Here is a 288,358-nt window from a genome sequence, read left to right on the forward strand (position 1 = left end):
CTTACTTTGTTTCCTTGCTGGATCTTCTCAACCCAGGGGCAGGGACTTCTGGGCTCTGATTCCATCCCAGGCCATAAGGGTAAGGCAAGGTAGTCAAAAAGCCTCTGTCTGGAAAGGATCTAGGGCTTTAAGTACTGTGAAAATGCAAAGCGGAACTGACCGTGGGCCTAGCCTAGCCCGAGATAGAAAGCACAATGGCTTATTCCTCAGTTAGCTCAATTCTGTAGGACCAGTGCAGAAGCCCGGATCTTGGAAAGCATCCTGAGCCACTCTTAAAAAGATAAAAGCTCCAAGGGATTGTCAGAGCTCCAGAAACTCAGCCACCTCCTCACCACAGAGGGCAACCACTCCTACTCTGCTGTATGTGCTGGCCATAGCTACCACATGCCCACTGTTCAACCTGGCATGGCAATACTTCTCCCTCCTTCACAAAATTCAAGGCAAGCTTTCTCTCATCGCACCATGTATCCCAGCCTGGTCTCAAACTTTTAATCGTTCTGATTTGGCCTCCTAAATGCCTGGGGTTATAGGCAAGTGCTAACCACAAACAGCTCTCTTTTTAAAATCACAGAGTATTTGCCAGAGCTGTTGCTGCCCTGGGTTTTTGGGTTTATGGGTTATCTCCACCTGTAAACCCTGCCTGCCCTTCAAGGCTCACTGGTCGTGTGAGCCATAAAGCCATCTGTACTCAGTTACTGGGACTCCTTCTTCCTCTAGACTCAGATAAGTTCCATCTCTATATTATCCCCTCGTATTTAATCTCCATACTGAGGTTATTCGAATGCGTATGTATTTCTAGAGGTTTTATCTACATGGCCTTTGCATACCTTCTGGTGGCAATACCATTGTTTTGCACTCATTCTCAATCCATACAGAAAAGCCAGATCTCAGAAAGAGTGGTATCTTCAAGGTCTTAACAAAACATGACTCATCCAGGAAGGGTATAAGCTAAACAGTGCCAATGATATCTCATTGTGGAAGATTTTCCTGCAGTATTGATAAAAAGAACTCTTTTAACTGGACTAGAAACTGGTTGGATTTGCACCCAGAGCCAGGAGCAGCCAGCATGCAGCGGGAGATACTTGAAAATGAAGAGCAGCAAGCCTGTGGGATGAGGTCAGTGACATGGAACCTTTAGATCCAGCTATGTCAGAAATGTCACCCATTCTGAGTCCATCGCCCATCTCTTGTAGTCAAAAGAAGGCCTCATGTACCCCCTGACATTTCAACTGACAGGTATAGAAGTGAGTGTGATGAACCATTTCATTCCAGTGCACCACGAAAGAATTAGACAATGCTCCAAACTTGCTTGGTGGACAAGAGGCTGTTTCTAAGAATCTAGAACTAGAACACCACAGAATTTTAGTAAACAAAAATGTCACAAATTATATAGTGGCTCTGAATGTTGGCCTGATATGTGAACAGATAGGAGATGGGTCATCAAAGCATAACATTGGCACTGTCCACTTGAGCTCAGGTAAGGAGAATAAGCTCCCTGAGTTATAATCTATTTCCAGAAGATCTCTACCTGCTGCGGTTCAACCTGTGATAGCTCTCTTTTTCCTAATTCAGTGTTCAACAAGTGCCTACAATAATTTCTCCTTAAAATTGTATCTAAGGAGAAATAATTTACCCCATCAATTTCAAAGTAGCATGAACGTTCATTCTCATTGCAAACAAACCATTTGCCTGTCTGATTTCTTACACCAGGTCATAATTTGGGCTAGTTTTTCCTCCTTGTGGCATAGGATACAATTAGATAGGTTAGATCCCAGGTAATGCCAGGCTCATACTGGCATACCTTCATGCTATAATGGTTATAGTTCATTTTTATTCAGCATTTATAATATACTATTGCATATGTATTTATGTGATTGATCCAGACTCATGACATGTATAGGCAAAGGCAGGACAGCCAGCATCCCACCCACATGGCCCTGCTCTAGAGACACTTTCCCTCACCATGTTAGCCAAGACTTCAGATGGACACTCTGGGCTTCAGAGGTGGGCTTTATGAGAATCCAGGGTGCTTTAATGAAATGATTGACCTTAGAAATGTGTTTTCATTGGTGAAATTTAAGGTGGTCAGGGTGGGGGTAGTGTAGTGTGTAAGACTCTTGCCATGCAAGACTTGAGTTTGACCCCAGAACCCAAGTGAAAAAGGAAAGTATGGAGGCACATACTTATATCCCAGTGCTGGGTAGGCAGAGACAGGCCGATCCCTGGGGATCTCTGGCCAGCAAGCCTAGCCTACTTGGCAAGTTCCAGACAAAAGAGAGACCTGTCTCAAAAATAAAAAGGACAACCCCTGAGGAACAACACCTGGGATTGAATTTTGGTTTAGGCACACACTACACACACACACACACACACACACACATGCAAGGAACATGAAATGGCTAAAAAATACTGTAAGTATCCCTTGACTGTATGTACACAGAGAATACAACTTCAGTGAAGCCACCTAACCCCAGATATTGATGGCTGTGTCCTGCTGCCCCGCCCCCCTCTGGATTTCGGACTCCATTTGGAGAGCAAACACTGCTAGGCTTTCGGAAGGGCACCAGAGAGGAAACAGATGTTCAGCCCTGCCATGGTGGATAATCTTGTGGCTCACTTCTCTGCCTGGGAGAGGAGGTGCTTGTTGGGGAACTGGGAACTGAGTCTTAACAAAGCTCTGGCTTTACTGGGTTGGCCTTCAGAAGAAGCGCCCCCCCCCCTTCAGGTGGTGCTCTTGGCTTCCAGTCTGTTGGCTGAGTGCGGAGTAGCATACCAGCTGGCAGATGGCAGCAAGCTGGCTGCACAAGAATGGCCGAAGGAGGGGATAAGGCACAGCTCAGACTCTAAGGTCAATCGAGCTGGGGGAAGAATAAATGGGAGGGATGGGCAGGGCAGGTGCTCTCCTACCGAACCACACCCCAGCCCCAGGACTGAATAACCAAAAAAACGTCCAGCCTTTCCGCCCTTGGGATGAGCTACATTCTGCTCTGCCTGCTGGTCAAGGAAGCCCTTAGCCACCAGTGCGGGGCTGCACTGTGGGGCTCACAAACCACTTTCCCAGCATGTCCTGAGGCTGTCCCTTAACTCTTAGGATGCTGACTGTGTCAGGAGCTGAGGTGGAGGCCAGCTAAGGGGTGGTCATGGCAAGGAAAAAAAAAAAAAGAATGGACTTCATGTGGTCAGTTCTTTTAAAGTTGACACATTTCACGATCAATTTAAGCATATTGTCAATAGACTTTTGAAGTGTGTATGTCGCCTTTTTAGCTACATCCATTAATAGCCTACCTCTGACCTAGAAAAACTCTAGATGCTGAAAAACTTTGTTTTCATTTGAGCCATCAGAATTAATTGCAATTCTCAATTGGGGGGAGGAAGCATATAAGATAGAAGACATAATGAAAAACTAACATGTAGTGCCTGGTACACAGATCTTTGTTTTTACAAAAATATGGAATGCTTCATGAATATGTGTGTCATCCTTGTTCGGGAGCCATGTTAATCTTCTCTGATCATTCCAGTTTTAGTGTATCATTCCAGTTTATGTGCACTGGCACAGTTCTGAACAAAATGATTCATTTACGTCATAAAACCCTATCGCCTCTGTAGTCTAAAGGAAGCAAGGGGCAGGAAAGGGTTTGCTCAGATTCACACAGCTTGTAAGATAAAGGGCACAGACTCAGATCATAGCCACCTGACTCCAGAGCCCCAGCTCTGGTTTTCCTAGTTTTGCTTATTTTTGTTCCACTGATTTCTGCCTCGCCTCTATTATCTCCTATCTACTGCTACTTTGAGCTTAATTCCCCTTTAGCTCTTAAGTGTCTAGATTTTGCTGTAACAGCTTTGTTTCCAAGGAAACCATTTAAAGATGTAAATTTCTCTCTAAGAATTGAATCTCACATATTCTTCTATTTTATATTTTCATTATCATTCACTCATGAAATAGTCGCTGGCTTTTCTCATAATTTCTGTTTTTGGCCTATGAGTTACTTAGAACTCTCTTAACTTCCAAATATCTAGAGAATTTCAAGACACATTTTTGAAATTTAATTTCATTATCATCAGAAAAATGATTCATTTTAAATTTATTGAAACATTTTATAAATGGCTGTTTGATTCCTCTTGGCAAGCATTCTATGTATTCTTGGAAATATTACATATTCTGCATAGTCAGTGTGGCGTTTTATTTATACCCATTAGGTCATGTCAGTAGATAATGTCTTTCAAATCTATGTTCTTTATTGTTTGTCTCTTTATAAATCATGAAAATATTAACATTTCTAATTTTAATTGTAGATGTGTCTATTTCTCCTTGTATATCCATCAGTTTTTATTTCCTGTATTTTAAGGCTATTATTATGCACATTTGGGATTGGCATGTATTCCTTAATACTGGAAGACTAGTTAAATGTCATGTACACCATCATGACCCCAGCAGAAGTCAGACTCTGACCTTACTAAAGTAACTCCCACAAAGTCCTTACTCTCCTTGGGTGACATGTCAAAGCCTTCTTAGGATTTCCTTCCTTAATCTTCATGTAGACCCTACAGAACAGGGTAAGTTTTCCCTGCTGTGTGTGAGCCCCACAGACTGGGGCTCCAGAGTCCTGAGTTCAATTCCCAGCAACCACATGGTGGCTCACAACCATCTGTAATGAGATCTGGTGCCCTCTCTGACCTGCAGGCACACATGCAGGCAGAACTCTGTATACATAATAAATAAATCTTAAAAAAAAGGGGAGGCAACATGCTTTTAGTTTCCATTGTGAAAAATGTCAACCATATCCCAAGATGTAGATAATAACAAAGCAAACACTCATGAATTCATCACTTAAATTAAAATTATTAATGCTTTTAAATATAATTTTAACAGCCCACATTATAATGCATAGATCTCACTTTGCTAATTTAACCAGTTTTGAGGTAAGGGAAATTTGCATTGTTTTTCATTATTATAAATGTTTTCATTATTATAAATGATAAATGTCATTATTATAAATGAAGATAAGATCTGTCTGCATAATTCTTTGTGTAAATGTAAGATTGTATCAGGGTTAAATTCTTACAGGTACAATTACTTGATTGAAGAAGGTGATCATTTTAAGGCTTTTGCTATTTGTTGCCAAAGTTTTCTGGAAAGCTTACATCAATGTATCATATCCTCAAAAAAAAAACAACTCTTTTCAGTAATCTGTAATAAGATAAAAATGGTTTTGAAAGCCATGAATCTTGGTCTAAGCAAGCTCATGGATGGGGCTGGGAGACAGCTCAGCAGTCAAGAGTGCTTGCTACAGTAGCAGAGAATCAGCATTCTGTTCCCAGCACACATCTCAGGCAGCTCACAGCCACCTATACATTAAAAACATAGGCTGGGCAGTGGTGGTAAAAGCACATCCAACAACAGAAAACCCAATATGACACCACCAGGGACTAGGAACCATACACCAGTAAGACCTGACCATCACAATGCAGATGAACCAGAAGAGAATGACCTTAAAAACATCTTCAGGAAAATGATAGAGGACCTCAAAGAGGAACTCAAAGAGGACATGAGAAAATCCCTTAAAGAAATGGAAGAAAAAGCTAACCAAAAAATATAAGATATCAACAAATCTCTCAAGGAAACAGTTCAAGACCTAAAAACTGAAATAGAGACAATGAAGAAAGCACGATCTGAGGGAATGCTGGAAATAGAAAATCTGGGTAAATGATCAGGAACTACAGATGAAAGCATAACCAACAGAATACAAGAGATGGAAGAGAGAATCTCAGGAGTTGAAGACACACTAGCAGAAATAGATTCATCAACCAAAGAAAATCTTAAGTCCAACAAATCCCTATCACAAAATATCCAGGAAATATGGGATACTGTGAAAAGACCAAACCTAAGAATAATAGGTATAGAAGAAGGTGAAGAAATCCAACTCAAAGGCACAGAAAACATATTCAACAAAATCACAGAAGAAAACTTTCCCAACCTAAAGAAAGACATACCAATGAAAATACAAGAAGCCTACAGTACACCAAATAGACTGAACCAAAAAAAGGTCACCTCAACACATAATAATCAAAACACCAAACATACACAACAAAGAGAAAATATAAAGAGCAGCAAAGGAAAAAGGTCAAGTAATCTATAAAGGCAAACCTATCAGAATCACACGTGACTTTTCCTTGGAAACTGAAAGCCAGAAGGTCCTGGATAGATATTCTACCTACACTAAGAGACCATGGATGCCATCCCAGACTACTATATCCAGCAAAGCTTTCAATCATTATAGATGGAGAAAACAAGATATTCTATGACAAAACCAGATTCAAACAATACATATCCACCAATCCAGCCCTACAGAAAGTACTGGAAGGAAAACTGCAACTCAGGGAAGTTAACTACAACCAGAAAAACACAGGCAATAGGTAATCCCAACTTACCAACAGCCAAAAGGATAAAGGGACAGGATCCCACACATAATCTCACCACCATCACCAAATCAAAAGCAAACAAGAATGAACAATAATCAATGGTCATTAACATCCATCAACATTAATGGTCTTAACTCCCCTATAAAAAAGACACAGATTAGCAGAATGGATAAGAAGACAGAATCCTTCCTTCTGCTGCATACAAGAAACTCACCTCAACCTCAAAGACAGACGGTACCTAAGAATTAAAGGTTGGGGAAAGATCTTCCAATCAAATGGACCCAAGAAACAAGCAGGAGTAGCAATCCTAATATCCAATAAATTGGACTTTAAACTAAAATCAGTCAAAAGAGATGAAGAAGGTCATTTCATACTCATCACAGGAGAAATCCATCAGGATGAAGTCTCAATTCTGAACATTTACACCCCAAATACAAAGGCATCCACATTTGTAAAAGAAACATTACTAAAACTCAAATTACACATAAAACCGCACATACTTATAGTAGGAGATTTCAACACCCCACTCTCACCACCGGACAGGAACACCAGACAGAAACTTAACAAAGAAACAAAAGATCTAATAGAATTTATGGTGCAATTGGACTTAACAGATATCTATAGAACATTCCTCCCAAATACAAAACAATTTACCTTCTTCCCAGCACCATATGGAACCTTCTCTAAAATCGACCACATACTTGGCAACATAGCAAACCTCAACAAGTACAAAATAAATTGAAATAACCCCCTGTATCTTATCAGACCACCATGCTTTAAAATTAGAATTCAACAACAACACGAACTACAGACAACCTATAAACTCATGGAAATTAAGTAACACCCAATTGCACAATTCATGGGTCCAGGAAAAAATAAAAAGAGAAATTAAAGATTTCGTAGAATTCAATGAGAATGCAAACACAACATATCCAAATCTATGGGATACTTTGAAAGCAGTGCTAAGAGGAAAGTTTATAGCGCTAAATGCCCACATGAAGAAACAGGAGAATAATCACACTAGAGAATTAACAGCACAACTGAAAGCTTTAGAAAACAAAGAAGCCAATACACCCCAGAGGAGCAGACGCCAGGAAATAATCAAATTGAGGGCTGAAATCAATAAAATGGAAACTAGGAGAACAATACAAAGAATCAATATAACAAAAAGTTGGTTCTTCAAGAAAATCAACAAGATAGACAACCTTTATACAAACCTTTATACAAACTTACCAAACAACCAAGAGTGAACATGCAAATTAATAAAATCAGGAATGAAAAGGGGGACATAACAACAGACACAGGGGAAATCCAGAGAATCATCAGGTCATACTTTGAAAACCTATATTCCTCAAAATTTGAAAATCTAAAGGAAATGGAAAATTTTCTGGACAGATTTCACTTACCAAAATTAAATCAAGAACAGATAAGCAACTTAAATAGACCTATAACCTCTAATGAAATTGAAGCAGTCATTAGAATTCTCCCAACCAAAAAAAAGCCCAGTGCCAGATGGCTTCAGTGCAGAATTCTACCAGAAATTCAAAGTACAACTAATACCAATTCTCCTCAAAGTATTCCACACAATAGAAGCAGAAGGGTCATTACCAAACTCTTTTTATGAGGCTCCAATAACCTTGTTACCCAAGCCACACAAAGACACGACTAAGAAAGAGAACTACAGACCAATATCCCTCATGAACATTGATGCAAAAATTCTCAATAAAATATTGGCAAATCAAATCCAAGAACACATCAGAGAAATCATCCATCCCAATCAAGTAGGCTTCACCCCAGGGATGCAAGGATGGTTCAACATACAAAAATCCACCATCAATGTAATCCACCACATCAACAGACTCAGGGAAAAAAATCACATGATCATCTCACTTGATGCCAAAAACGCCTTTGACAAAATTCAATACCCCTTCATGATAAAGGTCTTGGAGAAATCAGGGATAACAGGAACATACCTCAACATAATTAAAGCAATATACAGCAAGCCGACAGCCAACATTAAATTAAATGGAGAGAAACTCAATGCAATTCCTCTAAAATCAGGAACAAGACAAGGCTGTCCACTCTCTCCATAGCTCTTCAATATTGTCCTTGAAGTTCTAGCTAGAGCAATAAGACAACAAAAGGAGATCAAGGGAATACAAATCAGAAAGGAAGAAGTCAAACTCTCACTATTTGCAGATGATATGATAGTCTACATAAGAGACCCAAAAAACTCAACCAGGGAACTACTGCAGCTGATAAACACCTTCAGCAAAGTGGCGGGATAGATTAACTCAAAAAATCTGTAGCCCTACTTTATACAGATGACACATTGGTGGAGAAAGAAATCAGAGAAGCATCACCCTTTACAATTGCCACAAACAACATAAAACACCTTGGAGTAACACTAACCAAATAAGTGAAAGACCTGTACCATAAGAATTTTGAGTCTCTATAGAGAGAAATTAAAGAAGATACTAGAAAATGGAAAGATCTCCCATGCTCTTGAATAGGCAGGATCCACATAGTAAGAAAGGCAATCTTACCAAAAGCAATCTACAGATCCAATGCAATCCCCATCAAAATCCCAACACAATTCTTCACAGACCTTGAAAGAACAATTCTCAACTTTATATGAAGAAACAAAAGACCCAGGATAGTCAAAACAACCCTGTACAATAGAGGAACTTCTGGAGGCATCACCATCCCTAACTTTAAGCTCTATTGCAGATCTATAGTCCTGAAAACAGCTTGGTATTGGCACAAAAATAGACAGGTAGACCAATGGAATAGAGTTGAAAACCCTGATATTAACCACACACCTACGAACACCTGATTTTTGACAAACAATCCAAATATATACGCTGGAACAAAGAGAACATCTTCAACAAATGGTGCTGGCATAACTGGATGCAGACATGTAGAAGACTACAGATAGACCCAAGCCTTTCATCATGCACAAAACTTAAGTCAAAATGGATCAAAGACCTCAACATAAACCCAGCCACACTGAACCTACTAGAAGATAAAGTGGGAAATACCCTTGAATTAATCGGTACAGGAGACCGCTTCCTGAACATAACACCAGTAGCACAGATACTGAGATCAACAATTAATACATGGGACCTCCTGAAACTGAGAAGCTTCTGTAAGGCAAAGGACATAGTCAGCAAGACAAAACGACAGCCCACAGACTGGGCAAAGATATTCACCAACCCCACATCTGACAGAGGGCTGATCTCCAAAATATACAAATAACTCAAGAAGCTATTCTCCAAAACAACAAACAATCCAATTAAAAAATGGGGTACAGAACTATAAATAGACAATTCTCAATAGTGGAATCTAAAATGGCTGAAAGACACATAAGAAAGTGTTCAGCATCCTTAGCCATCAGAGAAATGCAAATCAAAACAACTCTGAGATACCATCTTACTCCTGTCAAAATCACTAAAATCAAAAATACCAATGACAATTTATGCTGGAGAGGATGCGGAGAAAGAGGAACACTCCTCCACTGCTGGTGGGAGTGCCAACTTGTACAGCCACTTTGGAAATCAGTATGGTGACTCCTCAAGAAAATGGGAATGAGTCTACCACAAGATCCAGCAATTCCACTCCTAGGCATATACCCAAAAGAAGCACATTCATATAACAAGGACATCTGTTCAACCATGTTCATAGCAGCATTATTTGTAATAGCCAGAAACTGGAAGCAGCCTAGATGCCCCTCAACCGAAGAATGGATAGAGAAAATGTGGTACATTTACACAATGGAGTACTACTCAGCAGAAAAAAACAATGGAATCTTGAAATTTGCAGGAAAATGGATGGAACTCGAAGAAACCATTCTGATCGAGGTAACCCAATCACAAAAAGAGACCATGACATGTACTCACTCATTTGTGGACCTGCTTTATGATACATAGTAGTGACCTGCGTTATCAGAGCTGTTTTTAATTATGTTGCTCAAAATGGTTTCCTTCCAGATGATGATTGAGAAGCCAATTAAAAAAAATGGTGCCAGGTACCCGAAGAGTAACAGTACTGTGTTGTTTTCTGGGATTTTATTTTTACATTGTTTTTTTTGTTGTTGTTGTTTTCTTTTCTTTTTTTTAAATGGAGTGTGCTGGATGTCTCTACAATTTTATTCAAATGACTGCAGAACCTGGAAAAGCTGTTGCTGCTATTGATGCATAATATATTGCTATCATTGGTCTTTATATATATATTCAACTGTGCTGTCAACTTTGGAAGAAAGTATCCCAGTTTACCGTGTTGAGTTGGCATAGTACAGAAATTAACAACCATTTTGGTCTTGAAATGCTGAACTTAATTTTTTCCATTTGTACAGGAGTAACACACTGTATTAAATATGTAAAGGTCTTATCTACGTGGGTTTGATTACAAAAACTAATAAAGTATTCTCTAAATAAAAAAAAATGAAAACAGATTTAGAGAGGGAGGATCGATGAGCAAAGTGGTCAAGACCAGGCTGGAGAAACCCACAGAAACAGCTGACGTGATCAAGTGGGAGCTCATGGACTTCAGACTGACAGCTGGGGGAACCTGCATAAGACAGGACCAGGCCCTCTGAATGTGGGTGTCAGTTTCGGGGCTTGGGCAGTCTGTGGGGCCACTGGCAGTGGAACCAGTATTTATCCCTAGTGCATGAAATGGCTTTTTGGAGCCTATTCCCTATGGAGGGATGCTTTCTTAGCCTAGATACAAAAGGGAGGGCCTCGATCCTGCCCAAATGATGTGACTTGATGATCCCCCATGGAAGGCCCCACCCCTCCCTGAGGAGCGGATGAAGGGTGGGATGGGGAGAGAGTGGTGGAAATGGGAGGATGGAGGGAGAGGGAACTGGGATTGGTATGTAAAATAAAATTGTTTTTAATTTAAATAAAACATTAATAAAAAACAAGGAAAAAAAAAGAAAGGCTGGTCACATAATGTCAGAGTCAGGAAGCAGGGAGTGATGAATGCAGGTGTCCAGCTCACTTTCTCCTTTTTATTCATTCCAACCCACAGTGGGAGTAGGTTCTTCCCACCTCAGTCTAATCTAGAAAACTTCTCATGCATGCCAAGAGGCTTGTCTCCTCTAGGGGATTCTAGGGGATGAAAAATATGAACCATCATGAACTATATCTTGGCACTGGGTGCATCAGGAAGCAGGTGAGCAGCTGCCTCTTTGGTAAAGGCTATGGGACATCCCAGGTCTGAGAGGGGCAGGGAGTCTTTGATTTAGGTGAATGGTCCAGTTCCCTGGGTCACTGTAGACCACAGATCTGGCCTGTGGCCCAATAATCATTTGATTCCTCTAGACAATTGATATGTCTGCTCAGGTTGGAGAAGAGCCAAACTGAGATGGTTTTATGCCTGTTTCAATTCCCTCCCTTCAAAGCATGGGACTCTTTTATGAAAAATAAGCAATGGTGTGATAGCATTCCTAGAGAGTGTGAGTCACTCCGCAACAGGAGATGCTACAGCACAGCAGGAAACCTCGGAGACAGGTGTGGAACACAGGGCCAGCCTTCAAGGTTGATCCAAACTCCACCAAGGGAACTCGGCCAGCCTGTCGGTGCCACTGAGTGTGCTACTGAAGGACTGAATCCAGCAGCCGCTGTAACCACAGGACACCATACATGCCTGTAAGCAGCAGCGTGGCCTCCTTCTTGGCACTCTTAAAGGTGTCAGATACTGGGGTCCCCTTCTTAGCATTACACCAGCTTGAGATAGTGATACCACTTCCAGCAAGGTACTCACCCTTCCTGTTAGGTTCTGACATCTGTTTTCCCAGAAGGCCCCGGTGCAGTTTGTTGCTTCCCTTCCTGGCAGGGACCTGGCCATCGTGCCAGCTTCCTCGAGAGAAGGGAGTTTCTTTGTTTCTCCTCTGAGAAAGTGTGCCTTGGTCATTTCCAGAATTCACAAGGAGTAAGACACGGGATAGTCATGCCTACATGAGCACTTGAGAAGCTGAGGCAGGAGCATGGGGAGTTCGAAGCCAGCCTGGGCTACACACCCTATCTCAAAAAGGAAAAAGAAAGAATGTACAATAACATCTCACCTCCTGCCTTCTCTCAAGATAGTCACCACCTTTCAGGTCTAGACCTACCTATTGTAAGAGATAAATAACTGTTTGTTTCTAGCCAGTTGAGGGACAGCAAGGCACTGTGGCTTGGGAAGGGGAGAGGTAGGTCCTAAGGTCCAGGGTTAGAGGAGGAATGTTTTCTAGGGAAAACAAGAAGCACCAAAGGCAGAGAGACAGTCTCAACTGAAGTCTAATGCAGAAGAGCTTCAGGTCCCTAACCCTGAGGAAAACAAAGAGGCCCAGGGACAAGAATAAGGGTAGAACCGGAAGCCTAGGCTAAAGGTCAGAGGTTGAGAAGCGGGGAGGGTGCCAAGTTCTGCTTCCTGGTTTTTTTTTTTCCCTAGTAAGTTTAAAAATTGCTATGGAATTGGGGTGTGGTGGTTCATGCCTCAAATCCCAGCACTCAGGATGCTGTGCAGGGAGGACTTTCAGGAACACCAGTCCAGCCTGGGCTACAGTACAGAGTGAATTCCAGGTCAGCCTGGGCTACCAAGGGAGTCCCTGCCTCAAAAAAGAGAAGAAAAAAAAACAGCTTATAATAAATGTTCTGCTTGTTTAATGGATATCAAGGAGCAGTAATTAGTGACATTGGGTAACTTAGCATGGAAGCTTCTAGGCAATCGGAAGGAGATTTTGTATTAAGACAAAGTTTCCCAAGCTGTTGACAGGTTCAAGGCAACCCCTACCCAAATCCCACTCCTTTATTCTTAAGTCCATCCTATGATGCATATAGAAGTGTAGCAGACTCTGGAGGGCCAAACCTTTTTGGAAAAAAAAAATCGTGAAATTGAAGTACCTTTCCAAGTTTCAAATACAGTTGCCTAGAGTAATCAATTCAGTGTGATACCAACTCAAGAACAGACAGGTCAATGGGATCCAACAGAGTCCAGAAATGAATTGTTACCGTTTTGATAACTGATTTCAGCCAGGGTACTGGCAGGGTACCGGGACTGCCTAGATGTACCCTGTAGATGTAGAGAGTATGATCACCCTACACTTCCAATGCTAACCTCTTTGTCTCTTTCCCAGCATGCTTTCCCTGGGACTGCCTGGATAGACCCTGTAGATACAGAGTATGATCACCCTATGCTTCCCATGTGTATATCACAAAAGCAAGCACTTGATTCTCATAAAACAAGGGAAAATTATTAAAATCAAGAAACAAGCACAGACTGGTTCATATGTTTTGTTTTATGTGCATTGGTGCTTTGCCTGCATATATGTCTGTGTGAGGGGGTTGGATCCCCTGGAACTGGAGTTACAGAGAGTGTGAGCCACAATGTGGGTGCTGGGAATTGAACCTGGGTCCTCTAGAAGAACAGCCAGTGCTCTTAACTGCTGAGCTATCTCTCTAGCACCCTGACTGGTATATGCTAATCAATAGCCCTCCCTAAGAGTTTAGCCCTTGTCCCATTAATGTGGGAGATAGAGCAGGTCTCCAAAGCCCAGATATGCAGTCATTGGTTGGGAGTGCCTGCTGTTATGGCTGTGGTGGGTCTGAACATCTGGGACTGTCAATCATGCAGCAAGAGCTCTAACTGCTGCATTTCCATGGTTGTCACATTCAGCCTTCTTGGGACCAAACAACAACAGGCAAGAGAGTTGCAGAGGGGCTAGAGAGATGGCTCAGAGGTTCGGAGCACATGTCCCTCCCATGCTGTCTCACACATGCTGAGGACCCATGTGGCTCATAACTGCCTGTAACTCCAGCTCTACAGACTCCAATGCCATCATCTGGCCTCCCCAGGCTCTGCTCGAATATGCTCCTTACCTCCTGACCCCCTGGAAGGTCAGAAACACAAACCCCCATTGATCTAGGCACCTGGAAGTTGGGTTCCTATCAACTGTGGCCAGAAACTTTCCTGGCCTAACCCTCTAAAAGCAGAAATGCTGGGGTTTTGTAGCCATGCATGAATGTGCCCACACAAACATATTCAAAGTGCTCTCACCGAAACAAAAACAAAAAGAAAGAAAACATGAGTCTCCCTCTTTCCCTTGCAATTCAATATATTTTTATCACTTTAATTTATTTGGGTGATTTTTAATAGACATAACACCTCTCTTTAACAACTCACACAGGGTCACAGAATTTTAGAGCTGCAAGAAATGTGAGAGATGAGCTCATGGAGCCTCCCTCACACACGCCATTTAGAGAACTGTGTTCACACATAATAGAGGTAGCTGTGTGAAGAGAAAGGGTGGCCATTGAGAAATGTGCTTCCATTATCTCCCATCAAACAGTCTAAACAGGCAGCCACCAATGTGCCCAGTAAATAATACTTCCTACGGTATTTCCAACAGTTACTGTCTTTCAACTGTATGTGTGAGAAAGAATGTGTGTATAAGTGTGAGTGTGTGAGACAGAGACAGACAGAGAGAGAGAGAGAGAGAGAGAGAGAGAGAGAGAGAGAGAAGAGAGAGAGAGAGAGTGTTTGTGTGTGTGTGTATGAGAGAGAGAGAGAGAGAGAGAGAGAGAGAGAGAGAGAGAGAGAGAGAGAGAGAGAGAGAGATGTGTTATTGGGCATCTCTTCTACTCTCAAGGCAAGCACTATCTTCATCTTCACTCCCAGCCCCTGTCTCTTTCTTACAGGCAACACAATAACAAACCTCTAGTGAAACTTACACTTTTCAATGTCAGAACCTTACACTGTAGTGGGGAGAAGCCTATTCTTTTGGTATCAGCCTCAGTTAGTTTTATAATAGACCCCCACCTCCTGCTAAGAGTAGAAGCTACTGATTTGCACTTTTGTTTGTTCTTTGGGTTTTTGTTTCTTTGATCCTTTGGTTCATTCTTTCTTTGACTCCTCTCTTTGCAATGATAAGGACTGAATCTCAGCCTCTCACTTTCCTGTGTTCTACCGAGGTGTATCCCAGCCTGTGACCTGTCTTTTCTTTGCCTTAGTTCTCCAAGTGTGGCAGTGCACACCTGCAATCTGAGATTGGGAGGTGGAGAGAAGAGGATGGGAGTTCCGGGGTCATCCTTAGGAAATGTGCATCCTTAGCAACATAGGGAATTTAAGAACAGTCTGATGTATGAGATGCTGTCTTTAAAACAAACAAACAAACAAAGCCAGGTGTGGTGGTGCACATCTTTAATCTTAGCTCCTGGGAGGCAGAAGCAGAGGCAGCCTGGTCTACGTAGTGAGTTCAGGGACAGCTAGGACTATGTAGAGAGAACCTGTCTTTAAAAAGCAAGCAAGTAAACAAACAAACAAAAAGTACAAATGATGCCAGGTGGTGGTGGTGCATACCTTTAATCCCAGCACTTGGAAGGCAGAGGCAGGCAGATCTCTGTGGGTTCAAGACCAGCCAGGTCCACAAAGTGAGTTCTAGTACACTCTTGAAAAACCAAAACCCACAAATAAACAAACAAAATCATACAAATTAAATAGGAGTTGCTTATAGGAGTTCCTACCTCCTAAGGGACTTGAGACAACTTGGGGATCCTAGCATTCCTACTGCTATTACAGTGTCATGATTATTAAGGCGGGTCATGTACATTGGTTATGCCATATGAGGAAATACAGACTAGAGCTTAAACTGTATTTGTGGGCCTTGGGTGCCCAAGGGTTAATGAACTTTGCACTCTGCTTTTCCCTGAGTCTGACTGGGCGCCAGCCTGCATGCCTTTCCATCACAGGCAGACTAGGCCTCAGATCTTTGAAGACCTTTGAACCTAAAATTGCAACAAAGGAGGGCAATTTACTCAAAGGCTTTATTCATGTTGCCCCAGAAACCAACCCTTCTCCAGACCTCTCTGTCTGGAGTTACTGCTTCTCAGCAGATGCTGGTCTGTGGGTGCTCTCATGAGCACCCACACTCCCAGAGCAGGGCCTGCCACTCTGTGAAGCCCCCTGGTCAGCCTATGTAGAGCTGCTTCTGCTTATGTAGACAAGAGGAAGTTCTCTCATCTTAAATGGGGTAGCTTTTTTGGGTCGGTACCCAGCTGAGTTGTTCCACATCAGAAAACAACAGAAACGAATTCCAGCTATCCAAGAGCCCAGAACAACCTACCACTGTAGAGCTGTTTCTGAAGGACTCATTCCAGGGTGGGGATTATCGCTCAATGGCAGAGTACATGCTCACTTTGTAAGAACGAGGCTCTGGGTTTGAGCCCTAGTACTATGAACGAATGAGTGAATGAATGATAAACTTACCCCAAGGAACACTCAGCAATGGAAATCAACTCAACACCGGGAAAGTTATGGTATGAATAGCCCTCGAGGTCAACATTGAGACCAAAAAATAAAGCCAACCTCACAACCTTGACTCACACCAGTCCCCATAGTGACTATGCATGAATTATTTGATCTGTGTGCTGATGTACTTGATAGGTTGAAAGGGCACGGGAACTGACTATCTTTGGAGACAGTGGGGTAGGATTCTGCAGAATTTCTTGCTCCATTTTGAAAAAGAGCTTTCTTTTTGTCTGCAATCTACAGTAAACCAATTATGCTGGCCACTCTTTGTCCCCCTGATACAAACTAATTGCTTCCATCATTTTCTGGGTTAATGACTGATGTGAGAGGTCCTGGCCCAGTGGAGGCAGTGCCACCCCCTGGAAAGGTTGTCCTAGGTTGTATAAGAAAACCAGCCGAGTAAGCCATGGAGAGCAAGCCAGCAAGCACCACTCCCCCATGGCCTCTGCTTGGGATGCTGCCTGGAGTGCCAGTCCTGGCTTCCCTCCATTGTGGACTCTAACCTGCAAGCCACACAAACTCTTCCCCATGTTGTTTGGTTTAGTGTTTTGTCACAGCAACAGAAAAGCAAACCAGGACCAGAAGTTTAAACAGGATGATTCTGGAAATCAAACAAGTTCCTTCTTTGTGTTTATTAAGTGAGGATTAATAATGCTTCAATTCTAGACTGAGTGTATTTCTCACTATGTAAAAATGACACACATAATGAAAAATATGTCACTGCCATGAGCACGCTTCGAGTCCTACTTCCAGGCCCTCAGACACCAAGTGACAAAGTGCAAATACTGAGCAGGAATCAGCTCTGCCTCCACTGATTATCAGCTGTGTAATCTTAGACAAATGACCTTTGCACTCTTCCCTCAGATCTTTGATTTATTTGCATTCCTCAGGAAAGGGAGAGAGGGGAGCCATTCCAGATCTTTCCATCGTGATCTTGGTGAGAGGAGGGGCCCTTGGGAATCCCAGGCTTCTGAAGTGTGGACTGTGTGTGTGGAGTGACGCTGGATTCTGAAGTGTAGACAGTGTAGACTGTGTTGTGGAGTGACACTGGATTCTGCAGTGTAGACAGTGTGGCCTGTGTGTGTGGAGTGACACTGGATTCTAAAGTGTAGACAGTATGTACTTTCACAAACAATGGAATGGAGTGACATTGTAGGATAGGCCAAAGAACCAGGCCAGATTTGGGAGAACTGGAGGGTCCAGCCTCCCTACAGATGGGCTGAGCCATGACAGCTGCACAGCATGTCAGCATGTGGCTCCATGTGTGTGATGTGATAGGTACAGTGCTCGGAAGAATGCTTATTGTCTCCAGTTTCCCCCAAATAGAGCGACAGACACTCAGAGGTTTTACTTTGTTCATATGAGGGAAGAGTGCCCTCTTCCTGCCTTCTCCCCAGCTGGGAGGCCTGGAGGGCCCACAGTGCTGCAATCCTGGGGAAATTCAGTGGGCGAGCAGCCAATGGGAGGAGTGAAAGGAGATTGGGACCCTCAAAAGGATGTGTTTCAGAGCATTGTCATTTGATGAATTGTGAAGTCCCCAGAGCACTGTGCTCCAAACCCTTGCCTTTATTTGAGTTGACTCAAAGCAGCCTGTCCCAGGAATGTTGTCAAAAACAATTCATAGCACAGCTGGCTGCCAGAAGCTGATCAGAAAACCGAGGAAGAGAAGCTGGGGAAGGAGACATTGGAGGAGGCCTTATGATACTCTAACATGTTTCTGGAAATCTATGGGATGCAAGTGATAGGCCCGTGTACATGCCCAGGCAAGATCTCAATAAGTAGAAAGGCATCCTGCACTCATGGGCTGTAAGATTTTGTATTAAGACAATGTTTCCCAAGCTGTTGACAGGTTCAAGGCAACCCCTACCCAAATCCCACTCCTTTATTCTTAAGTCCATCCTATGATGCATATGGCAGTGTAGCAGAACCTGGAGGGCCAAAGCATTTTTGGAAAAAAAATAGTGAAATTTGAAGTACCTTTCCCAGTTTCAAATACAGTTGCCTAGAGTAATCAATTCAGTGTGATACCAACTCAAGAACAGACAGGCCAATGGGATCCAACAGAGTCCAGAAATGAATTGTTACTATTTTGATAACTGATTTCAGCCAGGGTACTGAGACAACTCATTGGGCAAAAGAATGGCTCTTTCCAGCATGTTGCTCAGGTGTGGTGGTTCATTCCTGTACTCCTGACGTGTAGGCAGTGGGAGAGGATTAAGAGTTCAAGGTCATTCCTGGTTATCTAGGAGTTTGAAGCTATCCTGGGCAACATGAGAACCTATTTCAGGAAATAAAATCCCCCAAATTGGGCAGGAGAGACGGATCAGTGTTCAACTGCACTTGCTACTTTTACAGATGACCTGGGGTGGATTCACAGAACCCTCATGGCAGCACACAACTGTCTGTAACTCCAGTTCCAGGATATTTTAAAAACATTTTCTGGTTATCTGAAGACCCCAGGTGTGTATGTGTTACACACCTACATGCCGGGAAATATCATTTTTAAAATCACCCAGAATGAGTGGTCTACACTAGAGCCTATTTGCAAAAGGATTTTCCCCTTGAAAATCCTGTAATAGAATTTTACCTGAGACTCATCTTTATTATAATCAGTTATTCCTGGGTTGTAATTGAGTTGGGGGTGGGGAAGCAGAAAACACTCCCCAGTTAACTTTTTTGAGTTGTTAGTTGTGGTCCACAAAGAAGCCAAGTGTCAGGCGCTGCAGTCAGCTTGTAATAGTCCTGAACTGATTGATAAGTGAGCAAAATAAGCACTGTTCCTCTGACCTTCTCATGTAATAGGATCACTGGAAAAACCTCATGCTCAGGTCAAGCCACCACATCTCCAAAGGCTTTGGTTAACCTCAGGGTGAAATTGAACTACCTAGCATCATTTTTATGAAGCTTGGATACCTGGCTGTATCCCCGGGTCACTTCATACCTGCCCCATCCCCCTACCCCTCTACCCACTTCCATTCACATGTCTTGGGCTTTCTTGCAACTCAGAGCTTCTGACAGTTTCTCACAAGTGCTAAGCCTTCACTAGACTCAGGTCCCCTCGCCCCAACTTTAAAAAAAAAAAAAAGACAGGAAGCTGGGTACAGTGGCATCTGCTTGCAGTTCAAACACTTGGGAGGTAGGGGCATGAGGATCACGAATGCAGGGTCATCCTGGGCTACATGGCAAGTTTGGTGCATCCTGGGCTACATGAGACCATGCTTTAAAAACAAAACAAATCAAAAAAAAAACTAATCTTGCTATTTTAAAAGGTATGGTTCATAGCATTGTGTGATTGCCATCACTATTTAACTCTACAATATTGCCATCACTGCAAAACAACTGCTCCACTCATTGGCAGTCATTGCCAATTCCTGTCTTCTTCCATCTTCCAACAACACTATTCTTTGTTTTCCTGGAATTACCTATTCCATAAAAATAAAATCACACTAAACATGACTTTTATGTCAAACTCTTTTTCTTTAACACTGTTTTGTTTTAAAAATTTGCCTATGTGATAGCATGTATCAGTAGTCCATTGCTCTTATGGTTGAGTAATATATTCTGTCATATGGAAATACTACATTTTGTTTATCCAGTTATCAACTGGTTAGTAGACACATTATTTCCACTTTTTTTGGATATTGTGAACAGTGCTGTTATGAGTATTTGGTTACAGTTTTTTGTGTGTGTGTGAGAATGTTTTCAAGTTTTTGGCTTTGTGTTGGCAATTTTTCATGACTGGAACAAAATACCTGAGAAAACAAAATAAAGATGGGTTGGTTTTATTTGGGCTCCCGATTTGAGATCACCCTGTTTTATCTGATGTGTACACAGTGAAAAGGAACACCATGGAGGGAAGCATGGGGTGGAGCTGTGTGACTTAACTCCTGGGAGAGAGGAGGGACCAGGGACACATCTATACTTCAAAGCCTTGCTGCCAATGTGATCTTTTCTCCAACCAGGCCCACTGTCTAATGGCCTGCTCATGAATTAAGCTACTGACAAAGTTAGCAACCTCATGATACAAACACTTTTTAAAAGCTTTTTAACAATTCTACATCTATATACAATGTATTTTGGTCATATCCACCCCATCCATCCCACCCTCAGCCCCCCCCAAATATCTCTCTCAACTTCATGTGCTTTTTAATATAATCTTTTAATTGGAGGCTGAGAGATGGCTCAGTGGTTCAGAATACTGGCTGTTCTTCCAAAGGTCCTGAGTGATGAGGGATATCCTTCTGAATGTTGTGAATATATGTTTCTCTTATTGGTTGATTAGTAAAGCTGTTTTGGCCAATGGACAGGCAGGATGTAGCCAGGCAGGAAGTATAGGTGGGGCTACCAGACTAGGAGAATTCTGGGAGAGGAGGGAGCAAGTCTGGAGAGAGACACCATGTAGCTACCGAGAAAATAGGACACTAGGGCATTCTCTAGTAAGATAAGGCCATGTGGAAATACACAGATTAATAGAAATGGGTTAATTATTAAGAGAGAGTTAGCCAATAAGAAGCCAGAGCCATTGGTCAAATAGTTTAATATAAGCCTCTGTGTATTTATTTGGGACTAATCGGCCGAGGGACTGGGTGGGACAGAAACTTTCATCAACACCTGAGTTCTATTCCCAGCAACCACATGGTGGCTTACAGTCATCTACAGTGGGATCTGATGCCCCCTTCTGTCATGCAGACATACATGCAGATAGAGCACTCATGTGCACAGAATTCATAAATAAATAAAAGATGGATGGCAAAGAAGTCTTTAATCAGCTATTGGGTCAAATTTGTGCTGTCTACATTTGTGTGGATGTGGGGGTCATCCACCAGGATGTGGCTAACTTTCCAGTAGACACTTTTCAAAGAAAAGTGACTTTTCCCCTCCCAGCAGCCACCAATTGCCATTAGCTCTTTAGAGGAACCTTGTAAGTCACTCTCACTTTGTGCTACAATATTTAAGTGGCTTGGTCTTATACAGATCTTGTGCAGGTAGCACAGCTGCCATGAGTTTACACGTGTAATGGCCAAGTTGTGTCCAGGAGACAGCCTGGTGCCCTTGGAGGCCAGAAGAAGTCATGCAACTTCCTGGAACTGGATTTACAGATAGTTATGAGCTACCATGTGGGTGCTGGCTAGGAAGTGAACCCCAGCCTCCAGAAGAGCAGCTAGTGCTCTTTACTAGTGAGCCATCTCTCAGTCCCTGTGCTTTGTATTTGTCTTGCCACCTTGGGACCACCATGCAAAAGATAAGGAGTATCACTTGTTACCTTTGAAAGTGGCCCCTTTGGTAGTTCTGCCTGTCGAAATCACAAAGAAAAAATATAACTGTTTTAAACTTTCTTGCCTAATTCCAAGATTCTGGTGATTCAGTTCCTGTTTGGACATAGGCTTTGGGTAAGCACTAATAAAGTCTCATGGTCATGTCAGTGTAATTTTATCAATTAAAACTTGTAGATTTCCATCAGAGCCTCTCTGTGTGGCAGGGAGTCACCACCCAGGGATGTGCAGAGTTGAGAAAATGGGATACCCACATGTCCCATATGATCACAACCCCAGCACGTGCCAAACACAGAAAAAGCTGCTTGTGGAGTCTAGGCTGGAAGGACAGGAAACCCAGGCTGGAAGGCTACGTATGTCTACTTCTAAAGGGTGTTGTCATTGCACTTGTAGCAGGTGCTGAGTTCTACTTCTCTATCAGTCATCTGGGTGCCAGGGGTCCTTAATAAATCCCAAATCCCTAAAGAAAGCCTAGTCAAAAGAAACATTGTTTCACCAAGCTCATCCTTTGTACTTGACAGTAACTCCCCACTCCTGTCAGTCTGTCTCTTCCACTCTGCACTCATGTCCATCCTTCTTCCTTCCTCACAACTTCCTTTCCTTTTCCAGTATGGCCTCCACCTTTCATTTCCCCCGAGGGCAGCTCTTACAAGTGAGTGGGGGAAGGGTTGTGGTTAGGGAAAAACACCATAAGGAACAGCTTGTGGGGAAAGCAGGGCCCCTCGGGAAGTACAAGCAGGGAGGGCATGGACAGAGCCGACTTCACGGATGGTACTCACCCCTCTATGGACCAGGCTGGCAAACAGTCAGCCCCGGGCCATCTTTGATCAGCTGTCCCCTTCCTGGTATCCAGAAACCTGAGTTCTGCCTGGGAACAGGGCATTTGAGGCTGCCATTAGCTGAGACTGAACCTATTTAATAATGTTGCCTCAGTATCACAAATGATAAATCTTTGCAGACATTTGGATTGGATGTAGCTCAAGAAATGGATAATCGGTTACTTAAAACAAGACAAAAACAAAACCAGAAAAGCTTCCTAGTTGAAATAACTTCAAAGCTTTAAGTACTTCACATGGTACCTGTTTACCCTTTATTTCCATTTCTCAGACGTCAGCATTTCATCATCTTCCTCCTGAATTCCCCTTTCTCTCTCTCACTAATAGGCACCGCCCCCACCCCATGCCAAGGAGGGGACTCAGAACCTTCGGACATGGTAGACACGGTAGGCAAGCTTGCTACCAGGCTATATTAAGACCTTATTAATAGACATTTTAAGGATGCCTGAAGTTAACTGAAAAATTGAGCAACAGTATTATTACTATATAGTGTTCAGATACATCCACAGCAACCCACACAGGGTTCCCCCATCTTGTATCATCATACACTAATTTATTTGCTATAATCAACCAACCAATATGCTATTATTAACTAAAGTTCTTAACAAACTTGGCTTTCTTTACTTTTTGCCTAATGTCCTTTCCTCCTTCAAGGCCCCAATCAGAATATGTCACCTGTAACTATCATTTCTCTTTAGGGTCCTCTTACCATGACAGTTTCTCTGAATTTGCTCACTTTTTGTTTTTGTTTTTCTCCAGATAGGGTTTCTCTCTGTAGTGTGGAACTCAATCTGTAAACCAGGCTGAACTTGAACTCAGAGATCTGCCTACCTCTGTCTCCCTAGTGCTGGGATTAAAGGTGTGAGCCACCACTGCCAGCTGACTGCTCCCTTTTGATAACCCTGACAAATCTGGGGAGTGTTGGGTAGACTTGTGGCAGATCCCTTCTACGGGAATGTATTGAATATTTTCATCATGATTAGAGTTGGTTTATGTGTACCTGGGGGGAAGACTGCCAAGGTCAAGTGCCATTCTCCTTCTGTCACACCAAGGTACACATGCTCAGTGACTCATCACCATTGGTAGGAGTGTTGACTAAGTCTTGCACTGTAGCCTACTCTTTCCCACTTTCTAAAGGAAGTCACTACAGTCAGCTCGCACTGAAGGAGGGGAACCTGTCTTCCACTGTGAGGACTTGGACTTCTGCATGAAATCTGTCTCATTGCTCCCATTTCATGACGGCTTTACGCCTTGAATCATAATCCATTCGACTTGGTTTTGCTTGCTCTGCCTGCTGATTTAGCACAATTGTTAACCCATGAAAAGTTAGTCTGATAGCCTCAGATGTGAAAACTAGAAACACTTCCCCTTCTGGGCACTAGTTAAAGAGCTACCTGTGGTTTTATGGAATGTTTTACTTCAAGTTAAATTTTTTTAAGCTAGCTAGGAGATTCAAGCCTCAAAAGGGAAGTGGCTTTCAGAAGTCTCTTGGCTGATGAAACGCCGTTGTGGGGAAACGCACTTGCTGCTGCCAAACCTGGTGACCCTAGAATACATGATGAAAAGAGAGATTGACTCCCAATAGCTGTCACCTGACCTCCACCTGTGCACTATGGCATGACCCCCCCAAAAGCATGAACACACACACACACACACACACACACACACACACACGTATTGTATGTGATGGTTTTGAAATCTGTTTACAAGTCTATGGTAGTCCTTACTTTAAGAGCTAGACCCCCTCCCCTCCCCTACAGTTATCTAGACTGAATGACTCTTCTTCCAAACAGAATTTGATAGAAGTGCCTGTATGTGGCTTCCAAGACTAGCATCCTGGAAGACCCCATGGTCTTCTTTATGTCTGCCATAAGTCACTTGTTCTGAAAGAAGCTAGCTGCCAACACTTACACCTGTGAGGATCCTCAGGCTGCTCTCTGGGGAGGGAACATGAGCTCCTATCAACAACAGTGGGGACTGAGGTCTTTGACAAAAGCCGAGTGGATGAGCCCGTTTCCCACATCTCCCAGACATGGCCAAGCCTGCAGCCTGGCTGGTGTCTTGACTAGGTAGGCTCTTGTGAGCTTCCCTGAGCCTTAAACTACCCAGCCAATCTGTCTCTGATGCACTGAAATGTGAACTAGTTCACGCTTGATTTTGTTTTCAACTGCTGAGTCTTGGGGTAATGTGTTATATGGAACATACAACTAATAAATATAATGTTACATTTATGGTATCTAGTAGTGAGACCCTTTGAAAGATTCAACCAGACAGTCTTGCTAGAAAGAGAAGATGTAACCCATGTAAAAGTTGCTTCCCTGCATAGTACAGTGAGTAAATAAATTCAAATTGTAATGTTCACTGTTAGTAGGGCGTCTGGGAGATAGACGGTGAATGGTACTTTACTTAACATGATCCCATGCCTCTGAAGCTGGCAGATGAAATGAATGCTACACTACTATACCCATGGCAAGAGCCAGAAACAAGAGCGCCTCACACTGATTCCACCACATATTCCTATCAGCACTATCTGTACTAATTCGAAAAGGCTCAGAAACCCAAAAGTGATGGAATGGCTAAGCACATCTGAATATGGTGCATGTGTTATCACCGCTCATTATGTAAACAGTCTGTGTTTAATCCCCAGCACTTTAGTGAATAAACGAATAAAATATAAGCAGAAGGACTTGTGTATTCATTTATGTGTACATACACATGTATGCCAGCATGTGCATTCCATGGCACACTGAGGTCAGAATATTCATTCACATGTACACATGTGTGCCAGCATGTGCATTCCATGGCACACTGAGGTCAGAATATTCATTCACATGTACACATGTGTGCCAGCATGTGCATTCCATGGGACACTGAGGTCAGAATATTCATTCACATGTATACACGTATGCCAGCATGTGTATTCTATGGCACGTGGAGGTCAGAGAACAACTTTCTGCATCAGTTCTCTCTTCCAGCCATGCAGGTCCCAGGGATTGAATTCAGGTCATTAGGCTAGGTGGCAAGTGCCTTTATCAACTGAGCCATCTCACTGAACTCAGACAATCCTTTAAGATCTGGGAGTGGTGGCTCACACTTATAACCCCAGTACCTGGAGGCAGAGACAGGAGAATTGCCAAAAGCTCAAGCCAATCTAGTTTGTACATCAAAACCTGGTCTCAGAAACAGAACAGAAAAAAACAAAAACAGATCATACAAAAACGTATGATCATACGTACAAATAGGTAGGTAGGTAAGTAGAAAAGATAGATAGATAGATAGATAGATAGATAGATAGATAGATAGATAGATAGATGATAGATCCCTTTTCCCACCCTATACTACATGATAAAGTGGCTGTAAAACATTCTCCCTAGCTACTAGGAAAAAAAGGTGAAACTCCACCCAGCAATACTGGCGGACCCGGCCCATTTTAAACTGCCATCAAGCAAAGTCCTTCCCTCCTTCCCTCCACTCTGCCCCATAAGCAAACAGAAAGACTCAGTTACTCAGAGAGTTCTCTTCCCTTGCTTCCTGCTGGTTGCAGCAGGTGACCAGTTTCCTGGAGGAGGAGCCTTCTACCTGGTAAATCCCAGACCCAGAACACTGGCAAAGAAGCTGGTTAAAATCCAAAGAAAACTGTTGTTTACATCACAGGTATGCAAGGAATGACTGATGGTGAAACATGAAGATAGAGGTTTCTTGTCCTGCCTGGTCCCACAGCCGCTTTGTCCCAAATAAACACATAAAGACTTATATATTAATTTATAAACTGTTGGCCAATGGCTTAAACTTCTTATTTTAAGATTTTATTTATTTATTATGTATACAACATTCTGCTTCCATGTATATCTGCATACCAGAAGAGAGCACCAGATCTCATAACGGATGGTTGTGAGCCACCATGTGGTTGCTGGGAAGTGAACTCGGGACCTCTGGAGAAGCAGCCAGTGCTCTTAACCTCTGAGCTATCTCTTTAGGCCTGGTTAGACTTCTTATTGGCTAGTTCTGTCTTAATTACTAACTCATTTCTATTAGTCTATGTATTGTCATGAGGCTGTGACTTACCCATAACCTGGCATGTTACTCCTTTAGCAGGATGGCATCTCTTGGCAGCTTTCTCTCTGCCTTCCTCTCCCCTGCCTTCTCCTGGTCTGGTTGCCCCACCTATGCTTCCTGCCTGGATATTGGCCAAACAGTGTTTTATTCAACAACCAATAAGAGAAACATATATATAGGAGAACATCCCCCATCAGAAGCACATGCTGGAAAGCAAGTAGGGCTCATGTGAGGCCCGGGTTTGCTACACACACACACACACACACACACACACACACACACACCTTCAAGCTTAGCATGTTTAGGGAATAGCCTATAGATGACAGAGAAGGAAAGTGGTACTGAAGCCCAAGTGGCTCTACAACCCCTCAGCTACCCCACTCTCCATTACCTGAAAACACAAACACATAATCATTCTCTATCTGGATCCATATGCAACATTCAGTTCAAACAGAAGACAATAGCAATGAATTGACCAAACAAAACTGGCATTTAGCAAATAGAACGGGTGCCATCTTTGTTATAGGACTGGTACACACCAAAATGTTATCAGTGGTTGGCTTGGGCTGGTGAAATTAGAAACAGCTGATTGAGCTTTTTGTTGTTATAGGTCTTCCCATATAAAATACAACTATTACTTCTAAGTTTGTTTTTTTTTAATATAAAGGGAGTTGTAAAGCCAGGCCTAATGGCACACACCTATACTCTAAGTTGAGACTTAAGACAGAGAATCACCTGGGCTCACAAATTCAAGACCTCCCTAAGCAAGATGGTGAGATCTCATGTCAACAGTAGGGATAGGGATGTAGCTCAATGGTAAAGTACTTGCCTAGAACATGCAAGGTCCTAGGTTCAAGGCCCTGTACAAAACAAACACATAAAAGACAAACTACAATGTGTAAAACATAACCTTTTATTTATTTATTTGTTTGTTTTTTTTGAGACAGGGTTTCTCAGTGTAACTTTGGAACCTGTATTGGGGCTCACTAGGTAGATCAAGCTGGCCTTGAATTCACAGAGATCGGCTTGCCTCTGCCCCCTATTCCAACCCCTTTCTGCTCCCTAGGGAGTGTGAGGCCTTCCATGGGGATCTTAAAAGTCTGCCACATCATTTGGAGCAGGGTCTAGACCCTCCTCCATGTGTCTAGGCTGAGAGAGTAACCCTCTATGTGGAGAAGGCTCCCAAAGTTAATTTGTGTACTAGGTAACCACACAATTTTAAAGATTTTTTTCCCCTCAGAAAGTGAATAAAGACGTAAGTGCCTCAAAATCCTATACTCTGTTTTAAAATAAGCCAATTAATTATTGTCTGCTTCATTTAAATACTTAGTATATATTGTGTATGTGTACTTGTGGGTGGAGGTACATGGGTGAATTTAGGTACACCTGTGAGTGTATGTGTAGGCCAGAGGACAAATTTTGATTTTTTTTTCCCTAAGTCACTAACCACCCTGTGTTTTTGAGACAGAGTCTCTCTCTCTCACAATCGCCTATTCTACTAGACTTGCTGGCCAGAGAACCCCAGGGATCCACCTTCCCTTTGGGTTTATGAACATGTGCTTATCTCATTCAGCTTAATTATGCATGTTCTGGGGATTAAACCCAGGTCCTCAAGGTTGCACAGTATGTACTTTACCCACCAAGCCACACATATTAAAATGTAGGTTGTTGTTTTAAAAACATCACCATGTAAATAATACATAAGAAATCCCTGTTAACTAGAATAATTTATTAATCAAAATGATCCAATTCCACTGGAATGAGGCTGGACAGTCCCAAGTTTGAGAACAACCTGGGCTACCTAGTGAGTTAGAGGCTAGCTTGGGCCACCCAGCAAGACCCTGCTTTGAAAAAACAAAAATCAAAAAACATGACCACACAACAACAAAAAAATTCCAAACCTAGCAGGTAACAGAATATTTGCTATATAATGCCTTCCATTGCTCAAATTCTTTCCCTGGGAAACTTAAACAATGGCTACCCTACTCCTAAGGTCCCCCACAACAAAACCAGATACATTCTAGGTTTACTCTGGAGAGCCACTGAGAACCAGAGTATACTGGGCTTACTTATAGAGCTGTGGGTGACAGCCAGGAGCATTGGGTGGCCTTAAAGCAGCCACACAGGAAGGCCCACATCCAGCACAGATGACTGCATAGATGCACCCCTATCTCTAATCCGTCCCAATTTATATACTTCTAGCTCTTCCCTGAGGCCCTGTGCAATTAAGGCAGAACTTCATACAACTGGTTAGGAGGAGTGGTTAGATACTCAAGGTGGGGGCCTATGACCCTCCCAGCCTCCTTTGTATCAGGGAAGATCTACAGTCAGTAAGCCCAGCTTGATGACCCTTTGCAAGTGGGGGCAGCTGAATTTATGACCATAGCGGCACTTTGCCTGAGAGAATAGCCCTGTGTAACACCTTCCTCCATTATATACATTTTCCATCTTCTTTCAGGAATACTGGTTGTCTATGACTTCACGGCCATTTTCCATCATGTTGTAGATTTAAATTTTGAAGAGAATCGGGTTTTATCTTCTTAATCCAGAAACATAAAGAAATTTGAAGTTTTGAATCCCAGAAATGTCACACAAGTCTTTTGGTGTACTTAGTAACAGAGAGGGCACCAGACCTGTATCCAGGATGCTGAGAGTCTCAGGTGATGCCGCTCCACCTGCCTCTGATCTTCCAGGTGGTCCTGAGGAAGCTTATAGAAAGGAGCAAACACCTGGACCCAAGAGCCCCTGGAGGTGTAAGGTGACACACAGGCGGGAGGATAGGGTTTTGGTCAGGTGGCACCCGAAGCAACTTAGGCTGCAGATGTCTTTGTCCTGTGCCTAGATAATCACTCCTTTTCCCTCCTCAAAGGATTCTAGGCTGTTCCAGGGGGAGGAACTTGTGTGGTTATGGAGCCAGCTGCCTCATGCCTTCCTTCCTAAAAATCCGAGAGTAAGTAAACACAATAAATCTTCTGGCAAAAGAACAGAGACACAGCCAATTTGGTGTCCCATTATCCACGCTATAGGATATGCGTGCCAGGGGTACGATGATAGAGAACACCGGAAACAGAAACTTCAAATCTGTCAAAACCTTTAATGAGTAGCAAGCTGTCTTGAGTTTCTAGCTCTCCCTCTTAGAATTCCTAATTCTGCAAATAGGAATAAAAACATGGTGAGAGAGCATCCTTGTTGGATACCTTACTTCTGAAGGACTGTGCACTCCATTGGAAAGATAGTTCCAGGACCAAGCTTTCCACGGCTTATGGCAGGTCTCAGCAGTCATACCCAAGGAACCAGGATGTTATTTTTGTGATAAATGCGCAGAAAGATGGTCCATCAGTTACACACTACTACCAGGTGCTGTTTAGCTCGGAGAGGCCTTAGAGACAGAGTGTAAAGGGCCATATGCAAATAGGCAGCCCCGGGAGAAAGTAGCCAGCCTTCTGGGTTTCCCTCCACTTGCTGCAACATTAGTGACATTGCACATTTTAGACCTGCCACCCTGACCTCTCTCTCTTACATTTTTATTTGTTTTATTGTGTGTGCGGGCAGTGGGATGGCCAGGCATGCTGTCTTGGTGTGTATGTGGAAGTGAGGGGAAGAGATCTGGATGTTGACCCAGGTCCTCAGGCTTGGTGGCTCATGCCTTTACCCACTGAACCATCTTCCTGGCTCATTTCTCCTGTCTTGATGCACACAACTGTTCTGGTGCTAGAGTTGTCTCCAGCGACTCCACTTTCATAGCTCCCATCTCTAGCAACCAAAGAGCCCTGGAAGGCAGGAAGGCTGAAATGGTATCCTTAGGGCAAACTAGATGCTCAATAAATTCCCAGTAAATGTATCTAGACATGGTGACTTGGCTGAAGTTGCAGTTATATAAGAGACAGAGGCAAGAGGTTGGCTTGAGCCCAGGAACTTGGGGCTAACATGTACAACACAGCAAGACCTGTCTACCTTATCTTTTTAAATAGGGAAAGAAAACCAGCAACAGGAGTCAGCCTGGTATAGTTAGATGAGTCAAGGCATTTTCTAATATTCCAAGTCTCCAGGTAAAATCAAAACCCTTTGCTTAAACACATGGGATAGTTGTTCTGGGCCTGTAATACCCAGCACATGGGAGGCAAGAGGATCAGGAGTTCAAAGCCACCCTGAACATGAGACATTGTCTCAATAAAAGCAGAAAATGATATCAAACACTATGATGAGTCAGCAATTGTGAGTTCTGAGCCCAGCATTCTGGGAATTCTAGTGAAGCAACCATGCCTTCATTTGGAGGCCTCCACCTTGAGTCTTTATAGCTTATATTTGAACTGTTTTTTTTTTTGTTTGTTTGTTTGTTTTTTTAGGGATGTGGGCAACCTTACCAAGAAGGTAGTAAATATGGGGCTCCATGCTGAAGGAATCTAGGACAAAGAGTGAGTGGGTAGGGCCTTGCTCCCCCTCACCCTATAGGTGTAATGCCATCTAGGTGCAGGGTTCGAAGCAGGGAGAAGTCAGCAGAAGGCTGGAAGAGCATTCCTGCCAAAGCCCTCCCCACCTGGACTTTGCAACATGAGCAAAAGGCTCTTTCACCTTGCCCTCCACCGCCCTCTTCTGCCCTGACTCCGCCCCCACACAGCACTGTGACCCTGTAAGAGAGTTCACCAGGTCAAGTACAATAGACATACGAACAAAGGCCTGAGGGACATGAGGGATAAGTCCTGAGAGCCGACAGAGATGTGTTCTGACCACTGAGCAACAGCCAACACTAGGCTGTGTGGAGCTACAGTGAAGTAGACACAAGAATGTGGAGGAACCAACAAAGCTGGTTTCTTGGAAAGGCTAGTATCATCACTCCTGGCGGGAACCAAGCCCTTCCTGTTTTCTCAGCCTAAGGGATTCTCAATCTCTCTCTCTCTCTCTCTCTCTCTCTCTCTCTCTCTCTCTCTCTCTCTCTCATCTTTCAGAACACTTGGTTTTTATTTCTGGTATTTGGAGTGTTATATTACATTGGTTTGTCCTCATTCCTTTCCCCCTCTTGCTTATTATTACAAGCTTCTTTCTGTTGTAACTCAGCTTTGGAAGACACCTTGGGAGCAAGTCAAGGTAGAAGGCAGTCAGGAACAAATAGTTCAAATTTTTTAGCTTCTATCGGAGAGAGATCATGTCCTGCTCACCTTTCTAAACCCCACAGCACTGTATAAAATATTTGTTGAGTAAGTTGATCCAGTTGTGACAGTATGATAAACCCCCTGGCTCCCCAAAGCAGCTGTTCACTAGGTTATTTACATAGATGTCTATTCTATAAACTTAAATTTTCATTTCCCCACCCCTCAGCCCCCATCATGTTTTCTGATTAGATTTTCCAGTTTCCCCCTTAGGTAGGGGATGAAAAGGCTATGTAAATGGAAATGCTCATAGAATTGATTATTTTATCTTTTTGGTTTAAAATGTGATAGGAGTTGGGGACATTAAAATAATACACATGTGGTCCAAGATTCTATCCCCAAAGAAATGGAGAGAGATGGAGAAAAGAAAGAGATTGATTTCACCAACATAAAGTTAAACTACAAAGAAACAGAAAGATTGACAATCATCGAGCCCATTGTGTAAAAACATTAGCAATAATCAGCTGAGTACAATATAATAAATTATAATAATCTGCTGGTCTTTTAATGCAGGAAAATAACCAGAAGAAACACAAACATACTTAAAAAAAATACAGCATCATTGCCACTACACATGAAAATATTTTCATAAAAAAGTAATCTCTGATTGAACATTGAACTTTCCAGCCCTCTTTGGATTTACACTCTGTGATTTGCACATTCTGCTGGGATTTGCAGTCCTCATTCTCTGATTGCGGCTAGGGGCCTGCACTGCTCCATCTTCCTGAGAACTGAATGCAACACTGCCTGTTAGACACTCAGTACTTCAAGGCTAATATTTAATCTCAATTGGCAAAAAGTTTAGTGCAAATAAAGTTATACTTAGCAGCTTGACACAGTTCTGATGGTTTTAACCCTTCCTGCTTCCCAAGAGTGGCCCGGCTCTCTCTCCTCCTGTGTACCAGCTTTGGAAACTATCAGAGATGATTCTGTTGGCTATACAGGGAGTTTCCCTGCAGGGTGAAGAGTGTCAGTCATTACACAAATGAAGAATCAAGCTATTTTTATACTTGGGAAATTCACTTTGGATTGGTACAAAAAACTAACACCAACAAACACAAACAAACAGGGCCTGATGGTGTCATTTCTCTGGAGAGTAAAGTCAAGGTCATATCTGATCTCTCCTGTCTACTTCTGATATGCAGAGAAGAAAGTCATCAGTTTACACCAAGCAACCATAGATGCTGTTCACAGGAAGGCTTGGGCACAAGACTGGGGAAGTCTCTTCAATCAGATTCTACACTCTCTAGAAACCATTTTATTTCACTGGTTGGAATGCCAAATGGCATATAAAGAAAATGAAGGGATGCCATCTGACTTCAAACCTGGTACTTTCCACTCAGCCAAGATTTATTCTCAAGAGGAATAGAAGCCAGAGAGTTTCCAGCCAGAGAAGAGCGTGAGCTATGTCAGTTCCATGAACTGCCTTTCTCTGATGCATCTGTTTCCTTTCTAGTAAGGTCTGGCACTGCCTCAGAAAACACTGTGCCTTCCGGTGCCCAGACCCCTGGCTGGCTCAGGAGAGTGGGACCGTTTCAGGCTTGAGTGCCTGGCTCTGCTATTGTCTACAAACGTATGTATGAACCTTCAAGAAGTTGAGATGACCCTCGAGGACACCATTTCACTGGTCCTTTCTGTATCAACTCCTAGCCATTTGTTTTCCCTGGGTTCTCTCATCTACTTAGTAGCTTCTGGGGGGGGGTGCTTTGCCTTCTTGAGAAAAGAGCCCACCTCAGTCACTATATTCTTCTCTCTCCTTTGGGGTGTGGAATTTCTCATATTGGCTGGCCATCTTCCATTTGTTGTGCTGGGTTTTGAGCAAAGCAGCCAAGGAAGTCTTCCGGGTGACATTTCTAGACATTTCCCGACTCTTGACCTTCCTGGTTGGGGAGGAGCTTTGCACTAAGGGATATACAGGGAAGATGGGTTTGCCTCGGGGTGCACCTAGGAGCTGCCATGTTTCTCCAGTGACATTACTGGTCAGATACTGCCACGGCTTCTTGCCACTGTAGTCCCGGACATTCACCCGAGAAGCCAACCTTTCCACTAGCAATTTGATAACTCCCTGGTGGCCATGAATAGCTGCTAGGTGCAGTGGGGTATAGCCACAACTAGACCTCACGTTTACATCTAGTACAATCCCTGCCTCCTGGGCTCCAGAGATAAAGTCCTGAAGGGCATGCAGGTCACCATGCTTGGCTATCCAGTGCAAGGCTGTGTACCCCGTCAGGAAGTCTCTGTGCAAAGCCAACTGGGGGTCTTCCCAGAACAAAGTCTGCACATCAAGCCAGGAGCCACTGGCAAGCCTCACAATCCATTCATGTTCCCTGGCATCTAAGGGGACAAGGGATGACTTGTGCTCAGGAGGTCTGTGGTGTATCAAGGCTGCAGATGTATCTCTGCTAGGGACCCAGGAGTTGTGTGGCTGCCGTGCCACAACATTAGCATCTGAGAATTTCTGTACCAAAACAATATCCACCCTTGGGCTGGGCAGGGCTCCTGCCTTGGAAGGTTTCCTGGACCGAGGTGGCCGCCGGCTCCTTTTCAACAAGTCCTCATCAAGATGTTCCTCATCAGAGGAGGAGTAGGTTCTCCCAGTTCGAGCGCTCCTCCTGAGAGACCTCCGGAACCTGGAGGCTGGCCAGGGTGAAGCCTCCTGGGAGTGGTCTCCAAAGCTTTTAGCCCCCGTTGGGACCTTCCGAAAACTGGGCGCATTCCCTCTATACCTGAGGCTCTGCCGGATCCGACTGGGGCTGCCTTCATTTGAAGACACAGACAGGCCCTCATTAGGATCCCTGAGCTCTCCCCAAGAGGAAGTTTCCAAGACAGGCTGCAGTCCCTCCTCGGGGGTTCCGGGAGACTCTTTGTGTCCACTGCTGCTCTCCTCGCTGCCGTGGCTCTCTTGATCCACAAAGTCATCCAGATCCTGGAGGGACAGCTGACAACGAATGCTTCGAAAGACAGTGGGTGGAGGGTTCCCCGGCCAGGATTCTGAGGACTCATCAGGAACCACAGGCAGGAGAGGATGACAAGACAGTGCGAGCTCTGGCAGAGCCAAGTTCGTTTCCGAGACCCCATAGGTGGTTTCCGAGGGTAGCTGGAGGAAGTTGTCTGGCAACACCGACCAGGCACGAGTGGGCCCCTGGTTCCTGGCCTCGGGTATCTGCGGGTATCTGGCTACCCACTCTCGAGTGCGCTGCTGCTGCTGCTGCAGCTGGTGGATTGAATGGTTCGGGGAGCCGGCGGTAAACAGCTCCAGCGGTTTACTGGAGGGAGCCGGGAGGGGAGGGAGAGCGGGCGGGGACGTCGGGCTCCCAGCAGCCTCGACGGTGGCCGGAGGCCAGACAGGCGTTGTAGACACCGGTGCTCGCTCAGCCAACGTTGCTTCCCGCAGCAACCGCGGAGCTCCGAGGTCATCCCCGGCAGGCGCAGCGAGTTCTGGCTCCTCGCAGGTGGCCGCAGGGTCCTCAAGATCTCCAGGCAGAGGCTGTCGCGTGGTGTCCCCCCAGCCATTCTGCTGACATTCCCAGCAGCAGCGGCCCCGCATCTCCACCGCCGCACACCTGCCTCTTGCCTGAGCAGCCGCGGGCCCCGGTGCCCTCCGGCTCGGGCTGTCCCTCGGGCAGTGGTCTGCCCCGGGCGCCTCCCGCGCGCTGCTGCCCGCCAGCTCATCGCCGCCTGAGTCCACCCGGGTCGCGGCACCTGCCGGCGGCTTCTGCGCCTCCAGGTCACGCGGGCGGCGGTGGCCCTGCTGCGGTCCCTCTGCAGGGGTGGGTCGCTGCAGGCCCTCCTCCCCCAGCAGGTCCCTGTACCTCCTCTTGAGCACCACGTACTTGGTGCCGTCGGGGTCCTGGCGCACTGCGGCCACCGAGTTCACGAAGCCCTTGAAGAGCTCGCGACGCTGCTGCAGCTGGCCGGGAGGCACGTGAGGGTCGCGCAGGAAGCCCTTGAAGTGGCTCAACAGATCGGCGTTACGCACTCGGCCCCCGGCCTGGCACAGAAAGTCCAGCAGTGACTCCTGGCTCAGCTCTCCGGCCATCGTTGTCAGGTCCCCGGTCGCCGGGGCGGCTGCGTCTCGAGCTCCCAGCACACTCCCACTCCGACAGAAACCCGGGCCTGGCGAGTGTCACCTGCGCCCAGGGCGGGGCCACCCGCCTCCATCAGCCGCGGAAACCAGCTCAGCCCGCATCTCCGAAGCGCTTCGGGAGGGCCGAGGGTCCCCAGGGTCGGGTGCCCGGGCTGAGTCCCCGCGCGCAGCCCCGGTGGCAGAGGGCGGCTCCCAGGCGGCCCCTGAGCGAAGCTGGCCTGTGGCAGCTAGTCCTCGCAGCGAAAGTTCCCGGGATAGGTCGGAGTCGGTTTCACCTGCGCGCTGGCTACGCCTCCCTGGCTCTGGGGGAAGGGCCCGGCCCGCCTCCTTTACCTCCGCCCTCTGAGGTGTCCCCCAACCCCCGCCACCCATCCTGGGTGAGTCAGGCTGGTCCAGCTGGGGACAGCGCCGGGAGGTGAGGCCAGGGCGAACGGCTCTGCAGGAGGCACAGCCTCCCCCGGGCCCGGAAGGTGCCAGCAGGTAGGTGACCGATTGTCCCTCAGAGTGCCCTCCACACAGAAAACAAAAGCAAAGGAGGTCGGCTCCCTCCCTCTCTTCCCGCGGCACAATTTACAGTCAAAGTCCACCCGGTTTGGGTGGTGGTGGGGTCCAATAGGCAGGCTTTCCACTGTTTCTCCTTCTTTATTGACGCGGTCTGGGGAGTGGCTTGGGGTTCCCAGTGGCAGGACTGGGACCTGGAAACTCCACCTTTATCCAAACAAAATCCTTTTGGTTTGGAGATACCAAGATACTGGGAAGGCCTCTCCCGGAGCACCGGCTTCAAGGAGTTCAAATACACCTCCCTAAATCTGTGCTGAGGGCGAAATCACCAAAAGCTACAGCCCAAGGTTGGTCTCTAGCTTTCTTTTTCCTGCATTATTTATTGTCTTACAGTTACAGCTCAGGGGGAGGGCAGATTCACTGTTAGAGTTTGTTGCCTGGGAAGCCAAAATCTACAGGAATTATGTCTCCGCAGCTAAGGTATTTGGTACCCAGTGCTGTTTTGTTTTTATTAAGTCTAAGATTTGTGAGTAGAAGCGATTCATTCCATCTGTTTCATATTGGCTTATTGGTGAAACCTTTGCGCTGAGAATGGAAGTAGAGCACGTGACAAAGGTCTGATTCCACCCCAGGGTGAATGCTAGACTCTCTCGATCTATTAAAGGGCTGTGTGGTCCAGCCTGATTCAGAGCCTCTTCAAGACTGGAACTAAGCGTCCTTAGCGTCTTCTTAGGAGGGGAGAGTTAACACACAGCACTTTCTCGGTAACAGCGGCTACTTCCCTCCATTTCTGTGTAGTCTGGGTGTCTCTCCTTTATCTTGAATCTGTTTGCATGCTGTGCTATATCGACAGGATCTACTGTAGCAGGCCAACCCCCACCGGCCTTAGCTAGGCTTATTGTTGCAACTGTCCCTCCCCACTTTTCCCCAACTGCCAACCCAAATGCCAGTGTCTCAGGATCCTCTCATGACAGCCACATTTCTAGGGATAAACTCTCCATTTCCCCCTCCCCTGGCATTTGACACCTTTTTTCCTGTTACCATCTTTCTTTACTTTGCTTTGCTTTGCAGTTCTGGATTCCTCACTAAGAATATCTCTGGCATGTTGGTCCTACAATTGTCAACATGTTTTAATACAGACACCTTCTATCCCCCACCCCAGCCAGCACTGAGGATGGAACCCAGGGCCTCATTTGCGCTAGACACTGTCAGTACCACAGACCAATCTCAGTGTCAGATAGGCCACATTCAAAATGCCTCATTTAAAATCCCAACACTATCCTGGTACTTTTCCATGAATGACTTGGAATCCTTGGCTTTAAATTATCTAGGTCAGAAAGAAGGACTGTCTATTTGGGGCAGTTTCTAGAATTGAAATCCAGTAGTGGGTTGAGATGGAGAAACTGTTCCCACTGATGGCTCCATATAACTCTGAGGCCTTAATGTAGTTAGTAAAACAAATGTTTTCTACTAGACTTCAGCTTCCATATTTATTTACTGGTGTTCAGTCTCAGTGGGACTCATGGGTGTGGGAGGGGGTCCAAATGGAAATCTCAGGTGGGCAAGTCAGAAGAAGCCCTCTTTGGTGCCTTGCACAAATATATATGCTAAGTTGTACAAGTGTCCAAGAGGTGGAATGGGGGTCCAGACTTGCAATACTTTAAGACAAAAGAGAAAGGGGAGGGGCAGATGCCAAGAGTTTTGACACCATTCACCTTCAGCTGGAAGTAAAATTACTAGGTCTGCAATTGGTTTCTGGATACCCAAGTGGTTTAGTGTCCTCTTGCTTGTCTTAGGGTAAGGAGGTTGGAAGAACCTTAGCTGGAAGGTTCTACATCTTCTGTAAAGGCACCTCCCTGCTTTCCTCATGTTTAGTTCATTATTTCAAAGGTATTCCTTTGCCACCTCGCTGGGCATTGTTAGAAATGGGTTACATATAAATAAGTATGTGTGTTAGAGAACTCTGTGTTGGTATCAAAAGACCAGAGAGATGACATGGTTTTGCATGCTACCTGGTTTAGGAGCAGCACATACCACAAGCTGGGGTTGAGGGTGGGGGAGTATGTGAAGGAAGAGCTCAGGCTCAGCAAAATGAGTGGTCACTTGCATTAAAAAACAAAAAACAAAAACAAAACAAAACTAAGAGAGACCTTTAAGATAGAAGACACTTCTGGCCAGAGGGCTCTGGCTTCACTTAAATATTTTGGGGAACTAGCTGCAAAAGTGGTTGCTTGACTTTAAGGTAGAGGGATACAGCTGTGTAGGAAGGTGGGGGCCAGAGGAGGAAGGGTTAGGGAGAGGGGATAGAGAGTCCCTCTCCCCAAGGCAGAGCCTTTTAAGAATTTCCCAGAGAGTCACAACCAGACCAGATTTGTACTTTTAGAAAAATCTGGAGGGCCTGGCAGTGGTGGAGCATGCCTTTAATACCAGCACCCAGGAGGCAGAGGCAGGTGGATCTCTGTGAGTTCAATGACAGCCTTGTCTACAGAGTGAGTTCCAGGACAGCCGGGGCTGCACAGAGAAATCTTGTCTCCAATAAACAAACAAACAATAAAAGATCTGGAGGTAAATGTTAATTTGGAATTATGGGTAAAAGTAATGTATCAGAATGAGTTTTTTTTTTTTAAAGGACACAATGCAAAGCTGAATTTAACCAAGCATCAGAGATATCAAAATGTAAAAAGAAGTACCTCTTAAAATATAGAAATTTAAAAAAGATAAATAAATAAATAAATAAATAAATAAATAAATAAATAAATAAATGCATAGGCCTGGTGCATGCCTTTAACCCTCACATGCAGAAGGAAGAGGCAGATGGATTTCAGTAAATTAATTCCAAGCTAGCCTGGGATACATAGAATTCTAGACCTGCTGGGTCTAAATAGTGAGACCCTATCACAAAAGAAAGAAGGAAATAAAAGAAGAAAGAGAGAAGGAAAGAAAGGAAGAAAGAAAGAGAAAGGAGAAAAAGAAAGGAAAGGAAGGAAGGAGGAATTTCAGAATGTCAAAAAAAAGTATTTCTTTAAAGAAAAAAAAAATAAGAGCCGGGTGGTGATGGTACACACCTTTAATCCCAGGAAACTGAGGCAGGTAGATCTGAGTTTCAGGCCAGTCTGGTCTACAGAGGGAGTTCCAGGACAGTAGGAGCTACACAGAGAAATCCTGTCTTGAAAAATAAAAAGAAAGGAAAGAAAGAAAGGAAAGAATATGTACCTATGTATTGGGGGTCAGATTTGAGGACTACTTGAGTGCAATGTGTCTTTGCTATTTCTTAGTAGCTTAATAACCTTACAAGTAATTGACAATAGAGAATATGTTACTCATTCATTTGAAAGCGGTACTTAAGAACAAAGTAACAAGGCTGTATATGGCAGTGCACCTCTTTAATTCAAGGAGCAGGAACAGACATTGTGAGCTGAGACCATCCTGGGTTAAACAGTGAGTCCACATCTTCAAAGGAAAAAAGAGAGAAGGAGGGGGGGTATTAAGCTTCCGAGTAGGAAGCCTCCAGATGCTGCTGAGGTGCCCAGGAAAGAGGAGAAAAAGGTTTGAGTTTAGCAGAAGCTGAGATAGGTGGACAGATGGATTCAAGAGATATTTAGAAGGTGAATTCAATAGGACCTGGCACCAGAGTCTACCGGGGGATGATGAACAAGCTTGGCAAACTACAGAGCAGCTGAGAGGTGGTTGGTATCATATCTCTGCTTGGAGAGACAACAGAAAAAAAGGTAGCTTGTGAAACACATAAGGATAGCAAATTCAACTCAGTGTATACTAAATCTGAAGGGCCATAAAAATAGAAAATAGCTGGCAATAAAAATTTGGGTCATCAAAGGTATGACATTCACATACACAAATGGTCATTTAAACCACAGGAGAAAAAACTGCTTAGCAATATACAGGCAGGAGGGTAGGTGCAAGAGGCCGAAATGGCAATTCCCAGACAGAAAGAGGAAAAGCATCCTGTGGGGACTTGGAAGGGACTCCAAGAGGGAGAGGAACACCTGTGTCTCGGAAGAGCCAAGCAGGAGGGACAGCTTTCTAGAGACACTGCCAAGGCTGATAAAAAAGGAAACAGGACCAGAGCTGGCAAGTCACTGGGGCTGATCTGGAACAGTGTCAGAACAGTGATAGGGACTATGGCAGGCCACAGAAACCTGAGGGGCAGGTGTGACAGAGAGTGTGGGGGTCAGACTGACCTCCTCACCTCTGGACAAAAGGAAAGAAGGCAGACTTAGATACAGAGAACATCATCAAATCATGGAACCTAGCTTTTCTTTTAGGACAGGATAGGATCTTGTGTTTGTGCTAAGGGAAACAAGCCGAGAAAAGCTAAGGGAAGATCTAGAATGGAGTGATGAATTGATGCAGAAGTGGGGGAGGCATCCAGAGTTCAGGGAGAGGAAAGAGCCATGCTCCCCCATTAAGAACAAGGATGTAGCTCAATGGTAGAGCACTTGTCTGGTGCGCATAGCATGCACGGGGGGGGGGATTGATGCCCAACACTATATAATCCAGACATTCTTGGCATGACACATGCCTGTAAACCCAGCACTGTGGAGGTGGAGATGGGAGGATCAAAAATTCAAAGTTTTCCTTGGCTATGCAAAGAGTTTGAGGCCAGCCTGGGCTACATAGCTGGGTGGGGGGCACCTAATAAGAAGGGGCTCCTTGCATTTATATCTCTTTCCCTGCCCTGCTCCCAGCCTTTATTTATCTGTCAACTATTTATTGAAGGTCTACCAGATGTATATATTGGGAAGCTGCAAGTATAGTGGTGAATCAAACAGGCAGAACCTTTATTCTCAGGAAACCCAGACTTAAGTGGGAAAGAGAGTGAGTATCAATATACATAAAATAAACAGAAAAGACCACTATTGGTAAGTGCTCAGATACAAAGTCAACTGATGTGATAAAGTGGTAAGCAAGGGTAAACAGGGAAAGCCTGGCAGAGACAAGAAATAGAGACCACAGTGAGATGAAAGCAGCTGGGAATAGGGGAGGAGCAGGCTAGGAAGAGCCCTCCCCATCACGAAGTTCTCTGTCTGGGTCTCTGTCCCTATTTCCCTTTATCCCCCAAGATACACACACACACACACACACACACACACACACACACACACACACACACACACACACACACACACACACACACAAATCTACTCTTTTGCAACATTAGAGCTTAGACAATACTTAGACAGTATTGACAGAGCCCCTCTCCCTCGGAGCCTTTGGGTCCTTTCTTTTTTCCTTTCTTAGCCTTGGGAATGGCCTGCCTTCCTTAGGTTCTGTAGCTTGTACTTGTCCTGCTCCAGTCTCTGGCTCCACTCTTATTTCTTCACACCTCCTCCTCTGTGTCTTCCCTCTTCCATCTCTTACAGAGACATTTGTCTTTGGGGTTATGGCCAATGCCACACTCCACAATGCTGTGATTACATCTGCTAGCTTGACCTACAGGACATTAATCACAGATTCTAGAAATCTTAACTCATGACTTGCCCTTGGGAAGGCTGTCATCCTACCCATTGAATGGGGAAACATAAGTTCAAGAATGTCTTTGATTGCCTTCCCTTCTCTCTTTATTCCAGCGAACTTGAATTTCCTTCAGATTTGACTCAGCTATCACTGACTCAAGGGATCTACCCTCACTCTCTGTTTCGGCATTTTCTATCTTTAACGATTATTAAGCTTGTGGTATTGGCTGACTACAGTGTAAGAAATGACCATGGCTAGCCATATCTTAAGACTTGTTTGGTTTTGCATATTTTCTTTTATAATTTTTACTTTGGTTTGTATAATTCACAAAACATTGGTTCATGTATTGGGCAGCTTTTTGTTGCTGTGACAAAAATATCTAAGAAAATAACTACATAGAAGAAGAGTTCCTTTTTGGTTCATGGTCCATGGCTGCCAGGTTCTCTGGCTTTGGGCCTAAGACTGGGCTGAATGTCAAGGCAGAAAGCACATTATGGTGTGAATATGGTTATAACAAACTCAAATTTTAATTTTAACAATTTCTTGTCTTTATTGATTACGTGGTAAGCACAAGAATGCCACCGGCTTTCATTTTTAAAATGAAGCTATGGGTGGTACTTATTAGTCATCAACTAACATGTTATTAAAATTTGGTATTTATATACTACAGTTGGCACGTATCTGAGGAGAACTGAGGATACTAATTTAGCATGCTATTAATAAGTCTGGCAGCCCCAAAAATCCTTGGCAAACACACTTAGGCAGATAATTGGATTTCCCCCAAATTTCAAAGGCTAATTTCTTTTTTTACACATATAAAATTTTTATTGTCCTGGAGAATTTCATACAATGTATTTGGATAATCCTCATCCCTACCCATTTCCTCCTCACAGACTCATGCCCACCTCCCCATTCCTACCTTTCTTGCCCTCTTTTTAATGTTTTTCCTTAAAAGCTAATTTCTTATCCCATACCAGCTATCATATTGAGGTAGCTTCTACAGTTTTTATTGCTATATGATTATAAATGGATGTTAGTTTGTTTTTTTTTTTAATGAGGGTGGGCAGTGAGAAGGCTGAAATGGGTAAAGCCACTTACTACCACCTGCTGACCTGAGTTCAATTTCCCAGACCCTCACAGTAAAAGGAAGGAATTGATTCCCCAAATGTTATCCTATGGCCTGTGTATTGTGCTTTATAGGGGAGCTACAGGGAAAGTATGATCAACAAACAGGGATACAAGCAGGACCGTTGAGAAGCTGCCTGGCATTCGTACATACACCCCCCTCAGCAAAGAGTGACAGAAACTAATGGTGACATGAAAATAGCAATCTCTTTCCCACAGACCCATGGCTGGTACAACTGCAATTGTCATTTGCCCAGACTCCTGCCATTTATGTTCTACGTGTTCTCAAAGTGGGGTTTCCATGCAAGACTCTAATTTGCTATCATAGCGTGGGTCATCCTATCTGCACTCTGGCTGGTAGGAGGAAAGGAAGGCAGAGAAGAGGACAAAACTGATATCTGAAAGAAGTTGATGACAGGGCCAGTGGTGGGGGCACACGCCTTTAATCCCAGCACTCAGGGTGCAGAGACAGACAGATCTCTGAGTTTGAGGCCAGCCTGGTCTACAAAGCAAGTTCCAGGACAGGCTCCAAAGCTACAGAGAAACCCTGTGTAGGAAAACAAACAAACAAACAAACAAACAAAAACAGGTTGCACATAGCCAGACATAATGGTGCATGACCATAATCTTGATGTCTGGGAGGCTGAGACAGGAAGATCGTGATTTTTGGCTGGATTAGACCATCCACCAAACTCCAGCATAGCCTGGAATACAGAGTAAGACCATGTCTTAAATATATTAGCGATATTTGTTATATATGTGTTTATATAATAGATATTTGTTATATATGTGTTTATATAATATATATAAAAGATATGTACATTTGTTTTAAATTTTATTTATTATTTCTCTGTGTGAAATAGACACATGTATATGTGCATGCACAAGTATGTGCACGCTAGTCAGAGGTCAACTTCATACCTGGTTCCCTCATTCTACCTTTACCTGTATTTCAGGGATCAAACTGAGTCCCAGGGATTAAACTAGGGTTGTCAGGCTTGTGTGACAAGCTATCAAGCCACCTTGTCAGTCCCAAAAGATATGTTAAAATATAAATGAAAATGAAAAATAGTTGCATGCAATACTGCTGATTACATTACAATGTCCAGTGTGTAATCTCATGGCCACATGTAGGTAGAAAGGTTGGGAAGAACAACTCTTTGTTCTGCGTAGGCATGCTCTCACTTAAAAACAAGAAGCACATTGTTTCAAAACTGGCTTTATCACCTGAAGCACTATAGGCCTTTTGGGCAGGTCAAGTATTTATTGACTGACATCATCATGAATATTTTAGGTCTTTTAGCCCTCTAGGGCCCAGACACCTTAAACACCAATCACACCCTCTCTGTCATAGTATCGATTCCTATACGTTTACTTTACCCATAGGGAGGGGCACTGTCCTTAAACTTTAAGTTTCTGTGGGAGGCATCTACCATCACATGCCCAGCATGTCACTTTTTCAGGGAGACTCTCTGCAGTGTGCTGAGTCAGACTTCTTGGGTGACTCTTCCCCTCTAGTTACACAGATGAGAAACCAGGTCAGTGTGTGACCCAGGCTAAGCCAAATAAAATCTTTTCCTAGGTTTTAAAAATCAGGACCAAGGAGAGAAATTTTAGTTCCTAGGTGAGACAGAAGCCCTGTGTGGTCAGTGCATTGCTGGTAGAAGACAGAAGCCCCCTTGAAGGTTCTACCAACTCCTGATAGTGACAGTGCCAAGCTGAGGGAGGGGGGTGTGATTTCCAGAATCACTTGGAACCATGTGATTTACAGAGATATTTTTAAGATACTATTATATCTGAATGGTATATATTTTAGATATATATCATTACATCCAAACTGTGGTATGGATTCCTTATACCAGTGGTTCTCAACATTCCTAATGCTATGACCCTCTAATACAGTTTCTCATGTCATGGTTACCACCAACCATAAAATTATTTTCATTGGCTGGGCAGTGATGGCTCACGCCTTTAATCCCAGCACTTGGGAGGCAGAGGCAGGAGGATCTCTGTGAGTTTGAGACCAGCCTGGTCTACAAGACCTAGTTCCAGGACAGTCTCCAAAGCCGCAGAGAAACAAAACAAAAAAATATTTTCATTGTTCATAACTATAATTTTGCTATTGTTATGAATTGTAATGTAAATATATCTGTGTTTTCTGATAGTCGTAGGCAATCCCTATGAAAGGGTTGTTAGAATTCCCAAAGGAGTTGGGACCCATAGGCTGAGAACCACTGCCTTATACACACTATGGCATGGAGGGAACCTGAAGAAAATATTCCAGGTGAAAGATGAAATCTCATACAACTACACATTTTGTAGGATTCCTGCTATATGAAATATGGAAAACAAATAAATCCATAAACAGGGGGTAGGTTTCTGGTGAGTGAGAAGGGGAAGAAGGAGTAAATAATTCTAATAGCTTGTGGCTACATTTTCTCCATCATCTAGCCTTAATAAATCCCACCATATTAGGTAAAACTCCATAGGCTACATGCACACACATACAAGCCCATAACATCAATTTTTAAATAATTTATGCATTATTTGTATTTTATGTGCATTGGTGTTTTGATTGTGTGCATGTCTGTGTGAGGGTGTCAGATCCCCTAGAACAGGAGTTACAGACAGTTGTGAGCTGGGAATTGGGTGGGTGCTGGGAATTGAACCCAGGTCCTCCGGAAGAGCAGCCAGTACTTTTATCTGCTAAGACATCTCTCCAGCCCCCCATAACTTCAATTTTTTTAAATGTCAAATGCATCATACATGCTGTTTTGAACTGCAAAGTGGCAAATGAGTATTGAGGTTTTTGTTTTTGTCTTCTGACATAGGGTTTCTCTTGGAAACAGCCCTGGCTGTCCTGGAATTCACTCTGTAGACCAGGTTGGCCTCAAACTCAGAGATCTGCCTGCCTCTGCCTCCCTAGTGTTGGGATTAAATGTGTGTGCCATCACCACCCAGCAGAATATTGAATTTTTAATATAAAAGCAAGTATGTGTGTGCCCATTGTCAATTGTGGTTCAGGGGGTTCTTCATATTGTTATCATGTTCTTTTTAACCCACAGTAAGCTTGAATATATATATATATATATATATATATATATATATATATATATATATGATTATTTGGAATTTCATATCATGAACTCTAATCACATTCACTTACCAGTCCTCCCAGGTCCACCCCCTCACCTTTGTGACCTCCCCAAGAGGAGGAGGAGAAAGTCTAATTTGTATTGTTCATATATTCATTGGAGCATGGTCAAACTCCCATGGCCAGCCCCTCAGTGTGATTGTTATGATTTAGCAAAACCATCCATCTATACTTGCTCCCTAAAAACCATGGAAACTCTTGAGTCTTTTGTCATTCCTCTATGACCTCTGTCGTCGACAGGTGTGTCCTTTGTCATTCCTACCAAGTCCCTTCCTGCCTTGTCTGAACTTGTGCCAAGGCAGTGACTCAGAATAGACCTTTAGATGGAATCAAAGATAAGTTAGTCACACCAGGAAGGCCAAGAACATAACTAGAGGGTTGGAGCTGTCAACAGCCATGAACTAGTTGCTTTTCTTATCACAAAACACCTGAAAACTTAAAGGAAAGAGGATTTATTCTGGCTGATGATTTCAAGGGATACGGTTCACCAGGTTAATGGAGTGTGTCTGTCAGTAGTTGTGGGAACCTCAGGTGGTATCTCCTCCTCACATTTCAGTGGATTAGAAAGCAAATAAATGGAATAAGGGAAGCCATAAATGATATGTAAATGATTAACCATGACTGTGTTTTAATAAAACTTTATTCACAAAAATAAAAAGTAAAAAAAGCAAGCAAGCAAGCAGAGAAATGGATCAGAAGCAGAGCCACTCCCAAGACCCATCCTCAGTAGCCTAGGTCCACAGCTAGGCCCCTTGTCCTGGAGGCTCCATAATCTGCCAAACAGCAAGCACCACCAGCCAGAGACTGAATATCCCAAAACATGAGCCTATGGGTAACATTTCACAGTGGCATCGTGGCATCTACTTCAACCTCTGGGAAGGAAACAGGGGCCAAAGAATGAGTCTAGTAACATGGCTAGTAGTTAACTCATGCCATGCAATGTGGAGCGGGGTCATGCCACACACCTAGGGACAGAGCTTCCGCCTCTCCTTCATCTAAATTGTGTTAATATGGGACTGTTTCTAAAGTTGGGCATGGCTCACACACCTGTTACCCCAGCAGAGGCAGGGGAATCAAAAGCTCTCGGCTAGCCTCCTCTATATAACATGTTTAAGTCTAGCCTGGGCTACAAGAGACCCTACACCTCAAAATAATAACAACAATAAAAAGAAGAGAATTAAAAAAAACCCAACAACAACACAAAACAAGCTTGTGGCTGTTTCTAAATTGCACCACTTAGAGTAGGATGGTGCTCAGCACTTGCTGGGTTCTGTGAGTTGGAGCAAGTCCTCAATTCTGCAGCAGAGTCTGAAAACTCTGAATTGATAGCCACACTAGTTAGTAAGAACCATGGGCAAGCCCCTGGGATTACCCATGCTGGCTTCCTGTGGGCTGAGCACCAGATCTGTGGAGCCTGTGCAAACTGCAAGTACTGAGTGTAACTGCTGAGTGCCCAGCTGGTGCTGAGGCAGTGCTAAAGCACAGTGGGGCATTGAGCACTCCAACTTTCTTGTGAATACTACCTGCAAGAACTGAGATCTTGGGCCTGGAGAGATGGCTCAGGGGTTAAGAGCACTGACTGCTTTTCCAAGGGTCTTGAGTTCAATTCCCAGCAACCACATGGTGGCTCACAACCATCTGTTATGAGATCTGGTGCCTCCTTCTGGTGTGCAGATATACATGGAAGCAGAATTTTATATACATAATAAATAAATAAATAAATAAATAAATAAATAAGTAAAATCTTTAAAAAAATTGTTTTGAGGTGCAGATCTGGCTCAAGGCTTTGTTAGCCATTTGATTCAGTCCATCTGGATAGAACCTGCAGGGAACTTGAAGCAAAATAGCCACTGCTGGAACTCCACAGTGGGGACCCAACACACCTGCACATTGCTGAGGCCCAGGTAACAGTGCCACCTCCATCCACAAGAAGAGGACAGACATCAGAGTATTGGATATGTTTGCATCTATCAGAAGGGAACCTGGGTCCCATACCCACCAGGAGAGGAAGAGACTCCTGCTACACCCACCAGAAGAAAGGATGAGAAGAGGACAATGTAAAAGCACATTCAACAACAGAAAACCCATATGACACCACCAGAGACTAGGAACCATACACCAGCAAGACCTGAACATCACAATGCAGATGAAGCAGAAGAGAATGACCTTAAAAACATCTTCATGAAAATAATAGAGGACCTCAAAGAGGACATGGGAAAATCCCTTAAAGAAATGGAAGAAAAAACAAACCAAAAAATACAAGATATCAACAAATCTCTCAAGGAAACAGTTCAAGACCTAAAAACTGAAATAGAGACAATAACGAATGCATAATCTGAGGGAATGCTGGAAATAGAAAAGCTGGATAAATGATCAGGAACTACAGATGAAAGCATAACCAACAGAATACAAGAGATGGAAGAAAGAATCTCAGGAGTTGAAGACACACTAGCAGAAATAGATTCATCAACCAAAGAAATTCTTAAGTCCAGCAAATCCCTATCACAAAATATCCAGGAAATATGGGATACTGTGAAAAGACCAAACCTAAGAATAATAGGCATAGAAGGTGAAGAAATCCAACTCAAAAGCGCAGAAAACATATTCAACAAAATCACAGAAGAAAACTTTCCCAACCTAAAGAAAGACATGCCAATGAAAATACAAGAAGCCTACAGAATACCAAATAGACTGAACCCAAAAAAAGGTCTCCTCGCCACATAATAATCAAAACACCAAACATACAGAATAAAGAGCAAATATTAAGAGCAGCAAAGGAAAAAGGTCAAGTAACTTATAAAGGCAAACCTATCAGAATTATAACTGACTTTTCCATGGAAACTCTGAAAGCCAGAAGGTCCTGGATAGATATTCTACCTACACTAAGAGACCATGGATGCCAGCCCAGACTACTATACCCAGCAAAGCTTTCAATCAATATAGTTGGAGAAAACAAGATATTCCATGACAAAACCAGATTCAAACAATACATATCCACCAATCCAGCCCTACAGAAAGTTCTGGAAGGAAAACTGCAAATCAAGGAAGTTAACTACAACCAGAAATATATAGGCAATAGATAATCCCACTTTACCAACAGCCAAAAGGAAAAAGGGATAGAATCCCACAAATAATTTCGCCACCATCACCAAATCAGAAACAAACAAGAATGAACAATCAATTGTCATTAATCCATCAACATCACTTATTTATTTATGTTTTTGGTTTTTTTCAAGACAGGGTTTCTCTGTGGCCTTGGAGGCTGTCCTAGCTCTTGTAGACCAGGCTGGTCTCGAACTCACAGAGATCCACCTGCCTCTGCCTCCCGAGTGCTGGGACTAAAGGCGTGCACCAACAACGCCCGGCAACATTAATGTTCTTAACTCACCTATAAAAAGACACAGATTAGCAGAATGGATAAGAAGACAGAACCCATCCTTCAGCTGAATACAAGAAATACACTTCAACTTCAAAGACAGACGGTACCTAAGAATTAAAGGTTGGAGAAAGATTTTCCAATCAAATGAACCCAAGAAACAAGCAGGGGTAGCAATCCTATATCCAACAAATTGGACTTTAAACTAAAATCAATCAAAAGAGATGAAGGAGGTCACTTCCTACCCATCACAGGAGAAATCCATTAGGATGAAGTCTCAATTCTTAACATTTATACCCCAAATACAAAGGCATCCACATTTGTAAAAGAAACATTACTAAAACTCAAATCACACATAAAACCACACACACTTATAGTGGGAGATTTCAACACCCCACTCTCACCACTGGACAGGAACACCAGACAGAAACAAAGGAACTAATAGAAGTAATGGCTCAATTGGACTTAACAGATATCTATAGACCATTCCATCCAAATACAAAACAATTGACCTTCTTCTCAGCGCCACATGGAACCTTCTCTAAAATCGACCACATACTTGGCAACATAGCAAACATCAACAGGTACAAAAAATTGAAATGACCCCCTGTATCTTATCAGACCACCATGCTTTAAAGTTAGAATTCAGCAACAACACGAATTACAGAAAACCTACAAACTCATGGAGATTAAGTAGCACCCAATTGCACAATTCATGGGTCCAGGAAGAAATAAATAAAGAAATTAAAGATTTCCTAGAATTCGGACACAACATACCCAAACCTATGGGACACTTTGAAAGCAGTACTAAGAGGAAAGTTCATAGTGCTAAGTGCCCACATGAAGAAACAGGAGAATAATCACACTAGAGAATTAACAGCACAACTGAAAGCTTTGGAACACAAAGAAGCCAAAATACCTTGGAGGAGCAGACACCAGGAAATAATCAAATTGAGGGCTGAAATCAATAAAATGGAAACTAGAACAATACAAAGAATCAATATAAGGAAGAGTTGATTCTTCGAGAAAATCAACAAGATAAACAAACCTTTATCCAAACTTACCAAACAACAAAGTGTGAACATGCAAATCAATAAAATCAGGAATGAAAAGGAGGACATAACAACAGACACGGGAAATCCAGAGACTCATCAGGTCATACTTCGAAAACCTATATTCCTCAAAATTCGAAAATCTAAAGGAAATGGAAAAATTTCTGGGCAGATTTTACTTACCAAAATTAAATCAAGAACAGATAAGCAACTTAAATAGACCTATAACCCCTAATGAAATTGAAGCAGTCCTCAGAAGTCTCCCAACCAAAAAAAGCCCAGGGCCAGATGGCTTCAGTGCAGAATTCTATTAGAAATTCAAGGTACAGCTAATACCAATTCTCCTCAAAGTATTCCATACAATAGAAGCAGAAGGGCCATTGCCAAACTCTTTTTTATGAGGCTTCAATAACCTTGATACCCAAGCCACACAAAGACACGACTAAGAAAGAGAACTACAGAGCAATATGCCTCATGAACATTGATGCAAAAATTCTCAATAAAATACTGGCAAATTGAATACAAGATCACATCAGAGAAATCATCCACCATGATCAAGTAGGTTTCATCCCAGGGATGCCAGGATGGTTCAACATACGAAAATCCATCAATGTAATCCACCATATAAACAGACTGAGGAAAAAAAACAAAAACACATGATCATCTCACTTGATGCCAAAAAAAGCCTTTGAAAAAATCCAACACCCCTTCATGATAAAGGTCTTGGAGAAATCAGGGATAACAGGAACATACCTCAACATAATAAAAGCGATACACAGCAAGCCGACAGCCAACATCAAATTAAATGGAGAGAAACTCAATGCAATTCCTCTAAAATCAGGAACAAGACAAGGCTGTCCACTTTCTCCATACTTCTTCAATATTGTCCTAGAAGTTCTAGCTAGAGCAATAAGACAACAAAAGGAGATCAAGGGAATACAAATCAGAAAGGAAGAAGTCAAACTCTCACTATTTGCAGATGATATGATAGTCTACATAAGTGACTCCAAAAACTCTACCAGGGAACTCCTACAGCTGATAAACACCATCAGCAAAGTGGCAGGATACAAGATTAACTCAAAAAATCTGTAGCCCTACTTTGTACGGATGACACATTGGTGTAGAAAGAAATCAGAGAACCATCACCCTTTACAATTGCCACAAACAACATAAAATACCTTAGGGTAACACTAACCAAAAAAGTCAAAGATCTGTACCATAAGAATTTCTACTCTCTAAAGAAATTAAAGAAGATACCAGAAAATGGTACCCATGCTTTTGGATAGGTAGGATCCACATAGTAAAAATGGCAATCTTGCCACAAGCAATCTACAGATTCAATAGAATCCCCACCCAAATCCCAACACAATTCTTCACAGACCTTGAAAGAACAATTCTCAACTTTATATGAAGAAACAAAAGACCCAGGATAGCCAAAAGAACCCTATACAATAGAGGAACTTCTGGAGGCATCACCATCCCTGACTTCAACCTGTATTACAGAGCTATAGTCCTGAAAACAGCTTGGTATTGGCACAAAAATAGACAGGTAGACCAATGGAATAGAGTTGAAAACCCTGATATTAACCACACACCTACGAACACCTGATTTTTGACAAACAATCCAAATATATACGCTGGAACAAAGAGAACATCTTCAACAAATGGTGCTGGCATAACTGGATGAGGACATGTAGAAGACTGCAGAAAGATCCAAGCCTTTCACCCTGCACAAAACTTAAGTCAAAATGGATCAAAGACCTCAACATAAACCCAGTCACACAAACCCTATTAAAAGACAAGGTGAGAAATACCCCTGAATTAATTGGTACAGGAGACTCTTTCCTGAATATCACAGCAGTAGCACAGACACTGAGATCAACAATTGATAAATGGGACCTTCTGAAACTGGGAAACTTCTGTAAGGCAAAGGACACAGTCAGCAAGACAAAATGGCAGCCCACAGACTGGAAAACCATATTCACCAACCCCACATCTGACAGAGGGCTGATCTCCAAAATATACAAAGAATTCAAGAAGCTAGTCTCCAAAACACCAAACAATCCAATTAAAGAGTGAGGTACAGAACTAAATAGACAATTCTCAATAGAGGAATCTAAAATGGCTGAAAGACAGATAAGAAAGTGTTCAACATCCTTAGTCATCAGAGAAATGCAAATCAAAACAACTCTGAGATACCATCTTACTCCTGTCAAAATCGCTAAAATCAAAAATACCAATGACAGTTTATGCTGCAGAGGAGGTGGAGAAAGGGGAACACTTCTCCACTGCTGGTGGGAGTGCCAACTTGTACAGCCACTTTGGAAATCAGTATGGTGTCTCCTCAAGAAAATGGGAATGAGTCTACCACAAGATCCAGCAATTCCACTCCTAGGCATATATCCAAAAGAAGCACATTCATATAACAAGGACATCTGTTCAACGATGTTCATAGCAGCATTATTTGTAATAGCCAGAAACTGGAAGCAGCCTAGATGCCCCTCAACCGAAGAATGGATAGAGAAAATGTGGTACATTTACACAATGGAGTACTACTCTGTGGACAAAAAACAATGGAATTTTAAAATTTGCAAGTAAATGGATGGAGCTAGAAGAAACCATTCTGAGTGAGGTAACCCAATCACCAAAAAACAAACATGGTATGTACTCACTCATATATGGATTTTCGATGTAGAGCAGAAGATTTCAAGCCTACAATCCACACAGCCAGACAAGCGAGGAAACAAGGAAGACCCCAAGAGAGACATACATGGTCCCCTGGAGAAGGGGAAAGGGTCAAGATCCCCTGAGCAAATTGAGAGCATGGGGAGAGGTGGGAGGGAGCTAGGAGAATGAGAAGGGGAGAAGCTGAGAGATGTAGAGGACATGAGGGAGCAGAAAGATTGATTCAGGGGAAGAATAGAAGATAACAAGAATGGAGATACCATAATAGAGGGAGACATTTTAGGTTTACAGAGAAATCAGGCCCTAGGGAAATGTCTGGAGATCTACAAAGATGACACCAGCATCTAAGCAACAGAGGAGAGGCTACCTTAAATGCCCTCCCCTGATAATGAGATTGGTGTCTGACTTATATGCCGCCCGATAGCCCTCATTCAGCAGCTGGTGGAAGTAAGAGCAGACACTCACAACTTATCACTGTACTGAACTGGAATCCAGATGCAGAGAAGGATGAGTGAAGAGCAAAGGGGTCCAGACCAGGCTGGTGAAACCCACAGAAAGAAGTGACCTGAACATCGGGGAACTCTTGCTCCCCAGAGTGGTATCTGGGATACCAGCATGGGACTGATCCAGACCCCAGGAACATGGATTTCATTGAGGAAATCTTCGAAATATTCGGGACCTCCTGTAGTACTTATCCCTAGCCTAGGTGTGGGTTTTGGGAGCCCATTCCACATAGAGGGATACTCCCTGAGCCAAGACACATGGGGTTGGGCGTAGGCCCTATCCTAAAGGATATGATAGACTCTGATGACACCCTATGGAAGGCCTCACCATCCAGGGGGAGCAGAAAGGATATGTGATAGGTAGGGTTTTAGTTGGTGGGGGATGGTGGTAGGGGAGGATGGGAGGGAGAATGGAACTGGGATTGTCTAATTCAAATTTTAAAAATCTGAAAAAAAATATCCGCTGCTGTTGAGTGACTAGGCTTGGCCCTCTGAGGGTAACAAAGTATATTTCCTTCATCAGAAATTTTGTTTACATTGATTGTTTTAGAGGAATTGATTGTTTCCACACTTGCTCCTAACCTCCTTTTCTACATGGTTGCCTGTTATTCAACTTGGTAAATTTTGTTTCAGGCCAGGCTCCCAGACTTCACCCAATTGAACTAAAAATCAAAGAGGAGGTATTCTTCTTAAAGATCTATTTCATAAACTGAAACTAGATTGTTCCCAGAACTTTTAAGACACCAGGAGATATTTAATAAATAGCCAATTTTCCAAAAAGACCAATTTGAGCAGGGAAACCCTGCTCTAATTATCATCCCTCCCCTTGGTAAGGAGCAGAAGTAAGCTGATAGGAACCGATCCTTGGTGGCTGGTGGTTTTTCTACTACTTTGTTTCCCTGTTCCTGGTTAAAAGGAAAGTAACTTTAACCAGCCCCCAGCTGGGACTGGAGATAGGTTGGCAGGGTGCTTTGAGTAGCATGTCTCAGACTCTGGTTCCATCTGCAGCACCACACAGAACCATGTCTGTTGGCAAATGCCTGTAACCCCAACATTTGAAGAATGGAGACCGGGGATCAGAAACTAACCTTCAGTCTCAGCTGGAGCATCCCACACTGGGAGATGAAGGCCAGCCAGATATGAGACCCTATGTACCTACCTTTCTCTTTTAGACCACCAATCAGGTCCCAAACCATGACACAGAGATTTATTATTAATTATAAATGCTCAATCTAGCTTAGGTTCATTTCTGGCTAGCTCTTTTAACTTAAATCAACCTGTTTCTCTTTACCTACCTATTGCCTCGGGGCTTCTTACCTTTTCTTTCTGTATAACTTACTTCACTACTCCTCCTGTCTGACTGGTGGCTGCCTGGCTTCTTGCCCTAGGCATGTCTCTCCTTCTCTCCTCCTCTATTTCTCATTCCTCTCCCAGCCTAGCTCTCTCCTCCTATTTATTCTCTCTGCCTGTCTATCCTTTCTCCTGCCTAGCTATTGGCTGATCAGCTTTCTATTAGACCAATCAGGTGCCTTAGGCAGGCAAGGTAAAACAGAAGCAACACATCTTTACATAATTAAACAAATACAGCATAAGCAAAAGTAATATACCATTCCACAGCATAAGCAAATGTAACACATCTTTGACTGGAATATTTAAAATAATATTCCACAACAACCCAGTCTTTAAAAATGAATTAAACCTCTTTGCTCTGCCCATTGCATTGAAACACACATTCTACTTTACAGAATGAAAAGTATTACCAGATTCTAGAATCATAAATAAAGCCATTTAAGATATGCAAGCCACTGACCTGAGTGAGAGATCACTGACTCAAGTCTGACAAATAGGGAACCTGCACAAGACTCCCTTAACATAGGTGACAATGGTGTGATTGGGACAATAGATGAGGCCACTGGCAGTGGGTCCAAGATCTAATTCTAATGCACAAATTGACTTAGTGGAGTCCATTCTATACAGAGAGATACCTTGCCCAGCCTAGACACAGGGGTGTGGGGGTGGAGAGGTGCTTTAGTTCTGCCTCAATGAGATGATGAGACAGACTTAGACTTCCTAGGGGAGGCCTTACCCTCTCTGAGAAGCAGATGGGAGGTGGGGGTAGGGGAGTGGTGGGAGGATCAGGAGGAGAGGAGGGAAGGGGAACTGGTACTAGAATGTAAAAAATACATTAATACAAAAAATTTTTTAAAAGATACGCAAGCCAAACTGTTTAAATTTGACCTTTAGGACATCCTTCACTCCCACATAGGAAGGATATTAGAAATACTTTGAAGACTTTAAAATATTTTAAAGACTTTAAAGGAACAAGAAATAGTTCATTATAAGAAAATTACATCTCTCTAGTAACAAGGGGAAAGGGCTATTATTTCTGTACAGCAAAATGAAGGCCAACACTTTTTAGATTTGGAGAAGGACAAAACATCAAGCCAATTCATGAGGCACATCATAAACTAAATGTTTGCAAAGTGACCATTTTAAAATAGGGTTTTAAAACTCCTTATTTTTTATTTTCTGTGTACAGGTGTTCAGTGAATCTGTGTACACATGCAGGCCTGGTACCTGTGGCAGCCAGAAGAGGGTTTTAGAACCCCTGGTACTGAGGCTACTGATGGTGGATGGTTGTAAGCCACCATGTAGGTGCTGGGATTGGAACCCAGCTCCTCTGGAAAGCAGAAGTTGTTCTTAATGAATGCTTTACTCCTAAAATAGGTTTTAAGAAGCTGAATCAGGTGTGGTGGTGCACAACTTTAATCCCAGCTCTTAGAAAGCAAAGGCAGGCAGACCAGAGTTTGAAGCCAGCCTGGGATATATGGAGTTCCAGGCCAGCCAGGGTTACATAGTGAGAAACTGTCTCCCCCACCCCAGGTAGACATATTTGCTCACAGGGATACCCCATCTCTCTCTCTCCCTCCCTCTCTCTTTCTCCCCCTTGCTCTGGGGTGGCCGACATCAGAATTGAGAAACTATCTTAAAAAAAAAAAAAAAGTAAAGAAGTAGCTAAGGTGTAAGAGGCAGTGAAGGTGTGAAAGGGTGGAGCCTTCCTTTTGAGGTATAATCCGTTTTTACAGCAGAACTTGATCTTACTAAACGAGTTAACCCCCCTCACACATTTGAGGTGTTTTTGTTTATATTTCATTTTTTTGGGGGGGGTGCTGGGAATTGAACTCAGGGGCTTGTACACGTAAGCAAGTTTCTACCTCTGAGCCACACTCCCAACCCTAAACTTTTAATAGAAAACTTGCTTTACCACTGGATTCAAGCAATAGTTTGTTTTATGGTCATTTCACATGGGAACTTTAATGACTTCACTGATTTACTTCATCAAATCATAATTGGAGGGGCATAATGACATTTTTTTCTCATCTTAGATTGCAATCAGTCTTGTCCTGATGGGTCTTTATAGAGTTTGTTTTGTGCAAAAGATGGTATCATGGATTACCTTCCTAATATTTTTAAACTACACTAAACTGCCTATAACAACACCTCTAGAAAATTGTGAACATGAATAAAATTATGCAATTTTAGCTTGCTAACTGAATAACACTTTAGTTCGTCTAAAACGTTCCTAGAGACTATAGTAGTTCATTTTTTTAATTGCTAATTTAATTTCAGCAGTAACAATTATATTTAGGAAATGATTTCATAGGAGAAACTAATAGGCAGAAAGAGGGAAAAATCAACTATATAGCAATCTTTAAGATTACATTAGATTTAGATAGGAGCTGGAGAAATGGCTCAGCAGTTAGGAGTACTGGCTGCTCTTCCAGAGGTTCAATTCCTGGCCTCCTCATTTTATAACTGCCTGTAACTCCAATCACCAGGGATCCATCCTCTCCTGGACCCCTTGGGCATCAGACACACACTTGGTGCACAGACATTCATGTAGATAAAATGTCCATACACAAAACAATTTCATTAGTTACCGGGTCTATCATACTACTTAGTATTTTTCAGGTGCAGTTCCTGTCCCAGGGAATAAATCTGGCAGTGTCTAGTGCAGGTCTCAAATTTCCATGATGAATTAATTCCATATTCTCCAGAGTGTCTAGGACATGACCTCTTTGAGGTCACATATTGATATCCTTCATATGAGATATGATTTATTCATAATGATTTATAACAGTAGCAAAATTACAGTTATGAAGTAGTGACAAAATAATTTTATGGCTGGGGGTCACCAGAACAGGAAGAGCTGTATTAAAGGATCACAGCATTAGGAAGGTTGAGAACCGCTGCTATAAACCAATGGTTGATAATCTGCATGAACACAAACTTACTTCTATTGCTCAAGAAAGAAGTAAAATACTCCCTTGGAGATAGGCAAATGATATAAACATGGAATTAACTAAGAAATAATGGGGCTGGGGAGAAGGATCAGTAGATAAGGCACTTGCTATACAAGTGTTAGGACCAATGTTTCAATCCCCAGGACACACGTCAAAGTAGGTATAGAGGCCATTGTCATCCCAGTACTTGAGAGTCAGAGACAGAGTGGGATGCCTTTGGAAGCCCAAGGCACAGAGGCCAAGTTTATGTTCCTTGGTTGACTGACAGGGGAATCCCATTTCAAAGGAGTGGGCCCATCACACTAGTCAAATGTGGTGATCTGAGTAAGAATGGCCCCATAGGCTAATAGATCTGGATGTTTAGTCACCAGGGAATAGAAGTTTTTGATAGAATTAGAAGAAATGTGGCCCTTTGGAGGAAGTGTGTCATTGGGAGTGGGCTCTGAGGTTTTCAAAAGCCCACACCCAGCCCAGTGTTTTTCTTTTTCTTTCTCTCAGCCTTCGGATCAGGATGTTGCTGCCCACTACTTCTCCAGCACCATGCCTGCCATGCCTGATAGATACCATGTTTCCTGCCACGTCGATAATGGACTAAACCTCTAAAACTGTAAGCAGGCCCCCAGTTAAACGCTGTCTTCTTAAAGAGCTGCCTTGGTCATGGTGTCTCTTCACAGCAGTATAACAGTGACTCAGACACAGAGAAACTGCTCATCCTGAATGGAATTGGATCAAATATACCCCTAAACATAGTCCCCTCCAGTGGTGGGCCCTGCACTTCTAAAGGCTTCCACTATACCCTATCCTGCCCACCTCTATTATATTTATGAGTCAATCTTCCATTCAGACTAAAATTTTTAAAAATTAAAAGCAGTGTTCTTGAAAGATTTTCAGCAATATAAAATTAATATATTCAAGAGCACCAGGCAGTGGTGGTGCATGCCTTTAATGCCAATACTTGGGAGGCAGAGGCAGGTGGCTCTCTGCAAGTTCAAGGCCATCTGAGTTCCAGAACTGCTAGGGCTACACAGAGAAACCATGTTATGGAAAAAAAAATTAAGTGCTATTTTTAGTATCATCATAACACTATAAAAATATTCACTGTCTTAGAAGAAAATATACCCTTATTTATATGTGCTTTTCTTTTAGTTTAAAATGAAGATTCTCAGATATTTATAAATAAATAAGTGTGGATGTTTTTTAGCTTGGCATACATATGCAATTTATTTAAAGGAAACCAAATGTAAACCCAGGAGCAATATAAATCCTGCTGTTGTAAACAGAGACAGAGTTCACTGTACACTTAAATTCAGGCACTTTCTGGTTAGGGAAAGAATTCTGATTGGGAAGAATGATGAAAGAAAAACCAGAGGGAGACGGAAGCACGGAGAGGAGGGGAAGGAAGGGGAGGGGAGATGAGGGGAGGTATTTGATGGGGTCAGATTTGGGAATCTGCTGTGAGATTAACTCTAAAAAGGATTGGTGAGTTAAACCTAAGATCATTTCCCCACCCCTGTCTTTGAAGGCTCATTCGATTCAGTCAGTCACTAATCTAGTACTTTTAATTATTCCTTTTTGTACACTTTTCTTTTGCTGAAACTATAATATCGAATGGGCATAATATAAATGCATGCTATGTTAGCCCGTGTCAGCCATGCTTCCTACTAACCAAGACAGCCACACCTTCCCACTGTGAATGCCCTTTGCAAATTGGTGCTCTCTGTGGCCTTCAGCATCACTATGTAATGGATGTCCAATATACATATAGTGTTTGTGCTAGGCACCACTGTAACCAAAACCCGACATAATCAACTCAGAAGGAATTCTTACAGTTGGTCAGGCCAGGGTTGTCTGGTTCCATTGCCTTTAGGCCTGTGTTGAGGTAGCATATTGTGACGGGGATATGAGGTGGAGCAAAGCAATGTCAAAAAGCAAAAGAAAGATCAGAAGGAAGAGACCAGGGTCCTATAACCTCCTAATCACAGACCACGGCCACTGGGTCCCAACATTTAAAGCTTCCAACACATTCAAGTGGTGGGAAGTGGGAGACAAGACTTTGATGTCCTAGTTCCATTTCTGTTATCGTTACAAAAGCAACTTAGGGGAGAAAGGGCTTATTTTAGGTCATAGTTCCAAGTGACAGTCCATCACAGCAGAGGAGCCAAGGGCATCAAGCACTTAAAACATCTTGTCACATCACTATTGTTACATCCACAGTGCAGAGTAAAGGGAAGTGCGTGCATGCTTGCTTACTGCTGCTTGCTTGATGCTTGTGCTTAGTTCCATGTTACACAGCTCAGGATCAGGCCCTGCCTAGGGAATGCTGCCACTCACAGTGGGATGGGTCTTCCGGCTTTACTTAACCAATTAAGACAATCCCCCAGAGACATGCCCACAGACCAACTCAATGTAGATAATTTCTCATTGAAATCCCCAGGTGATTCTAAGTTGTGTCAGGTTGACAAGTAAAAATAACCACCACACATGGGTAATCAAAAATTCAAATACTGATTTAACAGTAACATTACAATTCAAAACCATGATCAACATGGAATGCTACCACACTAGAGGAGGAAACATAGTCTTAGGGCAGGACTTAATAGTCAAAGTGCATCATTTCCTGTCACTACCACTTTCTCATTGATGCCATGATGTTTCCCATCTGTAAAATGGGAACAACAATGGCTCTCCCTGCTAGTCAAGATGGTGTCGAGGGAGTCTTTCCTCCCGGCACCCACATATTTTTGTCATCACCTTCTATACAGACTAGAGCTGACTCAATAAGCAACAGGACACTGTAGAAAGGCCAGCGGTGGTTACTAACACTAGCCCATAAAAGGCCTCTGGCTTCCCACCTTGCTCTTTGCTTCATCTTGGATCACTTGTTTCAAGAAAGTCAATTGCCATATCAACAGACAGTATCCTTTTGGTGAAAACTACATGGGAAAAAACTGGATCCTCAACACAACAACCAGTTCCACCTTCCCAGACACATTGCTGCCAGGGCTTCACATGACTGCTGTCCCAGCAACGTAACTGTTCCTTCCAGGGACATCCTGAGCCACCTGGGTAAGGTGCTTCTAACCCACCCACACTGTTTGTTTTAAGCCACTATATTTTGGGGGCAATTTGTTATGCAGCTATAGCTAACACATGTGATCTTTTTTCTTTCTTTAGCTGCTGATCCAACATAAGATGATCGAGAAGGAAACAAAGGTACCAATTTGTACTTGTAGGGACATAAGGATGCTCATGGTGTGAAGATACAGGCTTTTCATTTGTCATCAGAAGGAAGCATAGAATAATTGCTACAGGGACTGATGGAACATATGCATGACACTACAAATAAATGGTGAGGTATAATGATCTGAACATCTGACTCTTGTGTTTGTCAATTCCCTGTGACCTAGGACAGAAGTGATGAAAACAGTACATGGAGAAAGCCCAAGGGAAAAAGTTCCTCAGTGGCCTGGCTAGCCTAGACCCTGGCAGGGAAGAGATGGTTATGTTGACTATGGAGTCCTTGCATGACCCCAGGGACTTGGCCTGACTCAGAGCAATGAGGGAATGAAGACAAGACAAAATAAGGCACTCGGATGCAGTGGGTACAGGTGCATGGGGATCTCTGAGACAGAAGCACCTTGTGATTGCAAAGTGTTTATCATACACAATTGAAGGGGGGAGGAGTTATTGCATGCAGCTGAAGGAGGGGTGGGGTTGTTACATGGAGATAAACAAGGAGGCAGGGTTACTGTATACAGCTCAATAAGAAGGCAGGGTTATTGTGTACAGATAAATGAGGAGTCAGGGTTATTATATACAGCTGGATCAAGGACACAGGCCTAGCTAGTCTTAGTGAGAGCAGTCTCTGTAGGGTATTGATCTTTAGGCTGTAAAGATCTGAGGGGAGAAAGCTGACGTGGATATTTTCTGCACACACTATCTATCAGTACCCACATTTGGACCCTGAGAAAGGTTTTGCTATCTTCTCTGAATTTCACCCCAGGAGGAAGGCTTTGCTATTTCCTTCTGGGGCCATGTCAACCACACACATTCACCAGGACCTCACAAACTCAGGGCTTCCTCCACTCCCCACAGTGGCCCCTGCTTAGTTCTTTGTATTGTAATTTGCTGACATTTAATCAATTTGAACTACATAAAAGCCAGCTCTGAGTAGGTCAACTATGTTAACTCTGTAAGGATAAATCAAGTAGGAGTGAGGATGGCCTAGTCTGTCTCTTTAGAAACTACATCTTCTAGGATTATTTTTTAAAGATTAAAGGCAATTTTCCCCTAATAGTATTTGTTTTCCTTACCTTAAACACAGTACACACTCCCAATATCTATTGGCCCATTTGTCTGTCCATCCATTCATCCATCCATCCATCCATCCATCCATCCATCCATCTTCTATCTCTAGCCATCCAGCCACTCGAATACATTCACATGACTGTAAAAGAAAAATAGGCTGGGGAGATGGTTCTTTGGATGAAAGCATTTGCAGTGCAATCCTGATAACCTGATAACCTGACCTTAATCCCCAGAAGTCACATAAAAAGCTGGTTGCAGTAGGCATATCTATAATCCCAGAACTCCTGAAGAGATGAGATGTGGAAATGATAAAATCATCCTGAAAGCTCACCGGCCAGCTAAACTGGAATATCCTGTCTCAACAAGGTGTCAGAAGAAAACTTACTCCTGGACCTGGTCCTCTACACACACACAAACACACACACACACACACACACACACACACACACACACACACACACACAGAGAGAGAGAGAGAGAGAGAGAGAGAGAGAGAGAGAGAGAGAGAGAGAGAGAGAACGTAAAAACTCTTCTGCTTTAACGGTTATTAGCTGCAAATAGTAGAAACTTGAAGCCTAGCCCTGGCTTGGGTGGCTGGTAACTGGACTCACTCTGTTATTAAAGGGAGAGGTGTTAGTTCTGTTGGCTTGGAAGCTGACAGTATCATGCAGGGGCCAACTCTCTTTTCTCCTCTGCTCTCTATTGTATGTCTCCCGTCTAAGGCTGGCTCCTTTCTTGTGAAGCAGAAATAAGACGTTTATTCTACAAGGCTACATGTGTCCTTGCTTGGACCCCACAGAAGCCAAGAGAACATGATTCCCTTGGACTCTATCGTGCTGTGAAAGCACATCCCAGAGGGACATAGCAAGCCCTCTCTTCCCACTTTTCGGGATAGAACTAGGTCACATAGTCATCCCTGAACAAGTCACTATCAAGAGAATGGAACTGTACTTAGCCCACCAGAGCCACCCCTATCTGGAGAAAATGGTCAGTTTTCCAAGTGCCTTTGGGTGAAATGGAGATGGCCAAATGAGACACCTGAAGTGTCTGTACCTTGCTTGCCTCGTGCCTGCCTGTGCACCCTTCACCAAGGCAAGGGCTATTCCCAGCTTCCTGTGTGTCTTACAGGCAGCACTCTATAGAGATTCCTCCCCTCCCCTTTTGTACAGGAAGGACGGCATAGGGCACACAGTGTCTTACATGGATTCCAATAGGACATAGCTGTTAAGGGCTTAATAAATGATATGATTAGAACTGCGTATTTTTGTTGTTTTTTAAAAAGATTTATTTATTATGTAAACAGCGTTCTGTCTTGCATGTATCTCTACAGGCCAGAAGAGGGCACTAGATCTCATAATGGATGGTTGTAAGCCATCATGTGGTTGCTAGGACTCAAACTCAGGACCTCTGTAAGAGCAGCCAGTGCTCTTAACCTCTGAGCCATCTCTCCAGGCCCAGAACATGCATTTTTTAGGTCAAGAGTTGGTTTCTAACTATGCACCCTGTCCATTTGTCTTATGTACCACACATTATTGTTGTTATTATTATTACTACTATTATTATTTTAGCCCCAGCAACTTTTGTTGGGCCAAGGGGAACTAGAGAGGATTTTGGTTTGCAATGGGACTAGGGCTTGACAGTGTAGCAGCCCTGGCTGGCCCCTGGCAGTGGCATGAGAAAGAAAGAGATCCCAAAACAAGCCATATAACCAGCAGCAATAACAACGGATGCCACTATGTGCATTTTATATGTATGCTCGTTGATAATATTTAATTTATACATATACATACATGCACACATTACTAGCTGTGTTCAGCAAGAACCAAGTTAGGCTAGATGTGGGGACACACATCAGTAATTCAGCATTCAGGAGGCTGAGGCAGGAGTTTTGAGTTTGAAGGCAACTTAGGCTACATCATGAGATGCTCCCTCCTTGTCCTCCACCCCCCAAAAAAAACAGTTAGGTTTGCTTGCCCATATGTTTCTTTATACAGCTAAAGAGTCTCCCCATGTACTCCCAATGGTCTACTATAGAGTGTTAGTGACACTCATGATTCTCTCAGACTTGCTGAGTGACTCTTCAAAGGATACAGCATGGTGACAGGAACTGGATGATGGCTCTAACACATTTGCCCTCAAGTCCTAGATTTGTGGTAGTATTGCTCCTTTCTTCCCTGCCCTCCTCTTGTCTCTTCTTTCAAGAAACATGAACAAAATTTGATGGCCTGTGGTTTCTAGAGAAAGATAACTCCTCCTAGAGTTTTTGATAGAACAAAACAACACCAGGGCTGTGGGGTCAGCTTAGTTGGTTGAGTGCTTACCTGGCACACACACGAGGCCCAGACATCTGGGCGTGATGGCACACGCTTGTGATCTCAGCATTTGGGAGATGGAAACAGGAGGCTCAGGTCATTCCCTAGCTATAGAGGAAATTTTGGACCAGCCTGGTGTATATGAAACGTTCCCTACCCCAATCAAACAAACCAAACACCAGTTAAAAAAACAAAACAAACAATTTTAGCTAATTTTTTAATTTGATGCAATTTGTATAAATATTCCATACCTATTTTTAAGATAAATGTGTTTGTTGGGTTCATTCATCACATATTCACCACCATGCTGAGCCAGCACATTCTCAGGGAGCTAGTAGGGGGCTTTTTCCAGGTCAGTTCCCCTATCCAAGACCCAGGGCCACCACTGTTTGTTTTCCGCTACTGGGGATTAGTTTTGTGTTTCTTAAAATGTCATATAAGCAGGATCATACTCTATATTTTGAGATTTATCCACATTTTACAGAAATCCACAGTTGAGTTTCATTGCTGAGTTTGGCTGGGTATAGCCACACCACTTGCTTGTCCATCACCTATTGAGGAGTTCCAGCTGTTCCCATTGTTTGGCTATTATGAATACTATTATGAATAAAGCTATCATTTTGATGGATTCTTTTTTTGTAGAAACATGCTTTTATTTCTCTTATATAATTACCCGTGAGTGTAATTGTTGAGTCATATGCAAGTATTATTTTTAACTTATAAGAAGTTGCAATCTGTGTTCCAAAGCCTGGTATACTTTATATTCTCACCAATAACAGTGCCACAGTGCATTCTCAGTAACAACTGATATGGCTAGTCTTTCTAATTTTCCATTTCCAAAACTACTGATACTGACCTTCATGTCTTGTGCATTTGGCCCAGCATGTATCATCTCTATGATGTATGCGTTCGCATATTCTGACCACTGATCTTGGTTTTACAAGTGATTCCAATACTTCTTTTTCCTAGTCTGTGTTTGAGTCTTTAGTTTTCCTCCCATTGTCCCAGGTGCATTTTTATTGTTGTGGCAAATACCCTGCCCAAAATCATCTTAGGAGAGAAAGGATTTATTTGGCTTATAATTCCAGGTGACAGTCCCTTATTGAGGGGAACTCACTCAAGCAACTGTCATCTCACACCCACAGACAAGAGCACAGAGAAATGTGTGATGCTACTTGCTTCTTGCACTTAGTTTTCTCTTGTCTTATATAGTTCAGGACCTCCTGTCTAGGGAACGGTGCTGCCCACAGTGGGTTAGTTCTTCCTACATCGATAATCAAGACAAATCCCCTATAGGCATGGTCATAGGGCAACCTGATCTAGACAGTCCTCCCTCATTCAGGCTTCCAATGAAATCAGCAACAGAAATTCCAAGCAAACCTTACTATTGTTGCTATGGTTTTGAGACAGGATTTTACTACATAGGCTGGTTTTGAACTCATAACCTCCTATGTGCTGGGATTATAGGTATACATCAGGCCCCATTTTAGTCCTCCTCCCTCTTATTTCATGTGGCTTATGCTGGTCTTGAACTCCTGATGATTTGGTTTCTGTCTCCCAAGTGCTAAGATTACAAGATATGGTAATAATGATATGAGACACAATTTTTCAAAATTCCTCACACCAACCAGTCAGTATCTGCTTCTGCTGGCCCAGGCAAGACTAATGGAATGGAAAGAGAAGAGGGGGAATATTGATATTCACAGGAATTTAAGACTGGGGGTAGAATTAATGGCAAAAGTAAATGAATTTGGAGGGCTGGAGAGATGGCTCAGTGGTTAAGAGCACTGTCTGCTCTTCCCAGAGGTCCTGAGTTCAATTCCCAGCATCTACATGGTGGCTCACAACCATCCATAATGAGATTCAGTGCCCTCTTCTGGCCTGCAGGCACACATGGAGGCAGAACACTGTATACATGATACATAAATCTTAAAAAAACGAATTTGGAAAATTAACATAATATGAACATAATCCACAGGTATTGGTAGATGAAGTAGCCAGAATTATGAGTGAACTAAATAGAAGAAATTTTACACCATTCACTCAGATGAACAGGCCAAGAGAGACAAGATTACAGTGGCCCCATGCATCAGAGCTCATCATTTGGTAACACTGATGACGCTAGAACAGTAGCTTATTGTAATGAATGATACAAAGGGGAGAGTCAAGTGATTGCTGTCCAAATGTACAGATATGTATGCTTATCTTAATTTAGAAGCAATATTTAGTATTCATAGAGATTAACTATGCAACGTTTCTAGGCTCATAAAATAATCCTATGACTACTGGCTCCAGTAAGAGTGGGTGTCAGTGAGGAGACCTCGGAAATCTATGGGGCCTCTTGTAGTAGATAAGTACTTATCCCTATCCCTACGCCCCATTCCTACAATGGACTTGGGAGCCCATCCCACATGGAGGGATACTCCCTGAGTCTAGACCCACGGGGGAGGGCCTAGGCCCTATCCCAAAGGATATGATAGACTCTGAAGATCCCCCCCCCATGGAAGGCCTCACTCTCCCTGGGGAGCAGAAATGGTATTGGATAGGTAGGGTGTTAGTGGGGGGCAGGGGAGGAGGGGAGGGAGAGGGAACTGGTATTGACATGTAAAATAATCTTGTTTCTGGGGGCTGGAGAGATGGCTCAGAGGTTAAGAGCACTGGCTGCTCTTCCAGAGGTCCTGAGTTCAATTCCCAGCAACCACATGGTGGCTCACAACCATCTGTTATGAGATCTGGTGCCCTCTTCTGGTGTGCAGATATACATGGAAGCAGAATGTTGTATACATAATAAATAAAATCTTTAAAAAAAAATCTTGTTTCTAATTTAAATAAAAAAATTAAAAGAGAAAGAGGAATTCTTGAGGAGTGAGAGATGACAGAGGTAAGGGTCACTGACCCAGCTCCAGGCCTGGCTGCCAAGGACAGTGGTCAGCAGGCTGTGTCATCAGACCCCAGGGACAGTGGTCAGCAGGCTGTCATTAGACCCCAGGGAGTGTGCTGCTTTGTCACAGTGCAATTCTTTATGAGAATCAGTTTTAAAGCACATACATGCGTTAAGGCACACACCCAACCACAAAATACAGGAAACTTCCTATAAGGTTGGATAATTCTCGTCTTTAAGAAGAATGCAAAGAAGTTTTAAAATTTTGCCTTCACTTTTTCAAGTCATACTTGCCTCAAAACAGTGACTAAGGATGAGACTTGTTAGATGCTGATGACGCAATGCCAATAGGATAGTGGGAAAAGGTAAACAAACCTGAGGAGAATGTCATAATGAGGGTCGCAATAGCAAACCTGGCTAAGCAAGCCCCGAATAGTTTTAAATGAGGTAAAATGTCCAGGCCTAAGTGAATTATCCATGGAAGACTCCACCCAAGTGACTGGAGGATCAGTATTAGTCAACTTTGGGGAAAGTAAGACATGAGGAGACTGATAAGGACAAATCCAGCCCTGATTTTCATAGAGAATAAAAGCCATGGGAACTGTCTGAGAACTCATGGTAAATTTAGCATAGCCAAGCATACCTCGGCAGTGAGTTTTAAAGTTTTTACTTGTATCTCCCCCCCACCCCCCGCAGGGCTGTGGATTGAACCCCAAAACTCACATATGCTAGGAAATTGTTCTACCAGTGAACTAAACAATTTTGTGTATGTGTGTGTGTGTGGTGTAATGTGTACATGTGACTGTGTGTATCTGTGGAGGTCAGAGGTTGACATCAAGTGTCTTTTTTATTTGTTGTCTACCATACTTCTTTGAAGCAGGGTCTCTTACTGAGCCTCAAGCATACTGACTGTCTACCCACAGAGCCTTTAGACTCTGCCCATCTTTACATCTGAGCACTGTTACAGGTGTATGCTGTCATAGTCAGCTTTTACCTAGTGTTGGGGAGTTGAGCTCAGGTTTTCATGCTGTATGGAAAGCAGTTTACCCACTGGACCATCTCCACAGCCCCTGAGATGCTTTTTTTTTTTTTTTTCAACAAAAGTATTTTTATGACTGGAATGTTTGATAGTGTTAAAAGTTAATTCTCCTTACACTATAGATTCAATGCAATTCCAATGAGAATCTTAACATTGAAGAAGCTTACGTGGAAAGGCAAGGGAATTAGGGTAGCCAAAATAATTTAGAAAGGAGATTATGGAGTTGGAGAATTCATTTTTCCTGTGTTCAGCACTGACAGCTACCATGATTAAGGTACAGAAGCCTTGGCAAGATGAAAAGTGGACAGATCAATAGAGCAAAACCAGTGATTCACACCAGTCCTCATGCTTGAGCAGCAAGCTGTTCACTAAGCTATGTCCCTCACCTCTACTGAATGAATTTAGGTACAAAAGGAATTCAGTGGTGGGAGAAGAGGGACAGGGACTGGGAGGAGGGACTTTCCTGCATATGATGATGGAAGAAATGAAAATGTTATAACCCCCTTAATTCTTCCTCATAATATACACAAAATAACTAGAAAATACTTATTTTTTACATTTATTTTGCATACAAGCACATGTGTGTGCACACAAGTATGTGTGTGTGTGTGTGTCCACGTGCTTTCCCACTATAGCATACATGAGGAAATCAGAAATCAACCAGGAGGAGTTGGTTCTCTTCCTCCATGAGTGCTGAGGAACAAACTCCAGTTGGCAGGCTTGGTAGCAAGTGCCTGTATCTGCTGAGCCAGCCCTCCAGGCCTAGACTTAAAACTTAACAAGAAATACAGCAGGCATGGTGGTACCCACCTGTAACCACAGCAGACAGGAGGTGGAGGCCCGGGGTTTTTTGAGTTCCAGGCTAGCCTCAACAAACAAACAACAATAAAATCCTAAAAACTATGAAAGTTCTAGAAGATAGCAATAAATGTGGCAATGACTAACTACAGAACCAAAACCCAAGCATAATCCATAAAAGAAAAAAACCACATTAAAAATCTCTGCATTTGACTATTAAAAAAAGGAAATGCCATGTCTTGGCCAGAGTAAGTATTTGTAAAGGACAAACTTGTTAGAGGGCTTGTATCCAGCATCTATGATGATTCTCCAAGCTAACAGGAAACTGTTGTGGAATACTATTTTAGCGGTGTAAAGGTTTGTTACATTTGTTTCTACTGCTTTTGTTAATGATGCAAAGACATATTATATTTGTTTAATTAAATTAACCTGGGGTCAGGAGGATGAGTCAGCAACTAGCTGACAGGAAGTGGTAGGAACTAAGTGAGCCAGGGTTCTTAAGTGGGGGCTGAGCAAAAGGACAGCCATTTTTTCAGGAGATGGGAGCAAGGAGAGAAGGTTAGCTACTTGCTATTCAGCCTCTCTGAACTAGCAGGATTTCACCTCAACCTTTGAATTGTGAGTTCTATAGAGGGATAGAGATTTAGATAAAGTTTCCTTTAGCAGCTGTGTTAGAGCCAGTCCCAGAGGGAATAGAATTCCCAACTGGCTGCTCTGGTAGCTGTGGAGTTGCAATTTCGGGTTGGGACAGCAGTTGCTTAAGGTGCAGCCACTGTATTGAGTGCAAAACAACAGGAAACCCAATTAAAAACCCGCAGGAGAGCCATCATAGTAGCACAAGACTGCATTTCAGCACTGGAGTCAGAGTTTCCCAAGTTCAAGGTCAATCTGGTCTGATTAGTGAGTTGTAGATCAGCCAAGGCTACACAGTGAAATATTGTCTCAACCAACCAAACAAAACCAACCAACCAACCAACCAAACCCCAAACGCAACAAGCAAGGGATATATCATCCAAGAAAGTGTATGGTTGGCAAGTAGATGCTGAAAATCATCAGGGGCGAGGGGAATGTAAATTAAAACCTTCCAAGGGAACAGTGCACACCTACTGGGAAGGCTAAAACTTAAAAGACCAAACATACTGTGGCTGGAGAGCTGGGTAGTCGTTACTTCATGCATCAAAATGAGTTTCAGCATACTATCACCTCAGAAACAAACCCTATGCCTCTTAGTTGTCTCTTGAGCCTCCTCTTGCCTAACAATGAGCTGTCTGTCTCTAGATTTAGACATATAAGTGGAGTCATACCATGAACGCTCTTTTGAGACTTTCCCCTTTCACATGGCATAATGTTTGAAAGATCCATTCATGTATCATGTATCAGTACTTACCCCCTTTATGGAAAAATAAATACTCTACTGTATGGAAATATCATATATTATCTGTTCATCAGTTGACAGGGTTATTGCCACTGTTTGGCTATAGTGTTGAACCCTGTGAATGTCATTGTACCCACTGCTGTGTGGATGTGTTTTCATTTCTCTTGGGTATCTACCCAGGAGTGACATTTCTAGGTCATAGCATAATTGTGCTTAACTGTCAAGCTGCCTTTCACCATGGCTGTAGTATTAGCCCAAATTACAGTCTATGAAGCTTCTGGGTTTTCTCAGTCTTCATCAACACTCAATTATCAGAGCTTGAGGGGTTTTGTTTGCTTTGAATTTTTGAGGCAGGGTCTCTCTACACAGCCCTGGCTGTCCTAGAAGTCACTATGTAGACCAGATTGGCCTTGAACTCACTGCTTCTGCTTCCTGAGTGCTGGGATTAAAGGCCTCCACCACCATGCCCATCAGCCTTTGACTTATTATAGCTGTCCTAATGGATGTGAACCGTTGCCTAGTTGCTGTTCCTTATTTGCTTAGAAGTTTACACTTTCCCCATTGAAAGGTCTTACCACCATTGTTGAAAAATCAGTTGACAGCTGACAGGGATTTTTGGATCTTAGCTCTATCCCATTATTAATGGGTCTATCTTGTATCTGTGAAACTCGGAGTGTGAGCCCTGCGACTTGTGGCTGTTTTGGGTCTCTGAACTTCCACAGGAACTGGGGAATTGAATTATCAATTTTTACCAACAGGTGAGTTGAGTTGCTGAAAGGAACTGTGCTGAATCTATAAATCAGTTTGGGGAGTTTGTCACCTCATGTTTTCCAATTCATACACATGAATAGTTTTCCATTTATTTGGATTCAAATATTGGGGTGGGGATGGGATTTATCTCATTATCGAGTGCTTACTTGGTAAACCCTCTGCAAGATCCAGGGTTCAAATCCAAGTATCTCATTAAAATTTGTTTCCAGAAATATTTTTGCATATCTTTAAAACCATTCTCCTAAGTTCTTTATTCATTTTGCTGTGAATATAAATGAAAATGTTTTCTAAATTTTATTTTCATATTGTCCATGGCAAATGTGTACAAATACAATTGATTTTTAAGTATTGATCATGTATCCTATACATCCTTGCTGAGCACATTTATTAGCTTTTAATATCCTTAAGATATCCTCTATATAAGGTCATGTCCTCTTTGAATAAAAACTGTTTTAAGTTTTCCTGTCTAATTTGCATGCATTAAAAATGTTTTATTGAACATCTTAACATAACATTGCAGGAGTTCAGGATCTCTTGCTTTATTCTCTAAATGGAATGTAGTGATGGTTTCTAACTCTTTCTCTTTTCCTTTTTTAAATTTTTTAAAAAGATTTTATTTATTTATTATGTATACAACATTCTGCTTCCATGTATATCTGCACACCAGAAGAGGGCACAAGATCTCATAACGGATGGTTGTGAACCACCATGTGGTTGCTGGGAATTGAACTCAGGACCTCTGGAAGAGCAGCCAGTGCGCTTAACCTCTGAGCCATCTCTCCAGCCCTCTTTTCCTTTTTTGACAGGGTCTCACTATATAGCCCTGTGTATCTTGGAACTGGTTACATAGTCTAGGCTGTTTCCTATTTTATCTTCTTGTATTTGTTTTATGTATTTCCCATTTGTTTCTGTATTGTTTCTTATTATCTGTTTTGTGTTTTCTTAATGTATCTTTCTTATACTGTGGTCAAAGTGCTCTTACATTAGACTTTTCAAAAAGAAAGTGGAGAGCTACAGAAACAACCTAGATAACCTACTTAAAAAATAAGAATAAACTACAGAATTCGTAAGTTCTGTCTTCATGTCTCTTAATTCCAGATTCAAAATCAACAGTGTCTACTCACCAAGCTCAGATCAAGTGATCTCTTGAGAGCTCTAAGGGGATGGGATGAAGGGTCTGCTGAGTGCTTTATCTTCAGGAATCTTTTATAAGAGACATTTACTTTCTACCAAGGTGTAACATTTTCTTGAAAATCTCTCCAAATAATCATGATCCCACTAAAAAGGGGTCCTGCATGAGTAACGATGTCAAACATTGGGTATATATCTTTTCTAAAATGAAAATCTGAAGTCACTTGTATGTTTACTAGCCCCTTGGGTTCTTCACTGCCCCTAGGATCAAGCACCAATTTCTGCCCATGGCAGTCATGACTGTTCATAGGCTTAGTACATGGTTCCATCTGTATCCAAATGCGACTCAACATTTATAGACTAAGCAAGTATTTATTGGTCACTCAACCTTATTAAGTATTGCAATGTTGCCAAAGTTCCTTTAAAGAGGAAGACACTAGCAACATCTACCTCTTCCTCCTAAGGTCCAGAGACAAACTGAGGCACCATTCTACCAAAGTTCACTCTGGGAACCAATGAGTTGTTGGGATTCCCTAGTCCACAGGTGAGGGGTTACTTACTGGAGGGTAGGTGCTCCCTTCCTAGAGGCCACATTGAAAACCGACATCACCCAGCAAGGATGAGGGCTTTCCAATAGATGGATCCCCTTTCTTCCCAGCCTATTCACTCTACTACTTCCTGAAGGCCAAATGCAGTTAAGGCAGAGGTACACGGAAAACGTGGGAGTGAGTGGCTGCATACTCAGTGAGGATCCTCACTGCCTCTCTGTAAGGGGATGCAAACAGTCACCAAGCACAGTTGGGATGATCTTTTGCAAATAGACACAGGTGAATGTCTCAAGATGGCAGTTGTTTGGCTCAGAGGATAGACCTGTACATGTATGTATGTTGTGTGCAGGACGCCAGAAGACAAAGACGCACTCTTATGGCGAGTTCATGTGTATTATTACTGTGACAACCTCTCAACTGCCTAGTTCATCTGCAACAATGGCTAGGGTGCCAGTAAGTCACAGTCCCTGCCTGTTATCTGAAGTTATAGCACTAGCCTCCGTTTTTAATTTTAAAAGTTTTAAGTTTGGACAAGGAATTATACATAATCCTTTTATCCCCCCCCCCCGTTCCCCACCCTCTAACCCCCCCTCAACCAAGGAGCAAGAAGGCATTGGCTTAAAGTCACAGAGGAAAGGAATTCTTTGTTTTTGAGCGCTCTCGAACAGCACCCACACACGTGACATCTTACAACCCTGACAAGGTTTTGCCTACTGTGTGTCTGGCATAAGTGAGGTCCCCATTCTCAAAAGATTTGATGCCTCCAGGACAGAAAGTGATCAAAACACAACTTAGTGAGGCCTTATGTCACAGCCCCTCACTCCTCCTTCACCACACTCTTCTCTAGGTTCCACCGCCAGGGGTGGAATTCACTCCAGAGGCTTCTGGCTCCTCATCCACCTACTAGAACAGCATCAGATCAGCCTCTGGTGAACCAGCTCTGGAGGGCCACTCACCCTCAGCCAAAGACTGGGCAGGGCAAATGAATCCTGCGGCCCTCTGTGGGTGGGCCAGGAGAGGTACATTTAAAGCTCCCAGAAACTTGGATGTTTGATGTCTCAGGTCAGGCTCTGAGGAGCTCCAATTCAAGCAGGCAGTTTCTTAATAGACCTGGTTTCCCTTGAGGGCGCATTCACGTGGACTGAATACAGCCCTTCAGTGCCTCTTTCCCCGCGCTTCAATCCACCTGGTTTCCTCAACTCAATCAAGTAGCTATCCTCTTCCGGTCATAAGTCCCCCGTGGGAATCTACAACGCGTGGCACCCCTCACTGTTTACCCCATATCAGATGCATGCACAAGGACCCCACAACTTCGCCTGCCACCCAGACGCTCCGGCATCTATTGGAAAAATCATTCCCAGTCCCACGCACCCACTTGTCACCCGCTTCGCGCCTTCGCCTTAGCCCCGCACCCCGCAGCCAGGCTTGAGCATGCACGCCTCTGGCCCCTGGGTCATCGGGTCTGTCTCCGGGGATCTAATGACGTGGGCTGACCTCTCTGCACCAGTGACCTCTCCGGTAATACCGTGGAAAACGCTCTGGAGCAAGCTCACAACGATCTAAATTCTCCAGCGGGCACCGGAGTTTTCTCCTGTCTCCAGCAGCGGGTGGTTGGGTCGGCCACGGAACCAACTACTACAGCCTCTTCCTCTCCAAAAGCGATCCCCAGCCCGGCTGCACGACACAGCGACGGCTTCCAGCAGCTGGCTTAGTCTCTTTTCTGAAGGGAAGCCCCGAAGACCAGCAATTCTTTCCTTGTGGGGTACGCTCTGCCCTAGTGGATTACCCACCACACCCTTTAAGCGTTGTGAGGCGTGTCACGAGGGCAACTTTCCTCTAGATGTAGCCCCTGCTCCCTGTCCCTGCCCCACCCCATAGCAGCCCCAGGTGCCGGCTCCGCGCAGCGCGTGGCAGCCCCGGGTTGGGACCTCCGCGCCTAGGCTTTTACGCGGACTCCAGCACGTGCTGCAGCGGGGGGAGGCAGGCAGCGCCAAGGCTTGGGACACCTTAGTGACATAGAAGAAAGTCACAAGAGGGAAGATAGCTGACTATAGAGGGTCTTAGCCTACCTGCTGACCAGGATCATGGTTTGCTCGCTGCATTCGGTCGCTTGACTGGGGCCGGGGCGCTCCCAGCACCCCCGTTCAGGGACAGCCAATGGTCGCGTCCAGGCGGGAGGCCATGTTGCTGGAATAAAGCGGGCGGGGCGGCGCGGGCGAGCAGATGCGGCTGGAGGCGCGCGGGAGCCGGGCGCGAGCAGGGCGCAGCCGCGAGGGAGGCGCGGGGGAGGCCATCGGGAACCCGGGCGCTAGCAGCAGCTTGTGTCGGCCGAGAGCAGCCGGGCGCAGCTGGAGCCGCAGTCGCGATGGCCGTGGCTGTAGGGAGACAGAGTGTAAGTGCCGGGGCCTCGCTTCCCCAGCGCGCTGATCCCGGGGCGCCGTTGGGCTGTGTTTGGGGCGCGTGCGGGTGGAAATTTGCGGGGACCGGGAGGGGGCTCTGGGTGGTGGCTGCTGGGGCTGTGGGTGTGTGCATGCATTTGGGCGCGCGTCTGGGGCGGAGGGGAGCTTGGGGAGCCGGCAGGTTCGGAGCCTACCTGATGCAACTGTGGATCTCCTAGGCGCGCCCCTATTTCGGGGATGCGGGAGAAAAAGGACCCCTCTGCGAGGCTCCCTTTAAAGGGGTAGCTTGAGCCGCTGCTTTCCCCAGATACCTCCCTCTCCCCGCGCACACCGCTCGGCTGCTGACCGTGGAGGAAGGCGCCCGCTGCGGAGGGTTTCCTCGCGGTTCTCCCGCGCCCCGGGGGCAATAGGGGCATGGGAATTGGGAGCCGAAGCGCTGTGTCACACGGCTGTAGAAGCGGGTCCAAGGGGTGGGATTTCCGTGGTGGCTTACCCCCGGTGTATTGTGAAATTCCGGACACCCTCAGGCGCCCACCCGGGTGACCCGGCCCTGCCCAGGATGTGGACAAAGCCCTAGACACACAAAGTTTTCAAAGGGCTCTCTTTCGGGGTGGGTGGAAGTCCTGAAATACTCTGCGGCTGGCAGGCCGGGGGCGGCGGTATTGAATGCGGGGCTCGAGGAAGAGGAAGGAAGGGAGGGTGAGTGTCTGGAGGAGTGTCCCAGCACCCGAAGGCCGGGAGCGGATGCTCCTATCCCGACTCTGGGCCCGGGTACACGCCACGGGCCGCGCCTCTTGGAGTATGCGACTCTGGGTTTGCAACTTCGGAGCCAGCTAGAGCGAGTGGGACTTTGAGGATGTAGTTCAGGGTTTGCTCCCCAGCCACGGGTGAAAAGAAGGGAAGGGGCGGTGGCGGTGGCCCTTCCTTTTTATTGAAAGGAGCCAAGCCCAGAGGGAAAGGCGGAGTCCTCTTTTCTCTTTCGCATTTTCTTTGTCGACGATCATAGCCCACTTTTGCCTGGTCTGCCATTGGGGCGCCTCCCGTGGAGTCCTTCCCTGGCTAGAACCCCATCTTCTTTTTCTTCCCTTTCGAACTTTGCACTTAGCTGCAGGTGGTGGCCTGGCATTTTGTAGATATAGTGAAAAGTCTTAGGTAGATGCTGAAAGCTACGAACCCCGGATGTTCAGACTCTTGGCTGTACCCCACTGTACTTCTCCGGACACACACCTTCTGCACTCCCTGGGGAGTCTCAGCCCAGCATGAAGTTCATGGGGTCACCCTTTGCAACACCTACCTTGATTTGGTGGTTCGGTTTCTTTCTTTCTTTCTTTCTTTCTTTCTTTCTTCCTTCCTTCCTTCCTTCCTTCCTTCCTTCCTTCCTTCCTTTCTTTCTTCTTTTTTTTTTTTTGTTGTTGTTTGAGGTGTTTTGAAAGACTTTACACGGTGATAAAATGTGCGCTAGTCATCGCTAAGTGTTCCTGTGGATTTTTTAGGCCTTCCAAACTCTGTTACATGACATCGTCCTAAGAATTTTGTCTTCCTCTTCACACAAATTATGCTCTTGTTAATTGGTCCGAGGCTATCATTAATGAGGGAATTTACATAGTCTCTGGGCCGATCTCTTTAGAAACCAAGGTTAAATCTGGCCCTCCCCACACTTATTTTCAGGGCACAGATTCAAAGAACTAAAATAACAATATATGTTTTAGATGCATTGGCAAGCGTCTGGGAATGCAAGTATCCTGTGTAGGGGTTGTCTTTTCGGCAACACTTATTGCGGGTGCATTCTTGAGGATTGGGGGAGGTGGAAGAAATAATTTGCTGCACATTTCCAATAAATTAGTAGGTTCATATCTGTCAGTTAAATAGGAACAATATGTGGGCTTAAGATTTAGTTGTGTGGCTGTGATCATATCCAAGAAAGGGTCTGCCAGCCATATGTGAGCTTAATCCTACAGACTTCTCATGTAAGACCTTTCGTTCAGATAATCGGGGAGATTTTTAAAGTATGCATATACAGAAAAGAGTGCTTCTCTATGTGTATTCTCTGTTGTCACCGGAATTAAGATCAAATTACTTAAAACTTAAAAAAAGAAGACACCCCACCCCCAGTTGTAAGCACGACAATCAGGACTGAACTACAAAGTTGAATAAGGCTACCGAGGTTGTGTGATCCCATTTACATGGAGTGGTCAGACTGCTTGCTCTCTGGGATCTTTTAAAGAGTAACCTCTGAAACTTCCCGTCCTCAGACCAGCTTCATCGAGTGCAGAAGATTCTCCAAACCCAGCTCCTAACAAGTCTGTGCTTCTATAATATTGAAATTTTCAACCTCCCCAGTCCCTTTATCTGCCCTGGGTTTGGACAGAAGAAAGAAAGGGGATGGGAAGGGAGAGAGCCACTCCAAAGTGAACCTACTTACAAATGGAGTTGCCTTAGTTCTTCAGAATTCATTAAAAAAATTTAAAAAGAGTTGTCAAGGAAAATATAAATCTTTCTCCTGTCTGTACAAACCACTGTTCCTGTCCAGATTGAAGAGTGACTTTAGTTGCTCTCAGTTTTAGACATTCTAGTGTGACATTTGCAGTGGATAACAATTGAGTTTTAATGGATAGAAACATTTATATGATAAGGGCCTGGGGTTTGTGGTGGTTTTATATCCTGAGTATTAACTCCAGGTCCTTGTGCTTTCAGTCTGCCACTGAGCTACCTACCCCATCCATCAAATGCTGTGTTTTCTATATTATTGAAATGTATATATTCAGTTACAACTGCTTAAATTTCAAGGCTAAATTCACACATTTCTTAGGGAGAGCTATGTTATTGGTGACCAAGCAAAAGCTAAAGTTTAATGTGATGCCATTTATTCCATTTTTAATCTGTGTTCATAGCTTGTCCATTTCCTCACTGGCCTCGGCCCTGAGAAGACCTGAAGCACAGGTGCTATTTCCAGAGTGCACCTAGTTTAGCAAGAGTGCTTCTTTTCTATGGACGTGTCTCCAGTTTGAATGGTTTAGTATTTTTGCATCCACATGCTGAAGTATCAGTTTATCCGGGAACAATGCATGGTAATTACTCTGCCTGGGAATCCGGCCTTATGTAGATGTCTCTCTCTTAGGGCATGGTATCTAGGTTATAGTGTCTAGGAACTGGAAAGAACTTTAGGAGTGAGGTGGTTTAGTTACTTCCCCAGTGTAGAAATGCTGCTGCTTCTTTTTTCCCTAGCTAAAGGTCTGTTTCAACTTTACCAGTGGAAATGACTTATGATGTCCTTCAAGAAATTTGTTTAATTGCCCTTTCATCCATTGAGCTGAAAGAAATGGAAAAGCAAGTTACTAAACCAAGTGCACATTGGTTATTTAATACTGCTTATGAGTATCTGCTTCATGCCTGTCTCTCTCCCTGGAGTTAGAGTTATAGCTGTGGACAGTAAACTGCCTTCTGACTTGAAGCAGTTATTTATGTGTTTATTTATAAAAGGTTCAGAGTCCCTGCATGTTAAAGTGACATGGCATTTGTAAACTGGGGAGAAAGGAATTATGTGCCTATTGCTAAGGACAGGTAGAATCAGGGAGCGGGCTTTTCTGAATCACTTCAGGTAGTTTTAAAGATACCTCCTCTCTTCAAGAGGTGGGGGTTATGTGTGAGGAAATAGTGACAATGAAGTGATGTTTTCTTTTGTTCTAAGTTGGCTTTTCTGTGATTTGAAAACTTGACGACAGATGGAAGAATCTAGATTGATGTGTGTGTCAAACAATTAATGGAGCTGAAAAAAGCTCAGAGAAGAGCCAACTATACAATATATGGACTCTGTGGCTGGGGTGTTTTCTAGAAAAATCATAACTCTTTAGCCAGTGATATGAACTGTATGCATTGAGGACTAAAAGAGTAGCAAGAACAGTTTAAAGTACAGAAGTGCTTCTTTTAAAACTGTTTGAAAACCAATTAATTTCTTAAAAGAAATTTTTTCTCCTGGGAGCACTGTTCACAGACTCTTGTCCCTGAAAAGTCTTTAGTTCCTTTTCTACACCTAAGTGTTGACTCACCGTCCAGACATTAGGTGGGGGAGAGTTAATGCCAGTTCCAGCTACAGTGGGAAGAGTTTGAGTGAGGACACCTGAGACCTGGTCCTGGTCAGTCTCAGCCAAAGTTAAATATTTGAGTTGTTAGTTTATGGTGTCTGCAGCATGAGCATGCCGAACCCACAATCTGATCTCCTGGATGTGGGGGCTGGGGTCCTGTTAGACTGAACCATCTCCGCATCCCCCAGGGTCAACTTTTAATCCTAATGTTTAAAAGTCTTTTTTTTTTTTGGTTTTTTTTTTTTTTTTTGGTTTTTCGAGACAGAGTTTCTCTGTGTAGCTTTGGAGCCTGTCCTGGCACTCTCTGGAGACCAGGCTGGCCACAAACTCACAGAGATCCACCTGCCTCTGCCTCCTGAGTGCCAGGATTAAAGCCATGCACCACCAACGCCCGGCGTTTAAAGTCATTTTTAATCCTAATGTTCACTTGGCAATTTTGGGTTGGCACATTGAAGATCAATAAAGTCGTTTAAAAAAATCTTTTAAATGACCTTTAGCAATGTGTCCATACTACAGTGGAAGTGAGACTCAGGAAAGCAGAGAAGGGAACATGCCCACCACCGTCAGGTGACAGCTTTCCATCAGTCTGCGGAGGTTTACTTCCCCAAGTGTAACCCATCTTGCTTAAACTGTTAAATAGAAACCAAACAGCATGCCTGGCTGGCCCTGCCTGATCATCTAAACACTTTCACACTGGATGCTTAGTGTTGGGCATGGGCTACCATGTGTCTGTTGGAACAAAGGGATGAATAATGGTGGGGCTCCAGGTTGCCACATTTGGAGGGCCGGCATTGATTGATTGCCAGAATGCCCCCCCACCCCCAAATGAAGATGCCACACTCTGGAGCAGGATTCTGGGTTTTTTGTTTTTGTTTTTGTTTTTTTGTTTTTTTGTTTTTGTTTTTCTTAATTTGTTTCAGGGAAAGAAGAGGCTGCATTTAGATTTTCTTGTCCCCAGCTGGGATTTATCTTTTGTGGCCTTGGCTACACACGTCACAGTTGGGGTCAGTGAAGCTGAACCATTATTTAAGACTCAGCAAATCTAAAGCTTTTATCCTTTTCCCCAAGGGGGACCTACTTTATAATATAACCAATACCCTCCCCGCCTCTTTGAAATCTAGATTGACAGAACTCTCTTCAACTAAACAATGCCTCCCCTGACCCACTCAGCGCTGTCGGCAGTCCATCAATGCCGCTTCTGTTGAACATAAAAACAATTCATGGGCTAAGGTGACACAGGCAGGATCCTAAAAAGAATTTGCTGGACGATCAGAAATACAGTTTGCATTGTTTCAGTCCTGGCCTGAGTTAGACGTCAGGAGTGTGTTCCCTGGTGTAACTGAAGAAATGCTAACTTGTTAGTGTCCATGCCAGTGAATGAGAGCATGGTGCTCATGACACGGGAAGTCATGAGTGCAGACGCTGTCTGTCCACTTGTGGAACTGTGGCCCCTGTGGGACGGCGTGTGATGTGTTAAGCAAGGGAGCAAGCTCAAAAAGCAGGAAGGAGTCATCCTCCAAGAAGGTAACTTTGGACCCCACAAGGAGGAATTCTATTCAAAACAAACACACAAAACTTTTTTTGTTGTTGTTGTTGAGCAAAAAGAAGTTAATTAATATGAAACCTAACTTATCTCTTTCTTCTTCCTTTTCTTTTCTTTCCTTTCTTTCTTTCTTTCTTTCTTTCTTTCTTTCTTTCTTTCTTTCTTTCTCAAGACAGGGTTTCTCTGTAACAACCTTAGCTGTCCTGGAACTAGCCCTGTAGACCAGGCTGGCCTTGAACTCACAGAGATCTGCCTGCCTCTGCCTCCTGGGTGCTGGGATTAAAGGCGTGGGCTACCAGCATCTGGCGACCTTATTTCTTTTGCTAAGTAGCATCACTTGGGGAAGACTTTATAATTTTCTTAGAAATTGAAAACAGTCATTCTTTGCTTGTAGTGCCCTATTTCATCAGGTGTTGCTCATTCACTTTTTGTGCACAAGTGCTGAGATTGTTTCGGTGACTCATACATAGTCCCTGCATCTCACTGTGATTTGTTTCTTTAATTGAGGTGTTAGCCCAAATGGCTGAGCCTAGCCCGTTAGGGGCTCCTGGAACCTGGCTCCTGTTCTGTAAATCCAGTGGCGTTGCTTTCCTGAATGAGGAAATAAAGGTGGCCATGGACATGCGTTAGTAAGCTTGTAATAAGTTATAATAAGCATGGATGAGTTGAGAGAATGGTGTGAGGAAGTAAGCGGGCCCTGTGAAGAAATCTAGTATTGCTCAGCCGTTGGCACTCAGGGTTGGTGGACTGAAGTGAGAGAAGAGGTCCACGTTTCGTAGACATTTTTATATGGACGTGTCTTTACCGTTGTTACTCTCCGAATACTTTATATCCTGTTCATGCTTTGCTCCCAACCTAAAATATTTCTGAGTTTTGGAATTGGTTGAAGGAAGGCATTAAAAATTTGCAAACTACTAATTCTTCAGGGCTAATTTCTCGAGAGGAATCTTGAGAAAGGATCAGGAGAAGGAGATACCTTTCACACTGAGGAAAAGCGAGAAGACTGGGGAACTTTATCTGCAACTAGGATTACCAGAAAAAGGGATGTAAAACCCGCTTGATCCTGTGAGAATAGGAATATGTATTAAAGACTAGAGTTTCCGTAAGTTTTAAGACCTGTTCCATTCATCTCAGTTATGTATTTTTATGCCGTATGCTTTTGTGAATCTCATTAAGAGAGTCCCCTGAATTTATTCTGACTTGATTTCAAAACCTAGGAAAAAAGTAGCCACCGAAAATCTTTGTGCAAAGAAACTTGTTCAGAATCTTGATTTTTGTTTTTTCTTTTTTTTTTTGAGACAGGATCTTACTGTATATGTCACACTGGCCTTGAACTAGGTATGTAACTGCTAAGTAGCACGGTGTGGTCTCAAAATACATGATCCTCTGCCTCCACATACTGGCATTATAATATGTGTCACCATGTCTGGTAGTATCTTGATGTTTACATTTATTCTATTCAATTTTCTGTTGAAACAATTATGCCCCTATTCTCAAGATATACAATATGCAGAGTGTGTGTATGCTGCTGTACAAGTGAGGTATGTATGCTTCCTGTACATGGCCTCATGCACACAGGAAAGTGAGGCATGAGCCATCACACACCTAGTTTGAGGCAGCCCATTGGTGGGTAAAACTTTGGGATGGTGATGGTTAGTTTTTGTATTGCTGTGGACAAGAAAAGAGAGAGGATTTCTTTTTGCTCAGGTTTGAGGGGATATAGACCATCCTGATGCAGAAGCAAAGGTAGTGGCCAGCTCCATGGCATCTTGTTCACATCATGGAGGACCAGGAGCCAGTGAATCTGAGCCCAGAAGTGGAGCTAGGTAGGCTGTGACCCTCAAGGGCATTTCCTCCAGCTAGGCCCCACCCCTCAAAGCTTATACAACCTCCCAAAACAGTGCTACCAACTTGAGACCAGGTGTTGAAATATGTGAACCTGTGGATGACGTTTTAACGTTCAAGCCATACAAGGAATCAAAGCTTTTAGACCAATGTGCACACGGGCCTACCATTTATTAAAGTGTGTTGAGGTAATAATTGACTCTGAGGTTTGGTGGCTTACATAGTAAAGAGTTATTTCTCATTGAAGGTTCTCGTTGGTTCCATCATTGAGGGCTGCTCTGTTTGACTCCAGCACTCAACCCAGGCTTGCATTTCTGGTGACAAAGGAGAAGGACATGCTGGATCCTGAGCCGACTTTGATGGATCACTTTCCCTTGAATTTCATTAGCTAAAGTAAATGATCATCCCCAAACTCATCAGCATGAGGCTGGATAATCCAAGCTTGTGCACTTTGGGATGGGAGGTTAATCCTCCAGGGAGAAACAGCTAGTATTTTGAATAACAAATTGGCCATATTGCCCTATAAACTGAATCTCCTGAATCCTCAATGAAGCCTAGGGTCCTTATTATTTGTAGGTGTGTGTGTGTGTGTGTGTGTGTGTGTGTGTGTGAGAGAGAGAGAGAGAGAGAGAGAGAGAGAGAGAGAGAGAGAGAGAGAGAGAGAGAGAGAGTTATTCCTAGGCCTATTCTGATCACAGCTAGTCATGGTGGGATGATGGCAAAGTAGTAAGGAAAGCTAAAGAAAGAGGAACATCTAGAGTAAATTGAGGGCCCAGAGTGATTGTGCCTATTGTTCACCCGTGATGAGCTTCCAGTGGCATCATCACTAAGCGATGTGGTGACCTTCCGAAAGACCTTCTGTACTGCTTGCTGGTGGCCCCAGCTTGGGACTTCACTCTATGGGAAATGGCTGTGAGGCCATTAGGATTTCCAGCTGCTCGACAGAATCATTTCCCTTGGGAGGCTTCCAAAGCAGACCTTTCCCAGCCGGCCTGTCCTAAATGCAGATGTCTCACTTCCTTTCCTTGCTTCTCCCTCTACTGAGAGGCAGCCTCTCAGAACATTTTGGGGGAGACTGCAGGCTCTGAAACCAGGCTGCTCCAGCAGGATTTGCCAAGCTCTGTGACCTTTGGTAGGTTACTTTTCTCCTTTGTAGAATAGTAACAGTTCTTTACTCAAAGAGTTACAGATGAAATGATTTAGCCCACTCAGCCGTGTTTACAGCTACACTTGGGTGGTCTACAAAGAACCTTAGTGGAAGCAGTAACAGCTTTGTGATGAAGGCTGGGTTCAAGCTTCAGACTGCCACCCGGCTCATTTTAGCCGGAACTGTAACCCCCTCACCCCCTTCAGGTTAGCACACCTTTGAATCATGTACTAAGCGTTCCCACTCTGAAGCCCATCGTGAAGGTTCATAACCCCCTTCCCCCCCATTGTAGATGGGCTTTGGCCAGTTTCTTTCTTTGAATTCCCATGCTAGTGGTTGACTGCAACATTGTGGCATGCCACTTATAGTTCTCTAGAGTATGTCTTAGATACTTTATCTTTTTAAAAGATATTAATGAATAGTTGGGCATGGTAATGTACCTCTAATCCTAGCTCTCTGGAAAATGAGGCAGGGGAATTATTGTGAGTTAGCCTGAGCTACAGAATGAGACCATTCCAAAAAAGAAAACTCATAAACAAGTGAATAAATAAATAACAAGGGATTATCAAATACTGATGTGAATGGCAAAAAGCAAGCCAGACTCTCATCACATTGGCAGTGTGTTTGAACAGCTCTTGGGCATGCATTCTTAGTCTGGATGTCAAACTTGAGGCAAGGGCCTCTGGTGTATACCTGCCTTCTCTATTAACATTGGCTGAAGAAGTGAAAACTCAGTCTCCAAGTGTGTTGTCTAAGGCTTGCATTGAACATGTGTGTGGGCCCTGCCTCCACACAGCTTACCTTTGTCTGTTGCTATGTGAGCCTCAGGTAGGTGTAGACTCAGTGATGCTGATGAACCCAGGTTTAGCTTTTCTGACCTATATGCATATCTGGATATGCAAAGAATTCCCATCCCAGAGGGAATCCATGACCGAGGGCATGGAATGTGGTGGTTTGTCACTTTGTAAGTAAGTTGGGCAATTCTGAGGTACAGGATGCCTACCTTCTGAGGGCTCCATAATGAGCTTCAGTCTGTATGGGTGATTTGCCTCCCAATCACTGTCCACTAACTTCTCCTCCTTCCGTGTTTTACTCTCTCTAGTCTGTACCACACCCACCAAACAACTGCATCATGTAAGACTTTGTCTCAAGTCCTTATGTTTTAATGAAACCTGGGTAACATCCCATTGTGTCTTGTTTGGGGGCTCTTTGACCTCATACAAAAAAGGAATTGGAATGTTTTATAATAGGTTGCCTGGGATGTTAAAATGATGCTCAGGTGCTGGGCAGAGGTGGCTTATACCTTTAATCCCAGCACTTGGGAGGCAGAGGCAGGGGATCTCTGTGAGTTCGAGGCCAGCCTGGTCTACAGAGTGAGGTCCAGGACAGCCAGGGTTACACAGAGAAACCCTCTCTTGAAAAACAAACAAACAAAATGTTCAAGCAAATTGACCATTTACTAGGTTTTTACCATTATTTCATGGAGGGTAGACATCAAACTTGTGTAAAAACTACTGGCCTCTGAAAAGAAGTGTATTGAGAGTTTTCTGTCATTTCCATGTTCTCAGGGTTAGATGTGATTGCTTAAGAATGGGTAACATTCATTTAAAACTGGATTTACCTATTTCAGGTAAATTACATTTCTTATTAGTCCAATGTGGAGTTTTCCCCCTCTATATAATTGGCTGGCTAAGGGCAAGATACAAGACAAGCAGATCTTTAGGGTTCTAATCAAATCCACTCTGATTGCCAGCTCTCTGAATATAACACAGCTTAAAGATCTGACTCATGTGATATATTATAGCAAGACCACTTATCTTGTGAGCTCATGAATACAACAGCCATCTCTTGTTAAGAAGACACTTTTTCAGAATTTCTCTTCATCTCCCAGCTCTCACATCCTTTCTCTCCTGCTTTCTGCGTTCTTTCCCAGGATTTGGAGTGAGTGATGGAGATGTCTCCTCTCAGGGCTGAGCTTCAACAGTTCTTAGCCCTTTGAAGAGTTCTGAGTCTCAGTGTTAGCTATTGCTCTGCTGCAAACAGAAGCTTCTCTGACTGAAGTTGAGAGTACCGCTAATCTATGTGTCTAGACAGACACTTAGAAGGCAGTATGACACTGTCCATTGAGCACAATAGTAGTAGCTCTCCCTCCCCCCATCCTCCCCCCCCTCCAGGACCTTTGCCTGCCCTGGTCTTGAGCTTTTAACCAGGTGTACAGTACCAGGCATGAATTCCTTGCTGTGGGGCAGGCCTCAAGATTGAGCAACATGAAGGTTCTGGATTAGTTTGTTTGCCCTGGAGTTTTTAGGATAATTGCTTAAATTATCTCAGTTTTGGGCCAGAGGCTGTTTCTGAAATCCTGGACAGATTCTTAGAAAGGCCACAAAACAGGCCAATTCATTTGTGCATCACCGTCTCCCCAGTGTTAATCAAAATCCCTCCGCTCCATCTTTGTTCATTCTGACTTGTGTGTATGCCCCAGAAATCTGGGACCAGTACCTCAGACTAGAGTGTCTGTCAGTCAGTTCCATACTTCTTTGTTTTCTGTCCCTTCCCATCCCAAATCAACCCCTTAGTCACCCTCCCCTGAGGGAATGTTGGTTGCATAGTTTGTAGTTGAAGCACATATTCATCTCTGAACCCTCTAAGAAAGCTTTGTAATTGTTGGTAGGCAGATTTGCCTCTCATTGAGAAACTAAAATTCCTAGGTATTTTGTGGCTTTAAGGCAGACAGTTAAGTTTTCAGCCACTGAAATGACTAATTACTTTGCTGCCGGCAGTTGCAGCTTACAACTGGCTTTTAAGCTGTGTGGTTGAAGATTTGCAACTAAACTGGGTTTTTGAAAAATGTTTTATTTTGTATATGCTAACTGTACATAGTAATGTGTTGAATTATGACATTTTTGTGCATGTCTATAATGTATTCTGATCATATTCACCCCATTACCCTTCTCACCCTCCTCAACTTCTGCAGACTCCATTTGTTTTCCCACCTATCTACCCTCTTCTGCTTTCATGTATTTTTTTACTTTTTCAAAAATGCTTTTTTAGTTTTAAAAAATTATTTTTTTTATCATTGTTAAACTATGGTTACATCACTTTTCCTTCCTCCTCTATCTCCTTCCAAATGCTTCCCCACAAATTGGTAGCCTCCTCTTCCCTGATTATTACTGTTACACATATGTGTTTATATATGCACACATATAATAATATGACCTGCTGGGTCCGTTTTTGTTCTTTGTATGTATATGGCCAACCAATTTTTGTTTTTTTGTATTGGCCAACCTTTATTTTTTGATGACCCAATGGGTTTCATTAGATTTGCTTATAAGCACAGTGAAGAGTTATTTACAGCAGCCTGGGCATTGTACCCGTGGCTACATTATTGAAGAAAATCCCTTCCTTCTCCCATCAGCAATTAACCGGCTATGAATCCTCAGAGGTGACACCTTCTGAGCCCCTCTTCCGTCCGTGACAGGGTGTCAAGGGGCCCCACTGTATGCTGGTCTTGTGAAGGTAATCAGAGCTGCTATGAACTTATATGTGCAGTGACCATGACATGCTTGGGAGACAGCGGTCCACAACATGCCTGCCCTTTTTCTGGCTTATATATTCCTTCCATCCCCCTCTCCACCAGAGCCTTGCAATGGGCGATACAGATGACTCACTTATGGCTGAACAGTGAACAGTAAACTGGGTTTATATCCCAATAAAAAAGTGGAGGATGACGACCTTTTGACATTCTGTAGTGGGTGGGGCTCATGTAGGCATAGTGGGCAACATTACAAAACATTGTCAGATCTCTCTTTAAAAAAACAAAATCAATTCTTTGATAATTTCATACATCTTTTAATATATTTTGGTCTATGTATTCACTCCCCTTTCATTACTGTCTCTCATCCCCTCCTACTCCCCGTGGACCTAATTCTTTTCATTAAGTCCCCTTACTGCTTTCATGTCTTAACAAAGGAAAAACCACTGAGTCTAATCAAGGTTGCTTGTATGAGCATGGGTGTGAGGCTATTTACGGAAGTACACAAGCTCACTATCCGATCCACTCCTGAAGAAAAGTGACTGGCCTTCAGCAGCCATTAATGGCTTACAGCTCTTCAGGCAGTGTGTGTGTGTGTGTGTGTGTGTGTGTGTGTGTGTGTGTGTGCGCGCGCGCGCGTGCGCGCGCGCATGCACGCTCGCAGTATGTGTATGGTGTATAGTGTGTGTGTATGTCATATTGTAAGGTGTGTGTGCAGTGTGTATATGTGCAGTGTGTGTGTATGTGCAGTGTGTGTTGTGTGTGTGTGTGGTATGTGTTGTGTGTGTGTGGTGTGTGTGTGTGCTATTGTGCAGTGTGTGTGTGCAGTTTGTGTGTGTGTTGTGTGTGTGTCAGCGGTATGTGTATGTGTGTGTGTGTGTGGTATATATGTGGTATTGTGCAGTGTGTGTGTGTGTGTGTGTGTGTGTTCATGAATCCTTTCCTTATTCATGCTGGAAATCCTCCTTCTTGAAGAGCTGTTCTTATTCTTCACTGGCTTTTCCTGTTTCCTGTTCTTTAAGTCAACAGACCCTGTGCCCCAGCTGACACCAGGAAAGAAGAAAGAAGCCCAAACCATAGTTCTTCTCACTCTTCTACTGCAACCATTCCAGCTCCAAGGCCCGTCTTTGGCTTCAGGTCTGGCTGAGTTATGCAGAATTGTCATTCCTACCTCCTGTCTGAACTCATTCTGACAGACTTACTCAACCAGTGTGCTAGCTGAGACCCTTCTGTGATTCTAGCCCTGTGTCCTGTACCGTTGTGACAGGCTTACAGTGTATCTGATGAGAACAGGCTGAGACTCAAGGATGCCCAGCTTCCATGACCAGGAGAGTCAGTGATGTTCAGCTCTTGCCCTTCTCTTGGATAAATGTGGGAATTTGACTCCCATGATCAGGAAAAAAAAAAAAAAAAGAAAAAAAGAAAATAAATGGGTCTTATTTTATTCCCTTTCTTTTATTATGGGATTTGAACCAGCAGCTTTCTTTCCTCTTAGGCTGTCCCTTTGCATGACTATTCTTTGGTTTAAGGCAGGGATAGAAGTGGTACACACAGGGACCAGGAGTGGGTCAGAATCTGAAGGGAATGTTTTCAGACTCTGCTGGCTGTTTTGTAGTGCCCATCCTCTCCACAACACTCCAGCAGCCCAGCATATGCCAACTGGTTTTGACCAGCCCACTAGTAGCAGTTGTTCAGCTGAGGGCAACAGGTGCAGTTCTGTTCTTACAGTTGTATGCCCAGTAGATCAGTTGTCTGTTTTTAAACCCATTCATGCCAATTGTAGAAGTCATCATACGTGCATGATAGAGTTTCATGTTCAGTAAATCTATGAAATATAAGTGTGAAAATTGACTTGCTTCTAAATTAGATGTGTTAGGAAGATTCAGTAATGGTAAAATTTTTGCTAAAACTTATGAGTTTAATGTAGGTAAGATTCTTGTAAAAAAGATGGAGGGAAAGATTTTGGTTTATGCAAAGTTTGGGAGCTAGGGAGATGGCTCAGTGGTTAATAACACTTGCTGCTCTTGTGGAGGACTGGGGTCCAGTTCCCAGCACCCACACTGGGCACATACCTCTATATAGACACTCATACATATATTATATGTAAACATATATAAATTAATTTGGAGACTGGATCTCTCTACATACTCATGGCTGTTTAAGAACTCACTATGTAGACCAGGTTGGCCTGGAACTCAGAGTTCCACCTGCATCTGCCACACTAGTGCTGGAATTAAAGAAAGGCATGCACTACTATGCCTGACAAAATACATTTTTTTTTAAAAGCAAAAATAAATGAAATCACAAATGGTGTCTGTGTGTATGTACTGGAAGTATAGCCTGGGCAGACTTGTTCAAATTCCTCTGATGAAAAAGCCTTGACCCTTTGTCAAAACAAAAATTGAAAACAAAAAACCCTCACAAATGAGTGTATGTTTAGATGTTTTGAGGTGAAATCAAATTTAGGCTATGACTGTTTTTATAATACCTCAATTTTTAAATACCTTTTAAGATAAATTGCCTAGATCCTGTTCTTTTGGATATAGGAACTTTTATTTAACAAAACTGTCCCTTTTAACTTCCCATATGCTAGCCTACATTGTGTGCCGGCTTTGGCTTCTCCTCACATGACTAAACGGGGGGGGGGGGGGGGAGCAGGGATTTGCTTTTTAAATGAATGTTTTTTTGCATCTGGACAGATTGGATCAGCAGTTAGGAACACTGACTGCTCTTCCAGAGGACCTGGGTTCAATTCCCAGTACCCACATGGCAGCTCACAACTGTCTATCACTCCAGGACCCAACACCTTCACATAGACATGCATGCAGGCAAAACATCAATGTGCATAAAATAAAATACATTATTAAAAAAGGAGAAATGGTTTGTACTGGATACAGATACACTTAGGTTATGTCCTAATGCAAATAATAATTATCAGATTTCTTGTTTTGTTGTTATATTTTTTGATACAAGATTTAGAGATAGGGGGCTGGAGAGATGACTCAGAGGTTAAGAGCACTGGCAGCTCATCCAGAGGTCCTGTGTTCAATTCCCAGCAACCACATGGTGGCTCACGACCATCCATAATGAAATCTGGTGCCCCCTTCTGGCTTGCAGTTTACATACAGGCAGAACATTGTATATGTGATAAATAAATCTTTTTAAAAAAAGATTTAGAGATACAAAGATCCTATTTGATTGATTTCTTAGATTAGCCCAGAATAGAGGGAACTAGGATTCTAGATGCAAAAATCTAACCTCACATAAAGGCAGCATTAGTGTTTTTTTTTTAATTTATTGATTTATTTTTGTTTTGTCTTTGAGATAGCAACTCCTGATCCTGTCATCATGTGCTCTACTGTGTGTGTGTGTGTGTGTGTGTGTGTGTGTGTGTGTGTGTGTGTGTGTGTGTAGTTGACTGCAGGTTCTCTAAGAGCCCAGAAAAAGACTTTCAGATCCCCTGAGCTGGAGTTAAGGGCTGTTGTAAGTCATCCTATATAGGTGCTGGGAACCGAACTCTGTTCTTCTGTATGAGCTATTAACCACTGAGCCATCTCTCCAACTCCTTAATTCTTAATCTTAACCGTGGGAAAATTAGGCACTAATAAAAGGCAAGTAGCTTGGGACTGGAGAGATGGATTAGTGGTTAAGAGCACTGGCTGCTCTTCCAGAGGACCTGGGTTCATTTCCAGGCATCCACATGGCAGCTCACAACTGTTTGTAACTCCAGTTCTAGAGGACCCAACACCCACCCCCCCCAGACATACATGCAGACAAAACACCAATGCACATAAAACTAACTAACTAACTAAATAAGTAAATAAAATTTAAAAAGCAAATAGCTCAACATACAATATATACTTGTGTGGAAATGTCCTCATGTATAACTCAGTTCCATGCACTTACAATGCACAGTGAAATCAAACAAACACCAGTGCAAACAAGTAGGTATAGTGACAGGCTCCACGCTCTTGGGAAATGGAGGGCAGGAACACCAGGAGTTCAAGGTTATTCTCAGATAAGTAGTAACTTTCAGACCTGCCTGAGCTACAACCTTATTTAAAAAAAGAAGAAAAGAAAATGATGGCAAAACAAGCAAGTAGGAAGTTATTGTTATATTCTAAAATAGAGAGGGTAGATGGAGAAAATTGGAAGTTGTAATGTGTGATGCCTTCATTTCTCAAACTTGAACTGGAACCATTTTCAGATTTCTTTTTGTCTTTACATGTACTCTGTGAAAGTCTGTGCACCTGCATGTGGGCCTTGCCACTAGACAATGTACACATCCCAATGACTTCCTAATTGAAGTTGTGCAACTGCACATACTTTTCCTGTGGTTAGAGTTCGGTTGGTAAATGTTTACCTTCACAACAGCTTTGTGAGTGGGCTTATTAGGTGTTATTCTCAACCCAGTGCCTATGGCTGCTGTGTGGTAGATCAGGATTGAGACATGCTCACTGCAAGCAGCTGTGTTTTGAAGGCCAAGTCCTGAGTGTTGGTGAAACCCTCTTAACCAGGATGGGGATACCAGCCGCAACTAAAGAATAGCTCTGGCAGATAGGATTTTTAGTGATGGTGGAAGTATTCTATTGCATTGTCAAATAGGACAGTCGCTAGCCATGTATGGATGGCTATTATACCCTTAAGATAGGTATAGTATAGCTGCAGAACTGAAACTTTAACTTAGCTTAATGTTAACATTATTTGTTTTTATTAGACTTATCCATTTGATGTGAGTGTTTTGCCTGCATGAACATATGTGCACATGTGCATACTTGGTACCAGTAGAGGTTACAAGAGGGCAGTGGATCCCTGAAACTAGAGGTACAGATGGTTGTGAGCCACTATGTGGTTACTGGGAATGGAATCCAGGTCCTCTGAAAGCAACAAGGGCTGTTAACTGCTGAGCTATCTCTTCACCCATAATTTAGCTTAAGTTTTAAGTAATTTACATGGAAACAATCACATGGGGCTAGTGGCTCCCAAACTGTATAGCGCAATTTTAGGAGTATAATCTGGAAATAATTATAATCTGATCTTCCTCTCTGATTTATTTTTAAATAGAAAATATAAGGATTATGAGCATGAGCTACCATGACAGCCAAAACTTTTTTACTAAGTGAAAATTTCAAGCATCCACAAGAGTTGAGAATGGTGTGGCAAACCCTTCTGTCCTGTTATCAAGGGTGTCACTAGTTCATGACCATCTGTTTCCCAGAGTATCTGTTCACTGCCCTCCCTTCTCAAAGTTTTTGAGTACGTTGGAGGCATGGACCAATCTCATTTGAAGAGCCAAGCTAGTAGAAGAGAAGGGGGATGAGTGACATCAGAGAAGTACACAGTAGTGTTCTGAGGACTTTGTGATTTAAACAACAGAGAGTATTTAGATAGTGAAGGTTGAACTGTGACAATGATAGGTAATGAGTGCAAAGATGCATGATCATCTTTGAACTTACACTATTTCACCACCACCATCATCATCACCATTGTTACCTTCATCACAGCATCTTTGCCACCACTACTACCATCATCATCTATCAAAAGCAAATTTAACCCCAGTGGGACAGTCACTTGTGCCAGGCCTCTCTTACCTGTGCTTATATTGAACATTAGGCTTATGCATAATTTAGAGCATCGATACACTATTCATATGCAATATTTGTTGAGTGGCAGTGGTGCTGAAACGTGGAAACTTTAAAGAGAGGAAAGAGGCTGAGGGTCATTTTTAGATGAGACTCCTCAGAAAACTTAGCTCCAGAGAGAAGCAGCTTGACATGGGGTTGCACACATTGGTGATTCACCGGGCTAAACCTCCCTGTGCTCAGTCACTCTTACCTAGGTCATTGGACAGGTGGGGCCTTCTGAAGGGCAGAGGCATCATTCCCAAGTCTACTTGCAGTATTGCAGACAGTTTGGGGGAGAAATGTTTCTACCATTGACAAACTACAACCGAGTCATTTGTGAAATTGTATCTGGGAGGTTGAGAATTTATGCCTATTTCTGGTAGAGTAATTGTAGGAAATGCTGTTTACAAAAGAAACCCTTGTAGCAAGGACATTGGAGTCTTGTAGAACACAGTGAGGGAAATAGTGCCTGCTTTGGGATATAGGAAGTGTATTTCCCTTCAGCGTAAGCAAGGTGTGCAGCTGAGCTCTTGATGTTGGAATTTAAGAGCTGATAATTATTTTCTTTTTTGTGATAGAATGTAGATATGGTTATTCTAAATTTGAAAGTCTGTACCTGGATCTCAGGAGTTGGGGGGTGGATTTTCGATGGCCTGGAACTGGGAACCTTGTAGCATCAGAAGCATTCCCAGGTCTCTGCTAAGTGGTTCTATTGATAGAAGATGCTGTGCTGTAGAGGAAGGGCTATGTTGAGGCTGTCAGCTGTTTCTGGAGCATGGCATGCCTTTAGCTGCATCAGGATGTGATTTCTTTTCCATTTCCCTTTCTCCTGCAAGCAAGCCCACCCTTTGTGTTCTCTTGCCTCTGTGAAGTGTTTCTGGGAGATAAGACAGGTCTGTGTCTAAGCTTGTCATTTTTTTTTTTTTTTTATCTGGTTTCATGGACATAGTGGACACTGAGATAGTACTTTATGGGTAGTCACTCCCCATTGCTGTATCAAATACCTGAGACAGTCAACCTACAAAAAGGAGCAGTTTTAGTTCTCCGTTCTGGAGGTCCCCATCCATGATGGATTGGATTGGGTCTGTGGTGATGGTGGGACCCAGTTGTGATCTGTTCAGGGTGCAGAAGGAGAGATGGGTCCTCTTCAAGTGCAAGTCCCCAGGTCCCTAGTGACATAAGACCTCCCTGTAGGCTCCAGGTCTTAAAGTTTCTACCATGTCACACTTGCACCAAGATGGTGACTAAAGCTTTAACACTGATGTTGGGGAGGCATTCAAGGCTCAAAGGCTAGCCCAGTCAGTATTTCACTGCTGCCTCCTGAGTCAAGATCTTTGTCATTTTGTGTGTAATACTCCCATGAAGCTAATCTTACCTTTGCTTGACCAGAGGCCTTTGAATCCATGGTAGAACTAAGCAGGAGATTTAGGATGGTGTTTCCTCAAATCATCTATGCTGTCCTTTCCAGGAAGGAAGCCTTTGAGGCTTCTAAAATGACTGACCTGACAAGGCAAACACAGCAACGATTTTCAGCAAAGAGGGCACAAGATTAGTATGAGTAGATTTTTTTTAATGTTGATTTTCTAGATTTCTAAACACCTTTATATAGTCTGGATTTAAACTAGCAGTAAAACATTTTGAAAAAGAAAATTCATTTGCATTATTCAAATCTAGTGCTTTTACATTAATACTGTTAGTAAAATGAAAAATGCTCAATGATATTGCCTTAACATAATAAGAAATGTTTCCCTTTTTTTTTTGGTTTTGTTTTTCAAGACAGGGTTTCTTTGAATAGTCCTGGCTGACCTGAAATGCAATCTGTAGCCCAGGCTGGACTCAACTCACAGAGTCCCAAGTGCTGGAACTAAAGGCATGCACCAACATGCCCGGCTATTTTTTTTTTTTTTAAGTAGTTCATCTCAATGATTTATCATGTGGTTTTGGTAGATTTCTGTGAATTTTGAGTTGCAACATTTATACCATATATGCTAAGGTTGTAAAGGAGAGGCTAGATTCATGGCTCAGTGGTTAAGGGCACTGGCTGATCTTGTAGAGGACCCAGGTTCGAACCCCAACACCTACATGGTGGCTTACAACCATCTGTAACTTCAGTCCCAGGGGGATCTAGTTGATACATTCTGGACTCCAAGGACTCTGCACACATGGGCCCTGCACACATGTGGGCACAGACATACACCCGGGCAAGCCCCACCCCCCAACCACCACACACACAAAGTAGTGGAGTCAGTGTGGGGTCCAGCTCAGCATCCATAGTTGACTAAGGTGAATGCCCTTATTGGAGGCAGAAAAAGTGCCAGGAAAGACAACACTTAGATTTTTCTTCTGCTGTTACCACATGAGCACACACCCCAGGCTCTGAAGAGAGAAGTGGAGCCTGTTGGAGCTAAGACTCAGTGCTGGAAGATGGACATTTAGATTGGAAGTGAAATTTTCCTTTCTGAAAATTTTGGCAATGTTAAACCCACGTGCTTGGAAAATACTGTGTGGGACACATAAAAACATTAGTAATCTGACTCTGGTAATTTGAAGTCTGATTTTCGCTGGAAGAAATTCATTTGTTTTTCTTGTATTTCAATAAAGAAACCATTGAATTTGACATGCAGAGGCTGGAGAGATGGCTTAGTGGTTAAGAGCACTGCTGTACTTCCAAAGGACTTGGGTTCAATTCCCAGCACCTACATGGTATGAGGTCTCATGCCCTCTTCTGGATTCTGTGGGTATCAGGTATACACATGATACACAGATACACCACCCATAGACATAAAATAAAATGTTTTAAAAAAAATGACATGCAAAATCATTTATTTATGTAGACAGGTCTCGTCTAGCCCAGGATCATCTTGAATTCACTGTGTAGTCAAGGATGAGGAACTTCTGACTGCCATCCCTCTCCACCAAGTGCTAGGACTTCTGGAATGTGCCACCATAGCTGGCTTTATGCTAGAGACAAAGCCCAGGGCTCCTTCTATGCTAGGCAGACATTTGACCAACTGAGTTACATCCCCAGCCCTGAGATACTTTTAAGAATACCATAAAATTTGAAGAACTAGAGCTGTGTGTGTGTGTGTGTGTGTGTGTGTGTGTGTGTGTGTGAGAGAGAGAGAGAGAGAGAGAGAGAGAGAGAGAGAGAGAGAGAGAGAGAGAGAAAGAGAGAGAGAGAGATGTGTTTGTTTTAAATAGGAGCGGATCAAATGCTTGAACTGTAATCTGACATCCAGTTGGAGAAGAAGAATAGAGTTTCAGGTATGGTTGCATAGCGTTGCAGTCCAGAGAGATCCAGGGAGCGATTCTAGGGTGAGTGGGAGGTGAGCAAATGTGTGCTCTGCAAAACATGTGCTATATATAGTGAAGGGTTGGAACCTTTTCTTTTCCAGCTAGGTCCAAAGACAGTTAATGGCTGCTCCTACAGACTACAAATTATTTATGAATCTGGCAAGATGATGATATAAAAATGTAAGTAGATATAGGTACAAGAAAGTCTATTGCCAAATTTCAATAAGTTGGAGTCCAAAGAGAGGTAAGAGGCCACCTCATCCAGGGCTGTCCATCTAGTGAGAATGAGGAAGGCTGGGAGTTGAGCAGAATTGTAAATTGTTCCTCCTCCCTTCCCTGGCAGTAGGAGGCCAGCATTTTCTGTTTGTCTTGTTCTTCCTGCCTATAGCAAAATGCATTGTCTGTGTGCCATTGGTGACCATAACGGAGTCTGGGATGAACCAGAAAGGGAATTACTTAGTAAGTTATTAGGAATGTCTTCCTGAAAGGTTGACTTTGCTTAACACATTTCTGTTGTTTTTATGTGTGCTTTGATACTCCTTTCCCCAGAGCTTTCTTTGTTTCTTCTTTGTTTTTCCTTTCTTTCTCTCTTTCTTTCCTTCTTTTTTTTTGTTTTTTGTTTTGTTTTGTTTTGTTTTGTTTTGTTTGTTTGAGACAGGTTTCTCAGTGTAGCTTTGGAGCCTATCCTGGCATTCACTCTATAGACCAGGCTGGCCTTGAACTTACAGAGATCCGCCTGCCTCTGCCTCCCGAGTGCTGGGACTAAAGGCATTCACCACCACCGTCCGGCCAAAGCCTGCTTTCTTACATTTCTCTGATGAAAAAAAAAAAATTGTCAATAGTAAAAATATGGACAATAGCTAAGCATGGGGCTTTGTACCTATAATTGTGTTATGCAAGGAACTGAAGCAGGAGGATCACAAGTTTGAGGCCAGCCTGGGCTTTGCATAATAAGGACTTTAAAAAGAAGTGGCAAAATATCCTACTAGAAGATTGAGTTCCATGAAATAGTTGATATTCAGCCACTTTGCAGCCACAAAAATGGTAGTTCCATGAGACTCGCAATGTCAGTTCAAGTGAAAGGCATTAGCACTGTCAGGACATCTTCCCACTTGAAAAGATATTTGGGTGTTCCATGTGGCCATGCCTCTACCCCTCGATGCCCCCTCTAAAACATTTCCGTGGAGGACATCTGTACCCCAAAACATGTCGCTGAGTAAAAGACTGTCTGAATGTGGAGCTGTCTGCTGTCCATGTTATGTTTGGCTTGAAGCATCTTCCTTGCTTGAAGGAAAGACTCTGGAGTCAGGTGCTGGATTTGTGTTTCATTTCCAGGCCAACAAAAGCGAGCTGGGAACAGCAGCATTCGGCCTTGGTAAAGAAGTACAGTGGCTTAGTGCACAGTTGCCAACGCTACAACTCATGCCGAGGTCTGGTACTCCTGGAAGTGTTGCTTGTTATTGTAACTACCCTTTTAATTTGGATTTGGAGATGAATTGGCCCAGAGAGAGCAGCTCCAAAGACTTCAACCTTTTCCTCTGCTAGTTTTCTAAATGGAGTCTTGAATATTTGCTTTTGTGAAGTGTCATTTTAGCATTTTGGAAATGGAAAAAAAAAAAACGCTTAGGAGACATCTTGAGTGCTTAACATTGAAAGTTATGGAAAAAATGAAATGTTGTGACCTCCTACTCATATTTCTGGCCCCTGACCAAACCAAACAAATCTCTGACTTTGGGTGTCAAGGGAATTAATAAATGCATGCACGTTCATTTTTCTCAAGAAATTAGAGTAGAGGCTCAAGTGATAGATGCGAGCCAAATTCTATCCAGTCCATGGCTCATAAGATCTGAATGTGCCGCAGCTGAATAAACACAATGGGGTCTTCACAGTCAGCAGCTTGGAAGTAGGGGTGTATTGTATTTCCTATAGCCAGGGGCTTATTTAGGCAATCACTCCTAGCATTTCCAGGCCCTTTGACAATTTGTTAAGATTTCAAATGCTAGGAATTTCTTAAACAGGGACTCACACTGTAGCCCAGGCTGCCCTTATGTCCTTTAGCTCCTGACCTTGCCTTAAAAGTGTTGGGATTACAAATGTGAGCCACTGTGCCTGGCTAGGGTGGTGGTGGTGGTGGTGGTGGTGGTGGTAGTGTGTGTGTGTGTGTGTGTGTGTGTGTGTGTGTGTGTGTGTGTGTGGTGATGGTTTTGAGACAGGCCAGTTTGGAGCCCATACTTGCCTTGACCTTGGAACCCTCCTGCTTCAGCTTCCCGAGTGCTTAGACTCCAGGCATAGCCCACCTTACCCAGCTTTCACTCCAGTTCTAAAAAAAAAAAAAAAAATCATCCTATAATACTTTCAGATAAACTGATAGACTGTAGAACTATACAGTCTTTTTGTTAGGATAAAAAGCTTCTCAAAGGAATTTCAGTTATCAGTGAGGCAGAATCTATTTTTAACCATCTTAAATTATTTCTGCAAAAATGCCCTTCTATCTTCTGTTCCCTTCAGGATTTTACACACGGCTCAGCTCCCCAGTGGCCTGCTTGTGCTTCTGTGCTCTGCAGGCCCAGCCTGTCCCTGCTCCCTCATGCTTTAAGTGCCTCCCTTCTGCCTCTTGCCTTCTTCCGCAGGTCCTCATCCTTCTAGACTCGGTGAGCTTTCCCTTCGCCCAGGCAGAGATCACTTTCTGAATTCTTGTTTAACTTAGACTCCTGTAATTAGCAGACATCTTGTTATACTATAGTACTTTCCATGTCTTACTCATTTCTGCATCTTAAAAAATTTATTTATTTACCCAGGCAGTGGTGGCACATGCCTTTAGTCCCAGTACTCAGGAGGCAGAGGCAGGCGGATCTCTGTGAGTTTGAGGCCAGCTTGGTCTACAAAGCGAGTTCCAGAACAGACTCCAAAGCTGCAGAGAAATCCTGTCTCAATCCCCCCCCCCGCCCCCATTTACTTTATGTGCACTGGTGTTTTGCCTGCGTGTATGCCTGTGTTGAGGATGATGGGTCTCTTGGAACTGGAGTTACGGATAGCTGTGAGCCGCCATGTGGGTTCTGGGAATTGAACCCTGGTCCTCTGGAAAAGCAGCCAGTGCTCTTAACTTCTGAGCCATCTTTCTAGTCCCCCATTTCTACATTTTAAATTCAGTACCGAATGGCTGACACAGAGGAATTACTTGATAAATACTTCAAAATTAAATCCAAGCTTGGATCCCTTCCTGTGTCAAGGAGTTAGGGTTGGAGGCATAACCGTGGAATGACTTGCTTGGAGAAGGTTCTACAACTAAGAGTTTGACAATCTGCTGAATTTCTCTGGGGAGTTCTGAGGATGTCTCAGCAGGGAGTGTTGAAGCCTGAGAAATGAGCCGAGCTTCGGGCTTAAGATTTTACTTTTTTTATTTCGGTTCTGTTGCCTCAGAACAGTTGTCAGTGCTGGGTTGCCCAGACTGTTGACATTTTAATGTCATTTACTCCTAGAATTCAGAAAATACTTACTACCTTGTCTGAGTGAGGCAACCACTACAAATGGCATGACTAGTTGTCTTTGATGCTGTGTTCCGGGCCTTCCCCTGGGCTTATTTTTCCTAATAATTGAAATTATATGTATGGCAACGAACCCTGACGCTAGTTTGTATGGAAATTAGCAGGTTGCTTGTGGTATTTTCATTTTTGTTGCTTAATTACCTTCCAGAGAACTGCCAACGCGAATGGTAAACGTTCTAGAAATAATAGGGTCGCAGGTGCTTATTATAAGATGTCTGTGATCTCCAGAACAGGGGACCACAGGCTTCATGGGAAGAATACTGTTCCTATTTTACAAGCTTAGGTATCATGTCTGTATCTTGTGTAAACATCAGTGCCTGTCAGAAGTGATGCTGAGTTGATAGGGAACGCTGTTTACTTTTGGATTGTTTATTGTGGGTGAGACTATTTGGTGCCTGCATTATCTCAGTTGAAACAATAGCCAACTTACAGTATGCACTTATTATCCCCATTTAACAATTAGAGATAAAGAGACTTAAAAGCCATTCAGCTAAAAAGTAGCAGAGATGGAGGTTTTGTCTCCAGTAGACTCCTGACCAGTGCCACAACACTGTCCACACTGCTTCATTTTTTTTTTATATGAGTTGCAGAGAATTTTAAGCCTGTGTGTCATGTAGTATATCAAAGTTAGACACTAGATTTCAGAATTACGTGCGTTTCATGCAGACCCTTCTGGATATATATCGGTAAAAGGAAACATGGCTCATTTAAAATATTTTCATCATTTCACATGTTTTTCTGGAACATGTGAAGATGATGGTTTAGTGAAGTGCTTCGTGATTAATGATCTTTGAGTTTGTGTAGGTGTAGCACCATCGTCAGGAACAGGCCAGGAATTTTATGAACTTCATAATATGGTGTCATTCACTTGGGAAAGTGAGACAGAGAAACCACTTTAAGATAAGCATTAATATGGAGATAATCGGTGATAACACTGGGTAGTGAAAGACCAGAGCGAGGAAGAAGGTCCTGTTGCAAGGTACCAGGTATAGTAACCCCCTTTTGATGAGGCTACTCCCCTACAAAGTGAGAACTATCCTAAGCTGACACTGCCTGTGGTCCACCTACCTGACTGAACCAAGCAAGAGGGACTGAGCACAGATCCCAGGACCTCGAAATAAAGGGCCAGCCCCACTGCTTGGGAGGCCAAGTTCAAGAGGATGTTCTGAGCTCCTGGGCCAGCCAACTTAGCTGGACAGATGAGTTCCAGATTTACTGAAAGATCTTACCTCTAAAGGTACCAACAGAAATGGGTGGGGAAGACACCAGTGTTGTCCTCCGGCCTCAAGGTATATACACACGTGGGCATATACCCATGTAAACATGTACATACAACACACACAGTATAAAAAAGGAAGTTGAGGCTGAGTGGTGGTAGTACACACCTTTAATCCCAGCACTTGGGAAGCAGAGGCAGGCGAATCTCTGAGTTTAGGGCCAGCTTGTTCTTCAGAGCGAGTTCCAGGACAGCCAGGGCTACACAGAGAAACCTTGTCTCCGGAGGCGGGAGAAGGAAGTTGAAAATTCCTGAGTGAACTATGCCATATGGAAGGTCAAGCTATGTGTGGCTGGCTTTAGTGCCTTTGTCCTACCCATTCTTCATGGTCTTTAGTTTAAACCAGAGGTGGCCCATGCCTATTATCCTAGTGACTGTGATTCCCCAATTCCCATGGTTTAGTGACTAGGTTTAGTGGTTTAAGTGAATAGCCCATTACTATCCATGATTTCCCCTTTCTCATTGTCTGTTGACACCATTCATTGTTGAGTCTAAATATCTCCTATTTATCCAGGTCTCTTTACTTTTGTCTCTGCTGTCTTAATAGAAGCCTAAAGCGTGCTATCTTTTCTCCTTGGCTTGTCCTTTTGGTATCATTTTGAAATCTAATCACTTTTCATCGGTTTATTTAGTTGTAGTTAGCTGTTGTAGCGACTGTTAAGAACCTAGCGTTCATTCATCTACGAGATGCCCTGAAATAATAAATAAGAAGCACGTCAAAGAGTCCCTATCATGTGAAGAGCCTGGATCCCAGCACATGAAAGGAAGAGGCTCAAGATTCCAGCCATGCTACAAGGGTAATTTGAAGACGCTTTTACTAGTTAATTAGCATGTAACTCATGATTAGCCTTTGGGTAGAGGCTGAGCTGAGTGGAAGACAGCAGGGAAGGCAGCAAGAGGGTTTTTCAAACCCTTAAAATTAGCTATTTGGGACGGAGACCTCCTATAACAATGAATTATCAGTAGCAGCAGGGGTGGTAATACCGAGTGATCACTCTGACAGACTTACCTGTCCGAGTACTTCCTTCTCACCATCTCACTTACTAGGAGGTGCCACCAGGAGAAAAGCTCACAAAGGGTCCATAACTTGCCTGTTTGGCAAACAAATGTTCCCAGACTTTGAACTCTGTTTGTTTGTTTGTTTTAACAAAGAAATAAATCTACAGCTGTAGATTTGGATTGTTGCATGTTTGTCTGTTGTTGTTTTGAGACAGTGTTTCACTATGTAGCCTAGGTTAGCCTGGAACTTCCTGTGGAGAGAGACAAAGGTGGTTTTGAACTCACAGAGCTCCACCAGCTCTGCCTTTTGAGTGCCAGGATGAAAGGTGTGTGCCACCATGCCTGACTGATTGTTGAATGTTTTTAAAATAAGAATTATAGAGTGTCTTCTCAAAGTGGAAGACACCCAAAACTGTAAGTGCTCAAGACCCCTTGCAAAATGGAGTAGTATTTGCATAGCATCCTGAGCTTTGTTTATTTAAGGTTAGCCTTTAAGCTGGACTTAGAGCGGTGATCCTTCTGGTGAACTGATGATCTTCATGGTTTCTAGAGAAGTATTGTTTCTGTGAGCCCCAGAGCATGGCCCTGGCTTCATGCCTATCATTTTCACCAGTTCTTTGTAAAAATTGGTTATTTTCTACCTTCACTCAGGTATAAACCTATCATTTTCATTAGTAATTTCAAGATGTTAAACATATTATGCTCTTTCCTAATTTTTATTGTGATTTTTCAACATTTGTATTGTAGTTATTTTTGAGACAGTCTCATATAGCCCACATTGAACTTCAGTTCACTGGGGAGCTGAGGGTGGCCTTGAACTGCTGCTAATTCTCTTACCTCCTCTTTCTCAGTGCTAGGATTGCAGTGTGAACCACCATACCTTCAATCTTTCCTAACTTTTTTGGTTGGTTAGTATAAAAATTAACGGGTTTTACTATGGCATTTTCTTGCATAGATGCATCCTTGTATAATAAATGACTATGCTAATGAATATCATCATCTGTCCCCTCTCCTGCCTTTCTATCACATCTGTTTTGTGACCCTGTCTTGTTCCTCTTTCCCTTCCCTTTAAATCTCTTCCTCCTTTCGAAGTTCAGTGTGCATGTGCATGCGTGCGTGCGTGCGTGCGTGCGTGCGTGCATGTGGGGGGGGGGGAGGGTATGGAGGGAGGGAGGAAGGAGAATTTAAACCTGGGTTCTGCGTGAGAGAATGTGGGTATTTCTGAGTCTGGATGGTTTTCCTTTTTCAATCATTCTTGCCCACTCAGCTCTTGCCCTCTCACTTAAGTGTGGCCCATCAGGACCTCTTCCCTCTGGTGTAGTATTTGTAAGTTGTCTATACAAGAGCCCATATCAGGATGAAAACACCTGTGTTGTTTTTCTCTCCTGCCTCTTTCTGTTGCCTTCTCCCTTCTTAATACTTCCACTAAGTTCTGGCACTCATTGACTTGCTAGAAATTGTGCATTGACACTCTGCCAATGTCTGTGTGAGCTGCTGTGGAGGCAAGTGAATGTCCCTTAGGCTTCTGTTGTTCAGAGTTTTGTAGTGTGCTAGGGCAGGAAGGACTTTTAAAGAACTCTGTCCTCCAGTTCTTTTCTTGTACAGAGAAGGAAGCCGAGGCCCAAGAGAATAAGTGACCTGCTTAAGGTCCACAGACCCAGAACTGAGCCAAATCCCCTGACTTGATTACACTAAAAATTCAGGGACAGTAGAAGTAAGGTGTTCTAGATAGTCTGGAGGCAAATTCTTGCGGCTGTCACCAATCCTGTTTAGGGGCCCGGTCAATGTCTGCATGAGGGAGCTGGCTGCAGATGGGGTGGGTCAGGTTTAACTCAGGTTCTCAGTGCAGATAGTGTTTTTGGGGAGCCACCCTTGGTAAACAGTGCAAGCCCTTGAGAAGACTGCATAACTACGAAGTTTGGGTGCAATTGGGGCAACCTCAGCAAGGCAGTAAAGGGCATAGAGTGCCTCACAGACAACACAAGGCATGTTTGAGACTGCTCTACCATCCAGAGTGTGCTCTGTGATGGTGTTAGCTTGGACAGTTTTGATTGGTTGGTACACTTTGTGCTAAAACAAAGCCTGTCTTTTGGGTGTTCCCAAGGCTTTTTGTTACAACTTCAATGTGGTGTTACTAAACTTAAGAGCATTTGCTAACTTCACTTAAAGTAATAATGATAAACTTATCACACGTTAACGTAAACATTGTTTTATGGAAAAAATAACTTTCAAACCAGGAATGTAGAGTTGATGCATAATGCCACATTTTTGGAAATCTTTTCAGCGTCCTGTTTAATGGAAGACAGCTGGTCTTTGGGTCAGCTTTTGCCATTGGCTCTAATGCAATAAGCTGGTTTGGCTGAAGTACACGAAGATGCAGCCCCCAATGGATGTGAGGCTGGATGACCTCAGCTGTCATGAATTCGGGTGATGGAGGGACTGGCCCCAGGGCCTCATACATGGTAGTCCCTGCAACTCAGCCACACCTGCTAGGCTATGAGGTTGGAAACAAATGAACTTGTGCCTCAGTGAAATCTTCCTGAGGGCTCTTCTGACTGCATTGCAGGGACACTTAGGAAGAACCCCTAATCCCTGTGTTCTTGTTCAGTCTGCTGTAGGTGGGGGAAGCCCTCCTCTTCCCACAGGGTGACTTGGAAATGGGAGGTGCGCATTCGTGTTTTTAGAGTTAGGACATGTGGTAACTGCGTGCGGAGAGTGGCCTATAACGTAACACTAAGAGGAAAGACAAAATATGGATATTCTTTTTTCCTTTCTTTCCCAATTTTTTTCTTGCTTTTTAAAAGATTTATCTATTTATTGAAACAAGTTTTTGCTATGTAGGTCTGGCTGTCCCGGAACTCATTATATAGTCCAGGCTGGCCTTGAACTTACAAGAATTCTACCTGCTTCTGCCTTCCAAGTTCTGGGATTAAAGACATGCACCACCACAGCTGACCCGATATATCTTTTCATTTATTTATTTACAAGTATGTGTGTGTAGCGTGAATGAGTTTATGTGTACCATAAAAGTGCAGGAGTCCTTAAAGGCCAAAATAGGTTCTCAGATTTCCTGGGACTAGAGTTTGAGATGCCATTTGGATGCTAGGAACCAAAAACCTGAGTCCTCTGAAGAGCAGCAAGTACTCAAACTCTCAGTCATCTCTCCGGTCCCGTTCTTGGCTTTCTGAGGTAAGCTTGTAGGAAATAACATCGTAAAGAAAAGCAAAACATGGTTTTATTTATTAGTCTCATATATAGGCATTTGGAGACAGCATCCACTGTAGACCATGGGAAGTAACATAAAAGTAAAATACAATTTTCTTTCTTTCCTTCCATCCCTCTTACAGATGATGAAACTAAAGGCCAGAGGGATGGTATTCGATGTCTTTAGAGTAGACTGCATCTCAGGGGTGGGTTCTTCCCTACTACACATAAGGCCCTGGATTGAGTCTGCAGCATTGCATACGTCGTGGTGGTGGTGGTGGTGATATTGATGAAGCTGACTCAGCAGGGTTGCAGTGGAAAGCTTGCTGGGGTAGGGGGGGTTGCTGTGGAGTTTACTGGTGGACAAAGCTTTTTCTTGGTGCTTATTTGTCTTGAGATAAATCCAACACAGTATCATGTTGAATGAGGTGGAGAGTAGAGTATTTTAAAGGAAGCATGTTTGGTGGAGGAGGAATTTAAAGTGTAGGAAAAGGCTCAAGAGAAAATTGTAACATGAATAATAAAAACCCAGAGACAGATACTGGGGTTGAAGCTGAAGATCAGAGAAGCAAAGCAGCTAAGCCACTGATATTTACCTCTTCCTCAGACCCAAGGGTTGATCCACTGAACCTCAGATTGCATCTCTAGATTGCTATGCTCTCCTCAAAGTGGCTGAAGACAAATTTTTCCTCTCAAATTTATACCTCTCAAATCCTGAGATTAAAGGCATGTGATTCCAAGTGCTGACTGAGATGATCTTTGTGTGAGCTGTTTCTCTTTGGGACTGGATCAATTTTGTGTAGCTCAGAGTGGCCTTGAACTAACAGAGATCCATCTTTCTGAGTCCTAGGATTAAAGGTGTGTGCCACCACTGCCTGGCTGTATGGCTTGTGACTAGTTTTGCTTTCTGTACCCTCAGGCAAGCTTTAATAAATCATAAGTAATATATCACCACAGAAAATCACTGTTGATTTTCATCAGCAAGAGAGCATGACATCACATAATACGTCCATTTGTTGCACTTATGGAAAAATATTAGTACCAAAGTAGATGACAACTGGATGTGATTTCCAGGGTCTGGCAAATTCTTGTCATGGTTCTGGAGGTCACTGGAAGGTCAGCACACTTAGTGTTCTGTATTGGTGCCATAGTGGCAGGTGACTTGAACTTTATTCCCAATTTTGAGCTCCAGAAAAGTGCACAGTAAACAATGTGAGTAGAATAAAATGCCTTCAGAAAAGGGAGACTGACTAAATAAAATATCAACTGAAACAACTTAAATGAAATTCCACTAAGCCCAGCCTGGCCCAGGCTACAGGAACAAGTGTTAGTCAGTGAGGATAAAATATTGCTAATTACTAAAGTTTTTTTTATTTATATTTATTGTGTATATGTGTGTACTTGGTGGGAGAATGCATGTGTAAGTCAAGAACAACTTTGTGGAGTTGATTCTTTCTTTTCAGTTTTACATGGGTTCTGGGGATTGGACTCAGGTCACTGGGCTTTTGTGGCAAGTGACTTTGTCCACGGAGCCATCTTGCTAGCCCTATAGGTGTTTTTCTTTTGTTTGTTTGTTTGTTTGTTTGTTTTTGTTTTCACATAAGCTCAGAACTGTATAATAGTGTCCCATCAGGAAGTGTGTGTGTGTGTGTGCGCGCGCACGCATGCATGCACACATGTCCAATTTTAAATACTCAAGCAATAAGCATCCTTCACTTTTCTTCTAACAGGATGTGGGAATGGATCTGGAGATGGCGTCTTTTCCCCAAAGGCTCATCTTTTCTTTTTTTAGTATTAGCTTGATGAGGTGGATGATTTCTTGCATGTGGGAGGTAGGAGTGTGGAGAACAGTTGTTCTCCCTCAACTGCCCAGAGAGGTTTGGCTGCACCAGAGTGCTTGTTCCTCAGTGAGGGGTCTGTCAGAAACCGATAGGAATTTCCATGCTTCAGCATGTGGTTTGAATCAGTTGGGACTGCTTACTGCGTCCCGCCTTCCTCTGCCCTTCGTGCCTCTGCTTCTTCCAGCTTTATTAAAGGATGTGAGGGGCCTTGGTGATCTTATGTAGCAAGAGGAAGAGTGGTTGCTATGGCCTGCTTAGCCTTTGATCCATGATCCTGAGATAAGAAATTTTACTCCTTTTTTGGTTTTGGTTTTGGTGATGGGGGCCATGTGTAGCCCAAGCTGACCTTGAATTCACATTCCTCTTGCCTCAGCCTCTGGAGGCCTGGGATTATATATGTATGCACTATCACCGAGGCCCAGACTTTCTGCTCTTCTGTGTGATAACAGTAAGGAATCCATTCCAGCAGTAGCTGTGGACTCTCTTCGCAATCTTCTCTCCCTTCCTGCCTGGACCCAGCCCCTTAGCTCCCATTGTTCTCTCCATGTAAGCTCCCACGTGCATCCTGAGCTCTGGACCATGACGGAGAGCCTTTACAATTCTCCATCTCACAAGATAGTGTGATACCCCAGTGGGCCTTTGGGTTCTCAAGCTATGGTCAGCATATATCCCTGTCATTCCTGTCTATAAAAGGCTACCAAGAAATATCTTTCTAGACTCCCTAGGACTTCTAGTACCATGGTGACAAGGACTTTTGCTGCAGCCTGCTTTTTACCGAATCTTACAGCTGTTGGGGGCTGAGATTTGGAAGAGTCCATGCTGCAGTCTATGTTTATGTCTTGGTTTGTTCCACTTTGCAAAACCTCACTTACACTTGACCTCCATCAAATATGCCTGAGGCATTTCAGCCCATACCGAGGGCTGTGGGTCTTCTTTTCTTCATTGCTACTCGGTCACATTTGTTTTTTGTTGGACAAAGCAGGTCATATAGACTTTATGACGATTTAGTCTCTGTGTTCGCTGTCTGTAAACATACAGCCTTTGTTCCAGATGGAATGTATTATGGTATGTAAAGTTCAAAGTAAGATGAATAAGAAACACTGAATTCCTGCTCTCAAGAGACACTCTTCTGGGGCTCCGACAAGTCTGAAAACTGAGTATACTGGTAGTTGTAAGATGTGATAAATGGCCTAGATGTGGTGGACATTTGTGAAATAAAAGGAAGTCCCAGACAGTTCCTAAAGAATGCAGTGTTTAGTCTACAAGTTCAAGGATGCACAGAACTTGACATATGAGTGGTACAAAAGTGGGCCTCCTTGGGGAAGATTTGATTTTAGTTGTGCAGTGTAAGGCATGAGTGGAGATAGACTCGGAATTGGGTAACACTGCTTTAAACTCTGGCTCTGCTGTTTAATTGAGTTTTTGTTTTTCCCATCTGTGAAAAGGGGCCAAAAACATGTGCCTCATAGGGTTAGGAAGTGGGAAGGTTGTCTTAAGTACTGGATCTGGTACTTAGCTGTTCCTCGGTGGTGGCAGGAGGAGTGCACTGATAACTTGAAGGGTGGGTGGTGTGGCAGCCTCAGGGATCCTGTCTTCTTTTGCAAGTGCATGCCTGGTTCTAAGCTCAGTAGGTAGGGGTCTGTGCTGCTGTTGTTTAAGGGAAATGTTAGATCCCTCCTTTTTTTTTTTTTTTTTTTTTTTCTTCTTCTTCTTCTTCTTCTTCTTCTTCTTCTTCTTCTTCTTCTTCTTCTTCTTCTTCTTCTTCGGGTGGTTAAAAAAACATGGTAGAATAGAACTTGGGATCAGAAAGATTGTCGCAGAATATTTTTTTACATTGTGTGAAGATGTGTTGCTGTGATTGGCTTAATAGCTGAATGGCCAATAGCTAGGCAGGAGAAAATAGGTGGGACTTCTGGGATGAATCTAAGCACATGAGAGACTGAAGATGTCAGACATATGGACGGTAGAGGAGAGGTAACTGAGCCATGTGGCAGAACGTAGATAAATAGAAACAGGTAATTTAAGTTATGAGCTAGTTTGGAGAAAGCCTAAGCTAAGGCCAAACTTTCATAATTAATGACAAGTCTCCATGTCATTCTTTGTGAGCTGGGGACCCAAGGGAAAGTCCATCTACAAAAGGTGGCTCACCTGTTAAGAGCACTAGCTGCTCTTGCAGAAAACTGGGGTTCACTTCCCACCACCCACATGGCAGCTCACAATCATCTGTAACTCCAGTTCCAGGGAATCCAACATCCTTTCTGGCCTCTTTGGGAACCAGGCATACACACGATGCATATACATGTACACAGTCAAACACTCAATGCTCATAATAGTAAGAACAAAATCCTTTTTTAAAAAGGGTGTGGGGGGAACTTTTGTGAGTGTTCTGGCATTCGTGACCACTTCTTTCAGCTGAGCTGATTTTCTACCCTGGTGCCGGATCAGTAGATAAAGCATAAGACACCTTTGCTAGTGACTGAGGTGTCACCAGCTTCTCTGTCCAAATACATCTGGTTTTCCCATGGTCTTCAGCTGTCTGTGAATATTTCTGTTGCAGTGTCTCATGAATTAGTATGTGGTTCGAGTGGGAGGAAGTTGGACTGGGAAGGATCCCAGGAGGGGCTGCCAAGCCTCATTTCCCTACCTTGTGGTTGCAGCTGCCACATTGTGCAAACCCTGCTCCTGGTCACCACTGGCATTAGGCACAGTTGTGGCAAAAGGGGTTTCTAAACTGTGGAACTATGATTACAGAAAGATAGGTGGTTTGATTCTGTCCATGTAGACAGGGTTTGAGGCTTGGATTTTTCTCCTATTCAGATGGCCAGGGTAGTTCTTATTTTTGCCAGTGTTAATTGTCGATTACTCCCTGCCTGCCTGCCTTTCACTTTCACTACTTGGATAATAGTTATTCTGATAAACCACTTGGCAGTGGGAGTGTTTAATGGCAGCTACTTGGACCAGTGCCTAAGCCTTATGTTAATTCTGGACTTTTGTTCACCCTGGGTCGGTTAACTTTCTCACAGGTGCTCTCTCTTCAGAAAGTAGGAAATCAGTGAGGGTCTCCTGCTGGGCTGTATCATCTTTTAGGCCTTGAGTTCAGTGTCATCCTTCCCTGTAACCGTGTTCTCAGAGGCGGTCAGGAATAGTAGTCCCCTCATAGATCCCCTAACTTAATCAGTTAATCTGAGTGTTGCCTTGTTCACTAAGTTGGAACCTGTGATGTCACATGTATTTCAGCAACTGTTTTTTAGAGCTGATAGGGTTTTTACAGAGTTATTGTCTGTAGAGAAGTTTCCCTGTGTTCTGCTGGACCCCCCATGGTAATTCAGGCACATTACCTGATAATAATGAGAAAATAAAAATACCTCTAAGCTTAAGTGGCAAAGGAGGGTGGAGGGCACTGTGGGAACATTCTTGCAATCCAAGCAGGCAGCCTGGGAAGACAAGGCTTGTTTCCCATTAGCTGATCAAGACAAGAAAGCCTGCATTTACAATCACCCAGCAGTAGCACACACCAAAACGTAGTGCAGCCTTTTGGGTCTCCCTCCCTGAGCACCCTAACATATATGTGAGAAAACCCTTTAGCTGGCTTGCTTTCCTAGCTAGACAGGTGCTTCTTAGATGTGCCATTAAACTTGAAAGGTAGAAAGTTGCCTTTCTGCTACTGAGAGTGTGGACTCTGAGGTCCTCTATTTGACAAACAGACAAAGAAAGCAATGAAACCCTTCAGTGCATCTAGAAGGACAGGGGTTATAGCTGCAACTGACAGAATGCTTTTGCTCGGCCAGGTTCTCTGCAAGCTGTGCTCCCCCCCACCCCCACGGGAAAGTTTGCATCAAATAGCAAACTATTTGGGTGGCTGCCCAGCCTGGTAATGTGGGCTAGAGCTTTGGCTAAAAGACAATTCTACACTCTAGAGTCCTTGTTCTGCTAGAGGGATGGGAAGATAAGTTCATAGCACACTGGGTGGGAGAAAACAGAGGAATCTTCCCAGCACGCCTGCTCACTGGTGGTTTCTGGTGGATCTTTCCACACAATGCTTTAGCATGCTGTGTCAGGTCCCAGTGTGTATAAAGGTCCACTGCTTGGATGTGTCTTTGTGACATTTTATTCCAAGCATTTAGCAAACTAAACTGTAAACCCACTCTCAACTCCCAGGGCCTCAGTTCCTAATGGTTCTCCTCCAGTTCATTCTTCCTGTGCCTCTGGACTTCTTTTTTTGATACCTTTATGGACAGATTCAGCATTTCTCTCTCCTCTAATCTCTAGTCATTTCTGCAACCACTCCATTCTATTTCTGTGCCTCTGATCACAGCTGACACCCTTTACGGGAGGACTTGGCTAGGTGAACGTCCATTGCCTAACCCTATAAACTTTGTACTATATTTCATCATAAAACACTTGGAAGTTATTCTCTCTTATCTTACTGGCTTATCCTCTGAGTAATCATTTAGTCCCCATGATTCTGGTCACATAACCAGCACCTGTGTATTTGCAAATTTCTCTTGAACTAGATTCTTTCATAATCTACAGCCAGTCAGTCATTGGCCATGTAGGATTGTCACATTCAGTGTAAATGAGAAGGGGACACCACACTGACCTGGGCCAATCTAGTTTGCTATTCCATTACTAATTTCCACCCTCTCTCCAGAAGATTAGTTGTATTCTTTTCTGAATTGAGGAAAAAACATTCTTGATTATGTCCCATCCTGATGCATCATTCTCAGGTTGAGGGAACCTTGAGATGGCCCACAACCCCAGCTGCCTAGGATATACACACAGAGTCGGTCTCCCAGGACTTGTCACCATGGTGAGCAGGTTTAGTTCTAAATCGGTCCACTTAAAAGTGGAGATTCCTGATGAAGGGGACCCCAAGTGAGAGAGCTACTCCTGGAAACTTTCCATTGCTGGCTTTGAAGTGTGTGGGGAGTAAGGAGATGCCTTGGGAACTGTGACCTTTGCAGCTAAGCTCACTCTCCAGTAAGGAGTAGCACCTTGGGTCTCCTGGCTTCAGGAACTTGAATCTGTCAATCACCTGAATGTGCTTGTTTGTAGTCTTTGAAAGCTCAGCCCAGCTCAGCCAGCCTGTGGTGCCAGCCTTGTGGTCTCTTGAGCAGAGACCCCAGCCCTGTGATCCCCAACTCATGACCTGTGAAAGTAAGAGGGCTAAAAGCGAGTGTGTTCCAAGTTTCTAAGTTTCTGATAATGTGTTACATGGCAATAGAAATGAGTAGGCACCCCCAATTTTTGCAGACAATCTCTGTTTCATCCTGGCAGTGACTCACCCGGACCTGAGGCTAAGACATCATGACACATTGACAAGGGCTTGTGAATTTGAGCGGTAATCGTTGAGTGAGTGCTATTTGTAGAATAAGGTCAGATGTCCATTAGCGTGTTTATTTCCTAAGAATGTATTTATTATACCTTGAGATATTTTGTGTACAGTCCTTTGGTTTTCAGGTGCTACAGTATGTCAGAGAAGACTGGGTCAGCTTCACTGAAGGAGCTGACTTTGGGAGGAGAGAAGTGGCTAGGCTGTGACTGAAGACCAACCCTGGTATCTTTGCCCCTGACTTTCAGAGTTGGCCTCACTTGTCGTCTCTGGGAGCTTGCCAGTCTGTGTTCATTACCTCCCTCCCGCCCTTTACCAAAGTAAATGGTATCTTTGAAAAAGGAAGTGCTAATTTATGTTCGGTGATAGAAACAGTGGCACAGGGAAGGAAGTGTCCCATCCATGCTTTATTATTTGCTGATTAATACATTCGGTGAATGTAATATATGAACTAAGCCACAGTGTTTTTGAAACAGGAAATGCTGGGGAACGGATTCATGAACATGGGGAATAGAGTAGTGCGTAGAGTTGAGGGGGAAGACTTCCAGCTGACTCCAGCCTCTTGGTTCTCCTGACGGTGAATTTACCCGGTTTCGGAAACCCAGTCTAAAAGGCATAGCCTAGCATAATGCAGCAGGAAGGACCAACACGACCCCAGACTGTATAGCAGTTGTGTGGTTAGAGACCTGGTAAAACTCAAATGCAGCTGGGATCCCACTGGAAGGCCTGCAGGGTCTGAAATGATGGATGCTCTGTGTCGTGTGCATCAGCGTACCTAGGTAACTGTCATGGAGAGGCTGTGACAGCTGCAGCATCTGCCCTTACGCCTTGTGCCTGTGTAAATGCTTTGTGCCTGTTTGTCATGCCGCTTCCCTCCCACCCTTCTTCCTCCAAGCGTTATAAAATGTGTAAGCATTCCTGGAATGCACACATGGGCCCTATCATTCCCAAACATGGGACTTCGAGCTCGTCAGCACTTTGAGGATTTGTCAGGCTCTTGCAGGCGCTAGTCACCCAGACTCCAGTAGAAAGGCTGTGAGCTCTGGAAATGTAAGAAACAGCTTTTTTTGTTGTTCTTAATTCTTGGCTTCCAATTAGATTGGACTTCTTGAGTTTAAACAGACTTTTTGAACATTAGATTTGGAAGGAAAGTTTTGCCCCTGCGTGTATGTCTTTTTGGGTCATCACACTGGGCAGTTATTTGCCCATGGGCTATTTTATTAATGCTCTCCCCTCTTGGATCTGGGGTTGGAAGCCAGTACTGGGGCTCAGTACCCTTGGATGCTCCTGGCTGAGATCTGCCTTCCAGTGGTGTCTTTTCCAATTGGTGTTGAAAAATCTAATTTTGGGTGGAATGAAGCTGAAATGCTAGCCCTAGACAAAACAGCTGGGTCTAAGGAAAGGTGATTACCCATCCATTCAGCTGTAGGTCGAGCATAAAGAAGACAGAGTAGAGACTAGTGTGGTGTTTTCAGGCCCTGTAGAAGGCTTTACCAACAACCCATCTAAGCTCTGCTTCAGTCTGTGTGTGGTGACGGGTGAGACAGAGCTGGGGCGTTGATTCTTCCAGTGCTCTGCCTTTTCTTGGCCCTATGCTAGGGAAGAAGCCAATTGTACCAAGTTTTTATCTTCGAGAACTCCACATTGGAGGCAGGCCTGAGTGAGCTCTAGTTGGAGAAGGTTAGGAAGAGGGAACACTTGCGAATGCCTGACTTTTTAGGTGTAGAAATAGAAACTAGCTGGTAGATTGCAGCAGTCATATTAGTGAGAGAGCAAGGCAGGAAATGTTTGGTCAAGGAAAAAAAAAAAAAAAGGTATGGTTGGGAGCAATGTTTGAGGTATCACATCTGGCCACAGATGGGGAAGCCAACTTGGTAGGGAGGATTTAAGAAGCCCCCACTGACAAAGTCAGAGTCTAGGGGAAGGTGTGGAAGGGGCCAAATGCGACTCTTGTTTTTCTCCACAGGGACTATATAGATGTGTGCAGATTTTATCAGATGCACACTCATCCCACCCCTGAGACCTGGAAAAACATAATTCATTCCTTTTCTGCAAAACTTTTAAAAGAAAAAGTTACTAAGAAGTCACCCTTGGGGGCTAGAGAGATGGCTCAGCCGTTCAATTCTTACAACCAAAAGTAAAAGATTAGCTAGCTCTTGGAATTGGTGCCACTCCTCAGAGCTCTTTAGGATGCTCCCGGGGCTGGCATTTACCACTGGTCCACCTGGCTCTGTGACCTGGGAACAGGCCCTGGACACCCCTTTTACTTAGTCCCAGCTCCAGCTGGGTTTTGAAGAGAAACCAACACTGTTTTCTTCCCAACGTCCCTTCCTTTTCTCCAACTCGTTCTGCTGTGTGTGTGGAACAGTTTCCCTGGGAATTTGCTTGGCTACAGCCTTTGGATTTCATGGTACAGATGACAGGCACATTTGCAAATGCTGTCCAAATCACCCTAAAGAATGTGACCCTCATGGTAATGAGAAGCTTGAGACATTTTATATTTTGAAAGTCAGCCCAGCAATGCTTCGTCTGTCTTGAAAGGATTCCGTGTGGGCTTCATAGTTGTGGTTTGGGTCAGTAATTCACATTCCCCCGTTTCCCCTGTTATTTGGGAACTGAGTGTGGTTCTCCCATCTTCACATCAGTCTCTTAAGAGAGTGTGAGACTGACTTGGTTCTCTCTGCATTGTAGTTGATAGGGTACGTGCTTGCAGAAATAGAGTACTTGGGGGGAAAGTGACTCTCCGGCAGTTTGTGAGGTTAGGATTTCTTCAGGTACTGGAGAGTGGCTTAGTCACATTTTGCAAGAGAATCTTCATTTTCTCCTCAGCTGGCTGGCTGTCATCTGTACTCTGGAAACAGAGCCATCAAACAGAAACTCCCTAAAATGAAAAGGCTCCTCTCCCTTTCCCCCACAAGGGTGTTTTCTTTGGGAAGGAGACAGCAAAGGAATATGCCCTACTTATCTATGCTTTCCATTCATGCTGTCCTATGGGTATGTCTGTGTTTTGCTTGAAGTTGTATGTATGTTCTTTTAGGACTTAAGTCAGTCATTTCTGCCTCCTCTCGAGGCAGAGAGATTCAGATTTCCAGAGAGATTCCTGGTTTTCACTGAATATATAGCCCACACTTGAGTCCATTGGAGTCAACTGCTTAGTATTCAAAAATACTTGGGTACTATACATGTCTCTACATATGGTAGGTAGGCTGGCAAATTTACTTGAAGCCCGAGTAATTACATGAGTTATGAAGTTGCAAAGCATCCCTTGTTTTCAACTTTCTGACCAAGGCAGGGTTTCCCACTGCTGCCCACTCCACAGTTACCGGCCCTATTTCCTCACCAGCAGATCCTTGGCACTTAGCAACGGCCTGTACACATTAGGACTTAGTGAACCCATGGTACCTCCATGGCTGATTGACTAGCACCCACTTGTCCCCTTAGATCGACAAGTTCAACAGGTTGGGGGCACTTTGCATCATTACTTAGTGTTTTACATGGTGTCTAGCACTAGTTACTCATCAGTGTAAATAGTGCAAGATGAATGAAGACATCAATAAAGAATCATTCTGATCCCTGACAACAGATAAACAACTCACACACGAGCTATCAGGTTCCTTCCCAAAACTTTTGTGAATGACTGCAGACGCAGGGAGCGGACAATTGTGAAGATGAGGGTAGAACATTCTCCCCCCTTCCTCTTTATACCTCCTTTCCCCCTCTCCTTATTCCTCTTTCCTCTCCCTCCCTCCCCTGGCTGGGATCTAACCAGGATGACTGAGAGACTCTCCAGACACCATCTCTTGAAAAGAAGTTGTCTTGATGTGGCAGTCAGAACTGTGCTCCCTGGAGTTTCTTCCATGTTGCCCTTTGTCAAGTGACAGTTGTGGACTTGGGTATCTCCTATTTCCAGACAAATGAATTCTTAGAATTGGTGGTAGATAGGACCTGGGACTTTACTTAGAGGGTCCTTTGGCTGAATTAAAGGCCATTGGAGACTTTGGCAAGAATGCAGTCACTATATCTTGTACACAAAAATCTCCAGTTTGCTCTCCACCCACATAAATTATATCACAAATAAAACTTATATTAAGGAGGAAACCCTTTTTGACCTTAAAGGTGAAAACTTATCTTGTTTTCATAATTTTAATTATAACAAAACATCACCGTGGCAATGCACTCTTGCTTCTGCCTACTGCTAAGGGTCAGAGGGTATGGGCAGCTCTGCAAACCACATCTGATGCTCAACTGTTTGGTTTTAAAGTAAAATAGGGGATACCACTTGGAATGTGGAGAATAGAGTCCATCTGGGCACATCAAGCTCGTTAATTCTGAGAGTCTGGGATGGATTAAAATAGAAGCAGAAGTGAGGGTGGGGAATGCAGAATGGCTTCCAGCCTTGGAGCCGTTGATGCTGTTAACACTGACTGCAAACAGGAATGTATCCTCCGTGTTCCTCCAGCTTTTCAACAGAGCTTCCTCTCTGAAGGTGGATTTTCTCCATGCCAGGGTTCTCAGCCTCTCTCCTGCCTTCTTTTTGTTCACTTTGTCCTTCTGGAGTGGTTTTAATTTATTGATTAGTCCAAGAGCTTTGCTGATCAGTTTCTCCTGCAGTGTCTAACAGCCATCATGGAACTAATTCATTTCAGATTTTAGAATTGGAGCTGTCTCTCCCTCCCGCTTCACTCAGGAAAGGAACTCTTGTTTCCCGAGGACCATTAAATGCAACCCTGCCAAGTGCCCTATTTCCCAAAAACCCAAACAGGGGGTTTTTATTGGTGACAGAACAAAGACAGAAAGCAAATAGGAAAAAAAAAAAGCTGGGGTTCAAACCCAGGTCTGTCAAAAAAGAAGGCGTGTCAACACCTAGTTCTGAGCATCTCTAAAAAGTGTGTTCCACAGGTCCACGTTGCAGAGCAGGATGGGAAAGCCCAGAGTTGACAGCCAGATGGAAGGAGGCGCACAGGGCAGGGTGTGGAACACAGTTTAGAGAGCCGCTCAGAACTAGGGGTTGACATACATTCTTTGTGGTTTTTGTTTGTTGTTTTTTGAGACAGGGTTTCTTTGTGTAGCCCTGGCTGCTCTGGAATTCATTCTGTGAACCAGGCTGGCCTTGAATTTAGAGATTTGCCTGCCTCTGCCTCCCGAGTGCTTGGATTAAAGCTGTGCACCACTACCACCTGGCTTCGACACGCATTCTTATATATGCTGTCTTATAATTCTTTCAATAATGAAGCCAGCTGGGCATCTCTTAGGAACTTTAAGATTTAAACTCAGGGTGTACATTCATTGCCAGCTGACCTCTTGGACACATGTAGCTTTCACCTGGAAATGCTCCTGCAAGCTGTGTACTTGCCTCACTAGTGTATCCAGGGGACTTCCCAAATTTCTGGAGCTGAAAGTTACTCCTGCCTTTCCCATGTCCATCTGTCCAGATGGTATTTATCACTTTATCACCAATAGTATTTTATATTTAGTATGACCTATCTACATTGTAAGACTTCTTAGAGTTGGAAACAGTGTTTATCAATGATATAAACAAAAACAACACACTTCTACTTTAGGTGAACAAGTGATTACATCCAAGAAGACATGTTCCAAAAAGAGAAAAATGAAATAGTCAAATTACAAACCGGCTGTTTTGTGTGCTCACTTTGGGTCACAGCTCTGTTAAGGATGGAGTGGGCTGTGGAATTCACCTAGTAACAAATCTTTACCAGCTAGATTAGCAAGGGGGATGTTAAATCAATTAAGGTCTTCTAGGCGCTTACTTAGTGGCTTCATGTTGCTACTTCTGTTTCCAAAATGGTTAAAACTAAGCCTTCTATTATAGGCTTCATGTGCCATGGCTGCAGAAATCAAAGTGTGTTGACTTTGCCAGGGCAGTGAAAATATACTGGAACGGGTTGCCCATTCCGAGTCTCAATTTTCTTCCTTACGATTGCCAAAGAACTGGGATTTTAGAGAACTTTTGTTCTTGTTGTTGTCATCTTAACATATTGGATGTCTACAGTACCTGAAGGCATTGCAGTGTCCAAGGCTGCCTGGCAGCATCATAGATCAGCCCGCACTATCGAAGGCTGAGTATAAGGCCAATGGCTGTAGATGCCTGTAAGGCTTGGCCATGTCAATATTAAAGATATGAGGCCCTTGTAGGTGAAAGGAAATGGGAATCCATGTTCTCCAATGAGAAGATACCTGGGTTTGTTCCAGGCTCTGAAAGTGACTCATCCAGGTGTTAGTGCTTCCTGGTGAGATGGAGATCAAGTGAGAATGGAGATCTGGACAGCCTTGAAATGACAGGGAATTTGGAGGGAACCTGTGGGTACTGAGACTCCTTTGTCATTGAGGTAGAAAGGAAGGGTTAGGGAGATAAAATCAAGGCACAGAAGCCAGGGGAGGCTGTGAGAGAGCAAGGGAGTAGCACTGGTAAGACTTGAGAATTGAAGAGTGGACCTCTCCATTGCAGGTAACTCACTGATAGAAACGGTACTCTGGGGGAGGGCGAGTTAGGTGGACAGGCTTTCGGTGCTGTATCAGTTTGCAGTACAGATAGGAAAAACCAAGAGAACTACCAGAGGCTGGCCAAACAGGGGGTAGTGTGGATGAAATTTGGGAGTCATCTCCGGATGTGTATTGATCATGTGGGAATGTATGTAGTTCTTTGAAACTTGGAGCACTAGACTCAGAAGAGACTGTGTGTTTCTTAGTGAATTCTAAGATGAGTGTCGAGTGTCATAAGTAGGACTTCATTTTAGTTGTCGTATGAGTCACCAGGTGAGTTTTTCAGCTGGCCCTTTAGTCACTCTGTTCCCAGTTCCTGAGCTGGGTGAAGAACTTCCTGTTTCCTTTTTGCTCACCACACACTGATGGGCAGTGACTCTAACACTGGGAAGAATTTGGCTTAAATTATAAAATTTAAAAGGTATGTTTAAAACCTTAATATATTCCATAAGACACTCTAAGGACAAAGGACATAGCTTTAAATTTCAAAAATTTCAAGACCAGAATGTTTTATAACCCTACATTTCATGTGTGGTTTTCAATGGGTTTAAAAATACTCAGTGGGTATGTGGGCGGTTTCTCGTGTTTTGGGTAACGGTGAGAATATGAGATGCTGAGCTTTGGATTCTGGGATGGGAGCTATAATTACTAACCAGTGCCTTCCTGGGATTGGTTTACGGGTGAATATTGGGTATCTAAAATCCAGCAAGCCAGAATTCATAGCATCAAGCCCTACTTTCCCCCTGGAAGTTAAATTTGTGACTGGCAGTAGAGGGAGCCTAAGCGTGTGTCTTTCCTGGTCTTTTTCCTGCTTTGTGACCATTCACATGTGAGACAGAACAGAAGTGAAGGCTGGTGTGGTGGCTTCTCCAAGCCTGGTGCCCAGCATCTACCACACAGCTGCTATGGAAACATTTCTAAATATAATATAGGGCTGACTTCATATGCTCCTCCCCCACAACTCAGCGGATGTGGTAAACACCCTAAAAATACCTATGTGCTGAACTTTTGAGGTATCAGAAAGGAAGGGGCAGGCAGGCACAAGGACCAGGGCTAGAAGTCCGGCACTGTTGGAAGGCTCGCTCATCCTCCAGGACCATTGCCCACTGGGCCTGTCTGCAAAGCTGTTTGGTGTGCGGTGCCCCGTGTTGTTCCACTCAAGGCTAAGAGCTCGCTCTCTAGTCCTGTATTTACTGTTGGCAGGTTTCAAGGAAACTATTCATAGAATGACATCTGTTCCCTAGCCTATTGGCTTCAAACCTGCAGCTGCTACCATACAGGCAAGGGCTTGAGTTTCGATTGATTTCATAAAATCAGAATTTTAGAGCTGGTATGTTCCCAGTTTAGTGTTCACAAAATCATCGCCATCTATCCTGGCCTAAAGAAGTCACATATCTGTGCCCATGTAGTAACCATAGGAGTTTGAGAATGGAGCCTGCTCTGGTTACTAGCAGGTCATTATTTTCACACTCATATTCACACAATATAAAAGAGGAATAAAAAAATCTTTTAAAATTGACTAAGTGATTGTGCAAAGCTTTTTCTGTTTTTACTTTAAAAAAATGAAACTGTGAGTCTGGAGAAGTAGCTTATCTGTTTGGTGAAGTCCCTGTTGAACAAACATGAGGACCTGAGCACCTACATAAAAATTCAGGTGATGTGTACTGGTAACTACAATGCTAGGTGGAGACAGCTGGGTTCCTGAAGTTCACTGGCCAGACAGCCCAGCCTGTCTGATGAGCTCCAGGTTCAGTGAGAGACCCTGTCTCAAAAAAATAATGTGGAGAGTGACTGAGGAAGCCAGTCAAGACAGACCTCAGGCCTACACACACACACACACACACACACACACACACACACACACACACACACACACACACACACACACTGTGTGTGGGGGGGGTGTTAATAAATCAGTAAGTCAAACAATGAGCTTTTTTTTTGTCACCCAAATTCAGTATTTTGAATACAAGATCTGTTGGTGACATAACGAACACCAGCAATCCTGTCTCCCAGAAGGCTTTGCATGTTCAGCTTCCAGACTTGAAAAGCATAAGATCCTATAATTGATTGACCATTGGCGAGTTCTGTTTCTCAGGAAAGAAAGCCTTCATAGTTGCTCTCCAATGCTCGTGGGATGGGCTCCAAGTTGTGGAGATGGTCAGCACTATCATCTAGGACAGATGGGTCTCTCAACTCCTATGCCTGCCCCCAGTCCCTGCTTGTCCCCTCAGAGGAGGCCCGCTGTGTGCAGAGCCTACAGAAAGAAGTGCCACTAAGTCTGGACAGTAAATGGAGGAGATGGAACTGTTTTGTGTGTAGAGAAGTTTTAAGTACATTGTAATTTGGTGGTTACAACAACAGTCCTTAGTTGTAGCCCTCTATATCTTCCACTGTGAGCATCTCAGAGCCCCCTTTGTCTGGAAGAGTGTTTGCATGTGTAGAAAATAAATGGAAAGTTTTTCTTGAATGTCGGAAGCTATTAAAATGTATTTTAATGTCACCTATCGAATATATGAACTAGGCACTTGTAGGAGCTCCTGTTTCCTGGAACTGTACACTTAATGCAAGGAATGAAGCCCCCAGGGAGGCAGTCTGCTTTTGGAGGGAGGTTCTGGAGTTGGTAGTCAAGCCAGGGAAGGCACGGGCACCAGGACATCTCTGTGTCACAAGGACCATGAAAGGAAAATCTGGTGATATAGTTCATGGCCTCATCAACACTTCTCTTCTTAAATTACAGAATGAAGAACTTCGGAACTTATCGCTTTCTGGCCATGTTGGATTTGACAGTCTCCCTGACCAGCTGGTCAACAAATCCACTTCTCAAGGATTCTGTTTCAACATCCTGTGCGTGGGTAAGTGAGGGTGTCCCCTCTTGCACAAAAGGGGACATGTTTATGGGGCAGGAGGATGAGGTGATAGTTTATTCCCCATTTCCTCCAATTTAGCAGGGTAAAATTGCTTGCCCTGGGCGGCACCATTATGAAGATTCAGAGCTGTATTTGGTAAATGCTTTGTAATTTTGTGGTGCTACTCAAATTGTCTTTATTTCTGTCATGTGGTCATGCAACTGGTCAGTTTTGTTATAAAAACATTTATTGTCCTTTTTCGTGGAGAGGAGTCACTGGACCCTAACTGGACTACAGGAAGTTGAAAGAGCTCAGGTACGTACTGGTAAAACATTCAAAAGCCTTTAAGCCAGTAGTTCTCAATCTGTGGGTCTCAACCCCTTTGGGGTGGGGTCACATAAGATATTTACATTACAGTTTATAACAGTGGCCACATTACAATTATGAAGTAGCAATGAAAATAATTTTATGGTTGGGGGTCACCACAACATGAGGTATTAAAGGGTCACAGCATTAGGAAGGTTGAGAAACACTGCTTTATGCAATGTATCCCTGGAGTCCCTGCCCCCTGACTTCTGTGAACAGTAATCTCCTGGAAGCCTTGTAAAGACACACAGTGAGCTAGGAAGAGTTAAAATGACTCTGACACCTCAGTAAACTTTTGCTCTCAGGACAAAAACAAATAAAAAAATCTAGAATTCTACTTTGTGTCTGACCTGCTGTCCTTAAATTGGGATCTAAATTTGACCTTTGTTTTATTCCTTGTAGACAAATCCAAAGAGATCTGACTCACACCCTCACTGTGTTTTATTCAGCCCCGCCCCCAACTCCTGCAATGTTCTGCTGTAACCCAGGTCATTTCTGGCCTGGGGGTGGGATGTTCTTCCTCACTCTAGCTACCTCCTTTAGAGAAAGGTGGAAAGGGGTGACAAACAAGAAAATCAAAATATAAATCTGTTATCTTGATTAAAAACTATTCCCGAGACACCCTCACTGAAGACAGTGAGCTTGTTTGTGGTTTGGAGTTTTGTTGCCACAGTTTCCTTTGCATCCCCTTCAAGACATCACTTTGAGACAGACGAAAGCATCTCTCTGTGTGGCCGAGTGAACTGTCCCCCCTTCTAAAACTGACAGAATGGGTTAGACTGACTTCTTGGCTAAGTGAAAGGAGGTAAATTGGAAAGGTTTGCCCTCAGTGTGAGAAGCACGCTGGCTCACCCGGAGCAGAAGCAGTTGGGGAGGGGGTGCGTTTCTTCTTCTGGAGCCTGCTACATGTAGCCAGTGTGAAGGGGGTATGAAAGTCAGCAGTGTAGATGTGACAGTTGGCCAGCACTCTGGGCCAGTTTGTTCTCTGGCAGTATGTTTTAAACTGTGGCTAAGAGAATGGCAGGAAAGACGTGGCCAAAACAGCCAACTCATGTATCCCTCTGTGTGTGTGTGTGTGTGTGTGTGTGTGTGTGTGTGTGTGTGTGTGTGTGTGTGTGTGTGTAAGCCTTTTATTGTTGAACAGGGGCCTCTTGAGCTCAGTTAGTTCTACAGAATGGCATAAATGAGTTGTCTTTTGATACATGCTCCTTGCAGAGCAGGCAAATTAGTGTAGCAATTTGCTGGTTTCGTATTAAAATGTGCACTACATTATAATTCTGGGCCAATTACTATTCTGACTTCCCTTTCAAGCCTCCCCAGATCCCTTTCCAAAATGCTTTTGTGAATTGATCTGAGAATTGCTCGGTGCTTGCTGCACTATAGAGCAGAGCTGTCCTGGCTAGAGGGCCGGATCTAACTGGGTGGATGGCGTGCAGCGGCTTAGTGACTGCCGTAATATGTGCATATGATTGAAAAGTTACAAAACTCCCACCTGAATTTGTATTCCTCACAAGTAACCCTGGATGCTTCTAGGAGCTACCCACCTCTTTCTCTCATAAGAAATTAGTCTGGTGGCTTGTAACACAACCAATACATTGCCTTTCAGTTGTGCAGGCAGAATTCTGCATTAGTCTGTGGGTGGCATTACCTATAGGAGCATTAGGGGGGAGAATGAATCCCTTGTTTTTATTATTTCAGAGGATGCCTGCATTCTTGGCTCTTAGATCCTTTCCCTTATCTTCAATGGAAGCAAAGCATTTCTTTGGTTGTCATTCTTATAATGGGAAATTCTTTTTCACAGAGAATTGGAGAAATCCAGTTTAAATGTAGCTAAGATTGCCTTCCCCTTGCCAGATGGTGGTAGCACATACCTGTAATCCCAGCACTTGGAAAGCAGAGGCAGACAGATGATCTCTGTGAGTTCGAGGCCAGCCTGGTCTACAGAGTGAATTCTAGGATAGCCAAAGCTACACAGAGAAACCCTGTCTCAAAAAAAAAAAAATTATATATGTATATGCCTTCCCCCTAATATAGGCTAAGGAAAATAATGCATTAAATTATTGAATGATAGAATTAAGAACACTTAGCTCCAGGACTGGGGACATGGCTCATTAAGCAAACACATTTGCTACACAGGTGTGAGGATCTATGTTCAAATCTCTAGAAACTCCTGTATAAACTTGGTACATAATGTAGGCTTCTAGAATCCCAATGTATCTCTTTGAGATGGAGATGGAGGCCAGGAGTTCATGGGTCAGCTAGTCTGGCATGCACAGTCAGAAAACAACAGAGACCCTGTCCCAAACAAAGTGGAAAGACTAAGGTTTTCACACATAGGTGCTGTCACTGACACTTGTGGATGTGTGTATATACACACATTGTGTTCACAAACACACACAGAACACAATGCCTCCTGGGATGGAAGTATGTGATCAGAACACTGTCCACTTCTTGATGTTGCTTGCTGGTAGCTTGTTTGTGTTTATGCTTTTCCTCCCTGCAATCTGGCTTCCAGCAATTACCAGCTTAACAGCTAGGGGAAGGACCAAACCATTCCCTGACACAGATCACTGAACATCACAGATTTTTCTGAGTGTGATGTCACATGCCTAGCCTGGCTGGGAGTGGAGGTCAAAATGCAATGGCTCCCTAAGGAAAGAAAGGCTTTACCAGAAGGGAGAGGGGTATGGGCCCCCCATACTGGACAGATAAGGATCCCAGGTGCACAGGTGTTTGGGATTTGGTTTACACAAAGGATACACTGTTTAAATACTTTCAATTGTTTTCACTCCATAGTAAATCTCCATACACTTCCAAAACAGGGTATGCAATTCTTCATATTTTCCAGATTTCCTTTCACTACAGTTTGGCTGTGGTTTGAGTCTGTCCTCTCATACGTGTTCCTTGTCCGTGTTGTCATGCCATCTACCATTCTTAGGTCCTCATTAGCAACATTAAGGCTAACACCATGCCTTCAGACCTCCCCAAATGTGAACTAAGCAGACTTCCTCTCTATAAAATTACCCTGCCTTGGGCCTTTCATTATAATAACAGAAGTAACATTATAGTAACATGAAGTCTTTGGAAGGAGGTGAGACATGTCAGTATAAACCCTAGCATATCAGAAGCCAGGCTCACCCAAGCTCTTCACCACAGGTATTTTATAGCATCAGCAAGAACAGACTCCTATGATAAGTTTGTTAGAAAGTGCTATAGCCAATCGGAATATTTGGAGATCGAGCACATGGAGGAGTAGGAGCCATATTTGACTTGAGTGTCCATGGAGAGAGTCCCTTTTCATCCCAACCTGTCTATTGTACCTTTCATACATTAAACCACCCACGATATTTGTAGCATTATTTTACTTTTTTTTATGTTTTTGATTTTTTGAGACAGAGTTTCACCATGTAGCCCTGGGTGTCCTGAAACTCTCTTATGTGGACCAGGCTGGCCAGGAACTCAGAGATCTGTCTCTGCCTCCTGAGTGCTAGGATTAAAGGTGTGCACCACCAGGCCCCACCTCATTTTACTTTCTTGTGAGGAATATAAACAGGGATTGAGGGTTCAGCAAAAGTTGTGATTCCGTTAAGGAACTTTTTTTTTTTTTTTTTTTTTTTTTTTTGTCAAAAGGCTATTGAATCATAGTTTTGTTTTGTGAGTTGTAAACAGAGAAAATAAATCGGGGCTGACACTGATCTTGACATAAACTTAGTGTGTTTTCAGAGCTATAGTGTTATCTGTCTGCCATTAGAATCCTCTGATATTACACTCTGCGAGTAAGTGCAAGGGAGAGAGACTTCACTTACAGGTTGAGACCCTGGAGTTATTGGTTCTCCTCTCCATCTTGCTTATGTTAAGTCGTCACCCCCCACCCCAGCTCCCAAACTGCACTTTGCTTTAAATAAGGCCTTTCATATACAGGAGGTATTTTAGCAAAGAATCATCAGTTCTTCAAGCTCTTGTCACAAGTTTAGATTCCTGTACCTGTCATCATTCTCTAAAATGATACCGATTCTCTCAGAGGTCCCATTCATTCATTGGCAGAGTGTCAGTTCTTACAAACATATGAAGATGAATGAGAAGCTGTAGCCATCCCTGTCTGAGGAGGAGCTGGTTTGAAACAAGAGTCAGTAATCTATTTTGAAAATGGATTTAAAAAAAAAAAACAAAACAGAAAACTAAGCTTAATTGTTTTGAGGGGATGAGAGGAGAGGAACAGAACACAAACAAATTTACAATTGCTTTAAACAAGTCTGCAGTGTCAGGTTCTTGTCAGATCTTCCAAGTCTTAGTCCCACCTTTTTCCAGGAAAGGCTATGAAACAGCTCATAGAATAAAATGAGTGAAGATAAAGTTGACCCTCAGAAAATAAGTGGAAGATCAGGTTAGGCTCAGAGCTCATAGCCCGTTGCCAGGCTTGTCTGTAACAGTTACATATTATGTGCCAAACACAAGTTAAAAGTTTAATGTGTGAGAGATTTACTAAGTAAAAACCAGAAATAATCATTTCAGACAAAACTCACCTTAAAAAAAAAATTCGTATAGATTTTTCGGAAAAGAGGTTATTGGTGGATGTTGTGTTCAGAACACATCCCCAAAGTCCAGTCAGTAGAAGCAACAGTACATCATGTTGTGTGGTATGGTCTTTTAAATCCCCTTGCAGGCTGGCACTATTATGCCAAAGCATGTTTCATTAAAGGCCAGCGTGTGAGGAGTAATAACATAGCTTTCAGCTGTCTGATTACCCGGCTCTGTCCAATAAACTCTTGGCTCTTTAAGGGAGGCAAGCAGACCCTTGCCTATAGCTGCTTGCCTGAGTGACCAGGCTTGGCAATTAGAGAGAAGGGTCTGACTCCGGCATCAGTGTGATTCATCCTGCAGCTCTGGCTGTTCTTATTGTCCACCCAGAGTGAGCCTGAGAGTGAACAAAAGGGTGGGATAGCTTTCCCCTGGGATGTTCACCACCATTGGCAGAAGCTGCAGAGAGCGCCTCACCAGTGGCTTCCATTACTCTGGCCACCACACGCTCAGACAGATGAGCTGACAACAGAATAGCGACCCACGGAAAAGCCACCAAAGTGGCAAATCCAGTAAAATGCTCATCCACATGACCATTTTGACTCTCTGTTCGCATGAACAGATACCTCCTCTGTGCCTAGAGCTCCGATGTAAGCTTTGAAAGACTGCAGAGTTGGTGTTGTCACTGCTTTTCTGAAGATGTCACTATGTTTGATGGGAGCTGGATCCTGTCCTTAGCAGGTTGTCAGTTAATCAGTGCGGTGGTTTGAATGTAATTGGCTCCCATTGGCTCATAGGGAGTGGCACCATTAAGAGGTGTGGCCTTGTAAAAGGAAGTATGTCATTGTGGGGGTGGGCTTTGAGGTTTCATATATGCTCAAGCTGCGCTTAGTTCAGTTCACTTCCTGATGCCTTTGGATCAAGATGTAAAACTCTCAGCTCCTGCTCCAGCACCATGTCTGCCTGCAGGTTGCCATGTCCCACCATGATGATAATGCTCCAAACCTCTGAACTGTAAGCCAGCCCTGATTAAATGTTTTCCTTTACAAGAGCTGCTGTGGTCTTGGTGTCTCTTTACAGCAATAGAACCCCTAAGACAATCATCATGCAAGCAAAACACTCAGACACATCAAATGAAAAATAAATCTTTTTTTTTTATTTACAAAGGAGGCAGAAAAACCAACATGTTTTTGCTTTATCGGAACTTCAAGGTATGTACAGAGCTTTGCATTGGAGGTTCAAAAAACAGTGCACTGAAAATCTCCCCTATGCCAGGCATGGTGGTGTGTTCCTCTAAGCCTCATGCTTGGGAGGCAGAGGCTTAAGATTGAAAGTTTGAGGCTTATCTGAGATATATAGTGAGTTTAAGACCTGCCTAGGCTACAAAGCAAAACCTTGTCAAAACAAAACAAGAAATAGCACATGCCTTGAGTTCCAGCACTCTGAGTGGCAAAGGTCTGCAGATCTACATGAGTTCAAGGTCAGCTAGGACTACATAGTGAGAACCTGTCTCAAAAATACAAGTCAAGCAAAAACTGCTGAAGAACAACAAACCCAGGGCTTGGGGTGCAGCTAAGTGGTAGAGCACTTGTGTAGCCTGAAGCAGACCCCAGAACTGCAAAAGTTACCCCTCCCCTTGGTTCTGTGGCCCTCTTTACTTCCTGCTGCAGCTTCCCACTGACTGCTCTTGGTGAACCACACCACTGCTAGTGTTGGTGTGTCTAATTACAGCTCTTAAAAGTGCAGAGCATAGAGCCAGAGAGCCAAATGCATGGAAATTTAGTGGAAATTTTTTTTGTTGCTTTAATCAGTTGATTAACTCTGTGCTATAAGTAGGGTCCAGAATGCTCATTGTTCACAATTTCCACCGTAATGCAGACAATCATTAACCACGCCATGTTTTTTTAAAAAGATGATGGATGGTATTCCCAATTCACGTGTGCTTAAGTAACTCTCAGCTAGTAAAAGGAAAGAGTAGTTGTAGTCTCAGGTAGCCTAGACTCCTTGCCTTATAAATGGAAGTTTTATTGCTGTCCCCAGAGAAACATGAGAGAGAAGTGGGTCACTCTATGACAGCCTTTGACACGATGGATACTTCTGGGATAGGGGCACTGCTTGCCTCTTTGCTGATGTCCTGCAAACACAGTTTTCTGGGAACCAAATGGTCCCTGTGCAACATGTGCTCACAGTGGCGTGGGCACATGTGAGTCCAAGTCTCTTAAGGGGAGAATGCCCTTTCTTATCTGTGTCCATCACATAATAAGTTTGTTTTGCTCATGGCTAATTTGTGAGGACTCAAATCATGGCCGTGGCCTGGGGAAGGGCCACTTGCAAAGAGGCAGAAGATTGGCTTATGTTATTTCTATACTGTGTGTGTGTGTGTGTGTGTGTGTGTGTGTGTTACTATGCATGAGAAAATGCATATTCAAGAAAGTAAGGAAGACCAAACTCACTCTCAAATACTATCCAGCCAGACGCAGAGCCATCTGTAATGACATCCAGGCAATAACTGAGGTGCAAGCTATCAGAATTTTTTTTTCACCCTGTCACCCCCTCACCTAGACTCATTAGCATAGTAAGCACTCAAATACTAGCTCTATAACTCAGTTTCTGGTGTTTTGCCTTTCTGTATCAATCTGTTCTCTTCTCCTGTATTCCCAGCTAAAGCTCCGTCTCCACTGAGGCTTCTGTGTATTCATAGCCTTCCCTCCCTTGTCTTTTCAGCCTGTTTACTTCTCTCTGTACACCTTTCTGTTTTCATGCCATGGCAGCATGTCGATTGTCTTTTATTCAGAGATGTTCTACTTGGGTGAGACTCTCCTGTAGCACTGTAGCAATCAGGCCTCTGTGGTTGCCTTTGGGTCAGAGGCCAAGCTGTAGAGTTTTCTGTGGCAACTCAACGAGGTTACAGGGTAGAAGGTGTGGCCTTGCTCATGAGAAGAGTGTGACTATGGTAGGCTCTTCGAATGCTATTCCCATTCTGGTTGGTATTTGATTACATTCTGGACCAGATTCTGAGATATGAGAGAACACCGGATCAGCCTAGTTCATTGTTGTATTCCTAGAACTTGGCACAGAGCTGGGTACATAGTAGGCACTGGAAAAATACTGGCTAATAAGGGAGGAAATTCTATGATCTTAGACATATCAGGGCCTCAGTGGAAGAAGCTAGAGTAAGGAAAATGCACTCAAGCAACATTTTACCGAAGAAATGAACCAATGAATCAATCAAAGCAAGCCACATCAGGCTGCTTATCAGAAAAAGGCCAGTCAGAAAGCCCTGTCCCACTTTACACTGTGTTAAGAAGCAGTGATTACAATTGAGTCTGAGAGGACATTAAAAATGTGCACTATGGCTAGTGCATCTTGAGTTCTACCTTCTCTTCTTGATAATCATATCTAAACTCAACCAGCTTCGCCAGCGACAGGCTCTGTTCTCTGTCCCATAGCTCCAAGACTAATAGATGAACTGAAGTTGTAAGAGATTTTTGCTTGGTCCTACAATGAAGGCTGAGAATCCTCAGTGGATTCATCCAGGCTTCACATTTGTACCCCACTCCCGACCCCTGACAGGTTGATACAGTTGTTTTGGTGTCCTTCCCTCTGCTCTGTGCATATGAGGAGCCCAATACACATCCTTGGCTTGAAATCACTGCAAACCAATAAAGCCATTGCTTCAAGTCCTGTTTAAAATAATCATCATAAATATGGCCTTGAAATTCATAAACTAGTGTTTGTTATCTTGATTTCAGCTCGGCAGAGGGGAGGAAAGAGCAGAGGGGGCAGAGAGAGGGGGGAGGGAGGGAGAAGAAAGAGAAGAGAGGGAGAGCAGAGACTGACCAAGATGCCCAGCCACAGTTATAATAGAGTCGGAATAAATGTAAACACCAGGACCATATATACTAGGTTAAAACACTGGCTCTGCCTCTTTACAACTGACTTTAACCAAGATAATTTTAGGAGCCTTAGTGTTCTTTCTGCCAAGTACAGGAAACTTTGGTGCCTAGGTGGGGGGGGGGGAACAAGTAGTATAAATGAGGGACTATGTGGAACCTCCTATCATGGGCCTGGCGCAAAGTAAGCACTTAGAATCTTTGGTGGTGATTGTTACCGAAGAGTTGTTTTGAAATATATACATTTTTTTAAAACATTAAATCTACTAATGTATCTTTGCTTTAGTAATAAATTTTACAGACTGGTTCAAGAGAAAAAGAGATAATTTTTAATCCTCATGGTATACAGAGTGGCCATAGGCAGACTCACAAGTACTGACTATCTAAGGGTTAAAAATGTCTTTTTTTTCCATGCTAGGAATGGAACCCAGGGCCTCATGTGTGCCAGGCAGTTCTGCCACTAGGCTGTATCCTCAGCCATTTCTTTCTACTTTTTATTCTGAAGCAGAGTCTCTCTAAGTTGTTCTTTCCTCTCTACCACAGCCTTCTGAGTTGCTGGGATATCAAGCCTGTACCATCTGGCCAGACTGCTAGAAAATACTCTAATCTGTAGGTTCAAGCTCTCTTCTGCTCAATACTTTATGAATTTAGAGGTTCCTCTAAGGAAGTGTTCCATAGATAAACCAGAGAAAGAACTATGGATTCATGGTAGAGTTTCCAGAAATACTGTCCTCCCTGCCTTTTAACTTAGTTTTGATTTTTTCTTTTGTGTTTATATAGGTGAGACGGGCATTGGCAAATCCACATTGATGGACACTTTATTCAACACCAAATTTGAAAGTGACCCAGCTACTCACAATGAGCCAGGTGTCCGGTTAAAAGCCAGAAGTTATGAACTTCAGGAAAGTAACGTACGACTGAAGCTAACCATTGTTGACACGGTGGGATTTGGAGACCAGATTAATAAAGATGACAGGTATATCTTAAGATTTTTGTAGCTATAGAAATGGGTCAGGAGATAGGCAGCTCAAGGAAGCTCCATCCCAGGTACATTCAAAGGCCTAGAAGACTTTGCTTTGGGTGCAGAATTACCAAATAGTGTCTGAATGACAACTGGGAGGGTGGGTTGAGCCTAATGAGGAATTCAGATTAGTTGGATGATCTAAAATTTCCTCTACACAGAGAAGATTATCTAATTAGATAATTTATAATATAAAATCCTGTGTGTGCACGGGAAAATAACTCCTAAGTAAAAAATAAAATGTTTTCAAAGCAATTTGACATGGTGGTTTGTATTTAGGTAGAGGCTACTCACTGCTAGAGGATTCTTGGTGTAGTCATAAAATCTGGCCCTGATTCATCACATAAACTTGAAGCTATATTGTAAAATACTGCAGTGAGTTTTTATTTTGTGAAACAATAGCCCGTTTGTAAAGCCTCATAAATGGGGGTCTTCACTGTGAGTGTCCATTTGCCTCTCCTTGAGGAAAGTTGTTAGTTCTTGAAACTTGCCAGAGTGCAATGTGCATGTTGACTGTCCTCGAAGGGTCACACTCTTGTCCTCTCATGGCCAGTGAACCCATTCTTCAATCTTAACTTCAGATGTCTGGACTGTTTAAAATATTCCACTTGTTCTCACACTGTATCTGAACCTCCTCCAGTCCATCCCCGCTTTAGTTTCTCTGTAGTCTAAAGGAAGTGGGTTCCGTTGCAGTTTGGCCAAATCAAGGGGGAGAGATAACCTCATTTCTACCACCATGCCTATGGTAGCCCTATAATTTATAGAAACCCACGAGGTCAAGGCCAGACCCTGTAGATTTCACAGTCCTCCTGGGGGTGAGGTGTGAGGGGGGTGGGTGCTGACATTGGTGCTCAGCCCCAGGATGGCTCTCCATTGTCTCCATCAGTAGCAGACTGCCGGCATTCTCAGTTTGAAGGCTGCTAGACTTTCAGGAGTTGTGCTAGTACGAAAAGAGATTGAAGAAGACTAAAACCATCTCAGGCCCAAAGAGGATTCTAGACACATTATTGGGTAATGACAGTATTATGGGGCTATCTCACCCTTTCTAGTGGTCAATAGTTGTAGGATGTTTTGCTTATAAACCTCATCCATGACCGAGTTTTGAAGAATCCTTTCCTCAGAATGGTATGTGTGTGTGTTTCTGAGGATGTGTAACAGTACCCAGCAGAAATAAGTATGGTAGTTCCTGACAGAAATACACAGTTCATTCTGTAGCTGAGCAGTGTGGTCTGTTTTATCTGCAGGGCACTTAAAACACTCTGCAGTAGACATTGTCCTGTGATAACACAGGCAACTGTTACTTCAATGACAAGGACTTCATTTTCATATGATAAAAGTAGGACCACCTGTACCCAGCTAGGGAAGGGACAGTCAGGCTCTGTGTGACTTTCAATGCCTAGGCATGATGGGGAGGTTGTGCCCAAAGGCCATTTTAACGTTAAGTGCAACACAGGAGGAGAAAACTCTGGGGACCAGGAAAAGGGCACAGGTGCATTGTGGGAGCTGGAGACAGAGCCAGGGCCTTCTGTTCCTGCACAGTCCAGGATAAGCACAGAGGAAAGCCTGTCTCAGGCTTTTCGGGATAGATTTCTTCTGGGAGTTAGGGAATTTCATGTTTATGCATTCCCTGGCTGGATTCTTGTTGGGCTTCCCACAGGCTTCGGCAGCAGCCTCCATCTGACATCTTGCTGCCGAAGCCCCATGTGCTTTTTCAGCTCGCAGTCATTGCATCAACACAGCCACTGCTTTTTCTTTTGCCTCACCCCTACCCAAGACTTCCCCTCAGGCTGGTGGTTTTTCACTGGCCAGCAACAAGCTGCAAAATAGCTAAGCTAGCACCCTGCAGATCCTCATATCTGCATCTGGAGCCCTCTTTAAGAAATTATCTGACTCATTTGGGTCAAATAATAGTTTCCAAGGAGACTCAGAAGAGAGGAAGTGTGATATTAACCTAACCTAGATACCAAATATTTTTTTTTTCCTCTTTAATTTCTTGACAACTCTTGCATAACCTTTTGAATGGCTTTCAGAGCTCTAGACCCATGCCTCAAAAGGCATTGTTGACTAAACTTAAATGACTTACTTATCTAAAAATAGTTGCTGGAGGTCTGTTTCCATCAGAATATTGGAAGTGGGATGTGCATTTTTGTATCAGTGTGTAACCATATAGGAAGTGATGCATTCTCTCGCCAAGTCAGACTTATCTTTTTTTCTATTAGGCAAGCTTTTTGGCCATAGGTCCAGGACATCAAGAATGTCCCAGTGTGTTTATAGACTTGGAACATGTTGGCATTCTTGAAACATTATCTGCCTCTGACCTGGCTAGCTAGAAGGAGGCAGGATGAGGGGCCTGGGAGATTTCCTGTTATGTTTAAGTCTTGTTTAAGGGCTTCCTTGTTCTGGCTGTCTACAGTCATGGATGAGGGAAGAGGGTCTGGAGAGGCAAGGACCCTCAAAGTCTTGCTCCCTAACTAGAACCAGAATGGCTTACCCCACCTTTGGGAGGCGCCGTGAACTCCAAGGTAACCAGCCTGAGAAGTGTGGACAATGCAGTCCACTGAGAGAATCCTGGTCTCCACCACACTTACAAAACAGCAGTAAAGTGCAGTGTTTGACCTTTCAACTCCAAGTTTCTAGCCAGCTTCCTGGCAAAGGAGTCCAGAGGTAGGGAAAAATGGTGTTTGGTTAACAGATAGCAAGAGAAGAAAAAAAATATGCTAACCCTTTAGTCATGGAGTCAGTATCCAAGCAATACCATTTTTCAAGAATGACCATAGGAAAAAATTCTCATAAACTAGCTTTTCCTTCCTGTAATTTTAGGGTGAACACATCTCATTTCACTGTATTTTTTAATGGCTAGAAGTGAATGAATAAAATGATTGGTAAGGAATGGTCCCTTAAAAGGAAATTATGTTAAAGCGTTACAACTTCTTTGTTCTCTCTATCTCCTACAAGGAGATAGGACTACAAGCCAGAGAAGTTTGAATTGACCAACAGAACACAGACAGGTGTTCTTTCTATAGCAATGGAAACTGACAAAAGGTAGTTAGGTTTAAGATTTATCTTTCTATGAATACAGATAACAAGAAGTGAAAGGAGGTTGAGATACAGTGGAACGTTTGTTTCAAGGATACTGGGGGGAGAACAGACCCTGGCTGGCCTGTTTTCCCAGAGGAAACTGTTCATTGTTTCATTCCCATAATGAAACTTTAGCCTAAGGAAATTGTTCTTTAAGAGTCCGTGGCTTTTGTTTGTTTATAATGATGTAATTTCCCCTCTCCTTTTCTTCTTTTAGGTCCTTTGTCTTCCTCCTCCTCTTTGCTTAAAAAAAAACAACAACAAAAACAAAACAAAACAAAAAAACGGATGCCACATTCCTTTTATCGATTAGATTCTTTGCTAGTGATGTTGGTAGGGGATAGTTATATCTTTCATGATCTAGGCCTTCCATATGCTAGATGGAGGAGATTTCACTCTTGCTATAAAGGAGAGGGGTTCTACATGTTGCACTCCAGGTTTCTGGCACCCACAGGGTGGAAATCACAAGCGGGGAGGAAGAGCTCCTAAGGGGCATAGAAGAACGATTGGAAACATTCTTTCTATAAGCCGTTGAATGCACGACTCTAAAGCTCAGCAGAAAGACTGGGTGGGGCTGGAGGTAGAGAGCTATGACTTGTCCTTGAAGAGATGGTCAGAATAAATTTGGTTTTCCAGGGTGACCACAGAGGAAGAGAGGGTGCAGGGCTGGCAAGAGTTTGGTAGAAGCAGCAAAGGAGGTCTAGGGGACAGAGAAAACAAAGGACTCAAAAACACAGCTCTGAAAGCAGTCTCCGCCATGCCCCCACTGTACCCACCCCAGCATAGAGGAGCATCAAGACAAGCGACAAGAAGGGAAATTAGTAGAAAGCAGAAACAAGCTTGGACAAGGTTGGGACAGCCCAGACTCAGAAACAAGGAGGCCAGGACCACATTGGGAGCATCTTACCCTCAAGGAGGTGGGGGGGTGGGGGATAAGGGGTTGCTGAGGAGAGAGAGCATCCTGCTGCAGTGTTAGGAAACCCTGTGGCTCAGCCCCCCAGACATGATGGGCTGGCCTCCTGGACTGCTCACTTCCCCACAGGGTGGGGCTCTGCACTAGGGAAATGGGTACTGAAGAGGGTGTGGAGTTCTTAGCTCGCCCCCCCCCCTTTTAAAAACTCTAGCCACTTTCCTTGGATTTGCTGCCTTCTGTGTTTTTGATATGATGAAATACTTTTGTGGTTAACATCCTTAACATCTACTACTTCATTCACTTGTTACTGTAGCTCCATGATTAAAAAGCATTTATTTTATTTGTTTTACCTTTGTAAGGACAGGGTCTCTTGTAGCCCAGGTTTGACTGGAACTTGTATGGCTGAGGCTGGCCTTGAATTCTTAGTCTTCCTTCATGCACCTCCTGGTACTGCTTTGGAAGTGTGTACCAGGATCTACTCAAGGCATTATTTTGGTGCCTGGCTTATTTATGGGAAAAGTGAATTGGAGAAAGATTTAGTGACCTGTCCAAGGCCATAGAGCTGGGGCTATGATGCTTGTTGCTTTTGGGCTCAGGCACTTTGTCCTGAATCCACAGTTCTCTTACACAACTATCTAAAAATAACAAACATGAGTATTGTCATGTAATCTGTGCCTATATTTCAAAATTGAGAAACAAAAGAGAATCTTATCAATCCTTTATGTTGGAGTTCAAGGCTAGCTACATATCAAGACTTTGCCTCAAAATAACTAAATAGGGTTCTGGGATCTGGGTGTTGAAAACCTTATGTTCTTAGAAACTTACAGCAGAAAGTAAGTCTGGAGAGAAGTAACGCCTTGCATTCCTAACAGATCTATGTCTTTGCTGATAAAATGAAGTCCCTATGATTGGTTCCCTTGGAGACTGAAAGAGTCAATGGGCTTCCCCACAATAACCAACATATTGCTTACTTCCTGTAAGAGCTTTGAAACTAAAACAAAATTGAAAATGTGTTTTAAACTGAATGTTCATCTGTATTCTAGCTATAAGCCCATAGTGGAGTACATTGATGCCCAGTTTGAGGCCTACTTGCAAGAGGAATTGAAAATTAAACGTTCTCTCTTCAACTACCATGACACGAGGATTCACGCCTGCCTTTACTTCATCGCCCCCACGGGACATTCACTGAAGTCCCTGGACCTGGTCACCATGAAGAAGCTAGACAGCAAGGTATTGGTGCGGCTCCATCCACTCCAACCGTCTCTCTAAGTCCCCGGGTTATTTTCTGGAATGCCTGTAGCTGGGTTTTGTTTATGCTTTCTTTTTTCCTAGATTACAGAGAAAGCCAAATGAGATAAGTGCCTAAAAACTTCTTCTGAGTGTTAGTCAAGAAAAGACAAAACTAGCACTGGAATATAAACATGCGTTTGCACCCCTGTAGGTCTATAAAAGCACCGGCTGTAATTTTAATTTAGAGTGGTATCAGATTTTAATGTTTTGCCTGCTCAAGGACACTCAGCCTTTCAGATTTTCAAACTACATTTGTCTCAACAGGAAATAAAATCTAGATTTCAATTTTGGCCCTGGGCTTGCCATGTTTGTAGCCTTTGTTTTTACATCTCTTGAAGGAAGGGGGAATCTTTGGTGTGATAAAATCTGATGTCCAATTTAGTAATTATTTCAGTTTTCTGTTTTGAAATAAACAGAAAACAATATGTTGTGAATTAGATGATACAAAGGGAATCAAGAGCAAATGCAAACTAGCCGTGGTCCTTTCTCCTAGACGCTAACCCTCTTTGCCTCTCAGTGGAGATTCCTACTGGATAGTCAAAGCCCTAGGATGTGTTCCTACCCCCCCCCAAAAAAAAAAAAAAACTGTTTAAAGATTTCTTTCTCTGCCACGAACTAAAACATAAAGATACTGTTCAGCAATCAGCCTTTCCCAGGTTTCCTTCTGGACCAGCCAGGAGACAGAGTGGCTCTCTGTCTGTTGAAAGGAAAAGGGAAAAACTAGAAGCCAAACAAACACAAATAAACCAAACCAGAGTCCAACTGCAAAGCAGTTTAAACTTTCAGACAACTCAATTATGATGCTGTTGGAGAGCTAGGTGGCATCTGTCATTGCTGTTTAATGCAGTTTCACTTATAAAGATAAAGGGACGAGTTAAGCAATTATGATCATTGTAAGTGCCTACCCATGTGATAGTTGGGTGGGTGTCTCTGTCTACCTTGTCAGTTTGGCCAAGAAACCATGACTAGGTGTTTTGTCCATGTTGATTCTGTCTCAGTCTTAAGTGTAGTCAGCACAGGTAGTCAGCAGGTGCATCAGGTTCTGATCAAGCCCTTTCTCCGCTGTCAGATCCTCTTCTCTGGAGGAAAGCCAGAGCCTGTGGGGTTTGGGAGGATATGAGATAGATCAAAGACAAAGACTTTGTCAGCATGTCCTCGAATTCTGGTTTGTCAGGAGTTTCTGATTTGGTCCTTGGAGAAAGGGGTTGGGATTTAGCTTAGTGGTAGATAGAGCACTTGCCTAGCCCTGGGTTCGGTCCTCACCTCTGAAAAAAGGAAGAAAGAAAGAGTCTAGATACAGATGTCCATAGCATTCACTAAATAAAACCCCTGTGCCTATGAGGAAGAGGGATAAAGTTCATCCTAAACCATGAACTTAAAGTAATTTCTGTGGTCCCAGGGCTCAGGATGTGGAGATAGGAGAATCCCAACCAGCCTGAGCACAGAGAGGGTTTGCGGCCTGCTACATGAGATCCTCTCTTGAGAAGACAAGCAAATTGTGATCTTTGGACAGGGTTGGGGGAGTAGGAAACAGCGTCCTAGGTGTCCTGGGTGCTTACTCTGTCAGACTCTGAATGCCCCCCTGTTTTTGTAGCTGAGACTCTGAAAGTGAGCCTTGCTAGTTTTGAGCCAGGAACCCATGTAGCCTGTGCCAGCCTCAGACTTAGTGTGTAGCCTCTGAGGATGGCCTTGAACACTTCATCCTCCTGACTCCACCTCCTTAGTGCTGGGATTATATGTGCGTGCCGCCATGCTCAAAGTGAGTCTTGCTTTTGATACTGGACCTTTTTATGAGATGTAAAGGTCGTTTGATAAGAACTGATTTTCAAAAGAATTAAGTCTGAGTTTGGAAATTTAAAAAATAGGTAATTTAAAAGTATTTTATTTATTTACTATTATTTTATTTCTTACTTTGAATCTCCCAGAAATTTTCAGGTCATCAGGAGAAAGGAAAGGGGGTTCTGCATAGCACCCATGATGCTCTGCATTAGCAGTGCTGCATGGGCATACAAAAATCAAGCCCCTGAAAGGAGTGGCTGTTTATTCAAAGAGTGGACTGACTTCTTTGTTGCCACTGTTTGCCATAGAGTAAAAACACTTCCTTTTACTCTGTAAAGTGGGAGGCGGTGGAGCAGAGGAAATTACAAGTGTCAGTGTGGGATGCGAGGAAGTCAGCATTCAGAGGGTGAGCTAAGATGATTCTGTGTCTGAATCTCACATCTTAAGAATGCCTGGTTGTCAGAATCACCTGCATCTCACAATGGTACCCTGTAAGGATGCCTGATTGTCAGCATCGCCCGCGCATCTTACAGTGGTGCCCTGTAGCTTTTGTCTTGTTGCCATATTTTTCATTGTCTAGTTTTCTTTCTTGCGGTGGGATTGTGTGACCATGGACATGCTTCCTTTACAGGTGAACATCATTCCAATAATTGCAAAAGCTGACACCATTGCCAAGAACGAATTGCACAAATTCAAGAGTAAGATCATGAGTGAACTAGTGAGCAATGGAGTTCAGATATATCAGTTCCCCACAGATGAGGAAACGGTGGCCGAGATTAATGCAACGATGAGTGTAAGTCGTTAGTCAAATAAGGACTGGAGGGAGGCCTTCCAGACAGCTTGTGTGGTGGTAGCATTGCAGAGGGGCTGGAAAAGCCTTGCTGAGATCTTCAGTGGGACTCCAACCCTGCTGTTGCTGCCAGTCATTTAACTAGCCAGTGCCTCAGTTTCCCCAGCTGTCAAGTGGGAAAGACAGGCAGGATTGTGTCAGCTTTCTGCGCACTCTGGTTTCTGTCGGGAGTCTTCGAGGAATGTGACACTGGTCCAGGATCTCCTACAAAGCAGCTCAAAGGAGGGAGCCCTTACTCTGGCCATGTTGGCAGAAACATGGCTGCGGTCCTCCCTTTGCCTCAGTGCTGCCTTCTCCTCTGGGCTATTTCCCATGCTTTCCTGAGTCTGTAGAAAAACTGGAAGGCGAGGGGATGCTGTCCAACCAGAGAGGTTGCTGCCAGGAGATCAATGAGCCGTTTCATTGTTATCATGACCAGGTCTCATCTAGCCCAAACTGGCCTCAAACTCAAAGTATATAGCCAAGGCTAGCTTCAAACTCTTGATCCTATTGTCTGAGCCTCTTGAGTCTAAGCTAGAGCTTTGGCATAAATCACCATGACTGGACCAGTTGCTTTTTTTCCCCAACTAAAATTACTTATCTCTTTCAGAAAGTTTTAAATACTTCTCTTTTAAAATTAATTTTTAGTGCACAAAAATAATGGTTTTCAAAAGTCTATGTTATTGTGCTTTGCTCATACTAACCCCTACTTGTGGGGAACTGAGGAAGCCCTGAGTAAGAAGCTATTGGAGTTGTCGTGGGGGTGACAGTATCAAAGACCAATGCCTCAGGTCCATAGGAATGGCAGTGCTGTTGCCAACCCCCTTCACCCCCAAACTACAAGTCTCAGAGGGATGGCAAAGCCTTTCTCTGGTCTGAGTGTGAATGTCGACAGTGTGTAAAGTACAAGTGTATATCAGCAACTGACTAGTGTGTGTGAAAACTAGCGACTGCAGCATCTTCCTGAGGTTTACTGTTCACTACAGAGACCTCTGCCTGAGACTAGCCAACTGTTCCCGTCTCAAGTCAAAACAACACAAAGAAACAGAATTATTTTTAGTTGTGTGAGTGTGAATATGTGCATTTGAGACCAGAGCCTTTAGATCTGGTTGTGAGTTGCCCCCAAACATAGGTGCTGGGAACAGAACTCTGGACCTCAGTAAGAGTACTGCACTCATTTGTAACTGCTGAGCCATCTCAGGTACCCTGGACTACGGAATTCAAATACCTTGTGCATCACGCAAAATGCTGTGTGTTCAACCTGAGCTGTGGATGTTGTCAGATTTGTGTGGAAGAAGATTCGTCTTGGAAACCTTCTAACCCTTTTCAGCAGTGGACAGGGAACCATAAACAATAATTCTCAGATCTCCTCTCTCTGTGTGATAGTGGAAAGCAGTTTTCTCCCCCACTGCCAGGGTGAAGCCATAACTACCAGATAACCCAGTGAAGAAGAGCCATTGTCTTGGACACTATACCATCTCTGTTTGAGCTGAGCTTGGTTGCAAGGCTGGAGCCAGTATTTTTGGACAAAAGCGTATCTTTGACTTGAAATTTGTGCATTGAGGAGCCCTCTGAAATAGTTCTGGAACTGGGAGCTCAGTTCAGTGGTCATCTCATACCTAGCATATGCAAGGCCTTGGGTCTCCCACTCTGGTTCTGCAAAGCCAGGAAGTAGAGCAGCTGTGTTCAATAAAAATACAATGTCAGCTAGGTGCAGTCCATTTAGACATCAGGCCTTTGGAATCCAGTGTTTACTTCTAGTGACCCTGAACCTCAGGTCAGAGTTCACATCCATCAGAAACAACTGATCTGCATTTACATGTCATGAAATTACAGTCAAGAGGCAGACCATGCATTCATTATTCCTAACATGCTTTACAGTTCTTCGTTATGAAGACAAGTTACACAAGATAGTTTTTCTTAGAATTTGCATTGCCTTTATAAAACTGTTCTCTCTCTCTTTTTTAAATGTTTGATTTGAGCTCAAAGCTAAATGAAATGCAAACTCCTACCTATTGATAAACTTAATATTTAATGGGAAGATATTTTGCATTGCTTTCATTTTTAAATTTAAATGTGAATCAATTAAAAAGTAAGTGAAATTTAAAAGTGATCATCTTGATCCCACAAACTTTTATTTCAAAAGATTTACTTATTTTTATTTTGTGTGTGTGGGGGGCATGTTTTGTATGCGTACCGTGTGCATGCAGTGCCCATGGAGACCAGAAGAGGGCATCATATCTTCTGGACCTGGAATTACAGATAGTTGTTAATCACCACCATGTGGTTGCTGGGAATTGAACCTAGGTTTCCTGGAAGAGTAGCCAGTGCTCCTAACCACTAAGCCATCTTTCCAGTCCTCCACAAGCCGTGTTTTAAATACCCTATGCACGCAGGTAATGGGTGGCAGCTGTGACAGATGGCATGCCACTCCAGCTCAAGTTGGTCCTTAAATCTAGTTTGTATTTGGCTGCGGAGTATACAGTTCATGAAGGGCATCCACTCAACTACAGGGACTGCCCCCCATCCTCTTTCATGTGACCACCTTTCTCTATGGAAAGAGGCCCCTCTAACAAGGAGAGTGATGGGGTCAGGGGAGGCTGTAGTTGGAGCTGCTAAGGATAACGGCTTGCTTCTTCTTTTGCCTGACAGGTCCATCTTCCCTTCGCAGTGGTTGGCAGCACTGAAGAAGTGAAGATTGGCAACAAGATGGCCAAGGCCAGGCAGTACCCCTGGGGTGTGGTGCAGGGTATGTCTTGTCATGGGAAATGGATTCCCATGTTAGTGCCTGGGATGAAGAAATGATGACCACATTCCTTTCCTCCCCATGCTGTGTAGAGAATGGTGGGGCTGTTTAGCCACCGTGGGTCTGAGGAAGAAAGAAATGGTCATCAGGCAGGCAGGCAGGTTAAGATGCAGCTGCTGCAAGCACTGAGCCCGAGGCAGCCCCCTAAGAGTTGCATCAGCAAAGCATCAGAAAGCTGGGAGAAAGAAAGTCTTCCAACAAGAGCTCTCTTGTTTCCTCCTGGTCACTGAAAAGTTGTTTTCCAAGGAAGTGTTATTTCAGCCAATATTGGTTGGTTGGGAATAGCGGTAGTATTTAAACGCTGCCCTGCTGAGTCGGGACAGCACAGAGTGCTAGTTACAGATCTGACTTTGGAGCCACATGTTACCCTTGTTGGGCAGTCAGTTGGCACCCCAAATCCAGACCCCTGCACCTGCAAAGTGAGTTACAATCTGCATGGCAGAATGGTCCAGAAGGTACGGGAAAGCTTTGGGAAGCCCCTCCCTCAGCACCCTCTTCCAGCATCGTGGTTACCTCTCCATCAGGGAGGGAGGGAGGAGCCACCAAAGCATCCTTCCTGCCTTTGAGACCTCAGAGGGACAGTGACAACCCCTCCGGAGTTTCACTTTGATTCCCAGACACTTCACTGCTGATGGCCTCATTCCCCTTGGCTGATTTCTTGCAGTTGAGAATGAAAACCACTGTGACTTTGTGAAGCTGAGGGAGATGCTGATCCGAGTGAACATGGAAGACTTGCGAGAGCAGACGCACACTCGCCACTATGAGCTGTATCGGCGCTGTAAGCTTGAGGAGATGGGCTTCAAGGACACCGACCCCGACAGCAAGCCCTTCAGGTGAGCCCGAACCTGGCAGGTGTCTCAGCTAGTGGCTGGGGAGGTGTGTCAGGGCAGCACAGAAAGGATTGCTGGGATTGAGGCTCTGATACTAGAGCGGCTTGGTGAGGAGGGATTAACGGGCAAATCGTCAGGTGCTGTGATGACCGCTTTTCATTGTCTCTGCTAAGTGATGTGGGTGTTGTTATTGCTGCCCTCATTTACCAGTGCTAACATTCAAAGTGCCCCAAATGTAAGCAACCTGCCTAAAGTCCTAGCAGTTAGGGAAAAGGGGTTGATCTGAATCCTGGCTCTTGAGCCCAAGCTCCTAATTATGTTTGTGGGGTGTAGTGCCTGACCCACACCCCCACAGGGCACAGCTGCTGGCTAAGATTTGCCATATTCATTTGTGCTGAAAAGATTTAACTTCCTTCCTAAGGCTCCTAGCTTTTAAGTACTTTAAAAAAAAAAAAAAAAAAAAAAAAAAAAAGTGTGTGCGCATGAGCTCATGCACTTGCCCACAGAGGCCAGAAGAGGGTGGCAGATCCTCCCCTTGTAAGCCACCTTGTATAGATTCTGGGATCCAAACTCGGGTCCTCTGAGGGCAGCCAGTGGCTTAACCACAGAGCCGTCTCTCCAGCCCTTAGGTTTTCCATGTTCTTCCACACTGGTGTGCAGTTCTGACAGAGGGTAGGAAAGGAAAGCGCTTAGAAAGTCTGTGTATTTCCCACATCACTGATGGATGGACATGCAAGTGTGAAAGGAAGAAAAGGTAATTGTAGCTGGAGAGGTGGTTCATCAGCTAAGAGTGCTGGCTGCTCTGGCAGAGAGAGGACCTGGGTTCAAGTCCTAGCACCCACATCGAGGCTCATGGACGTCTGTAGCTTCAGCTCCGAGGGATCTGATACTCTGTTCTGCCTTCTTTGGGCTCCTGGCACACATATGGTGCATACATACATTCAGGCAAAACACCCCTACACATAAAAATAAATTTTAAAAGAAGGTAGGCTCAGCACCCTAGCAACTGCCTACCTTCCAACAGAGCTTCCTCCATGGTGGAGAAAGGATAGCTTGGATGGGTTGATTGGAGGCATGGCTCTTGAGTCACTGGATGGTGAGGCTCAAGGCCAGATCGCCACCTCCTGGTAGAGGAAGGGATTGTCCAGTCTGACCCCGAGCAGTTTCTTAATGGAGATCTCAGTTGAGACAACATGAGGTCTGTCTGGACTTTGAGCCTCTTCTGGTTAAAGCCACACAGTGCCTTTGAACAACCTGTTTTCCACCTTTTATGGCCACCGTGAGGACACTCTCTGAAATCTACAAGTCATAGAACTGATGGCCTGCCAAAGAACCTGAGGCCACCAGTGCTCAATGAAGCAGTCGTCTCCAGTCATCTGAATGGCCCTTTTGGTGGGAGGAGTTCTCTTTTGGAACCACTTTGGAGAAAGTTCAGTATTTAGTGGGCTAGTGCCCCACACAGACGGCTGACTCCTGTCTGTGTTTAGTGAGAACCCAATGTAAACCTCACACACAGGACTGACTTCTAACCATTCATCATTTAACCTAGTCTCACAGGCCTGTGGACTGTCTTCAGCCAGGTAGGATGCGGCTCTGTGAAGGCAGGTATAGCAGGTCTTTCTGTGCTTGCAACATATTTACTGGAAAACAACCCCATGAAATCAAGCCTGTTCAAGGCTTATTAAGTCTGCTGATAAATGGCTTTTGTATAGAGTATTCATTTTCATACACAAAAGTAGAACAAAGAAACTTGTGTAAATGCAGTGGCCAGGGCTAGATACTGTGGAGGACCCACCTCTGTGTGTCAGAAGCCACAGGTCAAGTCTTAGTTCTGCTGCTACTCATGTCCTTAACCCATCTGGGCCAGATCAGGGAACCAACCAGACATAACAGGAGGGCTTTCTTTACAGACCATAGAATCTCATCACAGCTACCCAGTTCTGCCCATCTCATTGGAAAGCACCTTAGACCTTATATAAATGAATGCCCATGTCTGTGTTCCAGCCATTAAATACCTGGGAATACCAGGAAGGAGAGGGCTAGGTCTGTTTCTGTAATCTACCAACAACTGGACTAGGTCATAGCCTGGACTCCTAGGTTGTTAGAGGTACTTGCCTCTCATTGTGTTAAAAACCATTCCACACTCCTGTGTTCTTTTAAGTTCTGGAATTTGAGGGTCTAGGATGTTACCTGTACCTGCTAACATGAGGAGGAACCAGGTGGTCTGTCTGCCTTTCATCAAAGAGACCACAGTCCTTATACCAAGATGGCCAGGGCTGCATTCCTGCCTATGCAGGCACGCAGTCCATCCATCTGTCCATCTGTCACTCCCCCCTCCCCCAATCACCCTGCTGACTCTGTTGCTGACATTTTTATTGGCAGCCTACTACTCAGGCTGTACCATCTTTCAGGCTTCAGATTTAACAGGAGATGACACTAAAGTCTTGGGCCCCACCTCCCACCCCATTTGATCCCATTTCTTCAGGCCCTAAGTTTCCTTTTTGATGTTGAAATGGGAAAATGTTTATACCTATGTATTATTATCAAGGCCCATATACATTGTCACCAAGACCCATATACATCATTACCAAGGCCCATACACATTATAACCAAGGTCTGTGTTTAAAAAAAAAAAAAGGTAAAAGTAGAGCCTTTAAAAATAAATTCATTACCTCAGTAACTAGGACAGGGTTCTCCATTTAAAATGGCAGTGATCCTCCTTGTGCAGTCAGTCACTCACTCACTCAGATATGTCCCTTTTGCGGTGGGAAAGGTCACCACAGGGACCTGACTTTGGTCCAGTGTGAAGTGTGACATCCCTTTCTTGAAAGCACTGTGTGAGGAGATCAGCCTCTCCCTTGGGAATCTTGTACCCGCAGCGGTTCCTGGGACAGTACTAAAGGGCGAGAGGAGGTGGAGGACAGTGTGGGAAGGGTACCAGAACCAAAGACAGGCGAAAAGCACAGTTGATCTTTTACAGCATCGTTCCTGGATGTTCTGTTTTTTCCCTCCTTCACATGTCAACATTTAATGTTTTCATTGCACTTCAAGTCTACCTTGGACAAAATGAGCAGGAAGACCTTTTGAGTCAGTGGCTCCAGTTTAAAAGCTGGGAGTTGCCGATGACACCATTGCTGTAGTGACCCCGAGCTTGCTGTGCATGATGGGACTTGGCTAAGCTGGGTAGGGTTCCATGCCAGGAGACATCACTGGGCATGTGGTGCTTCTGGTTCATGGCTCAGGTGGCAGGGGTGTGTGGGGGATATGATTTCTGTGTTATCCCAAACTATTTAAAGTGACTAAAGTGGTTTTGAGTTCTTGGGTTAAGGCTTTGGACATTGGCTTCATCCGTTGCTACCATCACTGTTTCCTGTGTTCAGAAGCTGATTCATATCCTAGGAGACAGCAGTACAGCTGAGCAGCATTTGTGAGCCATTTTCATCCCTTGCCCCTGGATGTCAACACTTACCAGACTCAGGGCTGGGATGGTCTTGCCTATCAATATGGCCCTCAATATGGCTTGAACTTTCCACATACAAACACTTTGCAGTGTGATCCAGTGTCTGCAGCTCAGGCAGAGTGCAGATTCTTCTTGTCTGCATTATACTCAAGTATTTTCTTACCCAGGACTTTTAAACCGTGTCCTTTAACACTGGTTAAAACCCATTAATGTCTGAGCATGGTGGCACATGCCTTTAATCCCAGCATTCAGGAGGCAGAGGCGGGTGAATCTCTGAATTTGAGGCCAGCCTGATTTATAGAGTGAGTTCCAGGATAGCCAGGACTACACAGAGAAACCCTGTCTTGAAAATCCAATCAATTAATCAATCAATCAACCAGCCAACAAGCACACAAGAAACCAAAGATTGGGTCATGATCCATAGTTTAAAAACAGGTTCAGAAACTAAGGTATGTGTGTGATGGGGACTGGATGTGGGCAGGGCAATCTGAGAGTTCTCATCACCTGAAACACATTCCTTCTGAGTTATTAGAGTCTGTGCCCAACCAGACCTGAAGAGCTCCAAGATAATCAAGGTGGATAGTTCTTTTTCCTGAAGGGCTTCTTCAGATCATTAAAACAAGCAGTGGCCATCAAACTGGTTACAAGCTGTCACCTGGAAGGCAGTCCAAAGCAAACTGACCGTAGCTACGTGTTCAGAATTGGCATCTCCAGGAGTGAAGCTAGGTGGGCATCTGTAGTTAGAAAAGTACACTAAGATGTGCCCATAAGGACATGGTGTGCCACCAGGGTGGCTCCACTGTGCTTGAAGAGTCCCCTGATGGAGGAGCGTGCTTCCTGTTTTGACTACAGAACCCGCCCCTTTGAAGCCTGATCTCAGAACACAGATTGGGTGTTGTTTCTGTCTTAGGTTGCATTGCTTGAAGAGAGAGGTCCATTTTATTATACTAATTAGAAACCAAGTTTTCTATAAGATTTTCTAACAGGGCCAGGTTATCCTCTGCCTTGTGCAAGTCTGATTACAGGTAAAGGTGACAAGTTTATCACAAACTGATGAAGACGGTCATTCTGAGTTATTCTAAAGGTCTACTGTTGATAAATTCTAGGTCTCTTAAAATTGAAATATAAACATTGTTATTCATATTAGCCAATACTAATATGTCCAACTTGTTTTTGTCTCATGAAAAATAACTTCTGAAACTCACAACTCATGGTTGCTTATCAGCAGAGGGCATTGGCAATGTCCAGGCAGAAGCCCTTGTTTTTCGTAAATTAATGATCAGTTATAGAAGGGTGAAATTCCTGCCCTAGTTTTTATGACTGTAGCTGTCTACTTGTTGCTGTGTTCCCCCACCAGCGTGCTTCCCCATTGGGTTTTCCTTTTTACCACCTTAGTGGACAGGTGTGAACTCTGTGGGTGGCACTAGAGGGTGCCTGGCAGTATCCTTAGTTGCTATCTAGTCTGTAGCATAGTAAGTGTGCCCTTGGGGTAAATCAGTCTGTGTTAAAAGTAGACCCTACCTGCAGGCTCTGTTACCATGCAGCTGTTCTGATGAACTACAAAAGAGAGAAGGGAATGCCCTATAAACACCAGCTCCTGTTTCTTTGTGGTACATGAGGTGTGTGTACAGGGCGGGGGAGGGGTGGTCCTTTGTGTTACCAAAGGCACTTTCTTCCTCTGTAAAAGTCTTTGTTCTGACAGAGATGCAGTTGAGTCGTGACATTCAGGAGGAGGCGCAGACTCTGAGTTCTGTAGAGAGAAAGAGCAGGGTTCAAAATGAAACCAAGCCTCCTCCCCGCTATGGCTAGAGAAGTGATGGTTTTCTACCCTGCCTTAAGAAGACAGTCTTCTCACTAGTCTGTTTTTCTTTCCCTTTCGGGGTTAGAGAGAGATGAGTGGGGGAGGGCAAGTCCTTATTAAGCACCTCTTGTATGTCAAATGCTTTTCTCATTTCCTCATAACTCATTCGCACAGCCTCTTCTCAGGGAGATGAGGGCTGTTGTGTCTGAAACCCCTGTGTGTGTGGGGGGGGCACGAGAGAGCTATGCCTACCTAGGTCAGTCAGTGGGGGAGGCCAGAATTACAGGGCTGCTCTGTCCGACTCCAACGCCTGCTATTTCACCTATGATACTAGGCCCACCATCTTGCAGAACTCTTGAATCCTGGCTGGTTAGCTGTAGGCCCTTGGTGCTGTGTTATGCTTTTGGACATATTTTCTCTGCATAAAGAAGAAGGAAACTCATTTTATTCCCGCTTTAGTGTGGTAAAGCAGTAATTATCTCTCTTTTTTTGTCTTTTTGGAATGAGGGAAGAGAAATGACATGACCTGAAATGTATAATGCTGTCTCACGCCCTGCCTTGTTTTGTGGATTTTTAATAGTCTTCAAGAGACGTATGAAGCAAAAAGGAATGAATTCCTGGGAGAGCTGCAGAAGAAGGAGGAGGAGATGAGGCAGATGTTTGTCATGAGAGTGAAGGAGAAAGAGGCGGAACTTAAAGAGGCAGAGAAAGAGGTGAGCTGTGTGTCCTGGGGGTGGGGGTGGGGGTGGGGGCTGAGACTGGGGACAGGCTTTTTATTAGTACTTTGCAGTTGATGGGACCTCACCCTGGTACAAGGTGGTTCTCCTTCCCCTTTCTCTCAAGATCAGCTTTCCCACCAGGAATGCCGGCCATATACTCTCACCCGAGAGCCATGAAGCTGAGTGATTTTTGCAGTCACCAAAGCTAAACTAGATCTTAGGTCTCTAGCCCTGATCATGTGGTCTTTTCAGCTTGTGAGTTTCCTCAGTTTATAAGACTTCAAATGTGAGATTTGGGGTCCAGCCAACTAAGTGAGCTAAATAGTGGAGGCGCTTTGCCTTACAGCCTTAGCCACACCCCGTACTCGTGCCCACTGAAAGGTTCAGGCATTATGCTGGCCTGCCCCTGTTACCTGGTGGAATCCACTCAGGCAATACCCTGGTCAGTCCAAGGTTCCATGGGAAAGAAGTCTGCACGCAGGTGCAGAGGACCCCTTTAAAAGATAGGCCCCTGCACCTTTCTCTCTCTCTCTCTCTGCCCCTTTACGCTCGCGCTCTCTCTCTCTCCCCCTGTTCCTGCTCTCTGTCCCCTCTCTCTGTTTCCCCGCTCTGTCTCTCTATGGCGACCGGCCATGGCGGTCAGCCATTACCCTGTTCCTCTTCTTGGTCTCCCCATTCTGCCGCGCCTTATAATAAACTTATAGTCAATATGTCTGTCTCAATATTTCTCTTTTCTTCTTTTTAAACAAAAGAATAACACCCACTACTCATTATACCAACACGTTTCCTGCTGTGGTCCCCTCTGACTTCACCTGGATCCCCACCCAGGCTAGCCTCATTGTTAATATGAATTTTTACTGCAGCACTTTCCTATGGCTCCATACTCTCCAAAATAATGTTTGCATCTTACCTTATTTTTAAAAGACTAGGGAAACTTGGGGCTGCAGAGATGGTTCAGTGGTTAAGAGAACTGCCTGCTCTTTCTCTTGAAGTCTGAGCTTCAGTTCCCAGCACCTCACAACTGTCTGTGACTCCAGTTCCAGGGGATCCAGTGACCTCTTCTCATCTTTATAGGCACCAGGTGTGCAAGTAGTACACAGACATACATGCAGGCGAAACACACATGCACATAAAAATAAACAAACCTTCTATGAAGGCAGTGAGGCTTAGAGACTATTTACATAGCTAAGTGCTTAAAATGCTTTTGCTGCAGAGAAATGAAAAATGATGGATTGAAATTCAGATTTTGGTAACCCCCTCCCTCTCAGTTTTTGTTTGTGATTGTTTTTATTGTTTGGTTCTGAAGATCAAGACAGGGCCTCATGGTAGACCTTCTACACTGAGCTATTTAAACTGTGTGTGTGTGTGTGTGTGTGTGTGTGTGTGTGTGTGTGTGTGTGTGTGCGCACTCGAGCACTCTTATGTTTGGAAAGAGAAGGAACAATATGTATGTATGAACACTGTAATCTCTAAGTATTTTATATGTATTAATAAAGGTCCCCAAACAAGAACCCACTTTTGTCACAAGGGTGACTTTGCTATTAGGCTCATGGTTAATTTTTACTTTGTTCATGCTTTTTTTAAAAAAAGTTACATTATTTAAAATTGTGTATGTGAAGGGGTGAGTCAGAAGACAACTTGAAGGAATCCAATTTCTCCTACCATGTAGGTTCCAGAGATCAAACTCAGGTCAGGCTTGGCAGCAAGCACCTTTAGCCACTAAGCCACCTTGCTGGCCATCTTTATGCTTTCAAAGATAATGTACTTTATTTCTGAGTATGGTAATGTATGCTATTAGTCCCAGCACACAAGAAGCAAAAGCAGACAGATCTCTATGAATTTGAGGCCAACCTGGTCTCCATAGTAAGTTCCATGATAGTCAGGGCTACATACAGACTTTGTCTCAAAATACCAAAAAGAATAGTAAATAATTAAAGAAGTACCTTATTATTATAGAGAGTGCCCAAGAGATGTTTAGCCCTGAGGAGCTCAAGTGCCAGATGCTCAGGACTCAGCATCCTCGCCTTACTCTTCCAAAAGCCACCCAGATCCTTCCTGCTTATCCTAGTCACTCTCCTGTCACTGTGAAGAGACACCATGACCCCAGCAACTCTCATGTAAGAAAGCATTTAACTGGAGACTTGCTTACAATTTCATCATGGCAAGAAGCATGGCAGCATGCAGGCAGACATTGGATCTGCAGGCAGTGGGAAGCTCCCTCCCTAGTGACACACTTCCTTCAGTGAGGCCACACATCCTAATCCTTTCCAAATAGTGCCACTCCCTGATGGCTAAGCATTCAAATATCAGAGCCTATGGGGGGCATTTTTATGCAAACCACCACTATGCAAGTGCAGCCATATACTACACAGATTTTACACAGGCCCACATAGCCTGTGTCATTCAGGTTTTTATTCCTTTCTCCGAGCCCATTTTCCTTTATCCCTCCCAGCTTCACGAGAAGTTTGACCTCCTGAAGCGGACACACCAAGAGGAGAAGAAAAAGGTGGAAGACAAGAAGAAGGATCTTGAGGAGGAGGTGAGCAACTTCCAGAAGAAGAAGGCAGCGGCTCAGCTCCTGCAGGCCCAGGCCCAGCAGTCCGGGGCCCAGCAAACCAAGAAGGACAAGGATAAGAAAAAGTAAGCAGATTCGCCCGCCTCCTGGGGACCGCTAACAATCTCTTCCTCTTGCATGTCTACCTTTCCTACTTACAGACTGGAAACTGGTCTGTTGCCAGAAAAATAAAAGCAAGTATTTTTCTCTACAGTGCAGGGAAGATGATAGAGGTTCGTAAAGGTATTTTTAAAGGGTACAAGGGACTAACTGATAAATGTCACTGTGGTGATCAAGCAGTCAGGACTGTAGTAGCCTGTCAGCTCTTGTAGCAGCCTCAGTACCAACCCCAGGAGCCCTCAGAGAAGATGGGCAAGTTTCTCTTGGTGCCTCTGGAGGCATTCTCTTGACTCCTGGTAAAAGAACACTCTAAAACCACAGTTGTTCACATGGTTCTCTGCTCTGTTCGACAGTATGGTGAGCCAGCCACTGTGTTATTCCAAAGTGCAGCTGGTGGGTGCTGGGTTGTCTCTAAATTCACCAAGCTAGATGATCACTTTATTGTAACTCAACCAAACGCCCACCCAGTTAGCATAGCCTAGCAGCCCTCATGCCACCCCTGAACCCCACACAGGGCAGTTTCAACACAGCCTTGATGTCAAGTGCCCAAGGGCCAGGTAGGTGCTGCTCTTATGTCATCACTTCTGGTGGCGCCCCAGAAGCAGCTTTCAGAAACCAGCAGGAAAAGTACGCTTCCTTGAACTTTTGTGGTTTGAAGCTGTCCACTGAGTCACCTCAAAGAGCAGAGTGGGCAGTGTTGTGGTGGTAGCTGTAGCTAGGGAAGCACTTGGAAAACTTTCCCACGGCCCTATAACAAGCCCTGGGATGCCTTGCTCCTCTCCAAAGCCTGCTGAGCTAGCACAGTCGTCCAGGAGCCTGGAGCCTGCTTCATGGAACCCGCTTCAGGGTTCTGGTTCTTCATCCTTAGATGGCTAAGGTGCTGGGAGAAAAGCAGGTGGCTGGGAATAGTAAAAATGGTGAGACTGATGCAGGCAAAGACTTTCCTTCTTTAAAAAATGTAGCACTTAGGACTGAGCCTGCCCAGTCCCGATCAAGACTGCCTGAGGGCAGGCAAGCCAGCCCTGTTCTGCCGCCACTTAGTCCTGGCTCGTGCGCAGCAGGCTTACCCCTAAGGAACTGTGGTGTGCCTGTAGCCTTTGTACTACTGTGGTGACCTATTGAAAGCCTAGGAAGTCATGCTCTACACACGTTGCTTTTGCAAGCTCTGAGTCCAGAGAACAAAGGAGCAGGGAACTGGTCAAAGCAATAACAGGGTAGTCCATGTAGATAACGTACGGTTTTAATTGGGGGGGGAGGGGGTTGGTATAGATCCAAGTCACCAAAGGAGTCCAACAGACCAACCTGTGGGCTAATTCAGAGAAACCACTGCCTCGATAATCTCGTTCAGTACAGCTCTTTGTTGCTCTGTGTATTGGGAAAGCTAATACTGATAGTGGAATCCTTACACAGTGAGTGGCATCCCCAGATAGCAAGCCAGAGTGTATGTGTTAGAGAAAGAGAGAGAATGAGAGAGAGAGAGAGAGAGAGAGAGAGAGAGAGAGAGAGAGAGAGAATGAGAGAGAGAGAGAGAGAGAGAGAGAGAGAGAGAGAGAGAGAGAGAGAAGGCTGGTCGCTCAGAGCTTAGGAAACCCAAAGGGGTAGGCTTTCTTACCCCGAAGCATTAATGTGTGCAGAGGTACAAGTTTTAAACTAAAAAATGTTTATAAAAGACCAGCAATGTTAAAAAGAATATCTCATGTATACTGGATGTGCCTTTTAGCAATAAAAATTCCAAGAACTGACAATTATTGTACCTCCATCTAGCAATGGACATTTTTTGCTCTGGAACATTCTGGCTAATTTCTGTCCCACCCTAGGCTTTACCAGTGTATAATGCTTTTAAAGTTTACACGACATCTGTGTTACAATCTATTTTAGCTTTATTTATATATTCTAATTTACTATCAATGGTGTTAGACTTGTTTCACAATAATGACCAGGCTCGGTGCCTGGCAGTGGCATGTATTTTTTTTTGTGTCGCTTCTTAGTTGTTATCCTTTTCCATACCTCCACTTGTATAATGAAAGCCAAGGCTAGTTGGGGGCTTGAATTCATAAAAGAAAAAAAAATCCCCCTCTTTTTGTCAGTGACAGTGGAAGGCTTTGGCTAGAGAGGACCACAGAAAAACAGCACTTTGAGCAGGAAGAGGAAGGTTCTTCCTCCTGGTCAACCCTGCAGCAGGTTCGAGAGTCACCCCATGCCTCTTAGAAGCTGGCTTTGCTGAGCAGAAAGCTTCAGAGGGGTGCTCCCCCATTTGCTGTGTGCTCCCCCATCTGCTGTGTGCCCATAGCTAGTCTTAATTCACTTTCTAATAGTTTTAAACTCTTTTTATTTTTTATATTTTCTATTCTAACAACATACTCCTTTTTAAAAACATAGATAAGTAGGTGGCATAAGAGCATATAGCATTTCCTAAGATTACAATGTACACTAACCCTGGCCCTGCCATTAGCTGAACCCCACCTTCTTCCTTCTCTGGCCACCAAGCCACTTTCCTCATTGGAGCTGCACTACTGTGGTAGGACTGCCTGAGGGTAAGTCCTGAAAAAAAAAAAAAAAAGAAAAAAACGATTGACACAGTTGCCAGGAGGCATTTGCTGGTTGAGATGTGTCTGATCCCAAAGAGAACTTTGAGTGTCATCTTTTGAAACTGGCATGCAACGACTGCCAGTTTGGGTTTTTGCTAAGTAATAAAGTTGCATGTGTGGAGTAGCTTAAAATTAGCCATGCAGATCCCAGGTTTGGCGTTGCTTTGGTCCTAAGAGGGGGGAAAGCTCCTGGCATTGCTGTAGCTCTAACCATGTTCTTTTTCAGCCCTGCCTAGCGGGACAGTAGCATGTCCTCCATCTTCTCTATCCCAGTTTGCAAATTACTTTCTTTAGCTCTCTTCTCCAAGTCACCTGTACAGAGACACCTTTGGTCTGTTTATTCTCTGACTCCTCCCACAGCCCAGAGGGGAAGATGAAGTTTCTGCTGAGTCCTAGTGTGATCTCCGCTACTCATAGACAGTAGTTTGTGTTATTTGAGAAAACAAATGAAATGGTGGATCCTTCCACTGGACTGTGCCTTGGTTTCAAGAAGTCTCTCATGAGTATAAATTCCATTCAAAAGGGAACAGAGCCCACGCTCTCCGTTCAGTATTCAAAGTTTGCTTTGCTTTTCCTGTAGAACAGCCTTCTCGGGTTTCTTTCCTTTTAATTTCTGTCAGTCCCATAATCATTGCATGAGCATTGGCCATCAATGAACGCTGGTGCTGGAGCTCCTGATTTTCTTTCCATTTAATTTGTCATCATTTCTAACTTTTTTTGTTTTGTTTTGTTTTTAACTTGCAGTGCAAGCTTCACATAAAGCCGGCCAAGCCAAGGACACTCCCGCATTCACCTGCTTTGGCAGTAATAGCGCATCTCTGTCGTCTGTGCCCTGTTTGATTTTGTGTTGCACCCTTCCCCACATACCAGTAGCCCTTAGCTCATTTTGCTGAATGTTGTCAGGGGGTAGGAAACCATAGAACAAGGGGATAACAGCAAACGCTTGTGAGGCTGGACTTTGTTTCTGGAAAGTCGATGATTTGCTTTGTATGCCTATTCCAAGTGGCAACAGGAAGCATGTCTGTCACTTCTGTGTCACTTTGGACCAAGGACAGTGGGGTAAAATACTACCTGTATGTCTGATGTGAAAACTCACCGCCTCAGCAGCTGAACTAAAACCCTGAGTAGCCGTGACAACAACTTGCATTTTCTTGATTATTCATCTCATGCTCACACAGCCCCTGAATTCACTGTCCCTTCTTCACATTTGCCACAGGCCAAAGGTGGCCTTGAAATTAGGCAGAATGGTGAGTGGACATCACTGATAGCTTTTCACTTGTATGACCTTTTGTTTTAATCACTTGGTTATTTGATCTGAGCGTGTGGTCTGCTCCTACCCTCTTAAGTATGGAGTCTACATCTGAATGCCCACTCTAAAGTCTGGCCATGCTGCTGTGGACTGGTGTAAGAAACATGGTTATATTCACCTCCACCAGGGAGTCCCTGGTGCTTTCACAGGTCCAGATCTCAAAGACCAGCTCATTAAGTATTGCTTAGCTAAGGATGCTGGATTCCCACTTACAGTGAGGGGATTTACCCCACCCCTGTCCTCCAGTCCCCTTCCCACACACCTGCATTTGCCTTAAGCAGGCTGAGGGGAGACCTGGGGGTTGATTCCAGGATATGTATGGCTACTTCTAATAGAAATTTTCACCAACTGCAATGAAAAGAACCTGCCATAAATACTTCGAATAGAAAACTAGCTATACATTGTATTACCTGTAGCACAAATCTGAAAGGATGTCCTCCTTGAAGGGAGGAAGGGAGTGAGCACAATGCACCATCACTCAAAGTAGAGAATGAAGTGGTCACTTGGGCTCCTTGCTCTTGTTGAGACCTGGTTGTCTCTAAGGAATTTTCCTCACTCGTCCCCTCACTGTGACTAGTTCTGCCTATTCTGTCTCTTGGGATCATCAGTCACTTTGCCTCCACCCAGGACAGTGCTAACTCGTGTGCCAGGATATACCCCATCTGCTTGCCCCTTTTCCTTCTTGTCACCTGCTTGGCTGTCCCCTCTAACAAGATCCTCTGGCTTTTCCCACTGCCCTGTTTCTCATGAGCCCAGTCCTTCGCCTTTACATTTCCCTCTAACATTGTGAGTTACACATGAATGGGATAAACATACTGCATCTCCCCTCTGTGACACACACTTAAAAAAAAAAAAAAAAAAAAAAAAAGCCCAGCCAGTCCCTATCTGATCCCAGCCAAGTTTGTGTGGTGTCCCTTTCTTCATCTCTCAGCCATAAGAAGAAAGCTCTGGTCTTTCATAAACTGATGTAGGCTTCCTTAGGCAAAGTAAGGAAATTGGCTTCATTGGGGTGCAGACCAGGCTGGGACAGAAGACACAGAGCAGCTGCAGCTGCCACAGCAATAGCTGCAGCCACCTCCCCCATCTTCCCTGATGGAGGAGGAGCTCCTAGACAGACACCAGCTTTGCTTCCATTTCTCTAGCTAGCAGTGGAGCAGCAGGCTCTAATGGCATGCTCACTAACCGTGGCTGCATTTGCTTCTTTGCTGGGCACCACACAAGAGCTTGGGTATTTGTGTTGTACGCTTGTTCCAGCCATTGCTTGTGTGAGTATTTTTTTTTTTTTTTTTTGTGCCTGATAATAGAAAATAACCCTTTGCCTTTGGTTTCTCACATCCCTAAAAGCTTTTAAAAATAAGCTCAGCAAACATTTTTTTAAAAAAAATCATCCAATTGACTTTTTGATGCCAAGATTATTGATTGGATTTTTTTTTTTTTGCATTTATTCTTTTTTCACAGTAAAATAAATCCTATGGAGAGTCAGGGAATAATAAAAAGCCACGAGAATCCTAAAAAAGCTTTTTTAAAAAAACAACATAAAAAAGCAAAACCTATATTGCTTCTAAAACTATTTCCTCCCACTGCTCCCAAGCCTCCTGTAGTTTGTTATTGCTGCTCTTTTCTTTCGGTATCTATGCCTTTCTTCACAGTAGTCCCTGGCTCTGCACGGAATAAACGATACTCTCAAATCTAATTGGATGTGCTTTCGCCTTTGCATGTAAGTACAGGAGTAAGAACTCTGAGATCTTTCTGTTTCAGATTAGGGAAAACAAAGGGGACAGATGAGCTTTTCTTTTGGAAGGGGTCCTGAAAGTACAGTCTGAGTAGCTTTTTTTTTTTTTCTTCCTTTAAGCTAAATTGTCTTTTGTATTTTGCCTCATGGTTTATGCTTCCTCTTGATCTCAGTGGAAGTAAGGTACTGGTTCCTGATTGCAGTCATTGTTCTGCATAGCACCATGTGGCAGGCCTTTGACTCTGACAATGGGGGAGAGAAACCCTCACCATCCACTGCACAGAAATCTGGAAAACTGCGTCTCTGTGGCCTTCCTGATCCCTTACAGTCTGGGTCTTAGTCTAATGGCACAGTGGCCACTTCCTTTTATTTTTTGTCTGATGGCTTTGGCCTGTCCCTGAGCATCTTTTGCTCCTTCTGGACCATGCTCCCTGTAACAGTTTATGGCCAGCATGAGAATTGAGTGGCAGTTGAGGACTGGTTTCCCAGCTGGGGCTCTGCAGTAATTGGTCCAAAGGGGCATCTTTCAGCCAGGGAAACTGTTCCACTTGATTTTGGGTTTCTCATTTTCCTCCTTCTCTACTTTGTTATTCACCAGCAACAGCTCTTGCTTCCTCTCCATCCTGTGCCCCTTTGATGGGTAGACTTGGTCGTCTCACTTTCCTGACACACCCCAAGTGTTCCGCAGAGTCAGTGTTGAGTTGCCCCATGTCTACTTCCCACCTGCATCATACTGTCTCTGTGTGGTCCATTTGAATCCCTTGGCTTTGCCATTCACAAGTGTCTGGTTTGTCAGGTGTCAGTTTTCAAAAGTCCTAGTTCCATTGACAGGACATTTATTATGGGGTTGTTAGCTGAGTTATGGCCTACAGAGTCTAGTTTGTATGTAGGTATGAAGGGAATTTTTAAAAATAAATTGAAAATTAAGCTGTGAACAGCATTAGAACTTTGTCTATTTCTTGATTTGAAAATATGCTGATATGCCTTAAACTGTAGTTGTAGAACAGTCATTTTTGCTGTTTGAAGATAACTAATGTTTTCTAAACTTGTTGTGTAATCTTTCAGTGTTAATGCAGAATTGTCATGTATGTAAGCTGCATGTTAGACACTTGTCTTTTTTTAAGAACTAAAATAATTGTATTGATGTGAACCATACCCTTCCTACAAGTGTGAAAGTGCTGCCTCAGCAGCCTGCTGAGTAACTCGAGTCTGTTAACATGGTGTGGTGACAGGTGACCTATGCATATATCACTAGTGCCAAGACCTAAAGCGGGGAAATATATTTTTACCCAACCGTTGTTCTGTGTGCCCGTTTGTGAGTTCTTTTCAGTCCCTGCCTGACATGCCTGTGTACACACACGTGCTTGTTACATCACAAAAAGAAATGGGGTGGCCGTTGTCTCCTGCTCTCTTGCCTTGTGTGGTGGACTTCAGTGCTGCTGTCTGGTTGGCCCAGCTTCTCCAAGAGGCTTGCCCTTTGGTGTCCTGTAGCCCACACGTTCCTCCTGTCCCCACACTTGTCCTTCCTGTCCCCACCTGCTCAGTGCATCCATGACCCTCAGTGTCCAGTAGAGGCATCCTCCCCTCCCTTGGTCCTGGTGTCCACATTGCCACCACACCGTACCCCCCCCCCACCCCAGCTGTGCTTAGTGACACTGGCCCTTTAACAGACACACTGCTACCTTCACAGCTGGTTGTAGAGAAGTGCACTTTTATTTTTTTCTTTCGCTTTAAGAATCGATTTGAATCTGAACCTTTCTTTTTTCTCTCTGTAGCTTCTTCTTTATGTAGCCATCCCGTTGCCAAGCCCTACTCTCTCTTAATGGACAGCATTAGAAGAGCAGGAGCTGCCTGCTCACACGAGTTGGGGAAGAGTTACCTCATTTCTGCCATCGCCTCCCGTCCTTTAAAGTCTGGGTCAAATATTGCACTGCTGTTTGTGTTTGTCAATGTGTGTTTACAAACCACCACCCTCAGTGGCTACCGAAGTGACTTCAACTGCCAAAAATAGTGACAATAGTATTAATTAAAAGAGTGAAATAGAGAACTTGGGCCCAAACCCCAGGTCTCAGGCTGGAATCCTCTTGCTTAGCTGCCTTTTTCTTGAACCTCCTGATCTAAGACCTTACGGACTGAAGAGAACATCTACCCCACTTGAGGTAGTCACCACCTGTGGAGCAAACTTAGCTCATGGTAACCCCTGATCTCTGTCCCCTGAGCAACTCTCACCAGGCCCATCAGGATCCTCAGCCATCAGCAGGTCATAGAGTGGGACAACCATTGCCCTCTTCTGTTAAGTTTTATGGATTGTTTTGGTTTGGGATTTAAAATATATATATTTGCTATTGTATGTACAGAGGTGGCTGCAGTTTTCCCTCTGGAATGTCCTATTGATACAGTGTTTTTATTTTTCAGCTGACCATCTGCCTCTTGAGAGAAAGAAGTGGGCATCCTTCCTTTAAGTTCAGGAGCCATTTTTTATTTGACTCTGTTACCTGCACCCCTTACATAAGCTGTTTGGACAGTTCTGCTCATTCTGGGGGCGGGGGATTCCAACTAGCCAGTCCTGCTTTTTGTATTTGTTATCCAGACTTACTTTTGGTATCAAAAATTATGCCAGTCTTGAGCTCACTTCAAGGGAAAATGCATTAATTTTAAGGCTCAAAATTCTGTTTATAATGTTATCTTAGATGCAATTTGGAAATGCCCCCTTTTGTTACTAGAGTTTTGATCTACACGTCTTAATTATGTTTGAATTGTGCCAGTGTTGGGTAAATGACTTTTCTGCCTCTGGGGCTCAATTTATATTTAAAGATATCTTAAAATAAGTTCTGGCCCCTTCCTGCCTTTGTGTTTGTTCGGAGCCCTGATTTACTTCCTGTCCATGGTTTATTCTTTTTTAAACCATGAAATGAACACCAAATAATGTATATATCTCCTCCCCAGTAACTTCATTGGAAACAAAGTTTCAATTCATGTCTTCTCAGAGGTTTCACATGGCATTCCTTCCCCACACTATCTGCAGAAAGCCTGCTAGGAGTGAAAGCATTTGCACCAGATCACTTAAAACCTACCCACATTCAGAAACACGTGTGCTGGTTGAGTGAGCTTCTGATTTCCATTGCAGACCTGTCAAGGCTAGGACACTTAAATACTATTCACCTCTCAGACAAAAGGGACAACTTCCAAATTCCTATCTAGTGTAAAGAATGGAATTACCTTCCAAATTCACTATTTGTCTATAACTTTGCATCTTAAAATATTTCCATCTCCATAGGAGGTAGCTCATGCCATGGTTTGAGTTGTGTTTGGTCACAAGCCTTTGGTGTGGTCCCTCCGTAAGAAAGGTCCATACTGCACGGATTCCAGGGAAGATGTCGCTTAGAGTAACTGGATGAATTTGCTGGCAAGCAGCTTGCATTGCTAGAAAGTATTTCCAAACATAAGTAAAGTCACTTCCACTGGAGCTAGTAGGTGACCCAAACGTCCCTTCAGTGTACAATGGCAGAAATTCAGTGCTGTCACTAGAGAAAGGAATGTAGGTACCAGCTCTGATGCCAGAATATTACATTGCTGTGTTAAATGTGAAGTCATGCTGAAACCACTAATTATAATTCACTTTATTATTAACTTCCTTCAATCATTTAATATCAATTTTGTACCACAATTCATTAGGGTTTTGTTTTGGTTTGTTTTGGTTTGGTTTTTTTGTTTTTTGAGACAGGGTTTCTCTGTGGCTTTGGAGGCTGTCATGGAACTGGCTCTTGTAGACCAGGCTGGTCTCAAATTCAGAGATCTATCTGCCTGCCTCTGCCTCCTGAGTGCTCACAATTCATTAGTTTTAAAAAGCATTTCAGGTCATGGTTCGAGCAATGTTTAAAAATCAAATTGGGTAGCGGGTTTTCCTGAAGAAGTTGAGTGTCTAGTTTTATTGCACTTCCCTTTGTTCTGAGACCCTAGGTGAGAAGTGTTGAGTAGACCATCCTCCTGGGACCAGGGAGTCCAAGCAGGCTAGCTTCTTCAGTGACCCTAGGAACCCTGGTTGTAGAACTCACTGGCCAACTACCTCGTGGTCTGTCTCCTAAGATAGACTGCCATTCATCTGGCATTTTGCTGCAGGTGGTTTCTTTTCTCAAATGTTGACAAAACCGGTGGGTCCTCAGGTCCTCCTGTGAAAGCCGAGGACAGTAACCAGCAACAATAAATGTATTGGTTTATCCTAATCTGGATTGTGGGAAAGAAAAACAGAACCGACCCACTAGAACCTGTTTCTGATGGCAACAGCCTTTTTATTTTTCACTCAAACTTTAATAACTCACAATTTCAAATACTTGCTTATCCGAATGTAGTCTAGGTATTCTGCTTGAGACCAGCACAGTGCATTAGGAAGGAGAACTATGTCCTGAATCAGTGTATGTTGAGCTGGGACGATTAGAGAGAAAAAGGCACACATCTCAATATGCTTGACCCAACATCCAGACACTTCAACATGATGGTACCAACCATACGAAACTCTTTAGTTGTTTTTTTGTTCACGGTTGACACAGACTATGGGGCAAACATTTCTGGATGTCTGATAGAATTGTGACCATCTTTAATGACCTACACAAAGCCTTTTGCTTTGCAGATAACCATCTTTCTGCCATGGAGATTGACAAGGCACTGTGGCTCCTCCAAAGACCCTTGTGCTAGAATGCTACCATCTAATTTTCACAACAGTGAAAGGAATGAATGTGTTCCTTTGAGCCTAAATGCCCATTCCCACCCCTCCAGCCTCAATTCCTGACTAGTAGCTGTAAGTGCAATCTGCAGGTGTCTGCAGAACATCACATGAGGTACAACAATTTCATGTCTGCCTCGGTGGTGGTGCCTTACAGTGCACTGTGGAAACTTAAAATTGTGGCTGCCAAATGAGTGGAGCAGAGGCTGTTACCCTGAGCTTGACCCTTCCACAAAGCACAACTTAGTGTATGGGAGGGATGGAGTAACAACACACAAAAAAGCTCAGAAAACACGTTTTCTCCATGGGGTTTAGGGACAGCTCTCCTACCTGTCCGTATCTACTCCTTCCCCTTCTGAATACTGAATTCTGTACCATGTGCCCAGCCCACATTAGGAGCTGAGAATACAGCCACATGCTTACTTGTACTCATCCCTAGTGTTTGGAGCAAAGAAAAGGGATGCCATGTCTCTTACTTGTCTATCAGAGATGAATCTTACTCTGAAAAGCAATAGGGCTCCATCCCCCACAAGCATATTTCATGGCTGTTTGTTAACAATGGTTTTCATTTTGCAATGTCCACTAAATGAACAGCAAGTTTGCTGTATGTAGAGGTTAGCTGTTTGGGTTATTTATTTTTTTTCTTCTGCTCAGCTACATGAAACAGTTCTGAGTCAAGAGTTGTTCTTTCTACCCTTAACCCAGAACTTCTATTGCAGATAAGACATCCTTGGTTACCTCTTTTACACCTTTTCAATGAAAAAGTAAGTTGGCCTAAGTAGTTTATCTCTGCCCTACACCTGCATCTTATACATCAGTGTATCCAAAAACCCATGAAAACCAATCGATAGGGAATAGAAAACTTCCAATCTAATTCCTTAATGACAGTTGTTCTAAATGTATGCACTTCATCTCTTATGTCTTAATGATTGGTTAAACCCAACTCAAAGCAAAAGCAGCAAGATTCTGGGATCTGACTGCCTTCATTCCCTATTTACTGATAGTCTCCTTTTTGGGACTACACACAACTCATTGGGGTGCCTGACAAGTGGCTCTGGGTTTTCTGTTTGCCTGACACTTAGTATGCAGCCATTGTCTAATGTCTTCAGTCTCACAACCCCACACCACCTACACCTTAATCCATGTGCAACTACAACCACAAAGGCCAGTGACGTGGCTCAGTGCGTATTCTGGCAGCCCTGAGCGCTAGCTTGGGACCACAGTGGTAGAAGAAAACCAACTGCTTCAAGTTGTCCTCTGATCTCCATCCATACACCACAGTACACATATGCACACACCCCAAAATGGAGGAAGATTATACCCACAAAATGTGAGGCTGTATCAGGAGCCAGGTGATCATTTATCTGCTAGTACCACAGTCAACCCAAACAACTCAATTTCTCATGAAGTTAAAAAGATGATTTATTCTTTTTCTGGGAGCACCATCTAGTGGCCACAACTCAAAATATTATTTAGTAATGGGTACAGGAGACCTCATTAAGTAACATAGATTAAAGGTTCAAGAATTTGGGAGCTTTCAGAAATAGCATTCCTGTCAGGACTTCCTGTCAAATAAAAGGTGAAGATTTGAGATACTCTGAAGATGAAAAACATCCTTCACCCCTCACCTTGTGATCTGAAGATGTTTGCCTCTCAGGATGGTGAGAACATTTGGCCAGTACCTTCCCTTTCCCCTTGAGAACATGTTGCAGGCACATCAACAACTTGAACACATTTTCTTCTCAAAGGAGAGGGGGCATCATCACGCTGCTTTGGGCAGTGAAGTATAGTTTGCCTCACTTCAGGATCTTGAGTAAATCAGACATGTAAAGACAACACAGCAGCCACTTGGATAGTTCTTAAGCAGTCAAACAGTAAAGTGGGAACCTATAGCTTATCAGCTTCCCTCAGAGCCAACCATGGTGTCAGGAACACTAATAAAACCTGTATGTGACCTTTCAGTTAGGGTATGGACCAGCTCCCATTACTCTTGTAGAGAAAGCATTCCTCTCTCCACCGATAACCATGAAGCAGTAAATAGCTTCTAGCTTCAACTTGCAAATACTACATCATGCTCCTACTTTTTCTGGGGATTAGACATTAGTTACCATGCCCATTCTTTGACCTTTCTGGAGGATTCCAGGATGATGCACCTTTTAACCACCAGGAGGCAACAAACAGTCACAACACAATTGGCTCACTCAAGCTTCTGAACCCTGGTAGTTTGCAATGCCAAGAAGTAACCTGAGTAGCTGAGGGCAGAAGGCCAGGTAAAGAAACCACTGGGTAAAGAGCAAGAATATTCTTCACCCAAATTCTAGTGTTTGCTTTTAGTCTCAGGATGAAGATCTAAGAGTGGGTTTTGAGGGATGACTGGGGCTCTAGATGTTCACTAGGTTTAGCTGAAAGAGTGGCTCTCAAATATTACCACTGAACCAAACCGAGTCCACTCGTTTCAGTGTCCCATGGAAACGATACTCCAAGCTCACTCTACTGGTTTTTAAGATGTTATGGTCTCCGCCAATACCACAGATGCATGCCAGCATGTTCACCATCTGCATTAGGAAACTTGATCAAGCAGCTAAAGTTCTACTGTCTCCCACTTTTGCAGTTTGCAGCTTCTGGATTACAGATCAGATATGCAGACTCTTAGACTCAAGTTTTAACCCACCCATCTGAGTGTGAGGGTGTGGAAGGGGTCCCATTCATACCATCTACATTACAAACCTGGAGATCCCATAATTCAAAAATTGAGAAAGCTGAAAATCGAGATGTGGTTTTATAAAAATGTCTCTGTGTAAAACTAGTCCCTTGCACACACAACGATTTTTACATGTTTTCCTGTGTCTCCCAACTCCCATCCTTATGCTTTCCCCAACTGGATTTTTAAGGTCATATAAAATAAGCAGTTACAAGTTTCTAAAAAGTCAGATGTTGACCTGAAGATACTACGTAGATACAGGCTTGAGACTACCCTCATAGGCAATTCCATTAAACAGTTAACTATAAGGTAGGTTCCAGCCCACAGGAAGAAAATACTAACTAAAGAGAAATTCTTATGTGTAAACCATTCACATTCAACACCTATCACCTTTTATAGTATGGTCAAGAAAGATTATTTTTAGGTTTCCTACTGCTTTCCTTAGTTGAAAAAGTCAGAAACCACACCTTCTCATAAGCAAAACCAACCAACAAAAAAATCCAATGGAAACCAGGGTTAAGGACAACATTTTATTGCTACCAGAGGCTTTACCACCAGAACATGGTTCTGACTGCAGTGCCTTCTTCAGACTGCAAAAGGAGCTCAGGGTCCGGAAGTCACTCAGAGAAAAACATGGGGAATAACTTGTTACCAAGAAAGTCCTAATAACTTACTAAAAAGCCAGGGTACTGAACTCAATTATAAGTTACAGACTCAAATCAAGGTTGCCCCAGTATCTAGACAATTGCTCCTACTGATTGTAAATGAACGAAAACAGATCAGTTACAAAAACCCAAGTATATGTTACATACATGTTTCTTCGGTGAGCACCCGGATATATTAACTTTATAAGAAATTCTTTATAACAAATGTCAAAAATGCTCAAATGTCCTAATTACATATCACTTTCAAGGTTTAAAATAAAAGGGACAGTAATCTTGCTTTTAAACTAAGAACTGAAATGAGACATACAAAGTAAGAGAACTTTTTCTATTACCGCTGATTCGTGGGGATAGCTTGCTTCAAAGTGCCCATTTCAAACTAATGAACTTGAGCCATGGACTAAAGATGGCTGCCAGACAAAAATAACTTGCTTACTGAATTGTTTTTTAAAAAAAAAGTCAGAACATATATATCAACAAGCACAAAACTTATTAGGCATCTAACAGAGAGGCAAGAAAAAGCGAGAGAAAAAAATGAGGTCACTGGGAACAAGGTTTCTAGCTATCAATTTTGCAACTTTACCCCCTAAACACTGATTTTTACTTCATTTTTTTGGACATGGGGCAAACTATTATTTTAACGAAGAAAAAAGTAGAACTGACATAATACAAAGAACTCTTTTAAATATATCTTGGCTCTTGAGTCTATAAATATATGCATTTATATTAAATAATGTTGAATTGTAAGTAGCCGCACAAAGGAAAAGGGTGTTTTTCTTTTTGCCTGGCTCACTTCACGCAGTCTGATAAAGTCACAAGCCCTTCTCTACAGCCTTTCCTGGTTTTCTAGTCTCACTTCCGAGCAGTCAGCCTTAGTGTGCACGAGGAGTTAACACCTGACACTACTACATGACTGAGACAGGCTGCAAAGGTGGACAGGGAGAAGCACGCCCCTCTTGCCTTGATAAGTCAGTGCTACACACAGAACCCACATTCTCTGAAGCACTATCTTCATTGTAGAGCCGCTTGATCCCATCGTAGAAGTCATCCACTTCCATTTCCTCCACTTTGCGTTTAGCAGAGGTATGCTTGCACCCAGCAGCAGCTGGGAGATGATGGTAGAAGGCTGTTGTACCTCTGACTGGCACTTCTGGCTTGCTGTTGTCCTTGGAGAAATCTGGGCCTGCGACAGAGGAGGGATGTAATTTGAACGCTCCTCTGTCGCAGGTCACCAGGGTGTGCTTGAGGGGACGGTAGACATAAACGGAATTTAGAGGCAGGGAAGACTGCAGAGCAGAAAGGTGATGTGCTGCCAGCTCCCGACAGTGGATCAACTGGGAGCTGTCCATCTGGACCAGGAAAAAAAAACAGAACGACATCAATCATTAGTTAACAGAGCCCACTGTTACTTTTACAAGCCACAGTTCCATCCTGGGCCTTCTCTCCCTTCAGCTTTCTTCCCCCTACCACATCCTTTACCTCACTCATTGACTGTTCCACCTACAGAGCAGTCTTCTGAAGTATGTTTGGATCTATGCTTCAAACATAAACCTGCACTTATATGAACACAAATGTTCTTTGTTCACTGTTATATTAGCTATGTCTGTCTAGAAGGCCTTTACTGAACTCCTGAAAACAGGCACATGGTGGTCAACAACAATTTAAGGAAGAGTCAAAAGCAATGGAAACCATTAAACTAGGGGTGATGGGAAGTTTGCTTTGCTAAAATATGTTAAGTATTGTTTTAAAACAACTGGAAAGGTTAAACAAATCCTATTATTGTAGAAGATAGTAAAACTTATTAACAACACTACATAGTTTAACAAACATTTGGCCCCCTCAACCTCTTGAACACCCCAATCTCTCCATGGTCATATGTTTCTGTTTCAACATGCCCTCACGGTTAAAGCATACAATCACAGCCATCCTGGCTCGCATCTGGTGACTGCAAGACTCAATTAGGCATATGTCATATTCACCCCTTTGTATCAGTGGCTCTCAGCCTGTGGGTCATGACCCCCTAGGAGCCAAATGACCCTTTCATAGGGGTTGCATAAGACCACTGGAAAACAGATGTTTATATTGTAATTCATAACAGCAGCAAAATTACAGTTATGAAGTAGCAACAAAAATAATTTCATGGTTGGGGGTCATGACCTGAGGAACTGTATTAAAGGATCTCAGCATTAGGGAGGTTGAGAACCATTGCTTTATACTGAATGTTATTGAGTGCAATGGAAGGACCTTAAAGTTTTGTCTTTCTAGTGTCTACCTTAATTTTAACTTATAGCCCTGTCTGAATGACCTTATGTAACCATTCACTTCTTTTATTCCACATTTCTTCAGCAGCATGGCAGTACCTTCAGAGTAAGCCATACTCTCTAAGAGTAAGGCTCTCTATAAATCTGATCAACCTTCCTTCCCAGACTCACTTCCCACTGTACCCCACACTAACATTCTATACTCCTGCAAACAGGAGTCTATTTAACACACAAATTGGCCCCTTTCCACTTTTCCCTTGTTTACCTGCTTCTATATGCTGAACGGTTGGTTATCATTTCCCTCCAGGAAGCTTATCCTGGCCATAGAGTACAGGAGATCAAGTTCTCCCTGTTATGCATGTGTACATTTTATAGAATCTTGAAGTTATCTTCCCTTGCTGTTCTTTTTTCTGCTTCTAGCTCAGGCTGGCTACCACTCTTGGTTCTCCTGCTCCACCTCCCAGGTTCTGGGATCAGTGGTATGCCCTATCACATTCAGCTTATTTTGGACATTTCTTCCCCATCTTTAACTCACCTCCACACAGTCTGAAGTACACAGCAGATCTGTAATACTATAGGGAATAAATCCTACTCTACAAGAACATATTCTGTCACTACATAGATTCACTATGTTAATCAGGAGACAATCAATTGGAAGAATACAAATGCAAAGTGAATATACAACCGAAGACTCTGGCATCCACCATCTTGTTCACTCAGTCTTATGAGACACCATGGAGTAAGACATTTTAATAGTCCCTAACTATTAAGGGTGTGTGAGTGTGTGCCTCCCCTTCCACCTTTACGTGGGCTCTAGGGATTGAACTCAAGTGACTGGCTTGACATGGACCAGAACTAATTATTAGCCCAATGAAGTAGACCCCACTAAAAACTAATAAAAATAGGTAAGGAATGGGGATTCCAATAATTTCAAGCAGCACACAAAAGAAAACAGAGAAAATCACAATGGAAAAGCACTTGGCATCCCAGGAGAGTAAATGTTCTCATGTTCTAAACCCCCTGTACACTGGTCACAACCCTGAAAATGTACTATAAAGGAACACTCACTATTTCCTATGTTGATGAAAAAGAGAAATAAGAGTTATTTTTTAACGATTTATTTTTATTGTATGTGCATTGCTATTTTGCCTGTGTGAGGGCATCAGATCCCCTGGAATGAGAGTTACAGACAGTTGTGAACTGCATGTGGGTGCTGGGAAGTGAACCCGGATCCTCTGGAACAGGGGCCAGTGCTCTTAACCACTGAGCCATCTCTTCAGCCCCCCAAGGTATTTTTTAGAGGTAAAGTCTATGGTAAGACACTAGAAATTATTTAAATAAATACCATCTTATTTGAACTCTACTTTCCATTGGGGTCCCAAAAGTAACTTTGTCCAAAATAACACATCAAAATAAATCTTAATCTAGCATAAAATGAATTTGTCCTCTTAAAGTAGCAAGCCAAAACCCGATCTGCTGCTTTTGCAGTTAAGTATACTTGTTTAAGTACATATACTACAATTATCAACTTTTTTTTTTTTTTTTTGGTTTTTTGAGACAGAGTTTCTCTGTGGCTCTGGAGGCTATCCTGGAACTAGCTCTTGTAGACCAGGGTGGTCTCCAACTCACAGAGATCTGCCTTCTGCCTCCCGAGTGCTGGGATTAAAGGCATGAGCCACCAACGCCCAGCTAAATTATCAACTCTTGATGCAGACAAATCCTTGATCTTGTTCTTAAAATTTAAGCATTTAAAACAAACCATCTAAGCTCTGAGAACCTTTACTAGCCATGTTATGACTATGTCAACCAAATTTCAATATTGTGACCATTTCTAAGTATCCCTTGTCAAAAACAGCAACGATGACAACAAAGCATTGCTAACCACTTAGCTGACCAGGGGACTGTGTCAAGCAACAATAAAACAATCACACAGGTTCCCAAAGAAGAGGAGAGCAGAATAGCATGACACATGTGATAGGTCCCAGAGAACCCACATGTGGTGAGCAGCACGAAACACTGAAAATACCTGTGGGAATGTTGGGCACCTTTCAAGAGTAACCAAGAGTCCACGGTAGGAGGGTGTGCACTCTAATCCCCTATTTCAGTTCTAAATAAGAACATCTACTTTAACCACTGCTTAGCAGAGAAACCGAAGCACAATTTACACCTAATTATTACCTGATAATCAGGGTGGGTCTCTATAGGTCAGAAAATGGAGGACATAAGCATAGGCATATAAATAAACTACAATAAAGGAGTAAAGAGAAAGATGTGGTCATTCTAGCATGAAGACCCACAGTGGCACAGGAATCTTAGAGTGGGTCAGGCAGGGGGAAGTCTAAGAGGAACAAAACAAGAGGTGGCTTGCCTTTCAAACCAGAGAATGTGTGCCAAGTGTAGAAGGAGCACGGGCAGAGTGAGGACAGAAAATCTGTGCAGAATTGGGGTCTAACTCAGTGGCAAAGTACCTGCTTAACATGGGAGGGGTCAGTACTGACATGATCTGATGTAAAGCTTCTGATACCAGAACCTCAAGACCTTGCATTCTGATCTAAATCAAGACAGGTGAACTCAGCAAGGACAAGATCTACACCCAGAAGAACTAGCAGCCATCATGCTGGGTCCCAAAGGAGTCCTCATGCTTACACATAAGAACTTCACCCCCTGAGCCATCTCTCCAGCCCTGGACTAGACTCTAAGTTTTGGGTGTTATCAAAACAAAAGGGTTGGTGATGGCTCTGTGGATAAGAACACACACTGCTCTTTCAGAGACCTCAAGTTCAAATCCCAGTACCCACATCAGGTAGCTACTGCAGGCTCCCTTTAGCCTTCACAAACAAGAAGTTCTATGCCACTCTAATGAACTCTCAAATTCCCTAAACTGAAGCTGTAATTAATGAGTTACGTGATTTCTAAGATCCCATCTGGTCAGCTAAGGAAAAGACAAGTTTAAATGAGGATTATCTTTGACCCCAGAACACATACAAAGAAAATCAGTAACTCATAGAGCCATGCACTAGAAAAGGGAAAAAGAATCATCAGTCTCAGGGGCTGGAGAGATGGCTCAGAGATTAAGAGCACTGGCTGCTCTTCCAGAGGTGCTGAGTTCAATTCCCAGCAACCATATAGTGGGTCACAGACATCTGTAATAAGATCTGGTGCCCTCTTCTGGCCTACAGGGATATATGCAGACAGAATACTGTATACATAATAAATAAGTAAATCCTTAAAAAAAAAAAAATCATTAATCTCTATGGACACCACAATTCTCTCAGGTGGAATGAGTAGAACAAGGCTTTTAAATAGTTACTCACACACCGAACTATTACTTTACTACATCTGAACAGAATTTTCTCTATCTAAACTTCTCATTGTACTGAGGTGGTTAATATCCGAAACCATTTGGAAATGCCAGTTACAAACTCATTTTTTTTTTTTTTTTTTAAATTTTAAGCTGAGGATTGAACCCAGGGCCTTCTCTACCACTGAGCTAAATAAATCTCCAATTCCTCTTAGTTTTATTTTAGAACCATACAGTAACCCTCTTGATTCCATTAAAGAAAAAAAAAAGTGTAATGAACACAATTGAAGATGACAGCTACCTGTGCTTTCTGAAGCAGTTCAATTGTAAGAGGAAGCCAATCAGGAATAAGTTTCTCCATTTCCAGACTAACCATGGCCAGAGCAAGCATGGATCCTTTGAACTGCAGAAGTTGGCTGCAGGTCATACAGTGGAGTAGTTGCTTGGTCAGGAATGCCAAATGTTGAGACGGGCTCAATTTGGGCAAACTGAAAAGTAACTGAGGCCTAGTTGACACCGCAATGGCATGGAACTAGGGGAGGGGAGAAAAACCACAAAACTGTTATTTAAGGGCAATAACTAAGAAAGCATACATAGAAAGAAATAACTTCTAGGATACTATACAAGCTTGTAATTCAGTGATTAGATATTTCAGAATCTAATTTTTCCTTGACTAATTTCAATAGGTTTTTCCCAAACCATACAAAATACATCAACAGGTAGCCTCTGTCCAAGTTACTGGACCAGAACTATGTGTTCAAGTAAGAACTAAAACATGTGGATATACTCACAATGTGAAGGAAATCCAATGGTGTGGCTGTGTGAAGATCCCAATTCAACTTATCCAGAATAATTCTCTCCATTCTCAAAATCTCAGATGTGGAACAGCCACAGAAACTGTCCCTCGCCAATACCTTTAGTACTGGAATTTTCTATCCAAGGCAAAACAAATGGGAAACAAATGACTCATTTTCAATACTTGTTCTGACAAACAAAATGTATAAAAAATTCAAAAAATAAAATGAACTGGAGAGGTGGCTCAGTGGTTAAAAGCAGTGGCTGTTCTTCCTGAACCTGAGTTCAATTCCCTGTACCTACATGGTGACTCATAACTGTCTTAACTCCAGTACCAGGGATTCCAATGCCCTTTCCTGACCTGTGTGTACCGGAATACAGTACACATGCATGCATTCAGGCAAAACACTAATACACATAAAATAAAGATAAATTTTAAAAAAGATAGTCGATCTCCTAAAGCAAGCATTTGAGAGAGACAACACATCTAAACACTTAACTGAACCTGTAGTTTATAACACAGCATTCATTTTTAAGCCCCTGAGGAGCAAATGACCAGCCCCTGCTCCCAGACTACTCTAATTGCCATGTCCAGCCCCTGGAGACCAGACAAAGCTGGCTAAGCCCCACCCTACAGAGAAAAAAAGCCTACGATCAGACCCAGAATTCCACCAGTCTCTGAGCTTGCCCCAAGATCAGGCCACAGAATCCCACTAATTTCAGGTCACTAGAAAGCCCCCCTCCCTAAGAAACCCTATAGAAAGCCTGTCTCCTGCTTAGTTCTGAGGACAGGATACCTGTCCTCTCAGAGGAACAACACTACTGGGGAAACCTTTCCCCTTAGGAGTATAACACTTACATATCTAGTAATAAAGGTTTCATTAAACAAATGAAAAAGACCCTCCAAGCCAAACCTACCAAAACATTAAGAATAAACGTTGAAAAGTAGTCATTACCTCATCTTCTTCAACAGTTTTAGCAGCTAGAAAAAAACAGCTGATTGCAATACAATTCAAATATTTTGGATGGGCCTAAAATTTTGAAAAGGAGAAAAAGCAACATTAGTGATTATATTGAACTGAGCATTTTGTTTTTAAAACCTAAATATACATTTAGCTCACACAGTTCCCCCAGTTTACATCTTCCTAGGCAAAATAAATGGTGTGGAATAAATGGTGTGGAAATGACCTGAGCCATTTCCAAAATTTTAAAACAAAAAGTACTGTCCTCCTGACATCTCTACATCTGCCATGACAGCATGCTCACTAGTGACCTATGGCTTAACATGGAAGTCCTTGCACAAGAAGCTGTTATTTGAGTGTATCTTACAATACTTACTTTTACTGTAGCTAAAAACCTGTCCAAAAGACTGCTTGCTAGAGCAAATGTTTCTGGATAAAGGTTGAACTGGTATTTGAGTTTGGCCAACCATTGAATTACTTCATCTCTCTGGGATGGAGAAACGTTCTACAAGGGAATAATTAAAGAAAAAAAAATTACAAAGATCCAGTTAGCATTAGTATACATTTAGAGTTCTCTAAATATATGGCTGACAAGACAGCTCAGCAGGGAAAGGCACTTGCTGACAAGCTTGATAACCGAAGTTCAATCACTGAGACTCACAGTAAAAGGAGAGAATCACTTCCACAAGTTGTCCTCTAACCTCCAACATGTGCTATGGCACACACATATTCAAATACATAAACAAAATTAATAATGTAATGAAATTTTAAACATTAAGGAATACACTAGTAAGTTAAAATATTTTAAGGTCATTCAAAATCGCACTTTAGATGGACATATTATATGCTATATTGCATTTAATATTATCTGATGATTTATTAAAATCTTCACTCTTCATTTCACCAAGTATCTACAATTTGAATTACGTTCAGATATTCGGGAAACAGAACATTTTAATTTTAAAATTTAAGGAAATGACTACTGATGGTAATTTTTAAATTTTCTCAGCTCTTGAGACTAATATAATTTCTGAGTCAGGAAAAACCCATTATTAGCTTATCTTAGGAAATATAAATGAACTACCAATTTAAATAGCAAAACAATCATTTTAATTTCCTTAAATACTATTTTGAATTTTTGAGTAAAGGCTTACGTTTTAAAAGGTAAAAACACACTTTAAAATAGCAGGGATTATTTTACTTTTATTTGAGTTTCAGTCACTACTAAACAACTAGTATACTACTGATGCTAAATTAATAGAACCTTTTGAGGACTAATCACAATGCCTTATTAGCCCAGGTGTGTCTCAAACTCACTATGTGGTTGAGGGTGATGTTACAGTTCAGATCCTCCTGCCTCCACTATCAGGTGCTGGGATTACAGAGGCACACCACCACACCCAATTTATGTAGTGCTTGGGACTCTAGGCTTCACACGAGGAGACAAACTACCAGTGGAGCCATACACACCAGCCCCTTGTATACCACAGACTGCACAATGTAAATACATGAAGTACCAAATTGGAAGAGTGTTTTCAATAAAGGATCATTCTACAAAAAATAAATATCTAAGCAATGAATTATGCTAAGCCATCTTTCTTTATGAAGTGCAGTATAGTGATCAGAGTACACACACTTTTCCTGATTGTTGTCAATCTAAGCCAATTATTTTATCCTACAAAATTACCCAACAGCTATTAAAATCTTCAATGATGGTCTCGACAGAGTGACGCTCCTCAAGTAGGAATTTTAGCTAGAACTGCTTTATTGTTCTTGGCTTCCTCTACTGTTACAGGGAATGCCTTTCTGCTCATTACAGTCCTTGCCACTGCATCTGCTAACTTCTCTCATTCGTAGTCCTCCTCCTCCACTTGCTGTCACTTTTCTTGTCAGCTTTGACATGACAAAGTATTATTCTTCTACATTACTGAACCAAGTATTACACTTACATAATTCTTACATCTAGCTCTATACTCAGTTATAGCTAGTATTTTTAGTGGAGAATTAACATACACCTACCTTCTGGTCAACCCTTTTAGAACAACCTTACAATGGTGAATAAAAATACTAGTAAGGGCTGGGCAGTGGTGGCCCACACTTTTAATCCCAGTATTCAGGAGGCAGAGGCAGGTGGATGTCTGTGAGTTCGAGGCCAGCCTGGTCTACAGTGCATTCCAGGATAGGCTCCAAAGCTACAGAGAAACCCTGTCTTGAAAAACCAAAAAAGAGGGGAAAAAAAAAAAAAAAAAGACAAAGATGATTTATAATCTGTTTTATTAACTCACTACAAACTTGAAAAAGAGTGTAAGTTCTTTACACTTCAAAACTTAAGTCTTATGGCCAAGCAGACAGTAAAATGGTATTAAACCAGAGTTACATATGGTGCTCTGGGGACACCTGGACTGGTGTGGGAGTGTAATGAAGAAGAAATGGGAACTAACTCCTATCTTAAAAAAACAAGATGGGGAAATCATCTGTGCTAAAAAGTACAGGAGTCTTGGTGTTTAAGCCCATGGACTTTCCTATGGAGGACAGAATGATTGCAAACTCAAGGCAGTAACAGAGTTAAGCTCTTGAAGAACAAACAAGATTAAGGTGGGTAGAGAATCAGGACTGTTGCCCAGAGAAATCAATCCTAGAATGTTATGATCAAACTAGAAATGCACTTAAGGCAGTTTTGAGAATAAAGCTGTCAGCCTGAAGGTTCTTACTGCATAGAGTAGCAGAGAAATTTATGTCCGCAGATTATCGTCCTGTTTGACAGAAAAATGGAGTCAAAGTTTCTTTCTTTAAAGGCAGGGTCTCATGTAGCCTAGGCTCACCACAAACTTGTTATGGAGCCAAAGATGACTTTAAATTTCTGATTCTCCTGCTTTTACTACTGGGATTACATGTGTGCACAACCACACCTGATTTATACAGTGCTGAATACTAAACCCAGGCCTTCATGTATGTTAGACAAGCAGTCCAGCAACAGAGCTCCACCTATAGCCAACCCTTTGACAAAACACCACTGACTAAGCAAGTGAACACCATTATAGTCTTGCAGCTAGGATCTGGGTTAACTTTCAGTTGGCAAGGTCCTTAATTCCACAATTTCCTGTATTTTTGGAGCCCCAAGGTACTACTAATAAAATCTAGTTCTATCCCCTAAAGATCTCTGGGAAGTAAAGGTAGTCTCTTCCAAATAAGAAATTGAGAACTTAAGGAAAATTCAGCCAGCCAAATAAACTAACATTAAGAAACAAATTCACAAGAGGTAGGTAATGATACCATCTGATGCAGTGGGGAGGCTCTTGGGAGTGAAAAGGAACAATGAACAGGCGAGGAGTCACAAGAAACAAGGCCAACACTAACTATACAGTTATGTCAGACACAAATCAAGAGGGAGAAATAACATTCTAAATAGCAGACTATATCCTTATCTGGTACACTTGACTTTAAACAAACATTAAAACTTAAGGAGACTTACAGAAGATGAATAGAAGGAACACATATCACTTTCTACCTTAACCTTCATACTATAACAGTACTTAGCCTGATCTTCCTTATCATCCCTGCTTCCATGCTTAGTCATTCCTCTAGATAGATGAAATACTCCTTTCCCAATTTTACTTTATTTGTTACACAAATACACATATGCATTTCAAACACTGGGTGTGGTATTTTAGCTACAGTACTGCTGCTTAACAACCAGGTCCTGAAGAATGAACCATGATTCTGGAGAGGAAATAATGAAGTGGTAAGTCAACATTCTGAGATAAGGCAAGCAGCTAAGAGCATTTAGAGTTACAGAGTGAGAGAGAAAAAACAAGCAACTAATAGGAGCAGGAGGTCAGAAATGTGAAGAAGGAAAAAAACTATTTGGCTGATGTTATTAGTTTTTCTCAGAGCTGTGACCATGTACCTGGCATAACCATTTACAAGGAGGAGAGACTTATTCTGCCTCACTGTTTCAGAGATGTCAGTGGTGGAAATATTGGAGGAGGAAGGAGAGAGAAGAAAGGAGGTAGAGGAGTAAATAAAAAGGATAAGACAAGATTGGATCCTAGAATGGACAAGGCAGAAAGAGGTAGAAAAGAGGCAAACAAAAATGGAGGAAGAGGCCAGGAACAAAATACCACCAAGGTCTGGCCCCTAAAATTTCCAGCATCTGTGAAAATGGGGCCACCAGTTGGGGGCCTAAGCTTCTATACATTGAGTCTGTCAGAGATATTTTATGTTCAAATTCTAAGATTGATTTTCCTCTTAAAACATTTCCTGAATGTTCACTTTTAATAACATGTAAAAAAGTCACATCCAAGTGAAGTCCAGCCCTCAACTAGCTTAGTCCTTCTTGAACTAAAACAACAAAAACCAAACACATGCACAATATACATTCAACTGAAAAACAAATACAAGCCAACATCACATTGTTGCCTAAAAAAAACAAGTTTAGGGACAGATTAATGAAATAAGCCAATGTAAGTTAAAGTCATAGTCTAATTCACTATGCGTTAGTCTACCCAGAGCAAGAAAACACTGGAATGGTAAAACATATATATACACGCACTCACAGAGAAAATCTGTTGAAAAGATAACTTTGTGGAAGTAAAACCTAGCTTAAGTATGTAAAGGACCATCATTTAAAATACAAATTTATTCTGCATTACTTACATGGATGGAACCAGAACCCAGTAAGTGGCTAGGGCATTATTTGTGTGTGCATATGTGTGTATGATCATGTATTAGGTGCATACTCTGGTGTGCATTCAAATGTATGCACGTTGAGGCCAGAGAACAACCACAGATGTCAAGGATGCTGTGCAACTCCTTCGAAATACATCCCCACTTACCTGGAGCTCATAATTAGGCTGGCTGGCCACTGAACTCCAGGGATTCTCCTGCCTCTGCCACACCAGAGCTGAGACTACAAGTGTGAGCCACCACACACAGCATTTTTAAGTGAGTTTAAGTGGGTAATCAAACTTGGTTCCTCAAGCATGGGAGGCAAAACTACTGGCTGAGCTATCTCCTCAAATTCACTAGAAGCATGTCTGAAGTTCAATTTAGGAAAATCCTTGTAATAATTAGAAATTAGAGCTTTTCTAAGATAGAATGGACCAAAAAGCAGAGGAACACTACTGCATTATCAGAGATAGTAAACAAAATGTTTCTTTTACTGTACAGTTAAGATTATAAAGATGTGAGGAATGAAATGATCCTTGTCCCTTTTGAGATAGGGTGTTATTCTTAGCCTGCTGGCCTGCAACTTTCAAAAATCCCAAGTGCTGGAATTAGAGGAATGCTCCACCACACCCAGCTGAAAACTTCCAATTTTTAAGAAATTTTAGATAATTCTGATCTATCTAGTCACCAAGTAGTTCGTGCATACCTTGTGTTTAGCTGACTTAGAATAAATCCTGTTTTTGAAACCTTATAATCAGATGGCCTAACAAAACCACTTTAAAGTTAGTGGCAGGACTTTCTTTGCAATGGAAATCACTTTAGGAAATAAATGTAGATTATCTGAAAGTGTCAACTGTTTTAAATTTTTCCCTAAATTCATTAAAGCAACTATAAAAAACTTCAACTGTTCTATAGAAGAACTTTTCTATAACTACCAAGAACACAAAACAGACTACTTGAATAAATTCTAAGACACCTGAAACCCCAGCACTCACTGAGAGACAAAGGAGATCAGGAGTTAAAGGGTAGCACTCATCTGCAAAGCAAGTCTGAAGCCAGCCTAGGCTACATGAGACCCCGACTCAAAACATCATCAGAAAGTAACAATACTACACTACATCAGAAAACAATGACACACCATCACCACCCAGGAAATTCAGTCAATCACCAGGAAATTATACTGTGTTACCACAAGAGAAGTACAGAGTTCTATGGGGGCAGGGAGGGGAGTCACAGGTGTAACAGGAATATTTTCTTACCTAGCCACATTTTACTCAACATTAGGGGTGGGGCTAAAGTTAAAAAAGAACTGTGAGATGGCTTTGCACTTGCAGGGGACAAGGAAAGGGAAGTAAAAGAAAGCAGAAGCAAGCAGCATAAAAGGAAGCCCTAAAATACTGCACTTTTCTATTTTTACCCACATGTAACAGTAGAAAGGCCAGTCAGTCCATGACCAGGAATTACAATTGCTTTTTTAAGCCTAAACCCTTATCCTCTCCTATTCCCACCAGAGCAAGCCTACACTTAAGGTTAAAGTATTAAGTAGAACTACTTGGCATTACTAAAGCAAGTCCTTAAACGGATGAAATGCCTTGACTAATGCCCTACTGTTATGACTCCTTTTTGTGTTTTCTTGGCCAGTTCTCAGCCCTCTGCTCACCCCAACATTCACATCTGTCTTGGCAACACACATGAAATTTTCATGGCCTTGAACATAATCGAGTTGTATTAGCCAAAATAATTAGACTAAAATAACTAGAAAAGACATAAGTCAAAAATAATTGGCATGTTATATCTAAAACAATTACTATGCTCTGCCAGGAGCAAACATTCAAGGTTACTCTGACCCTCATCTAACTTTTATGTATATTATGATCTTGATGGGCTTTGTCTTTAAAAATTCTATATCCCTGAATTTAGTTGGAAACCAAGAGACTTTTCAGAAATACAAGCCTGCTCTTGGTCCAGCCATCAATTAAAGGGTATGACTTTTAATTTGCTTCAACTGAGTGGTTGTCAGCAATTATCTCACGTGGATCACTCACAGGCCCTCTGCTCTCAGTGCATGATCAGTGTGCAGGAAGGGCAGAAATGCCTGCTGATTCACCCACTGTGGGTGCCTTAACCAGGAGACCTTCAAGGATTTTGTATCCAAGGCTTAAAAAGTGTGTTAACCAAAATAATGAATGCTGATGTCAAGTTAATGCTGAAAATCTGGTAGAAGGGAAAAAGAACATCCCAATGTTGGAATTCCAACACATGCTTGGATATCTAAAAGAACAGATGCAATTAAGGAAGAAAATCAATGTTAAATTAGAAAATCAAGTTCTTGAACAATATATGCAAACACTCATGCACCTCTACTGTTTCTCAAACTGACACAAAGACAAAGGAGAATAAGTTTTCCTTTGGAGTTGCTGCTTTTAAAACAAAAAAAAACAGTGTATATTTTGAAGTTTTTCTGGGGAACTGAACTGTTATACAAAGAAAACTTGTTACCAACTCCTTTTGTACAAAATAACTCGTTTGGTATCTGAAATATATACAAATTCTAGTCATGTGTGTTAGAGCTGTCTGGAAAAGGTTCAGGACTAATGAAGGACACTATTCATCCTGTTAAGTTGCCTCAAAGCTGTGTAGTGTGCACCAGATTTTCAGTTTTTTTGCTTTGTTGTTTTGTTTTGAGTTGCTACCCATGCAGGGGTGGGCCTTGATATAGCTGTCTTTGAGTCTTTTGTTATCCTCCTGTAAGTAGCCCGACCCCATATTCCTGTAAGTAACCACAGTTCACCAAGTTTGAACTTTGGTGGAGAAGCAGACTTGTATCCATGTTGTGTCTCCTCAAGAAACACCTGTCACAGTAAGCTTGGTGCTAAGAGTACCTGGTTAAGGGTCTGGTCTCAAGGATTATTTGTAGCATTCAGATCAACATTTGCAAATTTTACTAGGAATATATTTGGTATCAGGGCCAGCAAGATGGCTCAGTAGATGGTCCTTGCAGCTCAGACCTAGCAGGCTGTGTTGGATCCCACAGAGTGTAGGGAGAAAACCAACATCCACATAAACACTATGGCACCCACACACAAATAATAAATGTTAATATTTTATCTTACATGTCCCAGAATTTTCTGTTAACTACTTGAAGAATTTTATTCATTCTTTAACAAACTAAACATCCTTAAGTTTGTAAATTCTTTTTGATAAGGGAATCAATATTAGAGATAATATAGAAATGTTGCAAGGAAAGTGATCCATTAATATAACCCATGATTATTCAACTTGGGACTTACATTAGTGTATGATATGATGAATGACTTTAACTGTATGATTCTATAAGCCACACCATAAATACATTGTATCTTTTTGTGACCAGATTACAAATATTTTAAATTGTGTTGTAGTTGTCCTGTATCTGGATATACATTATGCCAATAGTGCATTTCTAATACAACACCTGTCTCAAGAGAGAAATTACCTGATTTGTAGGCATTTTCGGCACATTGACCTTCCACATCTGGGCTTCCCTGGAGATTGCCCTTTCCAATAGGAAAGACAATCTCTGGTTTTCCAAAGGTCCTGGAAACTTCATGATATCCCTTTGGATCTGCCTGCCACCCAGCTTGATGTAGCTACCTATTAAAATCAAATATAAATAACGTTCATCGCTTAATTACAAAATAAGTATAATGTACACATTTATAAATGTTAGTACTTATTAAGCAATTTATAAAACAAAATAAGAATGTTATGAGGCAGTATAGGATTTTATAGCTCTTTAAAATACCGTATATTAAAGTTAGCAACCATGTTATCTAAATTGTCCTCACTTTAAATCTGAAATTCTAAGACCACTGACTTTTTATATTAGAAATTCTTAGAAATAGTTGTCCCAAACATTCTCCCTAAAAATAAACTACTCAGTAAGGGCCATTACTTTTGTTTATCATTTAAACACATCAAGTTAATGATCACTTTAAACCATGTTAAGTCATCTAAAGGGTAACAAGACTGAATTAAGGGACTCTTTCTACATATAATTAAGGCCTTTAGTCAGACCTTCAAATGTTCACATTATCAACTAAAAAAAAATTTAGAAAATTTTGAAGTGAGTGAAAATCGAAGAAATCAAAAACTTACAAGATGCAATTAATTCCTGAAAATACCTATATTAAAGTATCCCAAATAATTTGCTCAACATCCACCTTAAAAGACAATGTTAAGTCACATGGTGGTGCATGTAATCTCTGTACTTCTGAAGACCTGTGCAAAAAAATCTGAGGACAGCAAAAAAATAAATAAATTCCTTAAACTTAACAAACAAACCCCCCAAAACTGTAAACCTGGTCTGGTGGTACACACTTGTAAACTTGAGAGATAGAGACAGGGCATGAGAAGTTCAAAGTCAGCCTTGGCTACATTGCAAGTTTAAGATCAGCTTGGGCTTTTCAAATAATTAACTAACTGCTGGAACAATGTGATGGAAAGGGAAATCAACTGAGAATTAGTATGAAGAGGGTTCAGTTTAAATACAGTTCTAACTGAACTGGCTCCTGTACTAAGTGAGAGCAAAGCATATTTTAAGGGACATTACTAGATCAAAGAGAGTAGTCTCTATCTAACAAAACTACATTCACTAAAATTTTTAAACTGTACTGTAATTCTGTAAGAGAAAATTCCTATTCATAGGAGATACAGAATTTATGCCACATACATAAGAAAAAAAAAAAAGGTAAAACTCGGAAAAAGCATTTTTATTAATGTAATCTCCTATTAAGGTAATCGCAATACCAACTCTATTGAAAATCCTGGACTGACTGCTGCTTCTGGCTTTTCCTTTTCTGAACAGGAATTAGCAATGTGAGTCTTTGAGGTTCTCATATCTACTATCCCCTCGACTACACACACCAAAAACACTGCTCATGCGTGACTCCAAAACAGTGTGTTCAATCTCCATGCTATTCACTGTTCTTCCAACTTGCAGTGCCTTCTGCAGATCAATTCCTCTCACTAAATTTGCTATGAATCTATTAATGCCACCTTTTGGCAGCAACAACCCCCACCTTCCTTCATCTACACTCGGTCATTATCCTACCTTTGCATTTAACTACTGCCACCACCTCTGCTAGACCTGCTTTTTCTAACTAATGAGTTTCTTGACCACCAACAGTTTCCAGAATTTAGCACCATGCCCAATAAATAACAGCTTACACTTGTCAGGTGATTATCAAGCAACAGCCCTCGATGCTTTGCTATTTGGCCACCTATTGTTCATATTAACCTAGATAATCCTTAACACTACAACGGTGGAATTCCTAATTCCATTTAAAAGATGAACAAGCACACACAGGTAAATTGAGTTTTTAAAGAATTACACGACCAGAGTAAGCAAACACTCTTCGCTTCTAATCTTGACTCCCTCCCCCTATGTGGCCCTAGCTGTCCTGAAACTCGCTAGGTGTGGGAGGCTGCTGTTGAAATGCTCAATGGCTCCTCACTGAGAGTGAAATCGAAGTATTTTACTTTGCTAGTCTAAGATCTTCAGTTGATCCATCCACCTGATGCCTTGTACTATTTTACCACAATGTTCAACTTATGCCTAAATCATCTGCGGTGCAGACGGTAACGGAGGGCTTTTTTTTTTTTTTTTTTTTTTTTTTTTTTGTCCTTTAAGATGCACACAACTCAGTTCCCTCATCTTTCTAGTTCCCTCCACCAGCCCAAGCCCTAGGTAACGTTACCCTCCCGCAATTACCGCGGGGGTGGGGGCGGGGGTGTGCACTATTTGCTTGGCATTCATTCTGCTTTGCACGGTGTTTTATCTTCGTGTGGCCTCGCGCGATCGGTAGCCCAAGGGTGGGGGTGTGTCCCCTTCTTTATTAGCCTGGCTCGCGGAGCCTGTAACTGGAACCAAGGTTGGTGACGCACTGTGGCTACAAGTTACTTGGGGACAGAAACACCGGGGCGAAAGGAAACCCACCCAGCACTGCCAGAGGCGGCGGCGGGTGGGGGGTAGGGGGCGTCCCCAAGGTGCCCAGATAAGGACCGCCGAAGGACGGGTCCTAGGGGAGCGGCGCGCGCCCCCGCGAGCTCCCACTCCGGCGGCGCGCACGGCGGCCGCGCCGCGCCCCCGCCCTCACCTTCTCCTCCTCTTCCTCCTCCTCCTCCTCCTCCCCGGCAGAGCTGTAGGCCTCACAGTGGTGACGCGGGGTCATCCGGGGCCCGTTACCACCTCATGATCCTCGGCGCGCGGCAGCGGGGCGCGCGGGACCAAGGGCCGGGCCGACTGGGGAGGGAGAAGAGGGCGAACCGGGCCGGCGGGCGCGGGCACTCGGGCGGGACGCACGGCTGCAGCCGAAGGGTCAGTCAGCGAACTAATTCCATGATGACCCTGGGCCCGAGGCCGCCGCCGCCGCCGGTCCCGCTCCTCCGACCGCCGCCGCTGGTGCCCGGGTGAGGAGGGGGCGCCCTCTCGCCATAGGGCGGCGGGGGCCGGGGAGAGGCGCGGGGTGAGGCCGGCTCTGCCCCTGCCCGGGGGAAGCGCCTCCGAGGGGAAATGGTGGAAGGGGGGGAAGGGGAAAAAAGAAAAGAAAAGAAAGGGGAAAAGGGGAGAAAATAAGAAAAAGCGAGACAGAGGCGCTGGCGCGTCCGCTCGCGGGGAAGGCTGGGGAGGGAGGGGCGAGTAAGTAGCGCCGGCCGCCGAGCTCCGCCCTCCTCGCGGACTGATCTCGAGCGTGCGCGCGTCTGTAAACAATGCCAGCGTTCTCCCCGCAACCTTCGGTGTCCCGCGGCCGCGTGAGAGTTCGAACAAGTCGGAACCTCTGGAGAAGACCTAGGGAAGGTGGTGGCACTGGCGAGGATGGAGGAAGTGTGGTTAGTGTGCACAAAGAGAAGGAGAAGTGCGCGGACTCGTTTCTCTTAAGGGAGCGGAAGAACCTTTCTCCTTCCCGCTCGGTGACGTAAGCGGCTTGGTTAGCCGAGGAGGCGTGCGGTGGCCGGAGAGTGTGCTGCGCATGCGCCTCGGTAAAGAAAGGCATCTCTGAGCGCTCGCCCGAGGGAGGGGTTTCTGGGTGAGCGCCTATGCCAACCTAGAGTCTTCCGGTATTTTCCAACCCAACTCTTCTCTAGAGCTCCTAAGCGAATTTCTTGAACGGGGTTGGTGGTTTTTTTGTGCAAAGATGACATTCTTTATTGACCTCACAAAAAAAAAGCTATGTTGTCCCCCTTCTTATTGACGAGTTTGGGCGTGTTGCTTTTTACTGTCCTGAGGGTGATGGGAGTCTCTGAAGCACTTTAGAAATCAGAAAAATTAAGAGGATCATATTCTGGGTGCTTAAAAACAAGTGAATTACACTACTGATGCCTTGGCACTACGTCAAGGGAATTCAAGTTACCAACCAATATGTCTCGCTTTTCAGGGTCCGCCTTATCACTAGGTCCTTAAGGAATGTGAAATGTGTTTTATGAACTTGGAGTCCTTTTTACTCCAGTTGGTAAATTTTGCTTGTCTTATAATTGTCCTAATTATGAAAAAATGCCCTCTTAGCAGATAGCTTTGGGGGAGGGGGGGACTGGAACGCAGCCATTTATTTAGTCAAGTACTCATTTTACGTTAGTGAAAAAAAAATATAGACTAGGTTCTTACAAACCTGGGATTAACTTCAAGACAAGGAGTTTGCAGTTCAAGCACAGTGAATAGCCATTGAACTAACTATCACCATCTGTAACCACCTAATACTTTACCTAGTATTTTACTGTGCAGCCATCCCCTCCCAAGAATAGAAGGTCATAGATGACAGGGATCTTGTATCCTTTGTTTTATGCAATATCTCGGTGTGAATGGCTCCTGATATTTGACTGCTGGCTGGATAAATGAGTAACAGTAGCAGAAATATCAAGATGGAAAATTGCAGGCTGCTATGGAAACACCCTTAGCTGGTTGGGCTCAGTGAAGGTGTCTTTGAAGAAGTGACTAGGATGAGACTTAAAACCGTTAGGCAAAGAAAAGTACAAGCAAAGGGAACCGTGTATGCAAAGGCTCTGAGACTGGCTGACCTTCCTCTGAGAGTTGAGGAGGAGAATGCTGAGGCTACAGAGAAGATTGCACGGGACACAGTGGTGAATAGGGAACGCTGGAAGGATTTAAAGAAGGCTGTATGTGTGCCCTGTATTTCTCCACGTCGTCTAGTCTCTTTCTGTATGGATACCAGGTCTTTACTTTAGATGCCCATATTTTTTCTGTATAGTATTCTCAAGAGTATAGCCTTTCTTCGTAATTTTGCACAGCACAACTCTACTGTTGGATTGTGCAGTCACTTCTGGCTTTCATTCCTGAAAGAATGACTGTTAAGAGTCAGTAGTAGTACAGCTCTGCAGTAGTCCACTCTCCTAACTTGTGGAAGGGCTTTGATTCAATCCTCAATCCCTCTTAACACCACAAAGCTCGTGTGTGTGTGTGTGTGTGTGTGTGTGTGTGTGTGTGTGTGTGTGTGTGTGAAGAATTTATGTGTAAAGGTTGGATATATGACTCAGGGGTTAAGAGCATGTACTGCTCTTGCAAAGGGCCCAAGTTAGAGTGGCTCACAACTGTCCACACCTCCAGCTCCTGGTGATCTGGCGCCCTCTTCTGGACTCCATGGGCACCTGCACTACACAGGCGTATGCCTCCCCTGTACAACATCTTGTTTTTAAGAGAAAATATATGCAGATGTTCATAGAGCATTGTTCCTACTAGGTAAATGGTGAAACACAACTGAAACTGCTTCCTCACTTATCGATTACTTGTATTTCTACTTACAGTACTGTGGATAAATTGCCACTGGCAATCATGAACTTCAAAACAGAATAAGTTTATAATTGAGAGCTCTTAAATACCCCTGGTAACAATTTAATTGGCTTAATTCTTATGTCAAACAACTTGGCAAAATATTCATCAAAAGTCATAAAATGTAAATACTGTTGGATGCAGGATAACCTCAAAGAAGGTCATGCATAAAAGGTATTAGATTTTTTTTTCATTTTTCAAGTAACAGCTTTATTGGCATGTAAACCATCTATTTAAAGTGTATGGTTGACTGGCTTTTAATATATTTGGAGTATTCATCATCACGATCCATTTTAGAATATTTTCATCACCTTGAAAATAAACCAAACACCCTTCAGGTTTCACCCACCAGTCCCATGCCTGCTCCAGCCCAAAGCAATGTTTGTGACTTTCTACCTCTCTAGATTTATCTATTTGGAACATTCATTGAAACAGATCTTTTGCAATTGTGTGCCTTCTAGAAATCGGTGTCAATTGTGTGAAGAAAAATATGGACATTCTTCACCACTTAAAAAAGTTTTAAACTTTTTCTTTCATGTGAACTGTACATTGTGTCTGTGTCAGATCCCCTGGACTGGGGTTGCAGGCAGTTGTGAGCTGCCATGTGAGTGCTGGGCATTGGACCCAGGTCCTCTGGAAGAGCAGCCAGTGCTCGCAACACCTGAGCATCTCTCCAGCTCCCACCATTAATTTGTTACACTTTGGCTCAGGATCTTGTATTTTGCAATGAAGTATGGTTACATGGTGGAAAGTTATAAATCCCCTGGGAAAATAAGTCTTATAAAGGCAAATGTCTTAGTTAGAAATGTATGTGGTTTGGTTTTTTTTTTTTTTCTTTTGTATTTTTTAGGAATGTTTCCCAAATAAGTTTTTAGAGTGTCCTTCTTCATGATGTTTCAGACTGTGGCTCATTCTGTGGTAGGCACAGCACCAAGCACATTCATTGTATCTTCTGTTTTTTAAAATCCCCAAATCAGTAGGAGTTTGTTGTTTGTTTTTGCTGCTCCAGTGTTGAGAGAAAGCAGCAAATGTTGGAGGTTGGACACACAAAGAGGTACAGCCAGGACTCAACCCCCGCTTGACGTACTCCAAAGCTTGGTTATGCTTTCATTTTTTATTTATTCCCATGGATATATCTGGCTTTGTTAAATTTTAGCACTCTAGTGAGTAGTTTTTACTTTCATTTCTAAATTGTTTGCCTTGTTTTTGGAGAAGGGGTTATTAATATTAGACTTACTGGGCATGGTGGCACAAACCTTTAATCCCAGGACTGGGGAAACAGAGGCAAGTGGATCTCTATGAGTTTAAGTCCAACCTGGTCTACAAAGAGAATTCCAGGACAGCCAGAGCTATACAGAGAGAACCTGTCTCAAAAAGAAAAAAAAAAGGAAAGAAAGAAAAGAGAAAGCAAGCTGACTTCTAGGGGATAATAATAAAATAAGATAAAACAAAAACTAACATCTGAATATGACAAAACAAACCAAAGAGCTCAAGCAAAGGTACAAGAAACCGATGCAGATGTGGAGGCAGACTCCTTGGCACACTCAAGACTAAAACATATAACTGGATCATAAAACACGAAGCTATAATATACATATAAAGGACCTGCAGAGAGAAAGAATGAGTATATATAAAATAAAAATTAAAAAGATAAGAAAGTCCTGACATGACATAAGGCAAGGATCCTCTAAGCCATTGAGTTCATTTTCTGCTGGCCATCTATTGTGGGCATGTGGCTTACCCTTAAGAGTAATGCATTTCCCCATTGAGATTCTTTTGGAGAAAACTAAATTTCCATTTGCAGGTGGTTGTCAATTGGAGATAGCTCTGGGTTAGGGACAGGGTATATGTCCACTTCTCCTTTCAGCCCTGGGACCCCATGTGGTTCAGACCTGTGTATGCTGCCTCAGTCTCATGTATGCATTGATTTCATGTATGCACTGATCTGTTGGTTCAGAGAACCTTGTTTCTGATCTGTTCTGGCTCTAACATTATTTCCACCTCCTCTTGTATAGGGCTCCCAGAGCCCCGAGAGGAGAGATTTGAAGCTTCATTTGGTGACAAGAGATGTCTAAATGGGGCTCTGTATCCCCCATTATTTGGCAATTTTATTTAGATCACCTTCAAGCATGTATATATTGTAGAAAGATTCTACTGTATTGTTTCCTTACTACCCTTAATTTTAGCTGTCTCTCCCCATATTTCCTCCCTGGTCACCATCTTCTCTCCTCCTCTCCACTTGATCATCTTGTTCCAGCCCCCCCCATCTGACCTATTTCTATTTTTTGTGAAGGTCTATCTGCCATTCTTAGTCCCCCATTCCTTACTCTGAATCTAACCTCTGTAATTCTACAGATTGTAGCTTGGTTATCATTGACTTAATGGCTAATATCCATGTATAACTGAATGCATATTTTTCATATTTATCTTCTGGATCTGAATTCCCTCACTCAGGCTGATTTTGTTTTCTAGTTCCATCCATTTTTCTGTGAATTTCATGATTTCGTTTTTGTAACAGCTGAATAATATTCTATTGTGTAAATGTACATTTTCTTCGTTTGTTCATCTGTTGAGGGAAATCTAGATTGTTTCCAGTTTCTGCTTATTATAAATGGAGCAGCAATGAGCATGGTTGAGCAAGTGCCTCTGTGGTAGGATGAAGCATCCTTTGGGTATATGGCCAAGAGTGGTTTAGCTAGATCTTAAGGTAAATCGATTCCCATCTTCCTGAGGAACCTCCATGCTGATTTCCATAGTGCAAGCATATTAATCATGAATGACTAGAATTGCCTATCTCCTTTGTTTTAAATGAGCTTTCATGAGACAGTTTATGAAGGTGCTGTCTTGTAGGAGAAAGAGTAAGTGAGAATAAGAGAAATAATGTATATCGTTACTATCGCTTATCTCTGGTATCTACCTGCTATTTCCACTGATCTCTCCAGAGACTGAATGTACAAGTAAACTTCCCAAACCAACTACTACTACGTCAGGGGAGAGAGAGAGAAGCACCAATTTAACAAATAACATAAAGAACTCCTAATGCATATGAAATGAGAAGAAGGGTTCGGAGGAGTATGTTAAAAATCAAACTGCTGGGGAAGAGGTAGAGGGTCAACCAAGATGAAATATGATGACCATGCCATAAGGAGGGCTAGAGAGATTGCTCAGTGGTTAGGAGCACTGACTGTCCTTTCAGAGAGCTGGGTTTTGGTTGTCAGTGCTACCAGCTGTAACTCCAGTTCCAGGAGATTTCCTGTCCTCTTCTGGCCTTCACAGACACAGGAAACTGAGGCAGGATGATCAAAGTTCAAGGTCTGCCTAACAACTTAGTGAAACCCTATCTTAAAATAAATATAAAAAGCCTCTGGGGATGTAGATCAGGGTAGAGTACCTGCATGGTATGTGGGAGGCCAACACCTAATCCTCAGCATTGAAAAGCACTCTTATTTGTGTTAATAGCCACTTGCATTTTGAAGGAAAAGTTACACACACACACACACCACACACACACACACACACACACACATATTCCCAAATCCCCTACTCTAAAGTACAAGACAATGTCTATTCCAGAATCTAAAGATAATGTTGGATATTGAGGGAAAAAAATAACATCAGACATGTGCAGTGAGAGGAATCAGTCTTTACATAAAAGAAACTCTCCTCTTCCCCAAATAACCAGATATTCTCTACCATGCATCTTGGAGATGGCCCCTGATCCATTTTTATTGGTCCACTGAAACTTGGCCTCTGTAACTCAGGAAGTTACGGCATCCATACATTAGGTAATGAATATTAAAAGGCTGATTTGGATGCCAAGTCATTTTTCCCCTCCCAGAGTACCACTGAATAGATTTAGAACAGACTGCATTTGACAGCTACTCCCACATTCCTTATACACCATATTCCTCAAACTAGAAGATTTTATCTAAGATTACAGAAACTGGATCTTATCTTATGAAAATAAGTATGTTAGTAATAGTATTTTTAAAGTAAAGATTGTATTTTTGTTTATTTGTGTGTGCACGAGTGCATTGTGTGTTCGGATGTGTGCACTTCTCTCTCTCTCTCTCTCTCTCTCTCTCTCTTTCTCTCTCTCTCTCTCTCTCTCTCTCTCTCTGTGTGTGTGTGTGTGTGTGTGTGTGTGTGTAGGGGGTACTCATAGAGGTCAGAAGAGCTCATTGGATCCCTGGAGCTGAAGTCAGAGCAATTTTGAGCCACCTGATATGGGTGCCAGGAACCAAACTTGGTTCCTCTAGAATAACAAGAAGTGTTTTTGACCCCTGAGACATTTCTTCAGTGTCAGTATTACTTTTCCAAATGATGCATTATAATATATATATATATATATATATATATATATATTATATATATGAATGAGCCATCCCATAGTCCCTCCCCTCCAATTCCTCTCAGATCCCCCCTCCCAGATCTTTCTCCCAATTTCATATATACTTTTTTGTATAATCACTGAGTTGAATTGTGGCTGTGGATATGTGCATGGGTATAATGCCGTTCACTGGAGTGGGGGCAACCTACCTGAAGAAGCCTGTCAAATCCCTACCCCAGCAGCCATCAGCTCCTCCCCAAAACCCATGTTGGAATCTTGACTGTCTTGATCTTTCTTAGGCTTTTTGCATGCAGCCGAAGCTGCTGTGAGTTCATGTTTTCAGTAGACCTGTCCTGTTGGGAAAACTGTGTTTACAGAGGCCCTCTGCAACTCCATAGCAGCCCTAGGCAAATTCTGGCTCTTCAGAGCACACAGGGCTTTTATGACGTGTTATTTGCTTTTTGCTCCCAAGCTTGCTTCCTGAGTAAGACCTGCAGGGAGAGATGAGTTCCCAGAATGAAGCACTCTTGCCAGAACAAAGTCATTCTATGTTGTATGTGCCAACAAGTTAATAAAATAATATTTTTCCAGTACAGCTCCATGTCTATGACTTCCAAGACTAGGCATCTTTTTTCAAAGTGAAATTTAAGTGCCTTTCAATTTCAAGACCCAGAGTACAGAAGACTCCCTAAGCCATTTTTTCATTAAACACAGAATGGGACAGTGTGCTTCAGGATCATTCCAGCATCTGTCGGTTTCACAAGGCATATTTTCTAGCAAAAGCTGGTGCTCTTTAACCCTATGTGATTCAGTAAGCAAACATCCAAATACTTACTGAGCATCAGCCATGAATGAGATCATGGGATGAATTAAATGTCCAGCCATAAAGAGGAGATAACAGCACCAACACTCATTTGCTTATTGGTAAATACACATCAATTGTATTGTAACAAACAATTTTTGTTTGTTTTATTTTTTGGTTTTTCGAGACAGGGTTTCTTTGTAGGTTTGGAGACTGTCCTGGAACTTTCTTTGAAGACCAGAACTAGCCTAGAACTCACAAGAGATCCGACTGCCTCTGCCTCCTGAGTGCTGGGATCAAAGGTGTGTGTCACTGCCACCTGGCCAGCACATTCCTTTCTTAAAGATCTCACTTACACTAGTGGACATTCACCTCTTAGGACTTTTGTTTATTACCCACCTTTGATCTAAGTTCACTCACTATACAGTGGTGTATCTATCATTTCCCTGTTCTGTACTTTTATAAATTTCTGTTATGAACAAAAGAGGCTCACAAATACAAAGACCTCGGGTGGCTCAGTAACAGAATGAGGTTATTGCTTTGTCAGCCTTAGGGTGTTGGCTTCATTTTTCTGCCCCAGAATTGCTCTTCAGAACATGCTCCCTCCAGCTCATTAGGAGAGAAAAGAGTAAATGAAGCCCATGATACAGAAGTGGCACACACCACTCTCCTGTGTACATTCTATTGACTATGCAGTCTAGCTAGACTTGAATTCCTCCTTATTAGTGGTGCAGAGATACGAGTGGCCATTACCTGTGCTAATGCAATGCATATCTCTTACAAGTGAGCTTTCTAAAGTGACAGCCAGCAGTTGGTGTTCTGGCCAGCACAGCACTTCCATCATAGTTCCTTTGGAATTCATACTTTGCTAGGAGCAGTGAGATGGAGAAAGTAAAATGGAACTAGATGAAGACAGTAAGACATTTTTAAAAATCTAATTTCAGTCCACTGTGCAGAGGTATACCTTTGCTAACCCTGAAAAAGTATAACCTCAGCCATATTTTGATCAATTATCAAAAAGTGAATATATGTCAATAGTATAATACATTAAAGCTATAATTACAACTAGTAAGACTAGGAAAATATACATACATACATACATACATACATACATATATCTGTGTAGCCCAAAACCTGGTAGTTATGAATGCCCTTCATTTTATACTTTATTCTATCAGTAGTATGTTATCTTGCCTAAGAGTATCTCCTCCCCCAACTCCAGGGGGATCAAACCCAGGACCTTGTGTGTACTGGGTGTGCACTCTACCGATGACCTGCATCCAAGCCCTCTCTTTTGGAATGTTTTTGCCCTGGATTCATGACTTAACTGACTGAACTTCCTACTTTTTTGATGCTGTAAGCTTGAGCTTCAACACTACCTGAATTCACAGGAAGTTGAGCATGTCCACACACACAGGAAGTGTGCTTCCTTCCTTAACTACTCTGAAATTGTGGCTGTTAAGTACATCATTGTCTTAATTAGACTGTTGATGGGAACCAAAATTTCACCTCAGCTCCAAGATTGCAGGTAGGCATCTCAGGGAAGGTGGTTTTAAAATGCAGAATGCTATCTCAGGATATGTACTCATCTGACAACTACCATTCAGAGGATGAGATGGTCCTCATTTCTGCTTTTTGCTTGATAGAATCCTTTTTTTGGCTTCCCAAGGCTTTGGGGATTCACTCATACATGTGTCTTTGATTTACAGTAGTAATGTTTGTCTCAGTGCACCCGTATCTCCGAACACTGCCCGGGAGAAACAGCCTTGACCTCTGCCTTTTGATTCAAATTCTCCCAAGGGAACATGTGATGGACTCACCTTCAGTCAGACATCCTCTCTTTCTTCAGCAAGCATGAACAGTGGGATTGTGGGTAGGAAGGTATTGATAGTGTCTTTTCCTCTCTTCTCACCTATCCCTCCCCCTCCTTTCCTTTCTTCCTTCTTATTTGTTGTCTTTGAGACAAAGTTTCACTTTGTGGCCTAGGCTGGATCAGTGCTCTCTGTGTAGCTTAGGCTGGTCTTGATTTTGTGATCTTCCTTCCACAGCCTCCTACATGCTAGTATTTTACAGGCATCAGCCACCATGCCTAGTTCTTCATTTTGTTTTTGTTTTTGTTTTTTTGTTTTGTTTTGTTTTTTTGCTTTTTGCTTTTTTTAGAGACAGAGTTTCTCTGTGTACCTTTGGCTGTCCTGGAACTCACTCTGTAGACCAGGCTGGCCTCAACTCACAGAGATCCACCTGCCTCTGACTCCCAAGTGCTTAAAGGTGTGAAGTTATAGTGGATTAAAGGCATGTCCCCCCCTTCATATTTTTAAACCAAGACTAAATTTGGGGTGAGAGGAGTCAGTCCCAAAATGTGAGTTGAATGTCATGTCAGATACAAAATTCTGTCAGACTAAAAGCCTCTTTTGGTACAGGGTGATCTTCCAGACATTACAAGTTAGCTGTTCATCTGCCCAGATGACCTGCAGCATCTCCCTCCGTCTACTCATGTCTGAGAACCTCCTACTGCAGATGTTTCTGCCCCAGTAACAGCGCTTGAAAACGAGAGGCATCTACAACCCAGGATTCCTCTTACTAGATAAAGTCTTTCCACATCTTATGCAGTCTTGTTTCCCATTCTGGTTCTGTTTAATTATATCATCTATGAATATCATTTAGAAATACAAAGACACCTACAGCAGGAGTAGGTTTTTCTGGTCTTAAAGTATAAACATTCTAAGAGACTTAAAAGTTTAACATAAAACTATGAAATTGATTCATGAGAAAAGACATATAATGGGTACCTTTCAAATAAGTGATTCTTCCATTTCACTGGAAGTAAAAATAGCATGACAATGTCACTAAAATAAAGATTCTGAGTCTATTTCAGACCTACTGGAAAATAATGTAAGGCAAAGTCTTAGAGCGTTCATTTTAGGCCACAGCCCTGGGCAATCTGAATACCACACTTCAATATGATCTTAATAACGAACTAATAAGATTGTGGTGATATTTTGATGCTTGAGGCATTCCATTATCACTTCATAAAAAAGACATACAGAAAGCAGAGCGGGTAAGTATTAGGAGTGACTGGGCAGAGAGACTCAGAGAAGGAATTTGGGTGGGAATGATCAAGATACATTGTATACACGTATGAATTGAAAAAACAAAACCTGTATTTTTAAAGGGGGTGGAACTATGGCTCAGTATTTAAAAGCACTTACAGCGCTTGGAGAGGACCAGGGTTCTGTTCTCAGCGCATAGATGATGGCTCACAGTTGTTTGTAACTCCAAGCCCAGGGGATCTAATGCCTTCTTCAGACCTCCTCAGGCATGTATGTGGGGCACATGCATACATGCAGGGAAAACAACTTATACGTATACAAATAATTTGGTTTTGGGGGAAATTTTGTTTTTGTTGTTTTGTTTTTTAAGACAGGTTTTCTCTGTGTAATAGCAGGCTGGCCTGAAAACTTATTTTGTAGACCATGCTGGCTGAGAACTCACAAAGATCTGCCTGCCTCTGCTTCCTAGGTGCTGGGATCAAAGGTATGCACCACTGACTGGCTATTTTTTGTTTGTTTGTTTGTTTTTGAGACAGGATTTCTCTGTGTAGCCCTGGTTGTCCTAGAACTTGCTCTGTAGACCAGGGTGGCCTCCAGCTCACAGAGATCTGCCTGCCTCTGCCTCCTCCAACTGCTGAGATTAAAGGTGTGGGCCGCTACTGCTGCCTATCTGAAACAAACTTTACTACTACTACTACTACTACTACTACTACTTCTCCTCCTCCTCCTCCTCCTCCTCCTCCTCCTCCTCCTCCTCCCCTTCCTCCACCTCTTCCTCCTCCTCCTCCTCCTCCTCCTCCTCTTCCTCCTCCTCCTCTTCCTCCTCCTCCCCTTCCTCCACCTCTTCCTCCTCCTCCTCCTCCTCCTCCTCCTCCTCCTCCTCCTCCTCCTCCTTCTTTTTTGGTTTTTCGAGACAGGGTTTCTCTGTGTAGCTTTGGAGCCTATCCTGGCACTTGCTCTGGAGACCAGACTGGCCTCGAACTCACAGAGATCTGCTTGCCTCTGCCTCCCAAGTGCTGGGATTAAAGGCATGTGCCACCAATGCCCGGCTTGAAACAATCTTTTCTTAAGATTTATTTTATTAGTTTAATTGTGTGTGTGTGTGTGTGTGTGTGTGTGTGTATACACATGACACATGAATGCAAGTGCCCACAGGTGTCTGAGGTGTCAGATACCCCTGGAGCTGGGTAACGGGCAATTGTAAGCCACTTGATAATGGATGCTGGGAATTGAACTCAGATCCTCAGGAAGAGCAGTACATTCTCTTAACTGTTGAGGCATCTCTCCAGCCCCCATGATCCTTGTGGGTACATACACTCAGCAACAAAAATCCAGATTGTGTATACAAGCTTATGTGGAACATGTCAGATTTGTTTTTCTTTTAAATTACATGTATCTATCTGTGTGGATGTGGGTATGTGCATGTGAGTGCAGGAGCCCTCCAAAGTCAGAGGCATCAGATGCCCCCCAGAGCTGGATGGAGCCACCTAACAGGGTGCTGGGAACTGAGCTGGATCCTCTGCCAGAACAGAGAGCATTGCTAACCCCTGAGACATCTTCCCAGCCCCACCAAGCAGTGCTTGTATTCAGCTGTTTTAAAAACAGAGTGAGACAATGAAGAAGAGAGCAGAAACCTCAAATGATACTCTGAGAATCACAGTGTTGCAAAGGATGTTTCCACTGTTTAATGGATAAAATGTCCCCCAGACAGTATTTTACCATGTTATCAAATAAGGAATAAACATGAGTACTAAATGCAAATGAAAAGGTTAATGAGATTGATTTTTAAGATTACTTAAATTATCTTTTATAGCAATTCTATATCTGTCTTTTAATATGCTTCTGATAATTGTATGATACATATATAATAAAAAATTTAAAAATCAATTTGACAATCTAATTAGCTTTAAATTAGTGATTCTCGTCTCATATGAAAAGGTTATCCAATGAGATGAGTCAAGGGGGGTGGCTTTTGAGACAGAAAATGTCTTAAGAAAGCATAAAAGGAACAAGAAGCAGATTGGTTATTCCAGAGTCGCTTTCCTAATAGAGTTAGAACAGAGTGGACTTTCTTATCACACAGGGTGTGACACCTGGCCCTCCCTGCCTGTCTGTTGCCAACACCACATTGTCTGTTGTTGTTCTAGAGTTCCTAAAATGAGAGGCTTCACTCTGATGAGGTCTTGTCTTGGCTACTGCAGTCCAGTAAAATGACTCAGTCCCCTGAATTAAATATATCTATATATGCATAACTGTATACACACACACACACACACACACACACACACACACCATATACCCATACAAACATGGGCTTTTCAAATAGCATAAATAAATTCTGGCTACTTAGGTTTTTGTTTTTGTTTTTGTTTTTTTGGTTTTTCAAAACAGGGTTTTTCTGTGGCTTTGGAGCCTATCCTGGCACTCGCTCTGGAGACTAGGCTGGCTTCAAACTCACAGAGATCCGCCTGCCTCTCCCTCCCGAGTGCTGGGATTAAAGGCATGCGCCACCAACGCCCAGCAACTCTGGCTACTTAGGTAGAATTTTGTTTTAGCATATTAGTAATCTTATTACATTAATTAATTACTAATATTCATAATACTTTAAAACTTCAAACTGTTGACATATATAAACTGTTTTGGAATAGAATAGTTGATAGAGTTTTTTCAATGAAACTATTGAGCTAATTTAACAGCATGAAGTAGTCAATCAAAAGCTCTGTGGAATTTATATATGGATGAAAATATTTCTGAGTTAGGGAAAGGAGCCTGACTTTATTGCTTTGGGGAAATACCATTATAAAAATTTAGGGGACTTCCAGAGTGCCAAAACCCTGTGGGAGTCTCACAGTATTGTAACAAGTTTCGTGATTTCTATCAAAAAGATTGGCTTTTCCTGAGCACCCTTCTGAAGTCTGAATCTTTCTGACCTTGAAAATAAAGGGCAGAGTTTCATCTCGTGGTTGTGAATGGAGGTTGTGTTCCAAGGGGTTGGGGAGGTGTAAGGCTGCCCAGAATAGCGTTCGGTAGACCCAAATGTTCTTGGAACATAAACTATGTTAATTTTAGACATAAAACATCCTAGCCCCAAAAGGAAAAAGAAAAGTCTTTTTTACTTTATAAAGAATGGTCATTTTCTGCCAGAATGTTAGGAAACAACTGAGTTCAGGCCCCCAGGCACTGTGCTCATTTGCCAGCTTTCTCTAGAATGCTATCCCTGCCTTCCTGGCCCAGTACCAACAAGCCACTCTCTCACTTCTGATTTGAGCTTCAAGACAAAAACAAGGCTCCATTGCAAGTTGCATTCTCCAGCGAGTCAGTCCACCTGCCCCAGGTAGGTAATTGTGTCTCAAGACAGTCCTGGGGACACAGAAAGCCTATTGTATCCAATGAATGCAACCCTGTCATAGGCCTGCTTTAGTGCCTGTCATTAGACAAAATCATAGCTCTCTGCTTCCTGGAAAGGCTCCTGCAAGGGTTTTAAAGCCGCAGTGTATGATTTACCACCTTATTAATCTTAGTTGCAGGTGTAAGCACATACGGATGTGTTATTTAAACCACTCTTAACCCTATGTGTGCGTTTGCATTCTATCACGGTATTGTAAAAAGTGCAAGACACTTCAACAAAATTTTGCCTCTTTTGGATATTTTGGACTCTTGACCCCATACATTTGTTGCTATGACTTTAAGGCTTAGTTTGAAGCCCTGGCTCTAGAGTGACCTGATTTGTCTTCTGAGACACACAAACTGAAGCACCCAGCAGGCCTCATACACAGCGGGGTTGAAGGCTGTCTGTGCAGAGAAGTGTTTTTTTTTAGCAGCTGCATTTTGGTAGCTATGTCAGAGTTAGGTCCAAGGGAAAGCTGGCCACCTGAACATGAGAACAAAGAAAACAAAGTTTAACAGCCAGTCAGACACCCCGCAAGGTCAGTTAACAATGATGGCCAAGGCTAGGTAGTAGCCAGTGAAGGTCAGCAGTTAACAAAGCCTAAGTCAGAGGCAGACAAAGGAGGGCTTCAAACACGCCTGACTGGGTAGATAATGAGCACATGGTTGGGCCAAGGGAACATGCACAGAACTTGTGGGTTCATGATAGCCCAGAATGCTAACCAATCCAGCAGAAGCCTTCATCTTTGACCAGTTTCTGTAATGAGTCCTATAAAATCCAGAAACAAACCACTGCAATGGGTTTTCCTCTCTCTGGCTCCATTTGCAATCTCGGGAGTTTCTCTCACTTTACCTTAGTTTCTCTTAAAGCTTCGTCTACTTTGTGCTTACTCCCATGCATGTTCAGTCTTTAATCTTTTTTTTTTTTTTTTTGAGATTTTTTTTTTTTTTGAGGGTTTCTCTGTGGATTTGGAGGCTGTGCTGGAACTCAATCTAGGCTGGCCTTGAACTCACAGAGATCCATCTGCCTCTGCCTCCCAAGTGCTGGGATTAAAGGCATGAACCTCCAACACACAGCACAGTCTTTAATCTTGATCAGCATCAGAAACCTAACTTGGGAGCCATTGTCTCAGGCTGCCCTGTGGTGGCTGCTGAGTTTCCAACATTTTAAGTTGCTGGGTCGAACACACATGGGCTGAGAAAACTGAGTCTCTAAATACAAACACACATCTCATGTTCTATAGCCACTAACTCAACTAAAAATAGTCGTGTTTTTGAATTCGTGATTTCAAAACTAATCATTAAAGGCATCAGAACATGACTTAAAATCACTTTGTAAAGTTCACCACAAAGTTCAGTGATTTCAAGTGTTTTGCACATCACAAAAGGAAAGTCAGTAGGAACCAGTCACGTGTCAACTCTGGAAGTGACACTTTATTCAATGGTCAATGCAGGGAGAACCCAGTACTGTGTTCAGACCTATGTCTACAGTGCAGCCCTCTTCCGTCCCCCTCCCCCCAGTCAGCCTGGAGATGGTTGTCAGGACAAGCTGGAGCTCGTCTGAAAACATAGATCACAAAACTCACTTTAGAGATGGCAATTGAGCTCCTTGCATTAAAGACCTTTCGCCCACAGGTTTCGGCTCTTGGAGATGTGCAGTTTGTGATTACTGGGGCCAACCGCAGTCAGGGTACCACTCCTGTTCTAGGCAATAGGTGTAGGAAAACCTGATAGTGGGTATTGTTTTTCGTGTATTCAAGTGGTAGGAAGTGAGGTCAGAGCCATCTGAATGGCTCAGAGCCAAGGGTTCCTCAATGACATGGTCAGTCTACCAAACAGGCCTGAGACCATGTTTCCATTCTCACACAAGTCCACTTCCTAAATTCTAGCATTTTTGCCTTCAGCTCATGTCTCAGAATTGTCTCCCACTCACAGGACTCTAACCTATGCCTTTAAAGACTGTAGGTCAGCCTTATTTCAACGCCAGCTTGCCTTCACAGTCTAGCCTCCCAAATGTGACAAAATAAATAATCCTAGAACACTTCTTATCAATGCAGTTTTAGCTGGGAGCCCCCATTAATAACAATTAAATACCAATAACTGATATTTACTGTGCATTTACTATATGCTGATGGCATAATAAATTCTTTCCACATGAATTAATCTTGTCAAGTACTAGAATGCCAGTAAGAAACAACTCTGTAGCTAGAACTTAAGGCATGAATGCTTTAATGTACTGGTCATGCTAGAACAGAAGCTTCACTGAAACCTCAAGTCACAATTTTAGTCTTTTCCCTCTGCTTTACAAACCCCTCAGTGTTGCCAGGTGGTGGTGGTGTGCACTTTTAATCTCAGCTCTTAGGAAGCAGAGGCAGTTAGCTCTCTGTGAGGTCAAGGCCAGCCTGGTCTATAGAGGGAGTTGCAGGACAGCCAGCGCTGTTACAAGGAGAAACCCTGTCTCAAAAAACAAAAAACCCCTCAGTGTGACTCCACAAACTGCTTCTATCCTTCAGATCAAATCTGACTTTTCGTTTCTCTCTGCATTATATTGAGACTGAGCCCCCTAATGTGTCGTAAACACACTCTGTTCAATCCATTTCTTTTCTCCCAGCATCAGATCAACTTCTCATTTTAAGATAAGATGTAGTTCCAGACCACAATAAAACCTTCAGAAAATGTTATAGTGAGCAGGGATCTCTAATTCTCAAGTCTTTGGGAAATTGCTTACCATCTGAACCACATACTTGCACATTCTATCACAGGGTACTTGGAATTGTTATTGAACTGTTAAATGTGCAATCATTGTGTATTCATCCTAGAAGAAAATGCAGGGCTCCTTTATCACCAGATACTGTATAGGTGCCAAGAATACATACATATCTAAGATTCTGTCTTTGTACTGAGAGTTTAATTCAAGAGAGCAACAAGCTCGGCCTTTAGAGTGTACCATGATTATTGCTGACACTGAAAAACTGTATTGCATAATAATATGGCCCAAGTTTTGAAGTCCCCCAGATCTACATATTTTCCATTCTCTCTTTAAATAACTGAGGATGATATGGCCTCCCTGAGATTCTCTTCCCTCATTTGCAAAGTGTGAATACTAACCCTGTCCCGTGATTAACAAAATCAGACAAGTATGAAGTCATTAGAGTGTATCTGCTGTGTCATGAATAATCGTTCCACCACTTCTCAGCCTTTGTGCTAAGATCAAGTGTAGGTATAGCCTTCCTCATTAAAAGGGAGCCTCTGTGTGTACATGTTTTTTATGAATTCTTCAGTGTGTGCTATGCATTCCTCACTGATGTATAGAAGCCAGAGTGAATGGTGTGTGTGTGTGTGTGTGTGTGTGTGTGTGTGTGTGTGTGTGTGTGTGTGTTCAGTGAAAACAGGAGACTTATTTGAATTCTTAGGGGGAGGTTGGATTTGAGCCAATATAAAGGGTCAGAAGAAGTCTGCCAGTTGTTGTGATGTGCTCAGACTATAGGAAGAGGGGCTGGAGAAACGGTTAAGAGCCTATACTGACTGCTCTTGCAGAGGATCCAAGTTCAGCTCCCAGAGCTCGGGGTGGCAGGCTCAGGACTTCTGGTTTCCCCAGCTCAAGGACCAATGGCTTCCTTGAGCACCTGTGCTCAAGCATACTCACCACACACTGACACACATGCATACACGTGATAAAATGAAAACAGATCTTTGTTCAGATTTTGGTTTTTTTTTTTTATTTGGTTTTGTTCCTGGGGGGAGTTATTTTGTTTTGGTTTTTTGGTTTTACTAGATAGCCTTGGCTGGCCTAGGACTCTTTGTGTAGTCCAGACTGGTCTTGAACTTACAGAAATCCACCTGCCTCTGTGTCCCAAGTGCCAAGATCAAAAGTTTGTGTGACACCATGGCAATCTTAAAAATATGTTTTTAAAGAGTGTAGAGAGCTGGAGAGATGGCTCAATGGTTGAGCACTTGCTGTGCTTGCAGAGGATCTGGGTTCAAGTCCCAGCAGCCACATGGCAACTCACAACTGCTTATAGCCCCAGTTCCAGGGGATTCAGTGCTCTCTTTTGGCCTCCAGAGGTATCAGGCACACATGCAGTGCATATGTATGCATGCAGGCAAAACATTCACACACGTAAGAACTAAATGTTTTTAAAAAGAAGATAGAATTTGAGACTCTCTAGTGAAATGAGTCTGAAAAGGTCACACAGGCATATGGTAGAGAGTACAGTGTCTAGTGTCTACAATGTACAGAATTCCTCAAAGGCTTTGCTATTAAGCTAGGGATTTTCAAAGTCGTGGCTCAGCAAACAATATTATTGAGTTATAAAAGCCTGTTGATTTAGCCCATAATGTGGTCACAGTAGCTGTCCCAGTGAATAAAATATTCATTTGTTTTAGGTTACCTCTGGTTATGCCTTTGTGACACTTGACACTTTAATGGTGAACGAATCCTAAAATTGTTAGTGTAAGCGCTGCCACACTCTTTTGGTCAATGCTTCTGCATAGAACCAGTTCTCCTAACTGCAGGCCACCTTTTCACCCTGCAAATCCCTCCTTCCAGGGCTCTGGAACCCCAATTACAATGTGCATATAAATTCCCTCCTCCTACTTACATTTGTGCAGAGCCACCATCTACAAGGACTTTCCTTTCCCCCCTCCCTGGGACTACCATCCTGGATGGATGTTACCAGTTCTTTCTCCTCATCTCATCCCACAGAACACCCACTTTGCTGGCTCCCAGTAATAGGTTGTTTTTTTTTTTTTTTCTTTAATTGAATTTTCCAGGCAGGGAATGGAACGGAACATGGGAAGGGAGGAAGAGGAGAAAGAAAAGAGCATTTCTAATTTTTTTAAGGTTTTCTTTAGCCACATTCCCTTTTTTGTACCCAAATCTTTTGTATGTTTAATTCAGATTTTTTCTCACAGAAGATTCCCAGAAATGGAATTACTGGACCTAATTATATAAGTCAGATTCTCTGAAGTTTTAGCCCAGCCAGAAACATAACAAACATGACATCTCTTTTCTAGGGGTTAGCTTCAAGTATGATAACTAATTCTAAGAGAACTTATAAAACTTTAGGATGAAATGGAATATAATTTTCGCTGTCCTGATAGCTAGTAAGATTGAATAGTTTTCTATTTGTCTACTAAGCCATTTTTAGCTTCTCACTTACTGTCTTGTAATTTTTGATTGCTTGCAAGGCTGGTCAATTTTCTATTTAAGGTCATTTTTAGCTTATTGGTTACAGCTTATCTATTTTTTTGTTCATTTGCATTTCAGAATTTCTAAAATTCTTGGCATACTGTTGATGTAAACACTTAGAATATATTTCCCATAAATAAGAAAGATTAGGTTTTAAATACGTTTAGCCTCTTCTGGCAACTCCACATTTCTCTTCAGCTTTCTCTGTTCATAATATCTCAGATAATATCTCAAATTATGGGTGTTATTACTCAAAGAAAACATGTTTTTAACTTCTGAGCCCCCATGTCTGTGTTTTAAACTTGTCTTTTATTGCTTCACGTTGCTATGGAATAAATACATGTGTCCCTCCCAAATCCTAACACCTGATGCAGTAAAGTTAAGAAGTGGAGGCTGGCTGGGCAAGGTGGCACACGCCCTTAAAGACAGCACTTGGGAAGCAGAGGCTGATGGATCTCTGAGACTAGCTACATAGTGAGTTTCAGGGCAGCCAGAACTATATAGAGAGACCCTGTCTTAAACAAACAAAAAGAGGTGGAACCTTTCATTGGTGATTAGCTCATAAAAGTGAGGCTCTTGTGGACCCTAGAACACTCTCACTGCCTTCCCAACTTTTGAAGACACAATGATAAGTCAGTAGTCTGTGGTCCAGCGTAGGGCCTTTTGGAGCTCAATCATGTAATATTAACATACTAGCCTACTTCCTTTATTTCTGTGTTTAAAAAGTTTGATGTTTTGTGAAAGAATTATTCTACTAATGGCTTCTGCTGCCTCTTATGTAAAATGCTTTCTTTATTAATTTTATATATTTCATGATCTTGTACTGATAGTTTAGGGGACTTTGTCTCGGGGAGAAAACATCTTAGACTTAAATGACTTTTCTAGAAAGAACCTACCTGCACATGCTCCCCCATGGTTCTGCCTGAGCAATTTAACAATCAGGGCATGTCTCTTGGCCCCCTGGGAGCTAGCCCAACCTTAGATTACTTTAAATTCTAGGTCTGAAGGTTTAGGGTGGTGGTTCTCAACTTTCCTAACACTGTGACCTTTTAATATAGTTCCTTGTGTTGTGCTGACCCCAACCATTAAATTATTTTCATTGTTACTTCATAACTGCAATTTTGCTACTGTTATGAATCATAATGTAAATATCTGTGTTTTCTGATGGTCTTAGGTGACTCCTGTAAAAGGATTGTTTGGCCCACAAAGGAGTCATGACCCACAGATTGAGAACCACTGGTTTAAGGGATGAACGCCTAATTGAGATTTATTCATAACTACAAATGCTCTGTTTCCAGAAAATTAAAAACAGCAAAATAAAAACACAAACTTTTTGAAACTTATTTTTAAAAAGTCTCACTGTGTAGCACTGGCTAGCCTGGAACTCACTATGTAGACCAGGCTGGCCTCACAGAGAAATCTGCCTGCTTCTGAGGGGATTGAGAACATGTGCCATCATGCTCAGCTATGTTGTGGGATATATATACACTGTGTGTAGATATATTGCTGTAACCAATAGCTAGGCAGGAGGCATTGGCAGGACTTCCAGGCAGAAAAAGAGGAAGTAGGAGATGAATCTAGGCACATGAGGGATGCAGGGAGACAGGGAAGAAGCAGCATGAGCTGTAAGTGGTAGAGCATAGGTGAATAGAAATGAGTTGATTTAGGTTATAAGAGCTAGTTAAAAACAAGCCTAAGCTAAGACCAAGCTTTCATAATTAATAGGAAGTCTCCATGTCATTATTTGTGAGCTGGCAGCCCAAAGAAAAATCCAAGCATACAGGTAAACCAAACCCCAAAGCACAACCAAACAAGTCTTAGTACTTAAATGGGTTCCGAAAAGAGCCTGCAAATGTAGTCAGTTTCATTGCTCCTGTTATTTATCTGGGTCTCCATTTCAGTTTAGTTTGGGGCCTATGCATATGTTCTTTTCTCTGTTCTGTAATGAATTTTAAAAAGATGTTTTGCATATTCTAAGTGGAATTTTGGTGGCTTTCAGCAGGTGGCTTGAGCAGGATATGTAATCACCATCTTGTTGGGAATGGATTGTGATATGAGCTGAATTATGCACTTCCCCCAAATTCATATGCTGAAGCTCTAACTCCTAGCATCTCAGAATGCGACTGTAATTAGAGACAGGGTCTGTGATGTAGCTGTGAAGGTAAAATGAAATCACTGGGTGCACTCAATCCAACATGACTGGTGTCTTTATAGGGAGGTTAGGATGCACATGGGAACAGAGGGCCAGTCCTGTGGACAAGCATGGGTTTGATGCCGTCTCTTCCATGCCTTGGTTAAGACTGCAATTCATGAGAGCAGGAGAAGGGGAAATATTAAAAGCTGGAACTAAGGAAGGGAGGTTTATGTCCTCCTCTAGCTGAGAAAGGGGGGATAGAAGAAGAGATTTTCTAGAGTTTTCCACAATGGACATTCCATAATGTCCAGGCCTTGGGGAGAGCTTGGCTACTGCTAAGCACTCCTGGGACTTTCTCAGGTCACCACCAGCTTGCAGCTCTTCTTGTGTAGGTGGCATCTTCATGTGTAGGTGACAACTTCTTGTGTAGGTGACAACTTCATGTATAGATGAGATGTGCAGTTTGAAGAGTAAAGATGGGAGGGCTGTGATTTTAGACCTTCATACCCCAGCCCCCTTATCCCTGCTAGCATAAAATTATTTCTACGAATAATGATCAGTTCTTCTACTTCCCAATTTGGGGCAAGCTGCTAATACTCCTTGATTCCTAGCCCCATCCCCACATCTAGCAAAACATCCATTTAATGGGTCAGACTACCCACAATACCACAATTAGTGTTCAAAGCTCTCTGAGGAAATTCCTGCTTGTGGTGTTCAATGGGAGACCCTTACTGTACCCAAATGTGCATCTTCCCAGAGAGAGAGAATCAATTACTAATAAGAAACTGTCAGCAATTTGAGGAGAGGGGTATATGTTTCAGAATATTTGTTTACACTGTAAAGATATGTCTGCCTAAGGTGCCTTCTGATTGGTTTAATAAAGAGCTAAATGACCAATAGCTAGACAGGACTTCTGGGTAAAGAGAGGGAAACTGGGAGGAGGAATCTAGGCCTGAGATTTTTCCAGCATTCTTGGAACAAGTCAGCTGTCCGTCCAAAGAAGAGGTAACTGAGCCACGTGACAGAGCAGATTTAAAAAAAAAATGGGTTAATTAAGTTATGAGTGCTGTTGGGGGAAAGGCTAAGCTAAGGTCAGTCTTTCATAATTAATAATAAGTCTCCAGGTTGGGCTTGAGAAATAGCTCAGAGGTTAAGAGCACTGGCTGCTTTTCCAAAAGTCCTGAGTTCAATTCCCAGCAACCACATAGTGGCTCACCATCTGTAATGAGATCAGGTGCTTTCTCTGACCTCCAGGGATACATGCCAGCAGAACACTGTACACACACACAAAAAAAAAAAAACCTTAAAAAAAGTCTCCAGCCGGGCAGTGGTGGTGCACGCCATTAATCCCAGCACTCAGGAGGCAGAAGCAGGTGGATCTCTGTGAGTTCGAGACCAGCCTGGTCTACAAGAGCTAGTTCCAGGATAGCCTCCAAAACCACAGAGAAACCCTGTCTTGAAAAACAAAAACAAAAACAAAAAAAAAAGAAAAGAAAAAAGTCTCCAGGTCATTATTTGCTGGCTGGCAGTCCAAAGATAGTTCAACAAGAAAGCGTGACACAGGTGTAGGCATCCAGGGGACCGGAGACTGGGCAAACAGCACAGGAGAGGGAAGCCTGGGTTCTTTTGTCTATTTGTACCTCTCTACCTACCATGTTTGATGAAACAGAAATGTGGAGGAGGCTTTTTAATTTAAGTTTTGATACAAGGTCTCTCTGTATAGCCCTGGCTGTCCTGGAATTCACTCTGTAGACCAGACTGGCCTTGAACTCAAAGAGATCCACCTGCCTCTGCCTCCCAAGTTCTGAGATTAAAGGCATGCATCAACAGGTCCAAGTGAGAATCATTTTTATTCAGGTATTTTAGGGACCATGGTGCTTCTAGGACTGTGAAGTAGAATTTATGAAGCTGGTTTTGTTATCCTGGTCACCTGTACATGCCACCCACAACATCAATAAAGGAAGTTTCCATTAGAGTTTACTGAATCTGTGTCTCACGGAATGCTTGCAATGAATCTTTCTAATGTCTTACTTTTGCTTACAAATTAACAGTGCATAGTTGGTATGATATTCTCTTCCTTCCTTTCTTCCTTCCTTCCTTCCTTCCTTCCTTCCTTCCTTCCTTCCTTCCTTCCTTCCTTCCTTCCTTCCTTTTCATCTTAACAGCTACTCTTTGTGAAACTCAAGGCTTGTAGGGATATAGGATAAGGGTTCTACTTCTCATTGGTTAGAAATGACACATATCACTTCTGCCTCTGATACAGTGACTAGAGCTCATCAAATGCCAGCTTATCTTTGAAGGGGGCTCTGGGAGTCTTCATGTGTGCCCTGGAAGGAGAGAATAAACCATTATGAAAATCACTAGGGAAAACCTACCATATTTCCATGTTCATTCCTCCCCCGCATCCCTGCACCCAATAGCCATGACCTCATGTTTCCAACTTACTGATCTACTGATCTCAGTTATGAAGACTATTCCAGCCGTGAGCTCTCTGAGGCAAGTAAGAGACCAAGAGAGCAGGGTTGGGTAGTGGGAATGATGTGTAGGATAAAGTTAGGTAAAATTTCTGCTGAGAGAGAAGCCAGCAAAAATCAACTGTCCTTTCCCAAAACCTATTTGCCATCTGGCTGTGCCAGGATATGACAGATGGCCCAGTAGAGTTCTCCATCTGGCCGTATCTCTGCCTAACAAGGGCAATGGTGCAGTTTTCCTTGATGAGTGTATTTCCCTTACCTTTTTGGAGGTATGACTAACAAACTATCTACACTGAAGGTCTTATGTGATGATGTAACCTGTATGTTGGGAGATGATTGCCACAAGCTAAGTAGCATGTCCATTGTGGTGTGTGTGTGTGTGTGTGTGTGTGTGTGTATGTGTGTGTGTGTGTGTGTGTGTGTGTTGAAACCACTTAAGGGCTGTTCTATTAGAAAATTCATTATATGTTATTTTCAACTATAGTCACTGTACTGTGCATTCGAGACTCATCATTCACTCGCCCTACATGGATGAAACTCTAACCCTGCACAATCCTGTTTCCGAACCCTCTGACCTTTGTAGCTACCTACAAAGGTTTTCCTATGAGGTGCTTCTATGAGACTAATCTTTCAGATTTCAGATGTGACATCACAAGATATTTTTATTTTTGTGACTCACTTATTTCATGAAACAGAATGTCCTCCATGACTATCCAGGGCAGATTTTACTTGTTATTTGTTTTGAGTTGTCCTGAGACTTGATATGTAGCCCAGGCTAGACTTAAACACACAATCCTCCAGAACCTCAACCTCACCAAATCTAGAATTGCAGGGTTGAGGTATCATCCCAGACTTTCTCCCTTCTAAAGGATATAAAATAAAAGATTTTTAAAAATTAAAGTAAAGAATGTTACTGTGTGTGTGTGTGTGTGTGTGTGTGTGTGTGTGTGTGTGTGTGTGTGACATTTTCTGATATTCATTTGTTTGTTGATGGGTATTTAGGATGTGTCGATTCTTAACTATTGTGAGCAATGATGACATGAATAAGTGAGTGCAGAGACTCTTCAAGATGTCGCCAATACCCTGATATTAACCCACACACCTATGAACACCTGATTTTTGACAAACAATCCAAATATATACGCTGGAACAAAGAGAACATCTTCAACAAATGGTGCTGGCATAACTGGATGCAAACATGTAGAAGACTACAGATAGACCCAAGCCTTTCGTCATGAACAAAACTTAAGTCAAAATGGATCAAAGACCTCAACATAAACCCAGCCACACTGAACCTACTAGAAGATAAAGTGGGAAATAGCCTTGAATTAATTGGTACAGGAGACCGCTTCCTGAAAATAATACCAGTAGCACAGTCACTGAGATCAACAATTAATAAATAGGACCTCCTGAAACTGAGAAGCTTTTGTAAGGCAAAGGACACAGTCAGCAAGACAAAACGACAGCCCACAGACTGGGAAAAGATATTCACCATCCCCACATCTGACAGACGGCTGATCTCCAAAATATACAAAGAATTCAAGAAGCTAGTCTCCAAAACACCAAACAATCCAATTAAAGAGTGGGGTACAGAACTAAATAGACAATTCTCAATAGAGGAATCTAAAATGGCTGAAAGACACATAAGAAAGTGTTCAACATCCTTGGCCATCAGGGAAATGCAAATCAAAACAACTCTGAGATACCATCTTACTCCTGTCAGAATGGCTAAAATCAAAAATACCAATGACAGTTTATGCTGGAGAGGATGCAGAGAAAGAGGAACACTCCTCCACTGCTGGTGGGAGTGCCAACTTGTACAGCCACTTTGGAAATCAGTATGGCGACTCCTCAAGAAAATGGGAATGAGTCTACCACAAGATCCAGCAATTCCACTCCTAGGCATATACCCAAAAGAAGCACATTCATATAACAAGGACATCTGTTCAACCATGTTCATAGCAGCATTATTTGTAATAGCCAGAAACTGGAAGCAGCCTAGATGCCCCTCAACCGAAGAATGGATAGAGAAAATGTGGTACATTTATACAATGGAGTACTACTCAGCAGAAAAAAAACAATGGAATCTTGAAATTTGCAGGAAAATGGATGGAACTCGAAGAAACCATTCTGAGCGAATGGTCCCAAGGATGCAAGCCTCATGGTTTAACTCCCATAGGAAGAGAGTTTGTGGCTGTGGGACAGGCAGGATGGTGATGTACAATGGCCCAAACAGCATTGCGAGGAAGTTGAAATAGAAAGTGAAGTGCTACAGCAAATAGATGGTGTACGGCGTGGCTCTTTCTTGGTTATTGTAATGTACATGAAAGAGCATTATTTTTTATTTCAGATCTTGATAACTTGCTCTTTGATATCTAGATAACTATTATGTCACATATCCTAAGTTACTTTCTTAGGTCCTTAAACATTTCTCCTCCTCTAAGCCTTTATATAATTCAATTATTTTAAGCCTTTACATCTCAAGCTTCCTTCCAAGGAGGGAAATCTGAGTTCTAGGTAGTCATCAAGAGAATAGGGAAACTTTTTGGAATAGATTTATCCTCAGAGGTCTGTGAAGTTTCCATTTAGGTGTCTCCAAAAGATTCAGCTTTAGTTTTCACTCCCCACCCCCAGCTCTGCCTCCTTCCCAGGTTTCCCTCCCACTTCACTCACTACTGATATTCAGTGTGCACACCCTTACATGCAAAGTCGGTTTCAGAAATCCTCTCTTTCTCTGTTTTCAGAGTTTCACCTCATTTTCCTTACATGAAACTGTCCTCAGCTCTGGTGGAGCCTAGTAGTTATTCATGAGCTACATACCTGCCATAACTTGTGGTTATAGAAGCATTTATTAGTTAGCCATTTAATCTAGATGTGATTCATGAGCAACGTTTTAATTAGGCAATTAATTCCATTAGAGGTTTGGGGCTTATATTCCCTATGCAAAAATATTTTTGTCCTTTCTTATGATTTAATGCCTCCTGATACAGTTTAATACCACAGTATTTTGGGCAACTGGTCTCTATTGCTCCAGAATAATAGTGTTTCTTGTTCATAATCCAGCCCCCAGCCCCATGCTCCGTGAACATGTTTGATGGCTGCAAACAGGGAGACAATATCGACCAGTCAGCTTCTCTGGAACTAGAAATCTTGTTGAAACATAAAAGAACATTAGATTATGAGATCCTAGGAACATTCTCTGGGCTTTTATCTCTGTCAGTTGCTTTGGATAGCTTTCCCACACAGTGTTTAATATAAAAAGAAAGTTATGGGGAAAAAAACAGGGCCTGCAAGTTGGATCATCCGGAAAAGGTGCTTGCTTCCAGGACTAGTGATCTGAGTTTGATTCCCATGACCCAAAGAATGAAAGTAGAGAAAGGATTTTAGCAAATTGCCCTCTGATTGACAAACATATATCACAGTATAATATGCTCATACATATACACAAAATAATGATGAGTGTTTGGTTTCTCGAGACAGGGTTTCTCCGTGTAACAGCTCTGGCTGTCCTGAAACTCACTCTGTAGACCAGACTGGCTTTGAACTCACAGAGATCCACCTGCCTCTGCTTCCCAAATGCTGGGATTAAAGGCATATGCCATGACCGATGGGCTAGATGAATTTTTTTCTAAAAGACAGAACTGGAAGTTATAGCATAGTTGCCTAGCACAAGTTAGGCCTTGAGTTCAATCTCCAGCAATTATTATTTATTGTTTCTATTACTATATACTATTTAAATTATTTAATAAAGTATTAAATATATTAGTATTCATTGTTATTATTACAATTATTTATTGTAAGTAAAATAATTTGGGTGGTCTCTGCAAACACCACGGGCAGTAAAAGTGTCTGTCAGAGTCAAGAAGGCAATTTGGTTCAACTCAGTAGATGGTGTTGGTTCAAACTTGGAGAGTCTGACTCTGAGTCGTTTATTTTAGGCATATTGAAGCACAGCACAATTTGGTGAAAAGAATTCATGGCAATATTAACCTGATCCCATGTACACAACAATGCTTAGGACATGGCTACCTCAAAACCCCTTGTAAAGTACAAGTGATCTCTTCCATAAGGATGGGTTCTGTAGATTAGCTGAGATAAACAAGCTCAAGATAAAAGTCTGGGACTGGATCCAGTGTGGTCTGGGGTGCACAGATAGCATAAAGTTCAGCAAGTTATTGACCACATCCGCTCCCAGCCTTCTGGGGGAGGGGGGGCAGGTTATACTTCTCTCCCTTTGAAGAAACAACCTGTCTATTTAACATTGCTTGTTCCCCGAGTGCTTATCAGTGAACACAAGGACCTCTGTGCCTCCTACAAAACAATAAAAGAAAAACATGAAAGGTATATAAATCTGAAGTCAAATGTGTATCATACAGATTATTCTTCCAACACTGCAGGCTTTGGGGTCTGGTGGCTTCCCACTCACCCAGAACTAAAGAGAGGGCTTGCATGTGGGGATTCTCGAACTGCTGTTCCGACCACAAGACCACACTTCCTTCCTCTCACCGTTGAGATATGGAGAGAATATAAAATATACATAGCCACTGAGGTTGTGAGGAAGAGTAGAGAAGAAAACACAACGCCGCTTCTCAGAGGTACAAAATAAGATCCAAATTTAGATTGCTCTCAGAAGAAATTCCTCTTCAAACTTAATGGGCATCCCTTAATTCATAATGTGAAAGGATAAAGCAATTTATTAAAAAACCAATCACTGCAGGCCTCTTAGCTGGTAAAGATGCTTGCCACACAACTCCTGCCTGCCTGAGTTGGATCCTTAGACTCTGTGTGAATGTGAAAGGAAAACAATGACTCCATAAAGTTATCCTCTGACCTCCATATTTGTGCCACTGGTTATCAAAATTTAAAAGATGCCATCGGCCAGGCACTTTGATAAGTACTAGGAATACATAGAGTGTACAGAATGTTTCTATGTTTAAAAAAGTCACCACTGATCATCTCAAGCAGTGTGGTAGATGTTGCTGCCCATCCCTGATGCCTTTTATAGGCCCAGAAGTCATCCTGCGCTGCTCAGTGCCATGGCTAACATTTCACAGCTGTGCCTCTCTCCTGAGACTTGACTTTGTCTTTGTGGATCTGCCCACTGGATAGTCTAGAGACAGTGTTCATCTTTTCTTTCCAGGGTCCCTGTGGTGGTTTGGAAGAAAATGGCCCCCAAGAGGAGTGGCACTATTGGAAGGTGTGACCTTGTTGAAGGAAGTGTGTCACTTTGAAGTCAGGTTTTCAGGTCTCATATATGCTCAAGCCACACCCAGTATCTCAGACCACTTCCTGTTGCCTGTGAGTCAAGATGTAAGAATTTTCAACTCAGACTGGAGAGATGGCTCAGAAGTTAAGAGCACTGGCTGCTCTTCCAGAGGTCTTGAGTTCAATTCCCAGCAACCACATGATGGCTCACAACCATCTGTAATGAGATCTGGTGCCCTCTTCAGGCAGGCATATATGCATGTGGAACACTATACATAATAAATAAATAAATCTTTCTTTTTTTAAAAAAAAGAATTTTCAGATATCCTCCAGCACCATGTCTGCCTGCATCCTGCCTTGCTTCCCGCTATGACAATAATGAAGTAAACCTCTGAAGTGTTAAATGTTTTCCTTTATAGGAGTGGCCATGTTCATGGTGTCTCTTCACAGCAATAGAAACCCCAATTAGGACAGTCCCTTCTTCCACCCTACACCTTACCTGGACACTTACCCTTGCTCAGCTCACTCCTGTTCTGATCCTTCCCTTCTTTGTGACTTTTCCTGAATGGTGTTTGCTGTCCCTATAAGGAACTTTTATCAGAACCCCTTCCTCAGGCTATGCATCCACAAAGCCCACCCTAAGACAAGTGCCAGGGCAAGTTCAGAGCAATCTTAGACAGGTCAGTCATCCAGAAAGGGATCTGTAACATTACACAGTACATCGGCGTTGGGATAGACGTTCAACATGACTGAGCTTCCTTGATGTCCTCTTCTGTCTTCTCCATTCCTTCTTTATTCCTCTTAAAGACTAAACAATCTAGTATTTCAGTGGCCTTTTAGCTACTATTTGCTGATACCTAGAGAGATCTTTTGGGGATTGATGGGGGAGGTCCTTCTGTGTATATGTTTGTCTTATTGGTTGATAAATAAAGCACTGTTGGCCAATAGGGGAGCAAGTTAAGTGGGACTAGGAGAGAAGGAGGATTCTGGGAAATGTAGGAAAGGGGTAGAGTCGCCATGTGATCCAGAGAAGAGAGGATGCATGCCACTGGTGTCCTCAATAAGATACATCTTTATAAAATATATAAACCTTAATGGTTAAGGTTGATACTTAAGACAGAGCTAGCAAATAAAAAATCCTACTCATTGGCCAGAAGCATTGTAACTAATATAAGACTCTGTGTGTTATTTGGGGGGGGGCTCTAACGTGGGGACAGAACTCAGGCGGCTGGCGGAAAGAGTTATCGTTACAGGGAATCTTTAACATAACTGAGCAGGACATGTATATATCTTGATGAAAGGTATATGTAATAGCATTTGCATTGACATTACATTGCTGTGTGGTCCTTCAAAGTCATTTCAGTCAATGATTACAATTCTCCCCATGTTCATTATATTACAAAATAAAAGCAGTGTAGGGGACACTGGCAGTCTTCTGTAAAACCATCCAAATCAGTAAAACTAACAAATGGGGACGCAGATCTGAGTTACTATGTATCCCTGTTTCTCCTATGGTTGGGTGGGAAGGGATAGCATTGGTTAACACGTCCTCCTGCCACCCACTCCCTCACCGTTTATTATAATCTGGTCCCATCATTTTAGACATAGAGTAAGGGATTACCATCCTACAATCCACACTGCCAGAGATACTAGTAAACAAAGAAGACCCTAAAAGAGACAAACTTTGTCCCCTGGAGAAGGGGAAAGGGTCACCATCCTCTGAGCAAATTGTGAACATGGGAAGGGGGAGAGGAAGCTACGAGAGTGAGAAGGGAAGAAAAGGAAGGATGCAGAGGTCATGAGGGAGCAGAAATTTTGAGTCATGTGTAGAGTAGAAAAAAGGACATATGACAGGTAGGATTTTAGTTGGGGGGGGTGGTAGAGGAGGGAGGGGAGAGGAACTGGGATCCTCATGTAATTCAATCTTGTTTGTAATTCAAATATATAAAAATAAACAAGAAAAATAAATAATAATTTTTATTAAGGAAAAAAATAATCTGGTCCCCTCAAACAATTGTATTCTCTCCTTTGAGCCTCCTATGCAGTCAAAGTCTAAACAATCCACCAACATCTTAAACTTTGATATATTAGGTTAACGTGTTATAGACAAGATTTACTATCAGAATGAGCTCCTAAAAGAGCCTCCCACCTTCCATCCCTCAAGAGAGATGACTGATTATTTGAAGCAAGACTGGGTGGTAACCAAGAACCAGTAGTTCAGCACTTGGGAGACTGAAGCAGGGGGATTGACAGTTTGAGATTGGTTTGGGATTCATAGTGGGAACTTGTCTCAAAAACAATCAAACATGTGTAACAGCTACCTGTGATGCTGAGGGAGTCTGGAGGCCAGCATGGGCTTTGGTGTCCTAACAGACACCACAGGGAGCCATTTGTCCCTTCTGCACGTGATAAGGGGAATGACTCTTTTTAGTAGAGGGGAACCAGCTTCACAAGTTCTGGAGGAATGCTGGGTTTTATCTAACCACCAGGAATCTGCCTATAGTTCAGGTTGAGCTCATTTGTGGATATTTGGATTGCCTTTTGGAATTTGGAGAAATGGAGTTTTCTTTGGATCTGACAGTTAGACGTTTCTCCAGATTGTGATACTATTAGCAACTCCTAACACAGCCATCACACATCCCCACCAGGTAGAACACTTTATAATGGTGTGTGTACATATGTATGTCCGTATGTGTACACATGAGTATAATGCCAGTGGAGGTCAAAGAAGATATCATATCCACTGGAACTGTAGTTACAGATGGTTCTGAGCACTCAGTGTTGGTGCTGGGAACCAAACTCAAGTCATCTTGCAGAGCAGCAAGTGAACATAACCACTGGGCCATCTTTCCAGCCCAGTGAATATATTTCTAAATACTCATCTTTTAAACTCACTAGTCCAGAGTTTTGCCAACATTTTGATCTCAGCATTCTGTTATGGAATGATATTTTGATACATGTTTAGTTAACAGCTTTAAAATGGTTCAGGTATATAGAGAGCATTGGCTTGTTTTGTTTTATACTTATTTCTTCAATGGCCAACTGCACATTAATTTAATAACTGACGTCATTAAATGTAGAGCTGGACTTCATGAGCCAGTGCCTGCTAACTCCAGCACACATTGCCTTGTAGTGTGTTTGGTTTGGGTATTTTTTGTTTGTTTGTTTGTTTGTTTGTTTTTGAGACAGGGTTTCTCTACATAGCCCTGGCTGTCCTGGAACTCACTATGTTGACCAGCCTGGCCTCAAAGTCACAGAGAACCTGTTTCTGCCTCCTGACTGGGATTAAAGGCGTGTGCTACTATGCCTGGCTTGCACATCTTTTGTTTTGTTTTGTGGTGCTGAGGACTGACCTTCGGACCTCCTCCATGCTAAGCAGGCATCCCACCACTAAGCCTCGCAATTAGTCTGCCTGACATTCTTAAATACTATTGAGGCCCTCAAAGAATTTTAGGGAACATGGTTTATACCTATAAGTTGTGGAGCTTGGTCTATTTGTGGGACAACTAGCAGTGGGAGTGGAGCCTGTCCCTGATGCTTTGGCTGGCTTTTGGGAGCCTATTCCTTGTAGTGGGTTGTCTTACCCAGCCTTATTATGAGGGGAGGAGCTTAGTCCTATCTCAATTTGATAATGCCATGCTTTGTTGACACCCTTGGGAGGTCTGTCCTTTCTGAACAGAAACAGGAGGAGTGGATGGGGGGATGACAGAAGGGAGGTGGGGGAGGGAATGGTAAAAGAAGGAGGGGAAACTTCAGTTGGGATGTAAAAATAAATGAATAAATTTAATTAATAAAAAAGTTCAAGATTGATTCAGTGAGATGGCTCAGTGGGCGAAGGTACTTGCTGCCTAATGATATAAGCCTGGTTTCCTGAGTTCTATCTCTGAGAGACGAACTGAGAGAACCTACTCCCAGAGTTATCTTCTGTGGCATGTGCACACACATAGACAATAGTAACAAATAAGACAAAAATTCAAGGTCATTTTCAGATACTCTACAAGAATTTATCTTCAAAATAAGATAAAATTTGACCAGCCTGATCTACAAGTACTAGTTCTAGGACAGGCTCCAAAGCCACAGAGAAACCCTGTCTCGCAAAACAAAACAAAAACAAACAAACAAACAAAAAATAAGACAAAATTTAAAATGAAAAAAAAAAAACCAACCTTCATAGGTCATAGGTCCAGATAGACAAAGATCCAGGCTAACATTAAAGAAGCTAAGCCCCATGCTTAGGGACTTCAACTGTGCCTTCTGTATCTACTAGATATCATATTCTCATATACTATTTTTTGTATGCAGGTGTCTGCCACCTTGCATACATGCACATGTATGAGAGTGTACATGTATGTGTGTGGGTGTGCATTAGGAGGCCAGACCTTGCTATTCAGTATCTTCCTCAATTACTCCCATCTTATTTTTTGAGGCAGGGTCTCTCCCAGACTCAGAAGCTCACTGATTTGGCTAGGCTGGCTGGCCAGTGAGCCTGAGGGACCTTCCTCCTGTCTCTTTCCCTCCAGTTCTGAGATAACAGGTACATGTCATTACAACCATATTTTAAAATGTGGGTATTGGAGGTCTGAACTCAGAGTTTCATGCTTGTACAACAACAAGCACTCTATCAGGGGAGCATCCTTGTATACCATACACCATCCCCTTCTGTACCACTTCTGCTCAATCACGAGTTGCTTCTGCATATGCCCAGCCCTAAGTAGCTTCATTCATGACTAGGACAAAAAGCCTGACACAAGAACTTGAGGAACAGTTTATTTGGGCTTATTCAGAGATCCTGAAACAGTCTCCATTGATTCTGAGCCCATGGCAAGACAAAAGGGCATTGTGTGGTGTGAGTAAAAGGAGGAAGCTATTTATCTCACCATGGACAGGAAGCAAAGAAAGAGATAGGAAGGAACCAGGGACAAGACACTCACAAGTACCCATCCCCAGTCAGCTACTTCCTCCAGCTAGGTCATACACCCTAGAGTCTAGTACTTCCCCAAATAGCATCACAAACTGAGGGCCTAAACTTCTACACATGAGTATAGAGGTTTGAATGCAAGACATATTGAATGCAAGACTCACTAATGGAAAACCAAGGTTAGATGTAGGGCATTTGGTGTCAAAATCAAGGCAGAGCTGTTTCTGGAAGGGAGAATGGCTGTCTGCAGAAAGGGGAAACATTTGTTCCAAAGCTCTGCACTCAACATTGCAGTCTCTGCTTGTTGCTTGTCAGACTTCATTAAACATTTCAAGCGCTAGAGGGGCTTCCAGTGCCATTGGGTCTGCTGAGTGTCAAAGAAGAGCAGCTTAGATTTGGAGGCACCCTTCTCTAGTTCCCCTTAAGAACTGGCAACCTTGCCAGTAGGATCTGAGTATCATAAACAAATACAATACATTGCCTCTAGAACCCCAAAGGGGGGTTAGGGGTGTGGCCCAGTGGTAGAGTAACCAGCTAGCATATGAGAGGCTCTGGGTACCATCTTCAGTACCCTCCCCCCCCAAAGGAAAACAACAAAAAACCAAAGGCTTACCCAGTGTCTCTCTCTTCTTTAGTGGTAGGCCATGCATGCAAGGCACACAATTTATCTCTTACTTGGGAAGAGATATCCTGAGATGCACCATATCGTGTGACTCACAGAAATTTCACCCGGGTAATGGGCTCCCTGGGCTTTCTTAGGGTTCGTCTCCTGTGATTCTCAGGTGTCTTAGTAACTGGCCTGAAATTACATGATGCTTCCTATCCAGGATCAGAGCAGAGAGATACAATGTTAGCAAGTGCTGTGTGGACCAGTGTAGTTTGACAAGAACTGCCAAGATCCCACAAACTCTTTAGACACATTATGGGAGAAAGCAGGAGCATTGTCCTACTCTTAAATGACATCAGGTCGTATCAAATTGTTGCTAGTGGTTCTTGCAAACCTTTTAACTTCTGCACACAAAGAGCCACATAGAAAGTTATCAGCAGCCCTCTAAGTTCAGGAAGGAAAACCATACCTAGACAATGGCTGCAGCTGAGTCAGCTGATGAGGTGCACAGTGATAGAGTTGGTCTCCAAGGACCATCAGACTTCTGTAGAGGCCAGTGGGGCAAACTGAGTGAGATGTAGTTGTCAGTCTCCCCCCTGTTAAATCTTTAACAGTTGAGCTAATTAATCTCTGTGGTTCCACCCAGAACTTGTCATGACTTATCTTTAAAATTGTAGGCAGGGATTTCCAGGGCCTTCTGCTTGACTCACTGTTACTCTCATGGTCCTTAGTGGGTGGAGACTCATTATTAATGACAGTCGGGGATCATGCCACCTGTGAGCTATCCCACCTGAATAAGAAGTAGGGCCAGGCAGTGAACCTACCCAGGCTGACACAGAGCAGGTTCTGGAGGCTGGAGACAATGCACTTTACTGTAGTTACATGGATGAGGCAATGTTTCAGTTTTGTTTTGAATATGTTGAAAAGTTAATGCTATTCAGAATGGTGCTGAAGAGCGGTGGTGGTGCACACTTTTAATCCCAGCACTCAGAAGGCAGAGGCCGGAGGATCTCCGTGAGGTCAGCCTGGTCTACAAAGCGAGTTCTGAGACAGCCAGGGCTATTACACTGAGAGAAACCCTGTCTCAAAAAAAAACAAACAAACAAACAAAAAAAAAAAAAAACAAAAGAACCAGGATGGATTAGTGAGTCTAAAACCCATGAGAGATGTTTCTAACTCCTCTTTCACACTCCTCAGGCTCTGCACAGCTCTGTCATAGCATTTACTATGTAGTACCTTGTAACCCTTCCTGTAGTACCTTGCATACAGCAGTTACTCACTAAGAATTCATTAAGCTGCAATGAATGTTTTTCTTTTTGCCAATGTCCTCATGCAGAAAACTCTTCCAGAAGATGATCAGTGATACCTGCTAAACTACTAAGAGAGTATTAACTCCAGTCTGAACATTGGCCATGTGCCTCATAAATCAGTAAAGCTATCTTTTAACAGTGTGGGGGGAGAAACACTCTCCCGAGGGAAAATTACAGTAGTTAGAATCTATAATTAATTTATAGTGCATATGCTAATATTATATTTTTATACTAAGATATGATGTGATACAAATGAATTTAATTGTCTTGTATCCCAAAGAATGCTGTCATTTATTGACACCATTTATAACTCCCATATCTTAAAACTTGGCCAATAATAATCGGAGTATTTATAAATAATAATTTCTCAACAGTGAGGCATGATATATGAATTACATGGCTTTTTCAAATATGAAATTGATTATAACAACAAGATTATATGTGAAAGGAAATAGAATGCTTGCCCTGAAATAGAGCACAGGTCTGTATTTTGTAGCCATTAAAATCTAATGATCGTGTTCCCTCAGTTACACTAACAAACAGGTACTCATGTAACTGGTTGGGATAAGATCAGAGTTGTCATGATACAATGACTTCTAAGAAATAAAGCAATAACTACTTGGTTTATATTATTATGGTTCTATGTGCCACATATTACAATACATCAACACATTCTATATTTTCCCAATTGAATGTCACCTCTATTTTTTTTTTTTTTTTGAAATCACATAAAAAAAGTAGCTTCATTCCAGGGGTAGACTTGTCCTATAGAGTTGTCTGGTTTCTCTGACACATGGGAGATCTGAACTCCAGTCATAAACAGCTTGGAGAGTCTGTCCTCAAGAGTTTTAAGAGCAAATGAACCCAGTGTGTGTGTGTGTGTGTGTGTGTGTGTGTGTGTGTGTGTGTGTGTGTGTGTTAACACTTGGTTCTTCTCCATGGTGACTCATTTTAACTGCTTCTCAGGCAACACAGAAAAAAGACAAATGGATGATCATGGCCAAAGCTACTTGGTTGTAGAAATGGCTGATACAGAAGAACAGAGCTCAGATTTGGACAGACGAGGCAATAGACATGAAAACAAAAGAGAAAGAAATATGTCATCCTGAAGGGTCCTTATGAGACATAAGCAATGCCAATGATTATCCAAACACTTCGTGAGTGTGTTATTCATCTGATTGTACTGACACTGGTCCTAGGCTTTGCAACAATACTCTTTGCATGTGAAATCTTTATAGTTTGCCTCTAGGTTGGTTCTCCCAGTTGCCTAATAAGGGCAAGGTTCAGTTTCCATTTTGGCTGCTGGACTCTAGACAGAGAAAAAAGATCTGCTCCAGAATTGTGGCTTACATGGTTTCCAGTGTGGGTCACTGACCATGTCAATAATCTAGGGGTTAACTGTTACCAAGCCCTTCTAACCACACAATTTCTGTCAATTGTTTTATTTAATCCTCATGAAACTACTATTTTTAGGTAAGGAAATGTGCTTAGTGTGGTGGCAAATGCCATTAATCTAGCACTTGGGAGGCTGAGGCAGGAGAATCGTGATTTCGAATCTAGCCTGACGTGCATAGTGAGACTTGCTCAAGAGAAGTTAAGGAGATACGGATGTACCTCGATTGGCAGAGTGCTTGCCTAGCACACATGTAACTTGTAACACTGGGCTCCATCCCAGTACTGCATAAAGCAGATATAGTGCATATGCATAATCCCAGCATGTGGCAGGTGAACACAGGAGGACAAGAAGTTCAAAGTCACCTTTATCTGTATAGGCACATAGGGAATTCATAGCCAGCCTGGAACACTTGAGATCCTGTCTAAAAAAAAAAAAGAACAAGAGTTGAGTAACTTACCATATAAGTTACATAGATATTAGAAATAAAACTGAAATGTGAATACAAATATGTTTAGCACTTTATGACCAACTAATTGCCTTTCCATGCACATGTACATGTGCCCTTTGTCTCCTATTTATCTTCAGGATGGTCAGAAGTTACCTTAGGCTTAACAACGAGGGGGCATGAGGGTTGCCAGGCTAGGCATCAGGGCCAGTCCTGGAGGCCATGTTTCAGGCAGTCAACATCAGGAGTATGTGTATTTCTTGTGAATCCAAAGCCTGTAGAACACAAATAAAGTGGTCATTCCATAAGTGTCCTCTCTATTCAGACCCCACAGAGCTTAGCCACTTCATTTTTACTTAATAAAAAGTAAGAACACAGGTGAAATATTATCAATGGAGCACGTTTAACATCTTAAATATTAGATGCATATGAAAAATCCCAAGGCTGATTCTAGGAAGCTCATCCTAGGAAGAAAGGACTCTCTGCTACTAATTCCATTGTTTTCCTTAAAAGTTTTAAAACATGTATTTGGTATGTCTACAGAGTGAATTCCAGGACAGACTCCAAAGCCACACAAAGAAATGCTGTCTTGATATCAAGAAACAGATTTTTTTTTTTTTTAGTTGGGAAAGGGTCAAGATACTTTTGGGCAGAAGGGGGTTTTTGAGATAGGGTTACTCTGTGTAACTCTGGCTATCCTGGAACTCACTCTGTAGACCAGTCTGGCCCTCAAACTCAGAGATCCAAGTGTTGGTGTTACAGGCATGAGCCACCACTCTGTGGCTATGAAGGGTAATTTTTAAAGCAGCACTGTTCTCTTTAACGGGGAAAGAAGTAAGCTGGATGTGGTAGGGCATGCCTGAAGTCCCAGTGCTGACGTGGGACACACTTTGAGCCCCCTGAGCTCAGCACTCAGCTTAGGCAACATAGATAGACCTTATGTGGAAAACAGGAAATGAAGAAAGAAAAGAAATTCTTATTGGAATTAATGGTGGGCTCTTGGATTCTGTGGAATTAATGTAGGAGGAGAAGCCATCTGAGGAAAAATAAAGGACTTTCTTCGTCACTTGTTTCTCATGATGATGGTAACTAGTTATGATAGAAGGTGAAGTTAATCAGTCACATTCAGTACTCATCTGGCTTGCTTCTAGAGCCATTGCCAAGCCATGTGGAAGTGCAAAGACCACATGCTGAGTCCACATGTGGAATTATTCTGCCCACCAGCTCACATAGTTGAGTCTCTGCCCACATCAGCCCTGGAGCTTTAACATGGTTACCCAGTCCCAGCCACCAACTGCAATTCCTGAGAAACCCTGAGTGAGGACCTCCCAGCTGAATTCAGCTAGTGCCCAGAGCTAGGATTAAAGTGACTAGTGTTTTAATCCCCATCATTTGTTTGGGAATTTGTGCATTTCCTCATTAGATAGTGGGAACAGTAAATATATGCCAACTTATCTAGATTTATAAATTATCTAGATTTATCTCATGGTAAACAAATGCTAACTTTCATATATACTTTTATACATTACATATATTATTATTATATAACATATATATATATTTCTCCTTAAAGAAAAGCCCTTCCAAATTATCAAGCCGTCCCACTCCCAATCCACCAATTCTGGTTTTGCTCCTACATGTAGCTATCATTTCTTATTCATAATGTGATTGAAAACTTAATATATGCAATTTAACAGATTTGTGAATCTTTAAGGCAATCTTTCTTGTTTGAAGTTGAAAAAGCCCTTCATTTGGAAAACACGTTAAAATGTTAACAAAAGCAAAATTTAAGCTTACGTTCTTTATTCATAGCACTTTAAATGTCAACTGCCTTTTCATTTGAAATCAAAACAAGAGGTTCTTATTTCCACAGATAGTGAAACTTCTTTTTGGAATAAGATGATATATTCAACACACAGCTCCTAAATGGTTCTTTGCTGCAAGTGGCAACTTTACGTTGATGTACTGTGATGTCAAGACAAGACAGGAAGTATTTGACTTATGGTTCTTAGAACAAATGAGAGAGAGAGAGAGAGAGAGAGAGAGAGAGAGAGAGAATGTTCTATAATGTATAGCATCCCAGAAGCGTCTGGGTCACTTAAAATGTGACTTTGGACGCTATCTGTGTCTTGAGTCTGTAGTCCCAGGTAGTTCAGAGGCTGAGACAGTAGTTCAGGGAGAAGCTGGGAATCATATCGAGGCTCAGTCTCTCTCTCTCTCTCTCTCTCTCTCTCTCTCTCTCTCATTTTTTTTTCCGACAGGGTTTCTCTGTATTGCTTTGGAGATCTCTTAAAAAGAATATTTTGCTTTGGATAGATTCACTATTCTGTGATAACCAGCTCTGATTTCAGAATTCTCTATATTCTGTTTTAGTCTTCTTTGCCAGCTTTCCACACCATGTCAAAGCCACTTTGTTTATGTCAGTTGGCTTGTCATATAACAGAAAGAGTTCTGACACAAACATGTTGACCAGCATCAAATGAGTTTTACTCAAGGCTAACTTACCTGAGAGCTACCTGAAGTGGGAATGCAGAACCGGCTGTCTGGGAACACTGGCCCTCTCACAGCTGGTCTCTGAGGTATGGATGATTCCCACAATTCAGGAGCTGGGCTCATCAATATCTGGGAATTGGCTGTGTTGTAGTTATCGTCAATCCTTCCAGAGGTTAATGAACACTTCCCCCAGAAAGATACATCATCTACTATTATTAACAGTAGCAACAGAATATCAACATGGTAAGTTGCTAATGGCATAGCTGAAACCCTTGACTATAAAAAAGTCAGAAAGAAGCCGGTACAAGGTGCCCCTTGATTAATTCTGCTGACCACATGAGGAAAGGCACGGATCATCTATTATGCAGATCAGCTCAATTTTTCCAGGTTCAGATTCAAAAATGAGCTCTTGGTTGAAAAAGCAGAATCACTTCAAGATGGCATCCTGGCTTGGGTTATAACTCCCCTGTTTCTCTCTTTCTGGGACAGACATTCCTGTCTCCTTTGTGGCTTCTGCTAGCCAGAGTTAATCTAAACAGGAAGTTTGGGCTGTAACCACTTTCTGTGTAGAAAAGAGCTGGCCCCGTAGCCATGAGAGCTGGATGTTGGGAGAAGCAGCACAACACAGCATCTTTAGCATGTGGACTCTGGGAGGAGAAGCCCAGTATCTTTAACATCTTTAGTATGTGACCAGGATCCTAAGGTTCCCTCTCCTTGCGGGGCTGCTTCCCTTCAGATTTCCTTGAGTTTAAACATGATTCTTTGGGAAACAGCATGAAAATCTTTATAGATTATTGTGTAGGTGAGTTGCTTCCATTAACATTTGTATTTAAGTATTATATACAAAGCAGTCAAAACCATAACCGCCCCCCCCCTTTTTACATCAGAAAGCTGAAGTTCAGGACCAAGTGAACTATTGAAGGTACTATCTCCAGTGAGTATTGAAGGTACCATCTCCAGTGAGTATTGAAGGTACCATCTCCAGTGAGTAGAAAAGCTGGAACTCAAAGCCAATCTGATCCCCTGGATAGCACTTCTGCCTGAATGTAGCTACATTAGGACGGAAGCTAGAGCCTTCTTTTGTTTATTTTTTGTATTTCTGAGCACTTAGTGTGTATTCATTAAATGTTTGTAGTACAGGTTTTGGAGATGGTCCTCGGGGTTTGAACACCAGCCAAGTACATACAAGGCCCTAGATTCAATCATCAGCATCACCCAAGACCTTCAATGTGTCTGCTGAAGAAAAGGCTAAGATTTGCTGTTAGGGTCTCAAGTACTGTAGACGGGCCAGAGTCCTTATATAGGTAAAGATGATCATGGACCCCTGATCTCCCTGCCTCCCCACTCTGCCAAATGCTGGGATTACAGCATGTGTCACCACTACTGGCGCAAGCCATCATTTCTGAGAAGAAAGATGTTTGGAAAGCTGTGGGAATCATGGCCCTATGCAGTTGAGAGACACTCAATTCTGACTTGCTTAGGTGAGCCTTGGAGCAGCCTTTGGGACACCATTTTCTTTTTGCTTAGAAGTTGGCTTCGAGCACTTTGAAGGGCACACTTTAGAATCGGGGTGGGCTGAATGCCAGCATTGTTCTTGTGTGGGTGCTGTTGCTGTTTTCCATCTGGTTCCCATCTAGTTTCAGTCTCTCAGTTCTATCAGGCCTTCAGATGGGCCATTGAGGATAATGTGTCACCCAGGCCTACTGTTATAGAATTGATATGCCTTCCCAGTATCATTTCACACACTTGAAGATTAATAAAGGAAAAAAAAAAAAAACAATGTAGCAAATGACTGGCTCTGGCTAATGCTCAAAGAGGAACCGGTCACAAACAGATGAGTTTAACTAGCTTATGTACACCTTAGGTTTATGCATTCCACATATGTCAACTAAAATCTCTTCCAGGTCCAGGTTACACACCGAACAATTTAGACAGAGACAGGAGACTGCAAGTCTGGCTGCTTGGGCAGTCGGGAGGTTTTCACAGCAAGGATATTGCCAGAATTATTTAAGTACACCAGGGTTGTTGTTATTTTCAAACAGCTGTTACCCAGGTTCATTTTCCTCACTGAACAGAAGTATGCTTTTTTCTGATAATAGCAGCTCAGGGGACTTAATGGAGGCTGTGACCTGGCCCCACCCCCTTGAGTTGTCACTTAGACGCATGTTCTGTGTTATAGGATGGTCCTAGATGGTGGTAAGTCAGCATTGTTTCCATTTGTTGTGGAAATGGAGCCTCAATGGAGGTCAATCTCTGTGAATAGGCATTAGCAGAAACTTCCTCAGCAACCCTAAACTTCAGTTATGGTAAGAAAAAAAATTCTTTCTCTTTCTTTCTAAAATATCTGGTCGGTACATTACTGTCCATTTATATTGGCGGCAGCGTCCCCTTAGATAAATTGACTTTCTATAACTTAGTATTTCCCAAGCAAGTTTATTAGTAAATCCGTCATAGCATCAGTTATCCTGCTTCAAGTTCCCGTTGTCACTACCCCTATCACTGTGCTGTGCAAGACCCAGCACGGTATAATAAAGAGAATTCCTGTATCTTTTTCAGGTGCTGAAAGAGTTCAACTTCATTATTTTGTATGGGTGATTGTCTAGGCACACGCCTTTAATCTCTCTGTGAGTTTGAGCTCAGCCTGGTCTACAAAGCAAGTTCCAGGACAGCTAGGGCTACACAGAGAAACCCTGTCTCAAAAAACAAAAGCAAACAAATAAAAAGAATTGCATGTGAAAAGCCAAGATGAACCTAATGGGCAAAGCCTGATCTTCACAGCAGGAATGTCTTGTTTTAATAACCGGTACCTACAGCTTGAGTGCAGCTAGCCAAGGTGATAAGGGCAGAACCAGTCTGCAGAAAGACCTATTAAAATGAGAGAGAGAGAGGGAAGGAGGAAGGGAGGGAAAGACTAAGAAACAAAACTCAACAGAGAAAGTCTGCCCAGTTCTTCTCACCTCCTGAATACCATAAAAGAAGTGGTTGTGGTAAGGAGCAGTGAGTTCACCATTTATAAAACTTCTTCCTCTAGAGGACTGTAAAAAATATGTAAAAAAAATAGCATATGTTTATATCCTCTAGTGGTCCAAACAAATGAAAATTCTTAGATCTTTCTCTTTTCTTTTTCTTCTTTTCTTCCCCCTTCTGACTAGGTTTTATTCTGTAGCCCAGGCTAGCCTTGAGTTCACAGCAATTCCCCTGCCTCAGTCTTCCAAGTGCTAGGTTTGCAGATGTGAGCTACCACGCTTGGCTGGCTCTCTTCCTTTTTGTCTCATACGGTGTGTTATTTATAAAAACCCCCGCCACATACTTTTACACTTCCTCTTTCGCATCACTTATTTTATTTCCCAAGTTCCTTTTCCACCTTTGCCCATTTGAAAAACAAAGAGCTTCCCAGTGTCTTTCACATTATGGTCCTAAACTTTTCTCTCATGGTATGTCTGCATTTGGTTGCTCCTTTCTCTCTGTGAACTCTGTTAGCTGAGTGTTTCCTCTAAGATGTGTGTCTGAACTTTAATCTTAGCTGTAGTCTCCAAATGAGTTGCTTATTGCTGTGCACGTTTATTAGCATGGACTTTCATCCATCTGTATGTCAGTAAAGTAATAATTTAAATAATGCTTAAAAGATCAACCACACCTTGGATAAATTTATGAAACCTGTAAATCATTTATAGGTGGTATGCAAATTTTATTTTAGGCCACACCTCTCTGAAACAGGATCTCTAGCCCTTGGGACCCTTCCCCTATCGCTCTGTGCTCAAACAGATGTCTGAGTCTAGTCCCAGCTAATACACAAAGCCATCTGTTTGTGCAACTCTTCAGCTGTTCTGGAGAGAACTGAGGGGCTGTGAAAGCTATGTTATGTGCACTCTCATAGTTTACAAGCTCCAAAATGACTCACAGAAAACACACATAAGAGCAGAAAACTCATTTCCCTGGGGCTGGTTATTTAGAATTCACGAAGGTGCTAAGTAACCGACTTTCATGTTTGGTAGGAGATGGGGATCTGAGGAAACAAAATTACACACACACACACACACACACACACACAGAGAGAGAGAGAGAGAGAGAGAGAGAGAGAGAGAGAGAGAGAGAGAGAGTAAATTTTCTAGAGGCGTGTGAAAGTTTGTCCCGCCTAAGGCATCTAGTTGGTTTGGTTTTTGCTCTGCCTCGGGAAGAGTGTCACCTTAATAGCAACGCTAATTATAATAGACAATAAATGATAATTTATGGGCGACCAAGGGACCAAGTGGTGTGGGAGCTTTCATTAAAAAAAAAAAACAAACAGCACAACCACAACCTCTGGAAGCATGCTATAATAACTATTAGATATTTAAATGTCCTCATCAATGTGCAGTTTTTATTGAAAAGTCCCTCCTTTGAACTTTTTATTATGGAAAAAATATTCATGATATACAAATGCACTGTAACTCAACTTCTGCTACCCACTGCCCAGCTTCAACAATTCAGCTGTGTGCCCAACTAGTTGAATCTAGCTTTTTTTTTTCCCCCAAGTCGGAAGTCTTTTAGGCAAATGCCAAACCATTACAGCATTTTACTGGCGAATATCTCAGTAAGCATCTCGAAATGTTATAGCTTGACTGCTTATTGCAAAATACACCTGTGGGACAAATAAGACGCTCAGAACGGTCTTCTGACTCGTGAGAACGCAGTTACAGAGTTACGTGACCCTGATTTTCGGGGGTGTGACCCGAGCCGTCAGTCTTCGGGCCAGACTGAGCTAGGTCCGGAAGGCAGCTGTGGACCCCGGCACGTAACCGAGAGCCATAAATGCCACCCACCCAAGCATGCGCAATCCAGACCCCGGAGTTGCTAAGGCCCCGGAGGAAGATAAGAGACTCAGGATATGGCGAGAGCCAATCAGAGGACGCAACAGCCAATCAGCCAGCCAATCCAGAACCGAGATTAAATCAAGGCCTCCGCGTTCGGCAAGCCCCACCCGTATCCAATCAGAGAGCCGGCTACTTTGGGCGGACTTTTCAAAACAGCGAAAACAAAACAAATCGGGGGACCTTTAAAAGGTGTGATGCGTCAAGAAACGGTCTCCTTCCGCCTTCCAACCGGCTCGCTCATCTTTGCCCCCTTCCGAGTCCATCCTGGAATGAGGCTGAAACCCAGATTCCTCTCTCCACCGCAGAACCTGGCTCGCCAAGGCTAAGGAGGAACAGAGGCAGCTCGAACAGGCTGGGCCCTGGAGGTTGGGAGCAGGGACTCTTTTTCCGGATTCTTTGAGGAGGCGAGAGGATCCCTCCGCGCGGAGTCACGCGCCCCGCCCCTTGGGGGCGTCTCAGACCGAAAACAAAAACAAGGGGTTTGCTAGGCTCGGGAGGCTGCGGCGGAGCCGGGAGGACGCGGCGGTGTCGGGCGGACTCTGCGCCCCGCCGAGGAGCAGGATGCGACCGGGGCTGTGAGGCCGGGCGGCGGCCGCGGAGGTCGGATGCGGGTCCCGGGGCACCGCTGAAGCGGCTGGTCCCCGACCTCGGACACGGGTCCGGACGCCCCCGCCGCGCCGGTTCGCGACGCCGGGGCCCGCACGGTGAGTGGGCCTCCCGGGGCTCTGGATTTCGTGGTTACGGGTCGGGATCGCGGCGCGCTGCGGCGATGGAGTCCCCTGAGAGCGGCCCGGTCCTGCTTCGGGGTCTCCAGCTGCAGCCCAGGGACTGACAAATGCCACGGGGATGTTTTGAGGGATGGGTGGCCACACCGGGGTTGACAGCCCGGGGGCTCCGCACCGTTGCGGAACCGAGGTATTGTGTTCGTGCTCGGCGTAGGCCGACTGGACACCAGCCGCCCTGTCTGAAATTGTGGGCTTGTGGAAGCTGCAGAAGCGGAGGGGACAGCTTGGAGGTGGGCACCGAGAGAGGGGGCTCCCTGGGGCGGGGCTCCCGGGGCGGGGCGGGGCTCCGACTCCTCCTTCCAGTTCTTTGTTCAGTCTCGAGACTCCCCCTCCCTTCGCTCCTATTGTGCAACGCCCCGCCCCAGAGTCCGATCCGGTGGCTTCATTTCTCCGGTCCCCCGCATCCTCTAGGCACAAGTCCCTCTTGTGCTGTTCAGGTGATGAGGACAGTTGGGGACATTACGCTCCTCGGACAGTTTTCCTGGTTGCTCAACACTGCCAGCCAGAAGGCTGGTTTGACCTAGCCCTGGCCAGCGGAGGTGGCCGAGATCCTTGTCACATGCCACGCCTCCTTGGCTTTAGGGGAGGATTCCCCTAGGGCTGGCAGACGTGACCGATCCCCTCACCCGAGTCTGGCTTGCTTGAGCTGGGGTGTCCCTAGCTGGAGGGCTCGTAGCCAACTCTTTCTTCTCTGCTCCCTTACTCCCTCATAACCGTATTACATTATTAACCGGCCGCGGTGTGTTTGCTGCAGATGAAGGATTTGGGGGCCGAGCACTTGGCAGGTGGCGAAGGGGTTCAGCTTCTCGGATTGTTGAACTTCTACCTGGAACAAGAACAGAGATTCCAACCTCGAGAAAAAGGGCTGAGCTTGATGGAGGATACACCAGAGGTAAATTTGAGAGTTGGTATGACTCGGAGAAAGTAACTTTGTTTTCCCCAGTTAAGTCAACCTGAAGGCTATGAAATTAAATCCAAAAATGGCTTTCCTGCACTAAGAAAAACATTAAACTGTGCAAGGTTATGCTTTGGTTCCAAGTGGAAGTTATACCAAGTGTAGTGTAGTCGTTTCTTCAAATGGTGGGGGCTTTCTGGGGAGTATTTATGATAGGATCTTAAATTATTTTGGAAAACAGAAACACCGTCAAGGAACACTCTGTCTGTTCCAAGAGAAACAAATTCTACTGGAACTGTCTGGAATGGGGCAACAAACAGTTGCTAAAGCTCTTCTGTATCAGATAATTTTTAGAGACAGTGAATTATGTCTTCTGTCTGAAATATATAGACAGCTGTAGGTAGCTCATACTCATAAAATGTTGAAAACTAAAGGGAGAGAGTATAGTTTCTGGACCCTTGTATTTATGTCTAAGAGAATAAACTTTGCTTCTTGGTCTTTAATTTCAGAATGATAACACTTTATGTTCAAGATTGAGAAATGCCAAAGTAGAAGATTTAAGAAGTTTAACTAACTTTTTTGGATCTTGCACTGAAACTTTTGTTCTGGCTGTCAACATTTTGGATAGATTCTTGGCTCTTATGAAGGTATTTAATCATTTTTATAAAATCTACAGTTTTTTTTTTTCCCATTGGTATCTTTACTTTTAATTTTGGGGTTTTGAGGCAGGGTTTCTGTGTGTAGCTCTGGCTGTTCTGGAACTAGCTCTGTAGACTACACTGACCTCTGACTCAGAGACCAGTCTGCCTCCGCCTCCCACTCCGAGTACTGGGATTAAAGGTGTGTGCTACTACATCTGACATTGTAGAGTTTTCAATACCAGGTGCCCAATACAGTGTCTAACGCACAGGGCTCATTAATATTTATCAAATGGATGTATTAAAGCATCCTGTCCATAAACTTAGAGTAATCAGAATTACTTTGTATTTCTAGATCTTAAGTAAGGGTCTGTTGTACCTCTTAAATGTGTTCTCTTGAAAGAAATTACCAAAGGAAGACAGTCGTGATTTAAGAACTTAGTGTTTACAGGGAGTTAGGGGAGGTAGAAGGTAACTTGATTAAAATTTACCTTGTTAAAAAAAATGCCATGGTGATAACTATTACAGGCTCACTTATAAAACTGCCCAAACTGACATAAAAGAAACTAGATTTTTTTATTTAAAAAAAGAAAAGTGAAATACTGCTTTAGGGAGGGAGATTTTAATATTTTCATTTTTCATCATGTTTTTCTTGGTGCCTACATGTTTTTTAATACTGAAACATGACAAATGGAGTGTAACGGTATATTAAAGTTGACCCGCTGCCTTCCCTGGAAAGCCTTTCAAATCAGGAAGCCACGGTCTTATTAATAGTCAGCAGCAACTGTCAAAAAAGTGGAAGTTCTCTGGCCAATAGGATCGCTGTCAGCTGCTGGGTCACCTTTTAGGACACTGGAAAGAAAAGGGCTCCCATCTGTCCTTTGCAGCTCTACATATGTCCTCCACACACACAGTTAATGGGATTCTTCTCCTGGTCCAGATTACATTATGTAATGGTAGAGTCTTGTGCAAAGAGAGCAGATGCAGAAGGTTTCCTTTATCCAGAGCAGTAGAATGCTGTGTGGTGTGTGCATGTTTGTGAGTGTGGTCAAATGATTGCTTTGAGGGAAGATGGACTATTCTCAGTTTTACTAAGTCTGAAATACAAAGTATAACTCAGGGCCAGAAAGCAAGCTTTTGAACAAGCTTTGGGATTATTTCTACGTGCATTTAAATTTAATAAATGCTCATAGAGACATTTTTTTTTATTTTAAAGAGAGGTAACGGTGTAAAATGTAAAAACAGTTGCACATAAAGGCAAGTGCATGTAAGAGAAGCAGCATGACATTTGTTCAGGTGTCTGTCTTACTATATCAAAGTGGTGATTGTTGGGGTCCCTTTTCTGTTTTTTTAGGTGAAGCCAAAGCATTTGTCTTGCATTGGAGTCTGTTGTTTTTTGCTGGCAGCTAGAATGGTGGAAGAAGAATGCAACGTCCCACCCACTCATGATGTGATCCGGATCAGTCAGTGTAAATGCACAGCTTCTGACATTGAACGCATGGAGAAGATAATCTCAGAGAAATTGCACTACGAGTTGGAAGCTACTACTGCCTTAAACTTTTTGCACTTATACCACGCAATTGTATTTTGTCATACTTCAGAAAGGTGAGTGGGACTCTGTGAAACATTCCTGTGCCTTGAGTGTAGCTTTCAGTGGGAAATTCGATTGCCCGTAAAACAATGTTACTCCATCTGAACTTGGAGCTTGGGTTTGAGTCCTCAAAATCCAAGTAACTTCTCTGAACGTGTAGTAAATCCTTCTCCCCTGCTTTGTACAGGAAGGAAATACTGAGCCTTGATAAGCTAGAAGCTCAACTGAAAGCTTGCAGCTGCCGGCTTGTCTTTTCAAAAGCAAAAGTGAGTCTTTCTTATTTACATACATCTCACAGTTTCTATTTTGATTTTTCCCTAATGTTTGTTTGTTTGCTTTTGTAGCCATCTGTATTAGCTCTGTGCCTTCTCAATTTGGAAATAGAAACAATAAAATCCGTTGAATTGCTGGAAATTCTCTTGCTTGTTAAAAAACATTTGAAGGTAAATATCTTCAAGCCTTGTTTTCTTGTGGTGTCTTAAATATTTTATATAACACTCTGTGAAATCTCAGCATGTGTTCATTTTTCTTGTATGTCAGGTGTTGTAATTCTCAAAGTACTGCTTTGACTCAGACAGTATCAAGCCCGAAGAAACACTCACTTAGCCCAGCTTCTTTCTGAATGCAGATGTTCCCTATGACTGGATAGCTGTGCCCTATGGCAGGATAGCTGTGCACACCCCCAGTGCTTGCCCTCAGCTGTGTACTATAAAGTACATTGAATACACTAAGGTGATAGACGACTCCCTCCATATATGTATGTATAGGATTAATTCATCTCAGTAGCACTACCAAAACTATCAGCATTTTTTTAAAGCCCCTTAGGTGGGCCGCTCCTGTTTTTGCAGTCATGATAAAAAAAATAAAGCAAAAGCATAGTGCTTTTTCTTACTTCTTAGTTTGTCTTGTTAAAGAAATGTAAATTTTAACATGAAATGATGTTTATTATCAATGTGATTTAGTGTTAGGTAATGGTGAATGAGAAGTACTTTGGGGTTATTAGCAAAGAAACTTGGGCAATCAAAGAGAGATGCTGTGACTAGGAACTCCAGCCTGACTGAAAAGCCATCTTCTACAAGAATGAAGGTTTGGATAGCAAAGGTTTAGGGCTAAGAAATGGGTAGGTTAGGTAAGTTGGGAACACCATTGTAAGGTGAAATGGCTAGGCTGCAGTCACAAACAGGGCTAAATGTATCCAATTCAAAAGGCAGTTTTTTAGAAGCCAAGTGTTTAGATGAGTCAAGGATGACTAAGACTTGGATCTAATATACTAAAGTTTGATCACTTGAGTTCAATACCCAGAATCCACAGTAAGAAAACTGTTTCCACAAAGTTGTACACACGCACAAGTAACAGTAGAACTTCTTTTTTTAAAGATGACAAAGTGTTCTGAGTTTTGGTGGAAAAGCCAATGAAAATCAAAGGAGATTATTGAGGAGATATGTGTAGAGTAGTAAAAGGGACTGGTAGATGCCAGATTACAAAGAGCTAAAGACGAAGCCAGACTCAGTGGAAGTAGAGGCCAAAATGATTTGAAAAATTCGCTTTTAAGTCAGATGTAATGGTGGTGTAATCCCAGCACCTCAAAGACTGAAGCAGGAGATTGTGAGCTGGAAGTAGTTTAGGCTACCTAGTGAATGGGTTTCTTGAGCCAGGTGGGCCTGTTAGAAAGTGAATACAGGTCTCTGTGGTAGATGTGCATGCAGTGTGGATAGTTGTTGGAGGTGTTCACTTTTGTCTGCCGCAGCTCTTTCTTTCTCTGAACCTGAGCATGATTGTGATACCTGAAAGCATCTCCCTGTTTGGTAAACTCACCAAATGGGCATTCTCCAGTTGGAGAGGAACCTCCCTTTCTGAGAATTTCCTCTCTGATAGTACTGACTTTGGTTTGTATCTGATGCCATAATATCCATGTATATTATAAGCAATCCAAACTTGATTTGTTCAAGAAACATTTGTTACAAAAAGGAGATGATTTTTGTAACAAAGATGTTAAATTTTTTTCTTTGGCACTAGTAAACAATGCACTCAGTGCTTTTTTAGCAGGCTTGGTTTTAGGTTCGTGTTTTTTTTAGAACAGGCAAAATCTTTCTTAGCACCCAGGTCATATTCTCTTCAACTGAATCAGAATCCCCAGCACCTGTGATTTCAAGGGGCAGTGAAGGCTGAGAACCATCGTTTATAACAGCTTTATTCATCTTTATACCCAGATCAGCGACACGGAATTCTTTTATTGGAGGGAATTGGTTTCTAAATGCCTAGCAGAGTATTCTTCTCCTGAATGCTGCAAACCTGACCTGAAGAAGCTGGTTTGGATTGTTTCAAGGCGCACAGCGCAAAACCTGCACAACAGCTACTATAGTGTTCCTGAGCTGCCAACCATCCCAGAGGGGGGCTGTTTTGATGGAAGTGAAAGGTAAGCAGGCATCCACAGACTAAATAGAATGATGGGTTTGTGCATAAAAAATAACTATAGGGGCCATCAGGATGTCTCAGCAGGTAAGGCCACTTGCTGACAAGCCGGATTTTAAGTCCCAGAGCCCACAATGGTGGAAGGAGAACCAACTACTACAAGTTATTTTTCTCACCTCTACACATGCTGTATTAGGAACACACAATGCACCCTCTTCCTCCCTCCCTCCCTCTCCCTCCCCTCCCTAAAATAAGTAAATAAATGTAATAAAAAAGTTAAAGAGCTGGGAGTGGAGATGCAACTTAATTGGAAGGGTTTGCCTAGCATGCAGCACTGATTTGGTCTCTAACTGTGTGAACCAGGTGTGGTGGCACATGCCTGTAGTCCCACCACTGAGAGTTGGAGGGCCAGAAATTTGAGATCATTTTTGGCTGTGTATGGAGTTCAAGAATACTGTTTCGTGAGAGACACTGTCTCTTAAAAAGAATTTTTTTAAAATTCCCTGTGGAGAGTTGTAAGAGAAAAATCCCTCTTCACATGGCAGTTGTGGTTTTTCTTTTTTTTTTCAAGCCAGAAAATGAACCAGTACTTTCTTAAAATAGATGCCTTGTAAACCCCCATCTCAGAAAACATTTTTTGTCTTCTCATTCTCCTTACTCTTTGAGACACAGTTCCATTATTAAAACAAAAACAATTGGAACAGTCCTGGGCTTTTCACTGTTAATGGTCCTGAGGGAGGAAGGGGGGAGGGAGTACAGGAGCCTTTGTCATCACCACAGACTCCCTGATACACTTGTTTTGCCAAATGCCACCACTTACTTTTGTTTGTAACATGAACTTTAGTAAATTTGATATTCTCTGCTGTCAGGTAAGGACCAGAAAGTCCAGTTTCATAGTGTGTGTTATTGCTTTGGTATTGGAGAGAACCTATGTCAGGGTAACCGATAGAGGGAAAACCTTTAAACAGACCGTAGTGTCCCCACTGGATTGAAGATACTTAGGATTCTATAGTTACTTCTGCTATAGTTAATGGTACAGGCGTAATAGGTAGAGAATACTAATTGTAGTAGCTTTCTTAGGATGGCGATGGTGCATGCCTTTAATCCCAGCACTTGAGAGCCAAGGGCAAGAGGATCTCTGTGAGTTCAAGGCCAGCCTGGTCTCAAGTACCAGGACAGCCAGGGCTATGTAGAAAGACCCTGTGTATAAATCAGTGAAAACTATTGTGTAGTAAAATAAAATCTAATGACAAGAGACTTGACTTTCAGCTCAACTCAACTGTGTAAATAATGGTTGGCTTTCAAATAACCGCATCAGGCTGTTGTATTTTGCCTGCAGATGTCTGTGTTTCAAGCAATGACACCCTTTTGTCTCTTCCCTTTCAGTGAGGACTCTTGTGAAGACATGAGTTGTGGAGAGGACAGTCTCAGCAGCTCCCCGCCCAGTGATCAAGAGTGCACCTTCTTTTTTGACTTCAAAGTGGCTCAGACACTGTGCTTTCCGTCTTAGAATTCACATGGTCTGTGTCAGGATTTAAAGGAAGTGCACCTGTTTCAAAGCAATAAATGGGGAGTAGGTAGTTCTCTAGTACAGCTCCCATCTAGACAGGAATTACAGACTGGAATACCTACCTTCTATTTATTATTCAGGTCAGGTCTGGCCTGTTTTCATATTTAATCCTAAGCCATCAAATGGGTTAGTGCCTCTTAACAGTACTTTATACATTGGCACTTTATTTTCTTGTTGACTCTATCTGTGGGGAGGAAGGAAGGTGCTGATACCTTTGTTACTTTTCAAGATTTTTTTAAAGATGAGTAGTGTCGCTCATCGTAAACTGTAGAACCTTCAGGTATCTTTATTTAACAGATCGGGAGTGTGCAAGTGCTTCCTTAGCAGGGACAGTAGATAAGCCTTTCATGGTTTGTCTCGGATTTCTTTCTCCCCGTTCTCAGAGTAGACTGTACAGGACTCTTGAGTGTCAAACACCAACCTTGTTTCCTAATGCTAGTATATTGTCTTATACAGATCCTACACATTAAGAGTTATATTGACATGTCTGTGAATTTTAGTTTCTAAATGTCTTGAGATTTCTGCTAAAGCAGAAATTGTCATCAGGCTAGGGCTATTAGTTGCATTCTTAATACCTAAGTATTGTCAAACTGTAGTATTATTTTGTTGTTATCTAAAAGACCCATAATGCATGCACTTGTATGGAACAGAGCAGGAAATGGAATTGATTAGCACTGATTGAGTTCATCTCACTTTCTTGTATTGAAAATCTGCATGATTGCTTTCTAATTGTTTTGTATCTCACATTTCATGATGTATTGTATATGGGTGCCAAGATTTGAATATGAAGTGAAAGACCTCTGGTGTTTCTAGTATTAGTTCAAAGCAATTCTGTGTGGTGATACAGCCATAAGGATGGGGATGTGTACGCTCTGTACACAGAAGATTTTGTACAGAGAATTTTTAACTTTATAAACCTATGTGAAAATGTAAATCTTTAAAAATGTACATAAAATACTGTATTTTTTTACCTTGTGTGTGTGGTAATCTGGTCAGTGCATGTAAATATAATTTATTGTGTATTCTATATTCCCAGACATTGATGACTTACTTTTTACTAGTAAGTCAATACCCATTGAGGTGTTTTCCAAAGTAGATTTTTTTTTGAAGTCAGAATAGGTTGTAATTGAAAATAAAAAAAAAATATTAATGAGTTCTCCTTACATGTAGTCTTTAATTGATCTTAGTTTTTAATTGATTTTTGTTAAAAGCACTTGGTGAATTTCATCACAAAGGCTGAAGTGAAGGTGAGGGCTCCCTCATCAGCCTTTTAACTGCTCATGAGCTGTCCTCTGGGTTGTGGTTCCTCATCATTTTGGCCCTAAGTTTTGGAACTACCAAAAAGGAACTTGTCACCTGAAAATTGACCTATCTCTGGGGTGAATTCATATTAAACTTCCTGAGATGCCACACTAGTCCACATGTCTATTTCTTCTCTATGAAAGGCAATGCGATGGTATCAAGTAGGCCAGGCTGGTACACTGCACACTCTGGAATGTTGCTGGGTGAATAAGCATGGTGTATTTGGTAACAGAGTCCCACTAGTTTCTTAGCGTCTTACAAAATGTATCTCTCAGCTTTTTTTTTTTCTTTTTTGAGATGATAGGATATCTCTATTTAGTCCTGGCTGTCTACATAACTCGTTATGTAGACTGGGATGGTCTTGAACTCCCAGAGAGCTGCCTGCCTCTGCCTCCCAAGTGCTGGAGTTAAAGGCGTGCATCACCATACCTGGCGTCTCAAAAAAAAAATTTTTTTTTTTTTGGTTTTGAACTTTTTTGTTTTTGTTTTTCTTGGTTGTGAACTTTTGTTCTTTTTTAAATTTAAATTAGAAACAAACTTCTTTTACATGTCAATCTCAGTTCTTTCTCCATCCCCTCTTCCCCTGCCCTCCACCAACCCCCTATCCCAATCCCTTTCTGCTCCCCAGGGAGGATGAGACCTTCTATGGGGGGTCTTCAAGGTGTGTCATATCATTTGGAGCAGGGCCTAAACCCTCCCCCTTGTGTCTAGGCTGAGAGAGTATCCCTCTATGTGGAAAGGGCTCCCAAAGTTCATTTGTGTACTAGGGGTAAATACTGATCCACCACCAGTGGCGCCATAGATTGTCCAGACCTCCAAACTGACTTCCTCCTTCAGGGGATCTGGAGCCGTACTATGCTGGTTTCCCAGCTATCAGTCTGGGGTCCATGAGCTCCCCCTTGTTCAGGTCAGCTGTTTCTGTGGGTTTCTCCATCCTGGTCTTGACCCCTTTGCTCATCACTCCTCCCTCTGCTGCTGGATTCCAGAGTTCAGCTCCTTGTTTAGTTGTGGGTGTCTGCATCTGCTTCCATCTTAAAAATATTTTTTTTGTATAGGTTTCCCATTCTAGTTGAATTTTGTAGACTTGTTTTCTAGTTGCTTGGCAAATCATACTTACTGCATAATTTTTTATGTGCTGTCTCTGCCCTGGAGGTAACGGGCAAGACTTCTGTTTTAGGGTTTCTATTGTGAAGAGACATTATGACCATAGCAACTCTTACAAAGAAAAACATTTAACTGAGGCTGGCTTCCAGTTCAGAGACTGAGTCCATTATTCATGGTGGGAAGCATGGCTGCACACAGGCAGACATGGTGCTAGAGAAGGAGCCAAGAGTACAACATATGGGTTGGCAAGCAGCAGAAAGAGTGACACACTGGGCCTGGCTTTAGCATCTGAGACCTCATAGTCTAACCCCAGTGATACTTACTCCTACAAAGCACATCTACTCAAATAAGGTCATACCTCCTAATAGGTCACTCCCTGGTGACCAGGCATTCAAATCTATGAGTCAACGGGGGGGGGGGGGGCTTTTCTCAAACCACCACCTACCAGTGAAAATCTCTAGGACCCTAAATAGCTTTGGCAAACTACAGTATGTTCTGCTTCAGATTTTCATGGTTGTAATGTAAAGGTCATTTGTGGCCTTCCCAATCTCGGGATCCTCTTCAGCCCCTCAGATTGCATTGCTTTTCTTACTAGGTCTTCTCGCTGGGTGAATGGTTCCATCTCTTCTACTTCTAGTTTTGATATATTTAACCTAGATCTCTTCATTGAGCTCCCAAGTTGTTATTCACCCTGCCCATTCTACTGGGAAGTTTCTGATTACTCTTAAACCTGTTCTTCTTGTATGTCTATCTCACTGAATCAGAATTCTACCCATACAAGGTGAAAAGTTGGCTGATGTCTTTGTCTCCTGCTTGTATTCTGGAGAGTCACTAGCTTCATTTAGAGGATGTCATTTATATCGTTTACATCTCCTGACTGGCTCTCTTTTTCTGCTACTGTTTGGTGTGGATGGGCCCCTCCCCTTCTATCAGGATGGTTACTACACTATCCTCAATATCTTTTATTCCATTTTTGATTGGTTCTGGCCCGTACTTGCTGTCTATTTAACCTTTTAAGACATTGAAATAAGACTGTCTTAAAAAACTGTTCAAAAGGTCCCTCTCAATAAGGGGGAAACCTATGTCATCATATGTAGGTCTCAAGTTCTGAACCTGTTGCTGGCCTTTTTTTCCTTGTCATTTCCTGAAGGGGAAAACATGTTAAAGCTGGCGAGCAGGCAGCTATGTGGAAGATGGGATGGAGCTTTGTGTGTGTGTGTGTGTGTGTGTGTGTGTGTGTGTGTGTGTGTGTGTGTGTGTGATTCTTTGGGGACTCACAAGCTTGGTGTCATTTAATCAGTTGCCTTTCTCAAGGCAGTGATGAGTAATACTGAAACTCAAGCATCATCCACACATTATCACAACGTTGGGGAATAGGTTACTGTTTTGACCTCATTGTTGATCCACCCCTTTGAGCTGACAAAAGATTTCTGTGGTCTATGGGGTAAGTTGGGTATGCTTTTCTGTTGTGCTTGGTGAGGTGTGCCAGGGCCCTGGGTCTCCACCCATCTGACCCTACTTCCAACTCCTGTTCCAGGATGTGACATTACATAAATACTATGTTTTAATACACCCTCCAGAGTTAACATTGAAATTAATTATAGAGATGTTGGCTGCATACTTCTCATGGCAACTTAAACCATTTTCTTAGTCTAGGATCTTTTTTCCTTCAACTCATGTCATTTAAACACTAGATTGCAGGATGGTGTTTCTCCTTACATCCTCTCTCTCCCACCACACACATGAGCTATCACTTGATATAGGCAGTCCACTTCAATTTTTATATAGATTAAGACATTCATTTTTTCCTTTTTTTTTTTTTTTTTTTTTTTTGAGATGCCAGGATTGGCTGGGTGTTGGTGGCGAACGCCTTTAATCCCAGCAGGCAGATCTCTGTGAGTTTGAGGCCAGCCTGTTCTCCAGAGCAAGTGCCAGGATAGGCTCCAAAGCTACACAGAGAAATCCTGTCTCAAAAAACCGAAAGAAAGAAAGAAAGAAAGAAAGAAAGAAAGAAAGAAAGAAAGAAAGAAAGAAAGAGAGGAAGGAAGGAAGGAAGGAAGGAAGGAAGGAAGGAAGGAAGGAAGGAAAAAGAAATGCCAAGATTGAATCCAAGATCTTGTATAGCCAAGCACTTTATCCTGGAGTCCCTGTTGGTCTCTTTGGAATGCAGTTTCCTGTAAGTACCAGGAATATCCAACAACTTACTGTCTGTGCTTAGTCAGTTTGGATTGGGAGAGAGTCTCCCAGAGTAGCAGTCAGGGAGTCTAACACCCCCTAGCATACATGATGCTCTTTCTATCAACAAATGGATCCTGTTTCCTTTGAATTTTAGCTACTCTTGTGGTTGGCTTGCCTGCCTACTTTAAAGTACAGTGGGAGAACTTAGTGTATGTGCAAGCCTAGGCTTTAAGAAAACTGGTAGCTACTCTTTGTCCTCCAGTCCTCTGCTTTGCCAGAAGGAGCTTGCACTGAGCCTGAAAGACAAGAGACCATGTAGAGAGCAGGTTCTTAGTATGAGACCATCTTGGTGCTTTTGGGGGCTTCCCGATGAGTTCCCTAGATCCTTACCTGCAGATCTCAAAGGAAACCCCGCAACTGGCCCCCACGTACCCACAGACTCATGAGAAATAAGTCATCATTTTAAGCCACTAGACTTTGGGATGGTTTGTTATATGGAAATAAATAACTGAAATGGAATACTTATGGCCAAATGATGATTTTATGAACATACAAGTTTTCATTCTCAAAATGGATTATATCATTGGTGTTTTATATAAGGCAGGATGAACTGTGAAGCACAAACACTGATTATCTCCTCTTGGTGAACCCTTCACAGATTCTGTTTCTTAGCATCCAGTTCAAGCTCCTTTTGTGATATAACCCTCCCTGCCTCACAACACCCCATGGTTCTGCTCCTTTCTCAGCCTCACTTTTGGTGGTCAGAAAGGTGAGCTTTTCCGACTACAGCACTTTGGCTCCTTCCTTTCATCGTGCTTTGACTCTCTTCAGTGGCTACACACACACACACACACACACACACACACACACACACACACACATCTGTCTGAAACACCTTGTCACCTCTACTGTATAACTCCCACTTACTCCCACTTAGTCTCTCTGTGTGTCTCTGTGTCTCTGTCTCTGTCTCTCTCTCTCTCTTTGTTCCTTTCTCTTTGGTTTTTCGAGACAGGGTTTCTCTGTGTAGCTTTGGTGCCTATCCTGGCACTTGTTCTGGAGACCAGGCTGGCCTCACAGAGATTCTCCTGCCTCTGTCTCCCGAGTGCTAGGATTAAAGGCGTGTGTCACCACTGCCGGGATACCCACTTAGTCTCTTAAAGAGTCCCTTTCTTCATTCACTTGTTCACTCACTCACTGGATGGATATCAGAACATTTCTCGTGTGCCAAGACCAAATGAAGTGCTTGCTATGTGACACCAAACTCAAGCCACAGCATCCCCATCCTTAGGGAACTTAGGGGCAAAATGGAACAACTTGCAACAGATCCTGTAGTTTTTTAGAAGCTTCTGATGATGCTTCCTTTCAGGAAATTTCTCCAGAACTTTCTGACTCTCTGCTCCTTACGAGTGCAGTGTGTTGTTTTTAATAAAACTTAGTATTTTTCTTCTCCCAACAGTTTTCTGCCTCCTTGCCTACTTTCCTCACTGTCTGTCCCCTGGAGGGAGAGGTTGCTGGTGTCTTGTCTTTGCTTAATGCCCAACACTAGGTACAATATCTGGCTCACACTCTCTCCAGCCACTGTGTTGCTGTAGTACAGGTACCAAGTGACTCTACTGACCACTTATGGCATGCCAGACACCAACATGGCTTATATATTCCATGTCCCGATGCTATTTGACAAATCTTGGTATAATACTTGGCAAGTTAGAGAAATTAGGTACATTGACATAGATGTAGTAAGTGGCAGGGTTAGAATCCAAACCCATCCACCTGCCAGACACTGAGCTCTTAACCTCAGTGCTCAACAGCTACCCCGAAGCAGATACTATTCAAACTTAGCAACTCAGCAGAAATTCACATGAAGACCAGTCTATTAGAAATATCAGTGATACCAAAATTACACTATTCTCCCATTCAGTTTTTAAGTGCTCTCACCCATTTAAAGGAAAAGTGGTTAGGATTTAGAGTGAGGTGTTGTTACTCAGGAACACGGTGAGAAATGGAGCGGAACCAGGGCATTTATGTGTTGGTGCTGGGGTTGAATGCAGCGCTCTACACATGCCGAGCATTCGCACCGTCACTGAGCTCAACCCCAGCCCCAAAGCTAGGAATCTTAATTTGACCCCAGACCTTTTGGTACTCAGGCCTAAGAACCTTTCCAGACACACATACCCATACAGCTCTTACATTGCATCTATAGTTGATGCTTTATTATTATTTCCTGTTCCAAGGTCTAGAGCCATTCAGGGTTAACTAGAGTAGAACTCTGTAAGATGAGTGTCTTGTAAGGGCTTGCTTGCTCTTTACCTATATTGCTATTATCCAACATAGCAATTACCTCTGAAGCGTGTTCAGTAATTTCACAGGTATAGGTTTATTCTTTTGCCTAAACTGGGAAAAAAATTTTGAGAAGTGATAATATATTCTGTTTCCTTTTTCTCCTTCAACATGCCTAGCATAATATCTGAGAAAAATATTTTCCTGTGTTGATAATTGTGCCTGGTCATGTCTTTGCCATTCTTGGTTCCAGCAATTCATAGTTGGCAAAGGTAGACTTTTATGCATGTAAGAACAAATTTGAATTCACATGGGAGATCTCAGCCCACTGCCCTGGATACTGCCCTGCACTGTATCAAAGGTGAGATGAAGACCAGCAGGTGCTAGACTCTGGCAGCTAGAGTGAAGGGTTGTTAAACATTGTGTTAGGTAAAGTGTTGGTGCCTCAGTTTCCTCTATGAGTAAGAAAGCTCTAATAATAGTAGCAACTGTCAAGGGGGACAGGGAAAGAGGCACAGCCTGCAGCATCCTAAGGAGTTCCCCCAACCTGTTAGGGACTTTGGCTCAAGCCAAACTGAGGTTTGTGACAGGAGTGCAAAAAAATAATTTCACAAGTTGGCAGTAAGAAGCCCAGTTGGAGTTTAACAAAGGGATTTTAATATATATAGACTTTACCATGAGAAAGAGAGGTACTCAGAAGAAAAATGAGATATACCCCAAATCATGGGTTTCTCAGAAGAGCTTTCAGTGTGTCGAAAGACATTTTAAACATAAATATTAAGCATGGGTGTTGGGAGTTGACGGTGGCTGTTAAGAATGAGATGGGGCTGGAGAGATGGCTCAGCAGTTAAGATCACTGGCGGCTGCTGTTGCAGGGGTTCAGACCCAGCACAACATGGTGGCTCACAATCATCCATAACTCTAGTTCCAGGGGACGAAATGCTCCCATCTGACTTCTGTGGGCATTGCACACATGTGGTGCACAAACATACAGGCAAAACACACTCACAAAATAAATCTGGAAAAAGAATGTGGGGGAAAAAAGAACGAGAGATGCTAGAGAAGGTGTAAGGCATCCTTGTGTCGGTGTGGGTTTCTCGAGGGAAAGTTTCAGTTCACTGTCTTTACAAAATAGTCCCATGTAGGACTGGCTTTTGAAGGTATTGTCTTCCATCTTGGAGAACCTAAATGAGAGGAGATGGAAGGGCGGCTCTTAAGGGGCATCTTACAAGATTTACCATGGATAAGATCACAGGGATACAGAAATATAAGATGTCTTTAAACAAAGTTAGTAGTCTTAGGTTTTGAAATTCCCAGAAAATGTAAGGAGTAGAATGGAGGGAGGGAAATTGGCCCAATGTTATACATCGGTCTGATAATATATCTAGATAATATAATTAGAAAAAACAGATAAGCCTAATGCCTAAAATGCCACTTCTCGGAGATAACTGCTGTCAACTGGATTGCTTCGCTTCCCTTTTAGTGTATGTGTGTGTGGACATGCCACAGCATGCCTGTGGAGACGAGATAACGACATTTAGGAGTCAATTCTCTCCTTCCACCACATAGGTTCTGGGGACTGTTCTCAGGTGGTCCGGCTTGCACAACAATCAAATTTATCCTCTGGGCCATCTTGCCAGTTCTCATTTTAGTCTGTGTGAATGTATGAACGTTGGAATCATCTGTACTTAAGTGGGGTCCTACTCTGTATATATATTCTAATTTTACTGTTCATATCTATCAGGTCAGTACTCACTATGCAGCTTTATGTTTAATGGCTACAGCATGTTTTCTCATCTACTTATGCTGACCATTATTTGACTGACCCATTCAGTCTTTAATACAACAGTAGGAAATATCCTTGTAAATGTATTTCTGCTTGCTTGTGGAATCATGTCCTTAGGATATAGTTCTAGAAGTGAAAACCTTGGGCATCTGAGAACACACATTCAAAATGAATGTGTTTTTGGCTGGCTCTCCTGGAAGCAATACAAATCCCCACCCATATTGATAGTGCAAGTCAGTGAGTTTCCTTACTTCCATGCCAGAGAGTTTTGATGGGGATAGGGGAGTACTCCAAAAAGCAAATGAGCTCATTAGGTTCCTAAAGGGCCCAGAGGAAGATGTCACTGAAAGGGATGAGAGAGAAGAAACACAGGTCCCCAAAGGCTAGGTTCAAAAAGCAATCTATGACTGCTTTCCATTTAGTTCCAAGTTCCAGCTTGCCCAGTGTTGGGCAACACCCATCCTAAGCCACCAGAACACCCAGACTCCTTTGTGGGATGTAGCAGGCAAGCAGCTGGAACCAGCAGCTGCCCTTGGGCCTGGGCAGGACAAAACCTTTCAGTTCAGCATTGGAAAAAGGCCTACCTACAGCTATGCCTGCCCAGCCTGAGCGCTTGTCCTGTCTTGTACATTAGAGGAGCAAGGCTAACTGTAGAAAAGGAGATCAAAGGCTAGCCAAGCTGCCAGCTCTCAGAAGTGGAGCTGTGCCTGAACTTGGGGCCTGGCTCCAGCCGCAGATACTCATCTTGGTTGCTTGAGGGAAACAGTTCATGGCATTTACAGGTGGGGCATGAGGAAAAGGGAAGGAGAGGATGACGGGGCATTTTACCTGCCCTCACATCCACGTTATACCAGCTGCCACAATTCTTCCCTTTCTCTTTTTACTTTTTAAATAATTGTTTTTAATTGAAAAGGTTTGAGTATAGAGTGTTTATAAGGGAAAACCTTAAAACACTGTCCTAAATCTTACCCATGCATCTGTTCAGATGCACAAATGCCTTTGTGGAATCTGCCAGCTGTTTTCTCCAGGGTATGTGCTCTCTGCCAGCAGCTTATACAAGCACATTGGTACAGCTGTGTAACAGCTGTTGCCTGGACTTGGGGCAGAATCCCTGTTTGGGCATCAGTGACATGGCTCCTTTATGTTGTTCCCAACCCTCTGTGCCTTAGAAACAAGCAAGCCTGCTGGACACACAAGAGAAGCAGAGAGAACTGGGCATTTGCTCGATGCTAGCTTATCTTCTCTTGATGCTGTTAGAACAACACTTGAGGAGATGATCGTGAGGGAAGTTCAACCTATCCATTCATTTTCTTTGTTTTAGAACACATGATGCCAGGTTTGCTGTCTGTGCTCCAAGAACAAATAGCCGGCTACACCTGTGTGCTCAATAGGGGCTTGCTATTTTATCAATTTGAAGAAACTAGAGAAGGCCCTGAAACTTCAGATGTTTTCTTAAAGTCCTGGGGGCCTCTGTATAATCATTCTTGAACCTCCTTTGCCATCCTGGAAGCGTTCTAGTACTCAGTGCAGGGAATTCAGCAGCATTGTGTCCCAGAGGCACGTCTTGTACACATGGAGCATCTCTATGCAGAAGGTCTGAAACCTGAAACATACCACGGTATGAAAACTTGAAGTGCCAACATGATTGTACAAGCGGAACACTTCATGTAATGAAATATATATATATATATATATATATATAATATATATATATATCCTATGGAGGTTAAACAAAGCTCATGTTTGGACTTGGAGACCATCTCCAAGGTATCTGATCATGTATAGGATAATATCAAAGAGCCCACCCCCACCCCACCAAAACAAAAACAAAAACAACCTAAGACCAAAACACTTGTGATTCCCCAGCGTTTTTGGACAATGACTCCTTCTATGGCATATTTATAGAACTGAAATTTTAAAGCCATTCAAAATCTCTATGTAAATCATTTTTAAGTACGAATCATAGACAACCAAAGACATGAATACCAGTTTTCTTCTTTTGCCAATTGAAAATTGCACAGACAGGGAAACAACATGGGTTGACCAGGCAGATCCAGGGTGCAGCAGCCATCAGAATCAGCCCTAGTGAGTAGCAGGGGGGGTCTTGCAACCTAGTCCCCGGTCTGTTTTACCTAAAAAGCTACTTCCCAGTTCTGGAGTTGATTTTAACTTTTATAAAATAAAGGCTTGGGATAATGACTATCTGAGGTTCATTGTTGCCTTGACATTCCCATTCCAAAACCCAGAGAATAAAACTTTCTAAAGCACTGCTCCGTGGTGGTGCACGCCTTTGGTCCCAGCACTCGGGAGCCAGATGCAGGTAGATCTTTATGAGTTCAAGACCAGGCTGGTCTACAAAGTGAGTAGTTCCAGGATAGCCAAGCTACCCAGAGAAATCCTGTCTCGAAAAACAAAACAAAACAAAAAAAAACCCAAAACCTTCCAAAGCACCTGAGACTTGCTTGCCTCCTGGGAAAAGGTTTCTTAAATGCCAGACTAGAGGACTGTCATTATTTCCAGTTGCAATCTTCTTCTAAAGATTATATCCAGTCTGTGATGTAATTAAGTTTGTCTTGCTAATTTTTACTTTAGAAGAGGAGAGCTGATAAATGATTAGTAACTGTGGTGGGAAATGGGATGGCAAGCACGGGTAAATAGGAAGAAGCACCTTCAGCACAATCATTTAGAAACTGATAGGAAGATAGTAAAGACTTAACACAGTGTGAATATGCCACAAAGTGTGCCTGGTACGTATAATCACTGTTTGGGCAGCTCCATGATTTTCAAGCTCTGCTTGGAGTCACTGTCTCAGGAGGCAGTTATCAGCAGAGGGGATCTGAGGGTGGCACCAAACCATGACAAACAGCACAGATTAACAGACTGGACTCATGCACATATTTAACATCTAGTGCATGAGAGAGAGGCCATGCTGGTCTGCATATTCCTGACTGTGCTTCAGTTTAACATCTACAGGCTGCAGGAAGGGTCTGATAAAATGAGCCACTTTTCTTTAGTTTAAAACTCAGTGCTTATGAGTTTTGATTTGTTTTGAATAAAAACAGCTTCTGTAATAGCCTTGTTCATTGTGGGATGCACGATACCCATGAGACTGTCAATCACAGAGTAGACGATGGAAAATGAAGAGGAAGTGAACAAATAGGCAAACAAAGCAACTCCACAGTTCTGCAGAGGGCATCGTGTCCCAGAATGGATGCTGTGTGTAAGGCCTTAACTCTGAGAATTGAAACTGTAAAGCCAACATACAACAGTAGGATCAGGTATATGGAGATGTCTCCTTCAAGAAGCACAAAACAACTAAACAAAAGAAAACACAATGTCTTCTAAGCCTCCCTGCAGAAAAAAGCAAACACTGCCCACAACATAACTTATGGAATCAGCATGGTGAAGGTCACACGGACCAGCAGAATGGAAAGGAATGATTTGAACTGAAACAGAAAAATAAGAGTCAGAGAACCTCAGACCAGCTTGGCCAGTGTTCACCAGAGAAGGGAGACTGGACCATGGATGCAGGCTCTGAAATGGGGGGGGGGGAGCAGCCAGGTTGGAAACATCCTCATAGTGCAAAGGGATTAGTCAAAGAGGTCTGAGACTATTCTCTTAGCTTCTTCTTATCCCACACTGTCAGCACAAAGGTTCCTTGTTTCCATGGATACTGAGTTATAGGGAGCAAAGGCACTGGTGTCTGCTATCAGTCCAGCTCTTCTGAGAAGGGGATGCTGACATGTAATTAGAAGGACAAGAGGTCCATGGGTGTGCAGCGGCCATGAGAGACAGAGAGGGAGGAAATGGGAATGCTCAAGGAAGTCGTCATACTAGCTGCAGCTCTGACACCTGTAAGAGGAGAAAGAAGTATGCAGGGTTGGGCGGAGAGAGTTCCAGTCTATGCCTGTGCAGGTGTCTTTGAGATCTGAAAAGAAGCTTGCCTTGCAGAGGGGCCTCATATGAGCTTGCATGGCCTTGCTCTGTTGTTCCCAGTTACACAGTATTTTCTGGAACACCTAGGAGGTACACAGCATGGCTGGAAGGTGCTGCAGGCAGAGTTTTTTTTTTTTTTTTTTTAAGCTAACCCTACTCTTCATCCTCAACAGGAGATCAGTGTTGTCTGCCTCCTTAGGTGCCATGCTACCCGAAGCCATTGCCAAGTTTTTTAATTCCATAGGATAGTGGCCGGAAGCTTCCCAGCTTCCCTAAAAATGGAACAATCACAAGGCCCATGTCTTAGAGTTTCTATTGCTGTGAAGAGACATCATGACCACAGCAACTCTTATAAAGAAAAACATTTAATGGAGGTGGCAGCTTATAGTTCAGAAGTTCCATCCATTATCATCATGATGGGGAACACGGCTGCATGAAGGCATAGGTGCTGGAGCTGAGAATGGTACATCTTGATAGGCAGGCAGCAGGAAGTTGACTGACTGTCACATTGAGGGAAGCTTGAGCCATAGAGACCTCAAAGCCCACCCCCACAGTAACACTTTTCCTCCAACAAGACCACACTTCCTAATAGTGCCATTCTCTTTGGGGACCATTTTCTTTCAAACCACTACTACCCAGCTCTGGCTGGGTAGAGCTTATGAGAAGTCAGCTGAATGAAAAGCAAAACCTTAGAAAAGGAAGTGAGCATGTTCTCATTCCCTTCCCCACACCTGGGAATTTCCCTTCTGACTTTGAATGCAGTCCTGGTGTCTTAGAATGGCAGCCACTTTGTGCTTTAGAGGCCATAGATCAATATGTTAAAGGATGTAATTCCTTGGTGATGTTGATGCAACTACTTTTTCTCCTTGGTAAGTACTTAGGAAAGAACACTTCTGGTTTAATACTTTCCCCCATCTGGTTTAATACTTTCTAGCTGGTTCTGCGTGTCCCCATGCCATACACCTTAGTATACTTCAGTAAGTTGTTGTTCTCCTTTACATCTCAACTTCTTTGTGAAGTCAATGTTTACTCAGGGTACCAAGAAAGCAGATTTAAGGCCTGAGAAGCTAAACACTAGCCCTGGAAAAGAGTGACCATTTGTGAATAAACCATAAACCTGTGTTTTTCCCATCTGAGCTAAAAGTCCTGTCTCAAAAAACCAACCAACCAACCAACAAACAAACAACCCACCCCCGAAAAAAGTTTTTGCATTTACTTAAGCTTCAGGCAAAGTTAAGGTTATGTGTCCTAGTTGGTAGAAATTTTTAAATGTCAATAGCCTGTAATCTTTTTTTTTCTTCAATAAAATAATGAAGTTGGGTGTTTATTTCTCAGGTAAGTCTTTTCTGATTAATATAGTCTATGGAGACAGTAACAGAATATTAGACTATTAGGGCCAGTGGCATCATCCAGAAAGATGATGCCATTTATTTATGGAAACTATCAATGTTGATTCCATTAAGGCATCAACATCCACAATATCACTCAGTCATTGTCAGAACAAGATAGAGTTGTGGGGAAATGATTGAGAATAGGTGAGTGTAAACAGGGTGGAGGAAAGTATTGTGCGGGAATGAGCTCTGGACCCTGAGAAATCTGTAGAGCGTTATTTAGAAACACAAATGGACCATTTGTATCATCTCATCCGTATCAGCATTCCAGAAATAAGGTATACTCCAATAGCCATCAGGCCTCTGAATTATCCTGTTTCAAAGGCCAGAGGGATGTAGGGAGTCTCTAGGGATAGTGCAGTAAGCCAGGGATAGAAGCTGCCATCCCATAATCAGAGTAGACCCAAAGACTTGAAAGAAGGATAAAGTTGCTGGGACCCAAAAAGAAGACCCATGCAGAAAAGATAATGTGAGAAGATCTGAGGCTTATTTGAGAAGGTACAGCTTGTGTGAGGGGGAGCCAGGGGACCAAATACAGTGACCTCATTTCCCCCCCTCTTCCTCCCTCCCTCTCTCCCTCCCTCCCTCCCTCCTTCCTTCCTTCTCTCCCTCCCTCCCAGCAGGTGAGTAGTGTGGATCTGATAAGAGACTAGTCATCCTGATCCTTCTTGTCTTCCCTCTTGTACAGTTAGTACAGAACATTTCTAGGACTGAGAAGACAGAGATGAGGAACTTAGGTCTGGACCATATTCAGATGGTGGGTCATGAAGAAAACACAAAGAAACTCTGAAAGTATAAATAAAACCAAACTTCAGGCTTACATATTGGATAGGGTGTGCTTCTCTAGAGATGCTGGTTATGTGGGGATGAGTCTTTGAATGCATTTGAAGGAAGGAATGGAGGGAGGGAGGAAGGAAAGGCAGGCTCCCACTTCAACTATCTCACTACTTCTAAGGAATAATGTAGAGGGGATATAAGAATTCCAGTCTGGAGGGAGGGGAGGGGAACACGCTGGAAGGAGAAAGGAGGTGGTGCGCACTACCTCCTTAGTAGAAGGAACCTTAGGCTCTGATTCATTAACCTGTTGGGTAGGAGACACAGCCACAGCAGGGGGAGTCTGGACAGACAGGCATTCCTACTGGGCACATGATGTCCAGAAGCAAGTCATGTTTGCTGTAGGAGACAGAAAAGGAAGCTACATCAGGCAGGCAGCCAGCACATCTACCATCTTACAGAGAACCAGGACTCAGATACAAAAAGCAATTTAACCAAACATCCTGCTAGTAAGAGATATAGAACTGCAATTTCAACTTGGTCTCTTTTTTGTCACATGAGTTACAGGGTTGGAATTGCTGGTTTCTTATTCAGTAGGTGGCATTAAAAGACTGGTAGATTATCCTGTAGATGAGGACGGCTTCTGCCATATGGACAAGGAAAGGTTATCTCTGGGAGATGAATTGACTTCACCTGGATTCAGGAGTGCTGGCGTTTGGACCATCTTGACATAAGTCATGCACTTTGCTGGGTAATACCTTGTTGCTGTCCATAAAATGAAATAACAATTCTACTGATTAATGTAGTAGCAATGTTAACAAACGCTTTGGTGTCTATGGATAGGGAAGGTTGAAGATGGTCAAACCAGTATTTTAGAACACAGATAGAGCCCATGAAGAGCATCCCGGATGAAGGCAGAACACCACACTGTTCCTGTGAAATCAAAGGTAAGCTCCTGTTAGGAACATGAGCCACAAGAATCATAATGCCTCCCCCACCCAACCCTCTTAGCAGGTCCTACCCTCTACTCAGGGAGCTCCAGGGCCTGCAGCTTTCCTGCTGAGAGGATCACAAGTGCCGTGAAGGTCTGAGGAGAGCCTGCTCAGCTCACAGCTGAGGGCTGCTGCTAACCTGCGCTATCTGCGAGATACGCTGAAGGACTTCAAAGCTGCCCTTGGTTGTCTCATTCCAAAGAGAAACCGTGAAAAACAACTCCAGCAGTAATTGTTGTGTGCTAGGCCTGGGGGCAGGGCGGGGGGGGGGGCGGAGGCTGGGACTGAGAGCCGGGTGACTTGTGATGACAGCTGACTGGGTTTTGGAGCTGGAAGTAATCTGCTTCAAACTCACTCTCCAATTGTAGGTCATTTTAAAAGGTATAGCCCCCCCCTTTTCCCTTAAAAACATTTTTGTTTTGGTATGTGTGTATATAAGTACGATGTTTTAACACGTGTTGTGGAATCTTATTTTAAGATGTGTTACATTTGTTTATGCTGTGGAACATTTGTTTTAATGATGCAAAGATGTGTTGTATTCTTTTTTTAACATTTTTATTTTTAGCGTAGAGGTGTTTTGCTGCAAATATGTCTGTGTATTGTGTCAGATCCCCTGGAACTGGAGTTATAGACAGTTATGAGAGAGAGAGACAGAGAGACAGAGAGGCAGACAGACACAATCATACACTCACACACAAACATACTATATATATATATATATATATATATATATATATATATATGTCCCTAGCCCCTCTAAATGTGCTCAGCCTTCATCCAGAGGAAAGGTTGAGGCCCCTCATTGATCCAATAAAGCAGTCTGAGCCTGTTGAAATCAAGTCTGTCTACCTCATTTTCCTTACAGTTAGAATGACTGAACTCCAATGATCTACATGTCTCTGCTTCCCAGTGCAGGGTTTAAAGATGTGGACCACTTGCTCTGCAGGGGTTACAGATGTGGGCACTGTGCTCTGCAGGGGTTACAGATGTGGACCACTGTGCTCTGCAGGAGTTACAGATGTGGTCACTGTGCTCCGCAGGGGTTACAGATGTGGTCACTGTGCTCCGCAGGGGTTACAGATGTGGACCACTGTGCTCTGTAGGAGTTATAGATGTGGACCACTGTGCTCTGCAGGAGTTACAGATGTGGACCACTGTGCTCTGCAGGAGTTACAGATGTGGACCACTGTGCTCTGTAGGAATTATAAATGTGGTCACTGTGCTCTGTAGGAATTATAAATGTGGTCACTGTGCTCTGCAGAGGTTACAGATGTGGTCACTGAGCTCTGCAGGAGTTACAGATGTGGCCCCTGTGCTCTGCAGGAGTTACAGATGTGGACCACTGTGCTCTGTAGGAATTATAAATGTGGTCACTGTGTTCTGCTCTTATGTGGTGCTGCAGAGCCAAACACTGCATTTTACCCACTGAGCCATCCCTTCAGCTCTGAACCCCAAGCCCTTTTCAAAAATGCTTAAAGCAAGTAAATGTATTCAGAGTGGTTGCTGAGATTATCTAGAAAGATTGTCTGAGTTTGAATTCTGATTTCCAGTGTAGAAGTTGGAACTGTGGGTAAGTCGCTTATCTTTCTGATGGGTTTTATCATCTGTAAAGTGGAAGAGTGATAGTAGCTATCTATGAGTTTCTTTTGATTAGACGAGATGATCCACACTGAATGGGGGAGGGGGCAGAAATAAAAAGAAAAGGAAAGGACATGGCTGCTCCTAAGTATGATGGAGGAAAAGTTTATTGTAGATATGTGGGAGATCATAGTCAGAATGCAGGGTCCAGAGTTCTCTGTACAGAGTCCAGACTGGACATAACTAGGCTGAGCTGGGTCATGTGGAGAGAGGTGGAGGAGCAGGGACAGGGGAGAGAGGGACACCAGGTGCATTAGCCAGGAGGCCAAAGCTACAAAAGAGGTGGGTAACCAAAATGTCTGGATTATATAGAGAAGAGCCTCTGGGGGTGGGGAGGGGAATGGGGGTAGGAGGAGCAGCCCAGACTCTGGGCTGGAGAATTTAGGGTACAGGGTGGGGTATGCAAGCCATACCCTATAACAGGTAACTGAGGGATGCTGAGAGAATCTGGCAGTCAGCACTGACTTTGATATGTTAAATAGGTACTTTAGCCATTTGTCAGGGGCTTGAAACTTAAAGCACACAAGGCCTGTGGCATATAGAGTGTGCTATGAAATTGTAGCCTTTGTATTGGTATGAGTCTATTAAAGACAAGAATTACAGAACTGTAGTTTGTATATTTATGGAGGTACACATTCACCAGTCTGTTATGATAAATATTTCTGCCAAAAGCCGCTGAGCCCCGCCACCACGTGTAAGCTTTACGCCAGCCGCCTGCCCGAGTTAGGCCCAAATAAATACACAGAAGCTTGTATTAGGTTCAAAGCTGCTTGGCCAATGACTAGGATTCCTCATCTGTTAGCTCAGTCTCAATTATCATAAATCTATATATTTTATAAGACTTATCTTATCGGACGCCTTATTGGCGTCCCTCCTTGCCAGTGGCTCACATCCTGCCGCTGGAGGAGGTGAACAGGAAAAAGGGACCCTTCCTGTTTCTCCTTCACTTAAATATGAGTCTCCTTGCTATGTCATTTTCTCTCTGGATCATCACTTCTCTACTACATTTCCCAGAATCCTCTTTGACTCCTAGTCCTGCCTAACTTGCCGTTTCATTGGCCAAACAGTATTTTATTTAATAGTCAATAAGATAAACATACACAGTACTTTCCCCATCACCAGTCTCTCACCCTCTCCCCAAAGATATAATGGAAGGAGGCAGCTTAACAGATAGGATTGCCCTGTGTTCGACTCAGATAATCAGGTTTGATTCTGTACCTTTTAGTATTTGACTTAAGTTAGACACTTAACCTCTCTGACCCCCAGAAGCTTTTTTGTTTAATCCCCTTCCTGTCCTACCCTTGCCTTTGGCTGCCAAGTAGCAATACTGATGTAACTGTTAGGTCCAAAGAGTGCTCCCCAAAATGGCATTGCTGCTGATAGTGCCCTAAATGTGCTGGCTCAGGCTGGACTCTGACTGGGTAAACAGAAGGATTGCTAGCCGATAAACTCAGCATCTCTCAGAAATCTTGTAAAGCGAGTTTCTGTTTGTCAGGAAAAGCTATCACTTCCCTTATCTGCTCCCAACAGCCAACCACCTCTGACAAGGGGTGTCTAGTTCCTGATTAACTCAAACAAGCCTATAACAGATCAAAGTCCCTGTAATAGTTCCCAGGCTGGTCCAGCTCATGTGCCCCTCCCCACCCCATGACAACAATGTCCCCTTAAAACTGACAAGAATTTCCCTGCCTTTTGCTATTCTCTGGGCCCAGCCCCACCCCCACAGAGACAGCCCTAACCGCTTTGATTCTCCAATAAACTTCTTTCTCCCCACAGAGTGGCATAGTTCAGTGATTTCTCTGTGCCCTCGCTTACACTAGCCTCAGACCCTCCATTAGCATTGCTCAGAAATCTGCACACACTAACTGTGCCATCTTTTCTTTCTTACTGGGGTGGGGCAGGCACTGGGAGATGCCTCCTAAGGAACACCCATTCTTCACAGGAAAAAACCCACTTGACTGAGCTTTTCCTCCCAAGTTTTTCTCCTAGTCCTCAGTTCTTGCCCTGTTCCCACTCTGTGTCACCTCTAGGACTGTTTCCAACTTTGCCCTGACTCTCGTGATCCTGAGTCGTGTGCTTCTTCTGCAAGACTGTGCCAGCCTATGGGATCTTTTCATTTTCACAGTCAGGTGACCAAAGTCTTTATCCTAAACCAAGCTGATTGCCAGCTACTGAAAAGACAATAGGTTCCTCTGTTCATATCCTGAATTTGTTTATTTTGAGACATGGTCTCACCATCTAGTCCTGGTTGTAGGGGAACCCCCTGCAAAGACCAGGCTGGCTTCCAACTCAAATAGATCCACCTGCCCCTGACTATTGAATGCTGAGATTAAAGGCATGCACCACTGTTCCTGGCTTTTTAATTTTTTTTTTTTAATTTGAGACAGGGTCTAAAGTAGCCCAGGCTGCCTCAGAATTTGCTGTGTATCACAAATTTAACCTTGAACTTTTGATCTTCTGGCTTTCCACCTCCCAGGTGCTGTGATTACAGGCATTTGCCACCATACTCAGTTTATTTGGTTTCTGGATCCACCTTATTCATGGAGGCAGGGGTTATTAATCAAACCCAGAGCTCTCTGATGTGACTAGTCTTGCTAGTCAATCTATTCTGGGGATTTCCTTTTTCAGTCTTCCCAGGGAGAATTAGAGGCAGGCTGCCACATCCATCCAACACTTACAGGGAGTGGTTCTGTGGGCCCTCACACTTGAATAGCAAGTGCTTTAGTCACTGAACTGTCCCTCAAAGTGAAATTTGAGAGTTCACTTGGTTTTTTTTGTTGTTGTTGTTGTTTTTGTTTTTGTTTTTTTGGTTTTCGAGACAGGGTTTCTCTGTATAGCTTTGGAGCCTATCCTGGCACTCGCTCTGGAGACCAGGCTGGCCTCGAATTCACAGAGATCCACCTGCCTCTGCCTCCCGAGTGCTGTGATATAAAGGTGTGCGCCACCAACACCGGCTCTGGCTTGTATTATTAAAATATATTTATTTTTATTTATGAGTATGGTCACTTGTCTAGTTGTATGTATATGTCTTGTGAAGTTTCTTTTCCACCTGGTCCTGCTGCTGTTTAGCCCCAAATAAACACAGAGTAGTTTATTAATTATAAACTGTTTGACCAATGGCTTAGGCTTCTTACTGGCTATCTCTCTCTTAATTATTAACCCATTTTTTTTTTTTTATTAAGCTATGTATTTCTACATGGTCTTGGGCTTACCAGTGATACCCAGTCCCCTTTCTTCCTCAGCAGCTACATAGTGTCTTTCTCATGGCTTCTCTCTGCCTTCCTCTCCCCAGAATTCTCCTCATCTCATAGCCCCGCCTATACTTTCTGCCTGGCTATTGACCAGTCAGTGTTTTATTCATCAACCAATAAGAGAAACATATATACAGAAGGACATCCCCTATCAGTTGTGTGTGTATGCCTAATACTTGGGGAAATCAGAAGAAGGTGTTAGACCTTCTGGAACTAGAGTTACACACAAGCCATCATTTGGTGCTGGGAAGAAAATCCAGGTCATTTGCAAGTGCTCTTAACCTCTGAGCCATCTCTCCAGCCCTGTAGTGTCTTTCGTTTTGTATTGTTTTTAGAGATAAGATTGTGTGCAGCTCAGAATGACCTCAAAACTTCTGTGTAGCCAAGATGATCTCCCAGCTTCCATCTCCCTAGTCCTTGGTTTACAAATCGGCCTAAACCATATCTGGCTTATTTGATACAGAGGGTTGAACTCAGGGGCGAATGTATACAAAGCAAATACCTTTGGAGTGACATCACCAGCTCCCCCCAACCCTTTAAAAAAAAAAGTCTCACTATGTAGCCCTGGCTGTCCAGAAACTCACAAAGGTGGGCTTGCTTCTACCTCCTGAGTGCTGGGATTAAAGACGTGCATCTCAACGGCAGGCTCATGGCCACTTTTCTGGGGTACCAGGGATTGAGTTTTGAGCTAGGGAAGTCCTCTACCACGGAGCTATATATCTTTCCAGTGCTGAACAGCAATTTTGATGGGTCATGGGATACAAAGATAAGATTCTGTTGTCCTTGAGTCCAGGGATGGAAGGAACCAAATCAGTAAACAGATGGTGAAAATGCAGTGTGTAAGGGACACATTAGCATTTTTGTTCTGAGAACATAAGAGGGAGATTGTCTTTGGGGACTAGCTATGGTCTTAAGGTATTTAGATTTCCTACCCAATTCATATATTGACTGTTCTCCCCAAGGCTATGGCATTAGGGCCTTGAGGGCAAAACCTGCATGAGTGGGTTTAGTGGCTTGTTAAAGGGGACCCAAGGTGATTCTCTTGCCTCAGTCATCAAGTGAAGACACAACAAAGAGGGACCATCTGTGAACCAGAGAGCATCTCTCTCCGTAAAATAAGTTCGATGGTGCTTGACCTTGCTTTCCTAGCACTGTGGTAAATAACATCACACCATTTATATAAGCCACCCATTGTCGTGAGTGCATGTTTGATGTAGCAGCCAAATGGACTATGTAGAGAAATGACTTCTAAAGACCACAAAGCTTGCTTTGGCCCTTTATATACAAGTGGGAATTAGCCAGGTAGAAGGGGAAGAGAAATGGAGAAGGATGTACAGGTAGACGGAAGGGCATTGGGAAAAAAAAGTGCCAACCAAAAGGGCTCAGGGCCCCAGTGGCATCTGAATGATTGCTAATTATTGGTTGCATGCTTGGAATTTTGTCTTTATCATGAACACGACAGGAAAGGTATCTCTAGACACAGTGTACACTCAGTGATCTAGAAAGCTGGTCATGAAAACAAATGAGGGTAGAGCAAATGACCAGGTGGGAAGTAGTCCATAAGCTAGGACAGCAGCAGAGCATTTGTTGAGGCAGGAAGGACCATGAGACAGGTTTTCGTTGGGTAGCACCATTGCTGTAGAACAGACTACAGCTTTTTTTTTCATTTGAAACAGGGATATATATATAAAAAAAAATCCTTAGTTAAAAAAGGGGGGGCACATGGCAGTTCTAACTGTATATTCTAACTAGGTATACACATTCTGCAGTTCAGTTCCATCTTAACTTTGTAAGATAGAATAAATATGATTACACATCTGCGTATGTCGTACCACCAGCCTCATCCAAATAAAGAATTGAACAACAGTGCCTTCTAATTTCCAATGGGCAGAGCCCAGGCAGCATTTTTCCTGCTGTGTTGGACAGGACTACCATCCACCTGCTCCCTTGGCTGCTATGTTCTATGCCAGCAGGCCTGGGATGAGGCCACCATCAGAATGCAATGTGGACTCCTAGAATTAGTCCAGTTCAGACCCAGTTAAGGAAAATGGAGTTACAGCGATTCTCTATGCAGAACACATTTCTCCTCCCTGCTTCTTCCTCCAGTGCACCAGATTTTGGGTGGGTTGGTTGGGGGTCAGATTAATATTCTAAAGCAGTTTGCCTTGGCTCAAAGCCAGGAAATAAAAAGCAGTGTGGATTTCCCTCACATCTCCATGCCTTCATCCCTAAGATAGCTCCTAGGGCAAAAACATTCCTCTAAACTGACTTTTTTGGCAGCCTCAGCAGGACTTTGGAATTCTTCCAAATAAGGGTTTGATCCTAATCTTGCCTCTTGCCAGCATTAGCTATTTTGTCTGTTGCTGTGATAAAATACCTTGATGAAGGGCTAACTTGACACGGAGGGTATAGTGGGTCATGGGAACCTCAGCAGCAGGAGCTTGAGGCAGCTATATTACATCTACAGCTGGGAAACAGTGATGACTGCTGGGACCCAGCATCTGCTTTTCATTTGGTCCAGGACCCCAGCTCATGGAATGTGCCCCCACTTTTAGGATGGGTCTCTGTGGTAGTTGCAATGAAATTGGGCCCCATAATCTCCTAGGGAGTGGCACTATTAGGAGGTGAGGCTTTGTTGGAGTGGCCATGGCCCTGTTGGAGGAAGAGTGTCACTGTGGGGGTGGACTTTGAGGTTTCCTGTGCTCAGGATACTACCCAGTGTGTCAGTTGACTTCCTGTTGCCTGCAAGATGTAGTACTCTCAGCTCCAGCACCATGTATGACTGCATGTTGCCATGTCCTATCATGATGATAATGGACTGAACCTCTGAAACTCTAAGCAAGTGACCTCAATTAAGTTTTTTTTCTTTATAGGAGTTGCCATGGTCGCTGAGCTCCTGGAGTACAATCAAAGTGAGGGAGGAACCATAATATGAACAAAAGAATCAAGACCATGATGGAGAAGCCCACAGACTCAGCTGACCCGAGCTAGTGAGAGATCACTGACTCAGGTCTGATAAACGGGGAACCTGCATAAGACCGAACTAGGTGACAATGGGTCTCTGTGGTAGTTGCAATGAAATTAATATAGGTGACAATGGTGTGACTGGAACAACACATGAGACCACTGGCAATGGGTCCAAGATCTAACACTAATGCACAAACTGACTTAGTGGAGCCCATTCTATATGGAGAGATACTTGCTCAGCCTAGATACAGGGGTGTGGGGGTGGACAGGTGCCTTGGTCCTGCCTCAACCAGATGATGGGACTTAGACGTCCTAGGGGAGCTTCCGAGGAGCAGATGGGAAGTGGGGGTGGGGGTGGGGGTGGGAGAAGTGAGAGGAGAGGAGGGAGGGGGAACTGGGATTGGAATGTAAAAAAATAAATTAATAAAAAATGTTAAGAAAAAAAGGTCTGAAGAAAACTATTTTTTTTTTAAAGAGTAGCTGGGCGTTGGTGGCACACGCCTTTGATCCCAGCACTTGGGAGGCAGAGGCAGGCTGATCTCTGTGAGTTCAAGGCCAGCCTGGTCTCCAGAGCAAGCGCCAGGATAGGCTCCAAAAGCTACACAGAGAAACCCTTGTCTCAAAAAACAACAAAAAACAAACAAACAAACAAAACAAAACAAAAAACAGTTGTCATGGTCACTGGGTGGTGGTGGCACATGCCTTTAGTCCCAGCACTCAGGAGCCAAAGGTAGTGGATGCCAGCCTGGTCTACAGAGTGAGTTCCAGAACAGGCTCCAAAGCTACACAGAGAAGCCCTGTCTCAAAAAACAAAGTAAACAAGAAGAGTTGTCATGGTGTCTCTACACAGCAATGAAAACCATAGCTAAAATAGTCTTCCCACCTCAATTATTTTAATGTGGATAACCAGTGTCAGGCAGACCTAGAGCCTAATTTTATAAGCAGGCTAGAAGCTTGACTCCTTAGGCCCTAAGGTGTAGGTTGTTCTCAATCCTATCTAGCTGACAATATGAACTATTACAATGAGAAATACCACCTCATCACATTGTATGAGTTTTCTCATTTCCAACAAAAGGGTATCAAACCATTAGCACAGGTGGAAAGACAATTAAAGTATCTGAGAGGAGTCATTCAAAGAATGGTAACTTAGAATATTTAAGTAGCAAAATGGAGATGGCATAGTCAAATTAGGAGCCCAAGCCAAGTTTGTTCCTTCTATATGCCATCTACTTAGTCTGGGAAGCAGTGGACTCTTTAAGAACATTGCCTCAGGCTTCTTCTAGTTCCTGACCTTTGGCCTTGAAGAATGATGACTAACTGTGGAATGTTGGCTGGCTCCTCTACATTGAGGCTTGTCTAATATTTTGTTCTGAACTGGCCTATCTGGTCTTTGAGCTTTCTATCTAGGAACTGAACTGAGACAATCCTGGATAAGCGTGATGGAAGTGGGGTTCTCTTTCTTATAAAGTTGTTATGTGATCTTAGATACAAAGTCCTCACTGCTACTTGGTATGCACAGACAAATGCAAATCACCGTGGACTGTCACTCAGGAATCTGGTATTGTTCCAGATTCATTTCTAAACTATTTATTTACTTAGAACTCCCTGTAGAGCTGACCTTCAACCCTCTTGTTTAACCTTTGGGACTTTTTTCCCTTTCACTTTCTTTTTCTTTTCTGATAAGTGTAGTCACAATGCTACACAGCCTGTTAAGAGCAAGACTTCTAAGACCAGCTTGCTAGAGTTTAGGCTCCATTACCCCAAGCCAATGTTCATCTTCCCTTGGCTCCAATTCTTCAGGTGGAGGCTGAAGATGAATTAATTGGATTGTTGTTTGCATTGAGTCAGGATGCATATTGCACAGAGATCTGGATAATAACAAGAGCTCTGTTTGTTCTATGAGCTATTCAACAACCACATGCCTCACCATAGTCCTATGAGTAAGCCTATTTTTATCCCCATTTCACAGATGAAGAAAATGAAGCTTAGACAGGCTGGCTAGGATGAGGTCACATAGCCAGTAGATAGGAGACCTTAGAATTAAACCCAGGTTTTTTCCCCTGATTACAAATCTCATATTCTTAACCACTGCTTACAGTGTCTCCTAAAGTGGGTAGTTTTTAGTTGACTTTATTTTGAACACATGCCTCTTGAGCACTTTTTCTCCCCCAAGCCTGTGAATGCCACTTGGCTTCCAAAGAAGAGCCCCTGTCTCCGAGCACAGACAGCTGAAAACTCAAGATGAGAGTGAGTGTGTGGGATCAGAGGATTTCTAGAAGGTGCCAGTGGCATCACAAGAACAGACTAGATCCACTTGCACCCAGGTTTAGGTTTGCCAGTGCTGGACTGAGTCCCAGCTGGCCTCTTTCCTCTGTTCTTGCTTCTGTCCTCCAGGCAGCTGGGAGACTTATGCACCAGCTTTTTGAACTTTTGCTTTAATTGCTTCTAAGAGTGGAGATCTAGGACACCTGCAGGAGGTTGTGTTTAAAGCAGTCTGCTAGACACGTGAGGTTTATTAAAGGCATAAATGTAAACTTTGTGTAAACTTTACATAGTGTATTTGGTTTTCTGTATTTAGTTTATGTTATGAGGGTGAGTGTTTTGTCTGTATGTATATGCCCCCTGTACAATTGTGGTGCCTGTGAAGGTCAGAGGAGAGTGTTGGATCCCCTGACATGGTTCACATGGATGATATGTTTGCTGGGTTTCTTCACTGTAACCCCCCTCTTTCTTTTTACTATGTTCTGTTGTGAGAGATTAAGACCCGAGTATACTGAATGGGAAGGGAATTAAAATATACCTCCCCCAGTGTGGAGAACATACATATATTGTTTGAAAGTCCTCTAAAGGGAACATGTATCTACTCTCTTTGATAACTAGATTCTTTCTTTTAAAAATATTTAAAATTTAATTTTTATTTTATGTGTATGGGTTATTGCCTGCATGCATATATATATCTGTGTACAACATATACCCACAGAGACCAAAAGAGGATGTCAGATCCCCTTGAAGTGGAGTTAAAGGCAGATGTAAGAGACCACATGTGCTAGGAATCCAACCTTGGTCCTCTGCAATAGCAACCAGTGCTCTTAATCACTGAGCCTTCTCTCCAGCTCCCTAATTTCTTTATATTGGCTTGAAGTAATAGCGTCTTACTGTCAACCAGTGCTTTCATCTCCAATGTACACATGGGATCCACTTTTTCCGTGTGCTGGGGACTCTCATACTCCCTTCCTGCAGTCTTAGAAGCAGACAAGACCCCGTCTTAACTAGGTTCCTTCCTTTTTGACCCCTAAGAATCAACAATACCATTGAGTACATCAATGAATGAGTGACACATACATGAGTGTGTGACAGTGTCCTTTGGCATTGTCTGAGGTTAAGGACTTTTAACTCTCAACACCAATATCTGGAGAATAGATACTTAGGCTTTGATCCCAGCACTCGGGAGTCAGAGGCAGGCAGATCTCTGTGGGTTGGAGGCCAGCCTGGTTTACTGAGCAAGTTTTAGAACAGCCAGGGCTACACAAAGAAACTCCGTTTGAAAAACCAAAACCAAAATAAAATAAAATTAATAAGGTACTGGAGGGGGCTTTGATTCAACAACCTTTTGAAAGTGACTGAATTGTTCCCTTAAAGTACGTCTTTAAAAACTCAGCGTACTTCACAATGCGACAAGTGCAGAGAGGAGAGCAATGTCTCTTTTAAATCATGAGCCTATAGAGAAAAGCCTGGCTCTTTGGGAGGCCTGCTGTCACCTTGGCAGCCAGGGGCCAATTGTAGAGCTCATTGTAGCTTCCAGGCATTCTGATTGGCCTGGACCTAATAAGAAGGTGGGCCTTTGGGTATCTGAAACTGTCCTGTGGGCTGGATTGGTGAAGATAGGTGGGTGTGGATTGGTTTGGGTGATCAGGATTGTAGTGCCTGTCTTCACCTTTGTTGGTTAGGAGTAGCAAATGTGAAGGACCGAGTTTTGGTCCATCTCCAGGGAAGCTCTGGCTACCTTACCGCAGAAGTGAAACAACCAAGAGGCGGGGGAACCTGAGCAAGCCGGTGAAAGACCTCAAAAGAAGAGGAACTAAGCAGGTGGCTGTGGAAAATACCCTGCAGGAGGTCACAGCAGCTCCCTGAAGTCATGCTTTTAGGCATATCCATGCCCTCTCTGGAAGGTGGAGCAAACACCCTAGTAACTGTGGCTTCTGAGAGGGCTTGGCTCCTGGAAAAGCTAAAGTCGGATTTTCTGTTAATATTTTTACTCGGAATGAAACCTTAATTTTGCAGGCAAGTTTGCAATTACCTGCAACCTTTTTCTACTTCTGTTTCACTACAAATTACTACTTCAGCAACCCCAAAAGTTTTCTAAGACAGAATGTTAAAAGCAAGTCCAGCAATCTTTTGCTTCCGTTCCGAACCAAGTTGTAACCGGGTTTCCATGGATATTGTTTTCTGTTTTGTTTTGTTTCTTTTGGAACAGGGTTTCTTGTGTAACAGCTCTGGTTACCTTGGAACTTACTTTGTAGACAAGACTGAAGTTACTGTTTTAATAGGTAGAACTCTTAGAAATTTTGTGCTATTTTTGTGAAGGTTGGTTCAAATCTCTGAATTACAAACTTCCAGATCACAAACCTATAATTCCTTCAGCTTTTAGATTTTCAGTGTTTTACCCAAGCTAAGGTTATGAGCCACTACTCAAGTGATAATTTTTTAAAAAGATGAATCTGTAAATGCCAATCATCATTTTGTTTTGTTATGTTTTTTTTTTTTTTTTCAAGATGGGGTTTCTTTGTGTAGCACTGGCTGTCCTGGAACTCACTTTGTAGACCAGTCTTGGCTTCGAACTCACAGAGATCCACCTGCCTCTGCTTCCTGGGTGCTGGGATTAAAGGTGTACACCACCACTGCCCTGAACTTCACTTCTTGAGGCAAGCAAACATCACTACAGAGAAAGATGGTTTAAAAGATTGGCTGCTCACATAAGGCCTACTGATAAAAACGTCCTATATTTATTTGTGTGTGAGCACTGTTGCCACACCTAACCTGACAAGTAGACAAAAGGCCACTACTTTGGAGTCTGTTGACTCAGTTCAACACTTAGAAAAGAAAGAAATATAACCTGCTGACTTGGTTTGTTACCTTGTAATACAATAATCCAACTACTGTTTTACTTTATCTAAGAATGTAGAAGACTTGTATAAATGGGTTCTTCTATACATAACTCAAAATTACAACTACAAGTCACAGGGTCCAAGCTGGAAAAAAAAAAGTGCATGGGCTATCATTTTGCAGGAATGGCTTTGCTTCTAAACCATTCGATTGCCTGAATTTCACTATCTTGGTAGCTGATATGCCTCTGTAATACTCCTATCAGCTGGGGTCTGCTCAGTAAGAGCTTAGTGCTTGCTTTTGTATGCTAGTCTGTTTTGTTTTGTTTTTAATGTTCACTATTTGTAAGATCTGGTGATTTTAAGATGTTTCAAAAGTTCCTATACATCTTCCAGGGGTGAGGAGAATTCATTAAATCAATGAGACACAATCAATAGGAGACCCAGGTGCTCAGGTGAGCTAGGAAGTAGAACGACTATACCCATGCTATAGGCACTCTAGCAAGCTCTGATGCTTGTTTACTTACTTATTTTTGCTTTTGTGTTGCTGGTGATTGACCCAGGATTTTCCAGGTAACTAGGCAAAAGGTCAACTAAGGAGCCATGTTCCCAGCCTGGATGCTGACTGCATAACTGAACAGAGCCTCTTCAGGGCAAAGGACAGATTTCACTCTATCCAGTGTACTCAGTGGGGACATCCTCAGTGTGGAAAGCTGCTTTCTGCTCCTTTTCCTTTTTCTCTACACTAAGCCCTGGCACTTGCAGTTCTCATTGCTTTAGTGGTCAGTTCAGAGCTTATTTTAAAAGCCTAGCTCTACGTTAGGGGTCTCTCCTGCCTCTGTTCTCTCCAGTAGCCTCCTGAACCTGTTTTTATGTGTAGTTTATGCTCATGTCTAGTCTCATTGAATTTTTGGGAAACCTTAAAAGGATCTGGGTTTGAGAGACTGTGGAACCTGAGACAGGAAAATGGGAGGAGGGAGGATGGGCCATTGGTTGTCTTTTTGTACTTGCCTGATTTTATTCCACTTTCTCTAACAGCTCTAGTCATCATAGGTTAGAGCTCCTGTCCCTACTCATTTAATTTTTGCCACTTTGCTTTAGTCTTTAGTGAGACTAAATGCTTCTGATTCTTCTGATGTCATAGACATTTTTAGTTTATGTGCATTTTAATTGGTCCCAAAGTATAGGACCATGGTAGTGATTACAAGAGAAACAGATCAGGATCGTGCCTAATGGTATAAAGTATACGTGTGTGGAAAGAAAAAAACAATAGGTAATAGGTACTGAGCCTCCATGCTCTTAATCTGAACTCGAATATTCTGTGTCAGTATTTTCATTAGAACAATATATTCATATAAGGTAGTTACTGTCACAGAGAGCCGCAGACCAAGTCACTTCCCTATTCTCAACACCTATGAAAATGTTCATTCTCAGATGATTTGAAATAGCTCAGTATCCAATTCAAGGGCCTTTATAGCCACTCTCTAGCTGGAATATCTCACCTAATGTGGCAGCAAGGGGTTAAGTTTTTAAGTAGCAAGAAGTCAGGTGGAAGTTACTCTTACCTTGCTCATCAGGAAGCTAGGTGTGTTAGGAAATAATCACTTCCCGTGGCACAGAAACCCTTATCTGACTATTGTAAATGCTGACTCTTACGTCAACTGGGAAACACAGAGTTTCTATTATGTGAACACAAGTATGTGGTGTCAGATTGTCATGAGCTGAATCATGACTGTGTTTGCATCCTTCTAAATGACCAATAAAGACATAATAGGGTGGAGTAGGTCACTCCAGACTTGAAACATACTTTATGGCATCTGACGTCTGTGGTGGCATTTAAGGAACAAGGCCACACATCTCAACTACTTAACCTGAGGTACCTCTGTAGAGGATGAATAAGAGGTACTGGGATTTGAACTCTAGGTCTGGTTCCAAAGCCAAAACATGAATTCTGCTACAAGACAAGAGCAAGCCATTACGGAATATCTTCCCCCTGGATGTCATAGGCATTTTTAGTCTACGTGCATGTTAATTGCTCCTGAATTCATAGGAGCTGCTATCACACGTTATTGTCCATATTTTCTATTCTGTTTCCTCTTGGTAGTAGTTGATACCTTGGGCATTGCCCTCCAAAATGCCCCAGTTGTCTTATTCCCCTCTTCTGATCTTTTTATCCTTCTTCTATTAAGACTGTTGTCTTCACCTCTTCTCCCATCTTTTGATCATTTTACTTGATCTTAATCTTATCAGCTGATACCTTCACATCCTTTACTTTTGACCAGGTAAACACTTGCAATTCTCTTTGTCTTTCTGATGAATTGCAGCCCTGATGAGTTTAGTTGTCTGCTGTCCAAACACTTGAAAACTAGAGCTTGGTTGAAAGTCTTTGGAAGGTTCAGTTTTTAGATTGATTTGTAAAAACAGTTCTGGTGTCAAGTCAGGCATGCTCTTTTTTTTTCCTGTGGTTTCCATGTGCCCCCTATTGGTAGATGTTTTTAAAGCTCTCATTGATGAAACTGCAGATTAGGCTTCCTCCCATGGCCTTTGCCCTGCATTAGTTTTATTCTAACAAGAGAATAAAAACAGGCTTCCTTTCATCTCTTCTGGGGTCATGGTTTTAGGCTGTGGCATCAGTACTTAGCCATAACCATCCTCCTGTCTTGCCCATCCAAGAGTTATTTCCCATTTGAAAAAAAAAAAAAAAAAGCACAGAACTGGAAATTTGGGGCTAGTCATAAAGAAAAAAAAATCACATCTGGATTTTCCTTGGAAGACATAAAAGACCATTTATTCACCACCCTATCCCCATTCCAACTGGGAGGTGACAGACCATATACAGATGCTGACAAGCCTAGCTTGGCCAAAATGATGAGCTGACATACTCCAGAAAACTCCTCCAGCCTTCTCTTCCCCCTCCGTCTTCTTCTTAAACCACTTATATACTCCAGCATTTCTGAGATTTTATATCTCAGAAGGACTTAGTGACTGGAGCTTCAGGGGAGGGTCTTCTGTGAGTGACCTTTTCCTCCTTTCTGGAAAAAGAAAGGCTAAAAGGCCCATTCCCTGACCTGGGCTCCTGTATGCTGATGTTACCATTCAGCAGATAGGGGTTCTGGTATATTTTGGAGACTGGGAAGATTGTGATTGGTCTTTTTTGTGCTCATCCAAAGAAAGTACAAAGACTGGGTCAGTGAGAGCAGAAAGCAATTTGTGGGCACACACGGATCTGTATGGGAGAGCCATCCACCCAGCAGGGCTTCACTCCTTCATGGTAGAAAGTGTAGTTGCTTAACTCAGGGGAACATTTCTTCCAAGCTTGGCTTTCTGGGTTCAGTGTAGCTTTAATTTGACCTTTTCTTACTTGATTTGGGATCCAGTTCTGACATTTCTAGGAAAATCAAGCTATTAGCACTTAGAAGAAGGTTTAAATAAATAGTCCTTTATTTTTCATCCTGTTTGTATGGTACCCTGATTAATATAAACTATTGTAATGAATCTTTCTTGTTGGACTTTCTTGGACCACCAACCCCAAAATATTGCCACAGAAACTTATTATTAATTATGAAAGCTTGGCCTTTAGCTTAGGCATGTTCCCAACTAGCTCTTACAACTGAAATGAACCTATTTTTATTAATCAGTGTTCTGCCATATGGCTTTTTACCTCTCTTCCATTCTGTATGTCTGACTTGCTCCATGTCTCACTGGTGTCCTCCCTCCCCCACAACTAGATTCTAACCCTGCATTCCTCTCCGTGCCTGGAAGTTCATGCCTTTTCTCTACTGCTTAGCTATGGCTATTCAACTTTTTATTAAACCATTCATAGCAATACATGTTCACACAGTGTACAAATATCCCACAACATTTCCCCATTGTTGTCTAGATAAAAAGGAAAAGTTTTAACTCTAGCACAGTAAAACTATATACAATAAGAACAATTATCAAGTAAGGATTACCTTACAATGTCCAGTCCATTTGTGTTTGGCAAGTTCGGAGAAATTACTCTATTGTCTATCCCATCTTGGTGAGTCCAAAGTTTTATACCTAAATCACCATCTATCACAACTTGTATTACCAACCTAAAATATCTTTTTAGACATTGAAACATTTTCTTAGGCTGAGTAGTGGTGGTGCATACCTTTAATCCCAGCACTTGGAAGGCAGAGGCAGGCAGATCTCTGTGAGTTCAAAGCCAACCTGGTTTACGGACAGGCTCCAAAGTTACACAGAGAAACCCTGTCTTGAAATAAACAAAAAGAAAAAAAAACATTTTCTTAGATAAACAACTTAAGCTTTTATGTCTCTTAACCTTATGAACTTTACAACTCTTTTGTAAGTTTCTTTTCTGAATTTGATAACAAAGAAAATGGTTTAACCACCTAGTCTTCAATGATATCAGAGACCTGAGAAGGATACAATATTACCCGAGTAAATAGGAAGTGTAGCAAGCATCTTCCAAAACTATAGAAATGATAAAGACAACTTGCTGCCTGGACAGTCACCCATGCTTCGTCTGTAACACAGGGACATCCATCTTTGGACTACAGACCTAGAATATCTGACAGACTTTTTTTGTGAAGTAGGATTTTTTGAAGGACCATCCTAACTTCTTTTGGCAAAAATTGGCAGTTAACTTACTTTATGTCCTGCTTGTCCAGTTCGGAGAGCATACTGAGGCAAGGGCAGTTTCTTACTAGGTGGCTAAATTTGTCACAGTGAAAGTAAACTCCATGTAGAGGTTCTTTGATGACCATCATTTCTCTGAAGTAGATTGGTGCTGCCAGGAGCAGACATGTCTCACTGTCATAAAAATTCTTATGTTATTAAAACATCTTAAATGTCATATTCTGTAGGTATCTTTGTATTTCTCAAAGATGTCATGTCTCAGAACCATAGTGGAGGTCATCATTTCTCATCTAGATAATTAAAAGACACTCAAGAAAAGTTTGAGGCATAGGAACTTCACATGTGACAGAGGGTAGGCCTTCTATGATGTTGTCCTCATTTCCCATTGCAGCTTCTGTCAATCTCCGGGTAGAGACGTCTTTCTGACCATACCAATCATTGTCAGAACACTGAGGCCTTCTACACACAGCTCTCTTTGACTATATGCCTTTCTAACTAGATGAATATCAACACATCCATCAAGTACAATTCAATATCACATACTATGTGAACCTCCAAATGGATCTGACATTCATTTCTTATAGTACTGTGATTTATTTAGCCTTGTTTCTCTAACAGAGCATTTATTTCCCCACTTCTCTATTGTTCAGTGTTGTTATATCCCATGTCATGGGCTACACTGGTAGAGCACTCAAATGATGTCTATGGACATGTTATGGGAGGAGTGAATTAAAAATGAAGAAGAGGAGGAAAGAAAGAGCCTGAAATCCTAGGCGCTCAATTCTATTCTGCAAAAGTATTTAAAGTGTACATTCTGCTAAGAAAAATGTCCCTGACTTTTGAAGATCATATTTATGAAAAGAGTGACAGAATAAAAACGATGGCAGCCGGGCGTTGGTGGCACACACCTTTAATCCCAGCACTCGGGAGGCAGAGGCAGGTGGATCTCTGTGAGTTCGAGACTGGCCTGGTCTACAAGAGCTAGTTCCAGGACAGCCTTCAAAGCCACAGAGAAACGCTGTCTCGAAAAAACCAAAAAAAAAAACAAAAACAAAAACAAAAACAAAAACAAAAAAAAAACAAACAAAAACCCCCCAAAAAACTGTTGGGAGCCATACAGCTTGGCATGAACCTTTAGGCCAAACTCGGCAAGCCACATAGTTATAGAACTGTCTTTTGATTATAAATGGCTTCTAGAAGCATGAGCACTCAGAAGCAACAACATGACCCAGACGTCAATCCTTTGTTCCAACCACAGGCCCACTTACCTAAGCAACCCTCCTGTGTCCCACCACTCACCTAGGTAACTCTTCCTCACCCCATCACCCATGAACTTTTCACCCTGCCAACATTCTCTTTCTATAGTTTTCTAACATCCTGCTTGAACTAACACCTGGCTCTTGGCCTCTTCTCCCCCTTCCCTTTACCCCATACTACTGACTATATAAACTAGCCTGGAAAAAATAAAATTCGCCACTTGATCAGAATCCTGTCTTGTGGTCATTCTCTTGCGTCTCTTGTCCCCATTCCCCTCCCTGGACTTCTTGCTCTAGGTTGCTGTCCCGAGGGTCGGGACAACTACAACCCGCAACGTGGGTCTCTACTGTTCCAGGAGGGGAGAATTTCAATGTTCATTAGAGGGACGGGCCTGTCCACGCATTGAGGTGCCCGCAACACGGTCAATTGTGGGCCTGGAGGGGAAGACACCCAGCAGCCTTACCCAGTGCTCAGGATCTTCGGGTTCATGAACAACACCTGAGGCAGTGGTGAGTAATGGGACAAGCACTTAACAAGGAAGATTTGGATCTTTCTGGGATCAAAGAATCCCTAAAGACACAAGGGAACCCCATTAAAAAGAAACAATTAAGGAAATTTTTCATCTTTGTTGGAGACCTCTGTCCTTGGTTTCCACAGGAAGAGACATTTAATGAAAACAAATGGGCTAGAGTAGGTAATTGCCTACAAGATTACTATGAAGTCTTTGAACCAGAAAAGGTTCCTATGTCTGTCTTCAGACAAGATGGGAGGAACTAGGGTTAAAAAAATAATAAATATTTAGATTACATAGGGAATCTCTGTCCTAGGTTCCCCCAAGAGAGAACCATTGATGTAAATAGATAAAAGAGAGTTGGTAAAGGAAAATTCCTGCCTCCCATCCAGAGCAGCTTCCCCTTCAACTTGTCCTTCTAACTATGTACCCACTGCCCCATCAACCCTTACCCTCCCATAGATTTATAATGACAAATGGTTACTAACATGGGGTTAGCTCATTAAACAACAATAAAGCCTCATGCAGTTTGCAGCAAGCTTTCGAATCCGCCTGGTGTTTGGGGTGACCATGGTCCTGGGCTGAGACCCCATAGGCCTGAGTTTTTCGGGGGTCTAACACAATTATTTTTGCTAAATTTTCAGGGAACATTGATAATCAATTACAGCTCATAGGCTGTTAAATATATACACATGACAGTTGATAGATATTTAAATGTCTAAACATATGACAACTAACTAGTCAATGATGTTTTCCTTCCATGGGAGTTCCAAAAGTAATAAAAACAACCTATACACTAAACAGTAAAAAAGACCCAATTTGGGGTGGAGGAAATGTTTATGCTTTCTTACAGGAAAACAATAAAACAAGATGGCTACTGGGACGTTTGGAGATATGCATGGAGAAGAGGAAAACAGGCATGCTGAGATAAAATAGCCACTCCTCTCCTCCTCCTGAAAACCCCACCTCCTGAAGGGACCAGCCCCCCATTTTGGCAGCCATGACAGTAACACGTACTCGCTATGACCTTGTCTTAGTCACTAGAGGTTAGGTGCCTGCCTCTTGACAAGGAGCCAATCAGAAGTTAGCTGGTGGGTGTATGCTTTACAACCCTGGGTGTACTTTATGGACAAGCACACAGCAATGACTTCACAGATCATAGCAACCACCCTGGGAGGGCCTATGGGCCATAACAACCAGTTGACCAATCAACACAGGGCAAGCCCTCCAAGCCTGGAGGGCACACCAATCCTGAGCCTGTGCGTACCCCTAGACACTCCCCTTACCCTGCCTTACAAGATCTCTCGGCAGCTGGTCCAAACTGTCTTTTGTAGCCATCTGCCATGGTGGGTGGACAAAAGACCTGAGCTAACATGGGGTTAACTCGTTAAATTACAATAAAGCCTCATGCAGTTTGCAGCAAGCTCTCGAATCTGCCTGGTGATTGGGGTGACCTCGGTCGTGGCCTGGGACCCCGGATACCTGAGTTTTTCGGGGGTCTAACATTTGGGGGCTCCTCCGGGATTTGCGAACACCCCTCACCTGAGTGGATTCGATCTTGGAGGTAAGATGATTCGAGCTCGAAACTTATATGTTCAATGTTCTGTATTTCTCTTGATGTTTTGTTGGTTTGGTGCCATGACTTGAATTTTATCTGAGCCTGTGCAGGACTTGTATTTGTAATTTGTAAATTTGTAATTTGGACCTCAGGGGGAAACAGACATGTTTCAAGACCCAGAGATTCCGCCCTGGACAAAAAGTCCGAGGGTCGTTTGATTTGGACCATAGGGAAAGCAGATGTGCCCAGAAAACAGACATGTTTCTGGAACCCTTGGTTCTGCCCTGGATGAAAATCCAAGGGTTGTTTGTAATCTCAGAAAGAAAGAAAGAAATGGGCCCCAAACCAAAATTACAAACACCATTTCTTTGCTGCCTGTCTTCCCGGCGCCATTGCCTTATAAGCGGCGTGGGTGGATTGGGTTGTCGTCTGTTCTTTACTGTCTATTCTGTGTTATCATCATTGGTTTTCAATTCAGGATCTACCATGCCACCCCCTTTCTATCCCCACCTGTGGGTCTGTGAGGCATGCCAAGTGGGGCTGTTTCTGCCCCAGCTGACGTCCTGCTGTGGGTCCTGGCTTGCGGCAGGAGTTTCCCTGCTCTGAGGGACATGGCTGCAAGGCCTTCTCTGTGCTCCACACACATGGTATGCATGGGAGCCTCGGGGGTCTTTTTCCCATCCCTGCATTGGCCGAGGGTCTGGAGTTACCAGCAGTGCCCCCACCCCAGGTCTCTTCCCTGAGCACGTGGAGCTCCGGTGGGTGAACTATCTGGTCTGATTTAGATGTTCTAAAAAAAAAAAAAAAAGGCCTTAAAGTTATTAAAAACTATAAAAGGGACTTTGATAAGAATTTTTATGTTGATTGAGAAATGAGAATGTACTAAAGTAATAAAGAGGGAAAGGGAAAAAGAAATTTGTCTAAGAATGTCTAAGAAAATCAGAGGAATAAACTAAAGGTATATAGAAAGTTATAGAGAGTTAAAGCAAGTCGTAGAAGGTCAGAGAAAAGGTTGTTAAGAGAGAAAAATGTAAACTGTTTGCTATGGTTCTCATGTCTACAAATAGTAAATTTTAAAAATGGTAATATAAGTTAAAATTTTAACCATCTTAAGCTAATTCTGTTTAAAAAATAATCCTGTTTATTTCTCAAGTAGTTTATGTATACTTGTTTTAAAATGTTCTGTTTCCTGGTATAACTAAGTTCTATTACAAGCATGTAGCTAAACAAATGGTGCAAGTTACTGCCATTTTGTAGCCAGCCACATGACAAACTGGTCACATGGCTGACTGGTAGCCATTTTGCTGAAGTTGAAAAAAAATACTTAAACCGCCATCTTGACTAAAGGTGACCACATGGAAATTAGAGGTACCATCTTAGAAACAAGTTTTTCAGTTAAGATTTAAAATGTTAATGCTTCTTTATATTACAGAAAGACATTAAGGGAATTTAAACTTCTTTTTAAAACCAGTTTTTTTAAATGTTTATTTTTTTAAATGTTTGTTTTTATTAATGTTTGTACTTAAAGAGCTTCAATTTAGAATCATTTTTAAGCAAAGCCTGACAATGTAAAGTTCTTGTTTTATAAAAGCTGCTAATCTATTATAAGATGTTACAGTTTATGTTTTCAGAAGTTAAGTTTAGAGTGTTGGTGGCATATGCCTTTAATCCTACCACTTGGAGGCAGAGGCGGGTGGATCTTTGAATTTGAGGCCAGTCTGGTCTACAGAGTTAGTTCCAGGACAGCCAGGACTGTTACACAGAGAAACCCTGTCTCAGAAATAAGTTTAAACAAAGCAGCTAAAATGTGTACATGTAGCTACTGTTTAAGGACTATAAGGTAACTCTATGCAGTCTTAAATTCAGCTGTGTTAAGTTTCAAATACTTTACTAAGTTAAAACCAGTTACACTCGGGCTGAAAATTAATTACAGAAATAAGACCTTACCTAGCCACCTGTATGCTTCTTGTGTGCTTAAGGCAAGTAACCAAACAGACCTCTAATGCTTCAGAGATCTTCAGAATATGGCATTTAAGTTGTTATCTTTAAAGTTTATAATATCAGACAGACTGCCAGATCCTGACAGTGACCCAAAGTCTCCAAAGAAGATTATGAGGCACCCCAGTTCCTGCACCTGGACCAGTGAGCAAGATGCTCAGATGTGACACCTGCCACCTGCCAGGACCTGGCCAAGACTGTGGACAAAGCTGCTGGACATTGGAAAATTAATTGCACCCCCTTTGCCTAGACAAAACAAGGTCAGTCTTTTCCATGTCCCTCTTCCACAGAGAGGAAAAAATAACCTCTCACCTTATAGGCCTGGTGAAGATTGCCATTCTTTGAGACATCTGCCTCCAGCAGTAATGGAGAAACTTGGGTATGGCTAATTGTATATGGACTGGCTTCTAACTAGCTTCTGTCACTTTTTAGTAGATTTGGATAAAATATACCTTTCTCAGATCTCTGAAATGTTAATGGTTGTCAGCTTGACAGCATCAGACAATCAGCATGTTAGCTGATAAAATAGTGACTATTTACTGTTCAGGCAAAAGCTCAAGGTTTTTAAGTTTATTTTGGTTGTCATCTAAGTACAAACTTAAAGGGCTTTTCATCAGGCCAAAGGCACCTCTGTCCAATCCATACCTGGCTCTCTGGACAGAAGAAAAATATACATGCTTATAGCCCAAGTCTGTAGTTTTTGCTAGGACTCAAAGTTATAAATATGTTCCTGCTGTTTGAACAGATATCCAGATATCTGTTTTTTCTGCACTGTGGGCTTCAGTAAATAAGTTTTAACCTCTGTTCCTAGTTTAAACATGTCTTAAACAGGTTTCTGCTTCTAGCAGACATCTGAGTATCAGTTGCTGACTACAGGCTGTTCTAAGTAGACTGCGAGCCCTGGACTTGCTGTGGATGTGAACCAGTCCAGCTGATGTGGACACCCCCTGTCTCTGCAACAGAGTCTGCCAACAGCCCCTGATGGATTACCCATCGTCTAAATTCCCTTTTTGCTTTTGACTAGCATTTCAACCTTTTGGGGTCCCTAACTTCGTCCTAAAGCAGGAAGAAGCACAGGAAAGAATTCGCCGCCCCATTTTCCCTGGTTAAAATGCTAAGTCAGGAGGGACTCCCTTGCATGGGGACGTCAATATCTCTCACTCCCTGATGGGGGTGCTAGAGATACAGCAATTCCATGATTGGAATTTACAAAAAAGAAAATGGGGGAATGAAGGGACCAGCCCCCCATTTCGGCAGCTATGACAGTAACACGTGCTCGCTATGACCTTGTCTTAGTCACTAGAGGTTAGGTGCCTGCCTCTCGACAAGGAGCCAATTAGAAGTTACCTGGTGGGGCTATGCTTTACGACCCTGGGTGTACTTTACGGACAAGCATACAGCAATGACGCACAGAGCACAGTAATCACCCTGGGAGGGCCTATTGGCCATAATAACCAGTTGACCAATCAACACAGGGCAAGCCCTCCAAGCCTGGAGGCACACCAATCCTGAGCCTGTGCGTACCCCTAGACACTCCCCTTACCCTGCCCTACAAGATCTTTCAGCAGCCAGTTCAAACTGTCTTTTGTAGCCATCTGCCATGGTGGGTGGACAAAAGACCCGAACTAACATGGGGTTAATTCATTAAATTACAATAAAGCCTCATGCAGTTTGCAGCAAGCTCTCGAATCTGCCTGGTGATTGGGGTGACCTTGGTCGTGGCCTGGGACCCCGGATACCTGAGTTTTTCCGGGGGTCTAACACTCCAAATTCACCCTTAGCCAGCTCATGGGTTCTGGACTCTGTGTGGCACCCCAACTTTCAATTCCCTTAACCCATTCTTATCTCTGCCACCTTACCCTGTCCCCTGCCCCCCCCCCACTGATTCTTCCTAACAATGCCTGGTGGGCCTGCTTGATGGCCTCACTCCCTGCCTTTCCACCTATATCTTTGATTGAGGAGGTGGCATTCTGCATTCTTGTGCAGATTGTTCTTGCCTCACTTATCATCAGCCTGACAACTTCTTTCACTTCTGGGAACAATCCCAAGAGACCTCCTCCCTTTCCCATCCTCACAGATGCAAGGAACCTATATCAGCAGTTACAATAGCAGTCCTCCTCAGCTTGGGAGCTGTAGGAGCAGGTACTGGGATCTTTTCCCTCATCACTGGCCGATCCAGCTATACTGAGCTCAGCGCCACTATAGACAGAGATGTTAAGGAACTCCAAAACCAGATAGCCTACTTAGAAGAATCTCTACAGTCCTTGGCTGAGGCAGTTCTACAAAACAGAAGAGGCCTAGATCTACTCCTCCTCCAACAAGGGGGCCTCTGTGCCGCCCTCAGAGAAGAATGCTGTTTTTACATTAACCGTTCAGGAGTTATTAAAGATAGCATGGCCAGAGTCAGAGAGGGCTTAGAAAAATGCCAAAAGGCAAGAAAACAGGGAGCCTGGTGCCAAAACTGTTTCTCCACTTCCCCATGGCTTAGCACCCTCCTACCTTCCCTCCTGGGACACCCTGTGGGACTTTTGCTATTGGTATCCTTTGGCCATTGGACCTTTATCAAATAGCAGGTAGAGTCTTCCACTAGGCCTATTCAGGTTCATTATCATAAACTCTCCTACAAGGAGAATGACCTTGGCTACTCCAACACCACTCACCTTGGGCTGTCTCCCCTTTCCCCCCAATGGAACTAGCCTCATGGGCAGCTTAAGAGGTGCAGACCCGGATGGTACTGCAGAAAGATTAAGATCACATCTTTTGAGGAAAATGCCTGCATGCAGTGGGGTCGATGTTCCATCTCCCTGCCCTCCAAAAGAACATCGGGCTATCAACCCCCTGGAATGGATCCAAGTACCTGTCCTGAGGGGCACAAGAGTCTACCCTGCCCAATCTACTAGGGGGCGAGGCCTCTATCCCCCTCTGCTGCAAAACTTGGCCTTTTCCTTTAACACAAGGAAAGAGGAATATGTTGTGAGTGATACAACTTGGCATGAACCTTTAGGCCAAACTTGGCAAGCCACACGGTTATAGAACTTTGATTATAAATGGCTTCTAGAAGCATGAGCACTCAGAAGGAACAATATGACCCAAACGTCAATCCTTTGTTCCAACCACAGGCCCACTTAACCTAAGCAACTTTCCTTCTTCCCCCCATTCACCTAGGTAACCCTCCCTCTCCCTATCACCCATGAACTTTTCACCCTGCCAACATTCTCTTTCTATAGTTTTCTAACATCCTGCTTGAACTAACACCTGGCTCTTGGCCTTTTCTCCCCCCTCCCCTTTACCCCATACTACTGACTATATCAGCTAGTCTGGAAAAAATAAAATTCGCCACTTGATCAGAATCCTGTCTTATGGTCATTCTCTTGCGTCTCTTGTCCCCATTCCTCTCCCTGGACTTCTTGCTTTAGGTTGCTGTCCCGAGGGTCTGGACAACTACAAAAAACGATGGCAGTTACTGCCTTGGTTGTAACACTGTTCTGAAGCAATGTATCAACCATACTAATAGAGCAAGAGTCCTTTCTTCCTTGCTAACTGAAAGGCAGAGCAGCAGCTGACAGGGGATCATGGATGTTTTATGACCACTGGCATCAGTTATAGTTTGATAAGTTTTTTGCCCTCTGGACCAGAGTTCCCTGATTTGATAGGATTCCATTGCACATCCTGTCAGCAAAATACTTATAAAATTGTGTGTGCATCTCTGTGAGTTAGAGATCAGCCTGGTCTATAAGACCTAGTTCCAGGACAGCCTCCAAAGCCACAGAGAACCCTGTCTCAAAAAAGCCAAAAAAAAAAATGTGTAAGGATGTAACTCCTTTCATTGGAATAGTTACAAGAGCTAAGAGTGGGTACCAAAGGTTTCATTACATGGGAAATAATTTTAATGGTGTGACACTCGTGGCATCTAGTTTTAAGAAATATTGAACCATATTTACTGACTTGGAAATTGTTGATGAGAGTTTGGTGGGGAAGAGATATTGAACTTGTACAATCATATTCCTGGCGCAGCCATATCTGAGGGGGACAGCAAAGTCATAAAGCCAGCACAGCTGCTTGGCAAAGATCCAGGAAAGCTGAGCCACATGATGGCTGCCGTGCCAACTTTGGTTTTCATCTCCACCTGTTGCATAGTTTGGGGACATAGTTTAATATTTGTACAGTTTGGGGATACCAGATTGATGGAAAATTTCTTATGAGCCGGGTGTTGGTGGCGCACACCTTTAATCTCAGCACTCAGGAGGCAGAGGCAGGCAGATCTCAGTGAGTTCAAGGCCAGCCTGGTCTCCAGAGCGAGTGCCAGGATAGGCTCCAAAGCTACACAGAGAAACCCTGTCTCGAAAAAACAACAACAACAAATTCTTATGAGTCATTTATGTCTTCTCCCAGGACTATTGCTTCTAAACTTCCCAGGACAGTCCTGAACATATTAACCCCTCCTGCTTTTAGGGAGATAACCTTAGCTACTTGAAGGTCTTCTTTATGCCTTGTAGGTTGTGATACAAATAAAGAAGCCAGAGGCCTCTTTATGAGGCTCTGAGATATCCTTGAAAAATCAGACCTTGTACTTACTCAGGAACAATATATTCAAAACAAAGTAAACTTAAAAAAGGACTTCAAGATTCAGTGGGCTAGAGAAGTTGGCTACAGATCAGATTGCAAGCCTCTTCCCACTGTACACTCAGAGGACTATGTGGCATATACAGCAACAAAGTTGAATTGGATGAAGTTACCTCTGCCCTACCCAGAGACTTATTGATAAACAAAGAATGAGGCAAAAAGATGATAAAAGAATGAGATGTCAGGACCTCGCTTTCTTAGAAAAGTTAGCACATGCAGAGATACTGTGGTGTCATATGACCAAGGAACAATAGAATGCCAGGATTAGACATATAAACAAATTCTACAAATGTATAGAATGTAAATATTGTATTATGCCAGAATTTAAGTAATAACTGCAGCAGCTTTGGCCTGAGGATTTTTCTTGGGCACTCTGACCATTAAGAGTTTATACTATACTGCCTGGGACATAACAAACTGCCTGGGCTGGCTTGAAGATTTTGTTTTGGTCTAGCATTCATGAAGACACAAAAGATGCTAGCCTGAGAACAGATGGTCATATGCCTCTAGATTCTTAAAAATTGGGTTATGGGCTGGGCGTTGGTGGCGCACGCCTTTAATCCTAGCACTCGGGAGACAGAGGCAGGCGATCTCTGAGAGTTTGAGGCCAGCCAGGTCTCCAGAGTGCCAGGATAGGCTCCAAAGCTACACAGAGAAACCCTGTCTCGAAAAACCAAAAAAAAAAAAAAAATTGGGTTATGAGGTTAATGAGTAAAAGTTGTTATAAAACATAACTGTTTACTATGTGGATTACACTTGAGGAAGGAGGATTGCAAGTTGGACCAAACCTGATCTAAAGAACAAAGACTGGCCACTATTCTGGGTTCAATATTCACCTCAAAAAACCAAAACCTGTGTGCATCAGTGCACACCTCTTAACCCAACATCCTCAAACCTGAAGTTTGTATGCAGAAGAGACTATCAGTCAGGGTGGGCTACATGTTGGCTTCCATTGAGCCTCATTCTCTCATGCCACCAGACATGGTTCAAAACCAATGTCTTAAGTGTGTTCATGTGAGTAGAAAAGCAAAGATATCCTGTGTGTCATTTTAGGCCAGGTGCCAACCATAGAGCCAGCCTGAAGGTCTGGACTGGGTGTTTTCCCATTTGGTCACTGTGTGGAACATGTGAACCATTTGGGCAGAGCACTGACTCCAAGAGATCTGACAGTGACCATACCCAGGGAGTCAGCTACTGCACTGGCTCGTTTGGGGCTTCTTGTTGCTGTTGAGACAGTCTGTCTTGTGCTCCTGTCTGCTCTTAAACTACCTGTGTGGTAAGAATGGCCGTGTATTTCTTATCCTCCTGCCTATGCCTTCCATGTGATGGAAACAAAGGAATGGATCAAGCCCAACCTCCACTAAGAACTTGAATGACCTTTGAATTCATCCCTCCCTTTTCAACCAGTAGCTTCCAATCCCAAGGGTGCTTGCTTACTGCCCCCAATTTCCAAATAACAGGGAACAGAAGAATGAAGTTCTACATCAAGCTGTCTCATTGCTGGGTATGCTGGTCCTCTCATCTACCCTCAGCATTCAGGGTGTGGCAGCATTAGAAGATGATTCAAGCTCTCCTTGGCTACATATTGGGTGTAGGCTGGGTTAGTCTACATCAGACTCTGAGTCAAAAATGAATGAAGTATGTATGGATGGGAGATCAGGGGACATCCCCTGTAAGCAAGTGACCCAGGTCTCCATGCTCTGGATCCAGGGCCTCACACCAAAGCTGGCTCTAGAGGAGAACCAGAGATTCTGGAGGATATGACCCACTATGCAGATGAAATCCAAGGTTCTTCTGTGAGTCACTCCATATTCTCACACTGGGCAGCTTATGAAGACTGAGAGTCCCATGGGAGAGTCTGGCAGAAGAACCCACTTATTCGGTCATCTCCTCTGTAGATGAATAGCTCAGCAAAGTCATGGATGTTCATTACACAGGTACAGCCTGTGCTCCCCTTCATAAGAGAAGGTTGTCTGTGAGGACAGAATGCTGGAGGGGAAATGGAAAAAGTGGAGCAGAAGGAGATATCTGTGATCACTATGCATCTCTGCTTGGGAAACTCAGCTTGAAATTAGTATAAATTATCTCAAAATATGGTTTCTGGCAGGCATTGATTTTAAGACTAATTGAATTGCTGCTATCATGGAAATCACTTCTGTTCATGTTTCTAATTTTCCCCAGAGTGAGATTTTACAACTGTTTTAAGAAGTTAGACAATAACAATGATACTAAAGAAACAGATCTCCAGTATAAAGTTTAATAAACACTACAATAAAGAAATAAAGGAGCTGGGCTGTTGGTGGCAAACGCCTTTAATCCTAGCACTCAGGAGTCAGAGAAAGGTGGATCTCTGTGCGTTTGAGGCCGGCCTAGTCTTCTAGGACAGCCTCCAAACCTACAGAGAGACCCTATCTCGAAAAACAAAAAAACCAACAAAAGAAACAACAAAAAAAATGAAAGAAAAGAAATAAAGAAATATGAGGAAAATCATTTATTCTTACTATATTAGGTTCATGGAAAGTAAAATTAATTACTTGGAGGACTTTTATAATGAAATATATATTACAATCGAGGAGTTAAAATACAGGCATTCAGCCCAGGAAGTGCTTTAAGATAGTTGAAAGACTTTTGCTTTATATTGGACACCTTTATATATCATTAGCCCTGGCGAGTTTAAGAGCCCAGAAGGATGTGACCCGAAAGCCATGTGGCATGAAGTCTGGATGTGTTGTTCTGTGTTGGTGAGCTCAGCAATCAGGAGGCAGAGGCACAATCAATAAGAGAAGCAAGACTTCAAGGCCAGGTGGTAGAGACAGCTAGGCTGTGAAGAGCACTTATCTTCCAGAGAGACAAATTTCCTAGCCCTATGTCAGGCATCTCACAACTGTCTGTCACTCCAGCCCTGGGGATCCACATGCCTTTAATCCCCTCAGGGCTCAGGGGCCCTGTGTAAGCAGAAAGAAAGAGGGTTTGAGCCAAAGAGCAGGGTGAACATCAAGGAAACCTTAAGCACCAAAAGACTGATGAACTTATGAACTCAGAGAGACTGTGGCAGCATGAACAGGGCCTGCATGTGTCTGCACCACAAAGGGTGCTGATGTTGACAGAAGTGGACACAAGCTCCCATCTCTAACCCAGAAACTATCTCCAATTGATAAGGAATTAGATGTAAAATCAGATCTCTCAAATGCAGCCTCCCTGGGAATCAAACAACTCGTAAGGACAGGTTCAAGGACCAGAAGTAGATGGCTAACATAAAATAAACTCATGGCAACTTTGGAGGTTCTTTGCCTCACAATGTTTTGTTAGGCCTTGTATATGCACACGCACTTCCAAAAAAACACACCTCACAGGTCCTTTGCTTATATATTATGGCTACTAGTTTGTGCTTTTAGGGGATTCTTGTATGTGTGTAAAACATGTCCTGAATCTGTATGTATTTCTCGTGCTTTTTGTTTAGTTCCTTTTCCTCTGTTTGTGACTCACTTTTTCCTATTCCAGTTGGATTTTGTTTTGTTTTGTTTTGTTGTTTTTTTAAGACAGGTTTTCTCTGTGTAATATATTTGGCTGTTCCAGAATGCACTTTGTAGACCAACCTGACCTTGAACTCAGAGATTCACCTGCCTCTGCCACCAGAGTGCTGAGATTAAAGGTGGGTGCCACCACACCTAGCTGTTTCTTACTATTCTTTAAGTGCCTCTTTGTTTTCTTAGGAGAGACACAAGGAGTATAGATTGGATGGATGGAAGGTGGGAAGGTCTCAGAGGAGTTGGGGGAGGGTAAGCCGTAAGGAGAACCCACTGGAAGAAAACAACATCTATTTCTTCAAAGGCACACAGCACAACCATGGAAAAGCACCAGGAAGAAGCTTGTGGGAACACATGGGCTCAGAGATTTCTGTCTTCTGCCATTAGCCCAGCTGCCATTACTGTTCCTTGGGGAAATCGAGTATCATTGAGCAGTTTGCCTAGGCTAGACTCGGCTTTGTGACAGACATTCTTCAGTCTTTTGAAGCTTGCACCACAACCCTGGATCAACACTTGTTACTTTTTCTCGGCATGATTAATGTGAGTGATCTTTTGTGTACTGGTGCTCAGAGCAGAGAGAGTGCAGCTGAGGTGGGGTGCACTAGACACTGAAGTCTTCTCTCTCATTCCACCTGGTGGCTCCCTCCTGAGTCATCTTATTGGCTGCTAAGCTCCCTTAAATGTTTTCTTTTAAAAATTGTTTTGCTTCAGGCTGGGCACGTGAGTGGCACACACCTTTAATCCCAGTACTGGGAGGGAGAGACAGGCGGATCTTTGTGAGTTTGAGGCCAGCCTGTTCTACAGAGCAAGTTCCTGAGAGAAACCTTGTGCAAAAAAAACCAAAAAGAAAAAAAAATTGTTTGCTTATTATTTGGTTTCCAAGAGAGGGCCTCTCTGTAGCCCCTGCTGTCCTAGAATTCACTCTGTAAACCCAGAGGTCCTGGACTTATGATCCACCTAACTCTGCTTCCTGAGTGCTGAGATTAGAGGTGTTTCCCAACACCACCCAGCTTAAAAGTTTTTAAGAGAGATCCTCACTCTGTTTGCCTGACTGGTTTGGAATTGGATCCAATTAGATCAGGCTAGTTTTGAACTCACTGAGAACCACCCACCATGTGCAGATTGAACCATCCAATCAAATTGCAGCTTTGGTTGGAAGGCGGGGCTGCAGTAGGGAGGGTGAGCAGGATATAAAGGCTTCAGGAGCGCCAAGCAAGACACTGAGGGAGCTAGAGATGGAGGAACTGCGTGACTCAGCTGGGATAAGGGACCTGACTTAAGTGCTCAGAACTGGTGAGTAATTGTCCTCCATTGGGTCTTGAGGCGTGTAATTTGATCTGGGGACTTTAAGACTTAAGACTGCTGTAATTCCAGCACTCGGGAGGCAGAGGCACGAGGATCTCTGTGAGTTTGAGGCCAGCCTGGTCTCCAGAGCAAGTGCCAGGATAGGCTCCAAAGCTACACAAGAAACCCTGTCTCGACAAGAAAAAGAAAAAAAATTCTTAAGACTGGACTGGACATTCTGATTTCTGTCTCATCAGATGAACACACCGAAGACACTGGGTTTAATTCTAAGTGAAGTTTTACTTTCATCTCGAATGTCTTTTTATGATTGTTTTTTTTTTTAATTATGAATCTGTTGGTTGATGACTAGGCTTCTTATTTGGCTAACTCTGTCTTAATTATTAACCCATTTCTATTAATCTATGTGTTTCCACGTGGTCTTATCACAGTATGATAGCTTTTTATCTCAAGTGTGATTGTTGATTGTTTTGAGACAAGAGATTCCTAGTTGTTTAAGCTGTCCTTGAACTGTCCATGTGGTTCTGGGTAGGCTGGAAATCAAGACCCTCAGTCTCAAGGTGCTAAGGTCACTAGCATGTTCTCTTATACTGTGCTCCATTGAAATTAGTGTTTTTATTTGTTCTGTGGAGGAAGGGCTCAACTAGACCTGTAGACCACATATTTTTGACTCCTTGGCAATTGCTCATCCCAAACTTCCTTCATGGGGAGGTGTGTATCATTGTTCACTGCAGTGTAACATATCTGTGCACACAGAACACTCAACAGACACACAAGAAGGATATCACTAATGACAGGAGGTAAAGGGCATGCCCCTCTTTTTTTTTTTAAAGATTTTATTCATTTATTATGTATACAATATTCTGCTTCCATGTATATCTGCACACCAGAAGAGGACACCAGATCTCATAATGGATGGTTGTGAGCCACCATGTGGTGGTTGGAAACCGAACTCCGGACCTCTGGAAGAGCAGTCAGTACTCTTAACCTCTGAGCCATCTCTCCAGCCTGACATTTCCCTCTCACTGCAGCAAAGACAAAGATGGGTCTGCTCATCATACACACATCGTTGATGACATGTGTAGACTCGTGTAGCAAACAAGACCCTATTGGACTGCCTTAAGGCCCTAAGTGTATACACAAACGCAGAACAAAGTTGAGGAAATCTGTCTCTGAGGATGTAACCCCAAGTTGGGTCATAGCACTCCAGAGGGGCAGGGTAATGCTCTATAGCCATCTTTTTCTTTTTCTTTTTTTTTTTCTTTTTTTTTGTTTGTTTGTTTTTCGAGACAGGGTTTCTCTGTATTTTTTGGATGCTGTCCTGGCACTCACTCTATAGACCAGGCTGGCCTTGATCTCACAAAGATCCACCTTCCTCTGTCTCAGGAGTGTTGGGATTAAAGGCTTGGGCCACCAGCAGCCTGCTAATAGCCATCTTTTTTATGTTCCCTGTGTGCTGTAGAAAATTACACAGCACATCCGTGGTGGATAAGTCATTGTCATAGAACTTGACCCTGGACATTGCACATCCAAGATGGCTGCTGTCAGGAAAGGGAGATGTCTCTACGGGGTTTGCCTGAGGCAAGGGGTTTATGTTGTCTTTTTCTTTCTGTTTTCTTTTTCTTTTCTTTTTTTTTTGATGTTGTCTTAAAGAAAGATTCTGAGAAGATTGTAACATTCTAGAGGCCATTTTGGAAAGAAGAAAGCTACTCTATCAATGGAGGAGAATAAAGAAAATTCCAGCCCTTCAGTCACATCAGCAAACCTGGACCCTACAAACCCATGTTGGTACTGGGATAAGGAGGACTTGGCCCATACACCCTCACAACTTGAAGGACTTGATTCAACTACTGAGGCCCGGTACCGCCAAGAGGGTGCTCGATTCATCTTTGATGTGGGTAAATGTTTGGGGTTACACTATGATACCCTGGCAACTGGAGTCGTCTATTTTCATCGATTCTATATGTTTCATTCCTTCAAGCAATTCCCACAATATGTAACTGGAGCTTGTTGTCTCTTTCTGGCTGGGAAAGTAGAGGAAACGCCAAAAAAATGTAAAGATATCATCAGAACGGCTCGAAGTTTATTAAACGATGTCCAGTTTGGTGAGTTTGGAGAAGACCCACAGGAAGAAGTCATGGTGCTGGAGAGGATCTTACTGCAGACCATAAAGTTTGATTTACAAGTGGAGCATCCCTACCAGTTCCTACTGAGATATGCAAAGGAGCTCCGAGGAGATGAAAACAAAATTCATAAGATGATTCAGATGGCATGGACATTTATAAATGACAGTCTCTGTACCACCTTGTCACTACAGTGGGAGCCGGAGATCATCGCTGTAGCAGTGATGTATCTTGCGGAACGTTTGCACAAATATAAAATACAAGAGTGGACCTCCAAACCCAGGTACAGCAGATGGTGGGAACAGTTTGTTGAAGATGTCCCTGTTGATGTTCTGGAAGACATCTGCCACCAGATCCTTGATCTTTACTCACCAGAGAAGCAACAGATGCCTCACCCCAGCTCTGATCAGCTGCAGCAGCCTACATCTCTTCAGGCTGCACCACCAGTGCCACAAATAGCAAAGTCGCAGCCATCTCAAGGCTCTGAAGCAGCACAGCCTCATCAGAAGGACTCCCAGCAGTCGGCCCAGCAGCAGCAGTGGCAGGGAGCACAGCAGCCCAGGAAAGAGTACCCACAGCTCAAGTACCACAGTGCTCAAGACCTGGTGATTTCTACCAAGGAAGAGAACAAAGTCACAGAACCACCACCTAATCCCAAACTTGAGACCACTCACCCACCATTGTCTCCA

At 43.0% G+C, this 288,358-nt stretch overlaps 4 protein-coding genes, 1 long non-coding RNA gene, 1 other non-coding gene and 1 pseudogene across 13 annotated transcripts in view; 4 read left to right on the forward strand and 3 right to left on the reverse strand.

Moving 5' to 3' along the window:
• Positions 1-3,442: 3,442 nt before the first annotated feature.
• LOC113831566 lies at positions 3,443-3,543 on the reverse strand (annotated as a pseudogene).
• Positions 3,544-29,820: 26,277 nt separating this feature from the next.
• Positions 29,821-39,340, reverse strand: Sowahb (sosondowah ankyrin repeat domain family member B). Its single transcript, XM_035452558.1, has one exon. It carries the CDS (start codon positions 36,062-36,064, stop codon positions 33,758-33,760), a length of 2,307 nt encoding a protein of 768 aa, XP_035308449.1. The 5' UTR covers positions 36,065-39,340; the 3' UTR covers positions 29,821-33,757.
• Positions 39,341-58,789: 19,449 nt separating this feature from the next.
• On the forward strand, positions 58,790-61,634 carry LOC113831015. The gene is made up of 3 exons (XR_004772345.1): positions 58,790-58,894; positions 61,200-61,353; positions 61,462-61,634. It is a non-coding gene; the product is annotated as an uncharacterized LOC113831015 (long non-coding RNA).
• A 14,042-nt stretch (positions 61,635-75,676) lies between these two features.
• Septin11 (septin 11) lies at positions 75,677-225,629 on the forward strand. Of its 7 annotated transcripts, none has more exons than XM_027388444.2 (10): positions 75,677-75,842; positions 122,355-122,469; positions 132,021-132,216; positions 137,296-137,482; positions 139,953-140,114; positions 142,803-142,899; positions 143,621-143,789; positions 149,628-149,760; positions 152,219-152,406; positions 194,513-194,642. In XM_027388444.2, exons 1-10 carry the CDS (start codon positions 75,816-75,818, stop codon positions 194,625-194,627), a joined length of 1,389 nt encoding a protein of 462 aa, XP_027244245.1. In that variant the 5' UTR covers positions 75,677-75,815; the 3' UTR covers positions 194,628-194,642. The 7 variants fall into 7 exon arrangements, with proteins under 7 accessions (XP_027244245.1, XP_027244246.1, XP_027244244.1 ...); XM_027388445.1 differs by lacking the exons at positions 75,677-75,842; positions 194,513-194,642 and adding exons at positions 76,501-76,548; positions 225,590-225,629; XM_027388443.1 differs by lacking the exon at positions 75,677-75,842 and adding an exon at positions 76,501-76,548.
• Positions 166,007-184,824, reverse strand: Ccni (cyclin I). The gene is made up of 6 exons (XM_027388450.2): positions 184,277-184,824; positions 181,615-181,772; positions 173,848-173,976; positions 173,466-173,540; positions 172,506-172,646; positions 166,007-167,501 (listed from the first exon to the last, which is right to left on the reverse strand). The coding sequence occupies exons 2-6, from the start codon at positions 181,726-181,728 to the stop codon at positions 167,058-167,060; spliced, it is 903 nt and encodes a 300-aa protein (XP_027244251.1). The 5' UTR covers positions 181,729-181,772; positions 184,277-184,824; the 3' UTR covers positions 166,007-167,057.
• A 4,376-nt stretch (positions 225,630-230,005) lies between the features above and the next one.
• On the forward strand, positions 230,006-238,609 carry Ccng2 (cyclin G2). Of its 2 annotated transcripts, none has more exons than XM_027388442.2 (8): positions 230,006-230,259; positions 231,095-231,232; positions 231,745-231,882; positions 233,228-233,478; positions 233,652-233,730; positions 233,809-233,907; positions 235,675-235,880; positions 237,263-238,609. In XM_027388442.2, exons 2-8 carry the CDS (start codon positions 231,095-231,097, stop codon positions 237,384-237,386), a joined length of 1,035 nt encoding a protein of 344 aa, XP_027244243.1. In that variant the 5' UTR covers positions 230,006-230,259; the 3' UTR covers positions 237,387-238,609. The 2 variants fall into 2 exon arrangements, with proteins under 2 accessions (XP_027244243.1, XP_027244242.1); XM_027388441.2 differs by lacking the exon at positions 230,006-230,259 and adding an exon at positions 230,660-230,777.
• A 48,654-nt stretch (positions 238,610-287,263) lies between these two features.
• LOC100753370 overlaps positions 287,264-288,358 on the forward strand; it is a 1,722-nt gene continuing 627 nt past the window's right edge. Inside the window, exon 1 of the transcript XR_003479710.2 lies at positions 287,264-288,358. This exon is cut by the window's right edge and continues 627 nt beyond it. This is a non-coding gene — a transcript (cyclin-K).

This window comes from Cricetulus griseus (assembly GCF_003668045.3).
Source record: "Cricetulus griseus strain 17A/GY chromosome 1 unlocalized genomic scaffold, alternate assembly CriGri-PICRH-1.0 chr1_1, whole genome shotgun sequence".
NCBI classification, from domain to species: Eukaryota; Metazoa; Chordata; class Mammalia; order Rodentia; family Cricetidae; genus Cricetulus; species Cricetulus griseus.

Bases quoted from the DNA above. Each gene is read 5' to 3' on its own strand.
- Sowahb (XM_035452558.1), bottom strand. From the start codon at position 36,064: ATGGCCGGAGAGCTGAGCCAGGAGTCACTGCTGGACTTTCTGTGCCAG.
- Ccni (XM_027388450.2), bottom strand. From the start codon at position 181,728: ATGAAGTTTCCAGGACCTTTGGAAAACCAGAGATTGTCTTTCCTATTG. The intron at 172,647-173,465 runs GTAATGACTACT...TGCCTTGGATAG, and splicing joins AAACTGTTGAAGAAGATGAG to AAAATTCCAGTACTAAAGGT. The intron at 167,502-172,505 runs GTGAGTATATCC...TTCCTGGTCCAG, and splicing joins CATTGGATTTCCTTCACATT to ATGGACAGCTCCCAGTTGAT.
- Ccng2 (XM_027388442.2), top strand. From the start codon at position 231,095: ATGAAGGATTTGGGGGCCGAGCACTTGGCAGGTGGCGAAGGGGTTCAG. The intron at 231,233-231,744 runs GTAAATTTGAGA...CTTTAATTTCAG, and splicing joins TGATGGAGGATACACCAGAG to AATGATAACACTTTATGTTC. The intron at 233,908-235,674 runs GTAAATATCTTC...CTTTATACCCAG, and splicing joins TTGTTAAAAAACATTTGAAG to ATCAGCGACACGGAATTCTT.
- Septin11 (XM_027388443.1), top strand. From the start codon at position 76,516: ATGCGGGGCTCGAGGAAGAGGAAGGAAGGGAGG. The intron at 149,761-152,218 runs GTGAGCTGTGTG...TATCCCTCCCAG, and splicing joins TTAAAGAGGCAGAGAAAGAG to CTTCACGAGAAGTTTGACCT. The intron at 152,407-194,512 runs GTAAGCAGATTC...CTTTTGGTACAG, and splicing joins AAGGACAAGGATAAGAAAAA to GGTGATCTTCCAGACATTAC.